At 49.2% G+C, this 285488-nt stretch overlaps 2 protein-coding genes across 12 annotated transcripts in view; one reads left to right on the top strand and one right to left on the bottom strand.

Annotated features, from left to right (window-relative positions):
* Positions 1–90533, bottom strand: part of CRHR2 (corticotropin releasing hormone receptor 2) — a 100528-nt gene extending 9995 nt beyond the window's left edge. Inside the window, exons 1-9 of one of the 2 annotated variants that reach the window (XM_020964467.2) lie at positions 90395–90533; positions 75676–75769; positions 56402–56521; positions 23039–23124; positions 21170–21276; positions 20649–20766; positions 18932–19085; positions 18307–18367; positions 11579–11651 (exon numbers count right to left, since the gene is read on the bottom strand). In XM_020964467.2, coding sequence (XP_020820126.1) covers positions 11579–11651; positions 18307–18367; positions 18932–19085; positions 20649–20766; positions 21170–21276; positions 23039–23124; positions 56402–56521; positions 75676–75769; positions 90395–90496 — 915 coding nt within the window. In that variant the 5' untranslated portion in view covers positions 90497–90533. Of the gene's footprint in view, positions 1–11578; positions 11652–18306; positions 18368–18931; positions 19086–20648; positions 20767–21169; positions 21277–23038; positions 23125–56401; positions 56522–75675; positions 75770–90394 lie in introns of those variants that run through there. The other variant, XM_020964472.2, reaches the window with a different exon arrangement.
* A 42090-nt stretch (positions 90534–132623) lies between these two features.
* On the top strand, positions 132624–281470 carry MINDY4 (MINDY lysine 48 deubiquitinase 4). Of its 10 annotated transcripts, XR_013485774.1 has the most exons (20): positions 133944–134456; positions 145018–145137; positions 149247–149461; positions 155142–155400; positions 159847–160256; positions 197383–197444; positions 201117–201232; positions 208840–208956; positions 210146–210234; positions 224430–224531; positions 229751–229867; positions 232396–232459; positions 232541–232606; positions 236630–236697; positions 243897–243960; positions 246418–246579; positions 261441–261621; positions 263286–263358; positions 272281–273403; positions 280877–281470. XR_013485774.1 is itself a non-coding variant. In XM_020964488.2 (19 exons), exons 1-19 carry the CDS (start codon positions 133592–133594, stop codon positions 264563–264565), a joined length of 2439 nt encoding a protein of 812 aa, XP_020820147.1. In that variant the 5' UTR covers positions 132624–133591; the 3' UTR covers positions 264566–264932. The 10 variants fall into 10 exon arrangements, 9 of the variants coding, with proteins under 9 accessions (XP_020820147.1, XP_078008137.1, XP_020820146.1 ...); XM_020964488.2 differs by lacking the exons at positions 133944–134456; positions 272281–273403; positions 280877–281470 and adding exons at positions 132624–133654; positions 264475–264932; XM_020964487.2 differs by lacking the exons at positions 272281–273403; positions 280877–281470 and adding an exon at positions 264475–264932 and having other exon boundaries at positions 133942–134456; positions 155145–155400.
* Positions 281471–285488: the final 4018 nt, after the last annotated feature.

Below are 285488 nucleotides of genomic sequence, written 5' to 3'. Positions count from 1 at the left end.
ACCAGATGGATATTAAAAATCCTGCTACACACACAAAGCATCTCGGCTAATATTCTAGCAAGGGCATTGGGACCGGCCCTGCGCTGTGCTTCGAAGGGAGCTGGGGGTGCTGTAGGTAGGCTAAGGAGGGGCTTGTCCTAGCCATAGGGGTGGCTTTTACAAAGGCGCGGAGGTGGAAGATGACATGGTGAGTGGAGGCAGGACTGAAGGGAGGACTGTCTAGTGGGCCAATGTGACACTTGGGGGGAAGAGAGCTATGTGCTTTACTGACTCATTGATTCTGACTCTTCTGACTCACCTTGCCAACCAAGTGACTTTTCTTTTTCTTTCTCCTTCAAATAATTCAGGTCAGACAAGTCTATTATGTGCAAGACCAATTGCAAGGCGCTGGGATATGAAGACGAAAGCTCAATGGTCTCTGGCCTCAAGGAATTTACGATCGGCTGCGGAGAAGTGACAGGGATCACCAAGGGGGAGGAGGGATCTGGGGCTTCAGGAGCAGCTGAGTGGCTGTGGCTAAGAAGAGGCTGTGTCCTCTGCCTGGCCCACTGGGAAGGTACCTCGGCTATGCGGATGTGACAGTGCCTAAGCACAAGCACCAGGTAAACCATCTTATAGAAAAGGGAAGTTACTAATCACTTTGCTTTGGGGGAGAGAGACAGAGCCCCGGGAGACGCTGGCGAGTTGAGGTTGTCCAGGCCTGGGACACAGTGTCCTCCAAGCCAGCCTTGGGGTCCATGACCAGCATCCTTGCCTATTTTCTTCTTCAGAACAAGGTGGTCTGTAGTAGCCACCCACGACGATATCACATTTGCATCTTTCTCCATTGGCCATTTGGTCAGTCTCCGCCCCCCCACCCCGCCCCGCCTCCCCACTCGGGTGCCTGGATTTCTCCTCATGTGCTTATGTTCTTACTTGACATGCAATGCGACTTCCTCTTCCCCAAATGTCTTTTGAATTTCTTCAGAATAAAATCATACCTTTCCAATAAGTCTTAATGATATCTACGAGTGTGGATGTACATCCGTGCATTCAGATCTCTACGGCACTGTGCCGATTCCCTGCGTTCTTTGCACTTAGGCAAACCACGAGTCTGTGGGCTTTATCTCTGGCTCTCTCCTTGGATTTGGTCTTCTGCCAATTACTGGTCGTCTAGAATGGTTTTGTCCCTTTGATTACACCTGCTGCTCTTAGCGCTCTGCAGCCTGGCACATCAATACGGACATTTTCTTCCTCCCCCTGCATTTTCAGTTGAAAACCCTCTTGATCACATTCAGAGGACTCCAGCCAAACACCTACATCGCCAGCTTTCATACGTTCACTCCATCTCTGGCCCAAAGCCCATTGTTCCTGTTTCTTAAACGAGGGTCCAGAAATACTTCTGCTTTCAGATGTCCATTACGATCATTCCTCCCCCGTCCCCAGCCTGAGCTCCATGTCTGTGTCTTCTTTGATCTCAATTCAAAGTAGCTAATTCAGAGTTCCCAGGAGCCTATGGTCCCAGCACTCCATGAGTCTGTGGACGTATTATAGCCACTTAGAATCAATAAATATGGCTCTTGTCCCAGTGGCTCAGGGTGGCTAGATGTGGCAGCACACACAAGCTCCACCAGCGCTGTGCATGAGCGGCCGTCACATTCTCTAGGATGTGAGCTGGGCTTAGTGTTAGCATACTGAGGAAGCAGAAAGGGCCCTAACTACTCTGGGTCCTGGCTGCAGCCCTGGCTAGCTGGACAACCTGGGCCAAAGCTCGGGAGCTCTCATCCATACTCAGAGAGAAAACTCAGTAATTTTCTCACCTGTAATACCAGGATATTGATTCCTGCACTCACCACTTCCTCAGGGTGTAGAGAAAAATGTGTTTTGGGAACTTCCAAGCTTCATGGGGAGCTTTTAGCTCAGTGTGAGATGGCAGTGTGACCAGGTAGCCAAGAGTGCTAATGAAAGCTTAGGCTGCATCTAAGGGCCGTGGCTTTCCAGACTAGAGAGGGGACGTCCTCTTAGTCTCAGCCCTGGTCAGGCCTCTTCTGGTGTACTTTGTTTCGTTCTAGGCACCACAGTCTGGCGAAAGTGTTTGTCAGTTGGATTGTACCTAGAGGATAGCCAGGAGGGTGGAGCTCCTCCAAGTCATGCTTTGTGGGGACTGATAGATGGAATAGGGGACGTTCAGCTTGGAGAAGAAAGAGCTGGGCCCGGGGATGCAGAAGCATGTGAAAGGTTGCTCTGTGCAAGAGGTAGCCTGGTTCACCTGGTAGTGCCACAGGGCACAGAGCCCTGGACTTGAGGTTCAAATCCAGCCACAGACACTAGCTGGGTGACCCTGAGCAAGTCGCTTCACCTCGGCCTCAGTTTCTTCATCCATAAAATGGGGATAATAATAGCACCCACCTCCTGGGGTTGTTGTGAGGATCAAATGAGATAATAATTACAAAGCACTGAGCACAGTGCTTGGCACACGGTCGGTGCTTAGTCAATGCTCATTCCCTTTTCTCCTCCCTCCAGCTCCAAGAGTAGAACTAGGAGTAATGGGTGAAAGTTAAGAAGACAGAGTTGGCTTGATTCCAAGGGGCTTCTGGGCGCTCCCAAAGAGGGCTGGGGTGCTTTGAGAGGTGGTGGGTGCCCCCTTGTCAGAGAGCTCCATGGAGAGGCGGGGCGATCATTTCTCAGGGAAATTAGAGAATTCCCACATCCCCATGCAGCGCACTCATTGGACTAGATGGCGTCTGGGGTCTCTTCCAACTCTGAAGTTTTGTGAGTACTGGTTGCAAGGTAGCTTGTTTAATAGTCACAAAGTGGGAGGTGAGGAAAAGCTATCTAGGAAGCCTGGATGTGGTCCTAAGGTGGCCAGGTGACTCATGTGCCAAGCACCCCCTCCGTGGGTGATGGCGTGGCTCCATCTAGATGCGGGCCATTCTCAAAGCTCCTACAAAGAGAAGTGGCTCTTTAAGAAAATTGGTATATATGAGAGCCTTGAAATTACAGAGCCAGAAATAAGGCTGACGTCAAAGCTGATTGCTTACAGGTCTTTTTTGGGTAATTTAGGGGGTATTCTACATAATGTATTCATTTTGCAAAATGTGCCTTTTACTTAAACTCTACCTTAATTAAAGCTCCCATGTGAATTAACAACACGGCAGCAATTATGTTTCCAATGTGAATGCGTTAGGCACATCGTGGGAAGCGGTGGTGGGAAGAATCTGCTCATTACAGCCTCATTCTTGCCTCAGCTCCTCCAGTGGGGAGGTGGGAAGAGGGCACATTGTGGGCACTTGGGACCTGGTCCAGCTTTGGGAAGGAAGTGATGAGGGGCTCAGGGCTGTCACAGCAGCCAAGCTCTTTCGAAGCCCCCTCATCTGCCAGCTGCTGTTACTTCTGCTTAGATTTGTTTGCAGACAAGAGAATTTGAAAGCTGGAAGAGACTTCAGAGGTCATTTCCTTGAATCTCTTTTTCAGAAGAGGAAACTGAGGCACAGGAAAGGCCCCATCTCTGGCAGTAAGTGACAAAGCTAGGGCCAGAATGCAAGTCATGAGGTTTCTGATGGCCAATGTTTGCCACACTGTGGAGAGCGGAAGCGGGTGTTGGGGGGAGCCCAGCATCCCTTCCTCCCTCCTTGGTGACCATGTCCCTGATGCCCCCAAGCTGCCCTCCCTAGGCTAGAGTAGTTTACACAAAAATGGAACTAAAACAAGCACATTTTTCCCCTAAATTGCCTTCACAGCCACCATCCCCATCACATCCCAATCACCACCATTCTCTGTCACTGCCAGCATCCACTCCATCCCTATCACCACCATCTTGTTCTGGAAGCTAGATGGTACAGTGGGTAGAACACAGGGCCTCGAGTCAGGAATCCAGCCTTAGCTATAGACTGGGTGACCCTGGGCAAGTCACTTCACCTCTGATTGCCTCACTTTCCTCAGCTATAAAATGGAGATAATGATAGCACTTCCCTCAAAGGGTTGTTGGGAGGTTAATGAGGTAATATTTGTAGACACTTTACAGGGCCTGGAGCATAGTAGGCACTTAAAATATTGTTTCCTTTCTTCCCATCCCCTTCATCCCTGTCATGGTAATAGTCCTCCATCCCCATCATCCCTTTCTCATTCCCATCCCCATTAGCTTCATCATTACCATCATCATCATGATAGCCCCAACACCCCCTTTATTGCCCCTACTGCCATTATCTCCATCTTCACTCCCATCCCCATTATCCCCTTTATCACCTCACTCCCTTGCCCACAATAATCTCACCCATCCCCATAATCACCATTGCTTTCCTCATCATCCCCAGCACAACCAAATGTCCATTAATCAACATTATGACATGGGTGATCGAAATCTCCATTATCTTTATCCCTGTCCCTATTGTCCCCACGGCCATCACCTTCACCCTGATGGTCACCATCACATCCCTGTCACCATAGTCTCCATGGCCATCACCTTCACCCTGATGGTAACCATCACATCTCTGTCACCAGCATAACACTGCCACCACCACACAATCTTTCCTGCATCAGAACCTTGCTAGCTGTCTGGTTCCACCTTGCTCCCAATACACTGAGTCACTTCTTGTTAGCAGTTTGTCTGACTCACCTTCTCACAGACAGCCGTGTATGCTGACCCCCAACATGATCCTGCCATTTTGCTGAACAGGGCTCAACCATGTGCATGGCTGGAGGAATAAACTGCATGAGGTGAAGGTATCAACACATCCCTCCCTGATGGACAGATGGGGCAGTGGAGAGAGTACTGGATTTAGAGGCACATGACCTGGATTCAGATTCCCACTCTGTTACTGCCTCCATTACCTCGGACAAGTGACTGACTTTCTTGGTGCCTCAGTTTCCTCATCTATAAAATGATAGTATTGAACTAAATGATCTCTAAGGTTCTTTCCAGCTCCACATTCTATGCTACTCCATGGTCTGACATTCTCACCACCTGGAGCAATCCCCTGGGTCAGCTAAAAGAAGGGTTATTGTCTTCAGAAAACACTTGGGAAGTGCACATGATACCTGGAAAGGGAGGAAGGATGCAGGAACTAGCCTTCCTAACCCAACTGAAACAACCAAACAGTAGTTCTATGGGAGGGTTGAGCATCTCACTTCCATCAAGTATAGAGAATAGACAGTGTGCAGTGATATGCATAGAGTATGCCCTGGTTGGATTTCTGTCGCAGCCAAATGATGGCTGTCCTTAGTCAAAGCTCTGACTGGTCTCAGTCTAAGAGGAGAAAGTGAATAGGCTCAGTGAACTTCCCCCCTTCCCCCTCTCCCCCACTCTCTAAATTATGAAAGAGATTGAAGTGTTCCTTGAAAACAGAAGGAAGGACTTCAATGAGAAATCAAATGAGAAGGATCTGAAGGGGGTGGGGTGGGGATTGTGACTATGTTAGGAGTTGGAGGATAAAGAATGTGGCACAGAGGAGGAAGTGAAGGAATCTGATGGCTAAGCCCTTGGAGCTGAGTATCAGATCAGAGGCTTTTCCCTTGGAGCCGCAGGGAGCTAGATTGCCTGAAGCAGAAGCTGCTTATGCTCCAAGAAACCATTCAATTCAAGTCAACAAGCTTATAGGAAGCACCTCCCCGATGCAAGGTCTGGTGTTAGGTGTTGGAAATACAAAGGCATACAGGCCAGTAATCAAGAAGCTCCAATTCCACTGGCCCACTGAGGTGGGCTCACAGGTACCATGCTGAGAAAAGGTCATCCAGTAAGGAAGAGGAGAAGGAGAGGCAGGCAGTGGTAGCTGGTGACTCCTTACTGAAAGACACCAACTTTAGCAATTTGCTGACCTTGCTTTAGGAAAAGAGAGGTCTGCTGCTTTCCAGGGCACCAACAGGGTGTTACTGAGCATCTCCTGAGCTGGGACACTGCCCACCTCAGGTGATTCACACAGATAAGCGATAGCACCAGAAGGAAACTAGAAAGTGCTGCTCATGAAGATGAGGACTTTGGCAAACAATGGCTGGGGTAAGCATACAGGTACTATGGTCATCCTTGCTGCTGATCAAAGACAAGGACTTTGAAAAGAGACAGACTTGGGGAGTTGGTGAAGAAGATGATGTCTGAGAATAGGATTTTGACATCTGGATCAAGACTCAAAATATAGGCTCTTGGCTGGACAATTCACAAAAGTTGTCAAAATACATTTCCATGGAATCTGGTGAATCTAGGTAGAAGAGATTTAAAGGGAAAGGAAGATGGAGGGAGAAACTGCCAATGTCACCCAGTACCTATGATACCATAATGAGAAACTACAGTATGGGAAGATGGACAACCATGAAGATGGACAAAATGTCCTAGTAGTCAACATTGAAGAAAGGAGTCAGCTTGAATCATGATAACAGTGGCATTTATATGGCCCTTTAAAGTTTGCAAAACACTGTAGATACATCATCACACTGCCTCCTTACAACGTGAGCTATGGCTCACAGGTTTCATTTTTGCGATGCTCGAAGTCTGGGTAACAAGCAAAGTAAACCAAAGACCTAATGTAAGGAGGAAAATTGGAACTCACAGGAGTCACTGAGGCTTTTGGGAGGCCACTCAAGACTCTCCTGTAGATGCTATTGCTTACCTCAATGGAATAGAAAAGAAATGTGGAGGAGGTCAGTAGCCTCATGAGATTATATACGTCTATATATATATATATATATATATATATATATATATATACACACACACACACACACACACACACACACACACACACATATGCATGTGAGGAAATCCATGAACCAGGATCAGGCAGATATTGAAGAGCACTGGTGTCAAGGGACCTTGGTCCATCCGACCCCACTAGCTTTCATGCCATAGCTCTCCTTCTTTTTCTAGCTAAACCCCTTGAGAAGGCCATCTGTAATGGGTTCCTTTACTTCCTGTCCTCTCGCTCTCCATTGACTCTGCAATCTGGCTTCTGACCTCATCATTCAACTGAAACTGCTCTTTCCAAAGTTGCCGAGGATCACATGATCACCAGGTCCAATGGCCTTTCCCCCTCCTCATCCTTCCTGATCTTTCTTCTGCTGTTGATATTGTCCAGCCCCCCCCTTCTCCTGAACACTGCTCTTCTTCCTAGGGTTCTGTAACATGATTCTCTCCTGATTCTCCTCCTACCTTCTTCTCAGACTCCTTTCCTAGGTCTTCAATCGGGTCAAACTAACCAACCCTGAGTGTCCTCCAAGGCTATGTCTTGCACCCTCATCTCTTTTCCCTCTATTACTATTTCACCCGGTGATTTCATCAGCTCCTGTGGCTTCAATTGTAATCTTTCTAATGATTCTCAGATCTGCTTATCAAGCTCTGACCCCTCTCCTCACCTTCAGTCTAAGGATCTGAGGCCAGATTTGAACTCATGAACATGAATCTTCCTGACTCCAGGTCCATTGCTCTACCCACTGAGCCATCGAACGACCTTGTTTAGTCAGTGCTTGGTGCTTAATACAACAGGTGCTTGATAAGTACTTGTTCACTTGACTTGTTGACTTGGCAAAAGGAAAAAGGGAAGCATTGTCATGTCATTGGGGCGTACTAGAGACCACCTGAACAGAAGGAGGAAGTAGATGAGATATCTGTAAACAAATCATAAATCTGGCATAGTGGGCTGATAAGATAGATGTGGAGGACTTCAATTCTCCATTATCTGTTGGAGTTCTCCCTTTTTTCCAAAATCAGACCATCTAACAAATTCTTGATTTAGCTTAACACCATTTTCGCTTTTTAAAAGGTGGAGGAAATTATAATGGAAACTGCTATTCTGGATCTGATTCTGACCAATAAGAAAGAACTCGCTGTTGGGTTAGAAATGATTCCATTTTAGAATCTGTGAGATTGAAGGAGAAGCAAGCCAGGAACAGTCTAAGATGCACTTTAGATTTTGGAAGATCAGAATTCAAAGAGTTTAGAGAAAGGGCAGGGTCTTTCTGGTTTGTTTTTGTATCCCTAGCATCTAGAACATAGTAGGTGCTTGATAACTATTTGTTGAATTGAATTCCCTGGCTCAAAGGTCTATAAGGGAAGCTGGATCCAGTTTTATCAAGAACAGAAAGGACTATGATAGGGAGCATAAGTCAGAAGTTGTGACTAAGGCCAATGTGTATAAATGGGACACTCATCAACCTACTTAGATTTTAAAAACAGAAAGTGAAAGTGATGGCAGGTAGTGGTGGATGAATATGAGCTGTGCCATGGTACTGTTGGAATCATGGAAGTACCTCTGCCCAGAATGGACTGAGGCTAGAAAGGAAGCATGAGAAAAATAAACAAGGCATATGTAAGAGAAACCGGGGAAAGAGAAAGGATCAGAGAAGGGACAGGGCTGAAGCTCTGAGAGGACAGGATACTAAGAACTGATGATGGAAAGAAGATAAAGCCAGCTCATTCTGATATCCCTTCTGTCTTCTCTGCCAAGAAGGATAGCCATTGGACTGGGAAAAAAATGGCTAATAGGACGTTGATCAGCTAGACAGTGTGCAGAGGAGGGTGGCCAAGACGGCAACAAGCCTAGAGATCATGCCAGAAAAGCATTGTCCGAATAAACTCAATATGGTTAGTCCGGAAGAGAGAAGCTTTGGGGTAGGAGTAGGTGGGTTTGAAGGGCTGCCCTGTAGACTCGCTGTTGAACTTGTTTTGCTTAGCCCCAGGGGATGGAACTAGGATCACTGGGTAGAAGTCATAAAGGCAGATTTAGACTTGATATTAGGAAAAACTGTCAAAAAATTAGAAGCACCCTCAAGTGCAATGGGCTACCTTTCCAGGTGCTGAGTTTCCTATCATTAGGCATCTTCAGGCAAAGGTTGGATGGCCACTTGAGGTTCTTGTAGAGAGGGTTCTGGGTCAGGTGTGAGTATGACTATATAGTTTCATAACCCTTATGTCTGTGATTCTGCAATAATTGATCACATTAGCTTATGGTCACCTAAGGGGACAGACACTTGATGACATTCATCATAGCAGATGAATGAGCTGGATGATGGGGCTTTGAATGCTGTTCTTTTTTTTTTTTTGGCAAGGCAATTGGGGGTTAAGTGACTTGCCCAGAGTCACACAGCTATAAGTGTTGTGTGCCTGAGGCTGGATTTGAATTCAGGTCCTCCTGACTGCAGGGCTGGTGCTCTATCTGCTGCACCACCTAGCTGCCCCTGAATGCTATTCTTAGAGGGCAGGTCTGGGAAGGGACCAAATGGGTGACCCTTGGCAGCTGAAGTGTGAAGGTTCTGGTTACCTATGATGGTGCAATTGTGTCTCCAAAAAGAAAAGTGGGAGGCACCCAAAATATACTTTCCTTGGGGAAGTTTTCCTCCAAGCTAAAGCAAAGCCCACCACCCTCCCTATTCCCACCCTATCTTCCCCTTCCATCACACCCCACCACTGTTAGTTCCATCCATATGATGCCATTCAGCCCTTAGGGTGAAGGTGAGTGTGTGTAGATTCCAGAAGGGAGAAGCAGAAGGGTTAGGGCTATGTGGGGCATGAGGGAAGGATGCTCCAGGTAGACGGGGGAAATAGCTCTCATTTCCCAGAACAACCAAGTGAGGTCAGTAGCATGGATATTTTCACTGCCATTTTACAAATGCAGGAACTGAGTCATACAGGTCGAGTGCCTTGCCCAGTATCGTCCAGCCAAAGAATTCTCTCTGCTGGAAGCAGAAAACACGAGAAATTCCTGCCTGCCTTACCAGCAATTCCAATTGAATAAGATAGAGACAGAGATGAGGGGCACTATTCTGCACTTAACTTAACCCATCAGCCTTGGGCATGAAGTGGCAATGAAGGTGATGGAGAGGGAGGAAGGTGACTGCATTGCCCAGGCATTCATGAGGCAAAGAGGCAAATGCCAGATGGGGTGGACAACTGGGAAGCAGATTCCCAAGCCCAGAACAAAAGGAAGGGCTCTCTAGGGGAAAGTCTGGTAGGTCCGTCACGAGGGAGTCTGAGGAAGAAAGGAGAGGAGAGATGGCTACAGGGATGGCACAGGAAGTGCTGGACTGATGTCAGTTTTGGAAATGAACACTGCTTAGCTCTCCTGGGGCCTCAGTGTGGGCCTGGGGCTGAGAACAGTGCACTGAGCAGTGGGGTGTCGGCTAATGAGCATCCACCCCCAGCTCTGCCACTTTTCAGCTGTGTGATGCCTGCCAGTTAGTCTGACCTCTCTGGGTGTCAGTTTTCCTTCCTATATAAAAAGACCATTGGGTGAGATGATTTCTCAGGGCTCTTCTGGTCCCAAATTCAGTGATGATACATAAACAGGCATTAGGACCACCAGCACCCAAGTTTCTTCAGTTTTCTCAATCAAGAACAATGACTTTCAAAATGGAAACAACGGAACAAAAATGGCAATGAAGTTAAGAGAGAGGAAGAGAGGGAAAGTACAAAGAGGCCTTTTTAGGCTCAATGTGAGAGCTGTCCAAAGCCAGAATGGTCCAGGAGATAGTGAGCTCCCTGTCACTGAAGGTATTCAAACTGAGGCTGGATGATGATGTGTGAGGTATGTTGCAGTGGAGAAGCCTGCTCAGGCACATGTCAGACTAGAAGCCCTCACCTCTGAGGTCCCTCCCCAAGACATGTTGGGAGTCTGTGAAGCGAGGCCAGGATCAGTGAGGAGATGGTAAGAGGATGCCTAGCTGCCCTAAAACTCTTCAAATCACCTGGCCCAGCTGAACCACATCCTAGGGCACTGAGAGAACCAACAGGCAGGATTTCTGAGTCACTGCCAGTGATCTTGGAGGAGTTCCGGAGAACCAGGGAGGCAGAACAGACCTGGATGTGGGCAAACATCTCAAGTTTCCAAGAGGAGAACATGTCATGAGCAAAGCCAAGGCCAGGGAGCTCAGCTTTAATCCCTGGAAAATACTAGAACATGATGTCAACGAGTGAATCATGAGCACATGGGTTCATGAAGAACAATCAAGCTAGAGAAACCTCGTTTCCACTTTTAGCAGGGAGGACTAGATTGGCAGATGAGTGGATATATGATTTACCTAGATTTTAGCGAAGCATTCGATGAAGTCTCTCATGACATCCTTGTGGACAAGATGGAGAGAGAGGACAGTTTAGTGACTTAGGACCTGGTTGGATTACAAGATCTAGAGAGCATTGATTCATGGACTAATGTTAAGTAAGCTAAAGACAATTTTAGTGGAGTGATATGGCAGGGAGACAGAGAGAGACAGAGAGGGACAGAGGCAAAGAGAGACAGAGAAGGAGAGAGAGAGAAAGACAGAGCAAGAGAGAGAGAGAAAGACAGAGAAAGAGAGAGACAGAGACAGAGAGAAGGGGAGGAAGGCGGAGGGAGGCGAGAGACAGAGACAGGGTCAGCATGATTAATCATCTATTTCAAGGCTTAGCACACTCCTCTAGGGGCTCAATATATCTTTGACTAACTGATTGGTCAGCCTCCCACTCAGAACCCAAATCAGGGAGCACAACGTCTGAGCTCATGACTTCAGCCCTTAGGACAACCTAACCTGAGTGGGAAGCTCCCTCCCCTGACTCCTCACTTCCCTTTGCTCAGATGTCGGACACCATTGGGACATAATTTAGATGTTCATGTTTAATGCATTCTCCTCATGGACCTACCAGGAGCACCAGAATCACTGGGCCTTGATAGATGTAGTCAACATAGTTCCCTGGTTCTTTGCCAAACCAGCATCTGTAAAGAAAAGAGGCTTGTATGAATGTGCCTCCAGATGGAGGCTTCCACCAGCACAGACCAGAACAAAGCTCTCCTTGGCTGCCACTTGTACGCTAGCTAGTCTCTGTGGAGGACGGAGTTGGACCCTGTGCAAGCCCAAATCCCAAGTCTTAACTACTGAGAAAATCAGATCTTGATTGAGTATTTTATAGTTGATTCCATTCTGTCATTGAGTATTTTGCAGCTGCCCAAGCCACACTTCTTTGTCTTTGAGTTAAGCTCAGTTCAGCTTTCCTCTCTGAGCTAAGTTGTTCCCTAAATCACCAAAGAAATATCTCTCCACATCTTATTGCCCATGCACAATTAGGGGAGATCTGTTATGTCACTAATAAGCCTTGCAAGATGCAGGTGGATGCTGGCCTGGGCGTCTGGCCTATTATCTCTGCCACACTGGCCGTCCCTCAAGAAAGTCTGCTCTGTTATCGAGATGACACTAACGAACCACGCAGGTGGACACCACCAACGAGCTCTCCATCGTAACAAGATGGAAGGGAGGGGCTGCTGCTAGCCCTGCATTCCAGACTTCCATCCATTCAGCTTGTTTTCCACCATCTATGATACTTCAGACTTTGTAAACCACCATATTGTTTCCATCCGCTTCCTGCTCTTTGTGCTCTTGTACTTCCCCAACTTCATGATCTTTTGGTTGGACAAGAAGTTGAATGACCCACTTTATTCATAATTGCTAGCCTTACCAATAAATTGGATGTGCTTGGAACTTTGTGCCTCAGTTTACCTTAATTTCAATTGTGACACTACTTTAGAATGATTTCCTTGACATTGCCTAGTGATAATGGTCAACTAAGCATTACAATTCATTGGGAAGAGTGTTGGCTGTGGAGTCAGAAGAGCCAGGTTCAAATCTCAGCTCTGCTCCTTACTGCTTGTGAGGCATTGAGCAAGCCACTTACCTAAGTTTCACAATCCTCATCCATAAGCTGAAGGAGCTGGACTGGCTGGCGTATGAGGTCACTTCCAGCTCAGGACATCTTAGTGACACACCTGCACCCATGAGGAGGACGCCCAGGTTGGGGAAAGGGCTTCAAGTCCATACCTTGTGAGTGATCAGTTGAAGAAACAAATGTTCAGCCTGGAGAAGAAAAGCCTGTCCCCAAGTATTTGAAGGGCTGCCCAGTGAGAAGAGATTAGACTTGTTCTCTTTGGCTTCAGACTGAAGAATGAGAAGAGTAGGGGGAAGTGGCAAAGAGGGCAATTTAAGCGTGCTGCCTGGGAAAGCCTCCTAACATTGAGTGTCCCAAAGGGGAACGGGCTGCCAAGATGTGGTGGGCTCTCCCTCACTGGAGATTTCCCGATCCAATCATGCATATCGAGCTAATTGGGACACCAGGGGCTACATAAATGTGAGCTATCAGTATTAGCATGAGTTTGTGGTTGTGCCTGTTGTGGCTGTTGAGGCAGAGGCCGGATGACCATTTGCCAGGTGTGTTGTGGAGGGGAGACCTTGTGTTAGGTATGGTGTGAATGACATGTTTGCCCAGGTCTCTTCTGTTGATTAGGTTCGGAGCTTTTGTGTAATTCTGAAATATTCAGAGAACTAGAGGAAGGATTCCACCATGTTGGGAGGGCCCTCTATGGAAAATCTATGGGAACACCAGGACAAGAAGTATGCAGGAGAAGAAGGTGTGGGTGGGCTACGGTTGGCATCAATGCCAAATCCATCAAGGCTCTGTTGACGTGTTAATGTTATAGGAGGTCCAGGTTGGAAGGAATATGAGAGTCATCTACTCTGGCCTCATCATTGTATTGAGAAAGAACTCAGAGCCAGAGGGCAGAAGAACTTGCCCATGGTTACATAATTAGTTAGTGAGGGTGAGATGATGTTCAGCCCACATCATGTCTCCTCCCTGTAGTTGACATAAAAATGACCCCCCTTTCAAGCACAGGATAAGGGAGATATGGTTGTACAAAAGGCCACATGAAAAAGGTCTAGGGGTGTTTTAGAGTTCTGCAAGCTCCATAAAAGGCAGCAGTGTGTGACGCGGTTGCCATAAAAGCTGATGCCACCTTGGGCTGCATCAGAGGCATCCTCTGAAGGATGAAGGGACTGATCTTTATGTCTGGCAAGGGATCCAACTGATTCCAAGAGCCAGATGAATGTCCAGACAACCACGGCAGCCTTCTGGCTGGTGCAAGTGAGTCCTTGTCATCATGGGGATGCTCCGTGGGCCAAAGGCTTTCCTCTCTTTTTGACCTCAGCTGAGTCCTTTTTGCCTCCATGGGCATCAGTTTCCTTATCTGGAAAATGAAGAGGTTGAGGTCCCTCCTAATTCTACAAGTGTGATTCTATGATCCTTATTAGGGTTGAAAAACCAAAAAGAAACCTTGGGTCAAGGGCAGAGTTTCTCCCTACTGAGATCAGAGAAGTATGTATCTAGGCAGCCAACAAGGATGAGGATGAGACACCTCATCCTCCCAGGTTTCAGAGTTACTTGTGGGTAGAGAAAAGGACCTGAGAGCCACCAAGAGTCCTGATTCTGCCACCCACTGACTGTGTGACCTTGGGCAGGTCACTTAACCTCTATGAGCCTTGGTTTCCTTGTTTGTTAAGACAGAATAATGTTGTCTCCTCTGCCTTCCTTATAAGTGCTGTCCTGAGGATTTGATGAGATAAATGTGTCTGAAAATACCTTGTGAACTCTAAATCCCTGCACATAAGGGAGGCCAAGTCAAGGTGATCAGGAATGAGGATGGGAGGTCCAAGAGGGCAAGGGCTGCTTCTCCTTTTGTTTCCATACCCTTTGCACCTGGCACTTAGTGGGGGCTTGATAAGTGCCTATGAACCCAGGATGGATTGTGGCGCTGCATTCTCCAGTTGAGCCAATATGCCGGAGATAAACCCTGCAAATGGGCAGGCTGGGTCCAAAGCTGAATAGCAGGAGATGAACGGGTTGGGCCTTTGGGAAATTACAAAGTTCTTGTAATGATCTCTCTCCTGGAAACAAAGGCCCATTTTCTTAATACTAATATTCTTCCAGTGACGCTATTTGGCTATGAGTCATGGAATATCAGAGTCCCGGAACAATTTAGGTTGAGAAGCTTTCAAAGGCCAATGGGGAGGAGCCTGATGAGATAAGAAATTAGCCAAAAGAGGTGGAAGGAGGGTAGGAAGGAAGGGAGGGTGGCATCACAGAAATATCTTATCCCAAAAGAAGATGGCCTGGTCATGGGACAAGAGCAAGGGCTGTCCCAAGGACAGAGTAAGTGCTCCATGGGATCCTTTCCAATGTCATGGGCATGCAGGGAAGGCTCTGGCACGTGGGCTGGGTCCCTGGGTAGTGGATATAAAGTAGAGCATGGGCAGGGGTGGCACAGAGTGGGCAGATATGGGCAGGTTTTGTTCTGGTAGAGACATGTTCTTGTACGTGTATGTGTTGTCTCCCCATTAGAGTGTAAGCTCCTTGAGGGCAAGAGGCTCTCTTTGGCTTTATCTCCAATACTCAGCATAGAAAAGCTTAATAAATCCTTGCTGATGGAGTGAGTGATTGATAATGAGACTGGGCCAGATGAATAGATTTTACTCTGCAGCTCTGTGACTTGGTGGTGAGGGGACAGGGCAGACTGTTCTGGAGTGTAGGAAATAAACATGTCAGGGCAAGAGAGTGCTAAACCAAACCAGCTGAGGCAAATGTGGATCCAGGGGTCCCCCATTGGGAGAGCACTCAGCCATAAGGGTCTTTGGTTCTAGTTCGGTGCCCCTTTCCCCTTCCAGCTCACTTGCCAGCCTGACCCACCTCCACACTGGTTGCCATGTCCTTCCCTCTGTTTCCCAGCTCCCCTTTCAGTCATGTCTTTCCCTGTTAGAATGGAAGTTCCTTGGTGTAGGGGCCGCCTTGATTTGGCATCTCTAAAGCTTTGCACAGGATTCAGTACATAGTAAGTGCTTAAAGAATGGAATGCTCCATCCATCAATCCATCCATCCATCTATCTATCTATCTATCTATCTATCTATCTATCTATCTATCTATCTATCTATCTATCATTTCAGACTCAAGAGTATAGACAAGGACTCTGCAGCTACAGCTTCTTACTAGTGGCTCTTTGTGGAGACAGATGTCTTGAGGGTCTCCATTAGTGCTTTTACTGGGAAGAGAGGCCCTACCAGGGTCCATGGTAGATGACAAGCCTGGTAACTTCCATAGAGAGGAATTACAAGAGAGAGACCAGGACCATGAGGGCTGCCCTGGAGATGGGCAGTTACCACCACCGCCTGGAGGTATCTAAACTGCCCGTTGTAGTATTAATGGACTGAAAGAATTGAATTGACTTTAGGGAGACCCAGATATTATCAGGTTGTCAGGACCCAATGAGGGTGCTGCTATTGTCACATCACATTCCATCTCTGCGTAGGTGACCCATGTACCTGGATGCACTTTCAGCACATTTGGAGCCTGAGTCCCCCTGAGGCCCAGAGAGGAGCCATAAAGAAGCGCAGGTCCTTCAGGAGTGTCATAGGCCCTCCTCACTACAGCAGGAGGACTTGCTGACCCATCATGATGCCCCGTGCTCTGCATATCTCCTGGAGCCAAAGATCAAGAATAGAATCTGCTGGTGCCCCCGGTGACTCAAGTAGGTGTAGCACATGGATCACATTCAGAATCAGGGCTGATGACAAGGCATGGCAAACCCTAGGAAAGCACTGAGGCCTTTTTTTCCAGTCCCCTGGGGGGCACCTCCCTGCGTGTGTCATTAGGTAGACTTAACTTGAAAAGGAAATTCCAGTTCTCACAGAAACACCACGGCTCACACTGCAATGATAACATTGATGATGATAGCTAACATTTCCATAGTTCTTTAAGGTTTGCAAAGTGCTGTGCATGTGTTAGCTCATTTGGTCCTCACAACAACTCTGTAAAAAAGGTACTGTTATTATCCTCTCTTTACAGAGAAGGAAACTGAGGCTGACATAAGTTAAGTGACTTGCCCAGGATCACACAGCTAGTAAGTATCTGAGGTCACATTTGAATCCAGGTCTTTGAGACTCCGAGTCCAGTGTTCTGCCACCTCGCTGCCTCAGTAGGCCATTTTTCAGGAATGTGCCCTTTGATTCCGGGTCCCAAGTGATCATCTATCTGCCTCATCCCCACACAACGTGGTATTTTTAAAGGGGGATGTTCACAAACCTAGGCTTGTGGTGTAGATCTGGACTCACACAAGTGCTCACTGAAGGTTAAAAGTTCAGCCGCCGCTGACCGTAGCCTCAGAGCCACTCGCCCGTGGAATGCAGCGTGCAAACCAGGAACTTAAGTGGCATGTCTGTAGTCACACCACATGCTTTCACCAGTGCCCAGTCCAGCGTGTGTTGGCAGCAGAGTTTACCAACAGCAAGAAGACCCACAGCAACACCAGGCATGCGTCTAGTGCTTTGGAATGTGAAAACCACTGCACACATCTCATCTCGTTTGACCCTTACGCAAGCCTGTGAAGTAAGTTCTGGAGGCGTGAGGAAACTGAGACTCAGAGTTATAATGTGCCCAGGGCTGCCCACCTTGGCCCAGGGTCATGATTCAAACCCAGGTTCAAATAGCATGATAGCCTGTGGCCTTTCCGGCCAGCCGTGGAGCTTTTCCACATCTATGCCTGGAAGAACTCAGCACATGTCAGTCTTGGAGAACTGAGGCTACACTTGCTGCATACACTACCCCCTCCAGCTGCCCTGACCCTGCTTGTGTGGCAGCTCCAGCCCTGCCATCTACCTTCCTTTCTGTTTGGCGAGGACAGTCCTATCTGCTGGGCAGGGTTACCTGCGATAGCTGACCTGAAGAAGAGACTTCCTGTTACTAGCCCCAACAATGGGTCTTGTCCACCCCTCTTCCTATCCTGCAAGCTCCCAGCAACAAGCCTGGTCTAATCCGAAGGTACCCCATGCCCAATTCACTTCCTGCCTAAATGGGAATCTATGTTGTATAAGCTTTATCCTTTTGTGCCCTGCAGGTGGGCCTCCCTCACTGACAAACTCAAGAAACCTTCCTTGGTTCCAAAACTTCTCATTTGGGTTTGGCTTTGGTTTGTTCTGGCAGCAACAATTCTCCCCCCACCCCATGCGTATATATGATGTATAAGAGGAGTCTCTCCAACTAGCTCCCAATTACCTCCAATATGGATTATCTGTGGGCATTTCCCCCAGATCCCAACATGGTGGGACCTTGCTTCGTGTCTCAGCCTTGCCTACTGCTAAGTTTGCTGCCAACTCTTTGAATAATGTCATTCTAGCATCTATTTGAAAGATGGAGTCAGAAAAGTGCATCAGGCCTGCCTCCCTGGCCCCCAGCCAAAGCAGGCCAATAAGTGAAATGCTAGAGGAGGGGGCTACTTACTGCCTGTGACACTGTCAGCAGCGCCTTTGTCCTTTTGCACCTCAGTCTCCTTATCTGTAAAGTGAAGGGATTGGGCTACGTGGCCTCTAAGGTCCCTACTAATGCCAGCTCTATGAGCTATACAATGCTCTGCCTTCCCGAACCAAGCAGAGATCAGGTCTGGATTAATGAACATTTGATCTTTCTCTCCTACTGCTTTCCCTCTGTTCGCAGAGATAAATAGGAATGGACTCAAGGACACACACGCACACGCTTGAATACAAGTTATTTCACTCACTGCTCATCTTCATAGTAGTGTTTGCCAATGGCCCAGGCGATGATGATGGGGCAGGGAATGACTGAAAGAGAGACAGGCATTAGGACTATGATAGGCATCTATATGATGAATGACTTCGGAATGACTAGCACAATGGGCAAAGACATCTTTCACGTATCCACTTGTCCACCCCATGAATGGAGTACACAGCTATACTCCTGAATTTTCTCTTCCATTTGGCCAGATTCCAGACCAACATAAGTTTGAAGTAAAATGGGGTCACAAATGGGCATGGAGGGAAAGGAGATATCTCATTGCTGGAATGTGTGTGTGTGTGTGTGTGTGTGTGTGTGTGTGTGTGTGTGTGTGTGTGTGTAGGAGCCTCTGGTAGCATTCTCAAGCCAGGCAAGAATTTTTTTGATTAGCCATGATTTGGGGCATGTCTCTTGTGTTTGGATTATCCATGCTTCTGTTCCCCCACTCAGCACAAATAATCAAGTGGAACTATCCAGTGGAAAGATGACCTGAGCTCTTGGCCTGGATTGTAGGTAAGTAGTACAATACATAGAAGATGATGGGGAAGAACCTTTCCCTCAGCCTTGGGGGTAGCCCAGGACAACCCCCCCCATTGCAACCCACCACTTACACCATCCAATGAACAGGAAGACCCATTTCCTCAACTTGTCTGTAGAGTAGGTCATGACAATGGCTGTGTGTAGGTAGCAGCCTTCAACAAACATCCAGAAGAAGTTGGTCACCACAAAGTAGTTGAAGATGGTGGTGATGCATCGACACCAAGCCTGACAGGGTGGGGAGAGAGGATCAATGGAGGGGCAGCTGTCAACACTTGCAGCTATCTCTTAGTGGAATCTTCAAGCTGGAAGGGGCCTTAGACATCATCATTTTTATCATTGGACCCTCAGTCCTTGGCTCTTACTAGGTGCTTAACAAATGTCTGTTGGATTTCAAGCAATCAGATTTCACCTACATCACTTCAGTCTTAGTCCTACATCTCAGCAATCCTAGTCTACAATGACTAATTCCTGATTTCATGTTATAAAGCAAGTGTTCCAGACCTTTTTCTTCTCTGCCTGGGCCTCCCACCTCACCATTCCCCTAACAAACTTAATGTAGATCTTTGACTGTCCTTCTTGACTAAGATGGAGACTGTGAGGCAGGAATTCCAACTCTCGAGTCCAGCCCTCCACATGCCAACAATTCTCAGTGCCCTCCCACATTGTTCTCCCCTCCTTTCAGAGGGAAACATTCCTTCTTGCCAAGGCTAACCCCTTAGCTTCCAAGCCCCTCCCCTCCTACCCCCTCCACGACCTCGCTGGATCAATAATCTTGTATGCAGTGATGCCAGGTGAAGTGAGCAGAAGCAGGAGAATAATTCACAAAACAACCCTGCAAACACAAACAGCTTCAAAAGACTTAAGGATTATGATCAATACAAAGACCAGTCAGGGTTCCAAAGGACCCGTGAAGGGTGTCTTCCCTCCTGCTAGAGAGGGATGGCTTCTGCTTGGGGGTATGGCCTTTCGGGGAGTTTGTTTTGCTCCATTCTGCTCACTTGGTACAAGGGAGGACTCATATTTGAGGGAAGGGGAGAGGTACATGTGTGTGTGTGTGTGTGTGTGTGTGTGTGTGTGATAATGATACAAAAAAAAGAAGAAAAAGAACAGTGTCAATAAAACATTAACCAAATACATAGAAGAGAGCAAAAGGAAGCTCAGAAAGGGACAGTCAGGTAGGGCAGCATTGGCACAATTTCATCAAATTTAATATACTCTTTAAAAAAATTCCAAGGGGTTCACAGTTTTCCATAATAAGCTGCTTTTCTGGTTTTTGTATACTAACACAGCACAGAAGCAGGGGATGGGGCCAGGCTCCTGGATGGAGAATCTCCGATGCTTATGTGACTTTGGACAAAGCACCTTCATCTACATGGGGGTCAGTTTCCTCATGTGGGAAATGAGGGGGCTAAGCTGGATGCCCTCTGGGGTCCCTTCATCTCTAGATCTCTGACTGGGGACAGGCACTAGATGAGCCACATGTGTCTTCTGGGAACATTGATCTTCCGGGGCAGAGAAGGGTTTTGTGTGGCTCAGGTTAGGGATTCACCTTTGGCCAGGCTCGGGCTTAGTTTGTGTCTCCTGACAGGGGTCTCTTGGTTACTTCGTGGACTGATATCCCTGCTCTCCTTCTAAATGCCCCCAAGCAGCCCTGTGCATACTATGTCCTAGAGTCGGGCGGGGAATCAGAGTTCAGCTCACTGGCCTCCATTAAAGGTCGCTGGCCTTTGTGCTGTGCCTCTCACTGCATCCCACAAGAGTCCTGGAAACCGGCCAGTGCCCCAGTACCTCATTGTTCTCGTGGACCGTGTGGTCAATCAGCTGCAGGAGGAACCAGAGGATGTTCCGGAGGATGAAAGTCGTGATGAGGTTCCAGTGAATGATATTCCGGAGGCAGCGGATGCTCCTGCGTGGGGAGGCAAAGGTAGTGAAGGAAGAGGCTTGAGACCCCAGTCGGGGAGGCCGCCACAGCCCGGCATGCTCATCCTCCACTCAGCCGCCCGAGAGATCTTCCTAGAGCCCGAGTCTGCCCTTGTCACTCTCCTCCCCCCGACTCAGTGAACTCCAGTGGTTCCCTATCCCCTCCAGGACCAAAAGCCTGGGGGAGGGAATGGGAGAGGGGAATAGAGAAGTCAGAGGAGTGAAGGAGCCAGAAGAGAAGGGACATGGGGAGAAGGAGGCTGAGAAAGAGACAGAGACAGTGAGTCACAGAGACACAAGGACAGAGACTGAAGAAGCAGACCGACAGAGACAGAGAGAGAGCCCTTGAGCAAGGGGCTGGTGTGAGCGGGAGAGGAGCCGTGACTCACTGTAAGCCGAGAAAGAGCAGGAAGGCGGCGAGGAGAGCCCCCATGGACGCGCAGTGACCGAGGTAGTTGATGATGAGTGCTATCTCGTAGTGCACGTCGTATTTCCTCTGTGGGGAGACACACAGACAGACACACAGACAGACGGATGCAGAGGCGGGGGGATGGAGAGACGATCTGGTCCTCGGGGGTGCAGGTGCCAGCGAGGACGCTGTTCTCCCTGCTCCCGACTCCCCAGAGACCCACTCAGGCCCAGACTCAAGACTCCCAGACAGAGTTTCCTTCTGGAGTCTTTCTGAGGCGAGGCAGGCACTCCTCCACACTCTGGGACCAGAGCAGTCCGCTGGTAGGGGGGACACTAGGCTGGAGGCCAGATGCCAAATCTTTAATCTCGGCTGTAACATTAACGTGCTGTGCCACCTTGGTGAAGTCACACGACTCCTCTGGGCCTCAGTTTACCCTTTCTGCCTATCTCACAAGGCATTTGCTGAATTAGTGAGATCTTGGATGAGAAAGGCTTTCGGGCTATAGAAATCCCTCTCAACACCCTTGGCCCTGTTGCCATCTTGTGTGTGGTAATGCCGTTCTCATCCCTTAGGATTCTTTTGCCCTCACTTCATCCTTGCCTTCCTAACCTTGAAGGCTTAGCTCAATGAAGCCTCCCCTGATCGGATTGGACTGAGCAAACGTCTGGTCTGGGGACGTTTAAAGAGCTCCTGCCCTGACCTTACTTCAGACCCATAACTGCAGGGCTGACAGACAGAGGCTCACAAGACTGAGACCCGGAAGGAACCTCCGAGACTGTCTTGTGCCGCCCCTCCCGGGCCCCTCCCCTAGACATGAGCGACAGGAAGCTGAGGGTCCCAGAGATGGTCAATGGCAAGCCCCAGGTGACAACAGAAAATACAAATCAGGGCTCCGTTTATTGTCTGTTCGTCGTCTGGATTTAAGGAAGCGAAGGAGAAAACAGCAATAATCGGTTCAGATGCAATGGCAACGTCTGTCCTGAGTCCCTCTCTTGAGAGTCAGTTGTTAAACGTCTGCTAGCCCACAAGTGCATGGCACTGTGAGGTTGACAAAGTGCTTTCTCCGGGAGCCTTCGAGGCAGGGAATCATGATAATAAAGAACCCACATTTCTCTAATGATTTAACGAGCCCTTTTAGATAGCTTTGCATATGTGATCTGATTGCGGAGCGTCAGGGTTATTATCTATCTTTAATGAATGAGGAGATTGAGGCACAGCCTAGTTAAGGCACTGGGCAGCATCCTGCTGCTGGGGGCGAGGCAGACCTAAGGAAGAAGCCAGGGGAGATTTGAACCCAGGGCTCCGGCTTCTAAGTCTTCTCTTTTCCTACCACACTATCCTTCAGCGGTAACAGATCTCTGTCCTTGAAGGTCATTATTTGAGGGTAGACTTAATTACTGGAAAGAGCCTCAAGTCTTTCGATTCATGTCTGGGGACTAAGAGAGGTGATCTTTTATTTTTATCTGTGGTCAGAAATGGGGCGGGGTTCTGTATAAAATACTGAAATAAATTTCCTTGTGGGTGTCTTTGCCAGAAGAGGCCTCCTGGCCCCCTCTGTCTGCTTGTCGTCCACCTCCCTGGGACCATGCGGTGTGAGGGGAAGCGGGCTCTGTTCTGCTAGAGCTCCTCCCTGGGGCTTGCATTACTCCCCATCTCCCTAAACAGAATGTGACCCTCCCTCCTGTCTCCTGCATGACCGGGCACCGTGCAGGGCGGCACCCCCACGGGGGCCGAGGAAAAGCTTTCGAGTGAACACCCCTTGGGAGTTCTACAACAGAAGCGTCTGCCCACAAGGCTTCGGGGAGGGCTTGTGTCCTCCCGCGTGTGTGGGGGAGGGCACACTCACCTTGTCGTCCAAGATGGGCTCACACTGGGAATAGTTGATCCGGGAGGCCCAGGTCCCATTGCCCATGCATTCTCGGTAGGCATTCCCTGCCAACAGAACCACGGCCGGCGGTCAGAAGGAGGTGGGCTGGGGGTGGGAGGGGGGAGGCGGAACCGAGGCTGGCACGGCGGTTGGGAGGGTAGTCCTGACTTCCTCGTTGACTCGCTGCCATTTTTCATCTTCCCCATTAGAATGTAAGCCCCTGGAGGGCAGGGACTGGGTTTTTTTTTTTTTGCCTTTCTCAGTATCCACTGTCCTAAGTACAATGCTAGCTACTCATTAGTTGTTGATCAGTCCTTCCTTTCTTCCTTTTCTTCCTTCTTTCTTTTTCTTTCTCTCTCCCTCTTTCTTTTCTCCCTTCTTTCCTTCCTTCCTTCCTTCCTTCCTTCCTTCCTTCCTTCCTTCCTTCCTTCCTTCCTTCCTTCCTTCCTTCCTTCCTTCCTTCCTTCCTTCCTTCCCTCCCTCTTCTCTTTCTTCTTTCTTTCTTTTTTTTTTTTGAGAATTTTGTTTTAAAATCCACTGCATTGTATAGGTATACAGTGGGCACATAGCAAGCCCCTGATAAGTGAATGCTGGTTGACTGATTGCTTAATGCTTTGGTCTCTGTGCCATGAGTTTGGAACTCCTCGAAGACACCTGGTGATGGAGCTTGCCTGGAGAGCTTCTCAGCCACCTGCCCCTCCCCTGGAGAAGGCCCCACTGGGAGAGCCTGTGTGAAGGTGTATGCCCTCAGCCTGGTGTGCTCGGGCTTCACACTAGGACTTGACTACAGGAGCAGATTTCAAGATAGAAGGGACTTTGGAGACCGTCTAGTCCAGCTCTTTTCTTTGACAGAGAAGGAAACTGAGGCCCAGCGATATAAACTGACTTGCCTAGGGTTACACAGGCAGGAAGTAGCAAAGCTGGGACCCGGGCTCAGCTTGGTGCACTCCAAGAGCCAGGAGGATCTTCCCACTGTGCAATCCCAACTCTCATGTTTATTTCACTATTGGGACATTGATTATTAATATTTACTCTTTCTTTTTTCCTTTCAATTTAACCTAGTTATGGCTTAAAAAACAAATATTCTCTCTGCCACTGTCCATACAAATTGAGACATCAGTTATTTATTTCTTTAGGAGGCAACTGAGGTGAAGTGACTTGCTCAGGGTCACACAGCTAGGAAGTGTCTAAGGCCACATTTGAACTCAGGTCCTCCTGACTCCAGGATCAGAGCTCTATCTGTTGTGCTACTGACCTGACCCTGACATTGATTATTTTTTATGTCCAACGTTGGGACCCCCGGGGTTGAAGGTCACAAATGACTCTAACCCCATCAAAACCAAAGTTACACAATCCCTTCAGCCCAGTCTCTCTGAACCCTCAGCCCCAGTGGAACACTCAGTGCAGACAGCAGGGAAGGAGGGTGGCTGTGCCCGCTTGTCCGCTCTCAGCAGCACGTGGCTGTCTTTCAGCTCTCTGGGGCTGTGGGCATTAAGATGGTGCAGGGAAGGGCTGGCTTTATCATGCCCATGGCAGAGAGAAGGCCAGGTTCTGTGATGGCTTGTGCTTTTGTTAACTATATGTAAATAGTTAAAGGAAAGATTCACATGGAAATGCTTACAGACAGCACAGCTGCAGACAGAAGAGGCCGAGACCGTGGCAGAAACCACGGAGCCCAAACCAAGTTAATTTAAAAAGTCACCTCCACTTACTTGACAGGCACTGAATTAAAAAAATTAAGTTCATACTTTCGGGGCTTCCAGAGCAGAGTGCTTTATTAAAGGAATTGGTTTTTAATAACTGCATTGGGACTCAATCATTAAAAAATAATGACCATTGGGTAGCTCTGCCAAGGAAAGCTGGTTCTGGCTGTGGCTTCCAAGCTAGGAAGGGCTTTGCACGTGGCCCAGAGGCCACAAGTCTGACTGTGCACACATCTGCCCCCTGAGGTGCAGCCAATGGAGGTGGGGAGGAGCGCAACCTGGGAAGCCGTGCTACAGGGGAACGTCCATGGTCTCAGGATCTCTCCTGGGTTGCCAGGGGCTGTGATCTGTGTTGGCAAACCTGTGAAATCACAGCCCTGGAAGGAAGGTGTCTGACCATTGGCATGCCTGCTCTCAGAGGCCTGAGTCCAGACCATCTCTACCAGAGAGACTGCCCATCCCATCTGTGGATCTGAACCCTGGTCTAAGGGTGGTCCTTGGTGTCAGAGAACTGGTGTTACCTGGCCCTGACTGCCTGGTATAGAACCTTATCAGTTCATGGCAGGAAGGGACCTTGGGCATCACTTGGTCTAACCAGACCACATCATAGACAAGGAAACTGAGGCCAGAGAGAGGTGTTGCCGTGGTGTTCACCCCGCTCACCTTGTCTCTCCCTGATGCTCTAGGAAGGTCTTCACAGGGTCCTCCCAGGACAGCTGAGGGGGGCATAACCAACTAGACTCAGGTAAGTAAAAGGATGGTGGTGCATGGTGTGATAGAGAGTGGGCTTGGCATCAGACGACTTTGGTTTGCATTGTGACTCTGCTGCGCCCTAGCTGTGTGACCTTGGACAAGTCACTTTCTCTCTGGGCCTCATTCCCCCCCCCACCCCATAGAATAAGAGGGTCAGACCAAATGGCCTCTGGGAAAGAGTATTAGATGGATTGGAGAAGGGAGAGACAGGAGCCATATTGGATTAGCCAAACTGGGTCTGACCCACAATATGGCATCCTTCCATCCTGGTATTCTGTTGACAACCATGGCCCCAAGAGATGCTAGGCAATAGAACTTGATTGTCCTCTGTGATGCCAGCCTTAAACAGGCACATGCCAGCTTCTCCATTGCCATTATGAAGAATGCTGATAGGGAGCAATGCATGCCATTGGCACTTAATTAATGCTGCATTGACTTTATTCACTGAATGCCCAACTCCCCTGTGAGCTCAGTGGACCTCAGGGCTTAAACAGACTTAAATTAAATTGAACAGGCTTAAATTCTATAAACAAAGGAAAATGTATATAGTCTGGATAGCAGGTCCTTAACCCTCTGAAGTAGATTTTCTGGGGAGTTTTTTCAGTGGCCTCAGTAAACTCATCTTTCTTAAACAAACATAGCTGAGTCAGGTAGTTTGAAGGTGGAGGCTCAAAAGATGTCTCCAAGGAGCCATTTGTGCTTTTCATGGTTTTTAGGAGAGGCAGAGCCTCCTTGCTTAACTAACCATCCCTTGCAAAATCAGCAACTTTCTTTCGAACATAAAGATTTTTAAAAAATTTTTATTTTTTAAGCAATTAGGGGTTAAATGACTTGCCCAGGGTCACACAGCTAGTAAGTGTCAAGTGTTTGGTCTGAGGCCAGATTTGAATTCAGGTCCTCCTGACTTCAGGGCCGGTGCTCTATCCACTGTGACACCTGGCTGCCCCTGAACATAAAGATTTTATGAAGTCCCCTACCCATTACCCCAAATGGCTTCTACCCTCACTTGGTGTCTTTGTGTCTTTCTGAAAGGACATGGGCATGAGGGTTGGGAGCCCAGGACCCCTTAATTAACCTAACCCAATTTTCTGGCATCAGGAGCTAGTTGGACCCTTGTCTGAATGGGGTGTGGAGCAGGAGATTCAGAGTCAAAGGACCTGCATACTAATCTTGGCTCTGAAACTCACCGCAAGTGTGACACTGGGCTTCCATGGAGCCTTTCTGGGATTTAGTTTCCACGTGTAGAAGAAAGGAGGGGGTCTGTGTTCTGTGACTGACTAGTAAAAATAAAACGCCTTGATGGGGGCTCATGACGTGGGATTTGGAGAGGACTCTAACCACAAAATGCCTACAACCTCAAGTAGCTACCGGGGTCCCAGAAAGGGAGGGACCGCCCTGCGACAACTATTATTGACATAACCTAGTGGCTATTGGCTCTAACAGGAGATGCGCAAATTTAGAGAATCCACCCCAAATGTTTGCATGGACTATTTGTGCCTGGTCTGATCAGCCACAGTTGGACACACTGTACCTTGACTCTAACACAGTGATGCATTTTGGTCCTATTCAAGAACAAAGATTGAGAACCAAAAGTCTTCTAGGATTCACTTGGGGTCGTCTGCTCCTGGGGCTGCTTTTCTTTTAATCATGGTAATCTATTAAGCTATTAAATGCCTTTTTCTGATATTGATTGATTGTCCCCCCCCCCACAGTCCTCGTTGCTGTCATCCACTGGTCTTTAGGGCATTTGCCCACCTTTATTAGCCCCCTCAGCACCTGGCAGAGCACTCCCTCCCCCCACCTCTTCCCGTGCCACCATTCTCAAAGATTCTGTAACCCTGGGAGTGCTTCCTCTTATAACCTTGTCCTCACCGAGCTCCTCAGCTCCCACTCAGGTGTGCCAGGTTCCCCTCTTCTCTAGAACCCTCATCAATGATCATCTCCACGTTTTCTTTCAACCTCCAGCCTACAGAGGCAGGGGACAGAACCTGGAGTCAGGAAGACTTGGGTTCGAATTCAGCCTCAGACGCTTGCTACCTGTGTGACCTTAGGCAAGTTTTGCCTCAGTTTCCTTATCTGTAAAATGGGGATAATAATAGCACCTACCTTGCAGGGGTGGTTGTGAGAATCAAATGAGATAATAATTGTAAAGTGCTTATCTCAGTGTCTGGAACATAGCAGGTGCTATTTAAATGTCAGCTATTATTATCACCTCTCTATTGGTTCCTTTCCCTTTGCCTATAAAAAAGCAGCCCACATTTCCCCTTGACCCTGCTATGTTCTCAAACTGCTGTTTTTCCTTTCTCTTCCCCTACAACACCAAACATTTAGTTCTTTAAAAAAAATTCATCATTTTGCTTTAAATTTCATTCATTTTTGAATATGCCCTCCTCCCTTATTCAGAAAACTCTTGTGCCTCATTAAATTGTAAGCTCCCTGAAAGCAGGGATTGTCTTTTGCCTTTTTTATGTCTCCTGCACCTGGCACAGTACCTGGCATATAGTAGACACTTAATGTTTATTGATTAATTAACAAAAATTAAAAAGAAAGAAGAAAACAGTTTGGCAGAACAACTAACGCATCACCGTGTCTGATTGCACAGGCACTGTTCCATACCCACAATCCCCCACTTCTGCAAAGAAGGGAAGGCTTCCATGTCAAACTCGAAGAGGGCAGAATCGGCACTTGTTCTCTCTACTTCCTCCCCACCTGTTTCCTCCTCAGCCCCCTGAGATCTGGCTTTAGCCCCATCCACTGAAAGAACCAGGGAAATGGCCTCCTACCTGCCAGCACTAAGGCCTTTTCTCAGTCTTCATCCTCTCTGACTCTGTAGCTCGATACCAATGACCGCCCAGTTCTCTCTTTTCCCTTGGCCTTTATTTAGGGCACTGCCCCTCCCCTGCCTCACCCTACCCCAGGGCCCATTCTTCTCCTATTTCCCTGACTACTCCTCCTCAGCCTCCTTTCATGGTCCATCTCTTGCCCTTTAAACATTGCTGTCTTTCAAGGCTTTTTCCTGGGTATCCTTCCCCTATCTTTGCTTATTGCAAAAGATCCCACCAACATCCTGGCCCCTGATGGCACCAGCCTTCGGAACTCCCGCCTTCTTCCCCTTTGCTCCCTCTGAGCCAGTTCGGGGTTGGTTTCATCCTTGGTCTGACCATCCACATGAACAGTTCTGCCCCCAGGCTCCAGAACTTCAAAATTCTTCTCTCTGATCACAGCCTCCTACCCTTTCACCCCTTTCCTGCCTCCCTTCTTCTAACCCTAGTCATCACCATGATCTCTAGTCCCCTGCCCCTCCCTCTTCCCCCCCAATCCATCAGCCCTGCTCTAGTCTCAGCTCCCTCCCTTTATATCTTAGCCCCCTTTCCCCCTCCCTGGTCGATCAATCCAAACCTATCTAACCAGCTTCCCACAGGTCCTATGCACAAAATGTATAATATACATTCACACACACACACACACACACACACACACACACACACACACACACACACACACACACACCCCCCCCCAGCACCACCCCATCATCTTGCCAAACCCCCACCCTGGGTTACATCCACCATCTTCTTTGCTCCTTCCTGTGAGCTGCTGAACTGTGTCCTCTGAGTGCACTGCAAACACACCTGAGCCTAACCTCAATAGTGGCCCTTTTATTCATCCCTCATTGACTCTGCCATTCTTCAGGGACTATTCCAAAGCCCTCTCTCTCCTCAGACCTCCTGTGCCACCTCCTCCCTCCTCCCTTGCCTTCTACGGTACTAAGGAAATGGAGACCATTCATGGTGAGTCCCTCTTCCTCCTTGCTCCCTCTTCATCCCCCACTCCACCCCGCGCTGTCCTCCTTTGCTCCAGCCCCTGATGAAGAGGTGACCCTTCTCTTCACCAAGGACGGGTCATCCACATGTGCCCTTGGTCATGGCCTCATGAGGCAGAAGCCTGCACTGGAGTCATTTCCTCTCTCTCCTCTCAGTCTCTTCTGATTTTCTGTCTCCTTCCCTGCTCTCTGCAAATATGCCCAGGTCTCCCCCATCTTCCAAGGTCACCCAAGGACTAGGGACATCGGTGAGAGGTGCAAAGAGTCAGATTTCAGTGGGATGTGGGGACAGCATTGGAGCAGAAGGGGCATGGTCTGTCTGGAGAGATGGGGGCTCTTTCCTCCTCTTGAAGAGTCTTCAAGCAGGGGCTGGACTGTCACTCGACAGGGACATTGAACGTCAGGTATATCACCCCAGATGGCCAAGGAGCTCCATTATAGCTTGGGTAGTCCGTGAGGCTGAGAGCACAAACAGGGGCTATTTCTGACAAGGGCTGCATTAGTTACCATGGAAATGCCCATGAACCTTGCAAAGGAGCTGTGTGGCTTGTGTGCCACCAGGACAGCCATGGGCATTAGGGCAGAATGGAGTTTCAGGCTCCCAGGCATCCCAGGCTCGTGGTCTTTTTGGCTGTTTCCACATGCAGGCAGAGTAGGCAGCACCCCCCCCCCGGGGCCATCATGGTGCCTGGGAACAGGGCCTCCTGCTTCTGGATGCCAGAAAGAGTTTCTCTCTACCCCATCTTTCTCTTCTAGGGACCCCCAAACATGATGGGGCTCATGTCAATCTGGTTCAACAAGTGCTGGGGTACAAAGAGAGAAACCAAACTAGCCCTGGCTGAGCTCGGGGGCTTACTTTCTCCTGGGAAGAACAGATACCTACAGGTAGATGTGAGTGTGGACTGGAGCTGTGATTTAATGGCTAGGGGGAACTCCCAGGTGAGGAAATTCACTTCACCAATGCAGGGAAACACCCTTTCTGCAACTCACAGGCTGAGAGAGGGGCTTGGGGGCATGAGGAGTTTAAGAGACTTGTCCAGGGCCACACAGCCAAAATGTGTCAGAAAGGGGACTCAACCCAGGTCTTCCTGACTCTGAGGCCAGTTCTCCATCCACTACAAAAAAAAAATATACTAAGTGATTTCTGGGGCAGCTGGGAAGACTTCCTTCAGCACGTGATGCTTCAGCTGAGCCTTGCAGGTTGCAGGGGAACAATGCATGCGAAGGCCCAAGATGGAAGATGAAACAGCGCGTAGGAGGAAGAGCGATGGAGCCATTTTGACCATCACTCTCTCCTTCTCTGGAAGCCTCACCCGGTTCCTTTTTCTCAGCCCTTGTGGACCGGGACAACCTTCTGGCTCGTCCTCTCCCCTCCTCTCCTGCTACGGCTCAAGTAATCAGCAGTCAGAAGGACAAAGACAGGGCCACAAGTTCAACATGAGGAGGCCATGGATTTGTTGGCCCTCCCCAGCAAAGCCCAGACCATGGGCCAGTGAGCGAGTGATGTCCCGAATCCATTGGCGGGGGCCTCAGCTGAGTTCTTACTCAGACATCTACAGGGAGGCCCAGTGGGTTTTGTCTTTCATCTGAAGGTCAGTCAGTCAGATTGGAGGTGGGCAAAGGCCAAGCTTGGCCCCACAGTTGACCGAAAGCCATCACATGGAAGAAAGATTAGCCTTGTCCTGCTTGGCTGAAGAGCGCAGGGCCTGAAGCAACGAGGCTAAGTTCCAAAGAGGCTGATCCTGGCTCCTACCATGGGGGCAGCCTCAGAACGTGCCGGGCTGCCTTCAGAGGTGGTGGGCACCCATCCTGGGGGGTCTCCAAATAGACACTGGCCAATTACCTGTCATGTGCATTGTAGACGTGACTCATGTTCAGGTGTGCATTGGATTGGATGGCCACCGAGCTTGCTTCCAACCCCGGAACCCTGAGATTCTGTAGTGAATGACCTAACGGAAGGGGGATAGGCTTGCTCTGTGTGGTCTCCAAAGCCATCACAAGGACCCTGGGTGGGAGCTACGGGGAGACAGGATCAGCTCAGGCAAAGATGGAGTCGTGAATCATTGGAGCCATTCAACAAGGGAGAACTTTGCTTTGTGGGACAGTGGGCTTGGCTGGGTGGCTACATATAACAGGGATCGTGCCAAGGTGAGAGAGAGGACAAAGGAAGCCCCCGACTCCTCCCAACTCTAAGCTTCTACAGCAGTAAGTCAGTGATTCTGAGATCTGAGAGCTTTAATGCTTCAGGATTTTCTGTATACTGCAAAATGCCAACTCCCAGGCTAGCAACTAGGAGCCTCCTCTATACATCACAATTATTCATTATTCCTTGGAAGACAGATAACAGTACTTCCCCTGTCTGTGATCTCCTGATCACAAACACAAGCTGAGGAGGCATCATCAGAGAAATGCACACTCCTGGTGATGGTGGAAGAGCTCCAGGTCAAAGGGGACCCCATCCCCCTGTGCATGGCAAGGCATCCACAGCAGCCCCAGAGCCCTGCAGCCCATGCTGACCATCTGTATTGGAAAGCCCAACTGGATTAAGAGAGGAAGACAACAGACTTTGGAGGCGCACCCTGTGAAACTCATCTGGTGACAAAGGTTTGAAGTCAGGGTTGGAAAGGAGGAAGGGGACAAGCTGGATTCCTCTCAAGAAACTGGGAAGGCTCCTTTGATGAGCAGGCCAAGGCTCATCTCTGAGATGCCAGCATTCTGTAAGCGTGTCCATGGGACAGCAGGCATGGAATATGACTGCCTCCGAAGCCCTCAAAATGGCAGTTCCCCAGAGAGTAACAGAGGCATGGGATGGCTGGGGACAGGCTGCGGCGGACAGCCCATGAGCAGTTTTGATGATGAGTGGGAGTACAAGATGTCATCAAGGAGTGATGGTGGACAGGGGTGGGGTGGGGTGTGGTGGCCACAGGCAGGAATGAGGGATCCTCCACCAAGGTCCTCACAAGGTAAGCAGGGAGCAAGCAGGGCCTCTGGCACTTGGGGGGGGGCCACAAACTCCACGGGGGGACGTGGACAAGGGTCTCACCGACTGGGAAGGTAGGAATGGCTTTGGTCAGCTTTCCCTGGGGGAACTTCCACCCGGATATGCTCACAGACAGACTTATTGGATTCTCAGAATATCACCCTCTTTACAAAAGCTTCAGGACTCTGGTCACAGCCAACTGCATCTTTGTGAGGGGTGCCTCAGGCAGGTGATGGGGTCCTTTGGCCCACATTCCACAGAAAATCCTCTGGATCCACAGGAAATGCTTTCCCTCTCTACTTTCTGCCCTGGTGTGACTCAGTGGAGCAGCCCCTGGTCCCTTGTCCTGCAATGTGGACCTGGTCAGTTTCCTCAGCCTCCCTCGGGCCCCAGGTGCATTGCTGGTTCAGCGGGAAGGATACCTTGGCCTTTTCCCAGTCCCCATGGAAATGCTGTATGGATAAATGAGGTCCTCTCCAGGGAAACGTGCTGGGGGCAGGGAGGAAAGGCATGACTCGAATCCAGCGCATGCCAGGGATTCATTCCCCAGACATTGTGTTAATCATTGTGTGCAGGTGGGGGAAGGTCCCACTGCTTTTCTCTTTTCTCCTCTGAAGGGTTTCCTTTGTACAACGTCGCCCCTAGCAACCATTAAGGGTAGCTGAGGCTCTCATCTCCATGACGCTGGGGAGAGGAGGGGAGTGAGTGGAGAAGGGGGGGCAATTACAGGCAGACACCCAGGTTTGTGTCTTCATACTCAGACACTCGGAGGCACTTGGGAACAGTCCTTCTGCATGGACACATGCCTCTGGTGGCCAGGAGGTAGGAACAGGTCCTCAGGAAAGTAGATACCCTGGAATCATCTCTGAGACCTCCTAGCCCTTCCCACTTGCTGGGAAATTCCCTCCACATCTCAGCATCTGGCCCATGTCACATGGGTAGTCGTGTCACTCTGGGGGGCTGCTCTCTGAGGCTAGAAAAAATGGTGGCATGGGTGATGGGTCAGAAGACCTGCACACAGTCCCTAGTGCACTCAGTAGCACTGTGGCCCTGCATAGAGGTCACTAAATCTCTAAGACCTCGAGTCTCCTCACCTACAAAATTAGAGCAATGAGTCTAGCCCTGCTACCTCCTAGACTCAAATGACATGTGTGTATGAAAGCCTTTGAAATCTTATGGTAAGAGACTATTTCTGAAGATTTAATTCCCCCTGAGACTTGTGTGTTGCATGCATGTGAGCACATGTGTGCGTATGTCTATGTGTGTGTATGTGTGTGTGCGTGCGTGTGTGTGTGCATATGTCTACGTGTGTGTGTATGTGTGTGTATGTGTGTATATATGTGTGTGTGCATGTGTGTGTATATGTGTGTGTCTGTGAGTGTGTGCGCGTGTGTGTGCGTGTGTGTGTATATGTGTGTGTATATGTGTGTGTGTCTGTGCGTGTGACTGTCTGTGTGCGTGTGTGTGTGTGCGTGTGTGTGTATGTGTGTGTATGTGAGTGTGCATGTGTGTGTGTGTGTGTGTGTGTGTGTGTGTGTGTGTGTGTGAATCTGTGGCCTCCTAGGACGCCTGCATCTCAGAGAAGGCACAAGAGTGGACTGGAAAGGAGTCGGCGATGATGATGGGGGCTCGGACCCTGTAGCAGAGGCGGGGAGGGGCTTGGGTCTGCGGGGGCCCCTCCCAGCTGTCAGACCCAGGTCCCGCCCCAGAGCCGGCATTTCGGGACTCTGTCTCAAGCCAAGATGCAGATCAATCCCTGCTTCTGGCGCAAGAAGCCCCGTCTCAGGCGGCTCCTCACCTCCGAGCTGGGCACCGCCATAAGACCCCCCCACCTAACTCGGACAGAAAGAGAGCGCTGGTGCCGCGCAGACGCCAGGCAGAGGCAGAGAAAGGGGGAACAAAGTCAGTGCTAGACGAGAGGCCACAGACAGCTGGAAGGGGCCTCTATGGCCATCGACCCAACGTTCTCATTTTACAAACAAGGAAACTGAGGATCAGGGGGAGTGACTTGCCCAAGACCGTACAGATCATAGGCACTAGGGACAGAATTGAATCCGCGCTCTCTGTTTTCAGAGCCAGAGAACTTTGCAACCTTGGGAAAGCTGGGTTTGAATCCCGGCTCTTATGTGGTCAGTCAGTCAGTCAACAAACATTTATTAATGCCCTATTCTGTGCCAGATACTGGGCTAAGTGCTGCAGATGGGTAGGAAGGCAAAAGGCAGTCCTCGCTCTCCAAGAGCTCACAGTCTAGTGGGGCAAACAATACACAAACAAGCTACCGACGTAATACACTGAAGATGACCGCAGAGGGAAAGCCCAGAGTGAAGGGGATAAGGAAAGGCTTCCCGGAGGAGCTGGGGTTTTAGGTGGGACTGGAAGAGGCCAGGGAATCTGTGCAGGAGGCAGAGATGAGAAGGGAAAGCCTATGAGACTGTCCAGAGGAAGGGCGTGTCTTGTTTGAGGCACAGCCAGGAGGCCAGTGTCCCCAGAGGAGAGAAGACTGGAAAGAGGGGGCAGGTCATGAAGGGCTCTGAAGGCCAAACAGAGGAGTGGATATCTGATCCCGGAGGTGATAGAGAGTAGCTGCATTTATTGAGTAGAGGGTGACAGGGTTGGACTTGACCCCTATAAGAAGAACGCTTTGGTGGCTGACCAGAAGATGGACAGGGGAGATGGGAGGCAGGCAGACACCCAGAAGCTATCAAAATAATCCAGCATGAGGTGATGAGGGTCTGCACCAGGGTGGAGTCAGGGCTAGAGGAGAGAAGGGGCCACTTTGGAGAGGTGTGACAAAGGCAAAATCAACAGGTTTTGGCAATAGATTGGATATAGTACAGGAGAGACAATGAGTCCCACAGGATATTACCTGGGTTGCAAGCCGGGGGGGGGGTGAGAGGGTAGTGGTACCCTTGGCACTAAGCTAGGAAGAGGGAAAAGGGCTGGGGGAAGCAAATGATTCCATTTTGGACATTTTGAGTTTGAGATCTATGGAACCTCCAGTTTGAGGATGCCAAACCATATCCTGTATCCAACTACAGGCAGTTGGATCTGCTAGACTGGGTTAGGAGAGAGGTCAGGGCTGGATAAATAGACCTGAGACTAATCATCTAAGAGATGAAAATTGAATCCGTGAGAGCTGATGAGATCACGAAGTGAAAAGGGAGAGAGGAAGAAGAGAGCCCAGGCCAGAGCCTTGTGGGGTGGCCAGTGATCTAAGAGAAGATCTGGGAAAGGAGACAGAGGAGAAGCGGTCAGAGAGGGAGGAGAAGCAGGAGGAAGAGTGTCCTGAAAACCTGGAGAGAAAGGAAGCTAGGATGCAGGAGAAGAGTGACCTGCAGAGAGGCTGAGGAGAATGAGGACAGAGGAAAGGCCACTGGATTTGGCAACCAGGAGATCCCTGGCCATTCTGGAGAGGGCAGCTTCAGTGGAATGATGAGGTCGGAAATGGGACTGCAGGGAATGAAGAAGGGAGAGGAAAGGAAGCTGAGGCTTCTGCTGTAGACCAGGTGTGGAGCCCTGAGGTTTTTTAACCTCCTGGAACCTCAGTTTGCTCATCTGTAAAATGGTGCTTGAATTACAGGATTGTTGCAGGGGAAGATAACATTCTGCGTATGCTATCTCATTTGATCCTCACAACCCTCTGAAGTGTGTGCCAATTACACCCATTTTATGGAGGAGGAAACTGAGACTGAAAGAAGTTAAGTGGGAGTAAAGGCAGGGACTCGCCTGAGCTCTCCCCCAAATCCCTCTCCAAAGACCTTTAAATAATGACTCTAAACAAATTCTAGAGTGGTAGAACCCACAAAAAGACAGAGTGAAACAAATGTCCAGCCCAAGACAACTTGGAAGGTCAGCAGGAAAGTTCTGTTGCACCAGGGTGAGAGGAGAGCAGTCCAGCACAAGCCAAACCAGCACAGACTGGACCCCAGCAAACCCAGAGCAGCCTCAGGGCACCAGTGGTGGTTTCCACACTTTCCATCCCGCAGACAGTAAGGGGATCAGACAATGGGTCAGAAGATTTACAGGGGTGCCTTTGCTAGCACTAAGGGCAGGACTCTGTTACATTGCCTAGGCTTGGATCAGGGTCGCAGGCCTGGGTCTTAGTCCCAGTGTGAAGAGGAGCGCTAGCACAGCAGAGCTTGTGGCCCCAGGGGAGCAGGGACCCTGGTCACAGCTCCAGGGCTGAAAAGAGCACTTGTGGTCACTCACAGACAGAGCACAGCACAGGAGAGTTAAACACCTCTCCTTAGATCATACCAGCTTGGAAGAGCCAAAAAGTTACAGGTCCCCAGAATTACCTCTGAAAACAGCTACACAAAAGTCCTCAAGCTTGGGACCGTGCTCCCTCCACTTGCGAAGCAGAGATCCATTGTAGCGTAGAGTAAAAAGTCAACAAATGGCTGGAAAAATGAGCGAACAACAACAAAAAACCCTCTGACTACAGAAAGTTACTATGGTGACAAGGAAGATCAAAACACACACTCAGAAGAAGACAACAAAGTCAAAGCTCCTACATCCAAAGCCTCCAATAAAAATGTGAATTGGTCTCAGGTCATGGAAGAGCTCAACAAGGATTTTAAAAATCAAGTAAGAGAGGTAGAGGAAAACTTGGGAAGAGAAATGAGAATGATGTAAGGAAATCATGAAAAAAGAGCTGACAGCTTGGTGTAAAAAGAGACACAAAAAATACTGAAGAAGATAACACCTTAAAAATAGACTACGCTAAATGGTAAAAGAAGCACAAAAATCTAATGAAGAGAAGAACTTAAAAAGTAGAATTGGCCAAATGGAAGAGGAAGTACAAAAGCTCACTGAGGAAAACAATTATTCCATGCATCTAGGTGGTGCAGTGGATAGAGCACAGGTCCTGAGTTCAAATGTGGCCTCAGACACTTACTAGCTGGGCAAGTCACTTAACCCCAATTGCCAAAAAAAAAAAGAGTATATATAGACAGAGGTGTGAGTTGAATGTGATGGCATGATTATCTAAAAAATAAAATTAAGAGATGAGAAGAATGCACTGGGAGAAGAGGAAAGGGAGAGGTAGAATGGGATAAATTATCTGACATAAAAGAGGCCAGAAAGAGATTTTACAGTGGAAGGGGGAAATGGGAAAAGCAGTGATGGGAACACACGAATCTCACTCTCATCAGATTTGGCTCAAAGAGGGAATAATACGCACACTCAACTGGGTGTAGAAATTTGTCTTAGCAGTAAGAAGGAAAGGGGATAAGAGGGGAGCTGATATAAGGCAGTCTGGGGGAGGTAAAAGTCAGAAGCAAAACACCTTTGAGAATGGACAGGGTAAAAGGAGAGAGAGAGAATAGGATAAACAGGGGGAAAATAGGATGGGGGGAATACATAGTTGGTAATCATTACTGTGAAAAAATTTACAGTGAGTTTATCTGATAAAAACTTCATTTCTCAAACATACAGAAAACTGAGTCAAATTTATAGAAATAAAAGCCATTCCTCAATTGATAAATGGTCAAAGGGTATGAAGATTCAGTTTTCAGACAAAGTAATCAAGACTATCTACAGTCATATGAAAAAATGCTCTAAATCACTATTGATGAGAGAAATGGGAACTAAATGCAAATTAAAACTCTGAGCTGCTACCTCACACCTGTCAGATTGGCTAATGCGACATAAAAGGAAAATGACACATGTTGGAGGATATGTGGGAAAATTAAAACGCTAGTGTGCTGTTGGTGAAGTTGTATACTGATTCAACCATTCTGGAGAGCACTTTGGTACTATGCCCAAAAGGCTATAAAACCATGCATACCCTTTGACCAAGCAATACCACTACTAGGTCTGTATCCCAGAGATGAAAAAAAAACCAAACAAAAAGGAAAAGGGCCCATGTGTACAAAAATATTTATAGCAGTTATTTTAGTGGTGGCAAAGAACTGAAATTGAGGGGATCTCAATCAGTTGGGGAATGGCTGAACAAGTTGTATATGATTGTGATGGAATACTATTGTGCTTTAAGAAATGATGAGCAGGATGCTAAGAAAAATGTGGAAAGACTTACATGAACATTAATGCAAAGTGAAATGAGCAGCAGCAAGCCAACGTGGTACACAATAACATTACTATCGTATGATGATCTACGAATAACGTAGCTATTCTCAGCAATACAATGATCGAAGACAATTCTGTAGGACTTATGATGAAAAGTGCTGTCCATCTCTGGAGACAGGACTAGTCTGTAGAGCTTGAATGCAGATCAAAGGTACTTTTTCTTTTCCTTCTTTCTTTTTCTCGGTTTTTTTTTTTGGAGGTGGGAATCTGTATTTTCTTTCACAGAATGACTTACATGGAAATGTGTTTTGCGTGAGTACACATGTATAACCTATGTCAAACTGCCTGCCTTCTCAATGAGTGTGGGAAGGGGAGGGATTTGAAAATTTGAAAAAAAAATGTTAAAGCTGTTTTTACATGTAATTGGGGGGAAATATTAAATAACAAAAATTTAAAGAATAAAATTTAAAAGACCCCCCCAAAAAAAAGAAGTTAAGTGCCTTGCCCACGGTCATGCAACCAGTAAGAATCTGAGGCAGCATTTGAACTCAGGTTTTCCAGCCCTTCCCTGTGTTTCTCTGTCACTGCTCGCGATCTACGGAGCTTCATCCTCCCTGAGTTAGACGAAAGAGATGCTACTACTCTCAGTGCGCAAAGAAGGGAGGGAAGCCCGGCGAAGTCAGGAGACTCGGGTACAATCTCTTGGTCAGAGCAGCTGGAACTCGGACTTCAGTGGCCAATCGGGGCAGGACTCAGGCGCTGGCCCCATCACCGGAGGCGGGAGTGCTGCGGCTGGGTGGAGGGGGCCGTCGGCTCTCAGGCTGAGCCTCAAAGGGCTGGATTTAATAACGAAAAGGGAGGGGGCTTCCTCCAGCTCCGCCCCTCGCCCCCTAGACTTTCCTGCCCCCGGCCGGCTTTTCAAGCTCCTTGGCCTTAGCGCAAATGCTCTCTGTCTGTCTGTCTGTCTCTCTCTCTCTTTCTCCCACACTCTCTTTGTCTCTCTCCACCCACTCTGTCTCTGTCTCTCTCTCTCTCTGTCCTTCTCTCTCTCTCTCTCTCTCTCTCTCTCTCTCTCTCTCTCTCTCTCTCTGTGTCTTTCTCCCACACTCTCTTTGTCTCTCTCCACCCACTCTGTCTCTGTCTCTGTCTCTCTCTGTCTCTCAGTCTGTGTGTGTGTGTGTGTGTGTGTGTGTGTCTTTCTCCCACACTCTCTTTGTCTCTCTCCACCCACTCTCTGTCTCTTTATCTCTCTCTGTCTCTCCGCTTAATAACAAGTACCTGCTGGCTGATAGACGCAGCCTGGGCTGTGGGGAAGGAGGAGCCACTGTCCCATTCTGAGTGGGGCCTGGCCACAGGCACTGAGCTTGTAAGGTCGGGTTGGAGCTGGACCAGACAGGGCTTTAAATGGGAAGCAGAGAAATCTGTATTATATTCTCGAGGCAGGACCCTCGAGGAAACTTCAACAAACAGGGGCTTTCCATAACCCCTCCCTTGGCACAGAGTTGGGGAAACTGGATTCAGGAGAGCTAGGCTCTAATTGTAGTTCTGTACAACTCATTGTGTGACCCTGGGTGAGTCATTTTTTCCATTGGAGCCTTGGTTTACCCATTTGGATAATGCTTTCCTGGTCAGCTTCACAGTGTGTTTTGACAACGAAACAGTCCCTTGCAAGTAGGAAGGAGCCTTCTTTAGTCTCTGTCAACACTGAAATGTGCCCAGGAAGCTCTGGGCTCAAAAGAACCCTGTGTGACCACGAGCCTTGTGGGATCTGCTGGGTGGGGGAGGCCCAGTGGCCTTGTTTCCAGCCCCAGCTTGACCCCTGCCTCATTGCAGGACTGACATTTCTCTTGTTACCACCATGCTTCCCTGAGCTATCCATCCTCCTCCAAACCAGGCCTCAGTTTCCTCATTTGGAATGGTCCATTCTGGCCTTGCACCAATAACCTGGGCTCCAGTCCTGGCTCAGACACTGATTAAGAGGAGAAACAGGCCCAGGGAGGGCCTGGGATCAGATGGTCCAGTTGTTAACACCGTCTCAGATCTCCGTAGCATCTTTTTGCTCTGTCTCCTCTCAAATCCTAACCCTCCTAGACTTCATCCCCCTGCATCTTGGTGGACCCTCTGAAGGGAGGGGGCCCTCCCTTTCCTCCTTCAGTTGAGCTGAGGCCAGATCCCTTCTGAAGCCTCAGCGAGAATCGTTGATCGATCCCTGCCCGGGAGCCATGGAGCAGGAGCCCCGGCTATTACCACAAAGGGATGCTTCTTGCCAAGGGAATAGAGCCACAGCTGCTTGGAGGGAAAATCAATGGTGAAGCAAGGGGCTGTGAACTCAGTGTGCCCGCAATGTCCCCAGTGTCCCTGACTCAGAAAGCAGGAAATAGGGCTGGGCTCCCAAAGCCCCAAAGCCCCTTCCTGGCCTAAGACCCCAGGGCTGCCTTTTCCTGGGCTATTGCAGAATTACAGAATCTCAGAGCTAAAAGGGACTTCAGAAGTTGGGTAGTCTGACAGCATCTGGAGCAAGAATTCTCTGCACAACACCCCTCAGAAGTGGGCACACAGAAACTGCTTGGATACCTCCAGTGATGGGGAACTCACTACCCATTGAAGCAATCTATTTACTATCTGGGCAACTTTAATCATAAAGAAATGTCTCGGGGACAGCTAGGTGGCACAGTGGATAGAGCACTGGCCCTGAAGCCAGGAGGACCTGGGTTCAAATCCAGCCTCAGACCAAACACTTGACACTTACTAGCTCTGTGACCCTGGGCAAGTCACTTAACCCCAATTGCCGAAAGAAAGAAAGAAAGAAAGAAAGAAAGAAAGAAAGAAAGAAAGAAAGAAAGAAAGAAAGAAAGAAATGTCTCCCTACATGGGGCCACAAGATGCTTCCTTGTGACTTCCACTCATCCTAATTTTGCTCCTGGACCCACCTAGAGCGAGTCTCTTTCACATGACAGCCTAAGTACCTGAAGCTCTCATGTCCTTGCTGCAACCTTCTCATCTTCAGTCAATTCTCATCTATGGCATGACCCCAAGGCCATTTTCCAGCATGGCTGCCCTCTTCTGGACACTCGACAGTTTATCAATGACCTTCCTCAAATGTAGGGCCCAGAACCAGACACAATCATCCTGATGAATTCAATTGTAGACCCCAAGTCCCTTTTCCAAAGTTAGACCTTGAGATGGAGCCCCCAACTTCTGCCCTCTTCCCTAAGAACCCTGGGCATCTGCTCCTTAATTACTTCCTTGTAAGCCAGAGAAGGCATCCTGTTCCAGATCCCTAGTGAGCTGGTCCCATCTGGAAAAGCCCCTGGGGACCCTGAGCCTCAGAACCCCTTCCCCAACTTCTGCTTGTTTGCAGCCACACTATGCCAGCGATTCTCCCCATAGCTCCTGTTTTCCCAAGTCCACCCCCTGCTCAGGCCTCTTTACTTCCCTTTGCTTTTAAACCTGTGATTAACCAAACACACTAGGCTGTCTTTGATCCTCCTCGAGAATGTAAGTCAACTCCACAACACTCACGGCACTGGCTGCTTCAGACCTTGTGGCTGACTGATGCCCATCCTGGTAGTCACACTGCCCGGATGATCTGTCTCCTTCCTGCCCCAGTCCTGTCACAGCTGCCCAGCTGTGCATCTGTGAGTTCTCTCAGCCCACTGGTAAGCCTTACCCCTCATCCCAGGCCTGGCCTCTAAGTGATCTCTTATTTTTGGACAGGCTGCCCATCACTTGGCATCACCAGTCAGACTGATAAGTAGCACGTGCCAACAGACTCTCCTGTGATACGGCCATTGTTACATCTCCCATCAGCAGGGTAACTGGGTCACTGTGTACCATGATGAAGGCTTACTGCGGGCTCCACCTCACTCACAACACCCCTTTTCATGCAGATTATGGCTTCTACCCACTACAGCCCCTAGAGGAGACAAGACAAGGCAGCCAGGAAGACCTTCCAGATCCTGGGTCAAGAAGACGAGGCCATGCCCAATGTTGAGCCTTGGAAGGCTGGTGATCAATGGTGACTCCACACCTGTAGTCTCCCTTATTGATACTGGAGGAGAAGCCCATGAAGATCTTCCCAATAAGCAAGGTGATGGTGAGGTGGTCTTCTGCCTATAGCCACATCATGAGGTCTTAGCTTTTTTTTTTCATGTTATGCCCTTGGGGCAGGCAGTCTGATGAAGCCTATGAAGGCTTTTTTTTTTTCCCCAAGAGGGATGCTTTTAAATTGCTTATGTGAAGTACATAGGATTTCAAATGAAACCAATTATGTCAAAATACAGTTATCCATTTTTATTAAAGTGCACAGACTCTAGGTTAGGAGCCTTCATCTCCAACTGTTTCATCTGGCCCTGGACCACACTCTGTATCACCCCCATTGGGCATTTTGGGATATCTTACCAACTACATAGCTGCCACTCCTGCTCCCCAACTGAAACAGCCCTATCTGGACCAGAGACTATGCCTCCTTTCCTGAGAGCATGAAGCCACTCAGCTTGGAAACCTTCCCCAGGCCATCTGATTGGCCTGGGAGACCATGCTTCACATCCATCCACCTTTGACATCTTTGGGCATCCTGCCTGGGGAAGTTTATACCTCCCTTCTGCCCTTTCTATCTCTTGTGCTCTTAGCCCATCAAGTTGCTACCACCATTTCTTCTGGAAAGTCATGGCAGGACACTGTTGTGTGGCTCCATTCAACATCATATGATCCCCCCCTGCAGGGGAACCCTATACCTATGGTTTCACCTATTAGAATGGAAGTCTTTTGAGGACAGTGACTTCTGCTTTTCTATTTGATCCCTAGTGCCTAGCACAAGCCTGGCACATAGTAGGTACATAAGAAATGCTTTTTAAAAAATTCATTTACAGAAATCTATCCTGCCCTACAGGAATATAGAAGGGAAAGGGGATAAGAGAAGGGGAATGATAGAAGGAAGGGCAGATTAGGGGAAGGGGTATTCAGAATGCATGCCATCTTGGTGTGGTGGGATGGGTGAGATGGGAAGAAAATTTGGAACTCAAAATCTTGTGGAAGTGAACATTGAAAAGTAAAAATAAATATTTAAATAAGTAAAAAATTCATTAACTTCACTTAAAATTGTCATCTCATTAATCATATATTCATCTTTTGTTAAGTATTACCATTAAGGACACAGACCTCACACTCCATCCTCTGGTCCCTGGCCTCCCTGCTCGAGGAAAGTGGTGGTGGGGAAGGTGGGGAAGGGATTTCTCATCAGGACTCTCAAAGACTGTCATAATGAGCAGGGCTGACTTTAGTACCCAGTGCACTAGGAGGGCCACAGCTCAGAGGAGGGAACTTCATGTGACTAGCCAAGTAAAGAACCTTTTGTCTGTAGAACCCAACCACATCCAAAGCTCAGATTCTAGAGAGATTTCCTGGGCGAAGCTGGGGGAGGGATTATGTCGAATGTGGGGAGAAGAAGACCCCAGGTGAGGTTTATCGGTACGAGACTCAAGAGATGGCCAATGCTGATCCCTGGCACAATAATTTATTTCTCTTCTTGAGGCCTCAGTTTCTTCTGTAAAATGGGTGGGTTGGATTAGAGGATCTCTGAGGTCCCGACCAGCTCTCAGTCCCACGCGTGCTGCAATCTGGCTTGATCTCGGCTGCCAAGTCTCATTGTCTGAGTCTGAACTAGACACCAGTAATTCCCTACCTAAAAGGTGGTGCACAGAACACAGTCCAAGACTTCCGGGTATCGTCTGAACAAGATATATCACAACAGAACCACCCGGTCCTCTTTTCTTCCTAATACTTCAGCTAATTCATCCTAAAATCACATTAGCATTTGGAAGCCGTGTCAAACTGAGTTTATATGGAGCTTGCAGGCCAGACACCTCCAGATCTTTGTCACATAACAGCCATATCATCCTTGTTCTGTACTTGTCATAGTTAATTTTTCATTCAATAAACATTTATTATTGTAGACACAGACCTCATACTCCATCCTCTGGTCCCTGGCTGGCTAATAGATGCTAGGCACTGTGCTAAGTACTGGGGATACAAAAAAAGGCAAAAGACAATCCCTGCCCTCAAGGAGCTCACAATCTAATGGGGGAGACAACAAGTTATATACAGGATAGATAGGAAATAATTAACAGAAGGAAGGGTACTAGAAAGGTTTCTTGTGTAAGGCAGGATTTTATCTGAGGCATGAAAGAAACCAGGGAAGCCGTAAGGCAGAGAGGAGGAGGGAGAGCTTTCTGGGCATGGGGGATGGACGGCCAGAGAAAATGTCCAGAACCAAGAGACTCTTGGGTCTTGTTTGAGGAACAGTGAGGGGCCAGTGTCACTGGGTAGAAGGATTGTGTCACTGGAACGGGGTAAGGTATAAGAAGACTGGAAAGCACACAGGGATGAGCCTATGAGGGGAGGCCAAACAGAGAGGGTTTTCTGTTTGATCTTGGATGCAATAGGGAGCCACTGACATTTATTGAAGTGTGTGTGTGTGTGTGTGTGTGTGTGTGTGTGTGTGTGTGTGTGTGTGAGAGAGAGAGAGAGAGAGAGAGAGAGAGAGAGAGAGACAGAGACAGAGAGACAGAGAGACAGAGATAGAGACAGAGAAGAGAGACAGAGAGAGACACACACAGAGAGACAGAGAAAAGAAGAGACAGAGACAGAGTCAGAGAGAGATAGAGACAGAGAGAAGAGACACAGAGAGAGAGGGGAGAGATACAGATGGAGGCAGACAGTTACAAAGAGACAGAGAGATGTCAGACCTGAGCTTTAGGAAAATAATTTTGGGTCCAAATGAAGGATAGAATGGAGCAGGGAGATACTTGAGGCAGCCAGACCCCCCAGCAGACTATTGTAATGGTCCAGGTGTGAGGTGATTCAGGTTGCACCAGGATGGGGGCGGTGTCAAAGGAGGGAAAGGGGCATTGACAGGGTGAAATCGATAGACCCTTGGCATTGGATGAGAGGGCTGAAAGAAAGCGAAGAATCCAGGATGATGTTTAGGGTGCAAGCCTGGGGGATGGGAGAAGGCATTTCTCTCTACAGTAACTGGAAAGTTTGGAGTTGGATAGAGTTTAGGGGGAAGGATGATGATTCTGTTTTGGACATCCTGCCTTTAAGATGTTTACTGTCCATCCAGTTTGAGATCTCTGAAAGGCAGACGGAGAAGTGAGATTGGAGGTCAGCAGAGAGATTGGGACAGGAAAGGCAGATTTGAGAATCCTCAGCATAGAGATGGTAATCCAATACACGGGAGCCAGTGGAATCACCAAGAGAAGCACTATAGAAGAAGAAGGGAAAGGGGGCCCGGGACAGAATCTGAGGGACACCGTGATCTGGGGGAGGATCCAGCAAAGGACTCAGAGAAGGAGCTCTCAGAGAAGTGGGAGAAGAACCAGGAGAGAGTGGAGATGTCCTGAAAACCCAGAGAGAGGAGAGGATCCAGGAAGAGAGCGTGATCAGTGCTGCCAGGCGCTGCAGAGAGGCCAAGGAGCATGAGGACTGAGAAAAGCCACTGGGTTTGGCAACTAGGAGATCCCTGGTGATTTTAGAGAGTGGAATGATGAGGTCAGAAGCCAGACGGTAAGGAGTAAAGAAGAGAGTGACAGGAGAGAAAGTGGAGCCACATATTGATTTTTGAATACAAGTTCAGACTGAACGTTTTTCCCTAATAAAATGCTTATTAGATTCAACTCAGGCATGCCATATGCTGTGCAGCGAAGGAGTGCCATAGTGCACAAAGGGTGGGGCCTGGAACAACTAAAGGGCGCTGGGCCTGAAGGGGCAGCCCAGTGACTCCACAGTACACAGAGCACTGGGCCTGGAGTCAGGAAGACTCATCTTCCTGAGTTCAAATCTGGACTCAGACACTAGCTGTGTGATCCTGGGCAAGTCACTTGACCCTGTGTGCCTCAGTTTCCTCATCTGTAAAATGAACTAGAGAATGAAATGGAAAACCAGCCCAGTATCTCTACCAAGAAAACCCCAAATGGGGCCACCACTGAAATAACTCAACAAAATTTCATCTGTTCAGGTAGGTTTGCATTCTCAGTCTTTCATTCAATGTATCAGGATGGGTTCTCTCCAGGGTTTCTATCATCCACCAGTTTGATATATATACCACCAACAACTCCATTAAAGTCAGAGTCCTTTACTCTAGACCACCTCAGAGACTGACATTGATCTGTGAAGTAATCCCCTGGACCAGGTTCAACCAATTCTAAATTCACCAAACTGGCCTATCACCCACTTCCCATGTCCTCATCACTCTACAAACACACTTTGTTTAGTCAAACATCTTGACTTATGCTATAGCTACAGCAGTACCTTGATCTCGTTATGCTAGTTAGTCTGGTTATGCTGTCGGAAAAGGAGCTGAGCTGAGCTGGTGTAGCGGAGCTTGCTTAGAGTCACACAGACAGAACCTGGGCTTGATGAAGCCATGTTAGCTTTTGGCATCACTGCTTCCATTTCGAAGAACTCACAAGCCGTCTCTTTAACAATGCTTTCTAGAATTTTACCAGGAATCAAAGTCACGCTCTGTGGTCTACAGTCTGAAGAATCCACTTTCTTCTCCCACATCCCGGGGCATTTACTTGTCTTCAGTCCTGAAGTACATCTCCTGCTCTCTGGGATCCTCAAAGGTCCCTGACTCAGCAATTCCTCCTGCCAGTTTCCCCCCACATCTAAAGATGTAATTCATCTAGGCCACGGGACTATAGCTCCGAGAGGGCAGCTAGGTGATCTCTGTCTCCTCATTGATCTTGGGCTTTACTCTCCTGTTAATAATTTGAAAAGACTTTCAGCTCTGAAAATCATTCTCATTAATAGAAAGAAGAAAAGCAAGCTAATGGCAGGGTAGCTGTCTCCTTGGCTTTTCTTCCATGCCACTGGCACCAGGCACTGCTCTGAGACCCTCCTGCAGCAGGCATCCTGCCTCTCTCCCCCTTCCCTGGAGCCTTCCTCTCCAAGGACACTCACCCAACTCTTGTTCTAAAGACAAAGATCACAACCCCTGAGTGGAAGGGACTCTCCAGCCCTTTGGTTCCACCTCCACCCAAGTAAGAATTCCTCTTACAGCAAACTGGTCAAGTGGCCAAACTTTGCTTGGAGGTCTCCAGGGAAGGAGAGTCACTCAGAGGCAGGCCATTCGGCCTTGGGACAGCTCTCATTGGTAGGAGATTTTCCCCCTTTATCTAGCCCAAATCTGCCTCTCTGCAATCTTCTGTCTTCCCCCGCCCCCAGCTGCTCCTGGCTCTTCCCTTTGGGGCCAAGCAGAGCAAGGTGAATCCCTTTTCCATGGGATGCCCCTTCAGATACTTGAGATAGCTCTCACATCCCCCCCGTCTCTGCTTCAGTCTTCTCTTATCCACATTAAACATCTCTGGTTCCTTTGGACAATGCTCATGCAGCATGATTTTGTTTGGAGCCCTTCACTAATGCACTGAACATAAGCCTCTGGACCACGGTCTGAACAGAGAGGCTGGAGGACATAGGAACTGTTTACCTGTCTTGGACATTCTGTCTCTATTAATGCACATCATGTTATTGACTCATATTAGGCTTGCATGGAAGCACCGTCATGTAGTAGATTGAGTGCTAGGCTTGGAGCCAAGGACGGGTCAAATCCCACTTCTGATGCTAATTGGGTGATCCTAGGTAAGTCACTTAATCTCTTTATGCCTCAGGAAACTCCCCAAGACCCGGCCAAGTCACAGCCAAGCTGCAATCTGCTGGTCATGGAGGGAGCTGTCCACACTGACAAATCCTTCCGTTGCATTGATCTTGTAGCCCGAGGCAGCACCCCACCCAGGTCTTTTTCTTGGCAGCTCTTATCATCCTCATCTTAGACATGGTGTCCCAAAAGTCTTAGTGGGGTTGAAAGCTTTGAGAAGTGTTAAGAAGCTTAAGGCTGTACTGAGACTCTTGGGACACTCTGCACTTGTATGATTGGCTTTTTGAAGTTTGTATTCAGAAGACCTAGGCTGGATTCTTAGCTAGTTACTCTGACTTTGGGAAAATCACTTAAACTCTCTGGACCTCAGCTTCCTTCCATGTAAAATGGGGATGTTGGACTGATTGATTTCTAGAGTCCCTCCCAGCTCTGGGGGCTTGATCTTTATCCATGTTCAATTTCACTTTATTAGATCAGGTTAATTGTTCTATCATGTGACTATCTTTTTGGATATTGATTTTGACAGTCTATTAATAACCCATTCCAACTTTGTTTTGTTGTGAAAATCCATAAGCACAGTGTGTATCCCTTCTTTGAAGTTAATAAAAGGTTGAGGAGAACAAAGCTCCCAGCAAGCCCTATGACTCCCCCTGAAAGCCCTCCTTATTGTGGAACTCAGAGTCATTGATTGATGTTCTGTGCATTGTTCAATGAGTTGCCTCCTGGGCATCAGTATCTCCAGTAAATAGGAGTTAGGCTCTTTGCAATCCCACCTGCTGGCAATGTCGCCTTCCACTCATTTTTGCTGAGCTGATGCCCCTCAATTCCTTTGGGAAGCTCTTTGTGGTGAGCCCAGCAGAGTTAAGTGGATTCAGGAGATACATGGGCACCAATCCCATCTCTTCCACATGTTTGATGTGTCCTCACAGCCAATCCTTTCCCTTATCTCAGCCCTCATTCTTTCCTCTTTGTAAAGTGCAAGTAAGAATAGCATTTCCTTCCAAGGATGGTTGGGAGAATCTGAGGAAATGCTCTGGGCAAAGCTCTGTTCTGATTATCCTTACCCTCATTCTAGAAGGTGGATGATGCCTCACCCTGTGAATGATCCTAACCAAACATCAGTAATAGAATAGTAGGATTGTTCTGCCATCAGACTGGTGAATCTCCAAGGGAAGGCACAAGATCATAGGGTTTAGAGCTAGAAGGTACCTCAGACATCACCACCTTAAAAAGGAGCAGCCTGGGAGGGTCCCAGGAGGTTGAGTTGATTTGCCTGGGTCCCGAAGGCAGTAAGAATCAGTGGTAGGACTCCAACTAGGTCCTCTGGCATTTTCTCAGTCAGACAAGGGGAGCCCTTCCAGAGCAGTAATCAAGTCAACAGACACGGGAGCTTCCCCAGGGTAGGGATATTGCTTCTCTCATTAGACCAGGGCCTCCTGGGGGTGGGAGGCATGATTCCTTTGTCTGCCTAGGGGCTGACGACTGACTCCATCCAGGGCACATAGTGGGTGCTTAATAAATGCTTATTGGACTGAATTAAATTAAATTTCACAAGCACATACCAGGGTCACAAGAGAAGTCAGGAGAGAGGGTAGAGGTGACTCAGTGCTTCCCATTCCCATTTCTGGAGGCAGCTCCAAGTCAATGCCTTACTGACTCAGGGTCTGCACCCCTGCCATCACAGATGAATAATGAGACTGCAGACACATTTATTAGATCAAGATGCTGAGGAGAGAAGGGGATAGAGGGAGGGAGGGAGGGAGGGAGAGAGAGAGAGAGAGAGAGAGAGAGAGAGAGAGAGAGAGAGTGCGAGCATGCCCTGTATCTGCCTCAGCTTCCCTGACCATCTAAATAAGGCTGGCAAGCAGACAGGAGAGCAGACGGATGTGGAGGAAGGGGCATTTGTATGGGGGAATCACATTTTCTCCAGACTCATTATCAGCCTGTTGAATACCATTTGGGATTAATTAAGATTTTGAGATGTATCAGAAAGAGAAGCAATGTGGCATGGTGACTACAGAGCTGTTCTTGAAGTCAGGAAGACCCGGGGTCCAGTCCTGCCTCTAACGCACACTGGGTGTCTCAGTGCTCTAGGCAGCCCCCTAAGACCGGAAGTCACTGAGAAGGGGCTGCCAGCACTGAGAGAGGGAGCCTTCTCACTCTCGGGAGCTAGCTCCTTATCAGTGAAATCTCCTCAGTTCCAGTCCCTATCCCTGTATGTTAGGATGGCTAGCGGGCACCACAGTGCCCAGAGCACTGGGCCTGGAGGGTCAGGAAGAACTGAGTTCAAATCTAGCTTCATATCCTTCCTAGCTGTGTGAACCAGGGACATCATTTCAACTGTCTGCCTTAATCTCCCCAACCATAAAATGTATATAATAACAGCACTTAGCTCCCAGGGTTGTTGCAAAGATCAAATGAGGCAATCACTGTAAAGTGCTTAGCACAGCACAGTTTGGCACATAGTAGGTGCTATAGAAATGTTAGTTATTATTCTTACTAATGAACTTCTCAAAATGGATCAGATCATGGGAGATGTCCTTGGTGTCCTAAGAAAAGGTAAGAATGACTCAGTGTCTCCACTGGGAAGACATGCCATTGGTTCCTGGTGGGGTTGAGTGGGGGGGGGCTTCATGGCTGACAGAGCAGAGAAAGGTCATTGCCACTCACTGCAAATACGATGAGGTTGGAGCAGAAGCTGCAGGGCTAAGATGCCCTAGGTGGCTCCTGGCACTTTCTCTATGATGGGAAGTTAGCAGCAGCTCTGGGCCTGAGGGCAGAGGCACTAGGAATGGGCTGACTTCCAAGAGAGATGGGAACTCTTACGTAAACACTGGTCCAGGAATCGAGGGTAAAGATGAAGTTCTCCCTTCAGGAAGGAGAGAGGAAGAGAAGGGGAGAAGGTGGGGAAAGAGTACTGGGTTTGGACTTAAGGACCCAAGTTCCAGCCCTAGCCACAGTGGAAAAGACCTTTAGATTTGGAGTCAGAAGACCAAGGTTTGAATTCTTGCTTTGGGACCCTGGGCAGGGTTCTTGGTACCTCTCTGAGCCAGGTCCCTCTCAGAAATATGTGGGGGTCGTCCTGATGATTTCTGAGGTCTCTCCTACCTCATCCTGTCAAACCCTTTGTTCTATAACATTAGATGTGACCATGGACAAGTCACAAGTCATCAGAGAGAGCCTCAGTTTCCCACTCTGTCAAATGGAGTGCTTGTATCTCATGTCTCCCAGGGTAAAGGACCTCCAGGACCTTGACAGCTGTCTAATCCAAATCCCTGGGTCTTGGGGGAGTTGGGGACACTTATCACATTCCCCTAAGTCTTCTCCTCTCCATTTGTTCCCCAATACCAACTGAGAGGGCCACTTTGGGTGGTGGAAGTTGGCCCTATGCCTCTGGGTCAGGTGAAGAGTGCTGTTATCTCATCTGTCTGCAAAGGAACTGAGTAGTCAGCTAAGCCATGGTGGAGGAGAGGTGGAAAAGCCAAATGGTTACAGTGGAAAAGAACTAGATTTGAAATCTTTGGGCCTGGATTTCGCACACACACACACACACACACACACACACACACTCCAACTGTGTGGCCTTAGGCAAGTTACTTAATTGCTTCGGACTTGCCTGCAGGGGCACCTCCTGGCCTGCAGACTTGCTCGAGGCAATTCTTCACTATTACAGACAAGCTGCTGGTCTGCATTGATGAAGGGAGTTTCCATACCAGGAATTCCCTAAATGGACAAAAACACAAGTCCATTTCCAAAGAAACCACTCCCCTGCACAGAGGGCTCTGAACCATTTTTGGTATGTCCTGGACCCGTTGGGCAGACAATCTGGTGCAGCATATGGACTCTCTCAGAATTATGTTTTTAAATATATAAATCAAAATACAAATAAGGTATAAAGGAAACCAGTTACAAGATAGTTATCAAAATGTTAGATAGAAAACAAATTCACTGCCACAGATTAAGAGCCTGTGTTCCAGCATGAGCATAACTGCGTAGCAGAGACATATTTCTAAAGATGAGCCTGAGCAGGGTCAATCTTTTCTTCCTCAAAGATTGTCACAGCCACTGCCACCACCACCACCCACCACCACCATCATCACCATCCTCATCACCATCATCACCACCACCATCATCATCATCATCACCACCATCATCACCATCATCATCACCACCATCACCATCATCATCGCCACCATCACCATCATATCATCATCATCATCCCTGTACAATTGCCAGCATCCTCACAGTAGGGTTCCCTCCCCTTCACCACTGGAGAGCCCTACACTCCCACCGCTCTCAGCCTTTCTGGGCTGTCTGAATGAAATGGACATCACCAGCTCCACTCTTTCTGATGAGATGGAGGACCACAGCCCTTTCCATCCTGCTCTCCTCCAGCATCTGAACAAGAACCCCTTGCCCTTCCACCTGCCCTGCATCATAACTTTCTTTTAGATGTTGTCTCTGCCTGATTAGATTGTGAGCTCCTTGAGAACAGACTGGTTTTTTTCTATTTGTATCCCTACAACTTAGCTCAGTACTTGGTGCATAGAAAACTCTAAACAAATGCTCTTCAATCCATTCATCACCACCAACATCACTCTTCTCTTCCTTCTCAGCATCACCATCATCTCTCTGATTTCTGTTACTTCTATGATTCACAAAGGACTTTCCTTACAATGACCCTGTGAAGTTGAAAGTACACATTATCATTCCTATTTTATAGATGTGCAAACTGAGGATCAGAACAATTGAATTTCCCATGAACCTATTCTCATATGTGATGAAATATAAATATATAGATTTATAGGTTGAAAGGGACCCCAGGGGTCTTCTAGCCTAATCTCCTGCCTGGTACACAAAGTCCTTCTACTGCTGACAGGTGATTTAGCCTTTATGGGAACATTTTCAGTGACAATGAGCCTCTTACTTTGCTTGGCCAGGCAACGCCTTTTTCAAGTGAATTGCTCTGATCCTGATAATAGCTGTTGTGTTCCCCCACTTTTCCTCTTCCCTGGCCCAGCACTGCCAGGTCTTTTAGCTCCTCCTCCATGTGTGTCCAGTTCTTTGGCCCCTCACTGCTAGCCTGCCTCTGAGTGCTCCCCACATGGTCGATGTCCTTCCTCCAACATGGCACCCACACCACACCCACCCTCCAGCATGGAGAGCAGAGATACTGTCACCCTGTCTTAGACACAATGCTGGCTTCTTCCTACTCCTATGGCTGCAAAGGCCTTAGTGTTTTTCACTTTAGAGCCTTGGGGAGACCCAGGCTGCCAGAGAGAAGCAAGTGTAGAAGGCCCAAAGGCCAAGGCACTCACTGCACCAAGGAGGCCTCTGGCACCTCTAGCCATAGGAGCTTTTTCCATCTCACCCATTTCCCCTTTGTCATGCATTTGGAAATAGAAACTCCTTGCACACAATGGAATAGTGTGGTTGTTATTCTGAAGCTGGAAGAAGCCCCATGCAGAGAGCTCCTCTTTCATGGATAGATGGCCTGAGTCATCGGCACATCCAAGCCCACAGTTCTAGAAGGGCTGACGTGTGCACAAGTGACCAGACTTGGTTTTGACCTATCTGTCACTTTGAAGGCTGAGGATGGTGCTGGTGCACAGAGGCTGTCCCAGTCTTCTGAATCACCAGGTGGACATGCCATTCCCTGGGCACCTTGCCTCCCCTTCCAGCATAGGGGCCTGGTGGCAATCTTTTGGGAATCTTTTCAAGGAGGTTTGCCTTACCCTGCCCTTGTCCCTTACAGCCAAAGGTTTGGGCAATGGGTCCTGAAGAATACAATGCAATGATGTGTTTTGAAGGACAATGTGGTGTCTAGAGCACTGGGTCTGGAATTGGAGTTCAAATCCTAGCTAGCTCTTCCATCTCTTAGCTGTGTGACCCTGGCCAAGCCTCCTCTCTGATCCTCAGTTTCCTCTTCCGTAAATGAGGGGTTTGAATAAAATGGTCGAGTGTTAAATTATACTGTCTCCTTCCCAAACTTGAAACTCTTATTTTCAAGACCCCCAAGTCCCAGCAGTTGGTGCCTCGGTGCCCTGAAACTGTCCTCATCTAACTGCTCTAAGAATTCCTGGTAGAATGTTAGCTTCTTGAAAGCAGCAGAGACAGTTTTCCTTTAAATCCCAGAACCTAGGACAGCGCCTGGCAACTAGGAGGCACATGACTGATGCTTGTTGATTGACTGAGAGAATCATATTGTTGGGGGCCATCTTATCACATATGAGACCTTAGAAATTCTGGAGTCCAATGGGTCTGCCCCCTTGGCATGGAAAGCCCTCCCTTCACAGCCCCCCCCCCATAATAGGCTATCCAGCTGCGACTTGGACACTCCAGCGGATCTCTGGAGCTCCCAATGCAGACCAGCCCTTTTGGGAAATTCTCATTGCTCAGGAAGCTCTAGGAGCCAGAGTTAGGAGGTCATAGAGGTCAATACAACTCCTTTTGGAAGAAATATGACAAAACAGAATAAGAGTAATTCTTTTACAAAGAAAAGTGCTTCTGGACCTAGTAGACACCACAGCTTTATGTCAAGTCTCCTCTTCTTTTCTGCCACGTGTGTGGAAATGCTGATTTTATTTGCTGTTTTCTCAGATGAGAATAAAAATAAATTTTAAAAAATGAGAAAATGGAAGCCCCCACAGGGAAAGTCATGTGTCCAGAATAGCTCTTATGCAGCAAGACCAGAATTGAAAGCCACATATCCTGCCTTGGAATCCATAAATTCAGGACTCTTGTGCTCCAGCTTAGCCAGGCTTTCTGGGGAGTCCGGATCTGTCTCCTTATAACTGCCTTCCACCCATCAGTCCCCACTCTCCCTTGCTGTGCTGCTGAGAACCCGGCCAATCCCTTCTGCCTGTATCAGCCTTTCCAAGATGTGCATGCCAGCCAAAACAACTCATGGTGAGAGCAAGAGATGGCTGAGAGCTGGCAGCATGTACAGATGTGCTCCTCCCTCTGGAACCCTCGCTGCCCCCAGGTGTGGCCATGTCACTGCCTCCCCAGAACACAGAAAAGCAGAAGGCAATGGTGGGGAAGGTAGCAAGAAATGGGGAACCAAGGGGAATGGGTCAGCTGCATGCTGAGCTCCATGGAAGGTCTCTGCACATGGACTGATTAGATTCCCTCTCAGATTTCTGGATCCTGGGGCTGTAAGGACTCTCTGTGGTAGTTTCCTGCTAGGAAGACATTGGAGTCTAGGAGCCCCTGACTCAGAGGGAGAGAGCTAGCCCCCAGCACCTGACTCAGAGCCCCAACTCAGAAGGAGAGAGAAAGCCCCCAGTGCCTGACTCAGAAGGAGAGAGGCAGCCCTGACCCCTGACTCAGAAGGAAAGAGATAGCCCCAGTCTTCATTAACAGTTGGGCAATTCTCTGCTCTGTAATCCAGCCTCCCCTCCCCCCCAGCTGCATCCAGATCATATGTCGCCCTAGAGCTGGAAGAGTCTTAGAGCTCAAGGAGTCCAATTCACTGATTTGACTGAGGAGGCAACGGAAGCCTTGTGGCTGGGGCGTTGAGGTGAGAAGAAAGGATGGGAGGGAGGCTGGGATTCCTGAGCCCTGCCCCATTTCCCTCAGTTTGTGGTCTCTCCTTCTTCCCTTCCAGGCCTTTCAGTCTCCATTTTCTAGGATAAGGATCCAGGCATTGGGAACTGAACGTATGGTGGTAGTGATAGTGATAGTGGTGGTGTTTTAGGGGAGTCAGGAGAAGGTAAGGCTTGCCTTGAAGGAATGGAAATGCTTTAGTAGTGGGGCAGGCTGAGGGAGAGGCGCCTTCCCTGTCCTCACCCCATTCACTTACTCATTCATTCTCAGCCAGCCAGCCATTGAGTGAGACGGGATACTGGGTAAAGTGACCTCCCTCTCTAAGGCTTGCCAGGATACTGTGGGTCTCCAACTTCTGGTTATAAGAGGCACTTAGCTCCCCTATGCCCATATTTAATGGAACTTTTACACCACCAGCCTATAGTTAGACATGCCTTACTCCTATCCCTCCTTTATATAAAGAGATCCACTTGGTGGGCTCCAGGAGTCCTCATTGTTTCTCCCGTTTGGAAACCGATTCTCTGTTCCCGACCACCACCCCATCCCCACTCTGGGCGCCTGAGTCCAGTGGGAAGGGAGTCTTACTTGGGATAACTGGGGTGGAGGGGAGTATGGATCATAGGATGTCAAGATTTAGAGCCGAGATAATGTTGGAAGCCCCTCAGCTCCATCCCCATCACTGGACAGATGAGGAAACTGAAGTTCAGAGTGCAAAAGTGACTGGCGAGGGCTAGTAAGAGCTAGTAAGCTGGAGGTCCTCCGACACCCAATCCCCCAGGCTGTTTGGATCTTGGCCCCGAGATCCGGGTTAGGGAGGGAAGAAGAGCCAAGGGAGGAGGGAGAGGATACTCACTCGTGGTGTTGTACTTGATGCCGTTGAAGAACTCGGGGCACGGTCTCTCCACGTAGGCCCCGGCGGCGCTGCGGGGCCAGCACGTCCCAATCTGGTCAGTGGTGGCATTGCAGTAGGTACCTGGCGCGGGACAGATGAGGGCTGAATGAGGAGCCCCGAGGACGCCGAGCCGACAGTAAATCTGGGGCTCCGTGCCCCAGGGTTGGCTCATCCCGGGGCCCCTGCCTCCCGGCCGGCCCACAACAGCAGCGGAAGCACCTACCCTGCGGGGCCAAGAGCGGCGGTCCCCAGCTGTCAGGCAGCGGGTCCCGCAGCAGCAGCAGCCCGCTGCAGTTGGCATACAGCTCGTCCGGCCACTGAGGGAAAAGCGGCAAGTCCATAGTGGGGGACTAGAGGCTGGCGTCTCTGTGCGTGTGCGACTGAGACACCCAGAATGTATGTGGAGAGAGAGAGAGAGAGAGAAAGAGAGAGAGAGAGAGAGAGAAGAGAGAGAGAGAGAGAGAGAGAGAGGAGAGAGAGAGAGAGAGGAGAAGAGGAGAGAGAGAGGAGAGAGGAGAGAGAGAGGAGAGAGAGGAGAGAAGGAGAGAGAGGAGAGAGAGGAGAGAGAGGAGAGAGAGAGAGAGAGGAGAGAGAGAGAGAGAGAGAGAGAGAGAGAGAGAGAGAAGAGAGAGAGAGAGAGAGAGAGAGAGAGAGAAGGCGGAAAGACAGACAGAGACCCAAAAAGTGTGGGTGAGTGTAGGTGTCGGTGTGGGATAGGTGCGCAGGTGACTTTGTGAGTGTGGGTGTGCGCGTCTCTGCCTTGGTGCGTCGGCCCGCTGTAGTTCTGCCTGCCCCGCTCGCCTCCTGCTTTCCTTTTCCGTCCTCCTTCCCCGGCTCCTCCTGCCTGTTCCTGCAGCTCTGAGGGCACAGCTCGCAGGGAAGTCAATGCGCACCGAGTGCTGGGCTGGGCGGGAGTCCTGACTCGGGCTGCTGGCTGAGCTGGGAGTCTGGGAGTCCACTGCGCTCCTGGCTGGAAGCGGCGGTGCCCCGGGTGCCAATAGCAGGCAGGGCTGGGCTGGGCTGGGGGTTGCGGGAGGAGAGAGGACGGGGTTGGGAGGACAGAAGTGGGGACCTTGAGAGGAGGAGAGCAGGGTTGGGGCTCCTCTAGGAGCCCAGTGTTTGGTTCCCAGTCTCCGTGCCCAGGTTCGCAGCCTGGACTTCCTCCGCCTCTGCAGCCTCTCACTCCGCCCCTCTCCTCCCTCCTCCTCCCCTCCTTTCCCTATTGTGGGGCCTCAGTGATGCTGTGTGTGTGTGTGTGTGCGCGCGTGTGCGTGTGTGTGTCCGCCAGGGATGCAGGGGGAAGAAGGAGGAACTATAGGGAGAAAGAGACAATCATTCTGGCAGGAGGGCATGGTATGACAGCCAGGGCAGGGCTATCTTTGTGGTTAGGGCCTGGTATCTGGGGCTCCACCGTGCCTGGAGGTCCTGGTGGGCTCCTGACTGCTCCCTTCTCTTCCACCCTGCCCCCAGTTTCTGGAGATCTAGCAGTTTTGTCCTCCTTTGCAGATTATCCCTGAGATCTTTTCTCCTAACTTGAGGTGTGGGAGATGGGAAGGCAAGAAGGCCTGGGCCAAGAGGCAGGGTAAGGCCAGCTAGCCTTGATTCCCAGGTCCTTTCCTGTCTTCGGCCTGAGTGCTAAGAGCAGAAGGGAACTGGTCCTGCCCAAAGCTGCCCTTGGTGGGATCAGAGGGAGGAAGAAACCATAAAGTTTTGGCATTCCATTGCCAAACTGGAGCATGGCAAGAGGAAGGGATGCAGGATGGGGGTGGGTTTTGAAGCCAAGCCATATGAGTACTGGTGGAAGGAAATGGAAGCACATACTAGGGGCTAGGAGTCACTTGCTGAGAAGAGGAGAGGAGAGGAGAGGAGAGGAGAGGAGAGGAGAGGAGAAGAAGAGGAGAAAAAGAGGAGAAAAGAGGAGGCTAAGACTTGGAGGAATCAGATAATTTCCCTTCCCTGAGGATTTGGAAGGCAGTCATTTGGAAGATGGCTTAGACTCAGCGACCTGGTGTTGGCCCCAGAGGGCAGAATCAGACCCAAGGGTGTAAAGTGGCTGAGGTTTGGATTCCATGTAAGGAAAAACTTCTTGACAATTGAAGTTGTCTAAAAATGGAAAGGGCTGCTTGGAGAGGGAGTGTTTTCCACAGTACTGGAAGCATTCTAGCAGAGGTTAGATGATGGGTTCATGAGGACTTTGGTAAGGTGATCCAGACTTCAAAGTAGATGCCTTCCAAGTCCATTCCTGCTCAAAGATTCTATGGAGTGGTCTGGTCTGACAGCACACCCAATGCAGGAATCTCCTAGATGCCAGCCTGGACATGGGGTCTTGACTTTTGCTTGGAGAGCAAGCTTTGAAGAGCAAAGGCTAGCACTTGAAGTAATACTGGACCTGGAGAGTCTTGGCTATAAGTGGTGAAGTGACCAGAGAAGACCACTCAATCTCATCTTTCTTCATCTATAAAATGGCATAACAATAACCTATAGTACCTACCTCCTCCACTAAAGTCTTTCTCTGATGTAGCAGCATGCCAGGGAGGTGGCATTGGATGATCAAAGGCCAAGCGAGTGGAAATTAAGTTCTTACGGGTCTTGCCCAGTGGGCAAGGCTGGAATTCAGGCCCAGGGATGGATGGTGTGTCTGTTGGCCAAGGACCAGCTTGGCTCACTTTGGACAGGGGGATGGGTGAATATTTGGGCCCCAGCCACCGCTGGAGTTAGACTCTTCCTGAGTGACAAAGGGAACTCCACACTAACCAGTGGGACCCCAGGGCTTGAAATGTAGAGGCATACATGCCTCCTTCACAGCATTGAGGGGATGGGCAAATGACATCATGCTAGAAAGAAAGCACTATTCTGATCAGATACTTCCGGTGACTGAGAGTTTACTAACGTGTGGAGCAACCTCTTCCATTGTTGGTCTCTCCATCTGCCCTTTCTTCCTGAGTCAGAACCTGATGCCTCAGGGGTGTTGTCCATTCCAACTTTGCCTTCCAGAGTTCCACATTTCTCCAGCTCCTTGAAAGTGGCTCTTAGGCCGGTCTCTCTGTCTCTCTCTGTCTCTCTCTCTGTCTCTCTCTCTGTCTCTCTCTCTCTCTCTCTCTCTCTCTCTCTCCTCCCTTTTTTCTTCTCTCTCCCTTCTCTGTCTCTGTCTCTCTCTTCTTCCTCTTTCTCTTCTCTCTCTCCTCTCTCTCCCTTCTCTCTATCTCTGTCTCTGTCTCTCTCCCACTCACTGACAATGTGGGTCATGGAAAGAGTGCTGGGCTTAGTCAGGAGAGGCCTGGGTTTGAGTGTCACCTCTAACAGTTGCTAGATGTATGGCCACAGAGACAAATCATACAATTTAACCTTGCTAAGCCTCAGTTTCCTCATTCATGAAATGGGAATAATAAGACTTTATTATCTCATTCTGCACTAAAATCCAACTCTGGTGCCTCATGGTATCAGAGTGCAACCTCTGAAAAATTCTATAGAGCTGGAAATGTTTTGAGACAGGTACAAGACAGACACACAATTACCTGAAGATTAGCTAAAGGAGTTTGGGAGAGGCTTATCCCTTTCCCATCATGAGATTTGGGGGGCTTAGTTTTTGTTTGGTTTCATTTGGTTTTGCCACTGCCATTTATACAGGCTCTCTCTCCAGGGGCAGCAAATTTCACCTGGTATCACATGTAAAAGCCCCAGGTCTCCGATGCATCTGCCCTGTGGGGCTCTTCCATGGGTTCAATGAGACAAGGTTTACACACAAAGGGCTCTCTAATAAGAATCATCACATAGCAGAATGTCCCAGATGGGAAAACCAAGGCCCAGGAAGATAAAAAACCATGGAGTTGGAGCTGAAAGGGACCATCGGGACAGTCTAAGCCAGGAGTTCTTGTGCTATAGACCTCACTGATGGACTGTGGAAGCCTATGGACCTCTTCTCAGAAAAATGTTGCCTAGATGTATAATGGAAGGAAAGGCTATACCTTTCACTAAGAGATCATTGAAAATAAAGATAATTTTTCCCATCCAAATTCATTGGCTACCTTAAATCTATCCATGGACCAATTAGGGGTCCAGAGAATCCGGGTTAAGACCTCTGAGGCCTAACCTCTTCTCTCACAGAAAGAAAAACTGAGGCCTATGGAGCTCAGGGATGAGATTTAGAGCTGAAAGGGGCCTCAGGGAGACTTTGACCAACCACCTTGATTACAGATGAGGAAACTGAGGCACAGGAGGTTAGGAATAATAGATTTTGAGCTCACAGTGGTCACATGGCTCCATCCAGCCCCAACACAGATTCCATACATAACATCCCCTACTGGTGATTACTCTTGCACTTGAGACCTCCAATGGCAGGAAGCTCTCTAACCTTGAAGAAACCCACCCCACTACTGGAGACGTGCAATGGTTAGGAAGTTCTTTGGCATACAGAGCTAGAATATGCCTCCCCAGGACTTCTAGGTGTTGGCATTAGTCTCTCACTTTATGGCAAAGTAGGACAAATCTGTCCCTTCAAATGGTGCCCTTCAAACATATGAAGGCACTTATCACGCCCCTCCTGAGCCTTTTCTTCTCCAGATCAAGTTCCCTACATATCATCTTGTTTCTTTTTCTGCAAATTTTCCTCAGGTCCCTTTTGAAATGCAATGTGAAAAGTGCTGAAGAACACTCCAGATGTGAACTGACCAGTAGGAGGATCACTGCTTTGTTATACCTGCTCTCAGAGCAGGCCCCTGTGGTGATGGTCTCAGAATAAGTGCCACTTAGGACATGCACCCAAAGCTGTCCCTGAAAGAAGGGACCACCGGAGAAGAGACAGCTAGGAAAGGGACAGTCAAGGAAGGGGCACCCTGACACACTTTCATTCTGGCCATAGGTGTAACCCAGCCCATTAGCACACTGTAAATAGCACACAGAACATGTGCACATCAGAAAAACTTTTCCTTGGGAAACCCAGCAAGCAGGGGTGCCCTTCCCAAGAGCCTCAGCCAATACCTACTCTTATTCTGGGAGAAATTCAAACCACTTAAAGGCACCAAAGTCATCCAGCCTGATCAAATTTATCAAGACGTCTGCAGATCACCCTTTGTCCTACAGTAGTGTAGACTCAGCTCAGGGTCCTCAGATGGTTCTTACCTCTGGCCATGGTGCTGACCACTTCTATAACTAAACTAACATTGTCCATTCTTGCTTTATCTGGCTGAAAGTTACTCAGCAGGGAGCTCTTTTACACCAAAAGAACTATTCATTACAGACCATCCCTTCCCCATCTTCCCAGCATAAATGCCTTCTGAGGCTGATGTTTTGCAAAGGCTGGAGTTTGTGTTATAAAAGCTATGTCACTCTGACACAGAAAATCATTGTTTGATCTTGCTTGTCTCCCCTTTAAAGATGCTACCATAGCATAGAGATGATATCCTAGCAGCTCTAGGGATAGGCTTGTTTAAGAAATGACCATTGCTCCTGAGTGGCAGCAAAGCACCCAGAGGCAGCATGGGATAGTGGACAAGACTTTGGACTTGGGTCAGGAAGACCTAAGTTTGAATCCTGTCTCAGATACTTTTATCCGGGCATCTATCCCAACACTTGTGAAAATCAAATGAGATAATATATGTAAAATGATTCATGAATCTTAAGGCATTAAATAAATGCTAGCTATTGTTATTGTTATTAATCAACACCCACAGGGCATCAGACTCCTAGGAAGGAACACCTAGACACACACACACACGATTCCTTGATGGCTTCCTGTATACCAGGTCAGAGTCTCAGAAGCACACTCACATCACGAACATTTCTCCTTGGGATATTCAGATCATGCATCAGGGCCCTTTCCTAACTCCAAGGTTCATTTGGATCCAACTCTTGCTCTGAATAATACAAACCATTTTGAGGCACCAAAGCCAGCCAGCCCTTTTAGATTTACCAATGTTGATAACAGTCTTTTCTTCTCATTAATCTCGCTGCACATCCCCTCCCCTATCTACCCCGTGTCCAGAATGGCATCGCAATACATTTTTTCTGTGTAGCTACAGAGCCAACTCAGCGTCGCTTCTGCCCCTGACCATGGTGCTGACTAAGCTGCGATCTCAGGTTCTCCCTACCTACCCCTGGCCGTGGTTCTGACTGCTTCTCTTACAAGATGCCATATTATTATTTATGTGTTCTAAGATGCTGTTAGCTTGAGGGAGGGGACAATGCCATTCACATATTGAAATTGTTGATTCCTTTTGAGCTCCAAGTCACTTAATTCCACCCCCTCAGGTCTTTTTCATATAATTGTTGCCTTACTATGCTCACATTCCATTCCCCCCTCCCCCAATCTTCTCAATTTGTGCAGTTGATTAAAACGCACTCACACACAACTCAGATCACGACTTCGGATTTAACCCTATTAAATCCCAAATTCCATGCTGCTATATTTGGACCATTGTTCTAGCTTATTGAGATTTTGGGGGGATTCTGTGTTTTTTATCCAACATGTTAATTATTTCTCCAAGCTTCATGACCTCCACACATCAATCCATTAACAAGCATTCATTAAGCATTTACTCTGGGAGCACTGTGCTGGACACTTGGACTATAAATACAGAAGTCATTGCCTTCAAGTAGCTCACATTCACTAGTGGGATGAATGCTCACAGAGAATGTGAAAAAACCTGTGCAAAGGCCTGCAGTTGGGAGATGGAATGTCAATTGTGGAGAACAGCAAGAAGGCTATTTTGCCCAGACCATAGAGTTCCTGAAAGGGAATGCAATTAATAAGCCTAGAAAGGTATATTGGAGCCAAGTGGTGAAGGGATTTAAATGTCAAGCACAGGAATTTATACTTGATCCTAGAGGTGACAGAGAGACAGAATGGAGGATTCTAGTTTCAGCCAAACCACTAAGAGGGACCCACTCTTATGAAGTTTCTTCTCTCTCCTGTCATCCACTTTCATTGACCATGCCACTGGATAGAGGGGACCAACAGGGGAGGGAGACACACAAAGGATAAATATAGACAGACACAGACACAGATAGATACAAGAGGGCAGCCATCCAAGGGATGGGAAAGCAGTTTCACAGAGTGTGCTACTGCCACCCCCAGGGTGGAGAGAATGGTGGACACAGCTTCAGAGCCCAGAAAAGAGCTGTGCCCATGGGAACCTTGAGGAATGCTCCACAGAGCGCAATAAGTACTCTAAGTGCCAGGACTACTGAAGCGCCACTTTGCCACACATGCTCTTCCCACGTGTGCCTCATGACCTTTGCACATTAAGGCTGAACCTACTACTCATAGGAACTTTGTGCAGGAGAAGACCATCTCCCTGTTTTGGCAGGGATGTTTAGGACGTGTCTTTGTAACGCCTCAGTAAACACCCTTTTCTAAAAGCTAATTGAAGCTACTGGCTAATAATCAATGGGAAGCACACTGGTGGTGACTCATGAGTGACAGTACTGGAAGTCCTAGCCCCTCAGGCTCACTCCCAGAACACTGAGTAGAATAGTCGTCATCTCTCTGGGGACCCAGTCCACTAATGCAAGTGGGAAATGAGGCAGTAGCTCTGGAAGGGGCACTACCCACAAGATACAACTTACAGGCACAGCATGTCAACTCTGGAAGGGACCTTTGAGATTATCAGAGTAGTAAATCGAGTAAACTGAGGAAAACATTGGCTCCTGGTTTTATGATTGACTCTCTGTGTGACCTTGGACAGATCACTTGACCTCTCTGTAAAATGAGGGGGTTGGACTCTGAGCCTCTGCGCCACCAGCTGTCAAATCCATGCTCTTAGGACTTGATGATCTTGCTTGGCCTCTCATTTGACAGACAAGGTTACTCAGTGAGCCTGAGACAGAGATAGGGCTAGATCCAGGACACTTGTGACCTCCTGTGCAGTGGTCTTTCCACAATACTACACTAACTCTCCAACAGTAAGCAGCATTTTCCCTCTCCTCCCTCTTCTCTGACTCTAGTTTGGACCTTGAAGCTCTGCATACTTATAGCAAGGCTGCTTTGGCACTATACTGCTGGCTAAGGATTCTGGATGGCCAGGGCAAGCTGGGGAAGCTGAGGTAGAGTTTGCAGTGGCAGTAGGTGGTCCTGTCTTCTGTCCCTGGGAAGTAGCAGTGAGGGCCCAGGGGGTCATCAGTTGGGGGTCATCCTAGTCTTCCCTTACTCAGAAGGACCTTACATGAGTGTTTAATGTTACATCCCCAGTCCCATGCCAGCCTATGTTGGGGGCTGCAGATGGAGGGATGTTTAGAAAGTCCATTTTTACAGTGTTTCTATCACCTGCCCTCAGAAGCTCCCACTCTGACAAAGGAGATGAGACTCAGACACTGAGAAAAAGCGAAGTACAACAGGACAGTGTGTAATCAAGGATGAGAGAGTGTGGCTGAGGCAATGAGGGCAGAAAGCAAATGAAGGGAAGATCAGTATGGGTCTGAGCAGTCGGGAAGGCTTCCTGGAGGAAATAGGATTGCAGCTGGGCCTCCAAGGAAGGGGAAGAGGTAGAAAGGCATGAAAGAGAACATGGAGACTTTTGGGAATAGGGCAGCATGCCCACAGCTCTAGGGATGAAAAGGAAAAAGAGATGAGGATGAAAAGATAGGTTCACATGGAGCCACAAAGGGCCCCAAAGGCCAGCCTCAGGAGTCTATGCTGTTTTCAGAAGGCCACTGGGGAGTCGCAGAGGGACCTTAGAAAAGCTCTATTTTACTGGGATTAGCCTAGAAAATGTTTGGAGGATTCAGGAAGGCACAGAGACCAGCTAAGAGGCTGTTATCATAGTCCAGGCATGAAGTAGGGAAGGTCTGAATACCACTGGAGTGGTATCTATGGTAATGAAAGGAAGAGATAGATAAGGGGGCCACAGTTCTTTGTGACAGACTGAATGAAGAGGATAAGGGAGAGGGAGAACCAGTGAGTAAAAAAGCACTAATTAAGCACCTCCAGGTCATGCACTGGGCTAAGCAAAGGAGATACAACTACAAAAGCAAAGACAGGCGCTGCCCCCAAGAAGCCTACATTCAACTGGGGGACAGCTGAGGCCAGGAAGGGCCATTTTGATTGGAAAGTTACAGGACTGGTGAGTAGAGCCAAGGGGAAGCATAAATCCTGAGGGGATTCGAGCCCAAAAGCAGAGCAGGCAGGTCAGTGAGAGGGGGGTCAGCACACACTGTATCCAGGCACCTCAGTGGACGCATGCTCTGGCTCTCACCTCCTCCACCTCCAAGGATGTCAGGGTCCTGAATTCTTCTATTCTGTTTTATTCTGAATGTAAGACCTCCCAAAAAGGTCATTTCCAGCAGGACCCAAAGAGAGCATTGACTCTGAAGCCTCCCATCTCCATTGCTTACCACTGGCTTTTTGTTTTTTGATATGAAAGTATATAATAAATATTATATAGTAATTTCAAGACTGATATGCATTTCAGGGCTTCTTTCTGAACTTCCTTCTGTTCCCTTCTATTTAAAAAATGTTTCAATGCTCCCTTCTCTTTGGCCTCCCTCTGGCTGCCCCGATTCCCTCCCCAGTGGTCCAGATGTGGAACTTTGAGTCAAGCTGCCTGTTCACCCTGTCGTTACCACTTAGAGTCCACCATTGACATGAGGAACCACGAGGCCATAGCAGCACATAGCCAGAGGGAATGCAGAGAAAGCCCTAGGGCTGAGCCCAGCAGGTTTGGCTGGAGCTGATGCAGAGGAAAGGCCAGAATGCATGAGTGAGAAGTGAGGAAGACTGCCATGGAGCTTAGAGCCTCTTTGTTGAGCTGGGGTCCCCACTCTTTCACCTTTGTCAGCCTCTTCTGGCCCTGCCAGGGTCCTAGTTTTCTCTCTGCTGCTGCCCAGCCCTGGGCCTTTGGCTCCATGAGAGGTTCTCCTGGTGCCCAGGCTTAGCTGTGCTCAGATGGAGGTCCTGCCATCTGAACTTCTAGGCTGGATGACTTCAGCCAGTGTCATGGCATCTGCCACAGGCTGTGCCAGGAGCAGTAAACTTTTCCTCAAGCCAGGTGGTGAGAATCTTCCAAGGTATCAGGAGGATCTGGTATTCCCTAGAGGGAGGGAGAGAGGAGAAGGAAGAGGAGGAGGAGGAGGGAGGAGGAGGAAGAGAAGAGAAAGAGAGAGACAGAGAGAAAGAGAAAAAGAGAGAGGAGAGAGAGACAGAGACAGAGAGAGACAGAGACAGACAGACAGTGAGAAAGAGAGAAAGAGAAAGAGAGAGAGAGAGGAGAGACAGACAGACAGAGAAGAGAGACAGAGACAGAGAGAGACACACACAGACAAAGAGAGAGAGAGAGAGAGAGAGAGAGAGAGAGAGAGAGAGAGAGAGAGCACGCGCACACTTTCCCCCTTGGGGCCTGGACAAGAAGCTATAACAAGCAAATGAGAAGCCTCCAAAAAGGGGATCAGAACTTTTAAAGCATGTTCCCAACTGGCTAGAAAATGTGGTGATGCAATCTGTCCCCCAACCACCTCCCCTGATTCTTGTGGGAGCCCAGGTGTTTCCTCCCCAAACCTTCCAACACTTTCTGTCCTTACTGGCAGGGGAGGGGCCCAAGCACGCATTCAGTCAGTTTCTTCATCTGTAAAATGAATGGGTTGGATTCGATGGCCCCTGAGGTACCTTCCAGCTCTACATTCTATAAGCTCCTCCCAGGCGCCAAGACATTTGGGGCTTCTTTCATGGTTTGTAATTAAGAAACAAAATCAAACAGAAAAGCATTTTAAGATTTATATTAAAAACAGAAAACAGGATTACTGCTCTATTATTTTGTTTCCCATTGGTTGCTTTTAGCATTTTACATTTTAAAATTAGGCTATAAAAGTGAGCTATCAATGCTGCATAACTCATTTTGAGAATATAACCTGAACTTATAAAACTCTGCAACAAAAGCAGAAAATGCGATTCTGTCAGTTTGCTGTAAGTGAATGACATTAGAGCAAAACTACAATTTTAAAAATAAATTTGAGAAAAAGCCTAATCATCATTAAAGGAAATGAGAATTTTTAAGACAATCAGGTCTTCAGAGTCAGTCACTCAGTCAGGCAATAAATATTTAAGCATTTCCTCAGGGCCAGGCACTGTGCTAAATGCTGGGGATTCAAAGAAAGGCACAACCCAGTCTCTGCCCTCAAGAAGTTCCCATCTGATGGGGGAGGGCATTGGCCAAAGACTTTGTCCAGGGCTTATGGGAAAATACAGACCAAAGTTTCATGGGACTGAGCCCTCTAGCACTGAATAAGAAGGATACATGCCCAGTTTGCCAGAGCAATTGGCCACAAGCTTTAGCCAGGACAGCCAGCAAAGTGAAGCTAAAGGATAGTCAGCTGACCTTGAGTAAGCAAGTATGGCAGCCAAGATGACTTTCAGAGTGTGATGGGGGCAGGGGAGGGGCTATATGCTTCCACAAATGCACACAGGGTTGAGGAACAACATGTCTGCTCCCTAGGGGAGCCAGGAGGAGAAAGCACTTTTTCAAAGAATGGAAGGAGTGAGATAGATTAGCGATGATAATAACAATAATTTCAGCTGACATTTATGTAGTGCTTATGGTTTGCAAAGTGCTTTACTTATATTATCTCATTCGAGATAACCTTGTTAGGTAGGTTCTATTATTTTTTTTGCAGATGAGGAAACAGAGGCTGAGAACAGTTATAAGTGACTTGTTCATGGTCATTTGGCTAGTATCTGAGGCAGGATTTGAATTCATATCTTACTGACTCCAGGTTCAATACAAGTAACCACCCAAAAAAACCACCCCAATTTTCTACCAATAACCAAAGCACAACTAAAATAATTATTTGGCTTTCATATCTCATCCATCAAATTGTCAAGGATAATTTTTTAAAAAATCAGATGAAACTGCTAATGGTGGACAGGCTGCAGAAAGGTAGGTACACGGATACATGATTGGTAAAGCTGCAAGTTGGTCCCACCATTATGGAAAACAATGTGGAATTATGTGGGGAAAAGTGACTAAACTGTTCTTAATAGTTGGCTCTTTGACTCAGAGATCCCATTATTTTTTTGGAAGGGAAGAACTAGAAACAAAGCTGGCTGCCTATTAGTGGGGAAATGGATGGACAAACTCTGACATATGAATGCAATGGACTGTTACCAAGATGAAAGTGAAGAGTTCAGAGAAACTTGGGAAGACTTGTACAAACTGATGCAGAGCAAAGGAATCAGCACAGAGAGAACAACATGGAGACACAGTGAGCCCACCAGTGCAAAGAAAGCCAGCCCCAAAGGCATGAGCACTTGGGCCCCTTTCCCTCGGACTATTCATAGTGCCCCAATGGGTCTCTCCTCTCTCTAATCCATTCTCCACTCAGATGTCAAGCTGGTCTTCCCAAAGCATCTTCAGGGGCTCCCTGTCCCTTCCAAAATAAGATGCAGATTCCTCTGTTTGTCATTTCAAGTCCTTCTCAATTTGTCCCTGGTCTGTTTTTCCAGGTTGATTTTTTTGTCCAACCCACACTCCTGCCAAACTGACCCATGTAATGCTCTCCTCTGTGGAGGAATTCCTTCCTCTCCGTGTCTTTGTACAAGTTGTCCCTTTGCCTGGAATATCTTCCCCTTTGCTTCTTGGAACCCTTATTCCCTTCAAGGTCCAGATGAAGGGCCAGCCCTTTCAAGAGCCTCCTCTTGATTCATTTAGTTAAAAATGCTGAATCTTAGGCAGCTAGGTGGTGCAATGGATAGAGTACCAGGCCTAGAGTCAGGAAGACTCACCTTCTTGAGTTCTAATCTAGTCTCAGACACTTACTAGCTGTGTGACCCTGGGCAAGTCACTTAACCCTATTTGCCTCAGTTTCCTAATGTATAAAATGAGCTGAAGAAGGAAATGGCAAACCACACGAGTATTTTTGCCAGTAGAACCCCAAATCGGGTCACAAAGAGTAGGGTATGATTGAAATGGCTGAACAAATGCTGAATCCAATACAATGAAATATGATAAATGCAAACGCCTTTACATGGGTTCAAAAAATCCAGCCCCACAAATAGGGGAGACGTGGCTAGACAACCATTGCTGTGAAGAAGCTAGATGGGCTTTTTTAGCGGACCACAAGCCTCAAGTGAGTCAACAGTCTCCAGGAATGGGGAGGTGAGAGTCCCTGTATACCCTGCCTTGGTCAGACCCTATCATGTGCAGGACTGTGTTCAGTTCTGGGTACCATGGTTTAGGAAGGAAAGACACTGATGAGTTAGGGCCCAGAGGGAGCCAGTCAGGATAAGGAACTTGGGCATGTTTAAGTGGAAGAGGGTGTGGTCATTCCCTCCAAACATCTGAAATGAGGTTTATTTCACTTGGCCTCAGAAGCAGATTGAGGCTGGACACGAGGAAACATTTCCTGACACTTAAGTTCTGAGCGGAGAGGAAGCTACTCCAGAGGCAGTGAGGTCTCTCTTGTTTGAGGTCTTTAAGCAAAGGCTGGATTGTCGGGAATGGGAGTCAGCCATGGGTCAGTGCGGAGGGCCTTGGAGGCCTTCTGACTCGTAAAGCCAGTGTTTGTCTGAGAACGAGAAGTCGTGGGGAGGTAATGACCTTATGGTATGGGCAGTCCCTACACCAACAAAATCACGCCCCTCAAAGCAGGACAAAAAGCCCCGTATTTTCTCCAAATCACACAGGAAGAGTTTCTCATATGGCTCCATTGGAAGCTGTCGCTGAAGGGAGTGGGGCAGCCTGCTGGTCTGTGGTAGGTGGTGAGCTTGGTCTGGGACTGAGCAAGTAGCATGTACCTGCCTCTGCTTGGAGGTGGCCAGCTCCCCCCAGTGGGCAGTGACAGGGAGCTCTGGGGAGCTGGCCAGCTGGAAACCATTAGAAGAAGCTGGACGATGGGCCCGTCTCAGGTGCCTTGGCAGCAGACAGCAAGTGTGACAATTGTCTTGGGCTCCTTGCTCCTTCATCCAGCATCAGACGATGGTGCTGCCACTAGGTCATGTGTCCTCTCTCGCCCGCTTCCAGAATTCTGTTCTCCACGTGGGGTCACTCACACTTCTGATCTGTACCCTGTCCTTCGGCTCCAGCCTCTGGCCTCTCTTTGGGGCATCCCTTGTCTCTGGCAACCATCCCTGACCCTCCATGACCGCTGTGGGGCTGCGGACCTTCTCAGAAAGGTGGCTGTGGCCTCAGCCTTTTCCTGTTCTCCAGGGCTTGAAGATTCAACTTCTCAGTGTCACTCATGCCTGAAGTATGTCTATTGCCAGGCTGGGACTTAGAGTCAACCTGCTGGTGGGCAGAGGGGACTGTCAACTGGTAAACAAACTGTTTGCCTGGAGCTTATGCCTGGCCCTATGGTGGGATTTCTGCTTGCCAAAGGTATCACTTAAAGCATTAGACCCTAGGGACCTAGGCCTGTGCCCAGTGTGCTCCTGGGTAATCTGGAACAGAGACAGAGAGTGAAACAGAGCAAAGCTGAGGAATCAGGAGTATAAAGAAAGACAAAGGAGGGAGGAGGAGCTCATTTCCTTCTTTGGCTTTTCAGGGACTTGCTCTAGGATGTAGGGAGGGTGTCCAGAGAAGCCACGGATCCTGCCACGCCAGGTTGTGAGGGCCACGGGGCTGGCGTTCATCTGAGCGAGGTCAACTCTGACAATGAAACCCAGTAGACCGGTCACTAACCTTGGACTTTGGAAGCCTGGATGATTTTGGAGTCTGGATGCCTTGTGCAGTGAGATAGATCGAGGCTTGAGGTCAGGAAAACTTTCCTAACTATTCCAGGTGTCCCCAGGTGGCATGGGCTGCCTGGGGAGGTGGCACCCCCTCGATGGGTGTCTTCAAGAAGAGGCAGGTTGAGCGCTCACCAAGAAAGTTCCATTGGGTGTCCGTACAGGGTGGACTAAGTCCCTTCCGACTCTGAAACACCGTGATTAGGGGCAGATGGGCAACAATCATCTTTAAGCCAAGAAAGGAACTCTTCTGCCTTCTCCTCCTCGGACCCAATGAGCACTGCTTACCCAGAAGGGTGAAGCATAGCCCAAATGAGATGCCCTGGGCAGGGAAAGTTTAGCCCACCAAAGTAGAACTGAGGCAATGAAAAAAGAAGTCTGAACCCCAGAAAGCATCCTGTAGGAGGCAGGACTAGGGGAGACATGCTGAGGATAAAGAGACGAAGGAAGGTGATAGATAGGAAGCCCAGCCTGAAAGAAAAGCAAGAGAGGAAGCAGGAGGAGGTGGGGAAGTGGGGAGAAGAGGAGGCAGCAAGCCTCTGATGCCACCTCCATCAGGGAGCCTTCCCAGACTCCTCCAGCCCACACTGGTCTTTTTCTTCCCTGACCCCTGAGGACCGCCTTCGATGGGCCAATAAGAACTTCCTGTGATAGCATCTTGGTGCTGTAAGGGAGCTTGGTGGGACTGTCCATCCCCTCCCCAGCCTGAATCCCCCAGGGATGGGAAGCCCCTTCCTTCAGGGGCAGCCTGGTCCACTGATCTTGGTTTGGAAGTTTTCCCTTATTCTGCTACGTATAGGGATCTGCAACCACATTGACGCAGTTCCTCCAGGTTGTGGGGATTGTAGAACATGCCTCCAGTGGGACACTTGTTTTCACCTTCCCTCATATTTGCCATCCAACTACCCCTCCCATCTTGGGAATGCTACTGGAGTACATAGGCTATGGAGCCATTATCTTCTGCCCTGACATGTGATAATAATCAGATCTCAGGTCAAGAGGCATCATGGAGTGACCCCTTCTCAGCTTATATCTAAGAAAATAGAGACCCAGAGAGAGTCAGAGACTTGTCCAAGATCACTTATCAAGGTAGTAAGCATAGGAAGGGGAGCCCTGATGCAGCCTTAGGCCATCTTGCTTAGACTGAACTCAGCTCATGTTCTAGCTATGTTGTAGGCATTGACCACATGTCCTTTCCTCTCTGGCTGTCTAGTATATGTGTGTGTGTGTGTGTGTGTGTGTGTGTGTGTGTGTGTGTGTGTGTAATGGGGTCTTTCTGACACTCCTCAGCACTGCACACATGCTAGGGCTGGCTCTACCCAAGAGCTTCCCCATCTCCCAATGAATCCCAATTCCACATCCTTCAGCCCCCTGGGTAGGACACAATGTGAAGCAGCTCAGTCCCTGGAGGTTGAAGGGAGGGGGGTGGGCCTCTTTGGTGTCATCCAGAGCTGCAGACAACAGTACAGGCTGGCGGGTTGGCTTTGGGGCGACTTCCTAATACATGAGACATGGGAGAAGGGAGAAGATGTCTGACAATTTGTAAGAAAAGGCCACTGCTCGGTAATGAAACAATTTCACAGTGTGCCCTATTGTCCTCCAGAGGCAGATGCAAACGAAGAAGAGGTCATCAAGAGAGAACAAACATTTGTCTACTAAAGGAAAATCTCTTGCTAACTGCAGAGCCCAGGGATTGTGGAATAACTGGGGTTTACAGATCCAGGCAGACCCCCGACTGAGGCATCCTTACTGAGAGACAAGCTCCCATCCCTTACCTAAAGGTGGCTGATGGGGAAAGCCCCAGCCTCCATCCTCAGGCAGCCCGGAAATAATTAACAAAAGAAAGCATAGCAAAGTTACCAGGGCGCGGAGCGGGAAGAGGCAGTGAATAGAGAGGTAGTGGAGAGGCTGGGGCTTGGAGTCAGCAAGACTTAGACACTCCCTAGTTTTGTAACAAGGATGCAAGCAGGCGGTTTTCTAAGGAAGAAAGCAAAGCTATTAGCAGCCATATATTGTTCCAAATCCCCAAGAATTAGAGAAATGTAAAATAATGCCATTTTGAGGATCTGCCTCACACCCATCACTGGCAAAGTGCTGATTTTGGAGTCAGAAGATCTGAGTTCAACCCTCAGCTCTGACCCTTGTGATCTTGGTCGAACCCTTACGTTCTCTGGGCCTCAGTTTCCCCACCTGTAAAATGAAGGGTTACCGGATGTCCTCTAAGGTCCCTGGCAATGCTAAGTTTCTGATCATAACCCAGGCAGGCTCTGAAGTCCCAGAGAGCACAGTGGCTGCCGGGGGATCACTCAGGCTTTTCAGGGACAAAGTTTGGGAAGAGGGATAAAGGATGGAAGAACCCCCCATATACACCTGAACACCTACAATCAGGGGTAGGTACTGACAAGTTAAACTGAGGCCCCCAAGTACACCAGTTACTGACATCACCATTGGCTCCAGGGTCTACACACCTGGAGAACAGATCTGCCCCTTCTTGATCCCCATCTACCCAAAGTCAGGAGCAGGAATGCTGATGGAGTGAGCTGCAGGGTTGGCCTCCACGGCTCTCTCTTTTCCTGCCACCTTTCCTGGCTTTCTTCTCTTCTTTCTTCTCTTCCCCCATTTCCTTCTTGAGCACGGGCTCCCTCTCAGTTGGCTTCCACTGCCCACCTTTTCCTTGGGCCTCCTGGCCTCCAAGTCTCCTCTGCCCGGAATATCCATCTTCCTGCCTTGTCTCTGGGTCATCACCCCAACCCTCAGCTGCTGGGAAGCCTGCTGTTGAAGCCATGAGTACTGTTGGCTAAAAGTGAATGCACCAGAAAGTCCCGGCCACATGTGCTTGGAGAGAGAGCAGGCATGCACAAACAGGCTTCTGGGAGTGAGCCAGAAGGGGGGAGCCAGGACGGGAGCTGTGGGGACTGCGTTTGAATGGCAGTGGGGTCAAGGTGGAACAGCTGTCATGTGGGAACCCAGACCGTGGGCCTGCCACGCTGCCGGCAGGCAGGGCAGAGCCCTGCTTCTTAGACTTTCCGTGTTGGTGCCGGAAGGCTCTAGGGACTGAGCCCACAGCACTCGGGGATGGGTGGGATGCCACTAAACTGGGGTGAGAACTATTTCCTGCTGGCTCACTAAAGCAGCAGAGATTAAGGGTAGAACAGTCACTCCTTTCGTTTTCATTATGGTCCTGAATTCTCTGCTTAAATGCTGATTAGAAGCCTTGGGTAGTTGGCAGGGGTAGAGTCTCAAACCCTAAGGGGAGAAATTAAAGGACAGAGTCTCAGGAAGAATCTCGGAGCGGGGGTGGGGTGTGGGGCTGGCCAAGCCATAATTGGTAGGTATCCAAGATTGAATCAGATCCATCTGTCCTCGATAGATACTCAGGTAACACGAGGAAAGGCTCCCCTTCCCCCACCCCTTTCTGCCTTGGTTATGCTTGCAGAAAGCAGGGAGGGCCACACAGAACCAAATGTGGGCACATGACAGAGACCACTCCGTAGTTCAGGGTGCCAGCCAGCACGATGGAAGGCAATGGAGTGAGTGGGGATCACGCCAAATCCTATGACTACATGGCGCTTGGGAATGCTGATTCTCTCCTTTCATCCTCATGGCAACCCGAGCTTTATTAATCCCTTTCATGGACTGAGAAACTGGGGCTCAGAAATCCCGTCTTCTATAGGAAGGCTTTATAAACTCCCTTAACTCTAGCGACTTCTCTCTTTTAATTATTTCCTATTTACTTTGTATGTAACTTGTTTGTAAACATTTGTTGTCTCCCCCATTAGACTGTGAGCCCTTGAGGGCAGGGGCCGTCTTTCGCCTCTCTTTGTGTCCCTAGCACTTGGCACTGGCACATGGTAGGTGCTTAGTAACTGCCAGTAAGTTTGACTGACAGAAAGATGAGTGGGTTTCCCAAGAGCACACACGTAGCAGGTAGAACCCACGTGTCCTTGTTCCGAATCCACGGTAAATCAGCCCCACTGACCACACCCTGATGGAAGAGGCTGCTCAGTCCCCGCTGAGCCCTCTGAGGCTGTCCTCAAGCAGTAGGGCGTCTCCATGGCCGTGGGTGGACAGACAGCTGCACATCACCAGTTCTCCTGACCACCTCTCACCCCCTGAGCACGACTGGCACAGAAAAGCAGGCACCAGGAAACCCGGAATGCCCCACCTAGTTGGTCACTTCTGGAGAACAGCTACCACCAGGGACAATGATAATGACCACAGCAAGGCCAGAGAACCAGGAACCAGGCCTGACCCTAGCACCTCCCCTCCCACAGCGGCTCACCTTTACCCTCTGTCATGATTAAGAGGACCCTCCCTCTGCTTTGAATTTAAGCTCCAAGAACCACCCTCACCTGCCCCCGGCCCCAGGTTTGTTGTCTGTTCAGGGATTTGGCACCAGACTCCCTCCCCAAGCCCGGGGCTCAGGGCTGGCAAGGAGCAGGAGAAAAAAAAGCTGTAGGTGGACGCCTTGCAGCAGCTCTCCAGGCCACAAGGGATGCCAAAGCTCGCCAGCTATTTCCATGGCCAACCTGCGTCCACATCTCACCTGTCACCTCTCACACACACCTGAGGCACTACTGAGCCTTACCTGTGAGATTGGAGAAGGCTGAGAGCAGGTGGCAGTAATGACCCAGCAGCTCCCTGAGTGGCAAGTCTGTAGAGGCGTCGCCCAGTGGGGTGACCTGGAGGAAGGAGGAGGAGGCTTGTCAGGTATGCACGCAGGGCCACACATGCAGCTGTGCCTTGGCCTGGCCAGATCACCCTGCTTGGCCCAGCCTCAGGGTCAGGGTCTGTCCCTGCTTTTCCCTCATTCTCCCCCACCCCAATCAACCACCTTCTCCTGGACCCCATAAGAGGTGGAGCCTACTTGGATTCTTTAGCAGTCCTGGGGGCTCACCAAAGAGGGCTGCAGTGTAGAGAGACCAGAGAGAGCTTCAGCCCAGGCTGGCTGCTCCCACCTGACCTTCAGGCCCTGGCCCAGGCCTCCTGCCCAGCTCCACCATCTAGCTTCATGCTTTGGTCTTTAGGACCCAGAGAACACAGAGCAAGAAGGGAACTCAGGGGCCCTTCCCACCACCTCATCTTGTGAAGGCAGAGATTTGGGCCCAGAGGCAGGAATTCTTTGCTCAAGGCCACCCAAAGATGAAAAGGCAGAGCCAGCACCAGATGCCAGGCTTGCTCACCTCCTTGTCCTGTCCACAGCATAAATGATACTTCTGGGATCTCAAATGACCTTCAAGGCCTGGAACCAAGGGAAAGAGAACACCTCCTGGGTTCTAGCTCAGGAGAGAAGCGTGTCCAGCTGTTGGACTTGCTGTGAGTTCCTGTTCTTCAGGCTTGTGGCCATGGAGAACGGGGAGTACCAAGCTTGGTGGCCTGTGGGGCCATGGGGTCCAGCAGGACAGCCCCAGATCAGTTCTCCCTCTGTCCCTCAGCCTCTCCAGTCCCCTCGTCTACTCCTCCCACTCTGCAGGTCACCTTTCCTGGGACCTCTCTTTTAGTTCTCCTGGTTGTTGCCCCCTCATCCTGACCCTGCCAAGATGGGGGGGGGCTTGGAAGTTGTCTATCCAACCCCCATTTTACAGAGGAGATGGCCGAGGCCCAGAGCCCCCTCAGAAGTAAGTGCCATAAGCAGCATGTGAGCCAGCTCTTCTGACTTCAGAGGCAGGGGTTTTTTCCGCAGTGACATGCTGGTTTCTGTGCTTAGGCCATGAGAATTCGCATGGCCCAGAGGCCTCTATGAGGCCTGAGGAGGGAGGGGGCCATAGCAGGAGCAGACTGAGAGACTGCGGGGGTTGGATTCCCACCCAGGGAGGGCATTTCCTCCCTCACATCCTCCTGGGCTTCAGTTCGTCCAGTTCTTTGCAGTGGGATAGCAGCTGAGGAGGCTCCTGGGCTCAGTCACTGATCTCTGGAAGGCACCTGGGAGGTGACCTAGCCCGACCCTGTCATTTACTGGTGAGGAATCAGAGACCCAGGAAGCTGAGTGACTTGTCCAAAGTCCAGCAGGTAGGAAGCAGCGGAGTCAGAATTTGAACTTGGGGCCTCTGACTAGAGAAGGCAGTCCTCTTTTCACTGTACCAGAGGACAGGATCCAGAATAGAATCTTTTCATAGAAACAGCTAGAAGTGGTCAGAAGACTTGGGTTAGAATCCTGCCTCTAAATGACAAGCTTGTGGGGCCCTGGGCCTCTCATTGACACTGAGCCTCAGTTTCCTCATCTGTAAAATGGGGCTTATACCTATATAACATACTCAACAGGTTTGGTTTTTCTTTTTTTTTTTTTTGGTTGAGGTCCAAGATAAATGTCTACAAAGTGCTTTGCAAACCTTTAAATTCTCAGGTAGGGAGGCAAGCCAGCTTCAAGTTTTTCTTACTGAGAGATGTAGATCATAAAAGCAAAGATAGGAGCCGGGATGATGGAGAAAGAACAACTGTGACTTCTTTACTGAACTTTTCTATTTTTCCACTTCATACACATGCTGATCCACTAGGAGTCAGACAGCATGTCCTGTCAATGAAAGCGAACACACCGATGGGAGCTCAAAAGCTATGCTCTTGAATGGGTTTGACACACAGAGGACCCCAACCCTGGGGGGTTTATATGTGAGAGAGGAGAGGATGGCAGGGAGAGTGTGGGAATGATGGCACATTAGAGCACCTAGAAAATACCCTAGAAATGGCCCTTCTGTGATGAGGACACACACACACACACACACACACACACAAGTGCACATACACAATGCACTTGTGCACACACACTCACATGCACACGTATGCACACCACATACTCATATATAAACACATAAACACATGGGTGTGCACTGTGGAAGCCCCCCTGGGTCTTCCTGTGGTGGTGACACTGGATTCGTTCACACCTCAGGGGAGGAGACAGATAAGAGGACTCCCTGGGAAGAGAGAATGCCGAGCCTGGCTGCCCTAGAAGCCCCTCCCTGCCCTTCCAGGCTCCGCTGGCCGCAGGCTCATCCGGGAAGGCCTGGCTCAGACCCGCTTCTAAATTTAGCCCCTGCTCTAAGCCACAGAGGTTTACCGGCTCCTGCCCTACAAGGCAGAGGGAGGGAGGGAGGGACAAGGACAGAACAAGGCCCCCTCTCCTCCCAGGCCCTCCCTGCCTGGTCAAGGTCGGCCAAGGTCCCTGGCTGGAGAGGAAGCCAGACCTGGCCTGTTCGGGGTCTTTATTTTGTGCGAAGCAGTTTTCTTTCATTTACCTGACATTTCCTGAGTGGCCCCCGCCCTCCACACACACAGACACACAGACATACACACAAACACACAGACACACAGACACACACACACTACTAGACATACACACAGGCTAACAGACACATACAGACAGACATAGACACACACAGACAGACACAGAGACACACACAGACAGACACACAGACACAAGCACACAGACAGACACACAGACAGACACACAGACACACACAGACAGACACACAGACACAAACACACAGACAGACACACAGATATACACAGATAGACATAGAAGACACAGATACACACAGACAGGCATAGACACACAGACACAGGCAGACACACAGACACACAGACAGACACAGACACACACAGACAGACACACAGATACACAGACACACAGACACACACAGACAGACACACAGACACAGACACACACAAACACACACAGACAGACACACAGATATACACAGATAGACATAGAAGACACAGATACACACAGACAGGCATAGACACACAGACAGACACAGACAGACACACAGACACACAGACAGACATAGACACACAGACAGACACAGACACACACAGACACACACAGACAGAGACACAAACACACGGACACACAGACAGACACACAGATACAGACACACACAGACAGGTACACAAACACACAGACACACAGACAGACACACAGATATAGACACACAGACACACACAGACACACACACAGATAGACATAGACACACACAGACACCCCTCCCCAGTGCCCAGCTCCAGGTCACTGGAGGAAGAAAACAAGCCACCGTAGGCCCAGCTGGGCACCTGGTCAGAAGAATTGTCTGTGTGACCTTGGACAAGTCACTTCCCCTCCATGGGCCTCAGTTTCCTCACCTGTAACTTGCAGAGGTGTGTTACAATGGCCTCTGAGTTCCTTTCTAGCTCTAGATCTGAGATCTCATGAGCAGCCAGAGTAGGGAGATGGGGGGGTGTGGAAGAAACCAGTGATTAATAACAATAAACATTTCTCATGCCCACGTTGGTGACAGCAGGATGATGTCACATAACGGGCTGTCACAGGGAAGAAGGATGAGCCCAGCTCAGCTGGGCCCCAAGGGTCAGAATGAGGAGCATTGGGGGGAAAGTGAATGCTGGAGTCAGGGGAGACTTCCTGATGGTCAGAGCCTCTGGGGGTGGGGGCCCCAGGTTGGGGGCTTCCAAGCAGAGGCCACATGGGCTCTGGGTCCTCTGGGACTGAGGGTGAGTGGTAAGGGAGGCATGGGGTGAATCAGGGAGGGCTTCCTGGAAGAGGTGAGGGTTGAGAATAAGCTTCAACGAGCATGCAAAGACCATGGTGATGGTGTGGGGTGAACCTGAAGTTGTACCTTCTGCTCAGTGGTGGCTCTTGGCCTCAGAACCACAGCAGAAAGCCCAAAAGTAATGGAACTCAGCAATAGGCAAAGCAGAGATTGTCAGCTGTCTCTTCTCCTCCAGCCCAGGTGCTGTGAGGGTTGCTAGTCCTTGAAGTGTCCTGGGCCTGGAGTCAGAAAGACCTGTATTCAAATCTAGCCCCAGAAATTTACTAGCTGCCTGACCTTGGGCACATTACTTAACTCATCTGTAAAAGGTCCTGTCTCTCACAGTGCCTCGTACACAGCAGGTGCTTAATAAGTGTTCCCTCCCCTCCCCTGTGAGGATACAGACAGACCAGACAAGGGCAGAGCAGCTGAGCAGGCCAATAAGGAGGAGTAACTGCTACCTCTCCCCTTAGGGTGTAAGCCTCTCGAGGGCAGGAATCAAGGGTTTGCCTTTCTCTGCGTCCCCAGCACCTAGCACATTTCTTGACACACAAGAAGTGTGTAACCAGTGCTGATGGACTGTCTGTCTGTCTCATCTCCCCCTGCGTGACAGGGCTGCTCTGCTGGGGACCTTGGGGGTGTTCCTGGGGAACAGCAGCAGAGAGGGGCTGGAGGGAGGCAGCGTCGCCACTCCCCACTCTTCCCGCCCCCGTCCCCAGCAGCCCAGGCTTCCTCTCTCCCTCTAAGCAAGGGCTTTGTCTATTGTCAATCAACTACTGGTCCATCGGGGAAGTCTAAGCCCACCATCTATGGTAATGCCAAACAGAGTCAAGTAAGAGGTCTGTGGAACACCTGGCAGAATTTAAAGCATCCCACCATCATCACTATTTTCTATTAAGGATGAATGGTTGCCTTCAAGGAACGGCCGACCTCTTTGAATGACCCCCAACTCCTTTCAGAAACAAAGGACCCCTCCCCCGACATTCTACTGGAGCACCTGCTGAGTCCTGGAGTGAAGTGGTAACAACGAAGACACCAGGGGCGTGGTGGACCCCAACAGAGAAGGGCCAGGAAAGAAAACTGGGAGAAAGGACGCCGGCTGGGAAACACAGGGCTGAAATGGATGGGTGGCTTCCCACCAACAAACTGATGGCATGGGATGTACGAAATGGTAGAGAAGCATGGGAGGACTGAGGTGAACAGAGGCAGAGCTGGGAAAAAGTAACCACAGAGCCCACAGCAGGAAATAAGAACAGCGCAGACATTTAACCTCGAGGGGGGAGGACTTTGTACGAGAAGTACGAAGATCTCCAAGTACTTGAAGGACTCGATTATGTAAGAGGGCCCAGATTGATTCTGCCCCAGACAGAAAATCTAGGACAAAGAGTGAATGCGTGACCTTGAGCAAGTCATTAAACCTCTCTGGCCTCAGTTTCCTTCTCCGTAGAATGATGTTATTGACCCAGCAGGTCCCTAGGCAGCTCTCAGTCTGAGCCGATGGTTCAGTGACAAGGACTCTGAGTTAATGGTGGTGGTGGTTTCCCAAAATCACTGGTGGTCTTGAGTAGGAGGCCAGCTGACCCTTTGTCAGGGATGGTGTGGCTTTGGGTCTGACTTAGAGATCTCTTTTGAACTCAGAGAATCTGCCACCCCATGGTTCTGTCTGGGTCAGTGTGGTCCCTCTGTGCCCAAAGCCAGGGGGACAATCATAGCTCTGAGACCATGGGGAAGGGGAAGGAGAGAGCGGTCCTTACAGGGGAGGCCCTTTAGAGGACAGACCCCAGGGTGCTGAGCTCTCCTCAGCAGCAGGGGTGGGGGTGGGGGAACTGTGGCAGGAGGGAATGCCCCACTCTGGTCAAGTCTCACACAGCCCCTGGGGTTTCAAACAGTCATCGGCCCCTCACTACATAACCCAGAGCCAGAGAGCAGATGTGGTGGCCTCATTAATTCATGAAAAGTCAGAGGTGCATGCTGGGCCACCACTGGGTCCCTGCAAAGAGACAAAGGCCTGTGGACATTAGGTCCAAGTCACTGGCAACATATTTGCAGACTGGGATCAGGAGGAGGGAGGTTTCTAAAATTATATCAAAGAAAAACAGAACCACAGATTTTGAGTTGGAAGGGGTCCCAGAAACAATGTCGTCCAGGGATTTCTAAACTGGGACCCATGTTAATGAACCCATTAACAAAATAGCTTGATGACTGTGTTTCACTACAATCCCCCCCAGAGTGGATTGTCCCTTCTGCCACAGCCCCCTCAGCTCAGCCCCCTGAGGCCCTTCCCCAAAAGGCCTCCCCCTTTAGGGATGGTGTGTGGTCCTGTGTGTTTTATTCTGTACATTTAAAAGCATGATTCTGAGAAGGGGGCAGAGGCTTTGCCTGACCACTTGACCACCATCCTTGACACACATACAAGATGAAGAGCCCCTGTCCTAGTCCAGTCCATTCACAGAAGGAATCCCCTCCATTACCCAATAAGTGGTGGCCCAGCCTCCCTTGAAGATGTTGAGTGAAGGGAGCCCACCCCTTCTCAGAGCAGCTATTTCCATGTGTGCACAGCTCTAATTGTCAGGAAGTGTCTCCTGACCCCGGGCCTCAACGGATCTCTTTGTGATTCCAAGCAGAGAGGCCAACCCCTCCTCCACATGACCCCTGAACCTTTTCTTTACCAGGTTATCAGCTCTTGCCCCTGAATCATGCAATCTGAGAGAAGGGGGGGACTAAGAACTGTTTCTGGGGAAGCACGTTTGCTTTCCTTTCCCTGCAGAGGTCCTGGACTCTTCCTGGGCAGGTCGGCGACGGAGTCATCTCAGGGCCTGCCACCCAACAGGAGGGCTCAGGGCTCTTGTTAAGTGAATGCACTGGCCTTGTTCTGGAGGTTCCACAGCATGAGCTCACCTGAGCCTCAGAGCATCCCTTGGATGGAGCAAGGCAGGGGCCGGTCCAATGTCATGGAGACCACAGCGGCCAGGGCTGGGGGAGCCCTGGAGGTCTCCAAGACCACTCGGTGTCTACACTGGAGGTCCTCGCTCCAGTCTAAGTTGGCTTCAATGGTCCCTTCTGTCCCCCAGGCCTCAGTGCCCATTTCCCACCTCTGTCCAAAGGCAAAGTCACCCAATTGATTTGATGATTCCGTGGGCTCTTGACTAGGATGGCTCAGTGAGCCCCATAAAGCTATCCCCAGCACTAGCACAATGCCTGACACATAGTAGGTGCTTGATAAATGTTTATTGACCGACCCAAAGCTTCTTCTCTCTACATTTCCCCACTGTGTTGCCCAACATGAGGCTGGCCATTCAGGGAAGCTGGGAAGATGCTCAGAGGACCGACTGTTGAGTGAGGGAAATAGCTTTCAGCTGGCTTGGGATTGGAGCGGCCCTGCTCAAAGGCAGGGCTCGATGGCTTCCCACAGCCCGAGGGTCAGAGCGCTCTTCCAGGAGGATAGATGAGTCCTTGGGGGGAGAGGGGGGGCTGGAGAAGGGCTTCCTGGTCAGTACAGTTGGGATCAGCTGCCTCTGATGTCCTCTCCAGCCAGCTCTGATTCTGCCCTTGTCTGTGTGATTCCATGGCTGAGCAGTCTAGGAAGTACTGTGGAAAGGGGCACAGCAGCCGCGGTGCTGAGATGAACAATGATGAGAGTTCATCACCCCAGGGCTCACCTGGAAGAATTGATGGGCTCAGAGACCTCTGCTTGTATTTAATGAGCCATGTCTTTGTGGCAGGGGCAGGGGGCAGGGTAATTGTGGGTTGTCTCTTTCCAGTGATTATTAATACATACATGGCTTCTCTGTGTTGTGGGTCAAGACCAACCTTGTTGAAGTCAAAGGCCAGAAAAAGAAATCAGGAAACCCAAAGCATCAGGTGGCACTCTCCCATCTGACCAGGATGCTCTCTCCTCTCAACACTGGGGAATGGGGTAAGGAAGAAGGCCACAAGTTCTTCTTTCCATGTGGCGCATCTGAGCTGCCTGCATACAGGGGAAATGTCCTGCAGGCAGCTGGTGATGTGAGACTCGCAATCCGAAGGGAGGGCAGGGCTGGTCTAGAGATCTGGGAATCACTGACCCAGACACAGGAATGGGGCCCATGGCAGCTGATGAGCTCACCAAGAGAGAAAGAGTAGAGGGAGAAGAGAAAAGGGCCCAGAACAGGATATTTGAGGAAGGACATGGAGGAGTTCTGGAGAGCCTAGGCAAGGGTGACCACAACGAAGAGACATCCAAGCCTCAGGCCCCCATTGTAAACCATCTGAGGGAAGCGAGGATGTCTAACCTGGAAAAGGCAAGTCTTAGGGGACATGACAGCTGAGTCTGGAATGCTGCCATGTAGAGGAAGCATGAGGACCAGGGCTAATGGGGTGAACACTGTGAAGAGGTAGGTTGAGGCTTGATATTGGGGGGGACAATCAAAAACATCCTGCCCATCAGAGCTGGATTGAGCCACCTGGGGAGGAGGCGGCAGCTTTCCCTCCTTGAAAATTCCCAAGCAGAGGCTGGCTAGCCACTTGTCAAGGAGGATACTGAAAGGCTTTTTTGTCAGGCACACATGGGGCCGGCCAGCTGCTTCGGGCCGCCCAACTCAGAAATTCTATGATTGAACCTACTGAAGGTCAGAGTGTTTCAATGATTTTTTACCACTGTCTTCCCTGCCTCAGTTTGTCACACCTTCCCTTCAAGCAGCTCTGAGGATCCAACCCTTTCCATGAAGTCTTCTTAGAGGCTAATAGAAGAAAGGGAGAGAACTTGCCCCAGTCCTACAAAACATACTTAACCCTTTATCTACATACAAGGTTAACACATTCCTTCTAGTTCATCTGTTTGTGTGTCCTCCATGACCTCCATCCATCCATCTATCCACCTATGCACCTATCCATCTATCTATCCATCCATCCATCCATTCACCCATCCATCCATCTGTCCCTCTCTCCATATATCCATCTATCCCTCCCTCAATACATCCATCTATCTGCCTGTGCATCCATTCATCCATCCATTCCTCCATCCATCTATCCGCCTATGTACCCATCCCTCCCTCTATCTACCCCTCCTTCCATATATCCACCTATCTGCCTATGTGCCCATCCATCCACCCATTCATCCATCCATCCATCCATCCATGGATCTGAAAGAGACCTCTTTAGATCAAAGGATGCTAGATCCAGAACCAGGAGGGCCCTCAGGAGTCACCAAGGCCAACCTTCTCATTTTACAGACGAGGAAATTGAGGCCCTGAGAGGATATGGATTTGCCTACATGCTTAGTAATCACCAGAGGTAGGATCTGAACTCAGGTCTTCATCTAGCTGCTGAGCAGGCTGCTTCCCCTCTCTGGGCCTCTGTTCCTTATGTGTAAAGTGAGGGCCCTGGAGAAGGTGACCTTTACGTCTTTCAGTTCTAAATCTATAATCCCAGCCAGGCTGGCCCAAGCCTGCTCTTTCATTGAATGGAGCCAGGCTGAGAACTGGGGCCTCCTGATGCTCAGAGCAGGGCCTGAGCTCCCATCCCTGCTGTCTTCCTGAGAAGAAATGTGCTTAGCACCAAGCTTCTGCTCACAAGGACACAGGTGCATTTCAAAGGAGAGTGTCTGGGTGAGAAATACTAAGGCTGTAAATGAAGCAGACGGCTCAACCCCTAGCTGGATGGGAACTCTCCAGCAACCTGAGATGTCCTGGGAAAGGACAGAATCTCCAGGCACCTTGTGAGCGCTCCTGGTGAAACTTCATTCTCTGCAGAGCACTCCTGAGCCTGCTCCTGCTCCCATTTGAGCTGTGGGCTCAGCCTCAGGTGCCATATTTCTAGAAGGACATGGATTGGGGAGTGTTTAGAAGGAGTCAACAGTTGGAGAAGGGTCTGGGATCAGGCCCAGTGAGGATGAGAGGAGGGAGCTGAAGAAGTCCCCTTAGCTTGGAGAAGGAACTCAGACCGAGAGCTGAGTTCAGTATCTTGAGGCTGGTCATGTGGAGTAAGGGCAGGGATGCTGTCAAGACCAATTCAGGCTCAACACCAGGAAGAGCTCCCCAAAGTGGGCTGACGGGCAGGAGCTCCCCTCCCCAGGGATCTCTGAGCAGAGGCTGGGTGAGCAGCTGTCTAGAAGATTCTCGCTCAGCCAAGAGCTGATTGGAAGCCATCTTGGTCCCTTAGGGTTCTGATGGTCTGGGATTCCCCCTATCTAACACTGCCATAACACCTCCCTCCCCCATTGTGTTCTGGGAAGATCAGGGCTCTTTTACAGGTGGGGAGGCGAGGTTTACCCCCCCCACACACATATACACCTCACATCCTGGGCTCTGTCCCCTTTCCAACACATCTGCCATGATGCATTTCCTTTGTTTTTCCAGTTAATGACCTGTTTCCTCCTTCCACTGAGAGGCCACATTGACCCTCAAACCTTTTGGGTACAGATAGAAGCTCAGAAGTGACCTCTCCATAGATTTTTACTTGTGCCTCCATGGTGCCGCTGGCATGCAAGCCAATCCCCCCCCCCACACACACACTGCTTGGGGTGATGGGGGCAGGATGGGGTATCTGGGGACATGTCAGGAAAACAAGGACCCATGAAACTCCTGTCTATAAGTACAGAGGGGACTGGGCCTGGAAGGGATCTGAGAAATCCCTTCCCCATCTCCCCTACTCATTTTACAAAGGAGGAAACTGATCCCCAGAGAGACTTGTCCAAGCTCTCACAATACCAGGACTCAGGCCCAAGTCTTCTAAATTAATCTCACCCATGCTTGGCAAGCACAGGGCTTCAAAATTCTTCCTTACTTCCTTTAGCTTGGCCTCAGTACCAGAGACATCTTAGCATAGTAGAGAAAGCACAAAAAATCTGGGGCCAAATCCTATCTCTATGATCCTTACTAGCTCTATTAACTGAACTTCTCTGAGACTCAGTCTTCTCATCTCTAAAATGAGGCAACGATAGTCATGCTATCCACATTACAGGACAACTTTGCAAACCCTAAGACACCCTTGTTCTGGGAGTAGAATCTAGCCAAACTTCTCTGAAGAGAAGAAGGAAATACCCATGAACTTGCAGCTAGCACAAGCTCTCCTGACCAGGGCCTCAACAAAGAGCATGGCCTTGGAACTGCCTCCTCCAGGCAGCCTTCTGGGATTGACACAGCATTCAACCAAGAAGATAACAGTGTGGTCTTCATGAAGTGCCCCCCCAGCTTCTGTGGAATGAGGGGGTTGGACTTCACCCTCTCCCTATGTTCCCTGATCCCTTGTTCCCTTCATTCTATGGCCTCATTCCAGAATTTAAAGCCCTTCCCAGTCTACCTCCAGCCTGCCTTTCCAGACATAATTCTCCCTCTATGTTCCCAAACTGGCCTCCTGCCTGGTCTCCTCTCACCTGCATGTCTTTGCACAGGCTGACAGAATGCCCTCCCTTCTCGCCTCCATCTCCAAAATTCTTATTCTTGCTCAGTTGCTCAGTTGGGTCTGACTCTCTGTGACCCCATTTGGGGGTTTCTTGGCAAAGATTCTGCAGGGGTTTGCCTTTTCCTTCTCCAGCTCATTTGACAGATGAGGAAACTGAGGCAAGCAGGGTGAAGTGACTAGCCCAGGGTCACACAGCTAGTAAGTGTTTGAGGCCAGGGTCAGGTTGTCCTGACTTCAAGGCTGGCACTCTATCCACTGCACCACCTAGCTGCCCCTTAAAATCCTTAATTTCCTTCAAGTATGTGTTGAGGTGCCATCTCTTATGGGAAGCCTTCCATCACGGAATTAGAGAATACCAGAATGTCAGAGCTGGAAAGGACATGGGCAACTGCCTCATCCAACCTGTACCTAAACAAGGACCCTTCCCCCATGCACTAGGCAGCTAGCCACCCAGCCTTGCTCCAAGACCACTGAGTGCAGTGCCAGGCTTGCTGCAAGTCCACCGAAGGCAGCAATCCTGCGGAACAAAAGACTGAGGCGGAAGGAGATGCCTTCAAGAGGCTCCCAAAGGGACTTTCGTTCTTTGCCTTCCCCTCCTTTTCATTTGAAACATGGGATTGTAACTTTGGAACTGGAAGAGATGTTCAAGGTCACCTTGTCCATCCCCTCTTTTTTAGGGTTGAAGAAACTGAGACCCAGTGAAGTGACTTCTATTTCCCAGGTATACAGGCATTGGCTTGAGGGGCAGAGGCTGGATTTGAATCTAGTTCCTCAGACCTCAAATCCTTTGGACTTTTTATTTAATTGTACTATGCTGCATAGGAAACTGACAGAAAGAAAGAGAGGAAGGGAGGAAGGAAGGAAGGAAGGAAGGAAGGAAGGAAGGAAGGAAGGAAGGAAGGAAGGAAGGAAGGAAGGAAGGAAGGAAACCTCAGGGTTGAAAAAACCCGAGGAGGCCTCAGACACAAGCGATCCCCTGAAATGACTCTGTATAGGGTTCAGTTTAATAATCAGAGATTAAAGAGTTAAAAGGATTTTCTAATCCAAAGTCAAATAGAGATTCAGGATGAAGTTCATGTCCCTTGAGAGCATAAAGAGGGTGAAAAGACAGACAATAATGCCTGCAGACACTATACCTCCAATGAAAGAGAACCCACTACTTCCCCAGGCAGCCCATTCTACTTTTTGACTGTTAGGTGTGTTAGGAAATCATTCCTGATGCTTAGCTTATATCTGCCTCCCTACAGCTCTCCCCTTCCTCCAACTGTTCCTGGTTCTGCCCTGTGGGCAGATAAACAACACAAGTCTGACCCTTCTTCCTCACCATAATTCTTCAGACACTCAAAGTCAGCTACTATGCCACCAGTTCCTTCAGGAAGTTTTGATAGGTCTCCAACTCAAAGCCCTTCTTCTCCATCCTCATTGCCCTTGTCTGGTCACTCTCCATCTTATCAATGTACTTCCTAGACTGTGGTCCCCAGAATTGAATCAAACATTCCCCATGAAGTGTGACAAGGGCAAAGTTCAGTGGTGTGATCCCCTCTCTATTCTCTATTCCTGAAGTTTGGCCCTCTTAATGCAGCCCAAGATCACACTGGCTTCTTTGGCAGCTACGTCCCACTGCTGACACCCGCTGAGCCCACTAGAACCCCCAGGTCTTTTTCAGGTCAATCCTTCTCCAACTTATACTTGGGAAGTTGATTACTTGGATCCAAATGTAAGACTTTACATTGATCACTGTTAAATGTTACCTTATCAGATTCAGCCTAATCTTGATTGCCTGGTGATCCTTTGTGAGTCAAACTGTCATCCCTCCTGGCTTCTATCATCTGCACCCTTCACAAAGATTCCATCTCTGCTTTTATCCAAAAAAGCTCAGCAGAACAAAACTAAGCCCAGCATAGAGTCTAAGGCCCTCCAATGGAGACTTCCCACATATCCCGCACTTATTTATTGCTGCATGATTGTTCCTCAAATTCTCCCACACTTACTCAACCATCTCAATGTTGGGTCCTCCTTGAAGGTTGCACCTGTTTTGTATTTTTTCTTTCTGTCTTGATGTCAGATCCCCTCACTCAGTGCCTGACACACAGGAGAAGCTGCGTCCAATAGGGATTGAGTCCAATCTGTCCAATTGGATTGAGTCAAACAATATGATTCCAGCTTCCTCATCTCTCCTAAACAAGCTTTCTGCTCGTCCTAGAACACCATCTGGGCTCCCAGATCAGGCTCCTTCTCCAGATCTGCTTTCCAGCCTGTATAATAACACAGCCTAGGCCAGCAGAGAGCTGCCCTCAAAGCCAGGAAGGACCAGGAGGCAGGCTCTAGTCTTGCCTCTAACACTTCTGACCATGAGACCCTGAACAAGTTACTTCATTTTTCACTGCTCTAGGAGCAACTGAGACTCTATGTTGCCAAGCAGGTGCTGACCTGCACTAGTGAAGGGACTTCTTTACTTGGGAGTTCCCTGTGGGCAGGAAACCACAGGTCTGGTCCCTCTCCCTTTGATATCACAGACCCCCGCCCCACCATGTTCCTTCTCAATAGAAGAGGGAGACACGGTTTTCAGTAAAAAAACAAACAAACAAACAAAAACTACTTAGCTCAAACGTCTCTTTAGTATAAATCTATGCACCTGAGTCCTCACCTCTCCCGAGTGCTGCTGAAGGCCTTGGCCCATGAACGCAGGCGCAGTGCGGAGCCTGGGACCTGAAGCTTTGGCGTGGTTGGGGGTCTGAGGCCAGAAGGTCTGAGGGAGTCAGGAGAATGTCAGGAATGGGAAGAGTCCAGGTGCTATGAGGATTGGAGGGGGAGAGGGAAAGCAGCTCCCAGTTTCCTGAGAGCAGCACATTCTTCCGGACAAGGAGAGAACCTTTTGGGGCGTCTGAAAATCCTGAGGGAGGGCTGCCTGCCCCCAGGAGAGTTCCAGGCCCCTCCTCACAACGCTCTGAGACCGCCTTCCCACCCCATATGCCATTCTTCTTTACTGCACCCCCTCGCCTTAGCTCCACGGCGCTCTGAGATCCCTAGTCCGCACGTACTCCTCCCTTCGGGTCTCCCCCAGCCCGCGTGTGTCCCTCTCTCCCAGCCCGCGCGTGTCCCTCTCCTCTGGCCGCTCTCCCACTTTTCCCGGCCAACGCCGCAATCGACCGCATTGTACTCGGAGATGCCCAAATTCTTCTGTTCCCTTTCCTCCGGGACGCACCGCTTTCGCTCTCTGAGATCCCCAGCTCGGGTGTGTTCAGTTCCTCTCCCGCGGACCCACATTGCGCTGAAAGCCCAGCTCACATTCCCTTCCTCTGAGCCGCAGTGAGCTCTGAGAAACCCAGCCCGGCTGGCCTGTTCCTTTCCCCCGGCCGGCTAGTCTCACTGCGCTCTGAGATGTCCTGCCAGCTCCCTCTGGGCACTTACTTGGGGCAGCAGCAGAGGCAGTGCCAGGGGCTTCAGAATCAGGACCCAGAGGGCAGAACGGAAGCTCGGCCGGGGGGGCTCCAGCGCCCTAGCCGTAGCCATGCCTCCGTGCGCCTGGGCCCCGGCGGGAACCGGTCCCCTTCCCCCTCTCCTCGAGCCCTGCCCCGCCCCGAGATCCCCCCATCCCCTCTGCGGAGACTGGACTCATACGGGGGATGGGCGTGTCCAGGGAGTGCCCCCCCACCCCAGCCGCCCGGCTGGCAGAAACAAGGGCAGCGTCCCCCATACCCCTTCTGCCCCATCCTGGAGCCAGTTATTTATAGCCGGAGCCGGGCCTGGCTCTGGCCCTGCCCTGGGCATGCCGACCCAGCCCGCCCTCCTGCCGCCAGGACCCTGACTGTGCCACCCCCAGTCCGATTGTGCCTTCCCCTCCGCGGGCCTTGGGGAGCGTGGCCCCAAACCCAAGGGCACGGGGAGGGCAGCTCTGGGTCACTCTGAGACAGCAGTTAGTCATCCTTCTGGGGCCAGGTCTGGGTGCGTATTCGGTGGACCCTGACTTTATTTAGGGCCCCAACCTTGGGCTGGGTAAGGGGGGAGGCTTGCTGCTTCCAGGGAGCAGAGAGGGCCAGGACACAGACGCTACTAACAGTGATAACCAAAATAATCGCGACCCACAAATAAGTTCCATCGGCAGTGAGACAGCCCAGGTCAGTTAGACTGAAAAAGCCAAAAAGGGGAGTGGGAAGGAGGGAATTCAGGGAAGGGTTCCAGGAGGAGGAAACATTTCAGCTGGGCCTAAAGCAATAGGTGGGATTTCACTAGTCAGAGATGGGAAGAAGTCAGCACGGTGATGGGCAATGGGGGAAGCAAAGTCAGGGAGGTGAGAAAGTACAGGGCTTTTTCAAGGGCCAGTGGTGAAATGCCAATGAAGGGGAGTGTTGAAAAGTGTGGTTGAAAAGAGAAGGTGCTAGTTTGTCGAGGGCTTTGAATGCCAGGTTAAATGTTGTGGGTCCAGACTGGGGAGTTGTTGAAGGCTCTGAAGCAGAAGTGACCATAATTGCCTTGCAGGAGGAAGGGGCTACCTGTACATTGTGGCCTGGAGGAAGCAGAGGAGAAGCCCAGAGACCCAAGGAGGGAAGTTAAAGGCTGAAAGTGGTGAGGTTCTGGAGGGTGGCGCTCAGTGGGTGACCAGACGAGGATGGCCCAGTGATGGAGCGAGCTGATGGTCAGGTCCACGGATCAGCCTGAGGTACAACAGGTCTAAAACAGTCAGCACTGTGGGTGCCAGGCTGTGTACCTTGAGGGTATGGCCCTTGATGCAGATAGAGAAGAGGAGGAGGGGAGGAAAGGAGGAGGAAAGAAAGAAGGAGGGGAGAAGATGAAGAGGGGAGGAGGCAGGAGAGGAGAGAAGGCAGAAGAAGAGAAAGTGAGAGGAGGGGAAGAGTAAGAGAAAAGGCAGGAGGAAGGGGGGAAGAAGAGAAGAGAGGAGGTGAGGGAGGTAGAGGTGGAAGGGAAAAGAAGAAGAAGGAAAGAGGAATATCTGGGAGGAAGAGAATGACTCTCATTTTGTTCACATTTATTTTGAGGCATTGCTTTGAGAGGTGGGAATTGGGGGAAGGAAAGAGACAGAGACAGAACTCTTAGGAGACTTCTGTATGGAGGAGAGAAACTACAGGGTGGGAATGAGAGGGGGAAGGGATGGAGAGAGAGAGAGACAAAAAGAGAAAGAGTCAGAGAGAGACAGAGACAAAGACAGATTGAGAGAGAGAGAGAGAGAGAAGAGAGAGAAGAGAGGAAAGAGAGAGAGACAAAGAATAGGAAGGGGGGAGAGAGAGAGAGAGAGAGAGAGAGAGGGAGGAGGGAGAGAGAGAGAAGGCAAGGAATGAATGACTTGGGAGGAGGCCCTACAACTCTGCCTGGGCTTAATGTGTGAGAGGGCTAGGGCCCAGCAGGCTGTTGTTAGGTCTCAACATGGAAAACATTTGAAGAATGTAATTACCTTGACTTGGGTCTATGCCCTGAGAGGCCCCAAGGGACAGCTTCATCCTGGGCACCCCTGGGAGTGAAGACCAGCGGGGAATGGCCTCAGGAGAAGGCTGGGAGGGAGGTGCTCCTCAGACGGAGACTCAAACATTTCCTTTCCATGTCTGAAATCCCCCTTCCCCCTCCTCTCTTCTAGCCTGATTTGTAAAGTCCTGTACAAGCCCTAACCAGTCAAGGATGCCTTTCTTGCTCATGGAATAGGAATGTATAGATGAACTGGTAGAATTGGGGGCGGGGAGGGGGGAGAGGCATCGAGTTTCTAAACAAGAAGGCAAACAGGCCCGCCACACCATCCCTGCCAGCAACTGGCCATTCAGCCTTTGGGCAAAGACCTCATGATGCATTTCTTGGGTGGGGCCAGGGCAGCTAAGCGTGGATGGTTAGGGAGAAGCTCCTGACCTCAAGCCTACATCTCTTCTTTACAACTTCTCTCTGCAGCTACTAGTTGTGCCCTCTGGGGCCAAGCAAGAGGTGAGGCTAATCCCTCTTCCACAGCCATTCAGATAGGGGATGACAGCTACCACGCTGGCGCGGAACTTTCCCCCAGTTCCATCATCTGATCTTTATATGGCATGATCTCAAGGCCCTTTACCAACTCGGTTGCCCTCCCTCCAATACTTCCCATCTTTTCAACATCTTTCCGACATGGCAGAACCAGAACTACAACGTCATCTAGGTGTGGTCTGATTAAGGCTGCACACAGAGGCACCATCACCTCCTTATTCCTGGATGATACACCTTTCCTAATGTAGACTCAAGTCATTTCAAGTGGCCTGGCTGCCGCGCCCCACTATTGTCTCCTACTGAACATGTAGTCTACTCAAATCCCTAGATCTCTTTCAGATGAACTTCCATCTAGCCATGCCTCCTTCATCCTGTACTTGTGAAATTGATTCTTTGAATCCAAATTTAAGATTTTACATTTATCCCCATGAAGTTTCATATAATTAGATTCAGCTCAATCATCCAGCCTGGACCAATTAATCTTTGATTAATTTGACTTGGGGTGGGGTGCTCACTGGCTTCCGCTGGGTCAGCTATTCCTCTGAGCTTTGTTTCTTCTGAAAATTGGATAAGCAGGCCATATAGGTCTTTATCCAAGTCACTGATAAAGACAGTAAGCAGTATAGGTTAGTGTGTCCTTGGCGACACTGGAAACCCCCTTCCAAGTTGACATAGAACATGGGGTCTAACCAGCCAATCAATGTGCCTGTTTTCCCACAGCCCCTCCAACGTTTGTCACTTTCTTTTTTGTTAGCTTTTGCCAATCTAATGGGTATGAGAATTGCTTTAATTTGGATTTATTACCAGCTATAAGGAGTATATTTTCTTATAGCTATAGATATCTTGAGTTTCTTACCTTGAGAATGATCTTTTCTTATCCTTTGAACATTTATCATTGAGGAATGACTCTTGTTCTTACAAATTTGAATTCATTCCTTATATTTCTTAGAAATGAGAAATTTATCAGAGAAACTTGGTATTTAGGTTTTCTATAAAGGTTCCCCCCACCCCAGTTACCTGCTTCCCTTCTGAGTTTAGATGCATTCATTTTCCTTGAGTAAAATCTTTTAAATTTTATGTTATCAAAATTGTCCATTTTATTTTCGTGTAATCTTTTCTTTGTGGTCCTTGTTTGGTCCTGACTTCTTCCCCTATCCATAAATCTGCTATGTAATTTCTTCCTTGCCCCTCTACTTGGTTTATGAAGACGCTCTTTATGTCTAAGATCATCTTGGTATGTAGTCTGAGATCTTGGTCTAAAACTAGTTTCTGCCAGATTTCTTTCCACCTAGCTTTTATTTTCTTCCTCTTGCCTTTCCTCCTTTCTTTTATTTACACAAGACCCAAAGAATCTTGAGTTACAGGAAAACTGAGGTGCCTCGGTCCCACCTATCTCTTATGAGGCTTCTTTGGCAGAACTTTTACCAAAGTATACTTGGGGGTACAGGATCCCGATAACAGAATGAAGCAGAAAGTACAAGGACTTTTGGGCAGCTAGATGGTGCTACAGTGGATAGAGCGCTGGACCTGGAGTCAGGAAGATTCATCTTCCTGAGTTCAAATCTGGCCTCACGCACTTCCTAGCTGTGTGACCCTGGGCAAGTCGTTTAATCCTTTTTGCCTTAGTTTCCTCATTTCTAAAATGAGATGGAAAAGGAAATGGCAAACCGCTCTGGTATCTTTGTCAATAAAACCTGAAAATGGGGTCACAGAGTTGGATACAACTGAAACAACTGAACAACAATGACAGCAATAGCAGGGACTCTCTAATCCTAAGTCAAAAAGATTTTGGGGATGGAGTCCTTCCTTCAACAGCAAGAAGAGGAGACTCAAGGACATAATAAGTATCCAGGACACTGAAGGTGATACTCCTCTGCCCTGAACAGAGCACACCTGGAGCTTTGCGCTGAGTTCTGGGAAATGCGTTTTAGGTGGAACATTGATAAGGTGGGGAATGCCCAGAGGAAGGCAACCAGGTCACTGAGCAGGGCTGCGACGTGTAGGCCACGGAAGAGAAGCCTTGGGAGGGACAGATCTTAAAGCATTGGAAAGGCTGCCACGTTCAAGAGGCATTGGTTTTGCTCTGTTTGGTCCCAGAGGGCAGGTCCAGGAGCAATGTGTAGAAGGTGTAGAGAAGCTGATTCATACTACATGTAAGGAAAACCTTCTAAAGAATCGTAGCCACCCCAAAGTGAGTTGGGCTGCTTCAATAGGAAGGGAGCTCCCCATCATTAGAGTTTGTTAAGCAGAGGCTAAATGGCTTCTTGTATTTCTGGGGGTTGGGGGGGAGAGGAGGGGGCTGTAGAGAGGAATCTTGTTCAGTGTGTGTCAAAATAACCTCCGGAGCCCTTTCAACCTTGGGCAGTCCATGGTACTAGGACAACCTCTCCCTTCCCCACCTTACCTGTCCAAATCCACCTGCCCCTCAAGGCACAAATGAAATCTAGCATCCTTCTGAAACTTTCCTTCAGTCTTCAAGTTCCTAGGACCAGAAGGGACCATAGCGGGTCAACCCTCCCATTTTGCACATTAGGCACCTGAGGCTCAGAGGGGACCTGGGTGACTTGTCTGAGGTTCCACCGGAGGTAGAAAAATTGGGTCCAGACCAAGGTCTAGTGGAAATGCTGTGAATGTTACACTTACTTGGATATTCCTCTTCTGCCCTTTCTTTCCTCAAGGAATGAGAGGATTTGGGTTCAAATCCCAGTGCCAACATTGGCTCACTGTGCCCCTCAGCAAGGCTGTTTTGTTCATGTGTAAACTATCAAGGTTATCGCAGAAGAGGTGTTCCAAGTGAGCTGACAATGTGTCTTCTTCTCTGGACTGTTCTAGCCCCTGACTCTATGGGGGAAATTGCTCACATACCTCCTCCTCCAATACCTGCTCTTCCTAGAGGGTGACCTGTGAGCTGTCCCAGGAGGCTCCTAGCCCCCAGATATGGGACAGAGGACACCATGTGGACACAGCAGGCTAATAGAATGCATGTGACCTCCTTGGCCAACTGGGTAATCAGTCAGTCAGTCAACAGGCATTTAATAAGCCCTTGCTAAGTGCCAGGCATGCCCTGGTGCCCTTTGAGCTCCTGGCCTCATCAGGTTTCACTTGACAGGGGCATCCAGGACTGCTTCCAGCCAGCAGGCCCCAGCCTTCCCTAGGCTGGAGCAGCTGTCTGAGCCATGTGGCTAGGACAGGCCAGAGAAGGAAGGAAGTGAAGAGAAAATCAAGCCTGCCTGAGGAATCCATCTTCACATAGCTTCAGCTCATTGCTCAATGGGGATCACAACTTCCCTTGGGTCAACTTCACTCACTCATCCATTCACTCACTCACTCATTCATTCATTCATTCAGTCGGTCTTAGGATTCTACAGCTAGATTAGACTTGAGAGACTGTCTACTCCAAACCCCTCATTTTACAGAGGGGTAAACTGAGGTTCAGAGAGTGGACATAACTTGCCCATGTTCACACAGCTAGGCAGTATCTCTAGATTCCTGGTCATTTGCTATTTCCAAGGCAGCTCTCTGTCTCTCATCATTTAATCATTCAAGAAGCCCAAGAGAGCATCTCCTGTGTCCCCAGCCCTGTTCTAGAGATAGCACTGCATCTTCTCCCCTGGGAATCATCTTATTCAGCACCTGGGAGGAGGCTGCCAGCTCATTGAAGGGGCAGACTGTTTTTTGCCTTTTCTTTGTTGCTCAGCACCTAGCAGAGATCATTGTTGCAATAGGAGCCTTCTAGTCTGGCTGTGACGGGCCGAGGGAGGGTGAGACAGGGGGTTGACCTTTAGATTGGGGGTGGGGGACTGGGGGGGCTCCTGGCCCATTACTATGTGGTTGGGTGAATGACAATTTCCTTCCCTATAAAATGGGCATCAGAATGCCTGTCCTGCCCTGCGGACCCTGAAGGGTCCTCAGTCCCACCTCCTGGCCTCTGGTAGAACACTTTCTGAGACTGGAGGAAGAAAGGCCACTGGGCAGCCCTTTCTGGTTCTTCCTTGTATGGGAAGTCTAAATCCTCCCCTCAGCATCTTCCTCCTACTGCTCCCAGCTCTGCCTCCTGGGGCCACAAAGACCAAAGCCAATTCTTCTTTGGCCTGTCAGCCCTTCTAGTGCTGAAGGCAGCAATGAATGATGTGTCCTTGAAATCTTTCCTCCCACTCCAAGGATTGGTGAGATGGCAGCTGACGCCTGGAGCCGCTTTAAGGCTTGGGAGGCTCATGACAGACATTAGCCCCTTGGATCCTTGTGTGCACCCCCACCCCCTGGTGGGAAGAGGCTCTCCTGGCATTGAGAGCTCCATTTTACAAATGAGGAAGTGGCTATTGGAGGCACCAGGACTCTACCGGTGTGGTGTGACAAACATCTAAGATAGGCCTGGACCTCCTGGGCCCGGGTCCAAATTTCTGTCCCATGAGAGTGGCAACCTTTTTGGGAAAGCTTCATTCCCCATGTTGAGATTGGGGCTCAGCCAGAAGGGCCAGAGAAAATTCTAGAGCAAGAAAACCACTTCCAATATCAAATACAAACTCTTTGGCCAGCAGGCGAAGCCCTTGGCCTCTGGACCTCCACCTAGCTAGACAGCTCAGCTGTAGTGCTGGTTTTATTACTGCACCTGAGGGGGAGGCATGGCATGTGATTAAAGACCAGACTGTAAATGGGAGATGAGGCTAGGGAAGAGGCTAGAGAAGAGGAGATAGAGCAGTGGGGGCTGGGGTGGTGGCTGGGGGTCCTGGAAGAGCAGTGTTTGTACACTTGGCAGCTCTGTCCTCAATCACAGCTTCTTTGTGTTTGGGTGCTCAGCATTTGAGGGATTCCCAGTGTAGAAACTCCCTCCACCAATGCAGAGGTGGGACCCAAGAGGATTTTCTTGCTTGTTTCACCTGGGCCCTGACTAATTCTGAGCTAGTCATGATAAGGCCCCTCAGCTGGGTGAGCAGCGTCACAACCCAGACATCTTGGACTTGGGCAGCATAGCTGATCACCATTCCCCACAGCCTCGTGGACAAGGTAGAGATGGGTGCCCTGGCAATGGGCTGCTGAGCTGCATCCAAAGGGGGCCCTGAGAGAGGCCTGGAGAAGAGAAGACTGAGCAGGGCTGGAGGCTGGAAGCTGGAAGGACCACTGACTTGGAGAGAGATTGGTCTTATTCTTCATGGACCCAAAGGGCAGAAAGTGGAGCAGGGAGAGAAAGCCCAGGCAGAAGGCCAGGTTAGGCTGCCTTGGGAGGTAGTAAGCTGCCCATCAGTGGAGACTAGACAGCCTCTGGCCAGCCATGTTGCAGAGGGGAGGCTTGTTCAGACAGAAGCTGGACGAGGTAGCCCCCCAGAGTCCCTCTACCTGGGAGATTCATCATCTCAGCCTCTTCTGTCACAAATGTTGTTGCGTATGAATAGGATAGTGCAGGAGAGAGCAAGGAATGCTGGGTTATTGAGCACCTGCCATATGCCAAGCACTGGATTGTCAGCTACTTGGCATCACTTTGCTTTTCTTAGTCTCAGTTTCCCCTTCTGTCCTTTGAGGGGGCTGGACTAGATAACCACTAAGATCCTGTTGAGATCTAAATTTAAAGTGCTTCTCGATTACTTTCTCAGCCTCCTTCTAATTCAGTCTCTCTTCACTGCCCCCCCCCCAACCCTCTGCTCTTCCTGCCCCACCAGCAGCAGCCGGCCAGCTTCCCCTGGCTCTGTTCCCTTCCTCTCATTGATTAATCCTACGCCGAGAAGAGCTTCTGAATGTCAAGGACAGTCATGGACAGAGCTCTGTGGCCGGGTCTCCTTTCCCAAGCCTGGGTCCGGGATGCTCTTGGCACCAGCTGTGACCCACAGAGGTGTCGCTCATGTCTCTGGTTTGGACAGCTCTGCCCTTGGTGGGCGACCATACCACCCCCCCTCCCCCACTGCCCTGAGGAGCCTCACCGGGAGACTTGCGTCCATCTTCTTGGGATCCTGGGTAAGAACACATGTGCTCACATGTCCTTGGGAGGCTTCTGTGTCCTTGAGAGCAGAGGACAGAGGTCTCATTACACTGAGGATTGTCGATGAGACTCAAAATAGCAGGGAAAATAGGAATTCACTAGAGGAAAAATACAGCCTTCAAGGAAGGGCTAAGATGCCCTGACCTCAGTGGCCTTGAGGGAGCTAAACACAGCCCCTGCACAGGTTGGCTGGGGGCCGGTGGCTTTCGGGAGCCATGGAAGGTTAGACAGGGAGAGAGTTTGAAGGTCAGCTAGCTCGCTTACCGCCCTGGGGAGGACCAGGGAGAAAGACAAGACTCAAGGGGCATGTAGTCCAACAATCCCCCCATTGTTAGGCAATGTAAGAGCCTGAACAGAGAACAGTTTTTTAAAAACCCAGTGGTGGTCCCCTGCACTTCTAACAGCAGAGTCCCAGAGCCAGTGTGGACACAATGAGGGAAGGCAGGCCCCTGAGGATCACAGCAGAACTCCACAATCCCCCCACAAGGAGGAGAAGAGGAGCCAGGGGAGATGAGCAGCTAGGAGCTGGGAGCTACCCACTTTGGCACACGGGCTCAAAGCCTGAGGTCTGTCCTGTGCACAAGCACAATTCTCTTGACTTCCAATACTAACCCAGATGGGGCACTAGCAAGAAGAGTGGGTTCAGGGTTTGTTCCTTCCCTTCAGGGTGCAGCTGCCATCCCCAAAGCCCCTCTTCCCTTCTGCCTTCTGCCTTCTGGGTCCACCTAGTCTCCTGCTGTTCTCCTGCTTTGCCAGCCCCCTCTCTTGGCTGATTCATCTTCGCCAGGAAATGGCTCTGGCCGAGTGCTGGAGGGACTTTGCTGGAATTCTGGCCCCAGTATGCGTAGGGCTCTCATGTAGAAGAGCAGGCTTGAGGGAGTGAGGCAGCCAGCAAGCTAGGTGCTGATGACTCCGATAGCGATCCCTGCCCGCTGGGAATGACTGCTCGGCTCTGTTATGTGAGAAAGACAACCAGGGAAGAATGTCTATTCCCATCTCAAACACTGTGTGGCCCCATGGCAAAGACGGCTTAGTAAATAACCTCTTGAATAATTAAAAACAGATTACCATTGCTTCCGGGTTTATTCATCTACAAATAAATTAAAATCAAATTTTGTGTCTGCATAACTCATGCCTGTGGACCTCCTGGGGATGGATGTCAGTGTGTGTGTGTGTGTGTGTGTGTGTGTGTGTGTGTGTGTGTGTGATAAATAGCAGCTCTCCATAATCCTCCTGAGCAGCGCTGCTCCACTACATGGAGTCAGTGAGAGCCTTGTAGAGGAGACAGCTGTCCTCACTGCCGAGGACGGCGGGGCAGAGCTCCCTCTGTCTCACTGGGCAGCTCTTGATGCCCCCCCCACATTTATTTGTTGGTCCCTTTCGTGGATCCTGGCCATTTCTGATGGACATTACAATATATCCCTGTTTTGGGCTGGGGCACAGAATGCCCAATCCCATCCTCCTTCTCCAAATCTGCCATTCTTCTGCTGGGCTGCTGGGTCTGGTTAGACTAGAGCTCTTCCCCTCAGGGGATGGAGCAGGGTCAGGAAGGATGGGGAGTCCACTCAGAGCAGCAGGGGTCATCGAAGGAGGGGCTTTCTCCCTTTTCTTCATGCCCAAATCATTGTGGGGGGGGGATCCCAGACATTTTTGCTCATTTTAGTCCAATTTCCTCATTTTACAGATGAGGAAACTGAGACCAAGAGAGGCATAGCGTCTAGTCCAAAGTCTCCCAGGGAGGGAGGGACAGAGTTGGAATTTGAACCCAGATGGTCTGAATCCAAAGCCAGCTCTTTTCCCCTCTTCTCTTTTCATGCTGCCTCTCCAGGGACCACCTCCCTTCCATTAGTGTCAGAGATTCCCCGGGAGGGGTAGTGACCCATATTCTTGTAGCAGCCAGGCCATGCTTTCCTGCCCCAGGCTTTGGCTTTGGGGAGCAGGTCCAGCAACATGGGAGGCACTGGCTGTGAGGGATAAGACAGCCCCAGGATCCTCAGCCACCAGACCAGAAAGACACACACACTCAGGTCTTTCCAGGCACCAGGTTAGGTTGGCCCCATCTTCATGTCCCTCTTCCCATCAGCCTGCAGTCAGACTCCCTTCGCCAGAAGTACCTGTGCCCCATGTTCAGAGACTCACCTGGGGCCTCTTTCTCTGCGCCCATAGAGCCAAGGAGTCCCACTGCTAAAAGAGATCCCAGAGAGCCAGTCTGATGCCAAGAGGAATGAGGCCTAGGGGCAGGGGAGGAAGGCCTTGTCCAAGGCTCCCAGGGGCCAAGTGGCTCCACAGCCCAGGGCTGCAAATAAAACCCATGTCTAAATCCTGGGAAGGGAGTCATCTGCACGTCTGGTCTTTTTGGTTCTTCTCTCTTCCATCTCCCTCAGTCAGTCAGCCATCTAATGAATACCGACTGAGTACAATGCACAGTACTCTGTCCCAAGGTTCTGTACACACTGGCTGCTCCATAATTGCTGAGACAGACTGAGCATGAGCTTCTGTAGGAAGTCAACCCCCACCTCCTCCTTGTGCTGTCAAGCCCAGGAGACAGGGTGAGGAAGTGTGGCTGGGAGGCCTAGCAAGGCTTACGAAATTCCCACTCTAGAAAGAGAGCCCTAAACCAGCACCAGGCAGACCAATGAGGTTGGGGGTACACAGTAGGCAGAATGGAGCTCAGGCCAGAGATCAATGGTTGGGAAGTCAGAACCCAGCCCACAGACTGGCTTCATTCATTCATTCACAGCATCAAAGTTGGCCCTAGAGGGTGCAGCAGGTACAAAGATGAACAAGGAAGTCTCTGTCCATCAGGACCATTGAGGAGTAGAGAGAAGGTTGTAGGTGCTCAGCATGGTCCGGGAGATCAGAATGTACTTCAGGGCCTCGGGGAAGAACAGGAACTGTTCTGGCAGGAGATCAGGGAAAGCTTCCAGGGGAAAGTGATGTTCAAGCTGAGCTTTGAGGGATGGAGACGCTTTGGATAGGTGGAGACAAGGGGAGGCATTCCTCCTAAAAGGAAGGAGATGAGCAAAGTCATGGAAGTAGGAAACACAGGGCAAGTTTGAGGAACAAGAAACAATCTGTTTTGACTGGAGCAAGGGTTCTTAGGTCCAGAAAGTTCAGTAACATGGTGCATCAAACATCTCATACCATATATCAAGAGACAGCCAAAGTGGGTCCATGATTTACACATAAAGGGTGATACCATAAGCAAATTAGGAGAGCAAGGAATAGCTTATCTGTCAGATGTATGGAGAAGGGGAGAATTTAGGACCAAACAAGATATGGAGAGCATTGCCAAATGTAAGAAGGATAATTTTGATTATATAAAATTTTAAAAAGGTTTTGCACAAACAAAACCAATGCAACCAAAATTAGAAGGAAAGCAGAAAACTGGAGGAGAAATTATATAGCAAGTATCTCTGATGAAGGCCTCGTTTCTCAAATATATAGAGAACTGAGCCAAATTTATAAGAATATGAGCCATTCCCCAATTGAGAAATGGTCAAGGTACATGAACAGGAGATTTTAAGATGAAGAAATCAAAGCTATCTATGGTCATATAAAAATGCAGAGCATGGTAAGCAGAACCAGGAGAACCTTGTACACAGTAACAGTAGTATTGTACAATGAACAACTGTGAATGACCCAAGACAATCCTAAAGAACTCATGATGAAAAATGCTATCCACCTTCAAAGCTGTTGTTTAAATACAGACTGAAACATAGTATTTTCTCTCTCTTATTTTCCTTCTTTCTTTCTTGTTGGAGTGTTCTTGCACAAAACAACTAATGTGGAAATGTTTTACATGATTACATGTGTATAACCTGTTATCAGATTGCTTACCCTTTCAGGGAAGGGGAAAGGGAGGGAGGGATAGAATTCAGAACTCAACAATTTTAAAAAATCTTTAAACATTTTTACATGTAATTGGGGAAAATGATTATTAAACTATAAGGCAGGTCAGAAAAAGAGGAGTAGTCAAGAACTAGGGGGTCCCCAGGAACCAGCGGCCAAGCTGAGGCAGCAGGGCAGTGACGGGGGCAATCAGAGAGCAGCCCACGGCCCCAGTGAGCATGGGGAGTCTATGAGGTTAGCATCCTGGGGAGTGAGGAACTCTGCCAAGCAACTCTGAGCCCCAGCAGACTAAGTGCCAGCCCTAGAACATGGAAGCAAAGAGAAATCTACTTCTCTGAGGTGAGGTCTGCTCCAGGCTTTGAAGGGCAGGAGCAGTTGCCTTGGCTCCAAGTGCACATTGGGATACTCAGTGAAAATATGACCTCCCAGGAGCAATTTCTGTTCTTCTAAATTCGGCAGCCATCCACAGACAAACGTTCACATCAGCAATCACAAAGCAGGCTCCTATCCCACTCTGGGAGCTCCTGGTTCTGCATGACCTGTGTAGTCAATAAGCCAGTCTGTTCTCAGCTCCTCTTCAGGGTCATTCTCAGGAACTTTGTGGCTGCTGAGGTTACTGTTGTGACTTGTAAAATGTATAGATTAGCTCCGCTTTCCTCCCAAAGATAGGTCTTCCTGCCTTCCTCCATATACTCTGCATTTGTTACTCCTTTCGGCGCCATTCTGTTCCTTGGCATCTGTGCATTGTAGCTTATTGGGTTGGGTTCGTGGGTTTAAGGGCTTGGTTTTTTGCTGTTGTAAATGAAGCTGCAGGGGAGATTTTGGTTCTGAGGAGCCTCTTTTCCCTTCGTCCTTAGGCTAGGGCCTTCATGATGGGATCCCAGAGCTGACAGAGATGAATAGCTTCATGACTCCCCGTGGATCCCAGGGCTGACTTTGAGGACAGCACACCCTCATGCCATCAGTATGTTGGAGCCCCATGAGCATGGGCCCTGGGAGGGAGGCTCTGTGGCTACTCTTAGCTCCATTTTCCAGAAGACAACGAGGTTCAGAGAATTTAAACAAGTTGTCAGTGTTCGATCTGGCTTGGCACGCTGGCCTCCCCTCGCTCATCATTGCTGCACATTGTGACCCTCTCTTGTATTCATACTCTGTCAGCTATCACTGCTTCTATTTTTGACCATTGCTTTTTAAGGGGTCACCTAGCCAGTGAGCTCCCTGTGCACTCAGATCCCTCTCTAGCCATCCCCAGTTCTAGCCTAAGTAGTCAATTCCCTCCAGGGCAACCAGATGGCGCAGTAGGTACAACACTGGGCTTGGAATCAGGAAGACTCATTTTTCTGAGTTCAAATCTGACCTCAGACACTAGCTGTGTGACCCTGGGCAAGTCACTTAACCCTGTTAACCTCAGTTTCCTCATCTGTAAAATGGGCTGGAGAAGGAAATGGCAAACCAAGCCAATATCTCTGCCAAGAAAGCCTCCAAATGGGGTCATAAAGAGTCAGAAATGACTGAACAACAACACTTCCTCCCAAGGTTCCCATTATTTCTGCCCCAGTTACCTCCTGTTTGTTGGCAGAATAAAGTCCAGAGCAGCAGGCCTGCTCGTCATTAAGATGAGGTAACAAATTATTAACTGCGCTGTTCTTGCCAGAGAAAAGAAGCTCCTGAAGACTTCCAGATAATGGAGATACCCACAACCATTTTATCGCCCCTCTGGGCTAGGACTGGGATCTGTTTCCCAAACTCCTCATCTATTCCTTTTTTCTGTCCAAGGGATCTGCAGTCTACTCCGATGACAATACGGCTCCTGTTTCTCCCTCTGTTGAAACTGACCCAAATGTTCTCCAGAATGCTGGGTGGCACCATGACTAGAGCCCTGGGCCTTGAGTCAGTCAGTCAGAAGATTCGAGTTCAAATCTGGCATCTAACACTAATTATGCGGCAAGGCCAGGTCACTTAATCTCTGACTGCCTCAGTCAGAGGGGATAATAGTAGCAACTATGTCCTAGGGTTGCTCTGAGGCTCAAGTGAGATGATATTAGTAAAGTGCTTAGCGTGGTTCCTGGTACACAGTGAGTGCCTAATAAATGTTTGCTCCTTCTACCTTAGAAGCAACTGCTCTGTGGTTGCTCCATTTCTGCACGTGAATTTATCTTCTTACTACACAGTGTCATGGCACTCCCTTTGATCTCTCCTTTCCCTCTCTTATGTGGCATTCAGTGGATGGATAGCGTGTTTAAAGATGGCGAGGAGACCTGGACCAGTGCGGGACAAGGACTGGTTGTGTGGGTTTGGAGAAGAGCTCTTGCCCTAAAGAAATCATGGGTCTTGGGAATGACTGATGTAAGCCCTGGGGCAGAGACCAAAGATCCAGCCTGCTTAGCCCCATTGAGAAGAGTAGCACCAGGGGAGGGGAAGAGGAGGAATGATATTGCAGCTCAGTAGGAAGGAACAGTCAGAGCTGCCCAGTCATGGACAGCCCACATGGGAGATAATGAGTCTCCTCAACACTGGAGGTCCTAAGGGTTAAAGGCACTCCTGCCAGGAAGAGATTGGGGGTGGAATACAACTGAACCTCTTTTCCCCTTCCCCCCAGTAATTCATGGTCTTAAGGAAATGGAAAACAAGATGCTTGTTTGGCTAAACCCCAATAAAAACAGATAACAGCATGGTAGAGGTAAGTGGACTTTGGGGAGAAATTTCTAGCTCAGTGCATACAAATTCATCAAAAGCAAATTCCCTAAACTGAGCATGTAATTCTTAAGAACAATCTTCAGCCCTGTTGGGCTTATCTGAAGAGATGGCCATGGAGACTTCCCAAATTCAACGTGAAGAGAAGACAGACCTAGGAGGTACCAAGAAGAGGGACAGCCCCCATTCCAAATGGCTAGAAGATACCAAGTCTTCCAACACTAACTGGCAAGGCTGCCCAAGCATAAGGGCACTTAAGGCTAGTAGGGTCTGGTTGGCCACTCAGGGCTGCCTTAGAGGGGTTTCAGGATTTTGGGCAAAGTTTGGACTCATCCACTTCTAAGGGTCCTTCCAAATTAGTCTACTGTCTGAACATCAGCCAGTATCTAACACGGCACCACTTCTGGACTCTGGCCCTGCCACCACTGATTGAGCATTGCCGGGGTATATCAGCAACATGGAGCATTAGAGACTGAGGTCAAGGTCAGGCCCAGTCAGAAGCTTCTTCAGCTCTTTCTTCATCTTCATCTGCCTTCCACGATCCCTGGTCCAGGGTGGCCTCTCTCCCTTCTGAGCTCTCTTCATGCACCACCTGGACCTCCATTTGTGTGTGCCTCCGGGCAGGACCCTCCTTTTGTCCATCCCTGTAACCTGCCTTAGCCAGCCCTTACACACAGTAGGGACACAGGGGATGCTTGTGGAAGATGGTTGAACGTCGGGGCACAGCTCATCCAGAGCCTGGATGGAGTGGGGACTGTGGTGAGTGGGCACGTAGAGCTAGGGTGGTGAGTGAGTGAAAGCTTATGGTCTTTTGGGCCCTCTCATCTTGCCCTCAATACAGCCCTTCAGACCACCCAATCGCTCTGACCTCACATTCAGCAGCTAAAACCCACTCCCACCTCCAGATAAATCACCTCTTCAGTAGACAAAGCAATGCTGAGTGGGAACAAGAGCATCCATCCCTGTGAAAAAGACGTGAGCTGTTCAGTGTTATGTCCTAAATGAAGGATGAGTGATGCCCCCACCTCACCAGAGCTGTCTAAAGACACAGCGCTCACACAGATGCTCCTGGACATGGGGGATAGGGCAAGCTCTCCCAAGCCAGAAGAGGGGCAGTGGGAGGGGTCCTTCAGGCAGGCCAGTGAAGTGAAGGAGGCCAGCCCCCTGAGCCCTGCTGGAGGATGACCATGCCTTCGTGGGGATGCCTTGGTCTTCCTTATCTCTGAACTTGACTCACTCTTGTGCTCCTATTCTGCTCTGATTTTCCCACTAAGTAGGAGCAGAGAGACAGAGAGAGAGAGAGAGAGAGAGAGAGAGAGAGAGAGAGAGAGAGAGAGAGAGAGAGAGAGAGAGAGAGAGGAGGAGGGAAGAAGAGAGGGAGAGGGAGAAGGAGGGAGGAGAGGAGAGAGGAGGAGTCAGAGGAGAGACAGAGACAGAGGCAGAAAGTGAGATAGACAAACAGAGATACATAGAGACAGGTAGAGCAGCATTTAGTGGGCAGGTGATGGATAATATCCAATAAGAGAGACTGAGAAAGAACAAACAGGTTGCAGTACCAGCAGAGCAAGGCCACAGAAAGTCAGGGAGGGGTGGGGATGAGGGTCAATAGGGTGAAGAGCTGAGGGTGCCTCAGGAGCCCATTTTGGAGGAGGAGGAGGAGGAGGAGGAGGAGGAGGAGGAGAAAGGGCACAGCAGAGGGCTGAGCCTTGGAGCGCTCCCTCAGCTGACTGGCCTGAGCCTGGGGAATGGGGGTGGAGGTTGGCAGAGAAAGGTGTTGTTTCCCTTGCTCCTCAGCTACTTCCTCTTTCTCTGACTCTCAGCTCAGCTACCTGGCTAAAGAAGGCTCCTTTGGCCTTTGGATACTTGCCCTGCATCTTCTCTGGTCCCATCAACTCCTTCTATGAAGACGCCTTCTCTGAGCCATGCTTTTGGTATGCCTTGTTCCAAGGAGCAGATCTGGACTTGGAACTTCATGAGTCCACCTCAGAGGAGGTCTCCAGTAGAATGCCCCAGGGATTTGTACCAGCCCCTAAGGCTAAGTACTTGCTCAGGGTCACTCAGCAAGTAAAAGTCTGAGGCTGGATTTGAACTCAGGTCTTCCTGGCTTCAAGCCAAGCACATCACACACTGTGGTGCCCCCTAGCTGCCTCTATAACCTAGCACAGTGGCTGGTACATATTAGGGACATGAAAATGTTGAATTGAATCAAATTGAATCTGCTAAGGATCTGCTATAGAAGGGCTGTGAAATCAGAAAGCATGATTTTTTTAAACAGACAAACAAGCCCATGTTCATACAGTCTTGACACCAAAAGCCCCATAGCGTCTGGGGATAAGGAGGTGCTAGCGCCCCCTGGCTGGCTGTCTTCTGCCCTGGGCAGAACCTCTTGGAACCTTGTGTTCCGTTCTGAACACAACAGCTCAGACAAGGTGCTCCCAAATGTGTGTGTCTAGAGGATGGGGCCCAGAAGCAGAAGCAGACAGCATGTCATTCCTTTAACAAGCTGCTTAAAGGACTGGGGGGAAGAGAAGGATCAGGGAGGTGAGAGGCTCAAACTAACTGCCTGCTGTTTGGCCACTCGTCTGCCATTTTGGACTTCGAAGGTTGATTTTTATCTCAAGAATGAGACTTTACATATGCCCGTTTTGAATTTCATATGATTGGATTCATCCCAATCATTGAAGTCTATTAAAATCTTTTGACATTCAGTCTGACTCTGTCCCCATGTAGAAGGAGCCCAGATGGTGGATCTGGACAAATGTGCTGGTCAGCTCAGACCTGTTATAACTGTCACTGGATGGAGTCACAGGGTAGCTTCTCTGATCATCTGGATGGCACATCTTGCCAGGAAGTCCCAAGACAGTGCTTTTAGATCACAGAATTTTAGAGTTGGAAAGGACTGGCTGACCCATCAAACTTCCCCCTCTACAGAATCCCTGATTAGTGCTCGACTGGACCACTTCCAGGGAGATGAGCCCCACTTTGTCTCCCTTGAAAGCCCATTCCTCTGTAGACATAGTCGCTATTAAAGAGCTCTTCTCCCAGGGAAACAATATATTATATGATTATAACAACATCCATGGGAAAAGTGAGCCCTGCAAAACAATCCAGAGCGAATGCTGCTAAATCTTAAAGAACAAGCCTGGCCCCAAGATGAGATGAGGGAGGACACCTCTCACTGCTCCTCTGAGCCTCCATTGAGGTAGGGAACCATCTCTAGGTCTGCCATCTCTCTCAAAAATAATTGTAATTTATTTATTTTAACATTCATTTTTCACATCTTTGAGTTCCTGATCCACTCTCTCTCTCCAGCCCCTCCCACTCAAGCAAGCAACATGATATCAATTATACATGTGAAATTATGTAAATGTATTTCCATATCAGCCACGTCACAAAAAAGCAAGAAAAATAAAGAAAGTGAAAAAGTCTGCTTCAGTGTCCATCTCTCTCTTTCTCTGGAAGGGGAGAACATTTTTCACTGTGGGTCCTTTGGAACTGTCTTGGATCATTGTATTGATCAGAAGAGTGAAGTATTTAACAGTTGATCATTGTTACAATGTTGCAGTTACTATGTATCATGTTCTCCTGGTTCTGCTCATTTCACTCTGCATCAGTTCGTAGAAGTCTTCCCAGGTTTCTCCTCAGGTTGTTCTCCTCTGGACATCTCCATCATGCTTCTGCCCTGGGTACCTCCTCCCATTCTCCCCTTCCCATCCTTTTGTGTTGTCTTCTCTACTAGAATGTAAGCTCATTGAAGGTAGGGCAGGAACTGTCTTTTTGCCTATATTTGATTCTCAGTAGTGCCTGGCACACAGCAAATGCCTGTGTTTGTTGATTGACTATAAATAAAGTAAATACAAAGTTATTTGTGGGAAGAGAAGAGTCAGTCTTTATTTTTTGCTCATCCTGGTCACCCCCCCTCAGGACGTGATCCTCTTGGACAAGAAAGAGGACAAAGACAAGACACAGAGGCACTTTCTTCTCCTTTCAAGGATGCTCGGTGGTCAGCAGACATCATTTTGCTCCTCTAGAGTTTCTCACTTTCTGAACAAGGGATGCTCATCTCTCAGATGATTCCCTAAGCCCAGAATTCAATCTTGTATGATTTAAACCCACCACCCAAAGTCCCAGGGATATTCATCTGGAGGGTGGGACACCCAGATCTCATTACCAACTCCAACAGAAGCCCTGGGATGGAGCACACATGGTATGTGGTCCCTGCTCCAAGGGACTATGGTATTGTGGGAAACTCTGTGGGAGTCCTGAGAGCAGGGCTAGAGACACAAGGGCAGGGAGGAGGAGTGCTGAGGGAAGGGACTCCCAGGGAGCTACTCCTCAGACACAGGAAATGGGGCTTGGTCCTTCCCCCTGCCCCCTCCCCCTCTGCTCCCATGTTCTTGGCCCTGAGAAGCCAGCAGGAGAGCAGCCCCTGGGACTGGAGCACAGTGTTCCAGGGAGATATTTTAAGAAGCTGCCCTGAGACTCCATGGATCAGCTCACAGAGATGGCCTAGAAGATGGCCATGACTGCCTGTGGACAATGCACGTGGGGGTAGGGAGGATCGGTACCATGGAGGGCACCTGTCCCCATCTAGGAAAGACTGGCCCCAAGAGCCTCATGAAGGGATGCTGACGAGCAGGGTGAGGGTCTGGAGCATCTGCTAAGAGTGGCAACAGCATGGCCAGGGCTGCTTCTTCAGGGGGCTGCTACCTGGGGTCTGTTTTGTGCTAAATCAGGGGAGGTGCTGAGCCAGAGTTCTTGCAGCCCTGCATACCTTTAACTTCCTGCCAGCAGCCCTCAGCATCCCTGCACCCGAACCCAGCATTCCTCAGCATCTCTGCACCCCCACCCAGCATCCCTGTGCCCCACCCAGCATTCCAGTGCCCCACCCAGCAGCCCAGTGCCCCACCCAGCAGCCCTCAGCATCCCCCATCAAGTAGCCTTGCACCCCGACCCAGCATTACTCAGCATCTCTGCACCCCCACCCAGCATCCTTGCACTCCTACCCAGCATCCTGTGCCCTCATCCAGCATCCCTGTGCCCCACCCAGCAGCCCTGTACTCCCACCCAGCATCCCTGTGCCCCACCCAGCAGACCTCAGCATCCCTACATCCCTGACATCAGTGGGCTGAACCATCCCTCTGCATCAAGTCCCAGGGAAAGGGATGAGGGGGGAGTCCACCAGACTCAGAGTGCCCTGCTCTTTGGGGGCTCTCTGGGTCACTCCAGAAGGGAGCACGGTCCCTCCCTCCACATGTGTTCAGGACATTGGAGGGATGGGTACCGTTGGAGAATGAAGGCCCAGGAGGGCCCCCACTGCTGAATGGGCAGCTCCCAAGGTGCCCATGATCTTGGTGCTGCCAGCCTTTCCTGCTACCTGCTTGCACACAAGCCCAAAGAGATCTTGTGGGATGTTATAGAGGCAGAGAAGAAGCCCTCCTCTCCCACGGGGCAAACAATGATATCCAGAAAGAAATGTGCTCCCTCCCTGCCCCCACATTGTCTTCCTGGATCCTCCCTCCTTCCACAAGCGCCAGAGTGTAGAACAGAGGGGGCCCAGAAAGTGGCTGGCAGCCCCATGGGGAGGGCCTGGGCCCAGGCCAGGGGTGGCTGGGCGTTGGCTAGTTCACTGAAGGGGGAGACAGGACTGGTCTTCTTCCAGGCTCCACAGATGCTAGACAACATCTCCCTCTGGGGGGCATCAAGCCCCAGACTCAGGGCCTCCAAGGCCACTGGTCCTACCCAGACCTGAAAAGGAATCCTGCCCGCAGCATCCCCCGAAGGCAGCTGTTCGGCCGGGGCCCAACACTCTCCATTGAGAAGGGGGGTGGAGCGGGGGCTGCTTGGGCCCTTCCTCACATCCAGGCCGCAGCAGCTCATCAGCAGGCTCTCCCAGGGCTTTGGACTTGGCCTCTGGCTGGACAAGAAGAAGATCTCTGGTGCTTCCCTTCCTCTCCTAATTCTGCGCTGGCCACCGACCCCCCCCCCTTCTGGTCACTCGGGATCATGATCTCAGTATCCTCTCCCCTCCCCCATACTCCTCTGTGGCCCATCAGCCGTGGATTCTTTCTTCACAACCTCTCACCTGCATACCCTGGTCTCCGTCACAAAGCCACGCCCTAGCTGGGCCCCATCAGCCTCTCCCTTCTCCAAGCTGGCACGTGCACACTTGTTTCCACGGTGTCTTCCTCATTAGACTGTGAGCTCCTTGAGGGCAGGGACTGTTTTTGTCTTTCTTTGTATGCCGGCAGTTATGAGGAGTGCTGGGCACGTACTAGGCCTTTAATAAATGCTTGTCGACTGGCTGGCATAGTAGGAGCTTAATACACACATGCGGAATTAAATGTCACTTGATAATGTCTGATACCGGAAGAGCACCCAATAATAACACATCTTGTCGGCAGCCCTGAGGCCGACAAAGCTCTGTGCACATCAGCTCACGTGAGCCTTCAGGCGCTCTTGGATCCGGCCACCCCGGCCCCCTGCTTGGTCCCCAGATAAGACCTCCATCTCGGCTCTGGGTGCTTTCTCTGGCGTCCCCCAGGCCTGCAATGCCCTGCCTCCTCCCTTCTGCCCGCTAGCCTCCCTGGCTTCCATCTTTCCAAGGGAGCCTTTGCTGCACCTACACCTACATTTTAGAAAAATCACTGTGGTGGCTGAACGGAGGATGGGCCAGAATGGGGAGAGACTGGAGCCATGCAGACCCCTGCCATAGTCCAGGTGTGGAGTGGTGAGGGCCTGCACCAGGGCAGTGCAGCGTCAGAGAAGAGAAGGGGGCATAGTAGAGAGATGTTATAAAGGTAAAATCAGCAGACAACTTGGATGTGAGGCGTGAGAGATGGTAAGAAGTCTGGGGTGACTCAGAGGTTGTGAGCCTGAAGGACTGGGAAGATGGTGGTGCCCTCTATAGTAAAGGAGAAGGTAGCAGGTGTGTGTGGTGGGGGGGAGCGATTAGGAGGAAAGATAATGAGTTTTATTTTGCCCATATTGAGTTTAAGACATTGCTGAATGGAGGTTGCATTGGAGTGGGGAGAGACTGTTGGTAGGTAGACCACCCAGTAGCCATTGCCATAGTGTGGGTGTGAGGTGATGGGGGCTTGTACTAGCATGGGGGTGGTAAGAAGAAATGTTGCAGAGGTGAGATCGACAGGCCTTGGCAACAGTTTGGATATGGGGAGCCAGAGAGAGTGAGGGGTCAATTGACACCTAGATTGGGAGCCTGAGGGATTGAGAGGATAGGGGTACCCTCCACAGTAATAGGAAAAGGTAGAAGGGGAGGGGTTTGGGGGAAAGCTATTGAGTTCCGTTTTGGGCACGTTGAGTTTAAGATGTCAACTGGACAGCTAGCTCGAGATGTCTGAAAGGCAGTTGGAGATGTGAGATTGGAGGGCAGCAAAGGCAGATTTGAGAATTATCAGCACAGAGATAGTCATTCAATCCATGGTAGCTGATGAGCTCACCCAGTGAAGGTAGATAGAAGGAGAAGAGAAAAGGGCCCAGGACAGAGCCCTGTGGGACCCTTCTGGAGGAGGACAAGCAAGAGAATGAAGAGTGGTCAGAGAGGGAGGAGGAGGACCAGGAGAGAGAGGGGTGTCCTGAAAACCTGGAGAGAAGAGAGAATCAAGGAGGAGAGAGGGACCCACACGATCAAAGGCTGCAAAGAGGTCAGGGAGAACGAGGGTGGAGACAAGGCCGTTAGATTTGGCCACTAGGAGATCCCTGGTGCCTTTGGAGAGAGCAATTTCAGTGGAAGGACAAGGTTGGAAGGCAGACTGTAAGGGAGTAAAAAGAGGTATTGTCTAATTTGATCCTCTCAACAACCTGAGAGGCATGTACTATTATTATCTCCATTTTATAGATGAGAAAACTGAGACAAACAATGACTCATCTTAGCTCTAAATCTCTTTCCCTTACAGGTTGTATGAAGAAATGGGAAGATCCCTGAGAAAGCCATGGGCAGGTGGACAGGAGGATCCAGATGGCAAGGATTCTTCTCCTGGGATCTGTGACCTTGTCTAAATTTTTTTTGATAATTGCATTTCAATAGCACAATTTCCCTCCATCCTGTTTTTTCCTTCTAACTGCCCTAGTAGTGAGAAACTTTTTAGGAGTTACAAGTATCCTTTTCCCATGTACGAATGTAAACAGTTTAACCTTGTTGACCATTACGACTTCTCTTTCCTGTTTATTTTTTATGCTTCTCTTGAATTTTGCATTTTAACATCAAGATTTCTACTCAGCTCTAGTCTTTTCATCAAGGATACTTGAAAGTGAACATTGAATGTCCACTTTTCCCCCTGAAGGATTATGCTCAGTTTTGCTGGGGAGGTGATTCTTGGTGGTAAACCTAACTCCTTTGCCTTCCAGAGTATCATATCCCAAGCCCTCCAATCCTTTAATGTAGAAGCTGCTACATCCTGTGTTATCCTGACTGTGGCTCCACAATATTGAATTGTTTCTTTCCGGCTGCTTGCAATAGTTTCTCCTTGACCTGGGAGCTCTGGAATTTGGCTACAATATTCCTGGGTGTTTGCATTTGGGAATCATCGGTGGAGTCTTTCAATTTCTACTTTATCCTCTGGTTCTAGAATATCAGGGCAGTTTTCCTTGAAGGTTTCTTGAAAGATGATGTCTAGGTTCTTTTTTTAATCATGGCTTTCAGGTAGTCCAATAATTTTTAGATTATCTCTCCTTGATCTATTTTCTAGGTCAGTTGTTTTCCCACATTTTCTTCTATTTTTTCATTGTTTTGATTTGATTTGATTTGATTTGATTGTTTCTTGATATCTCATAAAGTCATTAGATTCCATTTGCTCTATTCTAATTTTTAAAGAAATTTTTTTTTCAGTGAGCTTTTGTACCTCCTTTTCCATTTGTCTGATTCTGCTTTTTAAGGAGTTCTTCTCTTTTTGTTCCTCTTTTTCCATTTGGCCTATTATGTTTTTCAAGATGTTATTTTCTTCATTATTTTTTGTGTCTCCTTTACAAAGATGTTGACTCTTTTTTTATGATTTTCTTGAGTCACTCTCATTTCTCTTCCCATTTTTTCTCTACTTCTCTTACTTAATTTTTTTTTGGTGAGGCAATTGGGGTTAAGTGACTTGCTCAGAGTTACACAGCTAGTGAGTGTTATGTGTCTAAGGCCGGATTTGAACTCAAGTCCTCCTGACTCCAGGGCTGGTGCTCTATCCACTTCATTCTTACTTAATTTTTAAAATCCTTTTGAGCCCTTCCATGGCCTGAGACCAATTTATATTTTTCTTTGAGGTTTTGGATGTAGCAGTTTTGACTTTGTTGTCTTTTTCTGAGTTTGTGTTTTAATCTTCCCTGTCACCATAGTAACTTTCTATCATCAGGATCTTCTTCTGCTGTTTGCTCATTTTCCAGCCTATTTCTTGACTTTTAACTCTATGCTAAAGCAGGGCTCTGATTCCCAAGTTGAGAGGACAATGCCCCAAGCTTCAGGTTTTTTGTGCAGCTGTTTTCAGAGGTAATTCTGAGAACATGTAAGGTTTTGGTTCTCCCAAAGTGGTATGATCTGAGGACAGGTGTGTTTACTACTTCCCTGGCCTGTGCTCTGGTCTGTGAGTGACCACAAGTACTCCTTTCTGCCCTGGAACTGTGGCCAGGTTCCCTGCACCCTTGTGGCCACAGGTTCTGGTGTTCTAGCACTTCTTCTTGCCCTGGGACTGGGATCCAAGGTTGTGACCTGGATCTGTGTATGGGCAATGCAACAGAGTACTGTGCTTGGTGCCAGCAAAGGGACCCCTGTAATTTCCTTCTGACCATCATCTGACCCCTTACCATCTGTGGACTGAGAGCTCTGGAAGAAGCCATTGACGCTGCTAATCCAATTACTCCCAAGGCCTACTCCCGGTTTGCTGGGTCCGGTTTGTGTTGGTGTGGTCTGCACTAGACTGCACTCCACTCCCACCCTGGTGCAACCGACCTCTCCTGCCAAGCTTCCAAGTTGTCTTGGGCTGGAAAATTGTTTCACCTCATCCTTTTGTGGGTTTTGCCACTCCAGAATTTGATTTGAGACATTATTTTAAAGGTATTTTGAGGGGAATTTGGGAGAGCATAGGTGAATCCTTGCCTTTTCTCTGCCATCTTCAGAGCACTGTTTTTCTGAAGGGTCTCCTGCACCCTCCGTGGAAGGTCATGGTAAATCAAAGCAGGCTGGAGCACTAGCTGCTGCCATGTCTTCCTATTCCACCATTTTGTCCTCACCAGGCCTTACACAGATGAGCTCAAGTGCCAAAAGACCTTTGGTCTTTCTCCTGCTGCAGAAACTGCCCCTGGGACATGGAGCAGCTGGTCACTCTGTCTGATACTCACTGATTCTTCCACACCTCCAGAGCCATTAGCCTTTCCATGTAGTGATCGATGCCTTGTGCCAGGAACCAATGCATGTGTCTGCACCACCAGGAGTGGAAACTCTTGGAATAAAGTGATGGTGAATTATACAACTAGGGGAAGGGAGTGCTGCTCGATGTGAAGGTGACATTCAAAGTCTGTCATCATCACTTGGGGAAGTGGGGTCTGGCAACACCCCGTAGTGGTCCAGGTGGATCACAAAAATCCTGAAGCCCCCACAGCAGACCAGCCACAGGCAAGAGGAGAAGCTGTTTCTTTTCCTAGACAGTTGGACTCTTCCTTCGCATATGGGCATTAATGCAAACAAACTATGCCTGCTGTTGCCTCACTGATCAATCAGCATTGCCCAAGCACTTCCTCTGTGCCAGGCATTGTGCTAAAGACTAGGGATGCCAAGGTCACAGCATTTGGCTTGTATGTCTGAAAGTCCTGACCACATCAAAGTGAAATGATAAATGCACTGGGTGGCTATTTAATGGTGTTTACTGCTGAAAAGCTTACTCAGCTTATACTACATAATGGGGATGGGGGTGGGCAGGCAAAGATAGGGGTTGGGAGTGTTGAGTGGGTGGGGAGAGTTAGGAGGCGAAGATATGTTCCCTGCCCTTGGGGTAAGGAGGCATAGCCCAGCCATCAGGGGTTCCAGCATGGCCAGCCCAGGGCCTTGTGCCGGGCAGGGGGGCATTTAATCAATACTTACTGATATATTGATTGGGCAGGTGGTCCAGGCCCTAAGTGTGGTAGCAGTTCAGAGAAGGCTTCATGGAGGAGGTAGTCCTGGAGCTACGTCTTTAAGGATGAATAGTTGGAAGAGAGGGAAGAGGAAACAGTGTGAACAGAGCCATGGAGACAGGATTGAAGAGACTAGCTTGGCTGGGGGAGCCAGGCCACAAGCATGAAGTGTATAGTAGGGCAGAGGGGTGTGAAAGCTGTTCTAAGGAGGTGGAAGCTCCCTGTGCCAACAAGGGCACAGGGCTGCCATAGCCTGGGCATTCTTCCTTCTGAAGGGAACCATGAGGAGATGTTAAATGGGAGGGGGAGGCCCTTCCTTTTCCCATTCGGTTACTGAACTACATTGAATTGAATTCAGAAGGCTGCTGGTGATGAGGTGAGTGGGGGTGGGGTGAGAACAATATGTGTGTGTGTGTGTGTGTGTCCTTTGGACAGCCCTGAGGGGATCTCCTTGGCATCTCCCCACCTGGCAGCCTGTTCTTGCCAGCCCTGGATGGGGTCGTGAAGGGCTGGGGCAGAGAAAGGAGTTGAAATCCTGCATTAGAGGCTTATTAGCTCTGGGCCTCTCTGAGACTAAGTTTCTTCATCTTTAAATCAGGATAATGATACAGATACTGTTGTACCGAGAAATCAGCGAGTGAGACCCAGACGTAATTTAAGATGTGGCTTTTATTAGTGCGCGGCTGCAAGGGGTATGCACATCCAAATCAAGCAGCCCCCATCAGGGGTCGAGCTAGGGTTTATATAGAAAAGAGCATGGGAAAGAAATGCGAGGAACACTGATGAGGTAATCCAAAGATGCAGGTGTCTTTGGGGTCTATGGATGGGAAAATACAGGGAGTATACAGGACAGGGAGGGGGATGGATCTTTGAAGTCTGGCAAGAGGAAGAGTTCTTGGGCTGGTCAAGGACACCCCTCTCCCTCTGTCTTGACATGAGAATGCTCTGCAACAAAGGAAAGCTTTCTCACAACTAAGGAATTGGAAGGCTTCCACAGACATGAACTGAGGGCTGGGGCCTGAGCAACCAGATAAGGGTCGTGCTGAGGCCCATGCATGAATACTGCTAGGCACAGTGTCCTTGGGCTGGGGAGTGGTTGTCAGAGACAGTGTTTCTGAGACTAGGGAGAAATTTGGGGCACAAGTATAAGCACAAGCACCCGAGTACCCCATCATTACAGGTCAGGGATCACAAAAACCAGACCAGGTGTCCCGGTCTCTGTTATAAACATAATTATCTAAAGCAATTATATTGCAAGCTTTCTTATCCATTTGCGCTGGAGGTATGGGCTGTGCTTGAGCTATGCGAGAGTATATTTCACTATTGTTTAGATTTAGGAGGAAAGAGGTCTGGGGAAAGATTAAGCAGCAACTTCTGCTTTCCATGGCCTAAAGGGCCCTACTAACTAAATGGTAAAATAATGTTCTGCATTACAATACTACCTCCCTCACGCCAACCTTCAAACCCTGCAAGGAAAATGCAAGGGATGACTACTACCATAGCAATTACAGAGCCCTGGTGGGGGTGGGCATTGTTCTTTGCTTGAGTTCTCATTACGGAGAGCCTGCCTGCACTTACAATGTTTCCTGAGCAATAATAATGATTAATGATCATTAGCTAAGCCAAGAAGATTGACAGGTTTCATTGCCTCACCTTGGGTGAGCGTTATTACATTTTCCCATCTTCTCTGGGCTAATGGGTGCTGGAAAAACAATGTGGTTTTTAATATCCCCACCAAAAGCAGTTAAAATTATGAGTTTTTCTTCAGATAAATTACAACTTTTACATGCTGGCCTTAACAGCCAACGTTGCAGGCAATGCCATGCAGAGAGCGCTGTTCCCTTCAGAATGAAGAATGCCAAGGCTATAGCAGCTGTTTGTCCTTAGAGGCGCAGCAAGCCTTCATCTCAGTGTGGCTGGAGCCCCCACTGGGTCCTGTGTGGAGGGAGGACGACAATGGCAAAGCTGGGTGGTAGGAAGAGCAAAGCACTCTCAGCAGTCACAGCTCTGAACTCTGGCTCTGCGACCTGCCTGGCCACTGCCTGCACACTGCTTCACCTTGAAGAAGCTTAAACCTCAAGCTAAAGTACAATAAAAACCTCCATTCTGTGGCTCAACAACCTCGGCCACAAACCACCAGTGGGGCCCCGTGGCCCGTGGCCGGCAGGAAGGTGGAGGAAGGGAGCTGGCTGAGGCCCCAACTCTGAAGACAACAAGACGCCAGAGCTGTTTGGTCCAGGGATTGGTCACTACTCAGGTCCATTGAAACCATCCTCAAATGCTGGAAATGATAAATCCTGGGTCACACAGGCATTACCATGGTCAATGCCTCTGCACAGCCTTTCTTCAACATTCTGTCCCGCTTGGTGACTTTCTAATGAAGATGCAGGCTCAGAGAGAAGCCAGTCACATATTGTTTTTGTTAGCTGTGATTCTCGTCAGGCCCTGGCAATTCTACACTGGTCGAGAATTCACCTTATAATTGCTTAAAATATTAATACATATGTGAATCTAGTAGACCAGACCCCTCAACACAGATGGAGAGATGACTTTTTCCTTCAACACTTCTCTGGACTTCAGTTTCCTCATCTGTGAAATGGGTGGGTTCCTGGTTGAAATCGGTGGCTATAGCAGCTGGAATGTCCCGCACATTCCCCATAAGGGTAGGTATTATAGGGACTATCACAATTTTACGGTTGAAGAAACCGAGGATTTGAAAAGTGAGACTTAGTCAAGATCATACAGCTAGCACACATCTGAGCCAGGGTTTGGGCCTCGCTGATCTTTGCTGACCTTGTGTTCAAGGCTCCTTCAATTACCCCATACTATCTCTATGGTCCAATTCAACTTCAGCTCATTAGGACTTTGGTGACTTTTAAAACAATTCCTCCTAAGACAAGTGATCCTCCCAACAACCATGGAAGGTAGGTACCATTATGGCTTTCATTTCACAGATGAGGAAACTGAGGCAAACAGGGTGAAGTGACTTGCCCAGGGTCCCACAGCTAGTAAATATCTGAAGCTGGATTTGAACTCAGGTCTGGGCCCAACACTTTGTCCACTGAGCCACTGAGCTCCCAAGAGCATCCTTACCTTTCTCTCAAACCTCCTCTCTTCTTAACTTACTCCACTGTGCTACCTAGCTGTTTGAGAGATAGCAAAGAATTCCAGAGAGGGGCAGCTAGGGGATGATAATAGCACCTACCTCACAGGACTGTTGTGAGGACGAAGCAAGAGCATGTTTGCAAAGCCCTCGGCACATAGTAGGGCTGATGTAAATGGTTTTTCTTCTCTCTCTCCATCCTGTGAAGATGTCCACAGTCTCCTGTCACCCTACTAGGGAGACAACCCATCAAAAAGAAGCCAACAGACATTTTGAGGGGCTTGCTAGCAGAGAGACAAGAGGGCAATATGGAACTAACTACTGAAACCAAGACCAGGAAGGCCCCGGCCAGAGCTCTGGAAACCCAGCCGGCCAAGTGCTCCTCCAAAGGCATAGCCAGAAAGTAGAAACAGCCCTCCCACACCAGGGAGCAGAAAGCTTCTTGTGCCACCTTGGCCTCCTGGGGAAGTGAGGAAGATTAGACTCCCCCCTTAACTCAGCTCCTACATAGGCACCAAGTTCAAGTCCAAAGACCTCCCTGGACTCGAATCCTGGACCCTGGTTTGTCAGGGGTACAACATCTAGCCTGGAAACCTGGGCTCCGGGATCTCCACAGCTCAAGCTCCCAGGTCCAGGAGCCTATTGCCTTCACTTAGAACTAAAAAGGACAAACCAAACAAGACAGAAACCCCAAGCCATTTCTCAGGATCACATGGCCTGGGCAGGGAGGGAAAGGTGGCCTTCCTGCCCTTGTGTCATTACTAGGTGGTGTCACCCACGTTGAGTGACAGTCCTTCACCTCCAGGTATGGCAGAAAAGAGAAACTGTCCCCTTTGGACAGTGTTAAACACACAATAAGTTTAGGCAATGCAGGCAAAGGAAATGGGCTGCTCCCAACCCCAAGGTAGGCCACCTCAGAAGAGTCATTCCTGTGCCAGTCCTCCCAGCTCTCAGAAGCAGGGCCCTGACTCTCCCAAGATGACTTGGGCATGTGCTAAATTCCATGACACTCAATGAATGGCATCTTACCACAAGGGTTAGACCCCTCTGTGGTTCCATCAGAATCCAAGATCCTTTTGTTCTTGACTGCATTCTGCCCAAGAAAGAGCCAACGCCTTTCACCAGCTGTCTTTGGAAACTCCACCACCACTCATCCCTGGTCATGGAGACCACATGGCTGGTGCAACCCCTAAAGACCAATCACCAGGAGCTCATTGGTTCCACCCCAGGCTTGACTTGATGCTACCTACATCCCCTGGGTTTGGGAAGAAAACAGGCCATTTTTATTGCCACGGCTTCCCCGTAACCACAAACAGGAGTCAATTCCTTATGTTGAACCTGTCGTCTAAAACTACCGGGTATGTTTGCTGTTCTACCAGGCCTCTCCCATCCTGCACTTGTGATGTTGAGTATGCACTTATTCCTGTTGAATTTCATCTTCTTAGATTCAGCCCAATGCTCTGGCCTGTCAAGAGGCTTCTGTCATCTACTGCTTTAACTCTTCCTCCCACCTTGGTGTCCTCTGCAAGGCAGATGAGCATGCTATCTTTCTTTATCCAAGTCATTCATACAAATGCTAACCAGCACAGGAATTGGACAGATCTCAGAGGCATCCCACTGGAGACTTCCCAGCAAGTGGACATTGAACCATTGCTGACCACTCTTTGAGTTTAGTCATTCAACCAATTTCAAATCTAGCTAATATTTAATAATAATAATAATAATAATAATAATAAATAAGCTAATATTAAATTTTAATTCTACTCTACATCTATCCATCTTTTGTACAAGAAGAACATGAAAGATTTTATCAAATACTGTTCAAAGTTTAGGGAAACTAATCTACAGTACCCCCATATCTCTTCCTTTAGCAACCTTGTCAAAAAAGGAAATAAAATTAGTATGGTGTAACTTGTTCTAGATGAAGGTTTTGTAATCACTACTTCTCTTTCCAAAGCACTGGCTTGTAATCAGGAAGAGTCATTTCCATGAGTTCAAATCCAACCTCCAACACTAGCTATATGACTCTGGGCAAGTCACTTAACCTTTTTGCCTCAGTTTCCTCATCTGTCAAATAAGCTGGAGAGTGAAATGGCAAATTACTCTAGTATCTTTTCCAAGAAAATCCCAAATGAGATCAGGAGGAGTCAGACATGACTGAAATGACTAAACAATGTTTCCCTTTTTAGATGCTTATTATTTATTTAATAATTTGTACTAGAATTTTCCCAAGAATTAAAGTCAAGCTCATTGGCCTATAGCTCACTTTTATTTTCTTCTCTCTTTTTAAGAAAAATCTGAACCTTCCATAGCTTGTCAGTTATTTAATAGATAGCACTGTGCTCAGTCATGCTCAGTTACCTGGCTTCCATTCTCTGTTTATATACTTTAAAATTCTTTTTTTTTAATTTTTAAATTAATTTCATTTTAGTTTTCAACATTCACTTCCATAAGCTTTTGAGTTTTAAAATTTTCTCCTCCTCCCTCCTCTCTAAGATGGAGTGAAAATCTAAGTGCATGTCAGACTAAGTCTGGCTTTCCTCTCCTTCATTATCACAAACTCTAGGAGGAAGTGACCACTTCTGCCCGACGTCCCCCACATTTCTACCCTAACAGCCAATTCCTCCTTGTTAGGGAACCACATCTAGAATAGAAGGTCCCTTTGAACCAACAAAGGGAACTTCTACCTTTTGAGGGTGCTTAGGTGGTGCAATGGATAGAGCGCCAGCCCTGGAGTCAGGAAGACTCATGAGTTGAAATTCAGCCTCAGACATTGACTAGCTGTGTGACCCTGGGCAAGTCACTTCACCCTGTTTGTCTCAGTTTCCTCATTGTAAAATGAGCTGCAGAAGAAGATGGCCAACCAGTCCAGTCTCTTTGCCCAGAAAACTCCCAATGGGGTCATGGAGAGTTAGACACAACTCAGCAAGCACCCCCACCACTGTGTGAAGGACAGAATTATCATTAAGACAAGTCAAGAAGAGAGATCTGGATGATGCCTGGATGCCTGAAAGCTCCCCATTACTCTGTTCTGCCTCTCCTACCAGCCGTTGCCCTGCCTTCTCATATATTTCCTCTGCTCTCCAGCTGGTCCATAGTACATTCTCATGGCCAATTGCTTTTCCCTGATTGTCAGTCACCAAACACTCATAGCACGCACTTCCCCCCATCCTATGCCCAGGCTGCCCTGAGTGTGTGTAGTCTACCTATTTGGTCCACTTCACGTAAGGTAAACCCTATCTGAACCAGAGTGAGGTCAGATTTCATCCCACTTGGTCTCTTGATACATAGGAGCTAACCTTGCCTCCTCGGGCTGGGACCTTAAACTCCTCTTATTTGTGGGGCATAGAGGGTTGGCCTGGAATCAGAAGGACTTGAATTCCAAGCCAGCCTCAGGCACAAGAGAAAACAGGGACGGGTGGTGAGCTCCACAGCTAAGAGGGAACATCTCCACCCGTGAGATCAGACCCATTGAAGTGTTTAGGTCTGAAAGCCAGGGTGTGCTCTGCAGCGGCTGCCCCCACATCTCTTTCCTCTTCTCTGAATCAGGAGAGATCAGGAGCCCCATCCCCTTCGCCCCCAAGCTCTTGGATTTCCTACTGATCCTCGGCTCTAGACATCCTCTCAAGATTCCTCCTGGCAGCTTCATTTGTCACTGTGAATTATCCACAGTGGGTAGAACTGTCAGATTTGATGAGTCACGGGAAGCTCTTTGTCATGTCCCAGATGCATGCTGCAGGAGGAAAGCCTGCAAGCTGATGCCTTCACTACTCAGGGAGCCTCCAGTGCCCCACCCCATCTACTCTGCCTGCAGGTGGTGCTGGGTGACGTCGTTGCTTGGGTCCTCATTAGTGGGTCAGGCATCAGCCTGAAGCTAGCCTGGGGAGTGCTTGAGTCTGTGTCCTGGCCGCTTCTAGGGAGGCACAAAGCAGACTTCTTATGGGCTGCCGAGAAGAGTCTGGACTCAGGGGCTGCCCTCAGGGAGATGCTTGCCCCATCTGCCAAGGGAAGCAGGAGTCTGGGCCTCCATCACCTGCATCTCCCAGTCTTCCTCTCCCTGAGGGGTCAGGGTGGGGCTAGGACTGGCAGCGGCTGAAGCCTAAAGCAGGTGTGGGCCCTCAGGCTCACACGTGGGCTTTAGGTGTCGGAGGCAAAACCAGAGCCGGCTCTCCGCTGCTGAAGGCTAGCTCCTTATTCTCTACGCCATGCTCATCCTCACCGTCATTACTATTTGGAGCAGAACTGCGTCTTTGCTGGCCCTGCAAGGGAACTCCGTCCACCAGCTCCCATAGCTACCCACTCTTCAATTTGTGGTCATGAGACAGTGTAGCTCAGTGGCTAGAGAGTTAGCCTGGGTGCCAGGAAGGCCTATGTCCACGTCTTGTTCTGATGCAGATGGGCTGCGAGACCCTGTGCCATCATTGTTGTTGCTGTCGTGTGTGACATAAATCAGTGGCTGAAAGGGTACCACAGACAGAGCTACGTTCATGCCAATCTAGGGCCCAGTCAGTGAAGTTACAGGGAGGCAGGTTGACTTTGGTGGAAGTAGGAACTTTCTTCTCTAGAGGGAAGGCAGGATGACCAGCTGGCAGATACATTGCCAGCAGAGGTGGGGGGCGAGTTCAGCCTCTGGGGAAGCTTGACTTAGACTCCCTTTCCCCCTCTAAGACTCAATGATCTCATTAGCCAAGGCATCACCTCATTGATCCTACAGAGAGGACTGAAAGTCACCCCCAAGATCTGCCCAGCCAGGTGACTTGGTTCAAGTCTTTTCTGCCCCCTGTGGCCTCAGGTTGCCCATCTGTAACCTCAGGACTGGACCCATTGTTTCCAAGGTCTCTTCCAGTTTTAGAGTCACACAGATATAGGTAGAATCAGTTTCTCGGTATCCAGAGAGGTGCTAACCAAATCCCTGAAATCTGCTGTCTGGGTGCTGTTTCATCTGTGGCCACCTCCTGCTGGCCATCCAGATCACTCTGGCATCTTCATTCTCTCACACCCTGGGCTCCCACCCTCCACTGTGCAAACACGCTCTGGTCTTACCTATAAAGAAACAACAAACAGCCTCTTCCCTTAGCCAGAGGCTCCTTGGGCTCCATCCATCACCCTAGGCCTCTAGGGAGGCCCTTCACTTGCTGCCTCTTCCACCCTCACCCAGGGCCCTGAGTGACCACTCTCACCACAGCAGGCAAATGGCTCTCTCCAAGCTCTCACCTCCTCCTCCTTACTCTCCACCGCCCACCCCCTGCTCTTCCACACTCTCCCCCCGGGGCTCTCGAGGGACCACGCTCAAGGTTTTCCTCTTCCAGCCCAGTTTCATTCAGCATCCGCCAGCCAATAGCCTTGAAGTTCATACAACGGGTTGTCTTTTGAGCTGGAAGGGGGCCTAGAGATGAACCAATCTTTCAGTTTTACAGATGAGAAAAGTGAAAGATTTGCCACGTAAATAGGAATTAGCAAACTGGGATGGCAGCACAATGCCTCTTGTTTCATTGCAGGCTATATTCACTGTGGGCAGCTAAGGGGCACCACAGCAGATAGACCACTGGGCCTCAGACACTTACTAGCCCTGGGACCCTAGGCAAGTCACTTCACACCGTTTGCCTCAGTTTCCTCATCTGTCAAATGAGCTGGAGAAAGAAATGGAGAACCCCTCCAGTATCTTTGCCCAGAAAATCCCCAATGGAGTCACGGAGAGTCAGACACAACAGAAAACATGACTGACACCCTCCCCACCAGCTTGATTGGTTCTAGCAGATTGCTTGCTCCCTCAGAGGGCAGTCCTAGTCTCAGTTCTCTCCAGTGAGCCTGTTTTTACACTTGGGTCCAGCATCCACTCAGCTGTCTACAAGGACAACTCACCTGGGTGAGAAAAGACTTTGGGGAGCTGTGGCTGCCGTCCCTAAATCCTGTTAAGGTTGTCAGCACACTTGCTCCATATGCGTCTAAGCAGGGAACTGGAACCAGTGGGTAGAAATTGGAGGGAAGTAGATGTTGGTATTGGTCATTTGTTCTCAAAGAGGACCATGACATCAGGGAAGTGATGCCCTGACATGCAAGTGAATTGGATTTAAATGAGGAGGGCTGTGCAAAGTCACCAGACTTTCTCCTCCGAAGCCATCTGGGTCCAGTGGCCAGACATGGGTCAGGACTACTAGAGGTGGCCCCAGATGCAGCAGGAGATCCTGGCCTTTTTAACCTAAGGTCTTTAACAAGTGCCAGTTTGACTGAGGCAGCACCCATTCAGTGATTAAGGCTAGGTAAGAATTGAAGCAGAGAACAGTCTCTTTTACCTAGTCAAAAAAAAAATTTATCTGGCAGGGGGAGACCCTCAGGGTTTCTGGCCAAAATAGAAACAATTGCTATTTACATTCACTCTGAGCCAATCAGGGCTCAAACAATGACCAAGGAGGCTGGTTGTTGGCTGGTTGATGACAGCCAGAGTGATCTGGCCTTAAGGCATAGTTCTTCAGATAGATGCTGGCTCAACAGAAGGTAGAGATTCCTATAAACTTATTTGAGAATGAAATGGGATAGCTCACCAGGTAGGGAGTGTCACGTCCCTGAAGTGTTTGGGCAGACTCCTGAACGCCATCCTTGCAGGGATGCCATGCAGCGGATTTCTGCACCTCGTATGAAGTTGTGCCGACTCACCTGGCAGGTCCCTCCCAACTCTTGGGACTCTGATTCTAAGGTTAGGGATGGGGTAGGAGACTGTGCTAAGGGCTGACTTGGAGACTGAGCTAGAATGGAATAGCGTCAGATGCTGCTGCCGCCATTATTGCCCGGGGGCCTCACCTGCAATGGGCACTACAGGGTATAGGTCAGGCTTAAAAGGCCTTCAGTTCTCTCAGGGAGACAAGAACACGGGGAATCCAAGGGGGAGAATGAACCGTGGACTTGAGTCCTGTGTGTGCTGTAACATGGGCCCAGTTCAAGTCCTTGGGCCATTTCTATACTGACTACTAACGCTGACCAGTTCAATCCAGTCCAACATGTCTTAATGCCTGGTCAATGCTGGGCACTGGGAGCACAGACCAAAGTGAAGATGGCTGGCTTCTGACCACAGCAAAACAATGGATACAGCAAACGCTTTTTATTCCTTCCATTAGACCACCAGTTTCTTGAGGGCAAGGACTGTCTTTTGCCTTTCTCTGTGTGCCCAGCACTCGGCACAGAGTGTAGAGTAGACATTTGATGTGTTTATTGACTGACTCTTGGGTCTTAGCTTTAAAGGGAACTGGGGATTCTCAGAGAGCAATGGAAAGGAGGGAAGGCATCCTATTGGAAAGAGCCCCGGCAAAGCATGGACCCAGGATATAGAGCGTTGTGGGCGAGGCAGGCCAGGCTGCCAGGGCAGCCCCTCGCCCTCTATGTCCGCCTTCATCTTATCTGTGCCAGGATGTGGGGGAGTATGGGGCCAAGCAACAGCCCACACACCCTGAGAGGGCTGGCTGGGGTTGAGGAAGGGCTGCGTTCATCCTTTAGCCTGTGCTGCCCTCTTGTGGCCATCAGCCAGTGATGCTGCCACGGAACCCTCGGAGCCCAGTCCTTTTCTCAGAATCCCCACCAGGAAGGTGGTGGTCCCTCCAGTAGCCAGTCAGCCCGAGCCAGGAGCCAGAAAGGAGCTCAGGAAGCATCTGGTCTAACTTCTGGCTTGACAGAGTCCTGGGGTGTCATTGCGAGCGCTAAGGGAGCTGAGTTTGTGAATCAGTGTAAGAAGAAGACAGGGATGGAGAAGCTGTGAACTGGAGGCCAAGAGGGAGGGTCCTGGGCTCTGCCTCTGCCACGGAGAGGCTGTGTGACCTTGACCCAATCATCTCCCCTTCTGAGCATCTTTGAAATGAGAAGGCTCAGCTACCCGTCCCTTCCAGACAGTCTTTGCCCCTTAGTCTGTAGCTTGGGGTGGGGACTCCTAAGATGTATGCTGCCTGGAGGGAAAGGTTAGGTTTCTTTCACAATGCATCTGCAGCTTGGGGGGTAGGGAGGGGGCAGTGCTAGGGCCCAGGATGTGATAAGCAGAGGCCTTTCACCTGGTGCTGGCAGAAAAGAAGAAGAGGTCCACAAAGGACTCTTCATGGATGATGACGATGTCTGCCTGGGTCGTGAGTGGTGCCAGTGGGATTGTGTGTTCATCCCTGTTCATCAGTGAGTGGTACCAAGGCTGCAGGGGAGAAAGGATCAGAGGCTCAGAATGGATTGGGACCTCTGTGCCCTGAAGTGGGGCTCGACTGGGGGGCCAGAAGCCCTAGGCACCTAGCCCGGCAGTGCTGCCACCTCCCAGGACGGCCCAGCCCTCTTTGGTACAGCTGTGAATGTAAGGAAGTGATTCTTCCTGTCACACGCTCCATCTGGTCGTGGGTATTCTTGGGTCCCGCAGACACCTTAGAGTCCTTTTTCTCAGGTTCTGGAAGTCCGTTACAGCCCCTCCCCACAATCAAGGTTCCTCCTCTGCTGTGCGTTTGAGTTCCCATCTGCTGGGCTCCTCCTAATTGTAGGGACCCAGGGACTAGCACTCCAGATCCATTTAACCCTCAACACTGGGCACCTTTTCGGAGGAGTATTACTGTACAAACATTTCTCCCAGTACCTCAGAAGCACAATCCCCTCCCCCATCCACCTTAGCATGCCTCAGCTCAGTCCTACATAGTCTGGGTCTCACCAAGTTCACGCCCAAAGCCAGTGTGGTTGCTGGCTTCTGCTGGGACACGGTCCTGGACTCTTGCTTCTCAGGACAGGGCTACTGAGTTGGCTGAGCACCTGACCTGGGTTTCCTGGACTCTGAAACCCTGTGCTTTGTACTCCTGGCCTGGGTTAAAGTCTCTACTCCAGGCACCTAGAACGGAAGGACAAAAAAGCCCGAGCTCCAGGCCCATTTCTCAGGGATCAGACAGCCCTGCCTCCCCCTCCCCTTCCCCTATGCTGCAGGCCACATGGGCTCCCTGGCCAAGGAGGGAAGGAGCCACCAAGTTCCTTCAGACACGAATACAGACAAGCAATGGCTAGAGCTGAGGCCGGTCTTTGGGAATATGCCCATGGTGCTGGCCAGGCAGCCAATCAGGAAGGGCTCTTGGGAGCCACATGGCAGGTGACCCTGCCTCAAGCCCAGGATGTCTAGATGTGCCCTCCCTCAAAGCGGCTTCCCGGCCCTTTCCGAGGGCAGACACCATCCCTCGCAGCAGCAAATGAGCTCCGCACATCCTGAATAATCCTAATGGGAAGTCATAGCCATATGTATGGCACCATCTGGGATACTAACCTGTGGAGTTAGCCCATGATTCAGGAAGGCTGGTTCCCTCTGAGGCCGGGTCACAATCTGGCTTTCTGTCCAAACTCACCCAGAGCCCAAGGAATAGGCTCCTGGTCTTGGGGGCCCCCAGTACATTGTCCCCACCCCCTCCAAATCCTGCGGTCAGAATCGGCAGAGAGGTGTCAGCACTGAACTGTGAAGCCTGGGAAGGATGACTCCTCAAGACCTCTGCTGATGGAGGGATATCCCTGGGGTCGTGAGCCCATCCCAGTCGGCCAAGGTCATCAGCCCCTTACCTCGGCACACTAATCATTTGGCTTCGTAGAATTACATGAGTCCTGCCTGCCATGGCTTCCATTGTGTTCAACAAACCTCCTCCTAGTGAGGCATCTGGCAGACAAGATGCCCCTGCATTCTCTGCCTGGAGCCCTGCCTCCTCCTGCAACCAAGTGGGCGGGGGCAGGTGTGGGGGTCACCCTCTTCATTGAGCTCCTGTGAGGAGCAAAGGGCCCTCTGCTTGTTGTCTGTCCCTCACTCTCTTCCTAGGGTTCTTCCTCCTGTCTCTCCTGCCATTCCTTAGGAACTGCTTCCTTTTCTGTGGCTCTTGTAGCATCCTCCATCCCCCCATCCCCTGCCATTCAATAGCGACAAATCTCCTAATATTGGAACTATCTAAGAAAGGAATGGGCTACCTTGAGGGGTAGTGAATACCAGTGAAACAGCAAACTGATGTGTGAAGCTCCAGTGATGCGCCAGACACTGAACTAGGGGCAGGAGGGGAATGGGTGGACAGAACAATTCCTATTCCATGTTCTAATGGGGAAATGAAGTGCGTGTGCGGCCCATCCCAAAGTCTTCATCCAGCTTTAGGCCATTAAAGCACACATCTGTGACTCCTTGTTAATTTAATCAACATGTTTGGGCCCAGGAGCAATAGAAGGCCTCTGTGGCAGGCTCCTCTGCCCTTGGTAATTCCTGGCCTCTTTGTGGCTAAGATTCGGATTTCCGAAAACATTTGAGGCTGAAGCAGTATGCTGTATTGCAGGGTCCGTGGATAGACACGCACTGTGCAGGGGAAGTGGGGGAAGGGCACCCCGTTTTCCTTGATCCTTGGAGAGATGGCTACAACTGGTGGCCTAACTTGGAACCTGCTGCTCCAAGATGCTGCAGGGCCATTGGCCCTCCTTATCTCCCACCTTCTCTGGCTTCTAGTCACCGTCAATACTTCCAGGCCCAGGCAATCTCTCTATGTTCTGAAATAGTTCTTCCCTTTTATACCAGTTGTTTTGGGGGCGGGGGCTGACCGAGACTTTCTTGTGACGGCTTTGATTGATTTTAGGAAGTGTGCAGGCCCTGTTCGTACTCATTTCTGAGTAATTGGTTGAATCAAGAAGGGTTATCTAATAGAGATAATTACTTTTAAGTGAGTTAGGCTTAATGGTTCTACCCATACAGGTATGTATGGAAGAAATATAAGGTAAATAAATATAAATACATACAAAGTAGTTAAATATAGTTAGTTCTGCTGTAACATTTGTTTGAAAATGTGATTTTGCTCCAACATGATTGTTGGAATGTGCAATTCTGCCCACCAGGTGAATGCAGAAAATGGCATCCAGGCAAATGAAGCCAGGTAAGAGTCCACAAAATACATATATCTCAAAACAGCTGCAGGCTGTGTCTGCTATTCTTTGCCATTTGTAAATATGTGTGCAACACACATGTATACACACAACACACACATATACACACAATACATACATGTACACATACATGACACATTAGTACATAATGCTTATGTGCATACACAACACATATGTGCACATACACATACAACAATGCACACATACAACATATATACACAATATACACATGTGTGCATATACTGTGCTGCAGGTGTGTGTACATACACATGCAATGACATGAATACATATATGCACATACACAGTACACATGTTATGTGTGCACACAACATACACACATGCATATACACACATCCACCTGCATTCTACACCCCAAACATGTCTAAGCATTCTGGTTCAAAAATGCCTAGCAAAGGGGCAGCTAGGTGGTGCAGTGGATAGAGCACTGGCCCTGAAGTCAGGAGGACTTGAGTTCAAATCCAGCCTCATACCAAACATTTGACACTTACTAGCTTTGTGATCCTGGGCAAGTCACTTAACCCCAATTGCCTTAAAAAAAATGCCTAGCAAGGCATGCAGGAGGAAAGTGTTAAGCCTTGAGGAAAAGCTTAGCATTAACTAAAGTCCTTTGATAGAAAGAAACAAGAGCATATATGTTTTTCTTGAAGAAGAAGCAAAAAGGAATCTGGACTGTGCACCAGCAGAGATGATGCTGTGATGATAAAGGAAATCTCCCTGGCTGGCAGTGTGGTGGCCTTGCGTGGTACAGTTACCCAAAAATAACACTCAGAGATTTTCTAGGTTTTCGCGAGAAGCGGGCGTCTGCTTCGTCCGGCAGTCCGAGCGAAGCAAGGCAAGGCACAAAGGTCAGAACAAAGGTTATATAGTCCTAATGCAGAGACACCCACCCACCACTGGCTGTAAATTCCCATTGGACAGGAATTTCAGCCTTACACTCAAAAACGCGAAAATCTACCCCAGAAACAAGAAATCTCATTATAATACTACCAATCCTAGCTATTTTATCCTTATTTAGCATTAGCCATTACCTAATACTAATGTAACAGTACAGATCATGTGTTTTCTAGGAACTTGAAACTTGGGCCTAGTCAGGCTAGCGACACCAACATTGAGTTTGTAACAGTCTACAAAACTGTTACACTCAGTCCATCTGAGAGATCTCACACTGTTTACATTGTCTCACTCAGCCTGACCCCATTTACCCCACAAGCCTGGTGGGGCTTTATCACATGATCTTGTCTCATGTGGTGATGTTTAGAAATCCATATGGCATGCTAGAGGGGAGCTGACCGTACCTAGTTGGGTAGAGAGGGTACTAGGGGTCGTGGAGGTAAGGAAAGCCTTTATACAGAATAGTGTACGGGTTGGCGCTCAGTCTGAAAGGAAGGACCCTTGGGTACAAGTGAGGAGGAAGGGGAGTGCATTCCAGGCAGGTGGAGCAGCCGCGACATGAGAGAGATGAAGTGGTGTGTCTGAGTCCAGAGAGAAGGACAGCTTGGCTAGATGGCGGGTAGGTGAAGGGGAGTAAAACCCAGTGAGGCTGGAAAACCTTTAGGCCAGGTTGTGAAGGGATTGAAAAGTAGCCAGAGCAATAAACCTTTGATTCTAGAGGCAGTAGAGAGTCACTGGGGTCAGGCTGAGTAGGAGAAACACAGCTTCAGGTCGAGAGAAGGGGTAGGAGCTTCTGTTTTGGTTGGTTAAATGTTAGGGTTCCCTTAGAGCTAATTAGATTATCGTGGTTTTTTCCCTATCTTTGCTGAAAATGTTTCTCTTCCCAAATTGGGGATCTTTCAAGGGGGTCCCTAGATCATGTGGGTGGCAGCAGATAGAAGCCCAGGAGCCAGGGCTGCAGGAATGCCAGCCCCAGGAAGCCCAGAGTTACTGTTTTGAAAAAAGTCCTGAAGCCCAGGTGCTTCTTAGGGTCACAGGAATCTCTCCTCTTCTCTCAAAAGAGGAGATCATCTAAATCCCTCCTTCTACAGAGGAAGAAACTGAGGTCTAAGGGCATAAGTGACTTGTCCCTTTATTTAACCCTTCCAGCTTGCTCCCTTGTTTCTTTCTCTTTGAAGTGAAGTTCAGGCAAAATGTGGATTAACTGCTCATTTTCTGGATTGGTCTAGGTTAATCAAAGTTCTAGATTCTCAGTACAAAGAAATATTGTATCTTAAGGCTCATGGTTCCTAAACAAGCCTTCCTTAAATTAGGTAAGCATTGAAGCTAAAAATGATTGAATGGTGATGTCAAGATTCAATTCCATCAAAGCATTGATGAAGACCGGGCTTGTGTTCCAGGTGCTGGGCTTGGCGCTGGGGAGATAGACTCGATACAAATAGGCTCCATTTGAAGGGAGCTTGTAGGGGAGTGCATGGCAGGGAGGTGTTCACAGCGAGTACTTTCTTACACAAATGCAAAGTACAGACAAAGTAACTTCCAGGAAGAAGGAAGGAGGGCTGATCTCTCTGAAACATTGTAGCTTTAAAATGCCAACATGAAAAGCAGTACCAGGCTGGTCTGGAGCGAGCTCAAGTGCGCCTCGATCTTCGCTAGGTGTCCCAGCTCAGAGAGACAGACTCCAGGGGTTGGGCAGACTAGCTAAAGGCCCGGAGACTGTGTTTAGTCTGGCAGGGCCAGGGTGCTGGCCCTCCTCTGCCTCCTCCCCCTCCTCCTCTCCCCTCCCCTCCCCTCCATCCTTCCCTTCCCTGAGGGCCAGGGCCAGGTAGGGGGAGGGGGAAGAAGGGGGAGGAGGAGTTCCAGGCTCAGCCTCTGATGCCACAGTCTCCACGGCAACTCCCCCAGGCCAAGCCAACTGACAATAGGCTACTTCCCCCAGGGCTGCTGCTGCTTGCTGGGTGGCTGCTGCTGCTGCTGTTGCTGCTGCTGAGGCGTTTTGAATCCCTGCTAGAGCCTGGGTTCTAATGGCCTTTGGGGGCAGGAGCTGTCTGAAGCTGTTCTGAATGATAGCGCCAAGATCAGGGAGAGAGCACGGCAAGGGACTGCAGGCCTAGGCATGGAGCACCTCTTTGTGGAGGAGGTGGCGGCGTCTCTGGTCCGGGAATTTCTCAACAGAAAGGTAATTTCTGCGCCTGGGGTCTGTCCCCCAGCCCCCCCCCTCACCCTGAGGGGTGCCCAGCTCCTGGCGGTGCCCAGCCCTGGGAGCTACAGGTGGGTGTGGGCTGGGGGGCACGGTACTTGGGGTCCAGGATCTCAGCGAGCAACAGTCAGTCAGGCAGTCCTGGCCAGGGAAGCAGGGATCTGGCCACTTTGGAAGGCTGCCTGTAACTTCCCAACAAAGCGCCCCACCACTGTCGCTTGGGAAGAGGCTGGACTACATCTCCCGTGAGTCACTTCTTTAGACAGGAATTTCCTTCATACACTGAGTCCTGGATGGTGCCTTCCTGGCTCAGAGCTGGGTCTCTCTCCTGGGCCTCCAGCAATCAGGAGCAGCCACATGGCCGCCCCTTGTTTAGATTCACACTCCCAAGAAAGGAAATTTGACTTGCCCTCAAATGGGGGCCTGCCTCTCTGCCATCTCCAAGGGGGCAGAAGATAGGAGCTGCCTCTCTGCGCATCTCGAAGGGGGCAAGAGATAGGAGGCTGCCCCTCTGCCATCTCCAAGGGAGCAGGAGATAGGAAGGCTGCCCCTCTGCCATCTCCAAGGGAGCAGGAGATAGGAGGCTGCCCCTCTGCCATCTCGAAGGGGGCAGGAGATAGGAGACTGCCCCTCTGCCATCTCGAAGGGGGCAGGAGATAGGAGGCTGCCCCTCTGCCATCTCCAAGGGGGCAGGATGCAGGTTTGCACTGAGGATGTTTGTCTGCTGGCTCTGAACAAAGAGATAAAGAGCCCCAGCCAACAAAGTCTCAGCGTGCCGAAGGTTAGTAGAGTATGCTAACTGGGCTTTTCTAAAGAAGAAACCCCTCTCTCCAGCCTCCTCCTCACCTTTTCAACCCCTCCCCCTTCCCCCCTTCCCCCACAAAGCCCGACAAAGTGAGAAGGAGCTCTGCAGAGTGACCTCCCAGCTCCTTGGCTGAACGTCCCTGGGTATCAGCTTGCTTGTTGCCACAGCCCCAGGTGGTGCCCGCCTCCCTTGGCGGTTCCTTCACCAGCCCTGCGCTGCCAGCCCTCTGGTGATGGCCAAAGCAGCAACATAGTAACATGAAGTGAAGGGCAGAGGACTGAGGTGGTGGCCTGCTGGTGCCTGCCTTGGGGGGAGCCTCACTTTCAATGCCACTCACTTCAGTAAGCATTTATTGGGCACCTACTGTGTGCCAGGCATGCTGTGGCTTTTCAGGCTCTGTTCTCAAGGGCTTCCACTGGGGGAGGGAGGCTGGCTGGCAGAAGACTTAGGCTCAGGCGTTGTTTCTGCTGCATAAGCAGTCGATCGAGAGGCCTCGAAGCAGTGATGGAGTAGAAACGGTGCTGGCTCTGAAGTCTTAGGATATAAGTTTGATTCCTGGCTCCACTAGGTACTAGCTGTGTGATCTTGGGCAAGTCACTGCAAGGAGCCTCAGTTTCCTCATCTGTAAAATGAGGGAGGTGGATCCAATGGGCTCGGCATCCTCTGATAAGTGAAGACTGTCCAGGGAGGTGACTGGGCTGCTGGGGGGCTTGGAACTGCGTTACAGGGCGGGCTGCGAGCTCGGGCTACCTAGTCTTGAGGAAGACACGGTCGTCAGCAGTCTTTGATTGTTTGAAGGGCTGCGAGTGTTCAGCTCATCAGAGGTCTGTTCTTATCTGGTTTTGAGAGGAAAGAACCAGGAGCACAAGGGAGAAGATGCTGGGAAGCACTGGGGCTCTGTAGCTCACTTACAAACTTACAAACTTACACTTACAAACTCAAGATTCTAAGGAAATGTTCCCAACAATGAGAGCCATTCACCAAGGGAGTGGGCACTGTTCACCAAGGGAGTGGGCTGCCATCACAGGGAGTGAGTGCCTGGGCAGTGGAATGCTCTCTTTTCTTTCTTCTTCTTCTTCTTTTTTAGACTAGGTCTCCCTATCTCACAGGGGCTGCAAGTGCAGGGTCTACTCCCAGCCTCAAACCCTCTCTACTTGTCACAGGACCTCTATTTTATTGGGACTTTCCACAGAACATCTTCCATGGTGCCGGTAAACCCTTTTGATGAGCATCTATCTTCCTCCGTTATGCCTCTCTTTCTATTAATACTCAAATACGCAAAGCATCCTTGCACAGCTATCTCTGTTGGGTCTGCCATGAAATCTTCTATGATCTTAACCCAAAAGAAGGGTCCCCAAGTCTTGTCTGTGCTCCATTGAGTCAAAAGAACTTTTTTTCAATCCACAAAGACAGTAACTTATATTCCCTATACCTGTCAGTTGACTGTGGGCTGGTGCATATGTGGTCTAGTGTAGAGAATCAATGGCCAGGATCTGTCTTTTTCCTTCTCATGTTTCCAGTAAGGATGCCACATAGAGACTGTTCTCATAATGATTTAAAAAATGTTTTTGGTTACATTTTTGGTTCTAAATTGTCTCCACCCTCCCTCCTAATGCCACATTAAAGAAGGCCAACATTTGACACAGATATATACATGGAACCATATAGTACATATTTCCATATATAGTTCTTTCTCTGGAGGTGGAGAACATATTCCTTCATGGTTGATTTGAACGTTGATGTTACCGAGAACAGCTCAATTATTCACAGTTACTCTTCAAACAATATTGCTGTTACAGTGTACAACGTTCTCTTGGTTCTGCTCATTTCACTCTTCATTATTTCGTGCAAGTCTTTCCATGTTTTTCTAAAACCAACCTGCTCATCGTTTCTTACAGCACAGTAGTGTTCCGTCACAATCACATATTGCTTGGTTCAGTCATTCCCCAGTTGACAGGCATCCCCTCAACATCCAGTTCTTTGCCACCACGAAGAGACCTGCTGTGAATAGTTTAGAACATACAAGTTCTTTTCCTTTTCCCTGATCACCTTGGGAAACAGACCTAATGGTGGTATTGCTGGGTCCAAGGGTATGCACAGTTTATAATTTGGGGGATATAATTCCAGATTGCTCTACAGCAGGCCTGTACAATATATGGCCTGTAGGCTGCTGGTGGTCCACCAAAGGATTTTGGGTGGCCCACGAAAAATGTAGAAGATGTAAAGAAAGTCAAGATGTAATGAGTGCTTTGTCTGTGCCCAGCTTAACCCGCCTTCCACTAGTCACTCTTGTCCCCCATCAAGTGGGTTGTCACTGTGCACTCTCCCCTATTTGTCACGTGACATGAGGCAACCAATCATTGTCAGTCTGTCTCTAGTCTGAGATTTCATGATAAATAAAATCTTAAGTAATAAGTGTAATTAATTGATATTAATTGAAATTTCCCTTTTTATATGGTTTATTTGCAAAATAGTTTAATCATTAATTATACCTTTACTTGGAAAGTAAGCCACTAAAAACCTATCTGCAGCCTGAAGGAGTTTAGCCTATTTTAATTTTGGCCCCTACCTACTAGCCAAGTTGTGCAGGTCTGCTCTACAGAATGGTAGGAACAGTTCACAACTCCACCAACATTGTATTAGTCTCCCAATTTTCCCACATCCCCTCCAACATTTGTCATTTACCTTTTCTGTCATATTAGCCAACCTGATAGGTATGAAGTGATACTTCAGAGTTGTTTTAATTTGCATTTCTTTAATCAATAATTATTTAGAGCATTTTTTTCATTGATTACAGTTTTGATTTCTTCTTCCAAAAACTTCATGTTCATATCCTTTTTTTTTTTTAAAAGACACTACTCTTAAAGTTTTAATTTCATTCCTGTGGCTTGTAGGTATCTCAGTGCAGTAGACAGAGGTCTGGATTTGGCCTGGACACAGATCTCTTTTTTTTTTTTGGAGTTTCTTTTTTTTAATTAATTTATTTTTAGTTTTCAACATTCACTTCCATAAGATTATGAGTTCCAAATTTTCTCTCCATCTCTCCCCTCCTTCCACCTCAAGATGGCTCTAATTATACATTCATATTGAACCTATTTTCACATGTCTTGTTGTAAAGAAGAATTAGAATCAATGGGAGAAACCATGAGAAAGGAGAAACAAACAAAAAAGAAAAAGAAAAAAAGAGATCAAATAATGTGCTTTGATCTGCATTCAGACTCCATAGTTCTTTTTCTGAGTGTGAATAGCATTTTCCATCATGAGTCTTTTGGAGTTGTCTTAGATTCTTGCATTGCTGAGAAGAGCTAAGTCTATCAAAGTCACTCATTGCATAGTGTGGCTGTTACTATGTACAGTGTTCTCCTGGTTCTGCTCATTTCACTCTGCATCAGTTCATGTAAGTCTTTCCAGGTTTTTTTTGAAGTTTGCCTGCTCATCATTTCCTATAGCACAATAGTATCCCATTACATTCATATACCATAACTTGTTCAGTCATTCCACAGATGATGGGCATCCCCTCAATTTCCAATTCTTTGCCACCACAAAAAGAGCTGCTATGTAAATAATTTTGTACATGTGGGTCCTTTTTCTGTTTTTATAATCTCTTTGGGATACAGACCTAGAAGTGGTGTTGCTGGGTCAAAGGGTATGCACAGTTTTGTAGTCCCTTGGGCATAGTTCCAAATTGCTCTCCAGAATGGTTGGATGAGTTCACAACTCCACCAACAATGCCTTAGTGTTCCAATTTTCCCACAACTTCTCCAACATTTATTATTTTCCTGTTTTGTCATGTTGGCCAATCTGATAGGTGTGATGTGGTACCTCAGAGTTGTTTTGATTTGCATTTCTCTAATCAATAATGCTTTAGAGCATTTTTTCATATGACTATAGATGGCTTTAATTTCTTCATCTGAGAACTGTCTGTTCATATCCTTTGACCATTTATCAGTTGGGGAATGACTTATATTCTTATAAATTTGACTCAGTTCTCTATATATTTTAGAAATGAGGCCCTTATCAGAGACACTGGTTGTAAAAATTCTTTCCCAGTTTTCTGCCACCCTCCTAATCTTGGTTGCATTGGCCTTGTTTGTATAAAAACTTCTCCATTTAATGTAATAAAAATATCCATTTTGCATTTCATAATGTTCTCTATCTCTTATTTGGTCATAAATTCTTCTGTTCTCCATAAATCTGACAGGTAAACTATTCCTTGCTCTCCCAGTTTGCTTATAGTATCAGCCTTTATATCTAAATCATGTACCCATTTTGATTTTATTTTAGTATATGGTGTAAGATATTGGTCTAGGCCTAGTTTCTGTCATGCTCTTTTCCAGTTTTCCCAGCAGTTTTTTTCAAAGAGTAGGTTCTTATCCCAGAAGCTGGAGTCTTTGGGTTTATCAAACAGCAGATTACTATAGTCATTGACTATTGTGTCTTGTGTGCCTAACCTATTCCACTGATCTACCACTCTATTTCTTAGCGAGTACCAAGTAGCTTTGATGATTGATGCTTTATAATACAATTTAAGATCTGTTACAGCTAGGCCACCTTCCCTTGCATTTCTTTTCATTAGTTCCCTTGATATTCTGGTCCTTTTGTTCTTCCAGATGAATTTTGTTATTATTTTTCTAGCTCCATAAAATAATTTTTAGTAGTTTGATTGGTATGGCACTGAATAAGTAAATTAAATTAGGTGGAATTGTCATTTTTATTATATTAGCTTGACCTACCCATAAGCAACTGATGTTTTTCCAATTATTTAGATCTGACTTTATTTGTGTGAAAAGTGTTTTGTAATTGTATTCATATAGTTCTTGGGTTTGTTTTGGCAGGTAGACTCCTAAATATTTTATAATGTCTACAGCAACTTTAAATGGAATTTCTTTTTCTGTCTCTTGCTGCTGGGCTTTGTTGGTAATATATAGAAATGCCAATGATTTGTGTGGGTTTATTTTATATCTTTGCAACTTTGCTAAAGTTGTTTATTATTTCAAGTGGTTTTTTACTTGATTCTCTAGGATTCTCTGAGTATATCATCATATCATCCGCAAAGAGTGATAGCTTTGTTTCTTCTCTGTTCATATCCTTTGAACATTTGTCAATTGGGGAATGCCTTATATTCTTATAAATTTGACTTGGTTCTCTATATATTTGAAATATGAGGCCTTTTGTTTATAAACCTCTCCCCTCAATCTTCTGCTTTCCTTCCAATTTTGGCTGCAATGGTTTTATTTGTCCAACCCATTTTTAATTTAATGTAATCAAAATCATCCATTTTCTATTCCACAATGCTCTCTGTCTCGTTTCTTCACAAATTCTTCTCTTATCCATAAGTTGGATAAGGAATGTGCTCTATGCTCTTCCAATTTACTTATGAGATCTCCCTTTATATCTAGATCATGTATCTATTTTAACCTTATCTTGGTAAACGGTATAAAATATCAGTCTATTCCTAGTTTCTGCCAGACCCGCTTTCTAGTTTTCCCGGACATTTATGATCCTTGTTTCTACTTCTTAGGCAGGACCAGATAGTTCTGATAATCACCATCTTATAATACAGTTGAAGATCTGGCATAGCTAGACTTCCTTCCTTTCCATTGAGTCCTTTGACATTCTAAATGAATTTATTATTATTTTTTTCTGTCTCAATACAATACATTTTGGCGGTTTAATTGGGATGGCACTGAATCTGAATAAGTGGGTTAGTTTAGCCAGAATTGGCATTTTTACTGCATTGGTTTGGCTTACCCATTAACAATGACTATTTCTCCAATTATTTAAATTTGATATTATTTGTATAAAAAGTGTTTTGTATAGTTGATAGGTGTGTCTTGGCAGGTATACTCCCAGGTATTTTATATTGCCCATGATCATTTTAAATAAAATATCTCTTCCTGCAGGGCTTTGCTGGTGATATATAGAAGTGGTGATGATTTATGCAGGTTTGTTTTATATCATGTTACTTTGCTAAAATTAGTATTTCAACAAATTTCTTTAGTTGAGTCTCTAGGATTTTCCAAGTATATTGCTGTATCATCTGCAAAATGAGATCATAATATATTGCAATATTCTCCTAGCTAGGATTTTATTTAAGATTTTTCATCAGTATTCATTAGTGAAATTGGCCTATAATTTTCTTTGTCTGATTTTGCTCTCCTTGGTTTAGATATCAGCATTGTATTTGTTTCATGAAAGGAGTTTGGTAGAGTGCATCTTTGCCTATTATCCCAAATAATTTATTTAATATTGGAATTAGTTGACCTTCAAATGTTTGGTGGAATTCACTTATTTTTTTAAAATAATATTTTATTTTCCTCCAATTACATGTAAAAAGAATTTTTAACATTTGTTCTTTTTTTAAAGTTTTGAGTTCCAAATTCTATTCCTCCTACCCCCTCCCTGAGACAGCAAGCAATCTGATAAAGGTTATGCATGTGCAATCATATAAAACATTTCCATATCAGTCATTTTGTAGAAGGAAACAAAAGAGAGAAAGAAAGAAAGAAAGAAAGAAAGAAAGAAAGAAAGAAAGAAAGAAAGAAAGAAAGAAAGAAAGAAAGAAAGAAAGAAAGGAGAAAAACGGTATATTTCTGTCTGTATTCAGATGCTATCCATTCTTTCTCTGGAGGTGGATAGCATTTTTTATCATAAGTCTTTGGAATTGTCTTGGACCATTGTATTGCTGAGAATAGCTAGGTCATTCACAGTTTATCATCTTACAATATTGCTGTTACTGTGTATGATGTTCTCCTAGTTCTGTTCACTTCACGTTGCATCAGTTCATGTAAGTCTTTTCAGGTTTTTCTGAAATCATTCTGTTCATTGTTTCTTATAACATAATAGTATTCCACTACAATCATATACCACAACTTGCTCAGTCATTCCCCAATTGATGGGCATCCCCTTGATTTCCAATTCTTAGCTACCACAAAAAGAATTGCTATAAATATTTTTGTATAAATAGGTAGAATCTGCTTCTCTATCCATTTGGTCCTGATGCTTTTTTCTTAGGAAGCTCATTTATGGCCTGTTCAATTTCTTTTTCTAAAATGGGTTTATTTAGATATTCTGTTTCCTATTCTGTTAGTCTGGGCAGTTTATATTTTTGCAAGTATTCTTCCATTTCACTTAAATCGTTAAATTTATTGGTAAATATTTGGGCAAAACAACTCCTATTGGGGGCAGCTACATGGCTTACTGGATGGAGTGCTGGGCCTGGAGTCAGGAAGACCTGAGTTCATATCTGGCCTCAGACATTTACTAGCTGTGTGACCCCAGGCAAGTCACTTAAACTCTATTTGCCTTAATCTACTGGAGAAGGAAATGGTGAACCATTACAGTATCTTTGCCAAGAAAAACCCATGGACAGTATGGTCCACAGGGTCATGAAGAGTTAGACATGACTAAAGAGCAACAAAACTCCTAATAATTGCTTTAATTTCATCTTCATTAGTGGCGTATTCACTCTTTTCGCTTTTGATACTAGTGATTTGATTTTCTTCTGTTTTTTTTTCAAACTGTACTAACCAATGGTTTATCTATTTTATTGGTTTCATTTTCATAAAGCCAGCTCCTAGTTTTATTTATTAATTCAATGAGCTTCTTACATTTAATTCCATTAATGTCACCTTTAATTTTCAGAAATTGTAGTTTGGTATTTAATTGGAGATTTTTGATTTTTTTTAGCTAGTTTTTTAAAAATTGCATACCCAATTCATTGATCTGCTCTTTCTCTATTTTATTGATGTAAGCATTTAGAGAGATAAATTTTCCTTTGATTAATGCTTTTGCTGCATCCCATAAAGTTTGGTATGCTGTCTCATTATTATCATTCTCTTTAATAAAATTATTTAATGTTTCTATGATTTGCTCTTTGACTCACTCATTCTTTAGGATTAGCTTATTTAGTCTCTAGTTAATTTTTAATCTGTGTTTCCATGGTTCTTTATTAAATGCAATTTTTATTATAATCTGGAAAAAGAGGCATTTAATATTTCTACTTTTCTGCATTTGACTATAAAGGTTTGATGCCCTAATATAGGGTCAGTTTTTGTAAAGGTGCCACATGCCACTGAGAAAAAGTACATTCTTTTCTATTACTATTTGTTTCTCTACAGATGTCTATCATATCTAGCTTATATAAGATTTTATTCCTTTCCTTGACTTCTTTTTTATTTGTAGTTCCCCACTATTATAGTTGTCTGCTTCCACCTGGAATTCATCTAATTTTTCCTTTATAAATCTGGATGTTGTAGCATGTAGTGCATACATGTTTAGTATTAATATTGTTGCATTATCTGTGCTACCTTTTTACATTATGTAGTTTCCCTGCTTATCTCTTTTAATTAAATCTATTTTAGCTTTAACTTTGTCTGAGATTGTGATCGTTACCCCTACTTTTTTTTTAAACATCAGCTGGAGAATAATAAATTCTCCGCCAGGCCTTTATGTTTACCAGGGCTGCCCCCAGGCCTCGCGCTTCTGCTCCTCCACTGCTGGCCAGGTCCCCAGCCCCCAAGTCAGATCTTTCCTAACATCCTCCCAAGCTGTGTTAGGCTGGATGACTGATTTAACCTGACTTTTTATTATTTCTGCTGCTCTAAAGTTAACTTTGGGCATTGCTTTAAGTTATTTTGAGGGGACTTTGGGAGAGCCAGGTAATTTACTGCCTTCTTCCACCATCTTCCCACAATTCCCTCTCATAATGATTTTATAACAAGAAGAAAGTAGCTGTGTGACCCTGGGCAAGTCACTTAACCCCAATTGCCTAAAAAAACCCCAATAAGAAAGTAAGCATACAGCTTGATGAATGCTAGTATCTGATCACACACCTTTTTAGAGCAATCACTTTTTGTTTGCAGTCTTTCCCTTTCTTTGCAAAATAGGCTCAGGGGCAGCTAGGTGGTGCAGTGCATGGAGCACCGGCCCTCGAGTCAGGAGGACCTGAGTTCAAATCCACTCTCAGACGCATAACGCTTCCTAGCTGTGTGACCCTTTTAAGTCACCTCACCCCTTTGCACAACCAACCAAAGAAATAAACAAAAAAGGCTCACCCCCAGGATTTCTGCTGCAAGTATTTGGTGATGGATTTAGGGTAACATTTTCACTTCCTCAGTGAACACATCTGCCTTCTCAACCTGTGTAGGGTTGACACCTCCCCTTCACATCCACGGTTTGTTTTAAGGTAACCTTTAAAGGTATGGTGCTGTATACATTGGTGAATGGGCTGGGCTCTTAGGCTGAGCCTGGAAAGTGATGTCAGACTAAGAACCATTGAGCGGTCTGAACTACTAAGAATCGTGGTCGAGCACAGTCTAGGAAAGTCCCTGCCTTCTGAGTGCAAACCCCTCGTGGGCTGGGGACATTTTCTGCCACTTGCTTTATATGGTACCAACCTGGTTGTTTTGGTGAGAGCTGGTAGCACTGGGGGCATTGGTCAGCCTGCAGGATGGGGCTCTACGGTCCTCCACAGCCTAATTTCTAATCTGCACTCATTCCGCTGCTGGTACAACGCCCACAGGATTACGTTCCTTCCGACCGACCGCCCTCTGCCTCGTCACCCATGCTTCTGTCAGGCCATCTAGGGGCCTGGCACTGCACTTGCCATTTCCCAGAGCTCTCTCCTCTCTCCTCTGTCCTCAAAGCCCTACAGTGTTGGCCACGATACCTGTTGTCTCACTGACTTATTTTCACAATTTATCTGAGCATCCTAAGTATCCTAGAAGAGAAGAGAAAACTGAGGTGCGGAGAACTATGGCGTTAACTAAACATTGGTTGAATACAAGCCATTCAAAGAATCTTGGCCTCTATGGGCTACTGCTCCAAACCCCCTCACATTCAAGGCTCAGAGAGAGGAGAACACTTGCCCAAGGTCACAGGGGTAGTAATGCCAGAGCCAGGATTTGAACCCACCTCCAATGTTTTTGGTGTCCCTTCCACACTGTATACAGTCATACCCTACAAAAGGTCACTTTAAAGCAAAACTTGGATAACCTGTAGGGGCTGTCCTCTAAGCAGAAGGGACTGATGAGGGACTTGGGTGGGGAAAGGCAAACTCAGAAGGTGGAGGTGGGGGAGGATAAGGTTACTCAAAACAGTAAGCGTCTGAGTTCTCATGAGGTTCCAGGCAAGATCCTGGGGACACAAAGAACAAAAGAGAGAGTCCTGACCCTCCTGGAGGGCCATTTTACTGGGGTCTGGGGGCATCTGGCATCTGCACCGAAGGGGTGGAGGGAGAGCCCCTGGGACAAAGGGGGATTAGGAGTTTGTGTGGAGGCTCCTAGGGAGAAATGCAGCCCTAGGGCAGGCAGAGGGCCGGACTTTCTCTGACCATGAACCCTGCAGGGTCACACGACTGGTAAGTGGCGATGGTGGATTGTAGACCGAGGTCTCTGCCGCTGCTGCGAAGCCCGGGGCTCCTTGGGAGCTTCCCCTTCCCGGCCTCCCAGGCCTTACTTCTAGTAAGTCAGCGGTCCTAGACGCCGTAGATTGGTCTGAAGAGAGCGAGCAACCAAATGTTTCCAACTTCTTCCAGGGCTTAAAAAAAACGAGCCTTGTCATGGACCAAGAGCATCCTCGAGGGGAACGCAGCATAAACAACAGGAATGAGCTGCGGAAGGTTCTGCATCTAGAGATGCTGTATAAGGAAAACAAGGTAAGAGACCTGAAGAGGGTGGAGGAGGGGTGGCTGCCGTCTCTGAGCCCAAGCGCGGGGTTGGGGTGGGGGCGGGGCGCTGCCGCGAAGGTGCCCAAGGCCACTGGCCTCAGAATAGTTGGCTCTAGCTCACATTGAGAAGGGAGCAGGTGCAGTGATGCCGACCGACTGCGGCCACCGTCATCCGCCCAGGAGTCCACTTCTCTTACTTTGAGGCTGCCTCAGACAACCACTATCAGGCTGTCTCATTCCCCTACAGGATGCTTTTTCATTACTAATGGTCAGTTGTTCCCACACGTGCCATTTTCTCCTAGTCTGTCCTAAGGAAAAGCTGCCTCAGCCCAGCTTTCCACCCCCTACTTGTCACCTTCAGCATTCCCCTCTAACAAGGTGCCCTGCCCAAATGCCAGAATCCTAAAATTGATCAACAGGTCATCAGCAAACATTTACTAAGCACCTTGGTGGTGCTAGATGTTGGGGACATGAAGACAAAAGGGAAACATTCCCTGCCCGTGGGTCAAAACCTGTGGCTTATGTTCCATTGAAGGAATCAACATGTAAGCTGTTAGGAAATTTGAGATCTATACATACCCAGTAATTTCTTGGGCAGAAGGCCTCCTGTAGGAGGGGGCTTAGGAGATGTAGGGAATTCCAAGAGGGAAAGTTGAGGAAATGCATTTCAGGCATGGGAGAGACCTGTGCAGAGATAGGAAAGGGAATGTCATACTGAGAACATCCAGGTAAGCTGGAGGTAGAGCATGTGAAGGAGAGTGGGTTCATGGGATCATCCTTGTAGAAACAGAAGGGACCCTGCCAGTACTTTCATTTGACAGATGAGGAAACTGAGGCTGAGAGAAAAGATAAATTTCTTGCCCAGAGTCACATAGCTAGGATCTTTCTGAGGCTGGATTTCTCTTGGAGCTCAGCAATTAGATTACAAAGGGCTTTAAATGCCCAAGAGGAGTTTGTATCATCTCCTAGAGCCAAGAGGAAGTCAGAGCCTTATGAGCAGGAGAGTGTCATGATCAGGAATATCCATTTGGCCATGGTGTGGAAGATGGAGAGAAACCAATTATGAAGCCTTTGCTTCAGGTGAGAAGTGATGAGGGTTTGAGTGGAGGGAAGGGGATGGATGAATGGGTGGGAGAGGTGCTGTAGAGGCATGGAGTCAATAAGATGAGGTAACAGATTGGCTATGAGAGGAGAGGAAGAACCAAGAATCATATCTGACACCCTCGTTGGGTACTCGAGTGCCTCCCAATGAATGGTGGGGGCTTTTAATGGAAAGAGGGAAGGGAGGAAGAAGGAAGGGTTTAGGGACAAAGATGGTGAGTTTCATTTTGGACATGTTGAGTTTGAGATGCCTATGGAAGATCCTGTTGGAAATGTCCAATAGATGATTATTGATGTGGGAAGTCAGGAGAGAGTGGGGTTGGACAGATAGATTTGGGAGTCGCCCAGAGACAAGGTGTGCCAAGTGGTAAGATCTGGGCTATAGATTCCATTGGCCACCGCCCTTTGCTTTAGAAACACAGGCAGAGGTGAATTCAAAAGAGGTTGTTTAAGGGCTTTAGGGAATCCTCATTTTGCACATTACAGTTATGGAGCAGATTTAATTATAGATGTTTTCTGTTTAGTGGAATGAAGAATCTCCCAACTACTAAAAATATTACCATTAAAATACAGGAAAGATGAGGTCTTTCCAGGAATCATGCTGCCTTCTTTCTCAGAGTGAATGGTGAACAAGGGGTATAATTATGTAATTGACAGGCTATGTATTTGTATATCCTATAGACTGCCCTAAAGAGAGGATACTTGAATGAAATGCATTATTTAATTTTTTAAAAATTTATTTTGATTTATCACCAATCACTTCCATATGTTTTTGAGTTTAAAACTTTTTTCCCCCTCCCTCCCCAAGATAGTGCACAATCTGATATAGGTTATACATGTACATTCCTAATAAATATATTTTCACATTAGTGATGTTGTAAGTAAGAATTAGAACCAATGGGAGGAACCATCAGAGAGAGGAACAAAACTCAACAGGAGAGAAAAAAGTAGCAAATAGTCTGCTTTGATCTGCATTTAAATTCCATAGCTCTTTCTTTGGGTGTGGATAGCATTTCCCATCACGAGAAATGAATTATTTAAGACAAATATACAAATAACCTATCAGTTACACATCCTTGTTCATGTTCACTGAGAAGGAAGGCAGAATGATTCCTGGAAAGTCCTTGTCTTTCCTGCATTTTATGGCAATATTTTCAAGTTAGAAGGAATTTTAATCCATTAAGCAGAAAACAGCTGTCTTCTGCTTCATAAGAGACTGTGCAAAATTGAGATACAGACCGTAACCTCTCTGTAGCTCACCTCTGGCCATGTCTCTAAAGCAAAGTGAAAATGGACAAAGGAAGTAAAGTCATTCAGGCCTGAGTTGTGATTTCAACTCCTGAATTAGGAGCCACCTTCTTTCCAAAGGCAGCTCAGCATCTTCTCTGCAGCTTAGGGAGGTGCCTAAAGCGTGTGCCCAGGATCACACAAGATGTCAGAGGCCACAGTAGAACCCAGGTCTTGGTGGCCAGCTACCACTACCCCCTGCTGCCTCTCCTGGTGAGAGAGTTGCCCAGTTTGGGCAACTGTCTGCTTAATGTTGGCTATTCCAGAGCCCTAGGATTTCACTCATTCATGTGGAAGTGCATCTTCCACCAGGGTAGATGTAAACACTTTATGCTCTAAGGAGCTGTGTCTGAAAGGGCTCATGGCCTCTGGTGGCCCACTGTCTGGGGATGAGCCTCTGTGAATTTTGCTAGGTCAGTCCTGCCTTGGGAGAGCCTGGAAGAACTTGGGTTGGGGGGGGTCTCCTGTGTCATCCCCAGTCATCCTGGTTCTCTTCAGACCTGGTCAAGGTACAGTTTTTGGGTCATCCAGAACTCCTAGAACATCCCCTGTCATATTCCCTACCATTGGAGAGAATCAGAAAGATGAACTGGGTCAGTCTGGTTTGCTGCTTTGAAAACTGAGACAACTCCAGTGTTCTGGATTCTGGTCCTGGGCATTCGGTGATCTGATTCAGATGAGTTGTGTTTAATGAACTAGGCTACAAGAACTGACAGTGGCCAGGGGAGGGAGGGATTCTGCTTCTTCTTCCTCTGAGCTCTCCTCAGTTGCCTGCTGGACTGCTCCATGTGGGTCTCTCACCAGGATCTCTAGCTCAACCTGCCCAAACTTAACTTCCCATCATCTTCACCTTGTCCACACTTCCCTGGTACTACTACGCTCCCAATCATCACCAAGCAGAAACTCAGTCTCTTTGACTCCTGCTGTTCTAGCCCCACATCACCTATATCTGACCTTGCTCCAAAATCCTAAGGCCCAGACTCTTACTACCTCTTACCTTGACCCTATGACTCACTCGTCTCTACTGAGAAAGGATGAAGATATTGGGGGCAGGAGGGAGGTCCTGGACCTCTATAACTCCAGGAGAACCCTTGAGGGGAGTGGTCTGAAGCAACTAAGCAGTAACAATTATTGGGGAATGTTGACCCCAAATTGTATTTAAACATATTCTGATCACGTTCAAGATTCCTATCAATGTTACCTCAGACAGATTGTCCTTAGGTAGAGGGACGCGTCCGGGAGGCCTTGTGTCAATTTGGACATTTTTCTCATTAAGTTAGAAAGAGCTTGGATTTAAAACAATGTTAAATAAAATAAAATGGTCAGACTTGGGCCTAAAATGCAGAGTACAGGATTAGTATTTTTTCTCTTTGACAGTAGGATGAGACAATCACAGAAGGGCCCTTGGCAGCCATCTAAACTGCTCCTTCATTTTTAGTATGAGTCACTGAGGCTCCAAGACCACACAGGTAGTAGCCGGCAGAGCTAGGGTTGAAACCTGTCCTTGGACTTCACGTCCAGTCCCCTTCCACTGCCCCACACGGCCTCCGATAGATAAAGGGGTTCTCACTCCAACTGGGGAAAAAAAGCGAAGATGTAAACTGGAAAAATTAAAAGATAAAGATGTTCAGCAAAAAGGTCTTAGGAAAACTTGACTTTCTAAAACTTGAAGCAATTCATACAGCTAAAATTTTTTCTCCCAATAACAGGCAAAGAAAAGTCCTCTGAAAACAAGCCTCGAAATCATTACCAGTTACTTTTTGGATCATTTTGGAAAGAACAGTGACAATTTAATACAAGAAGCACCACTTTCTATTGTTTCAGCTTCCAAGATGAATGACAAACTACCTTTGAAATGCTCTGAGAATTCTGCAGTGAATAATAATAATGCATGTGAGATTTCATCTGACCGTGGAAAGAACAGGTGCCATCTTGCATTTGTTATAATAGCTGTATTTCCTGCAGTCTAGTAAACACTCTTCTGGCCCCTGCTTGGGCTTAAATTAAAGGTATTTGGGGGTGAAAATATCTACCACACAAAAGTTTTATTCCTGTCAAGGGCAAGAGAAGAAAGTGAGATGGCATGGTGCCTACTGTGCGCCAGGCACTCCGCTAAGTGCTTTATACATATTCTCTTTTCAGTTGTGCCATTTATAAAAGGAGGCCCACATTCTGAAATCCAGGAAGGGTTAAAAAGGAATATTTGGCTGGCATTTTGGGTGCGTTTCTGTCCTGCTGGGAGCTAGTGCCTTCCTCTAATTTAAGTCTCACTGCCTCTAAGAACCCACTGGGCTCTCTAGACAGAGCCAGTCCTTATACAAGCTGGAGCCCGGCTTGCCTTCCCTTACGTGGCTGGGCCGTGGGGGCCGGTCTTTGGGGGGCCCCTCGGTCCGTGGCTAGGGCTCTGGGATCTCGCTCTCCTCGTGGGACCCAGAGCGCGGCTGGCGGGGGGGGGGGGGGGGAACCGATGACCCGCGCCCTTCTCCCGCCCAGGCCCGCGGGCTCCGAGGCGTTCTAAAGCCTGGGGCAGGACCTGGGCACGCCGCGGGCGGCTGGCACAGAGGGAAGGGGCCGCCAAGGGCCGGGGGACGAGAAGATGCGTGGCTGGGAGGGCCGCAAACTGGGGCCGCGGCGAGGCAAGCCCGTGGTCAGCCGTGGGCACCGCCGGGCACGTGGGCGGTGGGAGGCTCCGGGCTTGGCCGCGGGCTCGGCTGGGCGGGGGAAGGCAGTGAGCGGCAGGAAGCCACTGCCCCCGCCCCACGCTCCCCCAACCCCTCCTCGCGAGCCTCCCGGCGCCAGGCTCCTACCCCGGGTGGGGCGGGGCCGCAGCTCGGCGCATGGGCCGTGGGGGCGGGCGAAGCTCCCCGCCGGGCCCCTCGGCGCATGTGCGGCGGCTTTGAGGCGGTGCGCGGCTGGGGCCCCGCCCCTCGGCGCATGTGCAGAAGGATGCCGGACCTCGCGCTGGGGCGCGGCCGGCCGCCTCCTCGAGCCACCGGTAGCTGCGAGGCTGGGCCGGGGCGGGGTGCCTGAAGGAGGGGCGCCAGGGCATGTCCTCGGCCGACGTCAGCCTGCCCCCCATCGGGCCGCGGGGCCTCGAGCCTAGGGTAGCCCGGGCCTGGGTCTCGCCCCCAGCCCCACTGCCGCCCCTGCCCTCGCCGGGCCTCGACTGGCCTCACCCTCCCCTGAGCCCCCGAACCGCGGCCCGCCTTCAGCTCCTGCCCAGGTAGCGCGGCCCACCTGGCGTCCGACCCTGAGAGGAAACCGCTGGGGTGGGGGGCAGGGATGGAGGCGACCCCTCTGCCTGAGTGGGCGGGGGCGGGTCACACACACCTGGGCTGCACCTGTGCTCTCTCCCTGCCTAGCAGGGGGTCTCCAGCAAGCCGATGACGTCAGGCAGTCACCCTGTGGCAGCCCTGGGCACCCCCCCCCGCAGCGTGGGAGGACTGCCCCGAGAGGGAAAGGGTTCCCTCTGCCCCAGCCCTCGGACGTCCCGGGCCAGGTGGGCTGGACACACACACACACCCATTGCTCTGGCCTCGGGCACGCTTCCCATCACACCCACCACAGACCTCTGGGGAGGCCCTCTTCTCTTTCCCATTAGACCCCCTCTCATGGGTCTCTGGTCTACCTGCCCAGCCTTCCCCTCACGAGCTCAAGGCCTCTATCATTAGCTGGTGACATGTCCAGAGGGAAGGAGACAAGCATTTAGTGAGTACCCACTGTGTGCCAGGCCCTGTGCCGACTAAGCTCTGTACAGATGGGATCTCACTGGTTCTGGGAGGTGATGGTTCGCTTGTTTTTCAGTCCTGTCTGACTCTGTAATACCTTTTTGAGGGTTAGGATTGAGGTTGGAGTGGTTTGCCATTTCCTTCTCCAGCTCATTTTACAGATGAGGAAACTGAGACAAACAGGGTGAAGTGACTTGCCCAAGGTTGCACAGCTAGTGGTTTGGCCAGAGATTTGAACTCAGATCTTCCAGCCTTCACAGCTAGCTCTCTAACCATTGCTCCACCCAGCTGATCTGCCGTGGGTGAGTGGGGAAGGGTGGTATCAGAGAGAGTAACTTAATTACGTGACACTCAGCGTCACACAGCTAGTAAGCATCTGAAGCCGAATTTGAACTCGGGTCTTCCTGACCCCAGGACCACTGCTCTGAGCCCTGTGGTGCTCCATGGCTGTTGGAACTCATCTCTTTCCTCCAGACCCTGCCTTCTTCCCACTTTCCTTTTCCTTAGTCACCTAGGCCCAGAATCTTGACTTCCTTGACACCTTCCTTCACATACTGCGCATATCCAAGTGGTTACCAGAACTTGTCATCCTTTTCTGCGCAGCCCACGGTCCTGTTTGTGTCTTGTCCCCTTCTGATTCTTCCTGCTGAGCTGTCCTCCCTTCAGCTGCCAAGGTGTTCTCCTGAAGAGTCCATCTGCCCATGTCCTATCCCCCCAAGATCCGATCATTTAGTCGTTTGGCGTTTCTTCGCAGCCAGGCCCATTTCTCCTTTCAAGTCTTTCTGCGATTGGCTCTGATCCAGCTGCTCTGGCCAACAGTGGGGCCTCAGCCCCGGCTCTCCGATCAGCTCCGACTCTTCTGAGGGAGGTCTTTTCCTTCTCCGATTCCATCTGCTATGAGTACGTCTGGTATGTCCTTGGCCATTCCCATGCTTTCCCCATCAGAAAGTGAACCCCTCAGAACTGGCCCTTTCCCTCTCTTTGGATCCGTGTTCCTTAGCCCGGGGCCCAGCTGTTAACAATTCTTCATAAATGCTGGGTGACTCAGTGTTGTGCAGGCTCAGATCAGTAAAATCAAGGCGTTTTGAGATGAGAAAGTGAACGGTGGGGGCAGTGTCAGGGAAAGCTTTATTGTTGTGTTGGCAGCTACCTTGATCCTCGTAGGAAGACCTTTTGGCCCTTCTTGCTGTTGAGTTAATCCTTGTTCCATCTTCCACGGAGAGCCGTGTTTGGGGCAGAATGTATGCTGTCTGTCCAACAAATACTGCTTTAGAGCCTAGCGGTACCAGGTCTCTTTATTACAACTCCAACCCAGTAAGCTGATGGGTGAGGGACAGCCCAATGCCCTTCCCTCCTGTGCTGACCTCTTAGGACGGAGAAATCTTCTACATCTCGATAGAAAAGATGGGCACCCACCTCTGCTTCAGGGCAGATCACGTTGCCATCTTTACAGAAAAGTGCCCACAGAATTGTTTAGTAAGTGAACGCACACTGGAGGAGCACAGACAGTAGAGTGCTGGGGCCGCCTGGTAACAGGCTTGAGGGACATGGATGGAGAGTAATCCTTTTAGAGTGATTAGTCATCAAACGGCTGGATCTGCTCAAGGTTAGAAACAGCAGCAGCACTCCACAAAGGTGTATACAGTAAGTGCTTAAGGGTGAGAGGCCAGTCAGCAGCTGACAGGGCCCCACTCCGCCCAAGGAAAAGGAAAGCTCATTCAGGGAGATGTTGTGAATGAGAAAGCAAAAGGAGCTTGTGCCCGTATGTAGTAGGTGCTTAATAAATGTTGACTGATTGAATCGCTTTACCGCTTCAGCTCTTATTGACTACTGCGGCTTACTAGTCCAGGCAGACCAGAGAAGTGCTGTGAGATTGGCTGAAAGCTAGAAGGGACCACAGACACACGTCTGGTCGATCTTCCTTATTTTAGAGGTGTTTGGAAACCTGAGGGGTCTGGTGAGGACAAGCACCCTTGGCCAAGGTCTGCTTTCCACAGTGGTCAGAAAGTAGAGGAAGCCCACAGGTTTATTATTTTGAGGATGAGCACAGGCCTGGAGGCCTAGAGGAAACTTTAAGCATCCCCCTGTTGTGTTGAGCCAAGTGTTAGAGGGTCATGGTATTAGAGGATTTAGGGATAAGAGGGATCTTGGGGATAATCTAACCAAAAGCCCCTCCTTTGACAGTTAGGGAAACTGAGACCCATAGAGCTAAGGGGACTTTTATCAAGGCCTTATACCAGAGCCCAATTTGAACCCCCTAGGTCTTCTGGCCTGCAAATCCAATACACTCTGCCCAGCTACCTGTAATTTGGGCAAAATGGTTAAACCTCATCCTTAAAAATTATCTATCTGCCTTGGACAATTGCAGTCTACACTGGTGGAGGCAGAATTCCTAGTATTGAAATGCACAGCCTCAAAGGCTTTAGGAGTTAAGCAAAAGCTCACACTGTATTAAAGTCCATTTGTGTGATAATTTGCTGGTAGTAGGTGTTATCGTTTGGTTTATGTGCTATCCAGCGTGGTGGAGGGATAGTTGGAGGGCAGAGAGCTCTTCCCTGGGTGGTGGTGGCTCTCCGTTGGAGTGACCTGATCCTATCTTGGGACCCTGCTTTGGGAAGACTGAATTGCTCGTTTAAGACATGAGAATGGTGATCCTCAAGGCAGCTGCACTGGCCATGCCTAAAATGGACACTTCCTCTGAGGCTCCCAACTTCCTTTTTCCTTGGGAAGGATCGTCTTGTTTGTTGATTTGGGCTGGCCCCATCAAAATGGTGTTTGAGATTAAAATACGAATGTGATTGTGAGCGTATTCTTCCCCAGGATTTGTTCACTGGAAGGCTGAGACTGTGGAACAGGAGGGTCTGGCTCCTCTCTCCTCTTTCTCTCCCCCATGCCTGGCACGTAGTAGATGCTTAATGAACGTGGAATTAAATTGTTGAGGCGGTGAGGACAGCAGCAGAACCGTGGCTGGGGTGGGGTATCTTTGAATGGGAAGGCTGGTGTCTAGGTCCTGTGGGCCGGCTTCACCAACACTGATGTTCAGAACAAAAAGGGCAGGTTCTCAGCATTCCTGGCATGGGAGTTAGCACTTTCTGAAGTCAACAAACCATATTATTTATTTTTCCTTATATAGCACATTGAAAACCACAGTTGTGTGGAAAATGCCATAGGAAAAAAATTTTTTTGAATAGAAAATAAATCCATTACATCTGGGGTTACCTTGGCGGCCTTTCAGGAATTTTCAGTTCGGGATAAAGAATAGAGAAGAGCCTCGGGGGCAGCATTGCCTTAGAAAGCCACAAATGAACGTTGTCTGTGTTGTGTTGTAATTTTATTTCTTCTGTTCAGCATTTCCCAGCGAGCATTTAGGGTAGCACATTTGGATCTGGTGGGGCCAGCGCACCCCAATGGCTGTGACCCCTCTGCAGTGCAAACAGCTGGAGTCAAATAGACCAAAGAAAGCTCCATTCTCTGCCCTCTGCCTTTTGGATGTCATGCTGAGCCTAGTGAGGGATTTTTCTTTCAGTTTAAGATGACAGTTCAGCCCATTATTTATACTCTGGCTTTGACTAATCTGAATGGAAATAAGATTCTATGAAAGTAGTAGGAGTAAACTGGACCAGGGTGTAGCGCTTCAGCTTTTCCTAAATTCTTGCCAGTTACCAGTGAAACGTGCCCTAAAAACACTAAGAAAGAGCTGCCTTGGTTTAAGACTCCACCCCTGGCTCAATGACAACCAGACGTCCTTGAAAGCATTTCTTGTCACTTACTAGATGGCGTATTTGCCTGGTGGTGGGAAATGTTCAGGTAATAATGTGAGTGCTTAGGGATTGTGAGGCGTGACATGTGCTCTTAAACCAAACCTCTTCTTTCCAGTAGGCATGGTGAATGTGACGGGGACACACTTGGTAACACTGCGTCCCCCAAGAGACCTCTGCATAAAAGCAAGACTCTCAAGTCCATCGCAGGAGACGGTAACTATTCGCCACCAGCTGGAAGGGAGAAGATCATGGCCAGCAGCATGGAGAACCCCAAAATGGTGGAGCCTTCTTCAGAAGTGAAGAAAATGGGAGATGTCAGATTCAAGCCTGGCCTCTTGGCTAGAGGAATTTTGTCTGGGCCCATCACGCAAGAGGTTGGTCTTATTTAGATGATGATGGTGATGATGGTGATGATGATGATGATGATGATGATGATGATGATTGTGACCCCTGTGTACCTGGGTAGCTGCTTAGGCCACTTTGCATCGATGGGCTAGGATAGGAGATAGAGGAAGCCACCCTACTTGTGAGTGAGGCAGAGGAACCTTGCAAGATGATGGCATCTGGGTTCTAGACCCTCTTTCCCCTTGGCTATAAGGAAGGTCTGCTTCTCTAGGGCTCTATTTCCTTATCTTCAGGAGGAGTCTGTGATCATTCAGACCCATGTTGTCTCTGATTTCCAGGGACTTTTCAGAAACTAATGACTTTGTTTTTGTCTGGACCTGTGTAGGGAATGCCTAGTGTGGAAACTCTCTCCCTCTATGCAGCTCAGCACATCCCATCAATTCACTCTGACTTGTCATCAGAGAGAGTTAGTTGTCTGGGGGTGCTGAGAAGTGACTTGCCCAGAGTCATACGGCTAATAGACTTTAAAGGCAGGAGCCACATCTTACCAGGCCCTGCTGCTCCTTACATCATAGAGTGTCCGTGCTCAGGCTACATTCATAGACGAATTGCGCGCAAATTCAGAGAGGCTGTAGTGGTAACACCAGACTACCTCAGAAATAGTTTTCCACCCTAAACGCCCATTTTAAAGAGAGAACCTGACAAACTGTAGCATGTTAAGGAGACTCGAGGCATGATGGATATGGAAATGGATAGGGCATTTCCTGGGCATGCTTCACTTTGAAGGAGAGGAAGGAGACGTGTGTGCAGATAAGTGAGCTGGGTGACCTCAGGTATTTTTTTGAGTCTCTGAAAGGTGTGACCAGGATCAAAGGCTGAGGGGGTCTGAGGAAGGCCTTATGCAGAAATGATCTGCTCATTAGGGCAGATGTCAGCCTGCGGGACCACCTGGCAGCTGGTTGAGAGGTCAGGTGCAGGTTCCAGTGCTGAATCAAGTGGCCAGCGAGGGGATCCTGTTTTTCATGAAAGTCACTGGGGTGACAACACTGCGAGGCCTTTAACATCCATAGTTCCTGCGGTTTGGGAAATGATGCCTCAGCCTCTTCCGCAGCTGGATTTGAGAGACGAGTGGCTACTGGCTAGAGGGCCAGGCTCAGTACCAGGAAGACTTGGGTTCCGATCTTGCTCTGACTCTCACCATGTGTGATCATGGATTTAAAGCTGTCAGGAACCTCAGGGGCCATCGCCCTCATTTTGTGAGCGAGGTTGTGACGCTTCCAAGGTCATGCCTAAGTAACCGAGGTGGGATTAGACTCAGGTCCTTTGACCCCCTCCAGCTCTGTTCACTCTCTGTAGGTGTAGCTTCAGGCCTGGCTGGACTTGCCTGAGGAAGAACCGACACTAATTGTTGAGTTTTGTTTCTGGGACTTACAGGAGCTTTGTGGAAGAATTAGTTGAGCCGGTCAGTGCCCAAGGAGTGAGTTTTCTCTGGGGTGTAGTTGGGGGAAGACTTTGTGGATTAGCTGCAGACAACTCAAGGGAGCTGAGATCCCATTTCCCAAACTTGGTCCTCACCTGATACCTTGAGAACCCGGGCAGCACCCCAGACCCAGCTCAGGGGCAGGGCACGGCAAAGCAGTGAAGGGGAGGGGTCTGGCCTCTGGGCACGTCCTCTGAGCCTTGGGGACAGTGTTCTTCAGGCCAAGGCGGGAGCAGGGAGTCTGTGATAGAGGCTCCCAGCACTTGGCACATGTTTCGCTACACTCACACCTCTCCTCCTGTCATCAGTCTTTGTGTCAGGGCAGCTTAGGCGTGCTGAAGATGGCAGGTATTTGGTACGGGTTTGAGTGTCTCTCTTGACTCTGTCTGATTAGTATCCCACCTCTAAGGTTACAGACAGGGAGAATGCACGGCAGGCATGGGAAGGAAGGTCCTGGCAGATAGCAGAAGAGGCAGGGGCATAGGCCGGAGGAAGAATGTGGCTAGGGAGGGGACAATCTCTTGCAGAGAGACTCAGCCTGCAGACAACCATGGATAAGCGTCGTACATCTTGGCAGTTTAACTTAACCATACAGAATGACAGTCATGTAGGAATCCCACAACCAGGCCAAGTCCCCACCATTCAAGTCAAGGTCAAGGGTTCAAGGTTATAGCTTTTTTTTTTCCTAGTTGATTGTGGTGGGATGAGGGAGGGATGGAAAAAATGAGATTGGTGAATACTTTTGGGGGAGTTAATTGTTCTGGTATCACCATCCCGTGCATACCTCTGTTCCCCCCTTCTCACCCTTCACAAGGAGCCAGTGGGCCTCTAACTCTACTTCCGCCGCGTCCTGGGAGAGGCATCTCATGGTTGAGACAGTGGAAGCAGGGGCAGAGTGAAGAGCTTGGTGTGACTTGGGCAGGACACAAGTCCTAAAGCTCAGGATTTTTAAAACTATCCATGTGATAGGAGAATGGAAGGTAGGTAGTCATGGTGAGCATACTGAGAATGGTGAGAATTCCTAGCTGTGCAGGTGACGCTTTGCCTCTGTTTTCTGTGCTAAAGACACCATTGGCCTGGAAAGGACAGACCTCAAAATGTCCAAGAGGCAGAGATGCTGGGTGAGTTGTAAGTGCCGTTTGTCCTGGATGGTGGGTGACAGTTCACGTCACTCACCTGGGCAAATCGTATCCCCAGGTCTGGCAGGTAAAGGTGCCAGGCCTCTCATTGAGAAGATCAGCCAGTCCTGGAGGAAGGCAGGTGTCCTGATTGTCAGAAAAGCAGAGAGTGGAGTCAGCAGACTCCATGCTCTTGGCTTTAATTCAGGAGTGTTGGGTTCCAGGTGGAGTGAGTCCACATCCAGAAAAGGATGTGGTGATGGAGACGAGTGAGCATGGTGTTATCCAGGATGCGTCTTTCCTGACTGGCTTCATTTCCCATTTAGACAGGGTTCCTACCATGGTAGATCAATGGGAGTCTTGTAGGTACAGATTGCCTGTATCGTAGCAAAATATCGGCTGGCATTTCTCATGCTCTTCTTGTGGAAAACAGACTGGGGTGTGAGTGGGTCAGTGCAGACGAGGCTGAGTGACTGGCTCCGCAGAATAGGCGGTAATGGCTCACCATGACCGTGGGCCACAGGCCAGTATCTTAGCTTGGCTCTGTGCTGTTTAATTTTTATCGTCATTGTTTGGGTGTGGTGGGTGAGAGAGTGGGAGCCAGAGTGGCCTCTGTGGGCCCTGAGTTTGGGGCCAAGCCCAAGAACAGGAAACTTAGGAAGGATAGATAAAAAGCCTCTCACTTTGGTTCAACAAAACAACTTCAGAGTGCAAAGATATGGGGGAGGAATGGCTGAACAATAGTTTGCTTTAAAAAGCTGGGGGGTTTCCATTGCCCATAGGCTCAGTAGGGCCTCAGAGGGCAGTATGGTGGCCACATAAAGGGCAGCTCACTGTCCAGCACTGGGAGGGCTGTCTTGTGCACAGTTCTGGGCATCCCATTTTAGGAAAGATGTTGAGAAAGCTGAAGAGTGGCCAGGATGGGGCCGGGTCTCAAGATCAGAGAATTGGTCACTGAGAGAGGAGTAGAATTGGCAGGGTCGTGAGTGCTCTCTTCAAGCTTTTGTAGGGCCCTTGTGTGGAAATGGGATTCCCCTTGTTCTGCTTGGCCCGAGAGGGCAGAGTCTGGGGCAGCGGACATGCCAAGTAATAACATGCCAAGTAGGGATGGAGTGGATTTTAGATGGACAGCTAGGGAACCCGGGGAAGCGGGGAACGTCTTCAGGGGATGTTTCTGAGCCCACTTTCAGAGAACCCAGGGGCACTCTGAAAAGAAGAAAGCACCAAGATGCTCTCCCCAGAAGTATGTGAGGGGGTATCAAAACCCTCCTCTCTCAGACTCCTAGCCTGAAGGCCAGAGGATCCCTCATCCACTCATCTCCCCCTCAGCAGCACGCCCCTGATCTCTGGAACGACAGTCCAGCCCCCTTTCCTGAAACTCCAGGTAACAATGGAGAGGTGCAGAGGTGAGGTCCACCACCTGAATATAGAGGCCCTGAGGCTCGGTCTTAGCTTTGGCCCTGAGGCAGCTATCCAGAATAGCACTGCTGAGTTCTGCCTACATCCCACCCCCCTGTTTAAGGGCCTAAAGATTATCTGTCTTTGTATCTTGAGTGTGCAGAATAGTGCCTGGCATGTAGTAGGTGTTGGATAAACACTGATGGATTAAGCAGTGATTTAGAATGGTTTTTAAGGGCTTATCTGTCCTTTTTAGCCTCAGGCTACTGCAGGAAGTTCGGTTCTGTATGATTTTCAAGCAAAATGGAACCAGTTAGACGTTGTCATCTGCAGTATTGGAGGACAGTTTGAGCCAGTCCCCATTGCCTCCACTTGCCCAGCAGCAGTGAAAAGAAAAGATTTCAGTTCTGCTCGAACTCTGTTGTTGTGAAGGGATCTGAATGAAAATACTGACTGTTTGTTGTTGGTAACTTTCTCAGGACCCCCTCAGAAAGCGTTTCCTGAGACGGTTGTCAGGACCGAACGCAGCGCAGAGCAGAGATGAAGACCCTCCCAAATCCTTAGAGCTATCCCCTACTGGCCACGTTCTGTCTGATGCCTCAGTGGCTAAAAATGCCTCTTCCTCCAGAAAGTCCCTGGGCATTCACGGCAATTGGGACTCAGAGAAGTGGAAGAACCCACCCAGCGCTTCTGACCCTCTCAGCAAAATGCGCTTGGAAACAGCCAAAAACAGACTGAAAGACTTCCCGGAAGGCAAGGCCACAGTGAGTAATACCGGCGAGAAGACTGGGCCAGATGGGAGGTTGCTCTTTCCCTGTGGAAGTTCAAAGCCTTCTCAGGAAAGACAGGAAAAGGCTTTCAAATGGAATACTCAGGCCTTGGCAAACAGGTAAGCTTTGGTGGGCTGGAGCTCCTTTCTAAAGAGGGCCTTGAATATCCCCATAAACCAGAGGAGACGCATGAGTCTGTGCCCAAGTGACCCGATAGTCTTTTTATGTAAGAAACCCCCTTGGGACCGTTCCTTTTACCTGGGAATTAACGTCTGGACCCATGGCAGCTGCCTTCCCCAGAGACCTAGCAGGAGCTTAGTGGAAGTGGAAAGACCTGGCAGCGTGGCTTGGCGGGTCTCGAATTCCCATTCTGTACCCTTTGCTTCCTGTGGCGGTGTCCCCATCCCAGCCTTCTTCTCAAAGCCCTTCCTTGTGAGCCGCTTGATTAGTACACTCAGGCTGCCTTCAACCAGTCTCTCTTTCAGAATCTGCTTTTAAAAAAGGACCTTTTAACGTTATTCACTATAAAGGAAGGAGCCACTGATTAAATAGGATTTTAATGTGTTATCTTTACGGGGGCTAGGGGATTGTTTGAATAGGGGCCAGAACTCAGAGCTAGACCAGGGGCCCTGGTGTTGGTGGGGGAGACCATCTTTGGTGGTAGAGCTTCCCCTGTACGGCTGGGCATGGGGGTGGAGGGCTGCCTGCCCCTCCTCTTCTGAAGGTGAGGTCGATGATAACTAATGACGTAGTAGATTGTTGTGATCATACTGTTTTTCTTTCCATATTAGTTCCTCCTTCCTAGATTAAGTGGAGGAAGAACAGATTTACCTTGACTGAGCATGGGTACATCATTAATTTAGTCGTGAGTCACTTGCTCTAAGTACTCTGTTTAGCTGACATGATTTATTTGTCTAGGTTCCTTATTAGTCTAGGTACCCTAAAAACTTCAGATAACCAGAACTCAGCTGACCAAAATTTTCAGTTAACTGAAATTTCCCTTTGAGGAGAAAGGCACATGATAAGAAAATACATAGAGAATCAAGGATTTACTTGGAGAAATTGCTTGGCACTGTAGAATGGAAAATGTTCTAGAAAACAGAGGACATGAGGTCTTTTCCTCCACCTCCCATTAATCGCCTGTGTGACTTGAGGCCAGTTGGAGTCTCCTGGGCTGCCGTGTGCTTGGCCAGACCGTGTCTTATGTTTGTTCCTGCCCCGTCCTCCAGGAGCACTAGGCTCTAACTCCCAGCAGAGGTCCTGGGGCCGGTCTGCAGCAGGCCGATGGATCCCCTACACGCGTGAAAATACCCCCTTTCGGGGCTGACTGGAGGCCATTGAAGCCCATTTGAAGACAGCAAAGTCCTGGCTCCATTTGAAAAGGATTTTCAGGAATGGCTTTTGTCACTGTGGCCAAAGGAGGCATCCCCTTGTGCTGCCGAGTCTCTTGGCACTGACCTCATCTGGTCTGGAAGCCTGTCCGGTCTGGTAGAAGCTGCCCGAGCTCTCCTGGCGAGCCTTGGAGGGGGGAAAGCCTGCCGGAGACCTGGGTTGGAATCCAGGCTTCAGCACTTACTGAGTGACCAGGGACAAGTCTTGGACTATAGGCCTCAGTTTCCTCAACTCTAAAAAGGGGGTAATGACAGTTTTGAGCAAAGTGCCTGGTAAACTTTAAATCCCTTCAGCAGTGTGAGCACTTGGCTTTTTAGCCCAGAAAATTTGAATGAGTGAGCTAGAGCTCCTGGTTAATTTTCAGGATCTTCCCCTGAGCACCAAGCTCTGAGTTAGGTAAACCAGAGCAAAGACAAGGGCTGGCAGCCAGCGGGCCAGGTGGGGTCCCCTGGGAGAGACGCCGGGCACATCAGCAATGCTATCGGCTGCTGAGGACGGGAGATTATTGGCCTGGAGCTTAGGACTCCAGGTGAGGCTGGACACCCACTGGCTGGGCTCAGCCTTCAGGAGCTCTAAGGGAGCTGAAGGGATTGTGGGCTTGCTGGGAGCCATGGCGCTGTGGCGGGGTCTCAGTGCCTCGCTCCTCTGGCGTGCTCACCTTGGCCAGGTTTGGCGGAATTCATATTTTCACATGTGTAATTGCTGATGATGTTGGGCTATCTGGCTCAGAGAAAAGAGCCGTTAATGAAACCTCACAGCTGTGTCACTGTCGTGCCCAGACCTTTTAATTGACAAGCTGTGTACATAGGCTCACATATATCATCAACATAGGCAGGTTGTGGAGCAGCAACATTGGTTTGGCCTAGAAAACCTTCTCTATCATTTCTCTGTGAAAGATTTGCTGTCTCTAACCCCAAAGGAGTTGGCAGGGGTGCAGGTGTTGTCATGGTGGGGCGAGCTGTCTGCAGGGAGCAGTTCCTGTTCAGAGCCTTCGGGCACATTCTTGAATGGCGGCTTGGGGATCTGGCCATCCTCTTCCTCGGGGAGTTGGCCCAGTTCAGTGCTGAGCTCCCCCTAGCCTCCTCTCGCCTCCTCTCACCTTCTTTGAGTGGCTCCCAATGAAGATGCTCCTGGCCCGCCCTGGCTCGTTTCTTCAGGAATGTGCCGTCTCCCCTCCTGGCATGAATGCAAGGAATTCGGTCTGTGGCTGCAGAACCAAAGTTTGTTTTGTTTTCCTATGTTGAGCTAATTGGCTAGACAAAAATTAAACACAGGCTTGGTGGCCTCATTTGTATCTCAGTCAGTGATGAGCATCTGTTGGGTGGCTGCTGGCTCCATGGTCTCGGGCTGCTTCCTAGGGGGGGCAGTGCTGGAGCTGCCTCTTTCCTCCCCAGATTACCCTGTTGGTGCTTGCCTCAGGAGGGCGGCCCTTTCTTCATGCCCATGGTGCACAGAGCAGATGCTTCATGTATGTTCACTGCTGTGGGCTGTTGGGTTATTAGTGGGGGCTCTTCTGAACTTGCCCCGGACTTGTGAGGGCCTTCCCACTTTTTCGGTTCCCAGCGTCGTCCTTGATTTTTTCTTCAGCCTCACCCCATCTCTCCATTCCTAGTTCCATGGCATCATCCACATACATTCCCTTCTTGCTATTCCTAAAACTGTGACTCTAGTTTAGGCCCATTGCTTTTTCCTGGCCACTGCACTAGCTTTCTCCCTGCTGCCTCTGCCTCCAGGCTCTTCCTCTCCAGTCCATCTCCACATAGCTGCCAAGGTGATTGAGTCAGCCAGGATCTGAGTCTTGATGATAAGGAGGGGCCAGTTGCTGGGGTGGAACTGACTTTTCCATCCCAGACTTTATGACAGGGAAAGGGGAGAGCCAGGCATGGTCTGACTGCTCCCCAGATTTCTGGGGAAATTTCACATTTCAAACATTCAGAGGGAGGCGTTGAGCTGGTTCTGTCGGCCTGCGAATCTGGAAGGAATGATTGCAGGATATCTCTGGAATGAAATTCTGGCTAAATGAAGGGAAGCAGCCTGCTGCCCAGGAGGGCCAGGGCACAGTGTCAGGGCAGAAGGAGCTTGCTGACCAGCTTCATTTTTAGAAAGGGCAAGAAGGAAAGACCGGGCGGAGTGGGGGGGGGGCAGAAGAAGGACCAGACACGCAGTAGTGTTGGGTCCATGAGTCTTTAAAGGATGAGAAAGGGAGGTCAGGTTTGCGGGGTTTAAGAAAGTGGCATTGGTGAAAAGAGAGGTTCACATAAAGGCGAGAGTGGCTGTGGGGGCAGAGAGGAAGGCAGTTCTGCTTCCCTGCCTTCCGGCGGCTCAGCTCGAATTGTCCTTCGGTTTTTGTGTCAGCGAGACTGGTTTGGACTGGGGGGAGCCACCCAGAGAAGTAGAGGGGGATCACTGAGTAACCAAAGAACATTTGTGTCCAGACTTGTACATGACAGGAAGGAGTTAATTGCAGTTAAAAGTAGTTGCAATTAAAGTAGGCGATCACCCCTCAGTCTGTCTCTACAGTTGTGTTTAGAGGGACTTATGCTCCCTGAAGCAGGCTCTTGCTATGAGTTCCAAGGACTTTATTTATATAGCAACCTAAAGCCAGCTTAGAGTTTGAATTTGCATGCGGAAAATGGCCGATAGGTGTCAGCAGACCTCCATGAATCCAGATAGAGCGGTTAAATACGTTCTGCAGACTAGTGAACTAGTGTGGAGTGCTAGAAACATCTACATCTCACAAGATGGAGTGAGGATAAAATTTTAATTTTAAATTTATTTCTTACTGCTTTAATTGTTAAGTCCAGACTCTTTACATCAACTAGATTTTGTTAGTTCAAAGAAAGACAGTAAATAAACCCAAGGAGCTGTTATGGGATGGGGATGGCTTGGAGTCCAAGAAACTTTGTCATCTTGGGTGACTTGGAGTCAGTAAGATTGCTTCAGCCTCTTAGGAGGATCTCCTTTTGTAAAGCGTTAATCTCGTGTGAACAGATAATTTTTCAGCTATTCACAAGCTTGACGTACTGTGTCTAAAGAGATGTCGGACCTGAAACGTGTCTTTGTTTCTTATTAATTTATTTATTTTTAGTTTTCAACATTCACTTCCATAAGCTTTTGAGTTTTAAATTATCTCCTCCTGCCTCCCCGCCTCCCTCCCGAAGACCGGTGTGCAGTCTGATATAGGCTCCACAGGTACAATGAGACATGTCTTCTAGGAGGCTTTGGGGACTATCATGGCCCTTGGCTGTTGCTATCTTCTGCATGGCTCCTGAATCTAGGGAGGGCAAGTCAGTGGGGCTTGCTATGATCTGGGGGAGATTTACTCGTGGTTTCTGTGTGGATGGCCAGGATGATCTCTCTCATGCCAATGCAGGTATGCCTGAACAAGCCTTACTTAAAAGGGACAGCAGCCTCATCAAGTCACCCAGTGTTCTCCACAGACAGGAACATCTCTAGAACCGCTCCATCTCTTCATGAATTGGAGTTCTATTTACTGTTTGCACTTCATGTAAGAACTCCTTCCTCACTCTGAGAAGCCATAAGTGGTGTTTTCTTGTTCGAGGTTTTCTTCAAGTGCCAAGGAACCTTGTGATCTTGTGTGTTCAGCACCTATCAGTGGGATTTATCTTGTTTGAGGAAAGAAAACCTTGAAAGGCCAGATTTTGAATTGTCTAGTCTAATGCTTTGTAATCAACAACCGAAAGAAAAAAAGGTAATCTTATCTTTTCTAAACCACAGGCAGAGACTTGCTAGAAAAATGGTTCTGGAGTTATGCTTCCAAAGGATGGGTGGGAATTTCCCAGGTAGTTTGGGAGGGCAGGGTGGACGGAGGAGGTAAAGGAGAACAAGTAATGTAGCTTGGCCAGAGTGTGGACCACCGAGAATGAGGAGAGGGGCAGATAATAAGTCTACAGGTGGGTCAGATGCTGGGTGTAGCAGGCTTTGACATCACTGAATCTGTCCGTTAAGATAGGTCTAATGGTGACGTGAAGAATGGTTTGGAGGGAGAGAGGGGAAGTAAGAAGCCTGCCATAGCCCTCTCTCTCCTGCATAATTCTGTTCTGGTTGTATCATCTGTATGCTGCTGAGCTCTTGCTGTCTTTGTTCTCTCTCACCTCTGAGGGAGAGGAGAATAAAGGAGCTTTGTCTGAAGGGATCCCAAGTGGGAAATGGTGGCACCTGCACAGAGCAGGTGGATTGGGAAGATTTTGCTCTTGTCTGTCAAAAGAGATAGAAGGGCCTCCTGGTACTTGAGAAGCAGAAAAAAGAGCATTGGGAGGCCAGAGAAAAAGAGCCCACTAGTCAGTCACTTGGCATCATCAGGCACTCGTTGTATGAGCCAGGCCCTTGGGACAGACAGAAAAGCAGAAAGCCCTGTGAGCCTCAAGGAGAATCCACCCTAATGGGAGAAGGAGCCAGTCAGCACCCAGCTAGCACATGGGATGTGGAGACTGAGAGTGTGGAAGGTGATCTTCGAGAGAGGAAGGCAGCAGCGGCTTCCAGAGGGCTGGCAGACAGAGGGGAAAGGGCAGGGGACTCCAGGCAAGGACGGCTTAGAGAGGGAAGGTGGAGATGTGTTCAGGGCATTGCAGCGAGGCCGGCGTCACCAGATTGTGACCTGTGTGGAGGGCAGGAAAAGGTCAGGAGGGGGGTAGGTGGGGGAGAGATAGTGAAGGGTTCCTGATGCCAAGCAAAGGAGTTTGTGTGACCCTAGACTGTAACTTTATGGAAACCACTTTGGTGGCTGAACAGAGGGTGAACTGGAGTGGGGAGAGAATGAAGGCAGGCAGGTGATCTTTGTAAAGAACTTTGGGGCTGGGGCATACAGAATGTCTCAGATGGATTTGTGTGGAAAAAAACTCCAGCTCCATGGGGCCCAGTGCTTCCTGTTGCTACCCAGAAAGGAGGCTAGTGTTTTCTTGGGGTGCCCCAGGGATGCTAGCTCATCTCGAACTTCTCATTGGGATAGCCTCACCTCTTCAGTGTCACACCCTAGGGAAACAGAGAGACAGCAGCTGTGAAAAGTAGCCATGTTCACTGGAGGCGAGGGTTTGACGAAGTTTGGGGGGCTGTGTTGTGGGGCCTTTAAATTCTTGGGAAGGACTGTACTGAAAGGCTTGCCTTAGAAAGGATCTGGGAGGAAAATGTACTGTCAAATGTTTTCCGTCCTAATTTGGTAGTAGTGGTGGTGTGTGCATGTGTGTATGCGCGTGCGTGTTTGTGTGCATGTGAGTGTATGTGTCTGTCTGTCTTCTGGGCAGAAATAGGTATTAATGTGTTGTGATTCTATTAGAGAGTTTAAACGCAGGCTTTCATCACCCAGCACCTTTGAGTTCTCCAAGAACTTTTTTTGTTTTGCTTTTCTGTTTTGCTAATGAATCTTAAGCCTAATTAGAGACAGAAGGTTGAGCATGATTGGAGGAGAGAGGATTTTTTAAGCTGTTCAGAGGAAGCCAAGAGGTCATAGCAGCTCACATTTCTGTCATGCTTGAAGGTTTATGAAGTCCACTCCTCCCAACAGCTTCCTGGGGTCAGTAGAGGCAGTGCTAGTATGCCCCTAACTTCCTTTCATAGACATTTGCCCCCAAACCTGGTGATAGTTTTTCCTCTGTGTAAAATGGGGGGCAGACAAAGCCCTGGCAAAGTTACTGTCCTAGAATGACGGACATTTTGTCCCTGGGAAGGGGCTGCTGAGAGTGCTGAGAGGTGAGCCGAGCATGCTGGGGAGTGTCACCACGTACTGCAGTCTTTGATGGGCACGCTGTATGATGTTTGCAAAGTGAATTGTTCAGACCCTCTGATTTCCATTTCTGAGAAGTGCCCTGAGAGCAATCAGTTTGGCCTTTTGTGGGGAGGCCAGAATTTCGCGATGACTCCTTTCGGAAAGTGAAGAGCAGAACTGGGCACTGTTGCTGTTATCACAAAATGAAGATGCCATCAACAGTAATGAGTGCGATGAAGTTGTCTGCTCTGAAAGTAATGGAACAGACACAGTTTCGGGCCACTGGCTGGTCAGACTGCCATGCGGTCTGAAGTCTGGGCCCAGGTTTTTGCCATGTTGTGCATGTTTGCTGAGTGCATAGTCATCTTTACTAGAACTTCCTCTAAGCAGAGTTTTTCATCTCCTCTTAGAGGATTTAAGGGTATAAGAGGAAACTGTGCAGTCAGGCAGGTTGCAGCGCTTCTTTATTGGAAGTTTTTTTAAATGTTACAGTTAGATGGGATTTGAGAAATAACCTAGCCCTTCAACTGCCTACTAATGTAGGACTCCTTCGTTTTCCTGCGTCTCTGGTAAGTGCTCATCCTCCTGGTGTGGGAGCATTTCTAGTGGCAAGAAGCTTCTTTCCTCAGAAGACACCCCAGGCTGGTTTTGGCTGAGAGGAAGATCGAAGATGGTAGAACTCCTGGGGTCAGAGAGTCTTTCCTGATACCAGCGGCCTGCTGACATTTTGGGACAGTACAGAGGCTGACCCTCAACACCCCCCCCCCGATTGAGTGTTTCCAATATGACAGAATAAAGAATTTTCAAAACCAAAAGGAAGGTTTCTCTTTCATCCTGGAGGTAAAAAGGAGCCATTGGAGTTTACTGATTAGTGACATGGTCAAGCCTGGGCTTTGGGAAGAGAGCCACTGGTATTTATTTAGTGGAGGATGGATTGGAGTGGAGAGACCTTGGCAGCAGGTGATAGAGGCCATGGAGGCCTTCCTTGGGTGGTGCCTGCCTGGGTGGAGCCGAGAAGCAAGCATTGTGGAAGAGTGGCAAATAAGGAGCTTCTCAGGTGGGGAGAGAATGTGAATGAATTCTGTTCTGGACAGGCCACATTTGAAAGGGATATGCAGTCTGAGGTGTCCAAAAGGCAGCCAGGGAGACAAGCCAAGTGCTTAGGACGAAGAGCAGAGCCAACAATCATCCTTTGCTTTTTCTGCACTTTCTGATGTGTGGTAGACCTGACACCTGGGTGTCACCCTACCCTACATCTTGGAGACCAGATGTGGGCTCTGTTCCAACTGTATTCAGAGATTTCCTAGAGGCAGCTTGAGTAATGGCAACATGGACCAAAGAGAGAGCCCATCATGGAGGTTCTGAGCTTATCTAGACCAGGTTCAGTCATGGCGGGGGTGGGGGAGGCCTCTCAAAAAATCAGAGCCTTTGTTGTGTTTGGCTTTGTTTTCTAACTTTAGCCTCTTGCCAGCCTTCGAGCAGTAGGAGCGATATGCTTAATTCTTTTCTTGCCAAGAAATTGCCTTTCTCTTTCTAGAAGGCTAGATCTCAGGACTCTCAAATGTAGAGTGGCTTGGAGAGGCAGCCCTGAGGCCAGCACTAAGTGGGATTCCCCCTCCTCCCCCCCCATCCCTCTCCTTGTCCCCCTCTTCCCACCTCTTCCTCCCACCCCACTGGAAGTCTAGATTCAGGAATTCTGTATTATCCAATAACTCTTCCCTCCTTTGTTTTGGAGCCTGGGCTTCAGGAGCTTGAGATTGAGTATATACCCTCTTGGGATGTGAGTAGAGGAAGCTCCCGGATACCTCTCTCTGGTGGAGGCTGATGAGAATGGTTTCCAGGTGGGGGCAGGGGAGGATGGGCTTCTGTGTCTGCCTAGACCTGTCCGTCATCTGCAGCTCCCCCTCCCTCCCAGCATCAGGCTCCGTCTCAAGCTCGGCATTCTGCTTTTCTGGTCTTGCCAACAAGGTCTCGAACTCTGCACCCCACCCCATTTTTATAGGTTCAGCATATAGCAGCCTGAGCCAAAGAGCTCATTCTCCTATTGATCCTCTCATCCCGATTCACTGAGATACCATCAAAGCCCCAAAGGCTCCTTGGTGAATTAGACCCAGTTCTCTAGTAATGGTCAGCAGCATGGCCTGTTGGACGTTGTACTGGAAGAGAGCTGTCTGCCGGCCATCCCTCTTTGTCCTGGCTTGGAGCTGGCATGGTTTGTGGTGGAAGCCCCAGGCTCAGCCCCGCTACCTGTGTTTGCTGGCTTCTAAGTCATGCCTTCAGTCAGAACTGCTGGCCTCTGGGGCGCATCCAGTCTTCGTCCATTGAGCTCAGTGCTGACTACACAGTGACATCATCCATTTGGGCAGGGCCCTCGTTGTCTGCCCTGGATCTGTGTTCCACGTGTACAAATCACAGGATCTGAGAATAGGAAGAGACCTCCAGGGTTCCTTCCTAGAGTCCCACCTGTAAACAAAAGAGATCCCCCCTGGGATAACCTCTCTGACAAGGGGCACACGTGGCCATCCAGTCCACCTGGGAGGGTGATGCTGCTGCTCTCGAGGCAGGCCATTCCTTCTTTGGAGAGCTTGAATTGTGAGGGTGTGTTTCCTGACATCACACCTACGTGCTCAGTGCCAGGCAGAACAAGGCTAACGATCTCTCCTCCTCCTGGTGGCTCTTCCTGTATTCTGCGGTCAGTGTGGCACAGCAAAAAGCAAGGCCGGATGTCGAGTCAGAGGACCTGGGTTAGAACTCCTGGCTCTGCTAGTGTGTAGCTCAGCGAAGCTCTCTGGACCTCAGTGGGCATTAGATCAGAGGATGTGGAAGGTCCTTTTGAGCACCAAGTCCTGTGTCCTGTGTTGTCTTCTCCAGGCTAAAGATGCTCGCTTCCTTCAAACAGTCCTCATGCACACGGACTCAAGACCCTTCAGCGTCCTGCTTGCTCTCCCCGGATACTCTCCAGCTTATCAGAGTCTTCAAACTGAGGTGCCCAAGGCTGAACACAGTACTCCAGATGAGAATAATGAATAATTGTGCTAATGATGATGTGGAGTGAGATTCTCACCGACCTCCCCCTCCCCCATTCCTGGAAGCTCTTTATTTCTTTTTTTTTTAATTTTTTTTCACATGCTTTTGAGTTGAAAATTTTTTCTCCCTTTTTCTCCCCCCCCCAAGACGGCGCACAATCTGACATAGGCTTTACATTTACGTACCCATTAAACATATTTTCACATTAGTGAAGTTGTAAGTAAAAATTAAAACCAATAGGAGGAACCATCAGAAAGATGAAACAAAATTCAACTTAAGGTAAAAATAAGTGAGAGCGATTCGACTTCCATAGTTCTTTCTTTGGATGTGGACAGCATTTTCCATCCCGAGGCCTCTGGAGATGTCTTAGATCCTCGTAATGCTGAGGAGGGTTCAGTTTAACATTCTTAGTCATTGCATAAAGTGGCTGTTATTGTATACAAAGTCCTCTGGGTTCTGCTCACTTCACTCAGCATCAGACCGTATAAGTCTTCCCAGGTTTTTCTGAAGTCAGCCTGTTCATCATTTCTTATAGAACAATAGTATTCCATTATATTCATATACCACAACTTGCTCAGCCATTCCCCCATTGATGGGCATCCTCTCAATTTCCAATTCTTTGCCACCACAAAAAGGAAGCTCTTTATTTCTTGAAGAACCCAAAGATGGCATTCGTTGGTTTCTCTCCCTCCTTGGGTCCTTCCTCCGCTCAGCTGTCAAATTGTTCTTCCTAAAGCCCAGGCCTGACTGTGTCACTCATGAGTGAACTCCGGGGCCTCATTTGTACCTCCAGTATGAAAGAGAAGTCTTCTCTTGGGCTTTCCGAGTTCCTTGTCACCTGAGCACTTCCCCCCTTCGCAGGCTTCTCGCGCCTCACTCACCCTGACCCAGGCCTCCTGATGGTGCCACCCAAGGCAGTCTGCCCATCCCCTCTGTGTGCTCACTGGCTGTTCTGCATGTTCTCCTTCCTGTAAATCTTCTTTAAAATCCCATATTTGTCCCAAAAGCCTTCCCCTCTTCATAGCTCTCCATCTGTCCTGCAGATATCTTATGAATATAGATGTCTGCATGCTCTCCCCCTCATCAGGCTGTGAGCTTCTTGAGGGCGGGGGCTGTTCTTGCCTTCCTTTGTATCCCTCCCACCCAGCACAGTACCCGGTACACAGTAGGCACTTAATAAGTGCTCGTTGACCGCTTGTCTGATAGACTGGTCTAGTAATGTCAGAAAGGAAAGGAGGGAGGCTGGCACGGCCTGTTTTTGATGAGCCGACGCTGGCTCTTTGCGATCACTGCTTTCTTTCTAGACCTTCACAGCCATCTCGTTAATGATCATCCCAGGTTGTTTCCAGAGGTCAGAGTCAAGCTCGGTGGCCTCTAGTCTGCAGACTCTGTCCTCTTCCTTTTTTGAAAATCAGGAATTTTCCCCCTCCGGTATTGTGACGCCCAGCCTGTTTTCCACCCCTTTTCACATATTATTGATGAGGGCTTTGTAATCAGCCCCACTTGCCAGTTCCTTCAGGATGTGAGGTTGTAATTCATGTGGGCCTGATGACTTGAACGCACCAAGGGCAGCTGGATGTTCCCTGATTCTTTCCTTCCTTAACTTTCTGATGACAGTCCGTGTTAGGGCTGTGCACTCCTAAGAAGGTCTCACTGTCATAGAGTCCTCTACTCACAAATACAGTAGGTTTCTGGTACCCATTACTTTGGTGGGTTTTTTTAAAGAATGTTTTTGTCTTTTCTCAATTACATGTAAAACAATTTTTGACATTGATTTTTTATAGTTTTTGAGTTCCAGATTCCCTCCTTCCCCTCTTCTGTCCTTGAGAAGGCAAGCATTTTGTTATAGATTATACATGTGCAGTCATGCAAAACATATTTCCATATCAGCCATATTGCAAAAGAAAATATGGACCAAAAAAACCCAATAAAAATAGAGTAAAAAAGTGTGCTTCAATCTGCATTCACATTCCATTGGTTCTTTCTCTGGAGATGGATAGCATTTTTCATCATGAGTCTTTTGGAATTGTCTTGAATCATTGTATTACTGAGTATAGCTAAGTCATTCACGATTGATCATGAAACAGTCTTGCTGTTACTATATACAATGTTCTCCTGGTTCTGCTCACTTCACTTTGCATCAGTTCATATAAATCTTCCCAGGTTTTTCTGAAATCACCCTTCCCATCTAGCACAATAATATTCCATCGGAATCATATACCATCAGCCATTCCCCAGTGGATGGGCATGCCCTCAGTTTCTAATTCTTTGCCACCACAAAAAGAGCTGCTATAAATATTTTTATGCACATATAGGTTTTTTCCTCTCCCTTGATCTCTTTGGGATAGAGACCTAGTAGTGGTATTTCTAGGTCAAAGGGTGTGCGTGTTTTTATAGCCCTTTGGGCGTAGTTCTAGATTGCTCTGCAGCGTGGCTGGATCAGTTCACAACTCCACCAACAGTGCTTTAGTGCTCCACTTGTTCCACATCCCCTCTGACATTTGCCATTTTCCTTTTTTGGTCATATTGGCCAGTCTGATAGGTGTGAGGCGGTACCTCTCAGGGGTTCAGTCATCATCACTTTGCACCAGCTCTACATAGCCCCCTCCAGACTCATGTCCTGCGCTCTTGGCCCATGTTACTGATTGCTCAGTAGACATGGATGTGTCCTGTGGCCTTCTTGTTGTCTCCCCCACCACCAACCCACCCCTCTTCCTGACTTCTCTATCTTTGTTTTTGTGTTCTGTCAAGGGCTTGCTAACTTTTTATAAAGATTTCCAGTCACTTAGGTTTCTTCTTTCTCTGTCTCTACATGCAGTCAGTTCCACAATGTCTTTTCCTCTCCACCTGACATAGGCCTCCCTCATCAGATAGAATTCTGATACAGTGGCCTCTTCATTGGTCTCTGCTTCCCATCCCTTCTCCCCGGTGCTGCCCCGGGTCTGATCATATCGCTCCTTGATCAAGAAGCCACCTCTTGGATCAAAAACAAACTCCTTTACAGTCTGGCATCTGCCCGTCCTTCTGTCATTCTTGTTCTTTTGCGTCCCTCATACCTTTGCACCTTTGCTCAGGCTGTCTGCCATGCCTGGGGGACAGGCCCTTGTCGCCTCCATCTCTTAGATTTCTTTGCTTCCTTTAAAATTCCACTCTTGGCCCGCTTTGTAGAGGAGGCCCACCTCTACTAAGGGTGAAAAATGATGCTACAAAGGCTGAGTGCTGGAAGGGATGAAGAAGAAGCCATTTGGGGTAGGGTGGAGGCAGCAAGACTTTTAGGAGAGGTGGGATTAGATTCGGGACAATTCACAGAAGCTGTTGTTGAAGACAGTATGGAGAATGTTGATGTGATGGGGCCAAGAGGTCCAGGTGTCCAGGGGCCTGAAGCAGGTTCTTCAGGTGGGGTCATGTTAGAGAGGATGGCTGACAGCCTGGTGGTGAGGGCCTCGAGTGACCAGGACGAGGAGGAGGAATTTAGTTCAAGCCAACAAACCTTCCTAAGCCTTGATTCTGCACAAGGCAAGGAGGGTCCGGTTAATAAAGGTAATGCAGAGGAATAATTAGTAAGATTTGCTGACTGGCTTTGGTGAACCAAGGAGAGAGAAGAGGCAGACAGCTTCTTGGTATGCTGTGAGTCTGTTGGAGTTTGTCCAAGAGTCCTTGGAAGTTTCATTACCACCTCTGGTGCTCCATGTTTATTGGAGAGTTGGGAACACTTCCTCTCAGAATAATTGATGGATAGAATTACTGTCAGTTTTTATTAGCTAAAACATGCCCCAGACTTCCTCTTTTTTTGATCCTTTAGTAAATAAAGCCACTATGGACAATCACCCTAGGGCAGCTCCCTCGAGATGCTGCTACTCTCTGCAGCACACAGCTCCATTACCTAGCGGACTACTGTAACGGCATCGATGATAGGCTCGTCGACCCAAAACAGGGAGGAATGGGTGACCGGGCGGGTGCCCCAGTGGAGGAAGGTGGCCAGCGTGGTGAAGGGCTGGGAATCTATAGCCCAGGAGCTTAGGTGGAAGAGAAGTTGAGGGGAGGATGTGATGACTCTCTTCAGGTATTTGAAGGGCTGGTCATGTAGGACAGATTAGATTTGTTGTTGTGCCCCCTTGCCCACCCCCCACTCCCGGCAGAACCAGGAAAAATGCAGGGGAGTCAGGGAGGAAGATTTAGGGCTGTATGCCAAGAAAAACCAGCTTCCCCTCAGAGTGGCTGGGCTGCCTGGGAGCTGGTGGGCTTCTCATCCTGGAGGTTCCTGCCAACCCCCCGGTTGTGTGCCCCTTGTTCCCTGGGCACGTCTCCTCTCTGCTGTGCCGTCTTCCACTGGCCCTCTTCTCTAATGTGTCTTCCATGCGACTGTCACTTCTCAGCTCAGGAAGTTTCCCTGGCTCCTGAGCCTGCAGGATGAAATGCTGATTGCTCTCTGGGACGCTTACTCCCTTTGCGCCTGCCTCCATCTTCTCTTCCCAGACGGATTTTACGTTACTCCCCCTCATGTGCTTCATGTTCCCACCCAGCTTCTCTGTCCAAGCCAGTGTCTGGAATACTCTTCCTCCTCCCTCTGTTGCTTGGACCTTTTTGGATCCTCCCACCGCTGGGGTGGTTGTCCTCTCCTCCTTCTTTTTTGTATCACTAGCTTGGGTCCTCCCATGGAGCTTTCACAATGAGAGAATGCAGTGGATAGAACCCTCTGCTTCTCGTGTGGGGCTCGCCATCTCCCTTGTGCCGAGTTCCAGCTTCTGCTGTTTTCGGAGTGGCAGTAGTTCTGTGATTCTCATAGCCTTTCATCCCCTGGTGCCTCTGTCATGGCTGAAGGCAAGAACATTGCTCTCATGCCACCATCTAAGCAGACGGAAATCGGGGGCGGGTGAGCACAGCCTCCGGAAGAAGTCCCAGAGTCTTAACTGCCCTTCCACAAAGGGTGTCCCAGCTCCCTGTCACGCCTGCGGGCACTGCCATGGCTTTGGGCTCGCTTGACTTGGTCACCTCTCTCCATCTTAGTCCTCGCCATCTGTCTGGAGCTGCTACTCATCTCTGACAGGCAATGATCAGCTGCGTGTGGTCAAAATGTAAATTAGTGAATTGTCAGCCCACCCTTGAAATTGGGCCCACTCCATACCTATAATTAGAACTTTGCGGGCATAGCCTTCCTCCGAGGCATCATGAATCTCTTGGTGGGGAAGTCTTTGCTTGGCAGATGCATCACCCCTTCCAGGCTGGTGTCAGGTTCTGGATCTGCCTGACCCGATGCTGATGCACATGTGGTAGGGCAGGACCAGGCTGATCTTTGTGGCCTTGCTGTTTCTGGTCCTTGCCAGCACTGTTATGTCCATGAGGTAGAGAGCTGAGATGTGGGGGATGGTAGCACCATTCTTCACCAGCTCTTCTTGATAGTAATGCCATCCTAGAGGTCTTGGAGTGACCAGCCAAAACATGTTTCTTTCTTCTCCGGATCAGTGCTCGGTCCCCGTGGAGACACTGTTACTCACACACTAGAAAGGGCTCCAGAACTAGCCCCTTTCAGGGGATGGCTTTCGGCCAGTGTCTTGCTTTCATCCATCTTTTCTTCTTGTGTTCCTCCACTGTTTTCCTAGAGACAAAGACTGTCTGCTGCATAGTCCTTCTTTGTAATTCCTGGCTCCTCTCTCCTTTTCCACCTGCCTTTGAAATATGGCACGTGCCCGACATTCTTTGGAGCCTATCCTTATATTGATAAGATGCTGGCGTGCTGCTAAGAGCTGCCATTTTGCTTTCCTCTTCCATTTGAATCTTCTTGTATCCACTACACAGATCTAGCTCTGGAAATTGCTGACTACCCAGCAAGTGGACGTCTGGAAATGGTGGAACAAGGTGGTCCATGGCCATTTTTATCTGCTTGTGCAGAGCCCACGACGCTTCAGTCATGCATCTGAGTCTTTCTAAGTCTTTTTCTGAATGACCACTAGGGGTTATTGACCTGGGCAGAGAGAATCTTTGAGGATGACATTGACTGGCCACTCTTTCAGGTGGTTTTTGATTACTCTGCTAATGGTGAGGTGTGGTGAGTTGATCCAGGGACACACTCCATTCTCCATTCCTGAACTGCCGTAAGAGGGAGAGTGAACTTCTCCATCGCTAGTGGGGAGCTCCAGGATGGAAGCCTTGACTCCTTTGGGGAGGCAAACCCTTCACACAGTCCAATATCAGACTAGAGGGGAAAAGCCTCTCGCTGCTTTGTCCCCACGAGGAAAGGCAGTCTGTTCTCAGAACTCAGGCTGTGATAGACTTCTCCCCCTAGTTTTACTCATCTAGGTCCATGTTGGTTTCCTCCAATGGAACATCAGGTCTTTGAAGGCAAAGACAGTTGTTTCTGTGAAAATGATTTAGATACCCTTACTCAGTTTAAGCAGTATTTATTCAGTTCTTGTGATGTGATGGGTAGCAGTGATTGCATTAGCAAATTAAGCAGAATAGATTAAGTTTGAGTTAGTGCTGTTAGGGTAAGAGTTAGGCGATTAACCCATCTTGTGTTGATGATTCTGTTAGTTGCATTTGATTTATTGGCTAGGTTTATCATGCTGTATCACTAATGTCTGTTTTAAGGATTTCATTGCTGCACTACATGCCTCCTGCCCAGTGCAGTGCTCTAAATAAGGTACGTTATTTCTCCAAGTGTAGTACTTGAAATAAGATTTACTTGCCTCTTTGCTCTTGCCACCCAGTCCCTAGAGACTTTTGCTTTAAAACCACAACTTCCTTGGATCCTAGGATACTGTTGATCAAACACTAGGGTTTGATGTCCTGTGGAAGGCCCACGACCTTGCTGATAGGGTCTTATGGCCTTTGGAAAGCGCTGGCTAAGACGGCCTGCAGTGGATGACCTGTGAAAGACCTGATGACAAAGTAGTTTTGGTTGATGGACATTGCCCTTAGCAAATCATAGGAGCTCCTCTGCTGTGATTATTGACTATTGGCTATGATTAGCTAATCATAGGAGTTTTCCATGCTCTGAAGGAACCTCCCAGGGACCACCCAAAATCTATAAAGCCCTTCGGCCCCTTAGTGTCAGAGTCCCTGACCATGAGGAAGGTTTTGGACCCCATTTATTAGGGCCCGCTGGTCTTCCTTGTAAATCGATAAATCATGCTGTGGAACTCTGTCTTGGTGACGTTTGTTGTGGAATGGAATTTTGTGGTCTAACTTTCCTTTTCATCTTTGTACCCCGGCCACCGTCCCTTGTACTTTCTGATTTAGTAAATGCTTATTGAATTAAACTCTTAGCTGTCTGCTGAGTAAGAGAATTGGTAATTAGGAGGTGAACTTTTTCTTCTGAAAAAATTTATCTGTCATACAGTAGTAGGGCTGCTCTTTGCACCTGTTCTATTGAAATCACAGATCTTTGGGTTTTATCTGTCAGAAGAATGCATGCTCTTTGAGGTGGTAGGCTGTTTGGTGTATGTCTTTGTATCCTTAGCCCCTTGCGTGGTACCTGATATAATCCAAGGGGGTTAATAAATGTTTGTAGAGTTGAATTCAGCGAAGCAGCTGAATTCTGAGACCTCAGAGGGAGCTGGGATGGACAGAAGTCCCAGAAGCTAGTTCTCTATGATAGAGAAGGCAGGAGACCCCCAAGAGAAGAGTCAGCCGGCTCTCACACAGTTTGGATTTTTAGCATTCTTTGAATCATTCGTTTAGAGAAGCTAGGACACCATCTCCATGACGGCTTTTGCAGCAGAACAGCAGAAATACGAAGTGCTCATGCGTTGATCTTGTGAACTGTAGGCCTGGGGAGGGGCTTTTCTTTGGCTGCCTGTGAAACTCCTTCCCAAGGCTAGGAGTTGGGAGCTCAGAATGTGCATCTCTGGATGAATGTGTACACAAAGTACTTGACATATTTCCTCTGGAGTTTGCTGAAGTCCGTGGGGGGCGGGGGGAGGGCTGAGAGATGGGACAACACCTAAGGAAAGAGAGTTATTGCAGGAGAAACAATGGTTTGTGAGGATATTGTACAAAGTGTTGTCTCTGAAGCTGCCTCATTGTGCAGTGACCACCTTGTCTCTCCCCACTGACTGATGCCTCTTGTGGTCCTACTTTGGTCCCCATGGGGCCAAGAGAAGAGTCACCTGGCCATTGAAGCCAGATGCCCCATTAAGACTTTATCTCGGCTTTGAGAACTGATTGGAATTGAATGGTTGAAGGCACAGTGTTTTTGCGGCATCGGAGGCTGTGAGCGTTCTCACAGGAAATGTCAGGCCAGGTCATCTTAGTCAGGTTTTCCATATCCTTAAAGAGAGGGGGGAGGAGGGAGAGTCCTTTTTTAAAAGGTCAACAACTCCAGAATTGGTAATATGTCTTGTTTAAGTAGCTACACATCGTAAGGACATGTGTAAGGGGTGCCTGACATTACGTGAGCAGGCTAGAGGCTGATGATGTTTCCCAATCCTCAGGCAGTAAAGTACCTGGGCCCTTGGTGGAGGGAGGGGGTGGGATCTGCCCATTTCAAAGGCGTGTTCTAGTTCTGCCCCTAGATTTGGTGAGATTTCTTTTTCTTGAGAGTTGCAGTGGCCTCAGGAGTTTGTCCACAGGCCAGCTGGAGGGTCTGAGGAAAAAGAACCAGCTGCCAGAGCTTAGTTAATCCTTTCTCCTGGGGAAATACAGATTCCCCTTTCTTCAGATTGTCTGAATGCATGGATCAGACGTGTGGGGCACCGGCATTCTGTCAGTCTCGGGGGGGGGTGTGCACGCGTGCGTGTGTATGTGGGGAACTTGTGTTCGGGTGTGATGTGATCCTGGTACAAGATTGTTCAGAATTGTTGGAATCGGCCCCTTGAGTAAACTTACATTGAATGGGATGAGAGGAAGTAAACATTGGATGAAAAATTCGCCAAGGCCTCCAGTCTCTGTGTCTCACTGGACTCTGCTCTGCTTGACCCCACATGTTTTCAGTTTTGTTTTCTGTTATCTCTCGTGTATGTACATCCACTTCTCTCCACCCCCAGTTAGGGCCTCACTCCCTCCAGTAGCCTTCTCCTTAATTTTCCTGCCTCAGTCTGTCTTCCGTGCAGCTTTCGGGGTAATGTTGCTGAAGTGTCACCTTTGCCCCTTACCACTCAGAAGGTGCCAAATGTAAAGTCCTCTCTTTGGAATATAAAAGCTCTTCATGTCCTCTCCCCTTCCCACCTTTAGGATCCAGGCCCCCAGACCTCTTTGAGGCACCTTTCCCATGGCTCCTTCTCCATGCCTGGAAGGCTCGCCCCCTGGCTGGGACTGGAAAGAAATTAGGGATAGCCAGCAGCAGAGAGGGGGTCCTTCTGTCCTCTTCCTCCTTGTCTTCTCTTTTCTCTGCCAAGGAAAATGGTCTTTGGCTTGCAAAGAACAAAGCACTTATGAGTACTAGGGATCTGATGCCCAGGATAAGTAAGCAGATTGTAAGAGAGTGGCTCCCTCCTTCCCCTTAATGAATGGTGTGGGCGCTCCTCACCTCAGGCCCAGACTGTGGCGGGAGCTTCTGGGGGCAGTGTCTGCAGCCTCTGGTGCTTCCCCACTCTAGCCCATCATCTGTCTGTAGCCACTGAAGAGATTTTCCTAAGTGCAGGTCGCCCACATGGCTGTCATGTGCTGCCTTCCTACAGAAGGGCGGATGCCTTCCGGTATCTGGGCAGCCTCCAGCCCTGTGCCTGCCTCAGTTCTGCCGCACTCGTGTGCTCCTGCTCCTGCCTGTATAAAGTCGTCAGTGTCCTCAGTGGCCACCAGAGGGGGATCTGGCTGCACAGCCCGCGGCTGCTCCCTGGCCTGGATGGTTTAGACTGGGCTCTTTGGGTTTGGAGTCAAGTAGGGGACCCAGCGGCCTGGGACTGGATGCTGTGAAGAACCAGCACTTGTTTGTTCCCGAGCTTGCTGCCTGTAGGGAGGGAGCTGTTGGCAAACCTCTCCCCTCACCTCCTCAGCAGCACCTGCAACCCCCTCACAGGACTCAGATTATCAGCATTCTGCCGCCACAGAGTTTATTGAAAAGAAGGATGGGTGCTTTGAGGAGCAGCTGCCCGGCTCCGGCTGGCTCACCAAACATCTTTCCGCTTGCGCTTCCAGGCCTCAGGTGTGACTAGGGGATTCCCCAACTACGCACACCCGAAGGAGCATGTCCTTTGACCCAACTCTGGAGCACAGACTGGACTAGGGGAAATCAGGGAAGAGCAACGACAGAAGCGTTTCCCACTCCCCCCGCCCCCAATCACCCCCGTGGCTGAGCTCTCCAGCAGGTTCATCCCTGCCTCCCTCGCCTCACCTCCTGGAAGGCTGGCAGTCCTTGATTCCAGAGGAAGCTGTCATCGCCCTCAAGGTGAGCTGGGATTGCTGCTGTGTCCTCCCTCTAGAATTCCTCAGTACAAAGTACAGGAGAGTGCAGGGAAGGAAGAAGCCACCAGCTTTGGCCTGCAGAGGTCATGCCCTCCCATTCAAGTGTGCCAGGCTGGGCTGGGCCAGGGCATAGGGCTTCTCTTTTGTCTTTGTCCCTCCAGGCCTCATGAGCAGGAGATGGCTTTGTAGAAACAAAAACCTGGACAATTTGAATTGCCTTTACTAACGAAGTAGATAACAAGGAATTGGTGATGCCTTGCAGTGGAATGATAAAGTACTTGAACATTCAATATTACTCAAGAGAAATTGATAAATTTTGATCACAGTTTTTGAAATTGTGCTTGACAGTAGTAGGACTGATGGTCTAGGACAGAAGAATGCAAAAAACAAATCCCACTTGGCCCCTTAGGTTTAAGTGCATAAGGGAGTTGTAAAGCCCAGTTAGGTAGAGGTTAGAGGGGTCATTGTGACTGCAGGGGATCAGGAAAGGCTTCATGGAAAAGGGTGGTATTTGGGGTGGACTTTAAAGGTGAGACAGGGAGAAAATAAGTAAAGAGGGAGAGGGTAGGAAGACATTCTAGGCTTGGGAATGTCTAGGCTTGATATCTGGCAAATATAATCAGTGGTGTCATAGGATTACTGTGGCTAAAATAATAACAGCCAGCATTTACATTGTGCTTGAAGGTTTACCACGCTTCATAGAGTCCAGAATTAGGGACTTGAAAGTGGAAAAGATTTGGAAGGGAGAAAACTGCTTCAGTCCATCCCTCAAGCTAGACCCTATCAAGAGGCTTCACAAGAGCCACCATGGAGCCGGTAGGGAGACCCACGGCTTCCATGCCCTCTGCACAAATGTCCCCAGTCTGTGCAGTAAGCAGATGGCAAGTACTCACTGAGCTCTTGTGGTGTTCCAGACTGTGCTGAGGCCTGGGGATACAAGGATGGGTCAAGGAGAGCTCATACCACCCAGGATCTTCACGTCACTGGGCTAGACGCCACGTACATGAATAGGCACAAGGGTCCGGAGGGAGCCTGGGAGGCCTAGAGCTGGGCAAGAGGATGGGGAGCATTCCAGGCTGGGCAGGTTGTTCAATCAATAGCAAGTGTTGTTTGAGGAAAAGCTGTGAAAAGCTTTAAGTGACAAGAGGAGGTAGTTACTTAGAGGCAGTTGGGAGCCATGGAGGTTTGTTGAGTGGTGGGACTGATGGGGTGCTCGGGTGCTTGTGCTTGTGCCCCAATTTCTCCCTCGCCTCAGAAACACTGTCTCTGACAACCACTCCCCAGCCCAAGGACTCTGTGCCTAGCAGTTATTCATGCATGGGCCTCAGCATGACCCTTATCTCTCTCCTTGGTACAGCTACACAGGGCTGGGCTGCTCAGGCCCCAGCCCTCAGATCATGTCTCTGGAAGCCTCCCAATTCCTCAGTAAGTTCCTGTGTTGTGAGAAAGCTTTCCCTTGTTGCAGAGCATTCTCTCATCAAGACAGAGGGAGAGGGGTGCCTTGCCCAGCCCAAGGAGTTTTGTCCTTGGCCAGCCCAAGGACTCTTCCTCCTGCCAGACTCCAAAGATCCATACCTCTGTCATCTCCCTCCCTGTCTGGTATACTCCCTGTACTTTCCCATCCATAGCCCCTAAAGACACCTGCACCTTTAGATTACCTCATCAGTGTTTCTGGCATTTCTTTTCCATGCTCTTTTCCATATAAACCGTAGCTGCATTCTCAGTCTCTCGCAGAATCCTTAAGAATCCTTGCCCGCTGAAAAGTGTAACAATAAACTTTGCCACCTTGGCTTAAAGAATGCTTGAGTCTGTGAATTCGTTCCAGACGACCAGTCCTGTACTCCGGCCTTTGAGGGGTCACAACCTCTTACCCTCTTACACGGCAACAGGACAAGACAGTGAGGCCTGTGCATTAGGAAACTGTCTTTGGCCACTGTGTGGATGCGGATGGCTGGGAGGGCAGAGACCAGATTGAAAGCTGTTGCAGTAATCAAGGCAAGAGGTGAGGATGGTCTTCAAGGGTGGTGACCGTGAGTCGATTGAAGGGGGTGTATATGAGAAATGTTGTGGAGAAGGAAGTGACAGGGTCTGGCCACTGCTTCTCCGTGCGGGGTGAGTGCGTGGAAGTAGACGGCTACCAAAACCTCTGCTAGTGAAGAAGTCCTGGGATTTGGGAATTTCGCTAACAGCCAGTACCAGGCCCTTCAGTCAGGAAAGTGTAAAGCTTCCCAGGGGCTGCGGGAGGGCGTAATGAGAGGAGGCCAGAAAGCTAAGGGGACTGGAAGGTTAGATGGAGCGGTCCAGACTTCCTGAGTAGATAGCATTGAGCCCCCAGAGGAATGACCTGTGAAAGCATTTCTGGGATGTGCATCGTCTGCATGGATGAAAGAACAAAGCATTTATTTACTATGCATAACTCAAGGACCTTGGGGGAAGGCCCTGCCCTGGAGGGGTGTTTGTTCTAATAGGGGACCACACTTGGGCATTGGGGGCAGTGGTAAAGCAGGCAGTCATGCTGCCTTTTGACTGTCAGCGAGGACAGCCTGGAGAATTTCTCCTCCATCCTTCTTGTCCCCACTTCTCCTTGCCACTGCCAGTTCTGCCACATCAGACCTCGCCGTGCAGAGCAGAAATCTGAGATCTGAAGGACGGTCAGTTCGGGCAGCATCCAGATGAAGGGCAAGAGAAAGAAACAGAGAAGGATGATCCCAGGGACAAGCCCCCTGGAGCCATTCCCCAGGGCAGTGGGGAGAACTGCCGATGTCTGGATTCCCTGCGGTGGAGATCAAGAGACGCTTCTGGATCTGGTGCAGAATCAGGGGGTCATTCAGATGTAGACAGGCAAGCTAGATGAGTGAGACCCTGCTTCTATGAGGGTGACATGTACAGACGTGCCCCCTCTTTATTTTCACATTTTAATTCACTTACTTGACTGTGTATTTTTGGTTATTTATTCATACTAAATAGGGGTTTTCTTTCAAAGGGCAAAATGCCTTTTAACTGACATTTTAAATGTGGTAACATTTGTGCTACAAAGGGTAATTTAAAAAGAACAATGAAGACATTTTCTAAGAATATTCACAATACATACATCCTTTAGCAATTTGATTTATAGGAGATGGAGAACAAAGCGTTGTTAGAAATGAGGCCTTAGAGAAATAAAGCCTTCTAGTTAAAAACGAAACTAAGCTCAGAGTGAGTGAAGAATCGTTTATTTACGATTCTTTCGGGAGAACCGGGCAGATCTCTCGGAAAAGATTGCACCGATTACAGGAGCGGAAAAAATGTTTTATACTGTCAGAATGCTGCGACTCCTTCCTTCCACGCCCAGATTGGTCTGTTCCTTTCCAGGTTACAATCTTACACATCCACCCATCCCATGTCCCCTTGACATGCCCCCCCCCAATCCCTTGTCATCCAAAAGCCTCTGTCCTACTTAGGGCTAATTAAAACCAGTTCTGCCCCCTAGGATTTTGGGGTCTATTAAAAGATTAGGGCCCCTTTTCATTGGCTTGCACTTTCAAGGTTTTGCAAGCTTGTTAAAACAATGTAACTTCTTTGCGGGTGTTGTAAGATGTCACAGGTTATCTTAAATTGTGGGAGCATGTCCCTTACAATCCCACCTCTTTTTCTTTACAAAAATAATGCTCCCACACTCTCTTTTGGCCTCTTTCAAACTTTAGAGTGAGCTATCTCTGTCTTTTCTGTCATAATCCTTACATTTCCTGGCCCCATGACGTGTAAATTAGCATGCTGTCCTGGTGGGGATCCCTTGCTTAATGAGGTTTCCATCCATCTTTGAACTAATCCCCTTATACGGGGACTAAGCAACATCCCACAGTAGTCATAATTGCTCTACCCACAATTAGGGAAGTTATCAGAGACATTACTACCCCTTTTCATTTTCCAAACCACCTTTCCAGACAATTAGTGATGGAGTTCCCCACACCTGCGTTTTGGGCCAACTCTTGGGATCAGACTCCACATTCCTTGGCCAGTGGTTAAACCTTGCAATGCCTTAGTGATGGTTCTGTTGCAGTCTGAGAGGTTGAGACCCCTCAAAGACTGGAGTACAGGATGGGGTCATCTGGAATGAATTTACAGGATGGGGTCATCTGGAATGAATTTACAGACTCAAGTATTCTTTAAGTCAAGGTGGCAAAGATTTATTGTTACGCTTTTCAGCGGGCAAGGATTCTTAAGGAACCTGCGAGAGACTGAGGATGGAGCTAGGTTTTACATGGAAAAGGGCATGGGAAAGGAATGCCATGGGTATTGATTAGGTAATCCAAAGGACCAGATGTCTTTGGGAGCTATGGATGGGAAAGTATAGGGAGTATACCAGATAGGGAGGGAGATGACAGAGGCATGGATCTTGAGAGTCTGGCAGGAGGAAGAGTCTTTGGGCCAGCCAAGGAAAAAACTCCTTGGGCTGGGCAAGGCACCCCTCTCTCTCTGTCTTGATGAGAGAATGCATTGCAACAAGGGAAAGCTTTCTCACAAGACAGGGACTTACTAAGGAATTGGGAGGCTTCCAGAGACATGATCTGAGGGCTGGGTCCTGGGTCCTGAGCAGCCTGGCACTCTCTTACACTGCTTTGTGTAGCTGCACCAGGGAGAGAGATAAGGGTCTTGCTGGGGCCCACGCATGAGTAACTGCTAGGCACAGTGTCCTTGGGCTGAGGAGTGGTTGTCAGAGACAGTGTTTCTGAGACTAGGGAGAAATTGGGGTCCAAGTACAAGCACAAGCACCCCATCAGTTGTGTCTGGGACTGTGTTTCTGGGCAACATTTCATCAAAGGATTTTGGGGACTTAAAACAGTATGGGAGAAGGAAGGGAGAAATTGACCAACGCATTGACAAATTAAAAAGGGGCAGTCCCTTTATTAAGATACAGAGACCGAAAAGTAACGATAAATTGTCCATTTAAAGCTTCAGAAGTCTCTTCTCATACAGCTGTCTGACACTCTGGACATCATCTAGCAAAGTCCTCTGGCCTAGGTACTGTTCAAACAGTGTCCAGCAGACTATCTTCTTGTAGAGATCCTCCTTCTTGTGTCTACTCCCCTGCAAGATTGATCTCAACACAATTTTAAAATTACCTTGCCGATAACCAGGGCAAATAATGAAAGTTAACTCAACCCCTATGTCTCCACTATTACAGGGTCAAAATTGGAATCTTGGCCAATTGCCATATTTTAAGAAGCTCAAATTAGAAAAATTAGAACCTAGCCTTACACCCTGCATTACTTCTGGTTTTATACCTTGCATTAATTCATTATTCATTCCTACTCCTATTCCCCCATCAGGAGGTTGAGATTCCACTAAGGAATTAATAACAGACTCCAGTACATAGTAGCTAATTTAAAACCAGTACATATCAAATAATAAAACAATCCCAACTTCTAGTCATGTACAAATAAATAATGCTTAATTAAAATGGATGCTTCTTTCAAGGCATTTACAACATAAGTCACAGGCTATTCTTCTTTTAACATTAATTGTAACAAACTGAGACAACTTTAATATTAACTAAGTATTAACTAAGTAACAGAATAACATCCTAGTTCCACAATCTCCTGGCCTAATTATTCCCTAATGATGGGGTATGGGCCCAAGCCAAGACCTTTGCCCCTTGCCCGAGAAAGAATCTGGCTCCCATTTGTCTGTGGGCCCCCGAAAACCCTTATACTTCACTCAGCTGGCTTATATGGTTTATCTCCAACACACTTCCCCTCTGGTTGAAAGACCTGGACTGAACTCCTTGAGGCAGGACTCTCGTGCTGTGACCTTGGAGTCCTAGCACCCCCAAACCTCTAGACCTCATCGTAACCATTATGAGAAATTAAAGGATCCTGACTTATACAGGGGATATACTAGTAACAGATGTCAAGACTGAATACTTAATTCTGAAATTCTAGGCCAAATAACTCAATCTTATACTTGCACCTTACTATAATAACCTCGGATGTTCCCACATCAATCTGTTGTTTAATAGATTCCATATTTATGCTTACAAAACTTATGATTATAGGAATTTGCCATGAAAGAACTGGGACATAACTAAAGTAAGGGAACAATACTTCCCTAGATTCATGTCAATTCCAGGCAGAAGTTATGTAATGACCAACTGCATTGAGCCGGGTTTAAAGTCTGCCAGGTGTCATAGGGAGGAAATTGAGTCAGGAGAATCCTACCTCAGCCATGCAGAAAAGTCGTTCTTCTAACCTTCCCATGGCAACACCCCCTTACAGTTCATAGGTGCAGCTCACAAACCACTTTGCACGTTGCTGACTTCATGGGTCAGTAGCTCAGTCAGTTCCTTGTTAACCATGCCTGGAGTTAGACTCAGAATGATAGTTCATTAACAGTTCCCAAGGTCTTAGTTAGCAAATTCCCCTCATCAGGGTTCCAGGTGGGACTTTATTTCATATTAATTAGGGAACATATCCAAAGTAAGCTCTAAGTAGTTTGCATAACTTCCTACACATATTCTGGTTTCTAATAACATCACGAGTAAAATCAAATTTCTATTAAGATCATAAGTTACTACTCTAAATAAATTTGCCTCTCTGTTTCTCAAGCTTATTTATCCCTCTCTAACCATTCTTAATCTGAAAGAATGAGACACTTTCAGGTCTCAAATCTTATAAGTTCAAACAGTAATTTTAACTTTTTGCTAGGCCATGGAATGAATTCAGATCAAAATAGTAAGGTCTTTCCTACTTAAAGCTTATATGTTTTAGTATTAATCACTAGCCTTAGATCTCTGATGCTGCTTCCATTGAGACTATTTTTCTAAAAGCACCCAGTTAAGTCCAATCCAAGGACACAGCAAACCCAAGAATGGAACTCTAAGTTCATAGTATGTTTGGACATAATTTTCTCACAAATAGAAATTTAGTAGGCCCTCTAAAAGAATATCAAAGATTTCATCAAAACATTTTCTTCATAAAAGCATCTCCCTTACTTAAAAACAGCTTATAGTACTTTTACCAGTACTTTACTTAAACAATAACTCCAAATAGCTTAGTTAACAATTTTAAACTTTATAAGTGAGAGCCAAATAATCCCAGCTACAACTTTCCTTTAAACATAGACAAAACTTTTAGAAGTTCTTATTTCTTAAATTACAGTACTTAAAAGGAAATGTTGCAAAATGGGATCATATAGAATGCCGCAACAGCCCTGATTCATTCCTTTTTCTCTTTCTTTGAAGGCACGATTCTTAATCTAATCAACCTTCCAGATTATAAGAGAAATTGCCCTTCCAGCAACATAACTAATACAATTGCTTACCAGATTACATCATATAAGAAAATTCAGAAATATGTAAGCAGTATATTAAAACTTAAAACAGACCCAATTAATAATTATCAGAAATTTTAAAAAAAACCCTTTCTTTCTTTCTGAACCCCTCCACCAGGTCCAGCAGTCTCCTGGGGCTGCTCCCACCCCAATAGACTGGCTTTTTTTTGTTTTTCTGTTATCGATGTTAGCCCTTCATTGTATCTTACTGGTCTGATAGCCTCAGACAACCTTACTGACATTCCCAATCAAGACCCTTGGCCGGATGGTAGCCTAGGTTTCCCCACACCAGCTAGTCCCAACTCTAAACACACTGCCCCGATACCAGATATGCTGGTAGGAGGGGCACAAAGACAGCAGCTCTAACTCTTAGTCTTGGGATCCTATTAAACCTGAATCCAAATGTTTTTTTTCTCTCGGCCCTAGCCATCGTGGGTGGCATGCTCCAAATCCTTGTCAGTAAAGGCTGCTTGCTGCACCTGCCACTAACTCCTGAGAGATTCTCTCCCTGCCTTTTTGGTTCTGATCTCCATCTCCTGCTGAGAGCCTAAGACGGGAGCTCTTTCCCACTGTTCCTTCTCCAATCTCAGACCTCAAAAGTTGCCCCAAAATGTCTCTGGCAGACACAGACATCCACAGACAGACAGACAGACAGCGTGGGCACGATTCTAATTCTAACTGTGACTGGTCGAAAGAAGCTCATTTTGTCCCGGGTCCCCTTTGAATGGGCTCCAGGGTTTTTCCTGGGTAGTCCTGCCACCTCAGTCTGCTCACTAGCATTCCCTGGCCTCCCATCAGTAGGTTTTCTCTGAGGGCCCCTTTTCTTCCTAGGATGGGTCTTTACCTTGCTCAAGATATCTTGACTTTCGTAGTCCCCTGGCCACCGAGGACATTTCCCCCTATTTTTCACTCACCCCTTTCAGCCTTAAAAACCAAAACCTCCAGGTCCAGGTGATATGCAACCGACTCAGCCCAAGGAATAAATTAGGGACTGCCAAATTAAGGGCGGGAGCCCTCTTCTCTGAGTTCACTCACTCGGGTCGGGGTCGGAGGTCTTGGATCCCGAGGTGAGCCCCCAAATTGTTAGAAATAAGGCCTTAGAGAAATAAAGCCTTCTAGTTAAAAACAAAACTAAGCTCAGAGTGAGTGAAGAGTTGTTTATTTACAGTTCTTTCGGGAGAACCGGGCACATCTCTCGGAAGAGATTGCACCGATTACAGAAGCGGGAAAGAAAGTTTTATACTGTCAGAATGCCGCAACTCCTCCCTTCCAGGCCTGTATTGGTCTGTTTCTTTCCAGGTTACAGTCTTACACATCCACCCATCCCATGTCTCCTTGATATGCTCTGCCTCATCCCTCCTCATCCAAAAGCCCGTGTTCTTTGTCCTACTTAGAGCTAGTTAAGACTGGTTGTGACCTCCAGGACTTTGGGGCCCTTCTGGTGGGCCTGCCCTTTCAAGGTTTTGCAAGCTTGTTGAAACAATGTAACTTCTTTGCTGATGTTGTGAGATGTCAGAGGTTATCTTAAATTGTGAGAGCATGATACCTTGTCCCTTACAGCATCATAGAAGGCTCTTCAGTAATTCATAGACTTTGAACATGGAAATCCCACAACTGAGTTTAGGAGACCAGACTGTGTGTCCCCTCACTCAGCTGTCAGCCCACCGTTCAGGCAGGGCCTGCTCAGATTTCAGCTTCTCCTGGGTCAAGCTGCCTGCTGTCCCAAGAATGCTCACAGGAGAAATGGGGCCCACCACGTCAGGCTGTTGGGGATGAACCCGAATTTTGAGGAAATTTCATTTCTGCTCTCATTGTGCATTTGCCTTTTGGAATAGTGGCTTCCTTAAAAGGAGGAAGGGAAAAGTTGACACCTGTGAGGCCTGCTTCCCCCTTGAGGCAGACCTAGGAGGCTTAAAGAGTGGCCTGTAAATAGGCAGATTTCGGTGTGTGGTCAGGAGCTTTTATGTGCTGCCCTGCTGGGCGGTGGCCTGCTCAGCCCTGGGGAGGCTTCGGGGGCAGGACTTTTTTAGAGGCAGGGTTTTCAGAACTAGCATGGCTACTGAAGTCCTTTGTCGCAGAGACTTTCTGATTCTGAGGTGTTAAGAATGGATAGCTTTGTAATTTCCTTCTTTCTCACCAAAATCATGTCTCCTTTCAGCTTCATTTCTCTCCATTCTCTGTATTGGTTACATCTCTGTACTAGTATTCATCTTCTGACTGCTCTCACTCTCCCTGTCCAAAGTTCTTTTACTTTATTGAACAATAAATACTCTGTGCTACAGCAGGTTAAAAAGATGAAATTCTATTTCAAGGAGAAACTTGGGGTCCTTGAAAGTGCCTCCGATTTCCCAAGTGCAGTCTAGCCTTCTGCCCTTCCCTTATTCGGTGCTGGGCTTTGTTGGTCTGTGTTCATTGTCTGTCCAAAATAAATCTGTGGACTTTACAGCCAGCTGTGTGTCTCCTAGTATGGACAAGAGATGTTCTTCATCAGTTTAGGGCTGTGTTTGTCTGTGTGTGTGTGTATATGTGTGCATGTACAAATGGAGGTGGCTGTGCCAATCTCTTTTGAGTACTTATGGATGTCATTGAAGAAATCTGCCATGTTGTGGGATTTGATGAAGTCAGCACAGTGGCATGTACAAACAGGAAAGAGGACCTGGAATGCTTCCCCCTCTTTAGAGACCTCTCTTGCATTGGGGCGCTGAACAAGGTCTTTTCTGTCATGGTGACAAACTCTTGGTGAACATTTGTTTATACCTTGCTTGATATTAATAGAGGATCTTTCAAAAATATAATTTTACCCCAATGTAATTTATTAGTATTATACTGTCCTCTCATTTAATGGTCTATATATTTTTTCTGTCCTTATGACACTTACCAGCTCTTGAGGCTTGAGACACCAGTACTACCATATCCAGCCGGGTGCTGAGGTAGAAGGAACATGAGACTTGAAATCAGAAAGCCTTCTCAAGTTCTCTTCTGGCTCTTACCAGTTGTGTGACCGTAAGCAACTCAGTAAACCTCTGATCCTCAGTTTTTCCATATGTAAAAATGGTGATTCTTAGACTCCCTACTTTATAGGGCTCTGGTGAGGTTGATAAGGCATGGAGTGGCAGATGGATGTGAGCTCTTATTAGCTGCCTTAACGGATTCCTTCTTTCTCCTAGGGTCTTTGCCTGTGAGGAAGACCCAGGTGAGAGAGAGCCTAACATATTTCTTACCTCGAAGAGATTTCTGAGGTAGAGCAAGAAGAGTTGGGGATCGGGAGTTAGGAGGTTGGGTTTGCATACCTGTCCCTTAGTTTCCTCTTTGACAAAATAGGGAGATGGTTCTTAATGGCCAGTCTTCTGCAGGGGCTGATCAGGGGACCTTGGTCAGCAAATTTCACCAGGTTTCTGATATTCCAGGAGGTAAGAGGCAGGGTTCAGAGGCAGGTTGTACCTCTTTCCTAGGCCATTGTTACTCGTCTTTATTCCAGTAGGAGGGGTGAAGCTCCTTGTAAAGTGGGTGACCGAGGAAGAAGAACTCGGTTCTGGAGAGGCCATAGCTCTTTGCCCCAATTCCCGAGCGTAGCAGGTGGGGAGGACTTCTCTGCTTCCCCCACCAATGGCACTGGTGTTGACTTAGGGTAGAACCACCCACCCAGTACAAGATGCTCTGTCCAACAGAGAGCATGACCAGAGTCCAGCTGTGGATTTGAGTGGCTCCATGGAGAGAAGCAAGCCCAGGGAACCCGGCTGAATGCCTCGCTTTACCCCAGGAAAAAGTCTGAAGATGTCATAAGATATCAGGACCTGTTAGTACGCAGAGTGTGAGGGCGTGGCCCCTGGGAAGCTGGCCTCTGTCAGACCTTGTCTCCGATGGCAGGTTGGCAGGGGACCCCAGAGGGGTTTTATCAGGCCTGTATCACTGGCCTGCCCTCCCCTTCTCAGGGATGCTGCAAGGTGTCTGTGGAGCAGTGGCACAGAGGGCTTTCCTCTGCTGAGCAAGGCCGGCTCAAGGCCGGTGGCTTCCTGGAGCTGGTGACCGTGGGAGAAGCAGACAGAACACTGGTCCTTGGCTTGTTCACCGCTTCCTCGGCAGGGAGCTGCTTCTTCCGGCTGTTTGCACGCAGTCTTGCCGGGAGTGATCGCTTAGCCCTGGGCAGACTGTAGCATGAGGGAGCTATGTCTGCCAGGTTCTAAGAAGCCAAGTGACTGGTCTGGGGCTGCCGAGCCCAACTTGGACCTTGGCCTCTGTGCCAGGGGCTCTTAACCTTGTTTTTGTATTTGGATGACTTTCCATATAATCACCGGGGAGCTTGTCATCATGGAGACGGCTTCAGCTTTGGGACTCAGCCCTCATTTGTCCAGTACTAGCCTCCCTTAATGGGGGGCCCTCCCCCCGATCCCAGCTGTCTCTTCTTTGCCACTGGCTGCTCTGCGCCCACACCCCTCTTCAGCTTCCTTTTGTGTTTTGTGTTCCCCGTTAGATTGTAAGCTTCTGGAGGGCAGGAGCTGACCTTTTCTTATGTATATCATCAGCACTTAGCATGGTGCCTGGCACTTAGTAGGTACTTCGTAAGAGTTTGTTTTCTTCATAATTGGTTTCCTTTCTCATTCTATGTATTTTATTTTATGAATTTAGAAATGTGATTCTGAGAAGGGGAGAGGGAGGAAGGGAACATTTATTAAGTACCTGCTATGTGCCAGGGGCCATGCTGAGTGCTTGACAAGTATCAGCTCATTCATTCCTCACAATCACCCTGAGAGCTAGGTAGAATAGGCTCCTAGGCTTCCCATGATGGGACTGCTGGGGAAAGCTTGAGTTCCTGCCTTAGGGGCTTGGCTATCCTGGCCCAAGTTGGCCTCCTCCTTCTCTGGATTCCCAGATTCAGTGGCATAAGTAGTCGCTGCACATTCATTTAGCACCTACTGCATGCCAGGCACTGTCTAGAGAGACAGGTATTGTATGAACTGAAGAATGGAGAGGTTGGTCATGTCCTGTCCTGTTGTGTGTGTGTGGTGGGGGGAATTCTCAGCCCCCCAAGGGAAGGATTGCGGTCTTTGGGTTTTGCTTTGCTTAATACTTCTCAGAGTATTTTCACAGACATTCTCTCATTTGAGTTTCTCAGCACCTTTCTAGATGGTATTATTTTCTCCCAGAGAAGTTGTAATTTGTAAGATGAACAGCTGGTAATAATGTACCACCAAGAGCTGAAATTTGTAAGGCACTTTAAGGTTTGCAAATTACTTCACACACATTATAACCCTAGGAAGTAGATGCTGTTATTATCCATGTTTTACAAAAATTTAAGTGACTTGCCCAGAGGCGCGCATCTAATAAATGTCTGAAGCAGGGTTTGGACTCGGGTCCCTTCATTCCAGGCCCTGTGCTCTGAAACCTAGACCATCTAGCTCATCCTCCCCAGACCTGCCTCTTCTGATAGGAATGCAGCCAGCTGTGATCAGTTCACTTTCAGAGGGATACCATCTCAGCCCTGCAGCTTGGCATTAAAGGCCCCCCACATTCTGGCACACTCCTACCCTTCTAGCCTTTTGTCACACTAACGCTCTCCAGAAGCCCTACATTCCGGGTGGACTGGACTCTGACCTGCTCTCCATTCCTTTCATCTGTGCACTCGAAAAAGCCACCCCCCATGCTTGGAGTGCATTCACTCATCTTCTGTGCTTCTCAGAGTTTTGTCTGCGCAGGCCTCCGCTCAGAAACCCCCTTTCTGTGACCGTCCAGTTTTTCTCAGCTTCTCCTGCCTCATTTTATGTTATCTTTATTTATTTGCTGACAGAACTTCAGGTCTTGGGGTCAAAGAGTGTTTTATTTTTGAAATTCCTAGGCCCTGAAATCTTGTTTTTGACATACTTGTGATTTATTTTTTAAAATATTTTTCACTTACATGTAAAAACAATTTTTAAGATTCATTATTCAAAATTTTGAATTCCAGATTTTCTCCTGCCCTCCCTCCTCATTGAGAAGGCAAGCAATTTAATATTGGTTATACATGTGCAGTCATGTAAAACATTCCCATATTAGTCATGTTATGGAAGAAAATAGACCACAAAAACCCTCAAGAAAAAAATGTCTGTTTCTATCTGCATTCAGCCCCCTTGATCATTAGTCCTTTGGGGTTGTCCTGGAGCACTGTGTGGCTGCGAATAGTTGTCATTCCCAGTTGAACTTTGTACAGTATGGCTCTTAGGTTCTCCTGGTTCTGCTCACTTCATTGTGCATCAGTTCACGTGAGTCTTTCCGGATTTTTCTGAGACCATCCTGCTTGTGATTTCTTGTAGCACAGCAGTGTCTCATCACAATGATATACCCCAACTTATTCAGCCATTCTCCAGCTGATGGGCATCCTCTCCATTTCCAATTCTTTGCCACCACCAAAAGACCCGCTGTAGATATTTTTGTACAGACAGGTCCTTTTCCTTTTTTTTTTCTGGACGTCTTTGGGATACAGACCTAGAAGTGGTATTGCTGGGTCACAGGGTCACTGTCTTATAGCCCTTGGGGCACACATTCTGGTGATTTCATTAGAATTGGGAAGCCCTTACTTAGAAACTCCTGCTGCAGATGGGCCATTGTCTTCCAGTGGCTTGTCTTAGAGAGTATCCAGGGGCGCTTGTTCGAGTCTTGGCTTGAGCTAAGCCCAGCATTCTCTCCTCAGAGCCACTTTGTAGGTGGTAGGCACTTCACAGAGTTTTGCTGAATTGATTGGGCTCATTAAAAATCCCACTTCTTCCACCCTTTTTTAGATTAGTAGAAGAATGGTGGGATGGGAACTAGATCTGCTTCTCAGGTGGTTTTTAATGGCTGGTCTTGATATTTCTAGCAGGGTCATTTCCTCCTGTTCCTGTCCCTACTTAGGAGAGCATCTGACTGAAGGTGGTGCATTGGAGAGTGTTTAGATTATAGTGAGGGTGGGAGAGGGATGGAAGAATTAGGGCCTGGACGATTGGGGAATTGTGGATTCAAAAGAGCAGCAAGACTGAGGATGTGAGAAAGGAGGAGGAGGATGTAGGAAGAGAAAGCAGGTAAGAATGAGGCAAGAGAGCAGGGATTGTTGTTGCAGAGTCCTTTCAGTTGTGCTGACTCTCCATGACCCCATTTGGGATTTTCTTGGCAAAGATAGTAGAGTGGTTTGCCATGTCTTTCTCCAGCTCATTTAATAGACGAGGAAATTGAGTAACTTGCTTAGGGTCACACCATTAGTAAGTGTCTCAGGCCGGATTTGAACTCAGGGCTTCCTGACTGAAGGCCTGGACCTCTATCCACTGGGCCACCCAGCTACCGCTTCACCATCCTAGTCACTTTCCTTTGGACACTGCAAAATAGCAGTGGTTTTTTGGCAGGGAGAGGGGAAGGGAGGAGGTCAAGACCTGCAATTTCATGGTGTGGAGAACTCCCTTCATCAGTGCCAGTGAGCAGCTCTTTGGCCATTTGAAGTGTGGGGAATGGCCCAAAGCACTGAGGGGCACAAGGGTATGTCAGATGCTTTCGGCTTCCCTTGGGGCCAGGCCCCTTTTCCTGCTGCCCTGGCAGTGCTGGAGCTGCATTTTACTGGGGATGCAGAGTGCTTGGCTCCCTGGTCCTGCACCCTTGGCTTGGTGTGACATGGTCTGAGGGCACACTCACCCACTCCTGACTCGAGGGAGACGCCCAGGTTACAGGCTGAAAGGAGGCGGGGAGGATCAGTGGCTTTCCATCTGCGCCTGCTCCTCTCTTGGAAGGGAACTTGGAGTCAAACTAACTCACTTTACAGATGAGAAAACTGAGGCTGAGAAAGGGGAAATGATTTGCTCCAGAGCATATGGGCAGTGGCTTGTTCTCGTCTTTCTGCAGTGGTGTCTGACTCTGCCCTCCCCTTCCTGGGGCTGGTGAGGACCCAAGCTCAGAATCAAGTCCCCTCGGTGGCTTCTTCTTCACTTGGTGAATTGCCCAGACTTTGGCGACTCCTCCTACCCAACTTTAGATGACTCCACTAATCAGCCACAGCTTGAGAGGAATCTGTGAATCCTAAAATCTTAACCCCCAGATCTTGTAGATGAAGAAATAGGGGCCCCAAGAGGAGACGGGAATTTACCCAAAGCCCCCCAGCCAGCTCATGCACGGCAGAAGGAGAAAGGGAAGGAAGAGGAGGTGGCGGAGAGGGTGGGGAGAGGCGGAGGGGGCAGAGGGGCGCGGGAACTCAACAGGGAGGTGGCCCCATCCAGCAAGAGTCTCCTCTGTGCCTCGGATTGTGCTGGGGACTGAGCCTGTCCTCAGAGAGCTTCCTGCCCTCCCTCTCCTTCAATTGCTGGGCATGTGCACTGTGCTTCCTGGTGTCGATCCTCCAGGAGAATGGGAGCTTCTGCTTTACATTTGGCTTTTGCCTCCTCACCCCCTAGCCCCTCCCTTGAGCATAGTGGGTCTTCAAGTGCTTACTGAGTGAATGAGGGTTCAGGGACGTTCTTGCCGGATTTCTGCACCCTCTGGGAGGTGGCATTCCATGGCCCTTCTTGCTTTGAAGCATCTCCAGTTTTAAGATTGAACCTTTGATTCTAATGTTGACCAAACATCACAGAAGAAAACCAGAACTTTGTAGGGCAGGTTTTTCTGAGGGAGGGAATCAGTTTTTTTGAAGAAGAGAGACGTCTTTTCCTTTGTTGGAGCAAAAAATGCCAGAGCCCGAAGAAGGAACATCGTGTGCATTGTGTAGCTCTTTTATTCATGTCACTTTATACATTTTTAAAAGGAAATTAGTTCAATGGAATGTACTGTAGCTCGGGTGGGATTGTTTCTGTAACAATATCACTCACTGCCAGCGGCTGGTGGGAAATTTATTTCTCAGCTGGTTCAGAAGAGCTGTCCTTTGTGGGCAGAGTGATGTCGGACGTTATTGTGAAAACATTCTTTGACAAGCCAATTGTCCTTCAGCTACTCCAACTTCACACGAGTTAGAAAACAAGACTTTTAAAAATAACAAAAAGTGGCATTTGTATTTTCCGAATGTTTGTATTTTTGAACGTTCTGTGAGGTGTTGCTGTCAGACTCTTTGCCAGTGAGGAGATGGAGACTTTGAGATTAAGGGACTGGCCCAGGGTCATGCAGCTGGGCTTGGAAATCAGGTATGTCCATTCGGGGATGGTCATTCCTGCTTTACAGGGTTTATTTCAGGTCTCCTCTAGGTGCAGAGTCTGCTACATTCCCTGTACATGCACTCAAGGGCTTGGTTTATAAATTGCTTGACAGAGATGTTGGAAAGCAGAGAAACTTGGAGTGGAAGTTTCAGGCCCTGTTGTCCATTGAAGGTCAGGCAGCAGTTGAGAGTCAGGAATCTTTGTGATGAATAGGTCCTAGCTGAAGTTGGGTCTGCCCCCGGTCACCAGTAGAGTCTCGGACATTGAGGACCTTTTCACTCTTCAGGGATGGCTCACCTTTGGCACATTTAAACTTTATGCTTGCATTTTATTTTTCAGGACACTCTCTATACATACCATGCCTGTCTGTGTGAGTGAAGAAGCAGATGTCCTCACAGTCGGTATGTCTGTTATACTCATCTTTACTTGGTGGCCAGTGGGAAATTGAGTTAGACCATCTGGGTGCCAGGCCCATGGCTAACTGCCAGCCAGAGTGCTGGCTCTGCTTCTTGCTAGCCTCAGTTTTTTCATGTGTTATAAACAAGGGGTTTGAACAGGATGGTCTTCCAGGTCTAAGGCAAGATCTGTTAATTCCTGTCAAGAAGGTCAAACTCTGACAATTCAAACTCAGCATTTCCAAAATGGAGTCTTTGACTGTCTTTCCCTGAGCCAGCTCCCACTGCTGGTTTGTTCTCTCCCTCTTACCCACGGGGCAGGGCTAGCCTCAGAGCGCCCACTGCTGAGTCCTCATACCCTCTCCCATGGGGCTAGCCTCAGAGCTCCTGGTGATTCATCTCTCATCCCCATATCCAACTGGTCACCAGCTGCTGTTGATAGAGCTGCTCCCAGACCACCAGCTTCTCTCTGTGTTGTTCAGTCATGTCTGATTCTTTGTGACCCCATTTGAGATTGTCTTGGCAAAAATACTATAGTAGTTTAACATTTTCTTCTCTAGCTTTTTTCTTTTTTTTTTAGGCAGTTGGGGTTAAGTGATTTGTCCAGGGTCACACAGCTAGTAAGTGTCAAGTATTTGGTCTGAGGCCAGATTTGAATTCAGGTCCTCCTGACTTTAGGGCTGGTGCTCTATCCACTGTGCCACCTAGCTGCCCCTCTCTAGCTCATTTTACAGATGAGGAACTGAGGCAAACATGGTTAAGTGACTTGCCCAGGGTCACACAGGAGGTCTGAGGCAGGATTTGAGCTCAGGAAGATGAGCCTTCCTGATTCCAGGCCTTGTGCTCTGTGCACTGTGGCAGCCCTGGCTCTGTCAGTTTTTATAGTGTCTTATTTTTCCATCAGTAAATAAAATTACAAGGAAAAATAAATACTGCTGTTTTTATTTTTCTTCAGCTTGATGCTTTAAACTGAGGTCTTAAAGATAGCATCTTTCAACGGACAGGACGTGTCTGGGTGGCAGCGTGTTGCAGTAAATGGAGAGCCAGCAAGACCTGAGTTTAAATACTACCTCAGACACTCCCTCCTGTGACGTTGGGCAAGTCTCTTCGCCTCTTTCTGCCTCAGTTTCCTCAGCTCTCAAATGAGGATAATAACAGCATCTATCTCCAATGAGATAATCATCATAAAATACTTTGCCAGCTTTGAGAAGAGCCCTCTAAAGGCTGGCTCTGCTCCTTCTGTGATGCCTCTCAGCACCCTGGGCATCTTTCTTCAGAGGGAGTGGCAGAGAAGGTGCCCACCTGCATGGGTGCAGGGAGTTTCCTTGGCCAGGAGCTCCCTTTCCCCATGAGATGATGGCCCCAGACCCTCCTAGTTTGGGAGGTGGTCCGGATTCTAAGAGGGGGAGATAAGCACACATAAGCACAGAGAGCAGCCCAAGCACGGGGCATAGCCCCTGAGCGGAGATTGAGTAGGCAAGGCCAGTGTGCCTAGACTGAGCTGTGCAGGAAGGGGAGGAGCAAAGCTAGAACAGCAGGTGGCGTGGAGCCAGCTCCTGAGAGGCTTTCAGAACCAAAGCGCTTGGTCCTAAAGGCAGTAGGAAGCAGCTGGAGGGCACTGAGTGGGGGAGCCCGTGGTCAGATCCCTGGGGTGATTCTGTGGGACCCGGGCTGGCCAGAGCACCCGGGGTCACGGACGCAGAGCCCATCAAGACTTGAGCGGCCATCCAGTCAGTTCACTCGGTTTACAGATGAGGAAACTGAGGTCCGGGGAGGTGAGATCACACGGCTAACAAGTATCCGAGGCAGGGAGGCCCAGTAAGAGGCTCTTCCAGTAGTCCAGGTGAGCCGTGTGGAAGCGTCAGGGGCGAGATTTGGCTGCTGATTGGATCGAGATGTGGATCCGGGAGAGGAAGTGGGGGCGAGGCCAGAGCTACGGACCTGGGTGACGAGGAGGCCGAGGTGCTTGACAGCAGGGGGAGTGAGGAAGAGGCGTGGCCTCCTTTTCCTTGGAAGTTAAGTGAAGGAGAAAACCTGGGAGAATTCCCCTGGGGGATACCCCTCTCCCCAGTCTAGTTTGCTCTCTGGTCCCTGCCCTGATCCTTCAGGCCCTCAGAGATGTGGCATGAAGTCCTCTCGTGGTCACAGAGGAAGTGCCATGTAACTGTGGGAGAGAACAGATTGAACAGAAGGCCACTCATTGAAGCCTAGTGTTACTGAGTTAGTGGGAGTCCCTCGCGTCCAGAGAAGCATCCCAGCTGCGCTCGCTCCCTGCACAACAGCCTTCTGTTTTTAGAGCCTGGCTCCCTCTCTCAGTCTTTCTTGAAGAATGTCACTAGGGGAACTCATTGGAGTTCCCCATTTATTTTTTCTCCCTAGTTTCCAGTCTTTTGCGACTCTATGGGAAAGCCCTCTAATATCTGCTTTATCCACGTGCCCCGCGCTCTTAAGTGGCCAGAAGCTGCCCCACAGGTCAGTCCCATCCCCAGACACTGTCACTGAGGCCAAAGTCTCTGGTTCCGCAGGTAGGAATGGGGCATGCCTCATCCGGGCAGTGGTCCTGGTGATACGAGCCTCACCATTCCATGGTGGGTTTAGTTATCCTGCCTTTATCCCAGTGTGGCATTATAGGAACATATGGGATTCTGGGATTTTCATGGTATAATTCCTTTTAAAAAAAAAAAAGATGCTAAAACATCGAGATTAAGCAGCTAGCTGGCGCAGTGAATAGAGTGTTGGACCTGGACTCAGGAGGACCTTCAAATTTAGCCTCAGGCACTTGCTAGTTGTGTGGTGCTGTTTGCCTCAGTTTCCTCATCTGTAAAATGATCTGGAGAAGGAAATGGCAAACCACCCCAAATGGGGTCATGGAGAGCTGGTCACGACGGGAATGAGTGAACCACAATATTGGGATACCCCATCGTTTCAAAGAAGCTGAGTCACGCGTCACAGCTGCCCTGCTGATTCCCGTAGATGTCTCATCTTCCCTCGTGCCTGGCTGGCGTGAGACCCAAGTAAGGTGTGCATTGATGCTGTTTGCTCAGTGTATACCTAGGTTTTATTATCAAAGAAATGGAATTGTAAGTTGGGGTGGCTAGGTGGCGCAGTGGGTAGAGCACCAGCCCTGGAGTAAGGAGGACCTGAGTTCAAATCTGGCCTCAGACACTTGACACTTACTAGCTGTGTGACCCTGGGCAAGTCACTTAACCCCAACTGCCTCACCAAAAAGGAAAGGAAAAAAAAGAAATGATGTTTTAGGGGATATTTGGGGACTTTCTGCTTCCAGACCAGGATAGTAATTTTTGTGGGAAGGGGAGGGGAAGAGTCTCGTGACTGGGCATGTCTGCATATTATTTCCAAGGTGACTTGGAGTATTTGGCTCCCAAAACTAAGATTTTCTCTCTGCCCACCTGGATGCTGACCTTCATAGGGGGCCAGTGGCAGCCTGCCTGCGCTGTTAATGGGACAGGGACGTTCTCTGTTTGTTCTCCCTGTTTCATGTCCTTCATGGTTACCCTAGAGGAGCCCTTCCGTACCTTCATGAATGCAGAAAGGGGCCCCTGGTGAGGGAAGGCCTAGAATAATACCATTTCAGTCAGTTAATCCAGACTCGTTTCTGCCTCCTCCCGTGGCTGATGTAGCCAGTGGCTTCACGTGTCCCTGTTCCTTGTGTTTCAGAGGATATGGAAGATGAAGAACTTTTGAATGAAGACATCGTCCATCCCTCAGCCCTGTCGACGTCGCTGCTGAAGCTGCAGGTGACGTCCAAACCAATGAGCCTCGTGGCAGCAAAAGTAGGTCCGGCCTTTCTGGGGAGAGAACGTGGGGGGATGTGCTTTGGTCTTGGGAGGATCCCTTGCATGTGGCAGGGAACGCCATTGCCTCGGGCCGTGCTCTTTGTTGGAGCTCTTGGCCTCGCTCCTCATCCTCCCTCCTCCTCCCTTGCCTGGGGAGGAAGGACATGCTGGTATTGCTCTCTGCCCCTCTGTATCCGTACACACGTGTGCTGTTGGCATGACCCAGAGAAATGGGAGGTGAGGAGCAGAGAGGAGTACGTGGCCAGTAGAAATGTTCTGGCACTTAAGCGAATGAGTTCTTCAACACGACAGAAGGATCCTAGCCTTCGGAGCGAAAGTCACAGAGGAGGTGCAGGCTCAGGCGCAGGCAGGGGATCTGTGGGAGGCCACCCAGGGCGCCAAGAACTGAGTGGAGCTGCTGGGGTGTGGCCAGCGTCTTGTCCAAGCCTTCGTTTTACAGGGAGATGCTGAGGACCAGAGGGGGAGGGGGTTGGGGCAAGTGCCCTCTGGCTCAGTGTCCTGCTCTGCCCCAGTCTCTGGGGTCCTGTACCATGCCCTCTGTGGGGTGTGGCTACGGCACAGCAGCCCTGGTAATGCAGATGTGAGTGGGGCACCTGGGGCAGACTTTGGCTTTTGTTGGGCACTGGGCCCAGAGAGGCTGCCCAGCTAGTAAATGCTAGAGTGGGCATGAAATCTCCACTGACTGCGTTGCACAGTGAAGATGTGGAGGGAGCGAGAAGGAGAAAGTGGGCCTTTAGTCGCTCATTCAGGGAGCAATCTCGGGGAAGAGAACGCTGGTCCATGAGTCAGAGGGACCCAGGTTCAAGTCCTGCCCCTGCCCTAGGCTGGCTGGGGGCACTAGGCATGACTCATAATATTCTTAGGTGCAGAAAATTGGCTGTCCTGCATTGGTGGAAGAACTGTCCACACAGGGAGTAAAAGGACCAATTGTCAGCTTAAGTTAGACTGCTTCTGACCAGGACTGGTTTCTGGGAAATAAGTGATGGAGGTTTGCCTGTTAACTGAAAAATTCAGTCAATCCCAGCCTTTATTCATCAGCTGCAGTGAACATAAGGGAAGGACACTTGCTTAAGAGATCATTGTAGTTGATGGGAAACAGAACCGTTAGGAGCAGCTTTGTTGAGAGACAGTCTCTATTTTCAGCTCCATGTCTGCTGATTTATGCCATGGGCCAGATGGTGGGCTGATAGCTGCTGCACCAGAATAACTGTGAAGCTTTCCATGTTTTTGATGAACAGAGGTCCAGATCTATTGGAAAGCAATTTGAGAGAGTGAGAGAAGCTGTCCTGGTCCGGGGGTGATTAAGGGAAGTCAGGATCTGGAAGACTGAAGGCACAAGGGGGCAGGGTCATTAGAATCTAAGCCGGAAGCCCGCCCATTCGCTTAGTCAGCAGGCAGAAAGAAAGGGCTCCTCGCATCCATTTTTATACCAGGTCAAGTCAAAGAGGGACCAGGACGGAGCAGGGTGGGGCTCAGTCCTGAGACCAGGGCTGAAGCTGGAATGCCAGACATCGCCCTCTCCTTCTTAGGAGCTGATCCCCTGAAGTCCTTGGGATAATTGACAGTCCCAAGGTAGATCCCAGGCAGTGCAGGTAAGGCTGCCTGCACATATGTGTAAGTTCAGGCAGCAAAGAGAGTGGCAAGAGGTGTCCTGGCCTCGGTCATTGGGCCCGGCTGCAGCAATGGAGAGATGTGAAAACACCCAGCAGAGGGTGAAGCCCTCCAGGCTACAGAGAGGAGGGGGAGAGGAATGTGCTGAGGCTGCTGAGCAGGAGAGAGTGGCCAGGGCTGACAGTGGGAGCAAGAAGCTGGTCTAGGGTGATATGGCAGAAAGAGTCCTGAATTATGAGCTGAAGATGATCTTGGCAAGGTGACATAATTAATCAGTCAGTCAGTAAACATTAAGTGTCTACTATGTGCCAGGCACTGTGCTAAATGCTGGGGATATAACAGGAGGCAGGAAAGTCCCTGCCCTCAAGGAGCTTACAATCTAATGGTGAGACAGTGTGCAAACAAATATATGCAAAGTGAGATATAGACAAGATAAATAGGAAATTTGAAATAGGAAACAGGGAAGTCACTAGAATTAAGAGTGGCTGGAGATGGCTTCCAGTAAAAGATGTGGTTTTAATTGGGACTTAGAGAAAAAGAGGGAGGTCAGGAGGCAGAGTGGAAGAGACAGAGCATTCCAGGCCTGGGGGAGATGTGCAGAGCCGAGAGATGGTGTGTCGTTCATGGAGCAGCCAGGAGGCCGGTGTCGCTGAAGAGGATTGAAGAGGATGTGATGGGAAGTGAGGTATAAAAAGATTGGAAAGGCAGAGGGCCTGGGTTATGAAGGTCTCTGAATAACAGACAGAGTATTTTGTATTTGATCTGAGGCAGGAGGGAGCCCCTAGAGTTTACTGAGTAGGGGAGGGACAGTCAGATCTGCTTTAGGAAAATCGCTTTATTTGCTGAGTGGAGGTTGCATTGGAGTGGGGAGAGACTGTAGGCAGGCAGACCACCCAGTAGCTATTGCTGTGGTGTGGGCGTGAGGTGACGGGTGCTTGTGCTAGCATGGGGGTAGTAAGAATAAATGTTGCAGAGGTGAGATCGACAGGCCTTGGCAACAGTTTGGATATGGGGAGTCAGAGAGAGTGAGGGGTCAAGGATGACACCTAGATTGGAAGCCTAAGGGATTGAGAGAATGGGGGTACCCTCCACAGTAATAAGAAAAGGTAGAAGGGGAGGGGTTTGGGGGAAAGCTATTGAGTTCCGTTTTGGGCATGTTGAGTTTAAGATGTCAACTGGACAGCTAGCTCGAGATGTCTGAAAGGCAGTTGGAGATGTGAGATTGGAGGGCAGCAAAGGCAGATTTGAGAATTATCTGCATAGAGATGGTCATTCAATCCATGAGAGTTGATGAGCTCACCCAGTGAAGGTAGATAGAAGGAGAAGAGAAAAGGGCCCAGGACAGAGCCCTGTGGGACCCTTCTGGAGGAGGACAAGCAAGAGAATGAGGAGTGGTCAGAGAGAGAGGAGGAGGACCAGGAGGGAGGGATCCTGAAAACCTGGAGAGAGTGACCCACAGAGTCCAGGGCTGCAGAGAAGCCCGGGAGAAGGATTGAAAAAAGGCCATTGGGTTTGACAGCTGAGAGATCACTGGCGACTTGGAGAGAAGTTTTGGTGGAATGGTGACATTGGAGCCATATTTTAAAGGGTCAAGAAGAGAACAAGAGGAAAGTGGAAGCTCCACTTGTAAGTGGCCTTTTTGAGGAGTTTAGACACAAAAGGCAGAGAAGTAAGATGATAGTGGAGAATGGAGGGATCAGGCGAGGGCTTTTTGAGGATAGGGAGGCGTGGACGTGTTTGTTGGCAGCAGGGAAGGAGGTAGTAGAAGAGTGAAGAGAAATGAAGGAGAAGGGATGGCCGAAGAGAAGCTCTGCTGGAGGAAGTGGGATGGCTGGGGTCACTAGAGCAGGGGGTAAGGCTTGGCCTTGGTCAGGAGTCAGGCCACCTCATCATCCCAGACAGGGTGAAGGAAGAGTGAGGGGAGAGGGTGCCTGGGTGATGGAGGGGAGGAGGAGGCGAGAGGGGAGCTCATGGTAAATGACAGAAAGAAGAGGGATAGTTAATCAGTACTAAGAACAGTGAAAGCATTAAATGGTGATAATCTTAATAATTATAATAATACAAATGTGAACCCAAAATAGGCTTACAGTTTGAGCAGATAAACTTGCTGGCACTGGACCTGCCTTACACAGAAATGCGCCTACCACTTCCTGGAAAGACCACTGCTCCGTAAAAATGTAAGAAGAGCATTTCAAACGGTTTTTGCCATCCTGAATACTCATCTTCTCCAATCCACATACAGGAGGTCTGGTGAAAGAAATGAAAATGATCTCAGATCAGGACAGAGTCCACGTGTTCACTGTGAGCCTATCTGCTCCTGAGGAGCTGGCAGAGCCTTCCAGGGAAGGCACAGATTCCCTGCAGATCCCAGCCCTCTGAGTTACCAAATGCAGTCGCTGCATCTACCTGTCAGGATTCCACAGGATGGCAGGAGAGGGACTGCTCTAAAGATCATTTCTGTCTGAACCCTGTCAAAAATGTGAGAGTGAAATGGCAGGAATAACTTTGGTATCAGTAAACAAAGAGAATTGTGTATAGTTTCCAAACTAAAGATGTTCAGCCAGAACATCTTATTGATCATTTGATGTCCGTGGATGACCTAAATTTCTGTGGCTTCACCAAAAAATCAAATTAAGCAGCTCCTTCACCTCGTGGTACCCTTCTCTACTGACATAAGCATGATATTTGGGTTTTATATGTATAGAGATAGAAGCTGAAAGCTTTGATCTTGACCCCAAGACTCATGAACACAAAACCATCAAGGAGAAGGCCATGGTTGAATATATTGAGAGGTTTAGGGGACTCCAGAAATGAAAGCCATGAATGCCTATGCCACGTATATGGCTGGGCCAAGACAGCCTAGGAAAATGTTCTAGCCCAGCCTGTGCCCCATGAGTGAAGTGCAGGCCCCGTGAGCGTCAGGATCATCCTCTAAGCCCAAACAAGCCGCCATCACTTCCCTGAGAATAGATCTGGGCTGATATCTGGGCCCTGTGGGCAGCATAGGGCAGGCTCCCTATGTGGGATGTCCAGAAGGAACTCAGGCAGTAAGATGAGCATTTTCATCCACCCAGCAGAGCACAGGAAGAAGTGTATCATAAATCCCACCATCCCTTTTAAAACTGCCTAGCCTCCCTGTGCTTCCTTCTCAGCTTCCTTCTGTTCTGGGCTTCATATTAAAAAAATGTCATGGTCCTCTTCTATGTTGATGTGACTGTTGTTCACCCTTCTCTTGGCCCCAATTTAAAAGTGTAAAAACAGCTTTGTAATAGACAAGCATGGGAAAAGAAACAGCACCCAGAAGTCCCCTTGAGGCCGTCACCTGCCTGCCAGGTCCTCGGTGGTGATTGTTACCTTGACCAGAGTCCTTGCGGGGGGGGGTTTTGTTTGTTTGTTTTTTCCAGTTCTATCATTGCATAAATTGTTTTCCTGGTTCTGCTCCCTCCACTGCCTCAGGCCCAACATGCCGGGATTCTTTGAAATCCCCTCCTTTGTCGTTCCTTACTGTGCAGTCATATTCCATCCCATCCATAGACCATCATGGGTTCAGCCATTCCCCGACTGCCAGGTGTCTCCTCTGTTTCCAGTTCTTTACAGCCAACAGGAAGAGGAATGACAAACAATGACTGAGTGACATAGATTTGTTGGTGGAAATGGAGGGGTTGGTGATGGTAATTCAGAACCAAGTTATTGCCACCAGAAACTACCAAAGGACTATTCTCTAGGAGCCCGGACTCGGTGATCAGCACAGACTGTGCAGCATGCCACCACAGGCTGTAAAAGGGGAGCGTCTGTTGAAGGCCTAGTGGCTAGAATCGCATATCAGAAGCTCTGTGTCTGGTGGCTGACAGATGACAAATCTGTGTAATACAAAGACAGGCTCCAAAGTATCCTGGAGAATTCAGCCTATAAATAGTACAGGAATTGGGCCATCGTCAGAGGCCAAAGTGCTGCCCACAATCACTCAGACATAGCAAAAACCCAGGAAAACCTAAAATGTGTCTTTTCAGTTAGTATTATCCTACCAAGTACTCCTCATCTCCCAATTCTGTCATGGGACAGAGGAGAGAGCATAGGGGTGGGGGGGAGGTGTCAGGCTGAGCTTCATGCTGTCTCTTATGTCTTTTGTTCAACTACAGAAACAGTTATTTCGTCCACCTGTACCAATGTTTTTAGAACATTAAACATGAATGAGGAGGAGCAGGTTAGTGACTTGTCCCTGGACCATTTGTATCTCAGCAAAAAGAGGAAGGATTATAACAACAACAGTCAGGTCCACCATGCTGTGCTGTTTGGTGCATATTGCCACTTATAGATGCTTTATCCATCACTTGGGGTGCATAGAGGTATTGATAGTTCCAAGAGAGTAATCTCCATGACAGCATCAGAACGGGGAGCCCTGCTCCTCTGCCAGGAGCTGATGGATTGGAGATTTCCTGTACAAAGTCCGTGGTGGGCCTCTGCCCCAGTACCACTGCGAAGTGTGGGTAGACACTCTGACCGCTGAAGGGAAGAATGGAATAGATTGTTACTTAATGTCATATCCTGGAGCTGTGAGGAACATTAGATCTCATCTGTCTTTTTTTAAAGTAATATTTTATTTTTTCCTAATTACACATAAAGACAATTTTTAACATTTATTTTTTAAAATTTTGAGTTCCAAATCCTCCTCTTCCCTGCAATGGTAAGCAATTTGATATAGGTTATACATGTACAACAATGCAAAACATTTCCATTTTAGTCATATTGTGAAAGAAAACACAGACCAAAAGAAAACCATGAAAAAAATAAAGTGAAAAATGTTCTGCTCCTGTCTGCCTTCAGACTCCATCAGCTCCTTTTCTGGAGGTGGAGAGCATTTTTCCCTCATGAGTCCTTTGCAGTTGTCTTGGATCATGGTATTGTTGAGAAGAGCTGTGTCATTCCCAGCTGTTCATCGTGCAGTATGGCTGTTACAGTGGACAATGTTTTCCTGGTTCTTCTCACTTCACTTTGAATTGGTTCCTCTAAGTCTTTCCAGGTTTATCTTATTTTTTTACTAAATTTTTTTTCAAATGAAAATCAGCCTTCTGTCTCTTCCCACCCCTCATTGAGAAAGCAAGAAAATCAAAACCCTTATTACAGACATGCATAGTCAAGCAAAATAAATTTTCATTGTGCTCATGTCCCCCTCCCCCCCCAAAGGGTTGCACTTTGTACCCTGAGTCTCTCACCTCTAATCTGGAGGCAGGTAGCGTGCTTGTTTCATCCTGAGGCCTCTAGGATTGTAGCTGGTCGCTCTGCTGCTCAGTTTTCCAGAGTCTTTTAGGGTTGTTTGTCTTTACAGTATTGCTGTTATTGTATAAATTGTTCTCCTGATTCTGTTCACTTCCTTCTGTCTCAGTCCATACAAGTCTTCTCAGATTTCTCTGAAACTATCCCCTTCCTTGTTTCTTATAGCATGATGTGTTGCTTCACATTCATAGACTGTAACTTCCTCAGTTTCCAGTTAATTGATTTCATTGGTCTTTGATGAGGCCTCCAAACACCCTGCAGGTGTTGAGCCAATGTGACATAGTGACTCGGAACACCTTTGGTTTACACATCCTGCATAGGACCAGAGATTCCCCGAAGGTAAACGTAAGGGTCATGGACAGAATGCTGGCTTGAGTCCAGGACTTGACCATGTGACAGGGTCCAGTTGCTCACCAGTCAGCCTCCCAGAGGGAAGCGGAACACCTGCTTGTGTCACCTCACCAAGCCATCCTGAGCATCAGACAAGAGGATGGATCTGGAAGGGGGAATTGGAGGGTTAAACACCTCTGGAGGAACTCTTCTTCATTAAACATGACACGTTGGATTTGAAGTATGAAATACGCTTCCAGAGCTCTCCTCTTTTTGAAACAAGGAAATGCTCTGTGCAGCCACAGAGGTGACTTTTGTTTTACTGTTAACCATTACAAGTCAAATTATTCCTCTTTCTTCTTTTTAAGGAAATAAAAACCGTTCTGTTTGGCTCAGCTCTTTGTGGCTTCAATGAAGAATGGAAATTGCAGAATTTTACGTTCAGTGAAATGGCTCAGCTCAAATACGGTCTCGTGCAGAACAAAGTAGGTAGCTTGGATCTGTGCCACCTGTGGCACTGGGAGGAGGTGTGGGCTGTAAAGGGAGGGAGGCTCTGTGTGTACCCTGAGAAATCCGAGTCCTGAGAGACCCAGAATCAGCTTGGCTTTTTGTGCAGACTATCCCCAAGGCCCATTCTTTACCCTCTGGCTGGGACCCACTTTGGGAGCCGTGGGGCAGGGAGCACAGGACCAGGGCTCTGAGGCCACATGGAGCTCTCCTGGCTGTCAGCAAGGCTGACCTGACCTTCTTGCACCAGAGACATTTGACTATGTTTTTGTTGAATGGTTTTTTACTTTTCACTTGAGGAAAGCAGATGCACTGTGCTTGCTCTTGGCTGACCTTTTCACCTACCACATTTTTACCTGGGTTCAAAATATTCCAAATTGTTTTCCTGAGATTTCATTTCACATCAGTCTAAGATAAAAGAATTATCCAGTGATGCTGAAGAACTGAATGAAGCTTTGTTTCTAACCCTATGAGGACCAGTACATTTTGTCTCCCTCTACCTCAGCCCCTATGGGTGGGAGTGGGTCTGGGCCCCAAAGACTCTAGGTGGCCCTGCATTCGCTATCCATTCGGATCCAGCATGGCAGCCCAGGGTCACACCTGTGTATCTCTGGAGGGCTCGGGGTGATGTCCAGAGTCCCCTGATCTGGAGGGGAAACAAGAGGAAACTTATTCATTAAATACCTACTGTGTGCCTGGTGTGGTCCTAAGTGTTTTTAGCAAGGCCTATCCCATTTGTTCCTTACAACAACCCTGAGAGGTAAGTGTTGTTATTCTCCCTCTTTTACAGACAAGGAAACTGAAATGGGGAGAGGTTTGGTGACTGGCTTAGGGTCATAGAGCTCGTCGGTGCCTGAGGCTGGATCTGAGCTCAGTTCTAGGCACCGCGATTTCACCAGCTGCCACTGCCCACGTGGCCAAGTTGAATCAGGCTTGGCTTCTCCGATCCCTCAGGAGCACAGCTGTGTTGCCCGGGGTCTGGGGCCTCTGTGGTTGTGTGTGCAGAGCCAGGGCCACTCACGGCTTCCTTTTGGGGCCCTGGGTGACGTTCCATCAGTTTCCTAGTTAGTGGGAAATCTGCCCGGCGGTATGAGATTGTGAACAGTCTAGATGGCAGCCTGGATTCATTGCTGTGTGAGACTGGTCCTTGTGTCTGATTCTTTGTAGGGGGGGCCATGCGGCGTTCTGGCTGCTGTGCAGGGCTGCGTCCTGAAAAACCTCTTATTTGGAGGGGAGAGCAGAAGAACCAGCACCCGGTAAGTTGCCAGCTTTGGGGAAGCTTCTGTATTTCAGGAAACTTTGAAAAACTTCTTCTGGAGAAGACAGCTGTGCTGAGCTACACTGGCAGGAAATTACCCACCTGCAAGGGGTTCAAAAAAATGCTCCATTTATAATTGCAGTGTTTAATGGATTGACTTAGCAGTTGTCCACGTTCGTTTCTTTGTATAAATTCATTTATTATTTATTTATTTTAAACATTCTTTTCTTTTTAAATTTTGAGTTCCAAACTCTCTCCTTCTCTCCCACCTCTCTCCCACCCTCTGAAAAGGCAAGCAAAATGATTTCAGTTATACATGTGAAATCATGCAAAACATGTTTCCATATTAGCCATACCACAAAAAGCAAGATGAATAAAGTGAGAAAATTAAGCTTCACTTTGCACTCAGAGTTCATCAGTTCTCTCTCTGGAGGTGGGGAGCAGTTTTTCCTCATGAGTCCTTTGGAATAGTCTTGGATCATTGCATTGATGAGAGTAAGTAGCCAAATGTTTCACAGTTGATCATCGTTACAACATTGCTGTTACTGTGCACAATGATCTCCCCATTCTTCTCACTTCACTTTGCATCTGTTTGCTTAGGTCTTGCCAAACTTTTCTGAAACCGCTCCCGTCATATTACTTAGAGCACAACAGTATTCCATCACAATCACATATTGGCTTGTTCAGCCATTCCCTAATTGATGGGCATCCACTCAGTTTCCGATTTTTCGCCACCGCAGAAAGAGCTGCTGTAAACATATTTGTACTTATAGGTCCTTTTCCTTTTTCTTTGATCTCTTTGGGGTACAGACCTAGTAGTGGTATAGCTGGGTCAAAGGGTATTTACAGGGCATAGTTCCAAATTGTTCTCCAGAGTGATTGGACCAGTTCACAACTCTACCAGCTGTTCATTAGTGTATCTATTTTCTCCTCCTCCAGCATTTTTCATTTCTTACAGGTGTGAGGTGGTACCTCAGAGTTATTTTAATTTTCATTTCTCTAATCAGTAGTGAAATTAGAGCATTTTTTCATATTACTATAGATAGCTTTGATTTCTTCTTCTGAAAACTACCTGTTGTCACTTGGTAGGATGGCTCTTATTTTTACAAATGTGACTCAGTTCCCCTTTATAAGGGAATGTTTAAGAATGTTTGATATTACTTCATTGTCTGTGGTACCTTTTAGCACAATGTGGTTTCCCTGCTTACCTCTTTTAATAAGGTCTACTTTGCTTTTGCTTTGTCTGAGATCATGATTGCTATCTCTGATTTTTTTTTACTTCAGTTGAAGCATAATAAGTTATGCTCAAGCCCATTATTTGAACTCTGTGTATGTCTTTCTGTTTCAAGTGTCTCTTGTAAACAACTTATTGTTTATTTCTGATTTCTAATCCATTCTGCTATCTGATTCCATTTTATGTAATTCACATTCTATTCACATTCAATTATGATTATTAACTATGTATTTCACTCAATCCTGTTTTATTCTGTTTATTCTTTTTCTCTTTTTAGTCTGTCTCTTCTCAAAAGTCTGGTTTGCTCCTGACCATGGCCTCCCTTAATCTACCCTCCCTTTTGTCATCATACCTTTGCTGTATCTCTTATCTACTTCCACTCCTGTTTCCCTGTTGAGTAAGATAGATTTCTATTCCTAACTATCTTTATATACATACATACATACATACATACATACATACATACATATATACACACATACATAGATTCTTCCTTCTTTGAACCAGTTTGATGAGAGTAAGGTTCAAACATTGCCTGACCCCCCATTTTCCCCTCTGCTATAAAAGTTCTTCCTTGTTCACATGTTTTATGTGAGAAAATTTTTCCTGTTCTATCTCTTCTTTCCCCCTTCTCCCTGTGCTTCCCTCTTTTCCTTCATTTTTTTAAGAGATCTTCTCAGCATAATTAATCAATGCAAACCCATGCCCTCTGCCTATATGGACTCCTGTCTGCCCTACTAATCATAAAGTTCTTAGGAATTACATATATCATCTTCCCATGTAGGAATGTAAACTGTTTAATTTTATTGAATCCTTTATGATTACTCTTTCATGTTTACCTTTTTGTGTTCCTCTTGAGTCTTCTGTTTGAATGTCAGATTTTCTATTTGGCTTTGGCCTTTTCATAAGGAGTTCTTGAAAATCCTCTATTTCATAAATGTCCATTTTTTGCTCTGAAGGATTATACTCAGTTTTGCTGGGTAGGTTATGTAATCCTAGCTTTTTGTCTTCTGGAATATCATGTTCCAAGCCTTCTGCTCCTTTAATGTGGAAGCTCCTAAATCTTGTGTGTCATCCTGACTGTAGCTCCGTGATATTTGAATTGTTGTTTTTTTTTTTTTTCCTGGCTGCTTGAAGTATTTTCTCCTTGACCTGGAAGGTCTAGAATTTGGCTTACAATATTCCTGGGAATTTTCATTTTGAGATCTCTTTCAGAAGGTGATTGGTGGATTCTTTTAATTTCTATTTTACCCTCTGGATCTAAGATATCAGGGTAGTTTTCCTTTATAATTTCTCAAAATATTATCTCTAGACTCTTTTTTTAATTATAGCTTTCAGGTAGTCCAATAATTCTTAAATTACCTCTCCTCAATCTGTTTTCCAGGTCATTTGTTTTTCTGATGAGATATTTCACATTTTCTTCTCTTTTTTCATTCTTTGAACTTTATTTTTTTCTTGATGTTTCATGGAGTCGTTAGCTTCCACTTAGCCAGCTCTAATTTTTACGGAATTATTTTTTCAGTTAGTTTTTGTACCTTTTTTTCCGCATTTGGCCAGTTCTGCTTTTTAAGGCATTCTTTTCTTCAGTGAATTTTTGTGCCCGTTTTACCATTAGGATAGTTCTGTTTTTTAAGGGATTCTTTTCTTCAGTATTTTTTGTGCCTTCTTTATCTAGCTGTTAATTCTCTTTTCATAATTTTCTTGCCTCAGTCATTTCTTTTCCCTCTTTTTCCTTTACTACTCATCTCATTCTTTAACTCTTCCTAGAATTCTTGTTGGGCTTGGATGCAGTCAGCATTTTATTTTTGAGGCTTTGCTTATAGTTGTTTTCACATTGTTGTCTTCTCAGTTTAGGTCTTGGTCTTCCCTGCCACCATAGTAGCTTTTTATGGCCAAGCTCTTTGTTTGTGGTTTGCTTGCATTTGAACCTTCTGATGAAGTTGGGCTCTGCTTACCTGGGGATGGGGAGGCACGGTCCTGAGCTTCTGGCTTTCTCGTACTGCTGTTTTCAGAGCTAGTTCTGGGGGTCTGCAAGTTTTTGATGCTTGCAAGGTGATGTTCTCTGGAGGGAGGTGTGATCACTGCTCTCCTGGTTTGCATTCTGGTCTTTACCCAAGAAGGGCCCCTGCTCTCCTGAAGCCACAAGAGCTTGTGCTCCTTTTGAAAGCCCTGGAACTGTTACTGGGACCCCTGCTCCCCTGGGACTGACCACAGATGCTCCTCTCTGCCCTAGAACTGCAGCCAGAACCGTGCATGGGCAATAGTTGCCTGTCTGTGCCAGCCGGGGGTCCCCTGTAGTCCAATTCTTACCATTTGTCAGACCTCCCTCACCACGTCTGGGCTGAGCACTCCCAAAGCTGCCATCCCAGCCATCTCCCAGGCCCGCAGCTGGAGCTGCTGCTGTGTTCTGACCCTCCTCACACCCCTGCTTCACATGCCTCTCCTGCTGACCTCCCACATTGTCTCAGGCTGGAGAGATGTGTCCCCCTGACCTTTTGTGGTTCTGTGGCTTTCCATTTTGATTTGAGGCTCCTTGGGTGGTGATTGGGAGAGTTCAGCCGGTCGTGGTCTGCCGTCCATCATCTTCCACATTAGTTTCAGCAGTGCCAGTTGAGCCTCACCCTGTCTTCTTTCCAGCCTTCTCTTCAGGTGAGTCCTGGCTTCCCTTTACCCTTCCCAGCTGGGGTCCTTCCCTTGGGCTGCATGCCGGCCCCACCTCAGGTCAGGTGCTGCCGTCGCTTTCTGCACAGTTATCCCAAGACTGAAAGCCTGAAAGAGCTTCAGGACCTCACTCTTGAAGACAGGAGTGTGCAAGACCACCCTTGGTTTCTCACGGTTCAGAGGGCTCTGCTGAAGACACGACGCTGAGCCTGGCCTGCACAAGCCTCAGCCCTTTTGTACTTGGCCGTCTGCCGTTCACACCCTGTCCCTGCCCTGGTCGCCATCCTCCTGTCCTACCTGACTGCCGATTCCATCTGTGGTCAGCGGACGGAGGGGCCCCCGCCTGCCCTTTTCTGCACGCTCAGTGTCCAGTGCATTTGCTGGAGGCCATAGCCCATCACTGATTGGTATTGATTTGTATCATTATCGATATCGACACTGTGCTGGGCTGTGTCTCAGCATCTTTCATGGCATCTCTCCAGACACCGCCTTCCAGATGAACACCAGGGCTTTCAAGCAGTTCCACCCCCAGGCACCTCTGCTTGGACTCTGGCCGCATCTCTCTAGTGTCCCCAAGCACGCCGTGGATCATTCTCGTAACCCTGCCCCAGACCCAGGTGACTTGGACCGCTTCTCTGCCCTCCAGCTTTTCACGTAGTCATTGTGATTTTGATGGTGTTTAGGGGCTTTTGCTCTTTCCTTCCCTTCTCTTCTCTTGTGTCAGCTATAAAGTCCCTTGCCTTGCCTCCTCAGGATGAGAGCAGGGGAGCAGTGCTGGCGGGTCCTCAGAGTGTGACCTGGGCCTGATGGCAGGGCTGTGCAGGGGCAGGCTGGCGGTAGCCACCTGCTTGCTGATGCCCTCTCTTCTCTGAGCAGGATGGCATTCATGCTGAGCCTTTGTTCCGAGCTTTGGGCATCTGTCCCTCCAGCTGGGACCGTGTACAGTCAGGATCTCTGGATCTGATTGAAAACCATCAGGAGGACCAAAGTAAGGGGCAGCTAGGTGGCGCAGTGGATAGAGCACCGGCCCTGGATTCAGGAGGACCTGAGTTCAAATCTGGCCTCAGACACATAACACTTACTAGCTGTGTGACCCTGGGCAAGTCACTTAACCCCATTGCCTAGCCAAAAAACAAAAAGAAAAGAAAAAAAAAAAGGGAGGACCAAAGGACCACAGGGCCCAGAGGACAGAAACCTGGGTGTGAAGGCTGTCTCTGCTCCTTAGCTGGCCTGTGTCCCTGGCTCCTTCTGTCGGATCATGCTGTGCCCTGAACTCTTATCATCAAGGAATTCTTGAATGGCCAGAGTTGGGCCCTGGTCGGCCCCTGACCTTGGTGGTGTCATCAGGCCCCTGAGAGTAAGCGTGGGGTGCTGCTACTGTTCTCAGAGGGCACCAGGATTCTACAGGTCAGGTCCCTTCCGGCAGCAGCCCTAATCACTTCTGAAGACCATTCCCAGAGGTTGGCCAGGTGCTCCCTTATCAGCCCGAGGTGGGCAGAGGATAGCGATGAGCTTGGGGGCATGGAGGAAGTCCTTGTCCCATCAGGGGTGTGTTCCCTGAACTGGCTGCACCGCTCCACAGAGATCCGAGTCATCACGTTCACAGGCAGCTCTGGACCTGTGAAGTTCCCTCCTCTGAGACAGGGCTTAGCACTTGCTCCAGCCTCATGCCAGCTTCTCCATCCTGTCCCACCAGCCACACTCTTGGACAGGTTGAGTTCGGATACATGTGGGACATCCAGTAGGAGACGATGTAGGACTGGCAGTCCACAGAGAAGCTGGAGTTGTATTTCTAGATTTGGGAATCACCTGAATAGAATGAACACTGAACTCCTTGGGCTGATGAGATCTTCAAGTGAAATCGGATAGAAGAAGAGAAGGTGCAGACTGAAGTTTGGGGGACCCCTGGGTTAGTGGACCCTACCTGGATAAAGATCCAGGTTGGGCTTCCAACTAGATTGTTTCTGCTGAAATTGGCTGGAAATTCTCCAGTTCTTTGCCCCATAATTTACGCTAGATGTTCGCCCAACAAAGAGAGCCCCAGGGTATCATTCCCTGGTTCCCCCAGCCTTGTGGGCAACCCTCTTGGACAGAAATTGCCTTGTTTTAGTGCCCAGACCAACTGAAAGGCCCTCAGAAGAATCTAGAAGGCTTTTTGACTTCCCAAGGAAGGCTCTAAACCTCTGCCCATATTTCTGTCCAATAACTCATTCCAACTTAAAATTGAACCTCAGAGATGCTTTTGAACTTTGCTTTTGGAAGCCTTAGAGGAAATTATGGATCTTTTCCCAACAATTAGGGCAGAGTCTTTAAATCTATTCCAGGAAGGGCTTGTCAGCTCCACTATGGATGGCTCTTCTACTGGGCCATTAAGTCATGCGTTCGTGGGCCTCCCAGCACAGCTCACCTCACGAACCCCACGGTTTCATGTGGGTGCCACGAGGCTGCGACTTCCTCTCCGAGCAGTGAGTTATCCTCCCAAGTGAAGGCAGCCGTTGCCACGCAGGATGAAATGCCAGAGATAGCTGTTCTACTGAGGCCGACACCCTGGTCCAGGTTACTCAGGAGCCACAGCCGGGAAGGGAAACCGTCCCGTTGTTGAGAGCGAGGCTATGTCTGTGTCCCCTTCCTCTGCCCCTGCCACTAACTGATGAGGCATTCGTGATGTAGTTACCAAACCCTGGACTCTGCTGTTCTGAGTGGGAAATAGCTCGGGCCTTGGGGACCCCGAGGTGTGAAAGCGAAAGCACTTCTGTGCTCGGCTGTGTGGTTCTGCCTGTCCAGGTCAGAGACGGAGAGGGCTCGCTGATTGAGAATGTGGAACTTGGAGCTCGGCCTCGGAACAGCAGAAGAATTCTGGGTGGGAGCAGGCACAGCCTGCTGACAAGCAAAGAGGAGCCTGACGGGTTCACTGGCGTTTCTTGGGGTGGTGATCCTGCCCGCTCCGTGATGGCTGTGCCACCATTTCTAATGGGGGGCGGCATCCATTGCGAGGCCTGTGGCTTTGAGGGAGAGAAGACGAAGGCTCGCTCGGGGTCCGGTGACTGCCCCTGTGCTGACTGGCCTGCTTAGTAGGGGCTCAAGCACTGTGGGCTGAAGAATGTACTTATTTCTGGGCTGTGCTGCCTCATCCATTCCCGGGGAGCACATCTGGGTGACAGTCTGCGGTGAGACTCTGAACCACTGAATTTGAGCTGTTTCTTCATTGCCTCCTATCTTATCTTGGGTTTAGACTCTCCGTTAGCTTCCTCTGTCCCACCATGTCCAATCTTACAAATCCCATCTTAAAATCCCCCTTGACAGAAGAGGAGAAACAGCATGGGCATGAAACAGTTCTGTTATCTTTAAAAAGTGAGATTCTTGGTACTTGTCACTGTGTCACAGACATTTCTCGCCCTAAGTCCTGACCTCTGTCCTTGCCTCATTGCAAAGCTGCGTGACGAGCGAGACGTCGTCCGTGGCTGCAGCCCCCGCTTCTCCATCACAGGCCTGGTGACGGGGCCGCCTCTGCGAGGGGCTTCCTTAGAGGGTTCTCTTCATTAGTGGTGGTGTTGGCATGTGTGTTCTCCTAGCCCCACTTACTTTGCTCTGTATCCAGCTTGAGGGGTCTCCCCATGCTTCACCCTTTCTTCCATCAGCCGACTCATTTGCTCTTCCCATCCAGCCTCCGTCCATAAGCTGATCCCTTCCTTGTACTGTTTATTTCTTGCTCCCTCCAAGGTTGATATGTTCACCTTCTCCTCCTAAGCATCCCCCTAAGCCTCTGTCAGTTCTGGAGGAGAGGGTCCCTGGCAGCATCCCAAGAGGACGCAGCCTTCTTCCAGTTTTCAGACGCGGGATTTAACAGTCCGAGCTCACGGGAGCCCCTTTCGGTCACATCGCTCTCCAGTTTCCTGCCCCCTCTGCTTCCAGCTCAGGGTCATTGCTGGCCAGGCCATTGCCATGATGTTCTGGAGAACCCTCCACCCTCTTGAGGAGGCCCTTCTTTTAGAGATTCCCCGGATGTTCCCTCTGAGCTCTGTGTGTACGTCAGCCAGCCTCTGGATGGGAATCCTTCTGCGTAAGCATCTCTGTGATGTCATGGGCATTTTCTCTCAAAGTTCCCATCATTTGTGGTTCTCCTGATTTAAGCAAGTCTAGAATAGCAGTGTCAATGCCTTCAATCTCTGAATGGTGAAACGAACAACAAGGCAAAAATTGATCATCTCCTTACAATGTGGCTCATTATAAGGAGGCCTTCCTAATAATGAAATGAAGTGTTGGAGGAGGGAGATCTGTATGCGCACATTTGTTCTCAGTGATGGCTGTTGCAGAGGCACGCGTAGGCTGTTGGCAGATACGTGAGTGTGTGTGTGTGTGTGTGTGTGTGTGTGTGTGCGCACGCGCGCACACGTGCAGAGGAGAGCACCGTCTCCACCTAGTTTATTTCTCCTCTTCACCAGGAAAGGATTCTGTGTGAGGAAAGGGTGAGGACGGGATGGTGGCCTCTAGGGAAGTCATGCTGAAATAAAGGATTCTTGGTGTGGAAGATATTTTTGTTTTTGCAGGAGTGTCTGGCTTTATCAAGGCTAATTCCATCAGGGCAGAACCTTTTCTTGATGAGAAAGGAACCAGACAAATGAACAGTCATGTGTATTTTTCCACTGGCTGAAGCAAAATAAGGGCCTCATTGAACAGCTTACACTTTTAAAAAGATGCATTCTAGATAGTGGCATGACCACACAATAGAGGTGAAGATGAAAGTGGACATGGTTCTCTGGCCAGTCAGTCAGTGTACAATTAATGTATGTAGCTTTTTGGGTTTTTGGTAGTTTTTTGTATTTTACACTTAAATTGTACACTTTGTATTTAGAAAGTGAGAAAGGAAAAAAGTGCCATGTACACAGCAGATCATAAAGCAGGCAATAAATTTCTATTTCAAGAAAACCTGTATCATAAATGCTACACATTGTTTTCAGAGTTGCCCATCTTTCCTTTGCTTCCTTGTTGGTTTTCTTTTGTTCTCTGCTGGGGACCTTTTACTTTGTCCCCCCCCCCCCCGCTAAAGAAGGCTACAATTAAGCATGGATATATACATACGTAAATAGAGATATCTACAAACATACACACACACGTACATGTAAGACCATATTTCCTCATATTGTGTGTTTCTCTTGAAGTGGCTGGCATCTTCCTTCACAAGTCCAAGTCTTTCCGTGTTTTCCTAAGTCAGCCTGCTCATCATTTCCTACGCCACAGCAGTATTCCTTTCTGGATTCAAAGAGCATCTTCTTTCATAGGATCTTTGAGATTCTTTTGGGTATTTAGAATAGTCAGAATGACCTGGTTGCTTAAAATTATTCTTAAAATGATACTGCTGTCAGTGTATTCAGTGTTCTCTTGGTTCTGCTCATTTCACTCGTCATGGTTTCGTGGCCGTCTCTCCATGCTTTTCTAAAATCATTGAGCTCACCATTTCTTATAGAAGAATAATATTCCATCATGAATGTACACCACAATTTGTTTGCATTTATCTATTTAGCTCTTGCTAGGTCAGATCATGTTAGTGTGCATTTATTAAGCACACACCTAAAATTATGTACCAAGCATGAAGGGACCAAGTGAGCCAGTCTGTGCCCCCAAGGAGCTTCCACCGGGAAATAGAGTGCTTGTAGTTAAATACTGGGTATAGAAACAATACCTGGTGATTTTTACAGGGACTGGGAGGAGGTGCTAATGAATAAGGGAATCACAGAAGGCCTCTGCCTCTGCCTCACCGCAGCCCCATGAAAGGTGGCTCTGGACCTGAGCCTTGAAGCTTGAGAAATAGTGGTGGAGACAGAACATTTGATAGCTTGGGGGGACAGTCTGTGGAAACTTTGATAGAGGGTGTTTACGGAGACTGCCAACAGCCAGGTTTGTCCAGAGCATTGAGAGTGGGAAGGAGGTGGTGTGTAATCTGCCTGAAAGTCTAGGCTTGTGCCAGGTGGTGAGGACTTTAGATGCCACGTGGAAGAGTTTGCGTTTTCACCCTGAGACAAGAGGGAGCCATTGAACTTTCCTGAGCAGGGGAATGACTTGCTCAGGGTTGGGCTTTGGGGATATCTGCAGATATAAGGATATAAGATAAGCTCACAGTAAACTAAAGATCATGATGAAAGCTAGGGGTAACCAAAAGGGCGGGATTTCTCTTGGTCTGTCTGTCTGGCGGGCTCTCAGCTCTGTTGAGGATGATCAAAAAAGGGATAGCACCTGTGCATTAGGGGTGCATGGGACAGTGGGATAGCAGGTGATGAAAGAGAGAGTACTCCTCACCTGGTTCTGTTTCCTCTACCATACAGACTGACCTTTGGGCTGAAAAGAATGGAACAAAACACTGAAGCTCTCGGTGAAACCGAGGCAGTGAGGGAGAGGGTGGGAGTATTTATCTGCCCTCGATTCACACATCCCAGGGAAGGGAAGGGAGCCTCAGGTGCATTGGCTCAGGCAGCAGGCCTGAGCTCGACTCATACAACTGACAAAGATCTGAAGTGTCTTCTTTGAGGGCGGGTGAGCAGACGCGTGGAGAAGGAAGCAGTGACCACAGAGCACCCCTGCAATTCATCCCCAGGAGGCAGGGCCAGGTACACTGACAGACCTTGCCTGGTTCTGGAAAGTGGCTTGGAATGATGCCAAGAAAATGACAGCAATCTGATGGGGCTCTCTGACATAGAATTTCCGCTGTTAGGTTAGGGATAACAGAAAGGTCGCACCTCCCATTGTGTGTATAGATAGCAGCACTTTTGTGTTAGCAAGTTCCTTCCTTAGGCTCTTTCTACCTTACCTTACCAAGCTAACCTTCTGAAACGGATGTATGGATTGTATGGATCCCCGTGTGTGAAGACAGGGAGGAGAGTAGAGCATAAATCCCATCTGTCTGGCAGGAGGCTTCTTATGTAGTCTCTGCAGGCGATGATCTGGCTTCAGGAAGTTGTCCCAAATTATGTCAGGTCAGATCAAGTCAACAAGCATTGATTAAGTGCTTACTGTGTGCTGGACACTGTGCTGAGGCCTGGGAATGCAAAGAAAGACAGCATGCACACAACTGTCTACAGGCAGGATAGAGATGGAGTGAAGTGGAGAGAATCACCGAGAGAAGGGAGGAAGGGAGGAAGATGAAGAAGGACTGGGCTGAAGTCAAAGCCAAAGGCCCAGTCTCTGCTTCTTTCAGAAGTTGGGGCTTTAGCTGACAGTTGACGCTTTACCTTCATCTAGACCCTTTGAGGCTTAGTTCAAAATTTTAAAATGTAAAAGAATAATTTGTTTGTAATGTTTCACAAGCTTATTGTGCTTTTAGTTCAGAATGAACTCCCTGGCAGCATAGTATTATTATTGTTATTTTTAATAATATTTCATTTTCCCCCAATTACATGTAAAAACAATTTTTAACATTCATTGGGTTTTTTTTTAAGTTTTCAGTTCCAAATTCTATATCTCCCTCTCCTCCCCCCTTCCTGAGACAGTAAGCAGTCAGATGTAGGTTATACATGTGCAGTCATGTAAAACATTTCCATATTAGTCAATTTTTTTTTTTTGCTTTTTGGTGAGGCAGTCGGGATTAAATGACTTGCCTACGGTCACACAGCTAGTAAATGTCAAGTGTCTGAGGTCAGATTTGAACTCCTGACTTCAAGCCAGAGCTCTATCCACTGCACCACCTAGCTGCCCCCCACATTAGTCATTTTGTGCAAGAAGACTAGAATAAAGAAAAAGAAAGTGAAAAGTAGTATGCTTCAGTTTGTATTCAGACAACATCAGTTCTTTTTCTAGAGGCATTTTTTATCATGAGTCCTTTGGGATTATCCTCAATCATTGTATTGCTGAAAATGGCTAAGTTATTCACAGTTCTTCATTGGACAGTACTGCTGTTACTGTGTACAATGTTGTCCTGGCTCTGCTCACTTCATTTTACATCAGTTTATTTAAGTCTTTCTAGGTTTTTCTGAAATCACTCTGCTTGTCATTTCTTATAGCACAATAGTCTTCTATCGCTATCACATACTGCTTGTTCAGCCATTCTCCAATTGATGGGCATCCCCTCAATTTCCAGTTCTTACCACCACAAAAAATGAGCAGCTATAAATATTTTTGTACAAATAGGTTCTTTCCCCTTTTTTATAAAGATCGCTTTGGGATGTAGACCTAGCAGTGGTATTGCTGGGTCAAAGGTATGTACAGTTTTATAGCCCTTTGGGCATAGATCCAAATGGTTGGGCCAGTTCACAACTCCACCAACAGTGCGTTACTGTCCCAGTTTTCCCACATCCCCCCCTCCAACATTTATCATTTTCCTTCTGTGTTGTATTAACCAAAATCTGATAGGTGTGAGGTGATACCTTGGAGTTGTTTTAATTTGCATTTCTCCAATCAGTAATGATTTAGAGCATTTTTTCATATGACTATAGATAGTTTTGATTTCTTCGTTTGAAAGCTGCCTGTTCATATCCTTTGACCATTTATCAATTGGGAAATGACTTACATTCTTACTAAATTGACTTAGTTCTTTGTATATTTGAGAGATGAGACCTTTATCAGAGATATTTGCCGTGACATTTTCTCTACAGTTTTCTGCTTTCCTTCTGATCTGGTTGCATTGGTTTTGTTTGTACAAAAACTTAAATTTTATCTTATCAAAATGTTCCATTTTCCATTTTGTAACGCTCTCTAGGCTTGTTTGGTCCTAAATTCTTCCCTTCTCCATGGATCTGAGAGGTAAACTGTTCCATGCTCTCCTTATTTGCTTATGGTATCACCCTTTGTGTCTAAATCATGTCCCCATTTTGACCTTATCTTCATACACAGTGTGAGATGTTGGTCTATGCCTAGTTTCTGCCGTACTGTTTTCCAGTTTTCCCAGCAGTGTTTGTTGGATAATGAGCTTTTGTCTCAAAAGCTTGACTCTTTGAGTTTACCAAACTCAAGATTACTATGGTTATTTACTACAGTGTATTGTGTATCTAATCTGTTCTGCCGTTCTGCCACTCTGTTTCTTTACCAGTACCAGATTGTTTTGATAATGACCACTTTCTAACACAGTTTGAGATCTGGTATAGCTAGGCCACCTTCCTTCACATTCTTTTCATTGCTTCCCTTGATATCCTTGACCTCTTGGTCTTCCAGAAGGATTTTGTTACTATTTTTTCTAGCTCTACAAAATAATTTTGGTAGTTTGGTTGGTATGGCACTGAATAAGTAGATTAATTTAGATAGAATTGTCATTTTTATTATGACAATTTTTATTATATTGTCTCTACCCATGAGCAACTAATATTTTTTTCCAGTTGTTTGGATCAGACTTTATTTGTGTAAAAAGTGTTTTGTAATTGTGTTCACATACTTCCTAGGTTTGTCTTGGCCAGTAGCCTCCTATGTATTTTGTATTGTCTGCAGTTACTTTATAAAGGGAATTTCTCTTTCTGTTTCTGGCTGCTGGAATTTTGTTGTTAATATATAGAAATGCTGATGATTTATGTGCGTTTATTTGTAGCCTGCAGCTTTGTTAACGCTGTTAATTATTTCTGCTAGTTTTTCAGTTGATTCTCTAAGTATACCGTCATATCATCTGCACAGAGAAATAGTTTTGTTTCCTCATTGCCTCTTGTAATTCCTTTAATTTCTTTTTATTTTCTTATTGCTATAGCTACATTTCTAGTACAGTATCGAAAGACAGTGATGATAATGGGCATCCTTGCTTCATCCCTGACTGTACTGGGAAGGCTTCTAGCTTATCACCATTAGAGATAACAGCATATTATTTTTAACATCGTGTGAGAGAAACGAGGAAATAATGATAGCCCCCAGGGCGCTGTTGGATGGACCACTCTAGAAAAGACAACATGATTCCTCACGTCGCTGAGAAACAATGCTCTTTTCCATGGGGCAAGCTGTACCTTCTCTTTTTAGGTCAGGGTTCTTCGTGTATTCTTGTGCCTGCAAAGGTGCTGTATTCTGTGTGGTGATGATGAGTAATTAAGTGGTCCGAATGAAGGAGACGTAGGAGAAGTTGTCTGTTACGTCAGGGTCCAGAAGAAATCCAACTTCCAAGCTGTGCGTTTTGTTCCCATGTGCGTGAGTTTCTTCATGCTGACTTACTGCAGGGGGCTTCTCGTTACCCTGATACTGCCACAACCTTTGATGGACAATGAGTTGGACTCAGAGCCTTCTGATAGAGGAAGTGTCAGCATTTTGCAGAGTTCTTTTCTATTTTTAAGCCTTTTCATGTGTTTCAGAATGTGTTCAACCTATCCACAAAGGTGTATGCTTTTCTTTTCTCTTCTTAGGGAGCTACAGCCTTCAGACACCTACCGGACCAATTGCCTCATCATGGCCATGGCTGACATTCTGTGGCGGGCAGGTGGAGAGGAAAAGGCGGTTGTCGCATTGTAAGTTATTAACAGGGAATTTCTCCTTTTTCAAATTGTTCGTGTCTGTACAAAGTCAAGCCAGTCGAACCCCAAACAGAGCTGTCACTAGGAATTCTGCCTGCCAGGGCAAATGGCACGAGCCAGGTCCTCCAGCCAGCTCTGAGTGCCTGAGGAGACAGGGGGACAAGAAGCAGGATTTTCCAAGGCCAGCTGAGCAGGAAGGGAAAAGAAGGTACACGGGGCTGATGCCCAGGTGGTGATAACGGGGATGATGAGAGCACTTTGGGACTTCCACAATCCAGCGAAGTCTGCCCACTTCATTCCTTTTCCCTGGCTGTCCACAAGCTCCTCTGCCTCCAGTCCTGAGCTTCATCCCAGGTGCAGCCGATCCTGTCCTCTCCTTTCTTCTCCCTTTCTCCCCCTTCCTCAGTGCCCTCCCTTTGGGGCTGCCTCCTCTTTCATTTGCTCTCAATGGTTTGCCATTCTTCTTTTGAGAAATGGGTATTCATTGCCTTTGGCCACTTCTCTGTGCAGGAATTGCTTTTGGTTGTGTTTTTTCTCTTTCTTTTGTCCTTCCTTCCTTCTCTTTTAATTGTTCATATATCTTAAATAACCATTATCAGAGAAATTTAATACAAAGATTTTTCCCCATATATACATATGTGTGTGTGTGTGTGTATGTACACACACACACACACACACACACACACACATATTTTATCGTTTACAATTGCCTCTTTCCCTTCTTTGGTTACAAATACGTCACCTACCTATAGCCATGAAAGGTATGTGGTCTTTCTTTTTTTTAATGGCATAATCTTTGATTTTAGGATCACATCTTTTTGGAATGTATTGTGAAATGTGGTGTAAAGTATTGATATAAGGTTAATTTTTGCCAGACTGCTTTTTGGTTTTCCCAGAAAGTTGTTTTTTTGTTGTTCGTTTGTTTGTTTTTCATCAAGGAGGGAGTTCTTTTCTAAATAACTTATGGTTTCCGGTTTATTGAACGCTGCATTATTGAGTCTCGTTTCTGATTCACCTTTGTCTCATCTGTTCTATTGATCTGTCTCTGTATTTGTCCCTCCCTCCTCCTTCCTTCCTCCCTTCTTTCCCTCCCTTCCTTCTTTTCTTTCCTTTCCTTCCTGCCTTCCTTCCTTCCTTCCTTCCTTCCTTCCTTCCTTCCTTCCTTCCTTCCTTCCTTCCTTTCTTTCTTTCGATGGTTATGATGGCTGCTGCTTTATAAAATACTTTTTAATCTGTCTCTACTCTTTTCGGTTTTCCCCTTGATATTCTAGGCCTTTTTTTCGCAAATGAATGTTGTTATTATTTTATCAGATTCTCTCAAGTACTTTGATTGCATAGCAGTAAAATTATAAATTAGCTTTGGTAATATATTTATTTCATTATATTGGCACAGCCCAACCATGAGCACCGAATATGCCTCTAGCTAGTTAAGCTATTCTTTATTTCTTTTTAAGGAGCACTTTATATTTTAATTTATGCGAGTCTTTTATGTGCTTTGGTAGATTAAGTCCCTGCATGTGTTAAGCAGTTTTTAGTTATTTGGAATGGGGTTTCCATTTCTGTTATTGCCTCTTCAATGATATCATTATGCGTATCTTTATGCATTTAATTTTTTTTCTCTTATTGCTGTTCAATGGAGTCTTAAATGATCTTCCTGTCTCAAGCCTCACTCCAGTCTGCTCCATCCTCCCCAAAATTGCCAAAGTTCTGTCTCTCCAACATAGTAGACTTTGAGTGGCTCCCTGTTACCACTAGGACCAAATATATTTGACATTTAAAGCCCTTCAAATCTGTCCCCAACTTATCTTTCTAGCTTTGCTACACATTACTCCCCTCCACATATTCTGCCCACTCAGAATGGTTTTACTGTTACTCTTTCAACACACTCCATCCAGTCTGCAGGCCTTTGCGTTGGCTGTCTTCCGTGGTTAGAAACTCTCCCTCCCTGCTTTCATTCACCTTTGAAAGTCCCTAGTTTGCTTCAAGACTCAGTTCAGGTATTGTCTCTCCTGATTCCTCCTCCCCTTTCAGCAAGCACCACACCCTACTCCAAGGAGTCCCCCCCCCCCCCCCCCCGCCCTTGCCATCTGTGGGCAGTTCCCCTCTGATGCGCCTGCGCCGGTTTAACGGAGAGTGGCTGCTGCACAAACAGCCCCCAAGGTGGCTGAAGCTGGTGCCATGGAGCGCGTAGAGCCTGACCCTGCACTGTCACCAGTCGTCCTGACTGTTGTCTTGCCGCTGAGTTCAGATGACTGGAACAGTGAGCAAGGCTGCTGACTTCAGGCAGCTCTGTCCCCCTTACATTTACTTCATGTGCAAGTCAAGAGTCAACCCACGATGTCGGTCCACTTCAAAATGATGGCTGAACAACAATGTATATGCACATTATGTCTCCCCTGGTAGAATGTCAGCCCAGGTACACATAGAATATTCAAGAAAAATGATAAAAATAAAAACAGAAAAGTTTTAAATTTAAAAGGAAAAGCATTTAAATACTTCATTTGTAGATAGTAGTACAATTAAAATAACAATCAACAAGGACGATAGAGTGGGAAGATTCACGCCGTTTTAAAAATCATGCCTAGTTAAAAAAAACAGCAAGTCATAGAAATAATCCACGTCTTCTTGTCCCCCCTTCAGAATATAAGCACTGATTCATCCCGTAAGCTTTGAGTTAGGCACACTTGATTACCTTTCTTCTGTCTCTTTTCTGTGTTTGCATTTTACGGACTCCTAAGCTCTAGTTTCCTCAAGAAGAGTGCTTAGAAGTTGCCATAAAAGTCCCTCCCACCACTAGCCCAAACTGCCCCATGGGGTCATGCCTAACTTTGAAGGAAGGCTAAATTAATCAGCTGATAAGTGAAGATTCTTTTACTTTTCAATTCAGACTTTTTGATATATCATATTCTAGCTTTTCCACCCATTTTTCATTGACATCCAGTATGATTCTGACTGGGATTCCTTGTTCCATGTTCAGATGTGTGTCTTCTGCATGATGACAATATTTAATTTGACTCAGAACCTCTGGAGCTTGGCAATCATGTTTCAAGGTGAATTAAACCCAGGATTCCTGAAGCTCTTAGATTATATCAACCACCTTTTGACCTCGGGCTGAAATGGAGTTCTAGAATTCTTCTAGCCCTCCTTTTGAGTTTATTTTGAACCCTTATTTCATTTCTTATTTCTTCCTTCGTTTCTTTTATTTCACCTCCCAACTACTTGCAGGGTTTTTGTGAGCATTGCATTCTCTTTGTATGTAAATCAGTGAATATTTCTTAAGCTCTTACTCTTATTAGAGTTATAGTTGTATTTTTAAAAAATTATTTTTTCTGGCGTTTGCTCTTGGCATTCTCCAACTGCCACTGTATTATGAGCTTTTCATTGGTCATTTCCTCTCTGCTGTTTTTCACCATGAGGATTCCTTGCTCGTTTCCCCTCTCGTCTGTATTTTTCCTCTTGGGGGGATTTCTTTCCCCTTCTCTCTTTTAGTCCCCCTGCCTTTAGCCAATTTCTAGTTGTGCTCTGATGAGGTGGACTTCTGCCAACCACTAACTTAGCCATATTGGTATCAGTTAGGTTTCCTTTTTTCCTGTTTTTTAAATGAAATAAAATAAAACTTTAATGCAATTGCTTATCAACCTTGTCATTAAAATGATTCTTTTCCATTTATCTAGTCAATTTTTAAAAATACGTTTTTTGCTTGACATCCATGTAACTTCCTAGTTTTCTTTAACTTTAGACTCAAGTAATTTGCCTTTTTTTACATTTATAGAACCATTCAGAAATTTAACTTCACCTCTCCATGAATCTTTGGCTACATCTGATAAATTTTGATCTATGTAGTGATATTATTATTATTATCTTTAATATAATCTTTTATTGTTTCATTTCATTAAACATTTATTAGGTACTGTGTTGTGCCAGGTACTGTGCTAAGTGCTGGGGATACAGAAAGAGGCAGAAGACAGTCCCTGTCCTCAAGGAACTTACAATCTAACGGGAGAGACTCAACATGCAAGCAAATATATATATATATACAAAACAAGCTACGTGCAGGATAAACAGGAAATAATTAACTTAGAGAAGGCTTGCTTTGAGAGGTGAGATTTTAGGTGGTACTTAAAGGAAGCCTGGAGGTCAGTCGTGTTAACAGAGGAGGGGGAGCATTCCAGGCCTAGGGCAGCAGCCGGAGAGAATGCCCAGAGCTGAGAGATGGAGGGTCTTGGTCAGTGTCCCTGGACAGAAGGAAGCCTTCATGGAGGGGAATAAGGTAGGAAAGTAGGAGGGGGCCAGGTTAAAGGGCTGTGAATGACAGCGCCTTTGCATTTGATCCTTCAGGCAATAGGGAGCCAGCCACTGGAGCTTACTGAGTGGGGAGTCGGTGCCATGAGACCAGCACTTTAGTGAAATCACTTCGTGGCTGAGTGGGGGGTGAGCTAGAGGGGAGAGCCTTGAGGCAGGCAGACCCCTAGCAGCTATGGCCATGGTTCAGAGTGAGGTGATGAGGCCCTGCACGAGGGCAGTGGCCGCGTCAGAGGAGAAGTAGGGGCATGTTGGAGGTGAAATCGACACGCCTCGGTACCATATTGGGAAAGTGAGGAGCCCAGGATGCCTCCTCAATTGGGAACCTGAGGGCCTAGGAGGATGGGGGTGCCCTCTGTAGTGATAGGGGATCTGGGTGTGAGAGTTCAGGGGAAAGAGCTGTTGTGGACATGCTGACTTTGGAATGGCTACAAGGCAGTTGTGTAATTTCTTTTTTAAGTCAGTCGTTATTTAAAAAGTCATTATAGTCTCCAGATAGGCCTGTAACTTGATCCCGTGTTTATTGTTGATGACTGTTTGCACTGCTTCATTTTCTGCAAATGTGGCATATAAGATGTTTGCCTTTCTGAGTATAGTACTTTTTTTGTTCTGGAATATGGTTCGTGTTTCTTGTCCGTTTCCTATTTTTTACACTCATATGTACATACATCCTCATGTCTTCACATTCGACTTTTTAGCATTATTTGAGTTTGATAATTCTCTGATTTTGTTTGATATATCATGTTCTATTGATGGGGTATTGAAATCTGTCATTCTCATCACAGTCAATTCTTCTATTACTCATTTGATTTCTTAGGTAATTAGGTGTGGAGTTATTTAATGTTCTCTCCTCATCAAAGGTGCAGTAGTGTATCTATAGTATGATTTCCTTGTCTGTTTCTTATAATCAGTTCTCATTTGAACCCCGCTCTACCGGACATTATCACTGTCCCTGGAGTATTTGGAGATAGCAGAAGGACAGCCAGTCCATCCCACCATCATCAGCGTATGACTATCTCTGGTATTAGGTAGGTTTCTGTAGACAACATATCAAGAAGTGTTTTTTGGCTGAGATTCTTAAAATCTAGCCACTGCTCAGATTCCTTAAGAGTCTGCCCAATATGATGGATGTTCTAATAAACCTTGTCTTTGGCTGGAAAAAAAAAAAGTGCTTTTTTATCCCATCATTCGACAATGTTTTTTCTTTTTTTGAAGGAAAATTTAGTCAGTTAATTTTTTAAATTCTTCAGTATTTCAAGATGTCCATAATCTCATCAATTTAGGTACTTTCTTCTATGATGTTGATTGCAAACCCATGCATGCCTTTTTATCCTGTGAAACTCTTCTCAGAGCTCTGGGCCAGACATCATGGAGACCTACTAAGTTCATATAGGCCTCAGACACTAGCTGTGTGACCCTGGGCGAGTCACTTTACTGCTGCCTGCCTCAGTTTCCTCAGTTGTAAAATGGGGGTAATAATAGCACCTCCCTCACAGGATGACTGTGAAGGTCATATGAGATCGTATTTACAAAGTGCTAAGCACAGGGCCTGGCACACAGTAGGTGCTGTGGAAATGCTTACTGCTTCTTTTCCTTGTTCCTTCTCTCTGCCCCAAAGTAAATCTTCTTGAGGGCTTCCCCTGCATTCTGAGGTCCTTCTCCTAGCGGTACCAGTACAACGCGTGGCCTCTGAGAGGCTTGGAGTAGGGAAGGGCTGTGTTCAGGTCTGTCTCAGACACTTAGAAGGTGTGTTCCCTGGGCAGGTGGCTTGGCCTTTACAAGATGAAGGGATTGGAGTGGGGCCTCTTAAGTTCTAGGCAGCTGTAGAGCTGAGCCCCCTGAGCTCCCCCTCCTTTTCCAAGTCGGCCTCTCTTGGGTGATGTCTCAGTGGTGAACCATCATACAGGGAGTTCACTGTATGTGACATGCTGTGGCCTAGTCAGGCCCACCATGTCTGTCACCTATGGGGGATTCCCTGGAGATGGAGGCACTCTGTGATTTATAGTCAAGCTTGGAGTCATTGAAAGGGCTGCCTGATTTCTGAAATGAAGCCTGATCAGCTCTCTTCCTTCTTAGATTGCACCCAGTAGAAATGCCAAGAGAATGTTGACCTTGGGAATATTTGAGAGGCTCGTGCCCCTCTGTGTCCTAGCCAGCTCTTTTCCTGAAATCCCATCGGGTGCCCAGAGAAACTGTGCATCTGCCATTTCTGTGTGCAGGACCTCATCCCCATCTCACTTCAGGCGGTCGCCAGCCACCAAGGCCCAACTCTGTGTTGTTGAACTCCGAGATTCCCTACCTGGATCACACTCTGGTCCTTGAGGCCCTTCTTTTGCCTTGCAGCTCTGACCTGTTTTGTGGCCTTACTGTGACCAGTCCCTTGACTGTCCAGTTCTTTCCCAGGCCATCAGTACATGTCCTCCCTTCCCCATCTTCACCCCTTAGTGAGTCACTGCAGCCCTCTCCTGAATCCCTAGCACCCATCTCATATCACTGACCTTGCCTGTCCGTCCTTAGCCTTGGTTCTCTCCATCCTTTGCTGAGTTAACTCCTGCTGAACAAAGGTGGAGAAAATCACTTGAAACCACTGATGGAATCCAGTACAAATGTCTGTTCTGCTGCCTCAGCTGGACTTTCACTCTGATGAGGCAGTTCTTTTACATCTCCTTAATTAACTCACTCTCCCACAGGCCACAGTGGTGCTTCCAAAGCTGTGGGTTTTCCTCAAACCTCCCCCCACCCTCTCCACTCGAACCGGGACTTATATTTCAACTCAAAAACTGAGGCTGTTCATCCTCAGGGACCTCTGCCACCTTGTCCTCTTTCACCCCTGACTCCTGGAAAGAGGTGGCCTTTTTGCCTCTGTCATTCTGTCCCATCTCCTCTAATTTCTCTTCCTCTTTCATTCTCAGAAAATCCACACTTGATCCATCAGTGCCCTCCATCTGTGGCCCCATATCTTGGCTGCCTCTGGGGACTGAAGTCAGCTTCTTTTCTACCTGCTCTCCTCTCACTTTGCAGCCTGACCTCCGACTTCATCATTCGACCAAAATTGTTGATGCTACCTTAATGACCTCCCAGGCTTTCTTCAAGTCTCAACGAACATTCCTTCTTGTACAGGAAGCCTTCCCCATGCTTCGGAATTCCAGTGCCCTCCCTCTGTTAATTCACTCTTTTATTTTTCCCAGGTAGAGCTGCTTTGTATAGGTCTGTCTGTGTCTTGTCTCTCCCATGAGACTGCAAGCTCCTGACTGTCTTTTGCCTCTTTTTGTATCCCCACAGCTTAGCACAGTGCTGGCACACAGCAGGTGCTTAATAAATGTTGATTGATTGATTCTGTTAGGAAATGGAAATTTTGTTCCTCCTTTGATGTTTTCCAGTTGTCAGTGAAGTTTTTCTGATTCAGCCTGTGGGTGAGTCCTAAAAAGGGGGCAGGGGAAGGCTTTGCTACATTCTTTTCTTTGTAACCAAGTTATTTTATTTGTCTTCATTTATTACATATGTGGTTTTGCCTTGGCTGAATCATAAGACTCCTGTGTCTGCTTCTCCTTTTCAGGGCGTCAGGAATGCAGCAGTTCAGCCCAGGAGGAAAATACAAAGCGGATGGAGTCTTGGAGATGGTATGGTTTTCTGTAAAATTCTCATAGTGGCATTTTACTGTATTTGGGGGCGTGAACAATAAAAACACTTGTCTCTTTCAGCTGATACTGCACAAGGTGACCAAGTATGAAGATTTGGTCATTTTTCTTCAACAAAATATCCATCAGGTATGACAGTGTTTTATTTTGGCTCCATTTTGTTTGTGATTAAAACCTTGACCTAAAAATTATTTCCTAGGTACACTGACTTGTCCCTTGCTCTGCTGCTCCAACCTGGCTGGAGGCTTCCTTGACCTGGGGAGGGCCGACTCTGGCAGGGGCTTCAGTCCTGGAACCAGGACCCACCAGGGCCCCCTGGCTCAGCATTGATAGTGAAGTAGAGAGGCTTCTTCGTGGGCAGTTTGCCTCAGGGGGCCAAGTCCTGGGAATCGGAGAAGCCTGGGATGGGGCTGGAGCAGGGTAAGGATGAGCTTGGCTCATGGAGACCAGTAGGTTTGAGGAGGTTTCTTTCACTGAGAGAAAAGATGAGTAAGACATGATCACTCCCTTCAGATGATTGAGGGGCAAACGGGAAAGAGGGCTGGGTTTCACGTATGGGGATTAGAGCTCTAGAACAGAGGTGTCGGGCATGTGGCCCAAGACAGCACCAGCAGCGCTCCCAGCCACGTGGCCAGAGCCAGATGCCAAACACAGTTGGGAGCTGTATCACAAAAGAAAAAATTAAAACGCAGCAGAGCACAGAGATGTGGATCTGTGATCTTCTCAGTCAGCGTGTGCCTGCAAGGATCCTGACCACCCTGTCTATTTGACTCTGGCACTATTGCTTTAGAATTGCCTCAAGCTTCAGATACAGACTCTAGTCTGGCACTCAAGGCCCCAGCCACCTGCCCTAGCCTGGTTCTGTCCTCTCTAGCCAGACTGGCCTTCTCCATCTTCATGCCTCTGCACAGAAGGCCTCTCCTCCCCTCTGCCTTTTAGAATCCCTCTCTTCCTTCAGAACCTAGCCAGGCCACTGCCTCCTCCAGGAGGTCTTGCCCCCAGCTCCTCTAAAAATTATCTTGGATTTAACATTTATTTCTTTATGTGAATGAATTAAAAAGCCTTTATTAAATGCTTACTCTGGGCCACGCATTCCTGCACCAGGTACATGCTGTCTTCCCCCACCCCTCAGAGAATGTAAGGAATGCGGGAACATTGTATTTGGTCTCTGTGCCCTCGGTGCTGGGTGTGCGCATTGATTCATTGGCACCCGGGAAGTTAAGGAAGAGGAAGACAGTAACTGGGGGATCAGAGGCTTCTTGTGAGAAGGAGTGCTAGGGAATGAAAGATGAGGAGTGGAGGTGGCCTGTGCAAAAGTGTGGCGGTAGGAGGTAGTATTCAGAGGTCAAAGCAGCAAGGTGGCCATTTGGCCTGGAACGTGGAGAGCAGGATGGGCGGGAATGAGTATCAGGCCTGGAAAGGCCCAATAGCCACAGCCACATGTGAAGAGCTTGAAAGGGCAAGCTGAGGAGACTTGGTTTGTCCCGGAGGTGATAGAGGGGAGGCATGCATGGCCCAGGTTTGAGGTCAGGACGGGTGGGCCGGGGCAGACATGCTAGAGGTGGGGAGAGGAAAAGGCCTGGCTGCTGAGTGGCCGTGGAAGTCTGGAGTGGAGGAGAATGTCGAGGTTGTGGACCTCAGGTGACTGGAAGAAATTGGGGTTTCTGTCAGGGATTTCTGACTTGAGTCAGGAATGGTCATGGGACATCCAATTTTAGATGTCCATGAGTGGAGCCCACAGGAGAGACTAGAACTGGCCCTTTAGATCTGGGGGAGCCTTCTGCATTGTTGAGCCCGTGGGAGCAGAGATCAGTGAGGGAGATGGTGTTGAGAGGGAGGAGAAGGAACCTGTTATTTGGAGTTAGGTCATGGAGAGGAAGCTCCGCCCTTCACCAGCTGGCACCAGGTATGGGTTTGTGCTTTCAAGAGCTCTTGTGGGCAGCAGAGAAGGGGCCAGAGAACAGAAAAGGAAAGAGTAGAGGACCCGGCTCCTGGAGGGGATGGATCTGGGAGAGTGGGGGGGGTGGTGTGGAGGGCATTCATGTCAGGTGGCACAGGCAGGAGGTGAGGCCCTCTGCTGAAAGACGTCTGTTAGGATAGCTGCTCCTGACTCAGCACTCTCTGTCTGTCCCCTTTGGAGCCCTGGCCCTGGTTGGTTAGCAGAGATGAAGATATGCCCATGCTCTTGAGTACTTTAAAGTATTTTAAGTGTCCCCATGCAGATCACACCTCCTCCCTAATGTAGAAAGGAAGAAAACAAGCATTCATTAAGCATTTAATGTTTGCCAGGCCCTCTGAAAAGTGCTGGGCATACAAATACAAGCAAAAAGAGAGTCCCTGCCCACAAAGAGCTTCCATTCTAATAGGGAAGACTGCACCCAAAAGGGAGCTGAAGAGGGGGAGGAGGTGAGCCGGAAGTCTGCAAGTCTAGAACAGTGAAGAGAACAAGTCTAGCTTGGACCTCTCCACAAGATGGAGGCCCCAGCAGGAACTCCCCGGTGGGAGGACAAAGCAGACTTGGTGCAGGAACATTGCAGGTGGATGGAGGCCTGGTGTCCTGAGGGCAATTTCTGGAGGTGACAGCAGCAGAGGTGTGGCTTTGGAGTCAGATGCTGAGCCTGGAAGGGAAGGGAGGTTGGCTTGGGCCCCTGCACAAGGTGGCGGTTCCAGGAAGAACTCACCATTTTGGGACGTGAGGCCTTCGCTCTGCTCTCTCTCAGGCCTTTGAGAAGCTCAGTGTGGCCTGTGGACACGATCAGATAATTGAGGCCGAAAATGTGCTCTTCAGGGAGAAGAAACAGTTGAGGCTGGGGAGTAAGCAGTGGGACCAAGGGTGCAATAGGACAGAACTATCCAGGGCCTTAATGCGTCATGATCTCATGGAAGGAGCTCTGGACTCAGAATCTGGAAATGTTAGTTCTGGCTTCTATATGGACTGACTGTGTGAGCTAGGACTCCGTGATAACCATGAGCTAAGCGTAGGCCTGGTTCCTCATTTGTCAGATAAGCAGTGTGATGCTCCATGGACCATGTTGGAGAGTGTGTGTCTGTAAATAGGAGGGGACGGCTGACAGACAGATTCAGCCCTTCTGACCAAGCCTTGCCCCCTTTTCTAGTGCCCGGGAAATATTTGGCTTCCTGCCAAGATCATAATATATTTTTCTCCTTCAGTTGAATTGTATTTTTATTGGAAGAATTTCAGCTGTCTCAGCATGGCCCTGACAGAATTCTTTTTCAAGAGCTTCAACCCCAGATGAATTCTCCATGCCGAGCCTAGAGTCTTTGCCTAAATAAACAGCCTCTGTGTGGGGTTTTCATTCCCACTCCCCCGTGGCTGGGGCGGTGCCTGGCAACCCTGCAGAACTTTGGGGGAACAGTTCTCTTCTTGATCTGCGTCTCAAGGGTTGGCCCAAGACTCCTTCCGTGGAAGAAGAGCTCTTTCTTCTAGCGCGGTCTCAGGCATGTTCTGAACATAATCGGCGGTTTCCAACTGAGCTGATTGTTGGCAGCGCCTGGAGCCTTTGGGCAGGGGGAGCATTATTAACTTTCCCCGCATCCTGCGTGTCTTGGCAGCTTTAATATTGAATAGGATGATTTTGACATTGCCTTAAGAATAGCAGTTGGAAGACATTTCACCTTTTTTTAGACCAAAGTGCAAGATCCACAGAATAGGGAAGATCTTTCTATCACACCGTCTAGGCATTCCCAGGCCCCCATATATAAACTCCAGGCCGGCAACATGTTATGGAAAGAGTCCTCACCTGGGTGGGGGAGGCTAGAGGCCTGACGCTGTCTCTGCTTCTGCCGACTTCTTTGAACTCAGCCTCTCAGGCCTGGGTTTCCTCGACTCTTGCCTGAGAGGCTTGGCTGAGATGACCTCACCTCCGAGGTTCCTTCCATGTCTAACATCCACTTTTTTTCTGAATATGGGAGATGTGTGTAAGTATCACATCCTGAGTCAGATGTTTGCTCATTTAGCACTGAGGGCCATTTCTCTTTGGGGAACATGCTTAGAAGTGATCCAAGAAGAAGAATTCCTAGGTGCAAATCAGGAAGGATTGTGTCACGTGCAGCTTATTTCACGTACCGACGTTTGGTGCTGGGGAAAAGCTCCTGTTCACTCCCTGTGTGTCACTTTTGTCTCCTGCTCAGTTTCAGACTGGCCCCTCTGGATGCATTCTTCTGACCCTGTCCGCCATCTTGTCCAGATCCACTGATCTGTAAGTATCTTGTGCATGCTCTTGGTGTTTTCCTTGAGCTTGACCCCGAAGATGAGCTGCCGAGCACAGGAACTGGTTTAGACTCAGGACATTCTTTCTGATGGAGATCTAAGTGTGGTGGTGCCTGTAGGGGGCAGGGTGACCTCCCCTCTCATCATGCATCGTTTTGTCACAGAGTTCCCCTTCTAGACTTGGCTCTAGGGGAGCTGGGGCTTTGGCTTGTCTTAGCTCGACATCAGTCATTGATTTGGAGCCTGGCCCCTTTGATTTATCGCCTGCCTGGGTGGCCTTAGACAAACGGCTTCTCTTTGGACCTGCTAACCACATGATCCCTGAGGTCCCTCCTGATCTGGAATCCTATGATCCTTGAACATAGGAGGTGAGAGCTCCAGGCCTGGCATCAGGAAGGCGTGAGTTCAAATCCAGCTTCACACACTTAACTAGCCTTGTGACCCTGGGGAAGTCATTTAACCTCTGTGGTCCTCCATTTTATCATCTGTAAAATGGGGATAATCACAGCCCCTCCCTCCCAGGGTGGTTGTGAGGATCAAATGCAGTCATGCAAAGTGCTTAGCACAGTGCCTGGCACACAGTAGGTGCTTCATAAATATTCGTTTCCATCTTTCCCAGAACAGTGTGTAGCACATGGGAGCTTTATTATTAATGGATGTTTGTTGAATTGGCTGGTTACGGCCTATAGGTAGTATCTGTGTAGGTATCCTGTCTCCTGTGCTCAGTTAGAAATGGGGAGGAGGAACATAGGCCCAGGGCTGGAAGGACAGGGCAGACAGTGTGGGACGGTGGGAAGAGCCCCGGCTCTGGGGCCATCTCACTAACTAGTTAATGAGGGATTGGCTGGATGCCCTAGGGTCTGAGGTCAGCCTCTCGTTTCACCAGTGAGGAAACTGAGGCCCAGTTTTCTGAAGTGAGAGGAGTATGTGGCCCAGCTTCTCTGACTCCAGATCCACACTTGGGAGATTCCATGTGGGATTATTGTGAGTGAATGAAGGGGCTGAGCCAGCTGGACTCCGGGGTCCCTTCCAGCTGGGAGCACCACTGTGGAGGAGTGGGCAGGCTTGTCTGGGCGCTGCCCTGAGTAGCCACAGGGTCAGAGCTGGGCAAGGAGAAGGATGTGTGTGCTTCCTCCCCTAACTGTGTGATCTTGTGTTGTGTATGTGAATAGATCCCAATTATATCTTCCCCATTCCTGTTTTGAAAAATGTGCTTTTGGCTCCGACCTGGGATTTCCTTGGTGTAAAGAGCCTTCCTGTGTCTGGCCATTCATAGATTCACCCATTTGTGACCTAGCCTGCATGGGGTAGAGGCCAGCCTGGAGTCCAGTGAGCATCTTCCAGACTCAGAGGCCAGACTTGGGGCTGAGAATGGGCTTCGAGGCTGAAAAACAAGTTGAGCAGAAATTCCTTAATTAACACCAACCTTAACCTTTAGCCTTGGGCCTTCCCCGGTGAATTATTCCACTGAGGGAAAGTGTTTAAAGAGAAGAGGATGGAGGAGGGGTCATTCAGGAGCTGCCCCAAACAATGGGACCCACCCAGGGCCCACATCCTCTTTGGGAGACCGTTTCCTCCTCTCTTGGATTCCGCCAGGAACCTCTCAGACCTTCTTCCCTTATAGCTCACCTGCTGTCAGTGCCCAAAGCCACCATCCATTTAAAAATAGTAAAACTCCTACTGCATTCAGGCTGCTGGAAGACAGGAGGAATTCACGCCAGCCGTTTCTCCCGGGCCCCATAGTGACTTTGGCGCGGGAGGCCAGTGGCATTGTCCCATTTTATAGATGAAGAAACTGAGGTGCAGCACTCCCACTTGCTTTACTGGGATCCACAGCACCTAGATGCCTCCTCAGTTTCTAGTCTGATGCTTGTTCCAGATTTCCTTTCTGGCCTGGGGCATGGGATAGATCCAAGCAAAAGGGTGAAGCCTCAGGAGAAGTGGGAAATGAGGCTGGCCCAGAGGCCATTTGCCCTGGCCCAATTTGTTCCGAGGTCACTTGTTTGTGTTTTTGCCGCGTGCGCCCACACATCTGAACCCCTTCTTTTCCTGGTCTGCCCCCTGCTTCCATCTTCAGCTCCCCAAGCTTCCTCCCAGCTCACTGCCTCTGGTGCCTTGGGGCTGGAGAGAATAATCACAGGCATGATCAAAAGCTGGGCCTTAGCACTTCTTAGTTCTGAGGGCCTTCCAACGAGGGCACAGACTTGAGATAGGGCTGGCATCAGAAAGACGATCCAGGCTGAAATGGGCTAGCTCAGGGCAGCTTGGCATCTCCTCTTCTGGCGTTTCAGTGGGAAGAGCCTCGGGGCTCAGGTCTCTCCTCAGAGGCATGTTACACTGGTCACCTTGAGAGGGTCTGTCATCCTCCCTCAGGCCTCAGTCTGCCAGGAAGGGTTTGGACTGAATGCCCTTGGGAGGTCCCTTTTGAAATGGCTGAGAAAACAAGTTTTGAGCTTCCTAGCATATTGATGTATTGATGAGGACGGGGCCTCCTCACCTTGGTGCTGGACCCCGAATACCAGGGGAGACAGATTTGTATGCCTCAAAAGCAGATAACTAACAGGAGATAAACCAGGATAGAAGATGAGGTCATCTGTTGTCTAGGTGGAGGAAAGATGAGGAACTTTGGAAAGGGAGAATGGAGGGTGGAAATAGGAAGGAGGGCTGACTTTGATTTGCATTAGGGGAGTCTGAGCAGGGCATGTGGGGCAGTGTCTTCAGATGAGTCAGGCGGGGAGAGAGGGGCATCTGATTGAGCGGTGGAGGGGTCTGCCTGCTCATACAGAGAGGGCTGGCTAGACTTGTGCGCCCCTTGTTCAGGCCCCCACACACATCCCCACATGCACTGTCACAGAGCCAGAACTAACTCAAACCCCCACCCTCCATGAAATCTTTGATCAGCACTCCCATCAAAGAGTGACTAGCTTCTGTGTGGAGCCTTCCAAGGAGGGGAGCCTGCTGCCTCCCCGAGCAGCCCCTTCCATTCTGGGAAGGCTCTCATGGCCTGGAACTTTTTCCTAACTTAAATCAAGCCTGTGTCTCTGCTCCCGAGTCTGCCTTTGGGGCCCAACAAAACATGTCCTATCTCCTCATGTTCTCATAAGTTTTGGGGGGTGGTGAGTAGGGGATGGTCGAATCATATCGGATGCCTTGAGGCCAAAGAAAAGGCTCATTCCTCGCTCTTCGCTCAGGCTCCTATGTCTGCACAAATCCTTGTGCCCATGTACCTGACAGGCTGGGCGTAGCCCTTCAGCACCACCTCAGACCCCAGCATTCCTCACCTGCTTTCTAAGAAGATCCCAGAACTAGCCTACAGTGGCTTTCTTTGGTTGATTCACACCAGATGCACCAGCTGTGGCAGCAGCCACGCCTGCCGAGAACACAGGTACCTGACAACCTCACCTGGTGAGAGCCCAGAGGAGACCCAGGAAAGGACCCCAAAGCACCTCTTTTCCTTTGCTAACCAGCTTGGTAATCCTGTGTTTCGGAGCAGCCCAGGGGAGGGGGCGGTAGGCAGTGGCAGTTGTCAGCCTGTCTGCAGGTGGGGGGGGAGGTGGGCTGCACCTCCCCACAGCTGTCTCCAAAGGCTCTTTGAGGTCACTGTGTCACAGCACAAGACAAGGGTGGCGATTGTGAGAGACTGTTGAAGGAGGTGAGGATTTCAGAAGGATTTACCTCCAGAAGGGTTAGAGTGTCAAAAGCACCACTTTACTCGGCCCTTTTCCCTAAAAGATGAATTTTCTCCTCTGTTAGAGGAGAGAAGAGAAAGCTGAGATGTGACATGGTAATGAACCCTCTTCTTAGGTTTTCCTGTGTGATGCTGGAATATAATTAATTCTGATAGCAGCAACACCAACAATAGGCAGAGAGCCGGGCCTTCTGCATCTTAATCAGTTTGACAGGTTTCTTAGCTCCTGAGAGGTCCAGGGAAACTTTGACTTTCCTTTAATTTCTTTTAAACATTTTAAAATTTTCTTAATTTCTAAACCATGATGGTCAGTGAGCTCGGGCATCTGTTCTCTTCAGTGTGCCTTCTTACCCTTGCTTGCTGTATATGACAGTGGAGCATTTTCTGGGGGTTGTTTAGATAAGGAGAGAAAATGCAGACATTCAAAAATGCATCTGAATGAAGGAATAGAAGGACAAAGAAGAGAAAAGTCCATCATCTTAGACTGGGGGTACTTCTAAGCTCTTCTTGCTAGCCCGGCTTGACTCGGGCTTCTCTCTTGGCTTGTAATACCCAGCTGTCTTGTGGCCTCCTTCCAGAGAATGGCGTCTTCCTAGCAGAAGACCCTTGTGCAGATTTGAAGAAGTCTCCCGGATAACCTTCCATTAGCTGTGGAACCGACTGAAGGCGTCTTGGTTCCCTGGAAGTGCGAGGGCCCAGCTTGGAGTCCTTGGTCTCCCACATGCCTGTGACTGTGGTCCAGGCCCTTAAGTGCTCTGAGTCTCTGTGCCCATCTCTTTCCTTAGAGGGGGCTGGACTATATGACCTCAGAGGTCCATTCCAGCTCAAGATATTCTGACCCTGGTGTGGTCCATCCATATTCTTCTCTCTTTGCTGAATATTCTGTTTCCTGTCAGTCCCAGCCAGGGGAAAAGGTGAGCAAAAGTGATACAGCCACTAAGTCAGAGACAACTGAGCCCAAAGCCCAGAGCATTCCGAATGGACAGAAAACAGTCCTGTGTCCCTGGGCTCCCAGATTCCAACTCTCTTTGGTGTCAGCTTGTGGTCTGTATTCTCTGGCAGCCAGGCTGGGGTGCTGGTGAGAGGCGAGGTGCAAGAGCTCCAGGATCCTGCGAGCGCAGATGGGAGGAGGCTGTGTGGCCCACAGAGGCAGGCGGGCAGCACACCTGCCCACATGCTGGCTGGCCAAGTTCTCCCCATTGTGGTGCCCATCGATGTCCATCTGAACCACAGATCCGGGGGCTCACGAACCCTGCGTTCAGGCAGCAGGCTCGCCACCCATGGGGAGCACGCAAGGTCTGTCACTGACTCTGTGGGAGTCCTCCCTTTGGTCTGGGGGGACTGGGGGCCCAGCACTGTCACGTGAGGAGGGTGCACGGGGCTCTTCTACCAACCCTGGGGGCAAAGACAGATCAGCCCGACACCAGGCTCTGAAGGTCTACAGGGTCCATGGCAGCTGGCTTCCTTTCAAAATGCACCGCATTTCCATGGTGACTTTCTGTGACTGTTTTCTGCTCTGCTTCTGGACTCTGCTTTTTGATGGATCAGAGTAGGCCTTGAATGCAGTGAATCTGCCGTTGTTGAAGGCCGGGGAGGGGGATGTGAGCCAGGTCTCTTCCTTTGCTGTTTATTTACACAGGAAGAGAAGTCTGCGGCCCCCACTGTGTGACCCTGGTCTGTGCTTCAGTCTCTTAGCTCTAAAATGGGGGGAATAATGTCAGCCCTTCCTGTCTGCCTCCCGTGAATATTGTAAGAACTGAATTCATGGATATAATGTGTTAAGTGCTTTAAAAACTGGAGTTAGAGAGAAAATGCAAGGAATTGTTACTGAAGGCTGATCACCATGGAAATGCGGGGCATTTTGAAAGGAAGTCAGCTGCCATGGACCCTGTAGACCTTCAGAGCCTGGTGTCGGGCTGATCTGTCTTTGCCCCCAGGGTTGGTAGAGGAGCCCCACCCCATGCACCCTCCTCACATCATAGTGCTGGGCCCCCTGCACTCCCCCCCCCAAACTAAAGGGAGGGCTCCCACAGAAGCATGAATCACCAACTGACTCCTTGCAGTTGGTAGCCTGGTGGTTTGCGTTGTGTGCTGTGGGGGCCGCCCCTAGACAGGGGTTGGGCAGGGGTCTGTGCAAGCTAGCCAGCTGCCAGTTGCCTGTGTTTGTCCTCCGCTGATGGTATGATGTGAAGGCCAGATGTTTCTCTCCTTGGAGACAGGAGACCGGCTGCTGGATTCCTAGCGCGTTAGCACCTGACAATGTAATTCCCATTTCCTGCCATTGTCCTTTTCTGTTTGCCCCACTGCTCGGAGCTGACGCAGACTTTAAAGTCATTGGATTCACTTCAGGCCAGGGGATAGTGGAGACCGCGTTCTCTTAACACTCCCGGTGTGGCTTGGATCCAGAGATGGTTATCAGGGACCTAGGAGGTTATTGTCTTCTCTTTAGAAGAAGCTGGTTCATACAACCCACATGACCGCCATTAATCTCCTTTGGCCTCTGGGCAAGCTCAGTGACCTGTAGGCCCCTTTACCCGCCCCCTCCCAGTCCTGCACTGCATCCCATGGGCAATTCTCTAGGCACTGACCAGTTCCGAGGAGCCCCAGGCTCTCTGATTCTTGCCCAGGCCCCTCCAAACCTGAGCTCCACCCCAAATCCCTGAGGGTTTGCCCAGAAATGTCTGCCACAGCAGAGTGGTTTTCTCCAAGGCTGAGGATATGTGCATTCCCCAGCTGGCGAGCAGGAGGTGGGGAGCTGCGCTTGGTGCATGTTTCCTGATTGAGCATTCACACCAGTATAGGCTCTGAAGCCCTGCAGGGTGGGGTTCTTTAGGATAGAGCTTAGATAGGGAGTCGGAATTTAGACCAGGCCTTGTTTCCATTCTCTTCTTTAAACTCTAGCTCCCAGGGCTTCTACCCTGGAACCTGTCACCTTGGCCTTCCCCTCCTCTCCCTGCCCCCATCTCCCTTCCCCTCTCCAAAGGGCAACATCTTCAAGGAGGCTGTAGCCCGAAGAATGGCTTTATAGTGGGGAGGTGCTCGTGCCCAGTTGGGCCAAGTGGGGGAAGTACAGCACCCTAAGAGAGCCCACCCCCTGCTTTCTCTCTGGGACTCCCTTGCTATGGTGCCACTGGGAAAAGGCCTCCTCTTCTGGAAATAAAATGCGTCATGACTGCCTTGTGAAGTATTGGGCCTTATCCTTTTCTTCCTTGACAGCCTGCTGAGACCAGGGCACTTAGGGGGACGGCCTGGTTGGGCAGGGTGACGAGGAGTCCTGAGATGTCAGCCAAGGACAGAAACTGTGCTTTGAGAGAGAATCTTCTCCCATCTTAGGCTCATTCAGCCTCGCCACTGGATGGGGGAGACTTCAGATGACTTAGCTGAGGTTGCCCAGTAGCCAGAGTCTTCTGCCATGCTGCCCAGGGACAAAAGGGGCAGAGCTAGCCTCCCTGAGCAGCTCGGGCGTGTCCTCCAGGCACGGCTCTTCTTGTGTGTTTCAGAGTGCGCAGGGACTTTGACGTGCCCACCAACTGCTTGATCGGAGCCCACGGATACTGCACCCAGGTACCCATGGGAGTGGGCCTGGGAGAGGCGGGCAGAGGGGAGGGGCTCCGTTTGTCTCGATGGGCTCCACAAGAGCCTGGTCAGGGAGGGATGCCCAGCGTGGTGCTCCCCTGGCTGGAGGGAGCAGAATCATAATGATTAGTCCCACGGAGTGCTTGGTTCACAAACATTCTGTGAGGCAGATGGTACAGGGGGTATTGTCCCCCATTACAGATGGGGAAACTGAGGCAAAGAGCTCAGGTGACTTGATCAGGGTGGGCCAGCACATGAGGTTTTCATACTCTATCCTCTCCTCTTTCTAGCACTTGCTTTTCTCATAGCAACCCCGAGAGGCAGGGAGTGTAAGAACAGCTAGTGATCTCACAAGAGAGGGCACTGAGGCCAGGGAGCAGGAAGCAGCTCAACTGGGATCCTGTCAGGCAGCTGGAAAGGTCAGAGGCACCACAGGGACCCACCTGTCCTGACTGTGTCTGTGATGCCCGTGGCCAGTGCGGCTTGGGGTAGGGATGCGAGGCAAGAATGACGGCAGTGTGGTGATCGGTCTTGTGTGTGCCCCATCATCTGCACATCGTTTCTCCCATTAGACTGGGAGAGACTTGCTTTGGCCTTTCTTTGTATCCCCACTGCTTAGCACACTGCCTGGCACAGAGGAGCCAAGTAGTAAATGCTTGTTGACCTGACTTGAACCAAGGCCCAAGGAGATGAAATGGCCCATGTGGAACCTGGTGGCAGGTGTGGGGATTGAGCACAGGTCCCGTGACTCACTGTGGCTATATCTGTAGAAGTCATGAACTGAGCTGGAGGACGGGAGGCCTGTCCCATGGGCTGCAGTCTGTCCTGCTGGAGGAAATGCCCACCCCGATGAGCTCCCGGCTCCACCTCACAGTGTGTGCTCTGTTGGTGTTGTCATGGACTGATGCCTTTGTTGGAGCACACCCTTCCCCATTATTCAGATTCCTGTTGTGTGGAGAGACAGCTTGGTGAGGGGGAAAGAGAGATGCAGATTCTGACTCTTCATCTCATCTGTCAAATGGAGAAATGTCAGTCACAGTGTGACAGAGATGGGGGTTACTAGGCCTGGCTTCTTGCACCAGTTCTGGCTCTAACTGAGCTGTGGGGACTCCTGTGAGCATGTACCCTTCTGAGGGTCCTGAAGACAGTGTTGGAGTGCAGGGTCACTCAGCAGAAAAGGCCTTGGGCCCTGGGGCCACTCTGACTCATCCTGTTATCTGCTGCTCACCTCGAGGGCCCCTTTTGGCATTTCATGTTGCTCTTCTTAGGCTGACTCCACTCCAAGATGATGAAGAAGAAAGACTGAGCAGACCCAGAAACATGAGGGCAGCCAGAGGCTTGTCCCACTGCCTGGTTCTGGGAAGGCTTGTGGCTGGACGGGGCCTTGGAGGAAGCCGTCCAGAGAGTGTACCATCAACCCCTCCCCTGGATCCTTGAGGCCAGAGGGGAAGACCTTTAGCCCTGTAGAACATGGCAGTGAACTCAGGCTCCTTTTCCTGAGGGGCTAAGGCCCCCCAGAGCACCATAACTTGCCTGAGCATTTCCTCCAAAGTCCTTCTTGGCTTCCTCCATATATACACAATGCAGGGCATTCCACATCTCCCACTAATAAAACCAAGGGTCTTTTTCATGCTCACTGGGTCAGGGGTTGTCAGCAGAGATAAAAGTGATGTACTGGTCACTGCTTTTCTCACCATTGTCAGAGCAGAGGGAGAGAGGGAGACTTGCCTCACTTTGATAGACTTAGCTACTCTGCTCAAGATAGTGATCAGTACAGTTCCAAAGACCTATGATGAAAAATGCTGCCCACTCCCAGAGACAGAGAGCTGGCAGACTCTGGGTGCAGAGCGAAGCAGACTTTGGGAGCTTGTTTATTTTGCTTGCCTTCTTCTGCAACATGGCTATATGGAAATGTTTTGCATGATTTCACGTGTATAATTGGCATCATATTGCTTGCCTTCTAAATGAGTGGGAGAGGGGCTAGAGAGAGAGAGAGAATTTGGAATTCAAAATGTTAAAAAATGACTGTCAAAAATTTTTTGTAAGTAATTGGGACTATTTAATGAAATAAATAAAAATATATTTCAAAAACCTCACCTTCCAGAGACATGCCTGAGGGCAAGGTCTCTGTTTTGTGTCTAGTGTGGGGGTCATAGGTGTAGAGTTGAGAAGCCCCAGTGGTCAGCAGGTCCAGGAGAGGCAATCACTGAGTCCAACGTGAAATGATTTGCTCACAGTAGCAGGCCCTCAGAACAGATTAGATCAAACGATAACTTACAAACTTATAAGGAAAGTGGTCGAAATTTTGTTCCCTATGAATCGTGGAAAAAAAATTCTCTGTTCCTTTCCTTCCGCCCTCATCTTATCTCCTCTGATCTTCTCCCCTCCTTTTCTTCTGTGTTTGGCATATAGAATTCACAAACTTCCTTTTTCTTTGGTCAACAGGAACTTGTCAACCTGCTTCTAACTGGCAAGGCTGTGTCCAATGTTTTCAATGATGTGGTGGAGCTGGATTCTGGAAATGGGAACATAACCCTCCTCAGAGGAATTACATCTCGCAGTGATGTCGGACTCCTGTCTCTGTTTGAGCACTATGACGTTTGCCAGGTGGGCAGACCCTAGGACCCCTCCGCCGCCACTGCAGGTAGCAACTCCTGGGGCAGTGTGGGAAATCATGTTAGGATGACCACGGTCTGTTGTTGGGCTCATGAAGTGTTTCTGCTCCTGGAGCTGCAAGGCTGCCCTACCTCCAGAATCTGAGTAAGGAAGGCCAAAGGGATGCTACACCATTTCTTGTGTGGTCCTATTGGCCACATACAGTAAAGTAGTCCTCCCTCCCCCCCGTGTGAGTGGTCCTGAGGGAGCCGGGGCAGTGACTTGGGATGTGATCCAGGGTTGATCAAGGACATCCCGGAGTGTGCCAGGGAAATGGGACCCCATGCAGCCTGGCTTGCACTGCTACCTTTTGCCCTGATAAGAGTAAGGATGACAGTTGTAATAATTACAGCAGGAACATTTTCATAGCCCTCTAAGGTTTGCAAAGCACTTTACATAGACTATTTCATTTGATAAAGAAACAAGTTCTAAGCCCAGGTGAACTTCGGCTGAACCTTCGTCTAAATAAGCTGCCTCTGACCCTCTGAATGAGGAGCAGAATGGCTTCCAGAGCCTTTTCCAAATGGCTCACGTGACTGCATGTGCCTGAAGAATGGCGTTGACCTTTTTGACCTAGTTCCCCACTCCCTGACACGAGCAAGCCTCAGTTTTCATTATCTTTGAGGAGGAAAACAATGATAACAGCTATTTCACAGAAATATTTTTATCCAAGGAGAACAGAGGAATGCTTTCACACAGTCTTTGATAAGCACCCAGGGGTTTACAGCTGTGCACAGGCTGAGGCAGGAAAGTATTTGGTCTTAAATTCCATTTTCACTTTGGGAAGCACTTGCTTACTGTGTTAGGATTAGGGTCAGTTGCCCCCTCAGCCCTCTCAGGAGAGGCTCTGCTCAGGGCCCACGTGGCCCCAAAGCGGGGATGGGGAGTCTCAGGCTTTCCCCTCTCTGTTTCTGTCCCCACCCAAAATAAGCCCAGGGAAATCTTCAAAACAAATCTTATAAATGGCTTATGTTAAGGATCTCTCCAAAATGTGGGTAACAGGGTCCCTACTAGAAAGAAAACGTGTTCAATGTCCAGTGCAGGTGTCAGGTATAGTAGGACAGCAATGCATAGAGTGGAAGAGACGCACAAGCATTCATTAGCAAACCCAGAAAGGGGCCTATTGGGTTCTTTGTACTTTGTCCTTCTTCCATACCCCAGCACCAAAGTAAAAGAGACCCTTGGGGGATGGTCACCTCAGGTACGTGGCCTCAGCAGCTCACAAGGCTCACCTCTGGCCAGCCTGAGCCCAGCTTTCCTGAGGCTTTGTGGCAAGGGTGCTTTTCTCTTCTGGTCAGCAGAGGCCTAGATCTGGAACTCTTGGCCCAGGGGTAGCTGCCAAGGCTGGAAATGTCCATTCTCAGGATCTGTGCTCAAGGAAGGAAGCAGAAGGCAGCTGGATGTAGGGCTTTGGGGCCCTACCTCAAGCCTGCCTGGTCCCAGGACATCGTGTGTCCCAGCTGCCGTTGCTGCTCGTAGGGTAGTGGGAACATCCTCCTCTCTCCTCCACCCCCAAACATCCTTTTGCTGGAAGTGCAAGGGAGAGAATTCCCTGGAAGAGTCCCCAAAGAGCAGGTCCATTCCCAAGATTTGTGTGTATGAGAGCGGGGATGGCCGGGGCGGGGAAGAAATCATCTGACAGCCATTGCATCTGACCTGACAAGGTGTATATCCTATGCTATCCTAATAGTCTCTATATCCTATTGGTATGTAGAGTGTATAGTAGGATAGTATAAATCTATCCTTCTATCCAAGTAATGTAAAAATACTGTTAGCAGGTAGACTGTTGGTGTGTAAATTGTATGGTAGAATAATATGTGTATTATTCTGTGCCATTAGTGTCTGTTCTCCAGAGCCTTCATTGGTTTTTTGGTTACTCAGACTATGATATTCTTATCTACATTACTACAGTTAGTCATTCTTCTCTTGGTTCTGCTTATTGGAAGCTGCATCAGTTTATATCAATCTTCTCATGTTTCTCTGAATTCCTCAGATTCCCATGTCTTACCACACAGCAATATTCCCTTGCGTTCATATCCCACTGGGGACTCTCATAAAAGGGATACGAAGACTGTCTCGGGGTGTCTGTTGGCCCTTTGTTTCTGTCTTTTGACTTCCTTGAGCATGTGCTCTATAGTGGGATCTCTGAGTCGAAGACAAAATAGTCACTTTGCTTACATAACTCCAAACCGATACTCAGAATGGTGGGATCTTGTCGGGGTCTCCTCACCGTACACTAGCATCAGAGGGTCCTGGGTGTAGAGATGGGCAGGGCCTTAGGTGTCATCTAGTTCAACTCTTCATTTGTGTAGATGAGGAAACTGAGGTCACTCAGCCAGGAAGTAAATGCCAAGGTGGCTGTCTCAGCCCCTCCACTGGTCCCTTTCTTTCTGGTCACCTTTGCCAGTTTTTATGGTGTAAGGTAAAAAAGCAGATCTTGGAATTTGCATTTCTGTAATGATTAGTGAATTGTAAAATATTTTCATGTGGTCATTCATAATTTCAAATTCTGCTTTTGAAATCTCATATCCTTTGATCACTTATCTATTACAGAATGACTCTTGGTGTTATATATTGATGTCAATTCCCTGTAAATTTTACAAATCAGATTTTTATTAGTGACATTTGATGGAACTTGTTCTGGCTACATTGATTTTGTCCATTCAAAAGCTTTTTAATTTTATGTAATTAAAATTGTCTTTTGAAAAATCTTTCATGATATTCTCTATCCCTTTTTAAGATGTCTTCTCCTAGCCATACATTTTAAAAGTACCTAATCTTATTCTGGCTGGTTTGGTTTTTAATGGTGTGACCGTTTCAGATTTCTTATCTCTTTTGACCTTATTGTGGCATAGGATGTAACATAGTTGTCTTCATCGAATTTCTGCCAAGACACTTTCTAATTTCATAGTAGTTCTTTTCCAAAAGGGAGTCCTTCCCCCGTCATTCATGTTTTGGGTTATCAAACGCCGGACTGCGCATTTCCAGTGGGTTCTGTTTCTTGCTTATTTAATCAGTTTTACTGATGGACTTTTTGTTTTTAACAAATATCAAGTAGTTTTTGTGACCACCCGCTGACTTATAACACAGTCTGAAATCTGGTGATGCTCTGTCCCCTCCATCCATACTTTTTCTCGTTGTTTTCTGTGAGATACTAATCTTCCGTTCTTCAGAATTAATTTTGTTATCATTTAAAAAAGTATTCTCTCCATGATTTGCTGGGTATGGCACAAATGGGTAGATTAATTTAGCTGGTGCAGTTCTGTTGAACGGGACTGCAGAAGAGGCTCATAACACAGCTGACTCGGCTCCAAATGGACGTTAGATCATCTCACCCTTTCTCCCAGAGGACGTTGCCTCATACTTCCAGAAAAAAAACCCAAGGCCATTAACAAGAGCTCTCTCTTCTCCCCTCTTCTTGTTGCACGTTACTGAAATCCTTCCCTTTCTTCCATGAAGAGGTGGCCCTTCTCCTTGCTAAGACACACCAGTTATTGTGCCCCTGGGAGCCCATCTCCTCCCATCTCTTCCAGTCAGGTGTCCTCTGTCATTCCTGCTCTCCTTCAGCCTCTCCCCATCTCCTGGCTCCTTCCCTGCTGCCTACAGAAATGCCCACGTCACCGCTCTCCTCCCTTGATCCATCAGCCCCCACTCACTCTGTCCCATATCTCTTTTTCCTTTCAGTGGTTAAAGTCCTTGAGAAAATCATTTGTGGGTCACATTTCCTCTCCTCTCAGTTTCTTCTAAACCTTCTGACCATATCATCCATTCTCTGAATCGCAGCTCTCTGGACCTCTTCTTAAACCTCGTCCTTCTTGACCTCTCCACAGCCTCTTCTCCTCTCTAGGTGTGTGTGACCCTGCTCCCTCCTGGTTCTCCCCCTCCCTGCCTCATGTGCATTGGCCATTCTCTTTGCCCCATCATTATCTGGCTCGGGCCCACCAGCCATGGCCTGGTCCTGGGCCCTTCTCTCTTCTTCCTCTAGATCATCTCATGAGTTCCTCCTTGTTCAGTTGTCATCTCTGTTTGATCTCTCTATCTGTCTACCCAACCCTAACCCCTCTGCTGACTCCCCACATTACCAACTACTTTTTGGATGTCAGGCCAGCAGCATGTATTGGTTCAGCACATACTACGTGCTAGACATTGTGCTCTGTGCTTTGCGTTCAAGGATAAAGAGTGAAACCATCCCGACTTGCAGTGAGCTTGTGTTCTATGTAGAATGTATTTTATCTACACTGTATATTACAAATAGATACACAGTGAGTAAAAACATGCAGATACACACCATAGTTAGCTATGAGCACATACTAGTCATGGAAGACAGCTAATGGAAAGGCACAGTGACATGTGAATTAGGGCATGTTTGAAGAACAGAGAGGTGTGGAGGAGGAAGAACTTCTTCTATTGAAAGATAAATTGGGAGTTGGTTGTATAGGGCTTGGAAAGTTCAATAGAGGAGCTCATGTTCGATCCTCGAGGCAAAGGAAGCCTCTGGTACTCAGGGTGGGGAAACTGTGGCCTCGAGGCCACACCTAAAGGGCCACAGGTTCCCCACCCCTGACTGAGGCTGATTGAGCAGGGTAGTCACCTGGCCTGATCTGTGCTTAATGATAAGCCATGTGTGGGATAGACTGAAGTGATCTAGGCTAAAGGTGGTGAAGGCATAAATGTAGCTGATCGCTATGTGAGTGGAGTGAAGGAGGTGTACGGGAGAGTCGTCGTGAAGGTAGAAAGATTTGGCAACTAACTGCATATGTGGGGAGAATGAAGAGTCCATATTGCTGTCAAAATCATGAACCAGGGAGACTGGGCGGATGTTGGTGCCCGAGGAGGTTTGGAAGGAGGGAGGGTTTAGGAGAAAAGAGAATGAGTTCTACTTTAGAAACGTTGAGTGAGGGATCTCTGGGACATACAGTTTGAAATATTCAATAGGCAGGTGGTGAGATGGGACTGAAATCTAGGTGGGGGGGAGACCAGAACGAGGTAGATATGTATATAGATCTGGAGTCATCTGCATAGAGAGGGAGAAGAAAGAGGCCCCTGGACAAAACCTGGAGGAACCCCACCAGTTAGGGGGTGTGAAGACTGTGAAGGCACAGTCTGAGAGGAGGAGAGAGCTGGTCCTGAAAACCCAGGATGGGGGGAGAGGATGCAGGCAGAGAGGGCCAGCAGTCTCAAATGCAGCAGACAGATGGAGAAAGATCACGAATGTGCCATTAGGAGATCATTGATAACTTCGGAGAGAATCGTCCAGTTGAGCGTTGAGGTCTGAAGGCTTGGCGTAATACATTGAGGACTGAATGAGGGGAGAAGTTGATGCAGGGAGTGGGGACAGTCTTTTCTCCCCAGGAGTCTGGCTGAGAAGAGGAGGCGGAGCTCCGTAGCTTGTGGGGTTGGCAGGACTAGGGAAGGTTGTGTGTGTTTGTTTTAGGGTAAGGGGGCTAGGGATGAAGGTCCTGGGGAAAGAGGTTCTCTGTTCCCCCGGATTCTTCCCTCTTCCAGGCCCCCCGCCACATTCCCAGGCACCGGGCTCACAGCCTTGGTGTCGGCCTCACTTAGCCTTCTCCTCCCGTGGCTGCTGACCGGTTTGACCCCCTCCCCCTCCCTGGCTCTCCAGGACTCTCCCTTGTTACTCCTCTTCAGAAACGCCAGGCTCCAGCTCCACTCGCCTTGTGGCTGTCTCTTGTGCACGGTTGCGCTCCGTTCCTGACTTTCCACTGCCTGTCCTCCTGGCTTGGGAAGGTCTGCCTCTTCACCTCCTTCTCCCGCCTTCTCTCGCTTCCTTCCACACTTGGCCCAAACGCTGCCTTTCCCCCCTGTCCCTCCAGTCGTCCCTTCCCGCTGTGGTTCCCTTCCAGTTACCCTTTGTAATCGTAAACATACAACGATCTGCTTGTCGTCTTCCCCATTAGAAGAATTGCCACAACATTGCGTTGTTTTACATTCCCAGTGCTTAGTGTGGCGTTTATTGACTGGGTGAGTGTGATTACACACCCTGACCCCTGCCCACTCCTGGTCTGGCTTTTGAGAGGAGATGCCCATGGAAAGATGAGCCTTGGTAAGACAGACCATGAGTGTCACAGTGTATTTCCTGGTGTCTTCTACCAAGACCAGGGCTTACTGCCCCAGTGGGAAAACTGGCCCCATCACTGAGCTGTGGGGATGAGGAGGAGGAGTGGGCCCCTCCCCACCGGCCTTTCATGTGGAGCACTCTGCCTGTGTGCAGTACTTCAGCTTTGGCAGAATGCTTGCCCCCTTCATGCCACAGATGACTAGCGGCCTGCTCAGGGGCTAGAGCTTCCTGGCGTGAGCCTGGGCTCGTGCTGGTGGGATGAGAGAGCCATGGCGAGGATGGGGTCCTCGTTTCTGCAGTCTCTGTGAGACCAGAAACGGGCAAAAACGGCCTTCTCATCAGTGAGCTTATTTGAGGGTAGTCGTGTCATCCTTTCACAGACGAGGCAGACGTCCATCCCCGGGCCTCACAGCCAGGTCAGGGACACACTGGCCCAGCGACTCCCTTGTCTCCCAGGCCAGAGCCCCTGCTGTGGGCTTTTACCCTCTCATTTCAAGACTCCCTGGTCCAGGCCTGTCTTCCAAGGACCCTCTGAGGGGTTGATGTCCCTGTTTTAGATGCTTGTCATAGCTATAAGTCAGTTCACGCTTGCATCGCTTATTGCCTTCTTCCCAAACACGGTGAGATTGGTTTATTTTCAGTTATGCTCCAGGGCTGATGGGCCCATGCAGACACAGACTTTGCCTTCCTGCAGAAGGGATAGAGAACACAGACCAGTCTTGTGGAATCTGTGACTCTCCTCCAGAGAATGTAAAGAATGGGGCTATGTTAGACTTTCTTCTTCATTGGATTGGAATCAGTCAACAAACATTTCCTGGAATTGTCTCCCCACAGGGCACTACGAATGAGATAGACCTGTGCCTTCCCAAAGCTTCTTGTCGGGTGAATGAGAAAAGGTGCTGCAGGAAATGAGAGTGAGGCAGGGGGCTGGTGTCCTGAGAAGGGGAGCTGAGGGGGTGAGCCGGGGCCTCAGAGAATGGCAGGGTGGGGAGGGCCGGAGCAGCTAGCAGGCAGAGTCGGGCTGGGGCTGGCCAGGAGACCCCTGACCCAGCCCCAGGACTAGGGAGGGGAAGGAACCCTGTTGGAGCTTTCTCAGCAAGGCATCGCTATAACACAGGTGGCATGTCAGGAAAATAAGAGTCGGCCTAGCACAAGCTGCTGGCCTCTGAGGTGATGGGTGCTCACATGCGAAAGAGCAGAGTGGCAGGATGCAGGGCTGAGTGGGGTCCCAGAGGCCCGGGGGCCGGACCCTGCCTCTGAGTGTCCGCCTCCTCATCTTGGAGGTGCAGGCCACCATCCCTCTGGCACCCGGCTCTCAAGTGTGGGGAGGTGTACATGAGATCGTGTCTGCATGGAAAGTTTTCTTAGAAGACTTTGAAGAGCTAGAGAAATTCCGTTCAGTTCACTTACCCAGTCAAATTGGCAAGCATTTATTAAGCACCTGCTCGGTTGCCAGGTACGGGGATAAAAACGAGGGCTGCCCTCTTAAGTTCTGCTGAGGAGTAACCACTGAATTCAGTTCAGAAGGCATTCAGTGGGTGCCTCCTGTGTGCCAGGCACCGTGCCCATCCTGGAGAAGCAGAGGCAGACACCAGAGCTACATCTGCTATCAAGAGTATGGTTCCACTAAAGAAAGCGTGGGAGAAGTGGCGCCCTCAACATCCACTTGCCCGGCCAGCACCTCCCATGGCCTGAGGCCTGCCTTCCTCGGCCCTTTTTTTTCACCTCAGTCGCTGACCCTGCCCTGATCCCCCACTGAGGCATTTCCTCGCCTGTGATTAAGGAAAGTATGGAAGCTATTTTGCCGTCAGCCAGAAGAACTTGGCTTTTTTCAGTGCCCATCATTTAAAATGACTGGCATGGTTTTCTTCAGGCTTCCCCAAAAATCTGTCCCTGGGAAGAAACTAAGCTGACATTTCAGCGTAGAGGACGCTGCTTCCGAAAAGCTCCTGGAAATTCTTCAGGAATTCTTCCATAATTAATGTTATTGCCTTTGTGGGACAGAACCTTGGAGGATGGCTTCCAACGTGAGACCCACTTTCTTGTTGCAGAAATACCCTGGGGTGCCCTGAGGGCCCTAGCCTTGGCCTGGGCAGGGCAGAGAGTACCCAGTCCTGCTAACTCACCTCTAACTCGGCAGGTCACCCTGCCAGCCTGTTTCTTCCCCTGTTCCAAGGGGGCCTTGCAGGGCATGACCTCAGAGGTCCTTTCCTGCTCAAGACTTTGATATCTGATGGGAGGCTTTTCCCTTGGTGGAGATGAGCAGGTTAACCAGCCCTTCTTGTCCAGCCTGTAGAAGGGATTCAGCAGGGGTCCCCGTGGTTCTCTCGGCTAACTGTCCTGCCTGCCAGAGTCCACTTAGCCAGCACGTGGGGGTGGAGAATGATGGGACCTCTCTGGGGACAGCTGGAATTCCAGTCACTTCACACATTTTCTAATTCAGGGAATCCTCATCAGCTGCAAATTCTCACCCAGAGTCAGCTCCGTGGGGGCGGAGGGGAAGCTGCTAGGAAGCCATGTGCTTGTTGGCACAAGAACGGCTCCCCTTTGGTAAGCTGAGCGCACCCTAGGATCTCATCCGCGTGAGTGATTTGACCATTGAGTCTTCTTTCCTTGAGAAATTATCCTATTAAAACTCCAAGCCACTAATGCCTCAGTGGGACAACCCAGGTTGTTCCTACTAAAGAGGGAGAGTCTGAAGTGTAAGCTGTGCCCCAGGAGAGCAGGACTGGGGTGGGATGGAACGGGCGTGGTGGGGAGGCTGAGGTCCTTGTTAATCAGAAAGCGTTTATTAGCCACTTAGTGTGTGCCAGGCACAGCAGGAGGCACTGGAGCCCCAACCAGATGGGAGTGGGGCCCTGTCCTCAAGTTGCTTCCATCTAGCCGGGGAGACAGCACATACCTGGCTCATGTAGGGAGCTTTGAGAAGGAGAACAGGTACCAGCAGCAGGGTGGAGGCAGAAAGAGTGGGGGCTTCCAGCAGGTGGAGATGAGGAAGAAGAGCGTCCCAGGCATCGGGGAAGCCAGAGCCATGGGCAGTGAGAGATGGCGCATTGTCCGTGAATGACAGCCAGGAGGCCAAGATGTCTGGAGCCTGGAGATGATGGGGAAGCCACTGGAGTGTCTCATGTGTGCATGTATGTATATGTGTGTGCGTGTGTGTATACGTGTGTGTGCGTGTGTGTGACATGATCAGACCTAGGCCGTGCAAAAATCACTTTAGCGCTGTGTGGAGGATGGATAGGAAGGCAGAGGCGCCAGCTGGGTGAGGTCACTGCGTCAGCGCCTCAGCTGAGGGCGGAGTGCAGGGGGGTCTCTGAGTGGAGAGGAGGAAGCTAAAAGTGGTGCCTGGTTGACGACGAAAGGGGAACAAGCATGAGGACCTCGTGTGGTGACCCCAGGGACGCTGTTGACAGTGACGGGGGGATTTAGATGGAAAGGGAAGTGGTGGGTGTTTGGAATAGTCATCTTTGGACAGCAAGATGGCGCAGTGGGTAGAACACCAGGCCTGGAGGCAGGAAGATCTGAGTTCCAGTATGGTCTCAAGACCCTCACTAGCTGTGTGACCCTGGGCAAGTCACTTCATCCTGTCTGTCTCAGTTTCCTCCTCTGGAGGATGAGCTGGAGAAGTACTTGGACAACTGCTCCAGTGTCTCTGCTGAGAAAACCCTAGATGGGGTCACAGAGAGTCAGACTGAAACGACTGTACAATGACAAAAAATAATTTCTCTTCCCTTGTGAATAACCCCCAGGGATTGTTTTCTTTGTCTGCCTTGATATTCCTGGTTAGAACCTTTGGGTCCACTTCTAACCTTGCTTGTTCTCTTTTCCCTGTGATTTACTGGAGTAGGGAACCTCCAGTGAAAACACCCTCCCCACACTGATAAGGAGAGGCCACCCCGAGTCTTAGAGAAGTCCCTGGGACCCTGAGAGAAGGGACCTGTCCAGAGTCACCGGGCTCGCTCTCTGCTCAGTGCCTGGTGTTCACAGTGGGAGCCGAGTTATGGTGGTGGTGACTGGGGAGGGATGGAGGGGGCTGGGAGCCTTCAAAGTCACTGGGAAGCCTTGTCTCAGTCTCAGAAGAAGCGGGGCCTTTCTCTTCTGCCTTGCGGAAGGGTGGGGATGGAGACCCCAAGCAAGCCGGTAAGTCTGGAGCACCTACTCGGTGCCAGAGCCCAGTGTCTGTGACTGCGAGAGGCTGGGAAGGCCCATCTGGTCCCTCTCTTTGGAGGCCTCACCCACCTCACGGGCAGGAAACAGTTGGAGACTCAGCGAACTGCTAGCCAGCGTGGTGCCAGCTCGAAGCCGGTGGGGCAGCCAAAAGGGCAGCAGTGCTCTGAGGAGCGAGGCTTCGTGAAGCCAGGAGGACGACCGTGGACTGGAGACGAGAGGGACAGCGATGGGTGGAAAGGCGATGTCCGTGAGGATTTGAGCATCCTGAAAACTAAAACGAGGGGGGTCCAAGTGACACAGGAAATGTCCCCTGAAGATGACTGTTTTCTGGCCCCCCACCCCCAGCTCTTGGATGCCCTCCCCCATTCCCCTGCGTGTTTCCAGGCTCTTGGCATTCTTGTTTCCCACCCTTCCCCACAGTCTTTCTCCCATCTGGACTCCCCTTGAGGCACCTCCGCCTCACTAGAGTCTGGAGAGTGGCCATGCTGTAAGCGGGGGTAGACATTTGGCCATTTGTGAAAAGTAACCAAGAACAAAAAAAGTGCAGTGTTTATGGGCCCGAGCATCACTTTGTGCCATTTTCCTCTCCAGAGAGAGCACACATTCCCTGCATTTCAGGCTGGACAGGAATGCATGTGTGTGGTTAGTAAGGAAGGAAAATCTCTAGTCACATCTACACTGGCAAAGCAAAACTGAGGAAATTCCCCCGGGCTAGAGGAGGGGAGGCCCAGTGATCCCGATCCCTTGTTCCTGTCCCCTAGATCCACCATGTCATCAGTAACTCTGCTCATCCTCCTGGGTTTGGCCTGAGAGCTACACCGTGTGCATCGAGTGGAGGAGAGGAGAGGAAAGGAAAGTGGCAGCCTCTCGGGATCCTGCAGGCACCCTCATGGCTACTGCAAGAAGAGTGAGACAGGGATCTCATGTCACCACGCCAGCCGTGTCATCCATCGCCCTGAGGACGGGTGTCACTTCTCCAAGACTGTCCCCGCCCAGGCTCCGACTGTGCTTGCAGTCCCAGGGAAGTTTGGAGAAACGTCTGGAGAGGCTAGATTTGAACCCCTCTCTTCCCATGACAGCGTGCTGTTTGCAGGTCACCCTTTTGTCTGCCATGTTCTCGCTTCTATTTTTTCATGACAAGTTTGGGCGGTTGTAGAATCTGTCCCTAGTTTTCTCATTTCATAGAAGGACTTCACCCTGTGGGTGGCAGAATGGAGAGTGGATTGGCCTGAGAACTGAGGTTTAGGTGTGTGATCAGCTCTGACGTAGGTCCCTGCCCCTTATCTGGATAAAGCCAGGGCTCGCAGGACCACGTTTTTATATTTGTGTGTCCAGAATCGACCACAGCACCTGGCTTGTAGTAGGTGCTTAGTAAATGCTTGTTAATATCCCTGTGACTCCATCTGTATCTGTACATGAATTGACGAAACCTTCTACCTCTGTATGTGTGTATGTATACATATATATGTGTAAGATATCAACAAGCGTTTATTGTTTATATATAAAATCAACTTCACCCATATATGCGTATATGTGTATGTACACACACACACACACACACACACACACACAAGCATTTATTAAGCACTTACTATGAGCCAGGTACTGTGTTAGGCTCTGGGGATGCATAGTGTTTTTGGACCTGTGATTTCATCAGCAGAAGCGGGTTTCCACGAGGAAACACGTGGCCCGTGGACCATAGTGCGCCTGAGTGTTGGCCCAAACCAGATTAAGATATAATTAGGGAATATTTAACAAAATAAATAAAAATGCAATAAAACAGATAACATTACACTTTACAACTAAGGCAGGGTGGCCCCTTGTGCCGAGGGCAGAGGGCCATCCCCCAGGGTCACACGACCCCTGTTTATCCACAGCCTCCTCTCCCTCCACCACTCCCTGGCTTCATTTGTCCCTCTACCTCTCAAGACTTTCTCCAGGAATGATTCCTGTTCTGACTTTCCTCCTTTAGCCCTCCAAAGCCATGGCTTGTCATTTCAGCTCTGCGCTGTCCTACCCCCTTACCCCTCTGGGCTGTTGCTGCTCTTCTCTTGCCAACACTTAGCCCTGGACTACTCCCCTCACTTGTCTCATCCACTCCCTGTTTCTACTCACAAGCTGCAGATTGAAGAAGTCACAACTGTGCTGACTGGGCCCATGACATACTGATGTCGTCCACAATGTCATCTGTGCTGTGATTCGTTATCACCCATGCAGAAACTATTTCAAACCCTCTTTCTTGCTCAACATCTCTTTCTTCCTCAAAATCCCTTAACACCATCACCCACTCTCTTCTCTTTTTCCTTAGTTGCTGACAACAAGGTGGTCCTTCTCCTTGCCAAGACTAACCCCTTTACCAGATTGCATCCTCAGTAACACCCTCTCCCCACTCTTCAGCCTCTCTCTCACTGGTCCTTCCTTACTGCCTTCAAACATAGCGAGGTCACGCCATCCTTACAAGCCTTCACTAGATGCTATCATCCCCTCAAATGATTCTCCTCTTCCTCCCTTTCTTAGCCAATCTTCTTGGAAAGCTGTCAGCACTCACCACTTTCACCTCTCATTCCTTGGTCCTTTGCAGTGTGACTTCCAACTTCATCATTCAGCTTAATCTGCTGACTCCACTATTACTGATGTATTCTGAATTGTCAAATATGGTGGTCTTTTCTTGGTCCTCGACCTCCCTGCCACATTTGACACCGTCAGTGACTATCCTCCTAGATGCTCTTTCCTCCCTGGGTTTCATGGCTCTACCTTCTCCTCTCCTCTTACTTGCCTGACTGTTCCCTATCCTGGTCCTTTGCTTGTTTCTCACCCATGTTTCCTCCAGACTGTGGTCATTCTCGAGGGTTCCTCCTGGGTGCTTTTCTCTTCTCCTACGCTCTCTCTTGGTAACCTCATCAGCTTTCATGGGCTTAACTATCATCTCTGATGATGACACCCAGATCTGTCTCTCCAGTCCTGGTCTCTCCCTAAGCTTCCACATCACCAACTGGCTACTGGAGATTTCAGAGATGTCCTGGATTATTTCCAAGTCAGCATGTCCAAAACAGAACTCTATCTGTTCCCTAAACCCTCCTCTGTTCCAAATGTTCCTCTTTTTATTGAAGGCACCACCATCCTTCTGGTCTTCATGTCCTTGCCTCCCTCACCCATAAATCCAGTTGCTTGGTGGATCTCGCTGTTTCTACTTTGACAGAACCTCACTCACCTGACCCCTTCTGTCTCCTCCCACAGCCACCATCTTAGTTCAGACCCCCACCAACTCCCTCACAGATTATTGCATCCACCTCTTCTTGGCCTCCCTGCCCAGCCTCCCCCCCATTTTACATTCTTCTGCCAAAGTGATGCTCCTTAAGTGCAGACCTGACCAGATGGTTCCCCACCTCCAGTGATTTCCTCCTGTTGCTGCTAGGACCAAATATAAATTCCCCAGCGTAACTTTTGAAGCCCTCCGTAACCTGGCCCAACATTCCTTTCCAGTCTCTTTGGGTATGACTTGCTCTCAACACTGATGGAGCCAGACTGGTCTTCCCTAAGTTCCTGACACACAGCATGCCACCTCTCATCTCTGGGTGCTCACCAGAACTACAGAGTCCCTGTCTTCCATTAATGTACAGCTCAGATACCATCTTTTGTACAAGCCTCTCTAGATCTCCCCACCCCAGACCACCTTATATTTAACGACTTTGTACATCTGTGGGTTTTTTGCTTCGGTCTCTTTTCAGTCATGTCCACCAATACTTAGGGACCCCGTCTGAGGTTTTCTTGAAAGAGATACTGGAGTGGTTTGCCGTTTCCTTCTCTAGCTCATTTTACAGATAAGGAAACTGAGGCACATAGGGTTACATGACTTGCCCAGGGTCACACAGCTAGTCAGCATCTGTGTGTCTACTTCATATTTATTCTGCATGTGTTTTTGTGGGTGCTTTTCCCCCTATTAGAATGTAAGCTCCTCATGGCTGGGATTGGTTTATTTTATATTTATCCTTAGCACCTGGCCCAGTGTACAGGATGGGGTGGACACATGATGAATACTCAGCTCTGCTGTCTGTCTGCTCCATCACACTGTTCCTGTCTCTGTTACTGCCATTTCTGTCTGTGTAGATGTGTGTGAGTGTGTGTGCACATAAATACGTACATGTGGTAGGAAGCTCGTGGTCTCAACTTGTCAGTCCCTGTATCTTGGACAAGCCCTGTCAAGCTGTTGGTTCCCTGACCTAAAACCCACCTTGTTAATGCTGAGCTGCTTCTGGCCGGAGGCCTGTGTGGAGGCCGGCCGTAAGGTCCTGCGGCGAGCCCAGAAGGGCGTGGCACCGTGGCAGCAGAGAACTTGTGTCCTGTAGGCTCCTGCCCGCGTGACTCCAGGGCTCATCCTCGTCCCCTTCGTGTAACCTTAGCATCAGCTGCCTGTCTCCTTGGCGCCGTGGAGGAGATGCTGATGTGGGCAAGGCCATCATGAGGACGCTTGGTCTCTTCCCAGTCTCGGCCCCTGTGCTCCTCAGTCAGTGAGTCGCTGCTCTGTCTTTGGCTTACTCTTTGTCTGCCTCTGTCTCCCTCTCAGGTTGGCTGTTATCTGAAGACTCCCAGGTATCCCATCTGGGTTGTGTGCAGTGAAAGCCACTTCAGCGTCCTCTTCAGCCTTCAGCGAGATCTCCTCAGTGACTGGAAAGTGGAGAGAATATTTGACCTCTATTACTACGACGGGCTGGCTAACCAGCAGGGGGAGATTCGGCTGACGATAGGTATGCGTCCCACCCTTCCTCCCTGGCCCCCCTGGATGTCCCCTTCTGTGCTTGGTATTACGCACAGGACAGGAGAATGTGTTTGCTTTCTCCCGAAATAAGATGGACACATGGGTAAGTTTGGATACCAGCACAAGAGGATAAGAGCTCTGACCAGTGCTCTAGGTGCCGAGGGCAGGGTTTCTGAAGGAGCTGGGCCGTGAGAGGCTCAGGAGTGGGGTGCAGGCCAGGAGGAGGCCAGGTGTCTTCAGGGCTTGAGAGAAGACTGGTGTGGCTGACCAGAGGCTCATGTGGAGGCTGGATAGAGGCCACAGGAATGCTTGGGGCTGTGTTGTCTTGTTATATCAGATGGCTCCAAGGTTGACTTTTTAAACCCGCTAAGCTCAGCAGCGTTAGCACCTACTCAACAGAAGACAGTTTCCACCTGCCCTCAGGAGCTTGTACACCATCGTCCCACTCTGTGCCATCCGGAGATGCTTGTAGAGGCTGGTGAGTTCCCCTTTACTGGGGGCCTCCAGGCAGAGGCTGGCCCACCCTGGTCAGTTGCTAGAGGGAGGATTCTTATTTGGTTGGGTGTAGATGGAAGCACCGTCTGGAGTCCTTCCCCACTCTTTCTGAGGAGAAGTGAGCTCTCCTTCCTTATCTATTCTCCTAGTAGCCAGTGATACGCATGTGTGTGAGAATGCCAGGTTGGTGATGAGATGGGGACGAGACATGGGGGGGTCACAGTCACAGCCTGAGGCCAGCAGTGTGGGGTGACTCTGGCAGCCTGTGGTCACGTGAAAGAGGGAAGCAAACTGGATCCCGCATAGTCCCCCTCAGGCATTCTCATAGACTGAGTCAGGTGCCATCTATTATCCAGCCCAGGTTCAGAAGAGGCTCACAGAGCCCAGCCCCCCTCCCTCACGCTTCTTCCTTGTTTAGGTCAAGCAGCAGTGCCTGCCTCAACTCATTCTGTCCTTCCTCCATCACCGGGGATGGAGAGGGTCTCCAGTGGGCAAGGCCTGGGCTTGAGCGCCAGTCTGTCCCAGCACAAGAAGGACTTTGCCTTTCCCAGGTTACCTGGGAGAACACAGTCCAGGAGAATGTTAGAGGCGATGAAGTGTGGCCATGAGACTTGGCTCCGGCCTGGATGGCACTGGTCTAACCTCTGTCTAGCCTTGGCATGGCGGGTCAGCGCAGGGATCCTGCATTCTCCTGGGGAAACTGCACCTGCCTTCAGGGGCTAGGCAGTGGGACTGACCCCTGGTGAGCCTCTCCGGGAGACAGGCCGCAGAGTGAGAGGCTGAGGATGCCCAGCCAGGGCAAAGAAAAAGAGGCATGAGGTCATCCTCCAAGGGAGACCAGCAGGGTAGAGTGTGGGAGGGAGTCCTGGAAAAGTGGGTTTGCTGGGTCACCCAGAGCACTCTGTGCTTGAGCCTAGAGGCCATAAGAGCCATGGGAGCTTTTTCAGCAGGGGAGTAACGTGGCAGCTTTGTGGGGCATGTGTGGGGGAGGGGAAGGGGGCAGACATGGATGGGGACCAGCCAGGAAGCTCCCTGGTGGCTCAGCTGAGAGGTCCTTGGCTGGTAGGAGCACCTCGAACCCGTGGGTGGGTTCCTGGGGATCAGGGAGAGGCAAGAGCTGGGTGTTGTTGGAGGCCAACACCATCTCCTCCCTTCCAGATACAACCCAGCCTGTGCCCAGAGACAGAGAGAAGGACCTCGTTCCCCCCCTCGAACACTGCATCCGCACCAAGTAAGTGGGCTCCTCCGGAATCCAAGGGCTCCCCGGGGGAGCGGCCTCAGATCCCCCGCCCCTCCCTCCCTCGTCTCACTCCCTTCTCATGGCACCTGGGCGGCTGTCCCTGTCCTTTGGATGAGAGAGTGGAGAGGTGCCCCAGCCTGCAGCTCCAGAGCCGGCCAGGGGCAGACCCCAGTGGGAGACCCAGGCCTTTGCTCAGATTTCCCGGCCAGGAAAGCTGAAATGGAGCCGAGCACGCGGATGTGCGCTGAGGCTCTCTACCTCCCTCTTCCTCCGTGGGTGGAACTTGCTGGTTATTGTTACTGTTTGTACCCCAGGGCAGTTGTGAGGAAATGCTTGTTAGATGTAAAATGCTAAAGAAATGTGAGTTATTTTTGCATATCAACCTGAAGTGATAGGAATCTGGAAAAATCCATTTCTCAGGAGCCTTGGAGGGGAGTGGGCAGTGGGGAAAGGGTGTTCACTGGTCTCAGAACTTGGCACTTCTTTGATGTCAGCAAAGAAGCCAAAAGCCAGAGGCGTCTCATAGCCAGGAAATAGGATGTTACAGGGGAGCCCTAGAAGGAGAGGAGAAGGGCCCTTAGGGGTCAGCTGGTGCAGCTCCGTCCTTCTGCAGGGAAGAAGGAATTTGCCTCTCAGAGCCAGGACTGGAATCCACCTCCTCTGCCTCCTGGTGCATGGAGCTGTGGAGAGGGTGGCGCCTGCCCGCCCACCCACCTCCATGCACCCAGCAGCTCTGGTTCCTAGCAGGCAGGGGGAAGGTCACGAATCTGAAAGCTGGGCTACCCAGGCCCATCCATGAGGGTTACAGTCACCTTGGGCAGCCTGCCCTGCTCTCTTAGGTTCTTGGGTGCTCTGTCTCTCCTTTTGACTCTCCACTGAGGCTTGGACTTCTTGGGCTGGGGCAACATGGGCCCCTTCAGAGAGGGGAGGAGCAAGGGGACCTCTCGTGGCATCTCCCCTTCCTTAGTCTTCCTTGCAGCAGGGAGAACGAGGCATCCTTGTGGGATGGAGTGATGAGGATAAGGCAGCCTCAGCACTCCGGGCCGGGCCAGCGTCCACCCCAGACAACAGCTCGCCACCTTCTGGCAGTGTGTTTTCTTCTACCAGACAGCCAGAGGACACACCGTCTGAAGGCAAAAGACATTGTAACCCATGGAGGCAAATCAGTGACCAACAGAGATGCCCCAGGCCTGCGTGAGATCACCACACGCTGGTGGGGGAGGGCACCTTCAGGGACACGTGTGACAGAGCGAGAGCACACAGCACAGCCAAGGAGCCCAGGGGTGGCCGGGGCAGCTCGGACCTCTGCCCTCTGTTTTTGGCCGCATTGTCTCTGCATGAACTACAAAGCCTCTCCCTGAGAGTGGCCCTGTATTATTGTGAGGTGAGCCAGAAAGTCAGCAGAGCGAGCAGGAGTGAGCAGGAGCTCCCGGTGCCTCCAGAGCCTCACACAGAGTTGACTTTACTGGTACTGCTTCAAGATCCGGGGCTCAGAAAACTACCTAACTTGGGCTTAGGAAATCTTTTTTTTTCACTCTTATTAAATCCCTGAGTATTAATTTACATCCCCATACCCATTGGGTGGACCCTTCATAAAAAAAAAAAGCCAGGAAGTTTGTACGTGCTAGGGTTGCAGGACTCTCCGTACTCCCCAGCTCCTCCCTTAAAGTTTTATTATTCTGCCCACAGTAACTTCCAGGCTCCAGCACAGACCTCGCTGTTTTCACTTATCTCCCTCCCTGTAAAGAATCTGCAGTCCCTGCACTTTACGTGGGGTCCACCGGTGTACTTGTAGACATGTAACGTAGTCACATGAGGGTATCCCAGCTACACTTTTGGGTACAGTCACATGTGTTCTCCTTTGAGTCTTGGGACAGCCCTGGGGTGGGGGTGGGGCTGGGGCGGGAGACAGTTAATTGGGGCCTATAAGTAAAGGCCAGGTTTGCGTGTGCAAATGGAGAGGCCAAGGGCCTCAGAAATGGGTGAAAATCATGTATTTGGGTCTAGAGGAAGGAGTGAGCAGGGAGTGTCTGGTGCCCTGTGAAGACACCTGAAAGAGAGGCTGAACAGGGAAGACCTGTTGGGAGGAGAAGAAAGGAGGAAGATGTAATAGTCCCATTTTACAGAGAGGAAACTGAGGCTCACAGAGGGTAAGACCCTGCAGCTTAAACGTTTGAGAGGCCAGACTTGAACCTTGGTCTGTCCGACTCCGAGTCCAACGCTACCCGCTAGTGTCCGCTGGAGCTCTTTGGAGGTCATCTAACCAGAAGTGACAAACTGTTGTAAGCAACCAGAGGAAACCCAGGTAAGTGGACATTGACAAGTAGGAACCCTCAGAAAGAACGAGCTCATCCACCCCCGCCTTGTTGTCTGTCATTTGGATGGAGAGCCCGCCACCTTTTCCCGCTCCTTCTCATGTCATCGACCATTTTTCTGGAGGTGCCGTCCTCCATTGCTTGCTGCACCACCATGGCCTTCACACGTGGGTGTTGCCTCCATTGTGGATTGTTGACACTTTTGGCCAAGACCCAGAGGCAGGTTCTGCAGAGTCGCCTTCCTCTGTCTACGGATGGAGACCAGCCCTGCCTTTATCACAGGAGACCTCTCTGCCCACATACCCTGGGGACCAGTCTGGTGAAGAGTCTCAAGCTGGGTCAGAAGGGGCTCCATTGAAGTAACATGGGGAAGAGAAGGCTTAGCTGCCGTGTGTGGGGCCTGCCACAGAAAGGGTAGAGCTCAAGGCCCTGACTCGGCCTCAGCCCTCCCATGTTCCCACTGCCCAGGGATGGACCCAGTGCTCCTCCTTGTAGACATGCCTTACTCTCAGCCCATGGGACTTGCTTCCTCACCTTCCTGCCCACTTGGTGCTCTTCTTGCGTGGTGCCAGGACAAGACAGCCTGTTGGTGAATACCTGTCTTCAAATACCTGTAGAGAAGATAGAGCGGGCCTGTTCGGCATCCCTTCAGAGACCAGTGTGGGTGGAGATGAGTGAGAGACGGGTCTCTCAGCTCATTGTGATGTGGACCTTTCTCAGACTGCGAGTGGCCGGCAATGGGAAGGACCTGCCTGCCACTGGGAGGGATCAAGGAGAAGTTAGACCCACCCGCCAGGAATGAGGGCAAGGAGGTTCCTGTGGTATAAGAAAGAGCAACCTCAGAGGTTCTGCCTGGCTGCAGAATTGAGTCTGGGCCTCCCTGTTTTTGGATAATAAAAGTTCAAGACATCCCACTTTCAGCAGAGACTGAGCAGTGCTGGTGTGCCAGACCTCTGCTCAGAGTAATGCAGAAGCCCCTCATGGCAATCTAGGCTCAAGTGTAGGGGGACGTCTTGGGGGCTGGAAGGAAGCCAGGCTGCCCCAGTGGAGCCTCCAGCCAGAGTCAGCCTTAACCCTAGGAAAGCCTGGAAGATGGATCTCACCCGCCTGTTTTGATGCCAGAAATTTTACTATCTTCTCAGTGATAAGACACTATTCCCTCCTCAAATGCAAATGCCCCAAAGATAAACCATTACAAAAGCATTTAGAAAACATCCCTTAAGTCCTAGGCACTGCACATACAGAGGCCCCACCCTCAGGGAGCTCAGTTGTAATGGGGAGGGATGGTAAAGTGTCTTTATCAGTCCTTAATGACAAATCATTAATATGGAGTTTGATCTGAAATGATCTGAAACGCGGCTGTGGTGGAGGGGATGGTGAGAGCGCAGCCACACGCTGGATGAGGAGACTGACCCAGAGCAGCTCCACGTGGGTAACAAGCCAGGGGTCAGCAGGCCCACAAGATGGTGGGAGAAGGAAGGATACAAAAGAGCTGGGATCATGATCGCTGCCAACCTCCAGCAGCCAGACAGTGCCCACAGGGCAGAGTGGCCACCTGGCCTGCGATGGGGCAGCAAGAGAGCTAAGAAAAATTTATTTATTTGCAGTCTTGAAAAAGGAAGAGGAAATAGGAGGAGACACTGGTTTTCTTGGGAGCGTTTCCAGTCACAAACACAAAGCATTCCTACAGGGTCACATGCTGTCCCATCTGTCATCAGGCAGATTAAAGGAACATCCTCATTGCTCTCTTTTCATGTATAAAGAAACATTCATTCAGTGTGTTGAAAGAAATGCAGCCATTTGGAAGGGGAGCCGAAACAGGCCTCTGGACATGAAGGCCAGAGGCCACTCTCAGTTCACAGGAGTGGGCCGTGGCAGTCCCTGTATGGGACAAGCACTCCCCTCCATAGCTGCACCTCCCTGGCTAACACTCCCATGATCCTCTAGGTGTGGGAGAGCAGCTTCAAAATGCAGAGCCAGTGGGGGAGAAGGGCCTTGGTTCTGCTCTTCCTACGGGGCTCACGATCCAAGTGAGGGCCACCAGGCCCCAGGATGACCAGTAGCCAGTCAGTAAACCATTGAGTGCCTGTGATGGGCCGGGAACTTTGCTAAGCCCTGCAGATACAAAGAAAGACAAAAGCCAGCCCTTGGCCTCAGGGAACTCACAGTTTAATGGAGAAAGCAGGCAAATAAGCCATGCACAGACAAACCACAAGGAAAGGCGTCCTGGACAAGGTGGGATTTCATCTGGGAACTGAAAGCCGCCAGCACGGGGAGCAAGCGTTGCCCGCCCGCCCCCCCCCCCCCCCCCCGCCTCCAGCCAGATCACTGCCAAGAGAGCAGAGGGGCAATCTGACAGCGGATTGGTAGGCATTAGGGTTTGCCGTGACCCGGGGGCCTCCGTACCTGGTGGACAGCCCTGGCTGATGCTGCGGACCATGACCACTGGAGACCCCTGGGGTTGAGTTCAGCGAACACACATTAGGTGCTTGCAGTGTGCAAGGCACTGAGGATGCAGGTGCTGTTTTCTGGGTACAGAAGAGAGTCTTGGAAGAATCTGTGCTCCCTTTCTCCTCACCCTCACCCCTTGCATTACCTGAGTCACAGAGCAGCCCAGGGGTGGACACAGGGCCCACTTTCCCAGGTGGGAAGGTACGGGCCGTCACGGATGCATGGATCAGAGCTGTTCTCTGCCAAGACAAGGAGAACTTTCCTTGGAATTACCTCAGAATCATTTACCGGGGTATCCTGGGGTCCTGGAACCTCACTTGGAAGGGACCCTACATGTCATCTGGCCCAGCCCAAAGGTGAATGTGAACTTCCTCAGACCCCTGAGACCTGGCCAGTAGCATGGACAGCGTGAGGAGCAGGGAAAGGGACCCAGCCCTTGGAGGGCAGGACCATGGATGAGGGAGGTGGAACATCCCTGGGAGGGCTTCATCCCTGCCCTGTCCGGTGTGCTTCTGGTCCCCAGCTTACTCCTCTTCACTGTCCTGCCTGCCCTCTGGGGAGGGGTGCACTCAGTGTGCCTGAGAGAGAGGGGCTGGGGCACCACCTCCCCCTCTGTGCCCTCCCATCAATGAAGCATTGATTCAGTGCCTGCTTTGTGCCTGGCACTGGGCTAAAAAATGTCAATAAGGCAGAAATTCGGACCCTGCCTTCGAAAAGCTTACAGTTGAATAGGGAAGACATAAAATAGGATGCGGCAGAGGAGAGAGCGTGTTCCAGGCAGGAGAGACTGCCAGGGCAAAGGTGTGGAGGTGGGAGGTTGGGCATTGGGTTTGAAAAATTGCAGATAGGCCGGGGAGTGTGTGAAGACCGTGGACTTTACAGATCAAGAAAGGGAGGCACAGAAAGGTGACTTAGCCAGGGTCACACAGCATCAAAAGTGGGATTTCAGCTCAAGTTTTCCAAGGCCCATCCACTATACCATCGCCTTATTCAGTCCTCTCCTCTGGTGCATCAGGAGACAGGCCCAAGGTGATGCTCAGAACCGGGAGGCTCTGAGGCTAGGTTAGTGGAGAGCATGCCCTTCAGGGCTCACTTCTAGGTGCCCTTCCTCTAGGAAGCCTTCCCTGATCTCCCCCCTCCCACCACCATTTTCAGGCCGAAGAACCAAGGGCCCCAGCTACTGTCAGTCAGTCAACAAGCAGTTTTAAAGTGCCAGGCACTGAGCTAAGCTGGTGGCATGCAAAGAAGGCCCAAAACCACACATGCCCTGGAGAAGCTTGTGGGCCAGTAGGGGAGAGGGCACGCCGGCACCCGTGTACGGGCAGGTTAGAGACAGAGCAAACTGGAAGGGCCTGGAAGGAGGGGGGCCGGGTCGCCTCCGGAAGCGGTCAGCGCCCCCTCAGCTTTTCTCAGGGTCCCATGTGCTCTTTGGGAGCACAGAGTCAGAAAACAGTGCTTTCTTTTCCATCCCCATCAGATAAAATACCATTGTAATGGAAAGCATATCCAGCCTCAAAGGGCCTGCATTACAAAGGACACGCCTTTTGTTCTGCCCCTTGATTCACAAATAGCTCAAAGGAAAAGTTGGCCATCGGACCTGGATTGGAGGAAGCTGCCTTCCCCTGACTGCCCCCCTCCCTTCCTCCCTGCCCGGCGCTGCCCTACCGGGCAGGGCATGGGCATCCCCACCCCCATCCAGCCCCTGGGACATTTCCTCCCACTGTGTTCCTTAGCCAGAGCTCCAATCTGGCCTTGAACCCTGGGCTCCGGGGTCTTAGTCAGATGTGCTGTTCATTATCCCACAGCCCTGAAGATGCCGACAACAAGAGCCTGGAGCCCCTTATGGATAACGATTATTCCCATTGGAGTGAGGAAGCTAAAATGCCTCACCCAGTTTCCCATAGTAAGCCAGTGGCAGAACCAGCACTAAAACCCAGGGCTCTGGAGTCCCAGAGAGGACTGTGCCTGCATCCTGCGTTCAGCTCCTGCTCTCAGGACCCAGATGCTCCTGGCACTATCCCAAGACCATCTGAGCAGACTGCTGAGATGGTGGTGATTTGCAGCCACAGATGAATGAGAAAAAGGAAAAACCGAGCATTTGTCTGATGTCCAGGGAGGAAAGCTAGGCCCAGGGACGTTGGGAGGCATATAGGAATCGGATGTAACTTCCGGTCAGGCCTCTTGAGAAGCTAGCACCAGGAGGTCAAGGGTCACCTTCTCTGCCCTTGGCTCCTCCCCCTCCCTGCTCAGCCTCACCTCCTCTTCCCTGGTGGTCTGTCCCGCAGGCTGACCCTCAGCTGCATCTCCCCAGTAACAGGCCTCGGCAATACAGCTAGAACCCTGGCGTCCGCCCGGGGGGCTGGGGACTCGACGGTGCCATTGTTCCTGCTCCTGTTTAAGCCTGCTTGTGCCCAGAGTCTTCCTGCTACCTGATTTGTACCCAGTAGGACGTAAGCTCCATGAGGGCCCACCACAGTGCTTGGCGTTTAGGAGGCCCTCAGTAGATGCAGCACCCGCGGGAGAACATGGGGGCACTTTGGGAAGTCTGACCCGCTTCCCAGCTACGATCCATCCCAAGTTCTTGTTTGCCCAGTTCTAGGCCCAGCTCATTCGCCATCTGGAGTGAGGTCCTGCTGTCCAGGGATGACCTGCGTGGCTGCTTCTCCTGCGTGGGCAGTAGGGCTGGTCCACCTGTTGTGTTTGGGGGGGGGTTACCTTAGGTGTGGCTACACTGATCTTTTTCCATGTTCCTGGGGATGTCGTGGAACGAAGGCTAGGTAGTGTGGCCCACAGCACGAGATATTAGTGCAGCGTGCCGGGGAGCACGGAGATGGAGTCCAGCCCTCTTTGGGACCCACACACACCTCGTTGCTCGCAGTTTGCTCAGGGCATCGTCGGCGGCCAGTTGTTGGGCACAGTTCTCTGCAGGTGTGCGTCGTTGATTCTTGTGGGGTGGTGCCGGCCATGTCCAAGATGGGTCTCGATTGGCTCTCTTAGGAGTTGATCACATTGGTGGCACTTCAAGGTTCACCAAGGGCTTCCCTTGTTTTGCAGATGAGGAAGCAGAGGCGCTAAGAGATGCTTCCTTCTGCGCCCTGGTCTTTCACATCAGACTTCCCTGTGCCCGGTTTGTAGCTAGGTGTGTCTTTGTGAAGGGGAGCCTGCTTTAGACTCGTTGAGGAAGTCGGGCAGGCCCCTCCACGTTTTCATGCAGGGCGCCCTCCGGGTGCGTTGCGCTGGTAGACCATTGTCTCTCAATGGGATGAGTAAGTAGGAGTGGCGCACCTGGAGGCCACTTCAAGCCCTGGGTTCTGAGCTGCCTTTTCTGGCCTCATTTTCCCCGTGGCCTTTGTGTTCACTTACACTCATGGGGAGCAGCATAAGGCAGGGTGACTGAGGAGCCAGCTAGTGACCACGAGGAAGAAAGGACGGAGCCTCTTGGAGCAAGGGGAGAGAGTGGATGATCGCCAGCCCTTTCTCCTTTACTCCCCGAGCTGTGGCCTTCCTCACGGCCCATGGCCCATCACTATCATCGGCTGACTGACCCTCTCGCTGCTCCTCCATCTCCCACCTCTCTGCCTTTGCACCCGCTGTGCCTCATGCCTGGACTGACTGCTTGACTGACTGACTGGGCAGGAGTCATGGCTCTCTTTGTGCTGAGCCATCAGAATTGTCTCTGCCCTCAGGGAGCTTATCTTCTGAAGAGGAAAGACAGCCCACCGAGGTGCCCTAGAAAGCAGAGGGGAGGTTGGTGGGCACGTTACTCTTGTACCTCAGAATCCCTTTTAGGGCTCAGCCTGAGGGGCTCCCTGACCCGCACCTCCCGCTCTCCCCACCGCGCTCGCTTCCCTGTGCATAGGCAGTCATGGGATCGTCTCTCCCAGAGACAGGTGCCTTTTGTCCTTGCGCTCCCCGAACCCGGCATGGCCCTTGGCACACTGTTGGCACCTGATGGTCACATGTGGATTGGGTCCTGGTCCATCCTGTCTGACGCCCTGTTACCCCACCCATCCTGCCTCAGTCTGTCTCATGTCCCGCCCCCCATCCCACCCTTGGGGCGTGGGGCCAGGGCTCCCCTAGAGCAGAGGCATAGGTATTGGGGGACCATATCTTGCTTAACAGGTTTCCTCCCCTCTGTGTCCTCCAGGTGGAAGGACGCGTTCGTGGACTGGAACGGTACAGAACCCATCCTGTGAGCCTGGGCTTTGGCAGCCCTAGCCCTGTACCTGCTGAACGATTCTATTTCCCCACCCGTACCAAGCCACTGAGCTCCTGCCAAGGGGCGTTTACAGACCTTCCCTCACGTTTTCTTTTGTGTCCACCTTGTCCAAGGGATCCAGCATCAGTCCCTCCTCGAGCTGCCTGCCTCCTGCCATTGTCTCCAAAGGTCTGAAGAAGGAGGGGCTCCAGGCGCTGACTCGGGTGGCCTGCCCAGAACATCCCGTGTTGCTCCTTTTCCGTCCCAGTAAAGCAGGGGCTCACAATGCTTGTTGTGGGTCTGTTCTTGTTCCTGCTGTCCCAGGAGGGCCCCAGGAGGTAGGGGTGCATTGGGACTCTCCCGTGAGAGCTCCTTATCTGCCGGGCCAGGGCCTAGGGATGATAGCCATGGGATGGCCACATCTGTGGCCTGTGACGTGGAATAGAACTCGGCGTCTGGCATCAGCCCCCTGCCCCCTGGCATGCCTGTCTGGACAGAGAGGGGTCCAGGCCAGTGCCCCTTGGCCTTCGTTCACCCTTGCCTTCCTGCCTGCCCTTTCTGATATCTAAGGGAGCCCACTCAGGGTGCCAGCCTCCACCCCAGCCCTGCCCTGATCGAGTTCACGGCCTAGCTGGTGAATGAAACCCAAGCTGTGTAGCCAAGAGAGCTGCTGGCCAGGGTGGAGGAGGGGGGCCTCGAAGCAGCAGCCACAGCCAGGGGCCAAGCCTGCCTGTGGCTGGCCTCGGTTAAGAATTCTGCTCCATGAACTTGTTTAGACTCACGTATCTCCCAGTTTCTCAGCAAAAAATTCCTTTTAAAACGCTGCCTCTTGTCCCAGCTGCACTTCTGTCCATACCTCGACCTGAAGGAAGGGAACGCTGACTGTAGCAGGCCTCTCTCTGGTGGTTCTTCGGTCTTCCGATGTGCACTTAGAGCCTGATGGGGACAGCCTGGCTCCAACGTAAAGCCTTCCACGGTCTGGCTCCTATCCACCATCGCAGACCATGGACGTGCCACACTCCCCACCTTTCTCACTTGCTCCTGGGAAGCCTCCCCTGCCCTCTCCTTTATGGTATGATTGGGTCTTTATCTATGTTTCTCTAGTAGAATGTAAGCTCCTTGAGGGCAGGGCAGGGCCTGACCAGCCGGGACCCTTAGGCTGTGTCAGGAGGCCTGAAGGGGTTGGGGAAAGAGCCAGTCCAGGCCTGTGTGGGAAGGGAAGGCCAGAGAGGGGGCAGAAAGGAGCCAGCAGAGTGATGAGGGCCCCGGGGGGCAGGCGTAGGGGGCGCGGGAAAGAAAGGGGCATGGGAAAGAAGAACTTGTTGGCCACTTGGGGCCTGGGCCTTTGGTACTCAGAGCCCCAGACTGGGGCGGCTTTTCCCCAGGCAGCTGCAGTCTCACCACCAGCCACAAACATTTCCCAAGTATCTGGGGCTGGGCTGGGCTCCTGCGTGGAAACATGCACCTTTAATAAGCCTGGCCTTTGCTTGGAGCATCTGCATTGGATGTTTTTAATAAAGCTGCTCAGGAAAACAAGCTTGGGTCCCTCCAGCCCAGCAGGCAGCATCGTCAGTAAATGCAGCTGCTGGCCCACACTTGGCCTCCTCGATGAATCCCAGATGTCTATGCTGGCCTGACCCACGCTTGCCCAACAAGGTGGTGTGGGGGTGGGGGTGGGGTCCGGGCTAGGAGCCCCTCCAGCTCTCAAACTCAGAAATTTTGTGATTTGGAGGAAGTTCTTCCTGGCATCCAGTGGAAATCTGCTTGTCTCTGGAGCTCCTCTTCCCAGCCCCCAGTTCCTACTGCTCCTATCCTTGACTTCCAGGGCCAGTCCCTAAAGAGCTCTGAGAGACGGTGGCCAAAGCCATCCTGAGTTTTGACCATCACGTATTCCTCCAACCAAACCCTTGTGGAGCAGCAGGGTCCCTCTCCACACTGGCTGCCAGAGTTGGGCACGGATGTGCACCTAGAGCCTGACAGGGACAGCCTGGCCGCCATGAGGAGACCGAGTGTGGGACAGCTCTGTGCCCTCTGTAGCTACTGCTGAGTTAATCTCTGTGCTGCCAAGTCTCTGGGCTAATGGGGAGTAGCTGTTTGTCTCATCATTAGTGGGCACTTCCATCAGAGCAAAGAGCTTGGTTTGCTGCTGAGCTCTGCTCCTGGGCAGGCTGTGAGTCAGATAGAAATGGGGAGTTCTTATCCCTCCAGGCCGCTGCTTGGTGGGGGAGGGGGGGGCATCACAGGTCACACACAGTGATTTAAGAACCAGGGCCCAGGGCCTTGAATGGCAGCATCCCAGGGATGAGGGGCTGCCTTGTGCTTTCCAGGGGATTCATTGAACAATCCCTCCATGGCCCCTGGCAGCCACCCTGCAGGGAGGTGCCTGTTCACAGCAGGCTACCAGCAAAAAGACTTCCTATCGATGGCTGAACTATTTATTTGTTTATTTTGCTTGGCCCCAGGGCCAGGGCTCGGACTGAGCTCTGGGAGGAGGAAATCGTTTTCCCTGTAGCAGCCTGGGGAGGAAGATGGAGTCTTTGTGGGGAGCCTTCCTTAACCTCCTGCCCAGAGCCCTGGCAGGCCATTCGGCCCTGCCGGGAAAAATGGAATGTTCACAGTGTCGGTCAAGACATGCTTGGGAGCCCTAGGCCGAGACAGGGCTCTGGTGCAGTTCTCTCAGGGAGCTTGGCCCTCATTTTCCAGGAGGAGGAATGCAGTGGGGGGCACAAACAGATGACCCTTGCCCATTTCCTTCCCCTTTCCCTGAGTCTCAAGAGCTTCTAAAAGGCTTCTAAAGGGACATAAGAACGAATATGCAGGCCAGAAACAAAAGCAGGTTTAGAAAAATCTGCAGGAGAAATCTTGGACAGGTCATTTGGAGGTGTTTGGGGCATCCTTAAACTGGGAGGAAAGCATGGGGCAGGGGGCAGTGATGCATGTGGCCTCCTCCAAACCTCTCCAGGAGCCCTGCCAGACAGGCCCCAGGACTGAAGGGAAGTGACCCGATAGGGGAGGGGACACCCCCTTCCTCCCCTTTCTTTTATGCAAAGCTATCCCTAGTCAATTCAGGGACCCCAAAGAGGCAGCCAGAGAGGCAGTTAGGTCTGAGGGGCAGGAGACCTGATGAAGCTATAGACTGTGTGGTTAGTACCATCCATCAGCCGAACACTCAACAAGTCAGTATGTGCACTTGAGACAACCGTGAAATTGTCCCTGTCTGCCCCCAAGGGGCTTCCATTCTATTGTAGCAGCAACCAGGCCAGTATCTGCCCTCTTAACTTGAATGTAGTGCCCTGGGCCTTTCATTTACCACCTCTGAGAAGGTCTCTCCCTGCATAGGCCAGGGCAGGAGCTCTCATTGTCAAGGGCTTAGACAGTCTCTGCTCTCAGATGTTGGGGTCTGCTTCTGTCTTTGAGGCCTCCAACCACCTCCTTCTCCAAGCAAACAGCAGTACAGAGAGCACAGCCCCGGGTGCTAACTCCTGAGAGCTGCCCTGCTCTGTGGCAGAAAGGTCTCTGACCCACAGGCCTTGAGCTGGTGGGCCACCTGAGGACAGGCCAGATGGGCAGGCCCCTGATGGGTAACCTGGGAGCTGAAGAGACTCAGAGCCCCACTTAGGGCTGTTGGCAGCAACTGCTTCCTGGCCAACCCAAGGCCAGAAGCCTCGACTCCCCCCAATTGTGGTAATGTCGGGCAGGACTCTCCAGAGCCATGAAGAATCCATAAATATTACAAGAGGCAGTAAAGTGGCCCAGTACATCTGCAGGCGTGAGTGTGTGTGTGTGTGTCTATGACCCAAGCAGTATCTTAATGACCCGCCTGGCTGCCAGGTCAGTAATTACCAGACCCAAATGCCAGGCACTGAAGATAATGTCCATTACCCAATGTGACCTTGAGAATGGAAGTCACTGAGGGAGAGGGGGCAGGAAACTTTTCTCTTCTTCTCCAAGTTTTTCTTTTGCTAAGGGTCAGGCAGCTTTCTCAGGGCCTACAAGAGGGCCACAGGAGACCGCTCCTGGCAGGCTTATTCTTTGGGAAATGAGCTGTGTCTGTGGGGGTGCCCTCTTTCCACTGTCTCTGAGCCTGTTCCCCTCCCTGCTGGCATCCAGTCCACTGAGGCCCAGCTCTTGCTCCTGAGGCCCCATATGGCACCCCTTTTCTCTCATGAGTTAGAGTAGAAGGGATCATGTGAGTCAGCCAGCCCAGTGTACCCATTGTACTGAGGAAGAAACAGAAGCTCGGGGGAAAAGACTTGCCCAGGGTCACACAGCTAGTATGTATCATGTGTCAACCCAGATTTGAACTTAGGTCTTCCTGACTCGAAGGCAGGAGCTTTATCCACTGCACCCCCTAGCTGCCCCTCTCCATGGCTTTTAGAAATGGAATCACCCCCACTGTGTATGTGTGACAGAGACAGAGAGAGAAGAAAGGAAGAAAAAGGAGAAAGGGGGAAAGAGGGAGGGAGAGAGACAGCCAGATGGACACACAGAGAGACCAAGCTTGTGTCTCCTTGCCCTCCCCTCTGCCCACGAGGAGATCTGCCCCAGTGGTGTTTACATGGTAAGAAATGTCCAGGCAGAGAGGAAGCACTCTAGCAGTGCCCAGTCACTGGCCTGTACAAACCACTGTCAAGTGTACCAAGCAGTTTACCCACATGACCTCCCCTTTGAGCCTCACAAACTCCATCTCGGGAGGTATCATGAGCCCATTGTACAGATCAGGAGACAAGCCTTTGGCCCCACAGCTGGTAGAGGTCCCCACTGACCCATGTGGCCTCTCTCTGGGCATGCCCCAGATGAGTCAGGCTTGCTTCACTCCTTCCCGCAGACAGCTGTCCTCTCTCCAGCTTTCCTGAATGCTCCCCTCTTCACCCACTGGAGGTTTGCTGCCTGGTCCAGCTTCCCAGGTACCCAAAGAAGTCACCAGATCTTGGAAGGGTGGAGATGCTGCTCCCACAGGGATTTCATAGATTAAAAGACTCCAAAACTCCAGACTGGACCAGATTTTCAAAATCCTCTGAGTGCACCCTTAGGGAAACTGCCCAGGGAGGAGGTGAGGGTGGCTTCACTTGTCAAAAGTCCATAGAGCTGGAGTGAGACCCCAGGTCTCATTTTGATCATCCCCTAGCACCAGTGTCAGCTCACCAGGTGAGAGCCTGGTGATGAGTCACACCTGGACTACACCTAGTCCAAGCCCCACGAGGTGGTCTGTGCCAAGTGGGTGCCCTCTGGAGGCAATGAACCTTGTACTTGTACCTAGCTCTCCTAGTGTCAGGGTCCACCGGCAAACGCAGGGTTCACTGTCTGAATCAGCCCGTGGGCCCCATCCTCTGCCCTAAAGGGGCCTCCCCAACGCTGGGACCCCAACAGTCAGTGAACACTTATTAGGCGCCTGCTGTGTGCAAGGCACACCTCTTCTAAGAGGCTGTCAAGTATATGCAAAACACATGCAAAGCAGAGACTAGGTAACCTTGTGGGAGAAGGCACTGACGGACCAGTGGGGGAATTGGAAGGAAGGAGGCACAGGGGACAGTTAGTGGTAAGCCTTGGTCGGTGTGACAGCCAGAGGGCTGGTGGGTGAGAGGCAGGAGCGTTCTGTAAGGCTGAACAGGTCAGGCAAGGCCAAGTAAGGGTGAGCTGGAGTGCTAAGCAAAGGGGCTTATGCTGAATCCCAGTGGTAATGGAGAGTAGGGTCAACTGCATTTAAGGGAACTCTGTTGGGCAGATGCCCGGAGGACGAATTAAAGTGGGGAGATGGATTAGGCGAGGAGAGGGATTAAAAGGCCATCGTGATAGTTTAGGTGAGAGGGGAGGGATGTTTCATGGACCCACAAGCCCAGGGGAGGCTTCCTCCCCACTCCCCGCTCCGTTCCCCTCACTCATGGCCACTCTGCCAACCACAGCATGAACCTCCATCAGCTTCCTTCCCCCTGAAACACACACACACACACACACACTGTACGCCTACTCATACGCACCTACTTACACAAGATGCCTATTCACACACACTCACAAATTCATATATGCCTACTCATATACACCTACACATACAGTCATACACACAACGCTTATTCACAAACACACAGCGCTCCTCACATACCTACACGTAGTCACCTATACACACACCACACACCCACTGGCACACACAACATACCTACTCACAAATTGACATAGCACGCAAACACTCATATACAACACACAGTTGCCTTACACACATGTACACCCATATACCAATACACAAACCTATACACTCACATGCACAGACACAACACACCTAAACGCATGCACACACTCACACATATACCACCCCTCCCAGAAGGACAGAGTGAAATGGAAAAGGGAAGATTGTGCATAGGAGAGGAAGAGGGCCTTCCAAGAGGGTCACCCTAGATATCTGGGGGTGCTGTTGGGACACTGAGGCTTCTTTGCTTTCCCAGAGAGCTTTCTGCCAAGTCCCTTGTGACTCCACCTGCTCCCGATGTCCGCCTCTGTGGGTCTGAACAAGGACCCCGGCCCAGAGCGAGTGTGGAAGCACCCCCGTGTCCGAGTCCCCGGGGACCAACTGAGTTAGAGGAACGTTGGGATCATGCTGCTGGTTCCTCTCTCTGCCCACACCTTCCCATCCTCCCCTCTCCAGCTGCCTGATCACCCAAGCCTGTTCCTGGCCTTTCCTGCCAGGCCCCCAGGCCCGCAACCCCTCCCTGGGGTCCCCTTCCTCTCAATGTCTCAGGCTTGACCCTCTTCTCTGCCCTGGGGTCCTCCCTCCTTGTCCTGTTACTGCATGTCCCTTTGCAGGCTTCCTCCCCCCTCCCCCCCACATAACTCCTACTCTGGTGCTAATGGGTGGGGCAGGAGGAGGCTGCTCAATCAGGGGAACTGAGTTCAGGACAAATTGATGTCATTCAATCTCTGCTCCTTCACCAGTCCCTCTTCTGCACTGAGTTTCTGACTCTATGGACCATTTCCCAAGCTTGTGTAGCAGACTTTTCCTTCTTTCTCAAGCCACTGACATCACCCCTTCCACCCTCCCCCCTCCACCCAGGGCCCCCAGGGAAATGTTGAGGCCATCCTAATTCTACACCTCCAATCTCCCCAGGAATCCCCCTCCCCCCATTCTTTCTTCCTTTGCTCGGGTCTCTGTTAAAGAAAACTCAGAGTTATAAGAGATGTATATGTGCTCAAAGGTGTCAGACAGAGATAGGAGAGGGGGAGAGTCCAAAACCTTTAAACCCAGCCCAGGAATCTGAGACTGCATTCACCTCAAACTCTGGCCCAGGAGAAGGTCATTTGATCCCGAATTGCTGAGGGTTGCTCTCAGAGCCCTCCTGGAGCCAGGCTGGAAGGACAGGGAGGAAGAGGAGATGGGGGATTTGGAGAAAGAGCCGGGACTCAGGTTAGGAGAACAAAGACCGACAGCCCCATTTGGCCACAGCAGAGGAGAGGCCACCCAATCCTGCCTCTGCCCCCCAGTGGGTGAGGGCCCACAGACAAGTCCTGCGTTCAACCAGGCACTCTGTCTTAAGAATGGGGGAAGGACTGAGAAGGTGAGGAGAGTCGATGGGCAGAGGAGAGGTGTTCAGGGCAAAGTCTCCCTTTGGGTACTGAATCACTGGAGCACCACTCAGCTGCCCAGCCCATGGCTGGCTCCCCCACCCCCAGCATTTGCCCCCAGCCTCTCCAGTGCCAGAACAATCTCCCCACCAGCAGACCGAGATCTCCTGGGAGCCAAGTTTGCAAAACATCCCTGCTTAATGGTGAAAGCTTCCTCCATCGGCCTGCTTTGGCAAGCCTTAAAGCAAAAGGGAGCAATTAGCAATCAGTATGAGGAAGTCCAGCCGAGCCTTTGTTCTGAGCCGGGCCACCCGGGACCGGCCCGGAGGTCGGAGCCAGGAGGGCCGAGGGAGCTGGTCACGCATGGGCTTCTGGCAGGAGTCTCTGGCCAAGCCCGCGACTGCCGGGCTCAGGTATGGCTGGAAACCTCCCCAGTTACTAGACACCTGCCACTCAGCAGTCCTGGCACCTTGCTTGAGCCAGTCAACTTCCTTCTCTAGACTTGAGAATCCTCATCTATAAAATGGGGGATGGGGGGGTATAGCGATCAAGCCGAGGACCAGATGATCCCTGGAGGAGAAGCTCCCAAATAGGGGGGACATCTTAACTAGCTCCTTTGCTGGGTCTTCACCTGTGTTGGCCCCGCCCAATGTGGGGTGCCCCTCCAGGGTCAGTCCTGGGCCCTGTTCTGTGGGCAGCCTCCGTGTCCCCCCTCTTCCCTTCTGCCTCCCGGCTTGCCTGGCTTCCTTCGAGTCCCAACCAGAATCCCACCTTCTGCAAGGAGCTTCCTCCCCTTCCCTCATGCTAGATTCTGCCTCTGAGGTCTCTGCAGTTTGCTGGTATACTTCGTGTACGTAAGATTTGGGGGGGGGGGGTAATGTTGTTTCCCCCATGAAATTGCAAGCGCTTTGAGGGCACGAAGGCTTTTTTTGCCTGTCTTTGTATTCTCAAGTCTTACTAACTGACCGACTGACTCTTCTCTTCCCTCTCTTAGTGACCTCATCAGCAACAGAGGCTTTATTCTCATCTCTATGCAAATGAGCCTTTAATCTGCATACACAGCTGGTCTCTCCAGAGCTCCATCCTTCTCCCAAACCGGTATCCCATAAGCATTTCAAACCCAAGAGTCCTAAACAGAACTGATTCTCTAAAGTCTTCCCCTCTTCCTCACTAATCACTGGGCAGGTAATCCTCCACCAACCTCCTGGCCACCCAGGCTCAAAATCTCCTAGTCAATCAAGGACTATTGCTTCTGCCTCTGGGTCATCTCCGAGATCTGTTCTTTTCTCTACTCCAGTGGCCATCACTCTGGGACAAGAAGACCTCATCACTGGTGCCTGGACCGTGCAATCGCTTTCTTTTTTTAAATTTGTAACATGTTTTTATTTATTTCATTAAATATTTCCCAATTACACATAAAATTAATGTTCATTTAAAAAAATTTTGAGTTCTAAGTTCTTTCCCTCCCTGCTTTCACCCCATGTTTTGAGAAGGCAAGCAAGAGAATATCGATTATATATGTGAAGTTTATGTAAAACATATTTCCATATTTAGCTTTCTTTTTTTCGAATAAATTTTTATTGATGTCCTTTGTTGTTTTTTGTTTGCTTTTACATCACCATAGTTTCCCCAGCAGCCCTCCCAGTAAGTAATTTCATCTAATAAATAATATTTTTGGAAGACAAAAAGGGAAAAAATCAGCAAAGCTGATCAATAGCTCACAGAGGTCTGAACATGTGTGCAGTGTATAGACCTCTTGCCTCTGCTGCAGCCCAGATTCTTCACTTCTGATGCTGTAGCTGGCTTTCCTTCTCTGCATCGGTTCAGGGAGTTCTTCCCAGGCTTCTCCATTTTCATCACACACGTAACTTCTTACAGCCCCTTCACATTCCATTACATTCAGGACCACAATGTGTTTAGAGGCCCCACAGTTGACGAGCACCTACTTTGTCGCCAATTCTTTGCTATCACAAAGAGTGCTACCATCAATATTTTACTGTATATGAAGATTTTCTTGTTATTTATTGCTTCTTGGGGTATAAGTCCGCTCGTGGAGTCTCTGGTTCAAAGGGCATCACTACCTTATTTGCATAATTCCAAACTGCTTTCCAAAATGTTTGCACTGATTCGCGGCTCCATTAACAAGGGCTGATATGCTGTTAGTGGAGCTGTGAATCAGTACAAACATTTATCTTCCAGCCAACACTTTTGGGTCATCTTTGGCGATGTGTGGAATGTGAGGGTCATCTCGATTTTATGCCATAGTTTTCCACTGGCCTTCTAGCCTCCAGCCTCCTCCCACTCCAGTCCATTTTCCACATAGCTGCCAAAGTGAGTTTCCCAAAGACAAGGTTAACCATGTCTCCCCTTCCCTGACTCTTCCTATGTCCCAATGTCCTTCCACTTTATTCCTTTCCACAAACCCCAGTCTGCTCACTGTTCCTCATACACAGTATTTCATTTCCCATCTCTGTGCCTTCCTATGGACTGTTCCCTGTGCCTGGAAGGCTCGGCCTCAGTTGCCCCGGCTTCCTTCCAGACTCAGCTCAGGTCTTTCCTTGAAACTCCTGTCGATGGGACTAGTTATTTACGGGGAGACAGAAGGCAAGGACAGCGTTTCTACCTTTCTTTGCTAGCTCTCAGCACAGAGCCGTTATTTCCTGGCCTTCTCTCCGCCACGCATTCTACGCACCTGCTGTTATACCCATCTCCCACGCCTGGGAACCGAGGGCTGTGGGTGCCAGGCCCCTGAACCAGCCTGCCCCACGTGGAGCCGGGTCTGGGCACGCCCTGCCCTCTTGCTCTGCTCCCCTTTTATGTTGGGCAAGTCCTCAGGCGCCAGAGCCCGCTCTGCTTGCCCAGCTCAGTGTCCGGCATACAGCAAGGACTTAATAGATGTTTTATCTGTCAATAAACGCTCTGCTTGAGTTTTGTTTCCTCTTACAACAGCTGCACAGTTTTGCACATAGCTGGGGTCCGTCATCACTGGTTAGTTGAATGGAAGGCGCCACGTCCTTTCTGGGGCCCCATGAGAATATCAGTCCGTAAACGTTTACAGAGCTCATGAAGGTTTGCAAGGCACTTAAATACCACCTCATTTGTTCCTCACGACAACTCCAGAAGGTGGGCACCATTATTGTCCCCATTGTGCAGATGAGGAAAGGGACCTGCCCAGGGCTGGATTTAACTCTGGTCTTCCTGACTCCCTGATCAGGCACTTTATTCAGTGTTTCTGTAAATGGGATGTGTCCTCGTTACAAGAGCCTAGAATGTCACACTACTCCAGCCCCCTCATTACACAGAGATAAACTGAGGCCCAGGAGAGGAAGCGATTGTCTTTAGACAGAGAAAGTCAAGCCTAGGGCGAGGACTAGAATGCAGACGCTGGGGTGCTGAAGACTATTGCTTTCTATTTGGTGCATTTGAGTGGATTCCTTACCGGCTTCGGAGTCAGCGGACAGCGAAGGGAACAAGGGAAGGAGGCTAGCCAGCCCCCCTGCTGGGGGCATGACGGGCACCTCCTCCCACCCTGAAGAGCCAGGACAGGCTCCCTCCGAGCAGGATGGGGAAGGGAAGGATGAACTATCAGCGGGGCCGGGGCAGCTCAGGCTTTCTAAGATGGGGGGCCTGTGGCCCAGCTGGGTCCGACTGGAGCCTCGGAGTGGAGAGGGGCATCCTGGAAAACTGGAGGTTTCTGGGCAGAGAGGAGCTGGTTGGGTGTTGGGGAGGGGGCTGGGGGTCCCGAGAAGGTGCAGGGCAGAGGGTGAGGCAGCACTGTTGTGTGCGCCCCAGGGGGGCAGTGGATCTCCTGCCGGTCAGCCTGGGGCTCCTCCCTCCACTGGGCTCTCCCCACTTGGAGCCTGGGCTGACTTCTCCCTCATCTGACTCAGAGCTGGAACCCAGAGCTCCCACTCTGCTTGACCTTGCCAGGGACAACCCCAGTGCCTGGGACAGTGCCCAGCGCTCTGATACATGGTGACTGACCCGAGGAGCTGCCTCTCGTGTTTGAGTCCTGCCTTCCCAGCTGGCCCTTCCTGGATGGACTGATGAACCCAACCGGGCTGGTAGCTTCCTAAGGGCAGGTTCCTGCCTGCCCGTCTCCCCCGCAGCCCAGCCCAGCACCAAGCTGGAGTAGAGCAGAGGAGATCCAATCGGCATTTGATTTGTGTTTCATTCTGGCTGGAAGACAGGACTCATAAAAGTGAAGCTGTTCCTTTGAACCTGCATATATTAAGTACCTATTGCATGCAGAGCACTGTCTAGGCACTGGGTATGGCGCTGAGATACAGGGAGCCCCAGCCCAGGTTGAGCAGAGTGCTAGAGAATGTGGTTCCCGCAGAAACCCAGGAGCCCTTGGTAATACATTCTGACTTGTGCAGCCAAGCCTTGGAAAATGCCAGCAAAAAGCTCCCTAGGAGGAGGCCTCCTCCAGCCCCCTGTCCCCCTCCGGACATCTTCCCTGTCCCCCCCCCCCGGAGCTGGCCCCACTTCTGAGGGGCTGATGAGGCCACGGGGCCTAGCCACCAGAGTTTCTAAAAAGTGCCGGGTTGAATGGAGTTGTTTTTAGATTGGGTGGAGGCAGGTTGGGTTAGTGGAAAGGGAGCTGCTTTTGGAGTCCAAGGACCTGGGTTCAAATGCTGCCTCTGGCACTTACTGCCTGTGTGACCTGGGGCAGCCATCTTACCTCAATAGGCCTCAGTTTCCCCATCTGTAAAATGAGAAGGCTGGTCTTGAGGCGACCTTGAAGGCCCCTCCTATTTAAGGCCTCCTGATTTCCACACTGGAGCACAGAGGTCTTTGCTCTCTGTCCCTTGAAGCCGCTGCTCACTGGTGGTGAGGGGGGCAGCGCTTCAGCTCCCCCCACCACGTGGCCTCCTCTCCCTACCCCCACCCTCCACCTTGACTGTTCCCAAAATGTCCCCAAAGGGTGGGTGTGAGCCCAGCCCTGTCCTGATCCAGGCAGAGGAAGAGTGGGTCATAGCCCCAGGAGGCCTCAGGACACAGAATGGAAAAACGCTTGCTATATTTATCCACCTTTCACGTCTCCATCGCCATGGCCTGGGAACCCTGGCTTCCTGATCCGCAGGCCAGGAGAGGAAGGAGGATGGAGGTCATTCCATTCCCGTACGTTGGCCAGCCCCAAAGCCCCATGGCCCCCCAGCTTGCAGCTCCTTCCGTCTGTGCCCGGCCCTCGGTGCAAGTGATGAGTGAGGCAACCTTGGCCTTGGACGGGGACGACGGGCGAGCTCTGGGTCAACCACCACATTCCAAGGGGCCTTCCTGAGCCCCCTTTGTGCCTAGGCGTGTGCCCTGCTAAGACTCAGCAAGAAGCCGGAGACCCTGATTCCTGCCCTCAGGGGGCTCACTGTGGAGGAGGGTGGTCAGTGCAGGCTGCTGGCCCCCAGCAGAGGGCTGGTCCAGAGTTCCTGCTCAGCCTTGCAGAAAGGCTGAGGAAGAGAGCCGAGTGGCCTGGGGTGTTCAGGGGCGATCAAGCTGGGCTTTCAGGATGGGGTGGCTCACGACCACTGCACTGAAAGCTGGCAGGAAACAGCGACTGTCCAGACGCGCCCCCCCCTTCCACAGATGAGGAAACTGAGGCCTGGAAT

This window comes from Phascolarctos cinereus, unplaced genomic scaffold (assembly GCF_003287225.1).
Source record: "Phascolarctos cinereus isolate Bilbo 61053 unplaced genomic scaffold, phaCin_HiC Scaffold_4;HRSCAF=312, whole genome shotgun sequence".
In the NCBI taxonomy this organism is placed as follows: Eukaryota; Metazoa; Chordata; class Mammalia; order Diprotodontia; family Phascolarctidae; genus Phascolarctos; species Phascolarctos cinereus.
The sequence above is the reverse complement of the archived record's forward strand: the minus strand, read 5'-3'. Positions and strand labels throughout refer to the sequence as shown.

What these genes read in the sequence shown, in the direction of transcription:
- MINDY4 (XM_020964486.2), top strand. Translation starts at nt 134,370, where the DNA reads ATGCAGGTTTGCACTGAGGATGTTTGTCTGCTGGCTCTGAACAAAGAG. An exon ending in ACTCAGGCCTTGGCAAACAG is followed by an intron (nt 160,257 to 197,382) that starts GTAAGCTTTGGT and finishes TTTATTTTTCAG; the next exon opens with GACACTCTCTATACATACCA. An exon ending in AGCACTATGACGTTTGCCAG is followed by an intron (nt 246,580 to 261,440) that starts GTGGGCAGACCC and finishes TCTCCCTCTCAG; the next exon opens with GTTGGCTGTTATCTGAAGAC.